A 288,358-nucleotide genomic window follows, 5' to 3' on the forward strand; every position below is an offset into this window, starting at 1 on the left:
GAGACCCAGGGCCAGTTACAGAGACCCAGAGCTCATTACAGAGACCCAGAGACCAGTACAGAGACCCAGAGACTGTAAGGAAGACCCAGATCCTGCAGCTGAGACTCAAAGTCTGTAATCAAGACCCAGAGACCGTTACAGACATCCAGAGTTTGTAACCAGTACCCAGAGCCTGTACCCAAGACCCAGAGCCCATGACAGAGACCCAGAGCCTGCTATAGAGACCCAGAGCCCACTACAGAGACCCAGAGCCTGCTATAGAGACCCAGAGCCCATTACAGAGACACAGCGCCTGTAACCAAGACCCAGAGCCCATGACAGAGACCCAGAGCCTGTAACCAAGACCCAGAGCCTGTAGCCAAAACCCAGAGCCCATTAGACAGACCCAGAGCCAGATACAAAGACCCAGAGCCCATTACAGAGACCCAGAGCCAGTTACAGAGACACAGAGCCAGTTTCAGAGACCCAGGGCCCATTACAGAGACCCAGGGCCCATTATAAAGACCCAGAGCCAGGTTCTGAGACCCAGGGCCTATTACAGAGCTCCAGAGCCAGTCACAGAGACCCAGAGCTAGTTAAACAGATTCAGAGCCCGTTACAGAGACCCAGAGCCGATTACAGAGACACAGAACCTGTAACTGAGACCCAGAGCCTGTAATCAAGACACAGAGACCATTACAGAGACCCAGAGGCTGTAATCAGGACACAGAGCCTGTAGCCAAGACCAGAGACCGTTACAGTGACCCAGAGCCTGTAAACGAGACCCAGAGCCTGTAACCAAGACCCTGAGAGCGTTACAGAGACCCAGAGCCTTTTACAGAGACCCAGAGCCCATTACAGAGTCCCAGAGCCCATTACAGAGACCCAGGACACGATACAGAGACCCAGAGCCCATTACAGAGACACAGAGCGCCTTACAGAGACCCAGGAACCTGTTACAGTGATCCAGAGCCTGTAATCAAGACCCAGAGCCTGTAGCCAAGACCCTGAGAGTGTTACAGAGACCCAGAGCCTGTAAATGAGACCCAGAGCCCATTACAGAGTCCCAGAGCCCATTACAGAGACCTAGGACACATTACAGAGCCCCAGAGCCCATTACAGAGACCCATAGCCCGTTACAGAGACTCATAACCAGTTACAAAGACCCAGAGCCCCTTACAGAGACCCAGAGCCCCTTACAGAGACCTGGAGCCTGTTACAGAGACCCAAAACCTGTAACCAAGACCCAGAACCTGTAACCAAGACCCAGAGCCTGTAGGAGAAAATGAAGACTGCAGATGCTGGAGATCAGAGCTGACAAATGAGTTGCTGGAAAAGCTCAGCAGGTCTGGCAGCATCCAAGGCGCAGGAGAATCGATATTTTCGGCATAAGCCCGTCACTCCAGAGCCTGTAATCATGACCCAGAGCCCGTTACAGAGACCCAAAGCCCATTACAGAGACCCAGGGCCCAATACAGAGCCCCAGAGCCCAATACAGAGTCCCAGAGCCCATTACAGAGACCCAGAGCCTGTAACCGAGACCCAGACCCTGTTACAGAGACCCGGAGCCTGTAATCAAGACCCAGAGCCTTTTACAGAGACCCAGAGCCTGTAACCCAGACTCAGAGCCTGTAATCAAGACACAGAGACCATTACAGAAACCCAGAGCCTGTAACTAGGACGCAGAGCCTATAGCCAAGACCAGAGACCGTTACAGTGACCCAGAGCCTGTAAATGAGACCCAGTGCCTATTACAGAGACCCAGAGTGCCTTACAGAGACCCAGGAACCTGTTACAGCGACCCAGAGCCTATAATCAAGACCCAGAGCCCATTACAGAGACCCAGAGCCTGTAACCAAGACCCTGAGAGCGTTATAGAGACCCAGAGCCTGTAAATGAGACCCAGAGCCCATTACAGAGACCCACAGCCTGTAACCAAGACCCAGAGCCTGTAGCCAAGACCCTGAGAGTGTTACAGAGACTCAGAGCCTGTAAATGAGACCCAGGGCCCATTACAGAGACTCAAAGCCCATTACAGAGACCCAGGACACAATATAGAGACCCAGAGCTCGTTACAGAGACCCAGGGCCAGTTACAGAGACCCAGAGCTCATTACAGAGACCCAGAGCCCATTACAGAGACACAGAGCCTATAACCGAGACTCAGAGCCTGTAACCAAGGCCCAGAGCCTGTTACAGAAACCCGGAGCCTGTAACCAAGACCCAGAGCCTGTAATCAAGACACGGAGACCGTTACAAAGATCCAGAGCCCATAACTAGGACACAGAGCCCGTAGCCAAGACCAGAGATCGTTACAGAGACCCGGAGCCTCTAAACGAGACCCAGAGTCTATTGCAGAGACCCAGAGTGCCTTACAGAGACCCAGGAACCTGTTACAGTGACCCAGAGCCTGTAATCAAGACCCAGAGCCCATTACAGAGACCCAGAGCCTGTAACCAAGACCCAGAGCCTGTAGCTAAGACTCAGAGAGTGTTACAGAGACTCAGAGCCCATTACAGAGACCCAGGAAACAATATAGAGGCCCAGAGACGGTTAAAGTGACCCAGGGCCAGTTACAGAGACCCAGAGCTCATTACAGAGATCCAGTGCCAGTTACAGAGACCCAGAGCCCATTACAGAGACCCAGGGCCAGTTCCAGAGACCCAGAGCTCATTACAGATATCCAGAGCCAGTTACAGAGACCCAGAGCCTGTAACCAAGATCGAGAACCAGATACAGAGATCCAGAGCCCATTACAGAGACCCAGAGACTGTAACCGTGATCCAGAGCCAGTTACAGAGATCCAGAGCCCATTACCGAGATCTAGAGTCTGTTACAGAGACTCAGAGCCCATTACAGAGACCTAGAGCCCATTAAAGAGACCCAGAGTCCGTACAGAGACCCACAGACTGTTACAGAGACCCGGAGCCTGTAACCAAGGCCCAGAGCCTGTAACCAAGACCCAGAGACTGTTACAGACATCCAGAGCCTGTAACCAGTACCCAGAGCCAGTTTCAGAGACCCAGAGTCCATTACAGAGCCCCAGAGCCCATGACAGAGACCCAGATCCTGTAACTGAGACCCAGAGCCTGTAACCAAGACCAGAGCCTGTAATCAAGACACAGAGACCATTACAGAGACCCAGAGCCTGTAACTAGGACGCAGAGCCTATAGCCAAGACCAGAGACCGTTACAGCAACCCAGAGCCTGTAAACGAGACCCAGAGCCTTTTTCAGAGACCCAGACCTGAAAATGTGTTGCTGGAAAGTGCAGCGGGTCAGACAGCATCCAAAGAGCAGGAGAATCGATGTTACGGGCATGAGCCCTTCTTCAGGAGACCCAGAGCGCCTTTCAGAGACCCAGGAAACTGTTACAGCGACCCAGAGCCCGTAATCAAGACTCAGAGACCATTACAGAGACCCAGAGCCTGTAACCAAGACCCAGAGCCTGTAGCCAAGACCCAGAGAGCGTTACAGAGACCCAGAGCCTGTAAATGAGACCCAGGGCCATTTACAGAGACCCAGAGCCAGTTACTGACACCCAGAGCCTGTAACTGAGACCCAGAGCTCATTACAGATATCCAGAGCCAGTTACAGAGACCGAGAGCCTGTAACCAAGATCCAGAACCAGTTACAGAGATCCAGAGCCCATTGCAGAGACCCAGAACCTGTTACAGAGACTCAGAGCCCATTACAGAGACCCAGAGCCCATTACAGAGACCCAGAGTCCGTTACAGAGACTCACAGAGTATTACAGAGACCCGGAGCCTGTAACCAAGACCCAGAGATTGTAATCAAGACCCAGAGACTGTTACAGAGACCCTGAGCCTGTAACCAAGATCCAGAACCAGTTACAGAGATCCAGAGCCCATGACAGAGACCCAGAGACTGTAACCATGATTCAGAGCTAGTTTCAGAGACCCACAGCCCGTTACAGAGACCCAGAGCCTGTTACAGAGACCCAGAGCCCATAATAGAGACCCAGAGCCGATTACAGAAACACAGAGCCTGTAACCGAGACCCAGAGCCTGTAACCAAGACCAAAGACCGTTACAGTGACCCAGAGGCTGTAAACAAGACCCAGAACCTATTACAGAGACCCAGGAACCTATTACAGCAACCCAGAGCCTGTAAATGAGACCCAGAGCCTGTAGCCAAGACCCAGAGAGCGTTACAGAGACCCAGAGCCTGTAAATGAGACCCAGAGCTCATTACAGAGACCCAGGGCCATTACAGAGACACAGAGCCTGTTACAGAGACCGAGAGCCCCTTACAGAGATCCAGAGCCAGTTACAGAGACTCAGAGCCCATTACAGAGATCCAGAGCCCGTTACAGAGACCCGGAGCATGTTACAGAGACCCTGAGCCTGTAACCAAGACCCAGAGCCTGTAGGAGAAAGTGAGGACTGCAGATACTGGAGATCAGAGCTGACAAATGAGTTGCTGGAAAAGTGCAGCATGTCTGGCAGCATCCAAGCAGCAGGAGATGTTTCTGGCATAAACCCTTCATTCCAGAGCTTGTAATCAAGATCCACAGCCAGTTACAGAGATACAGTGCCCTTTACAGAGACCCAGAGCCTGTTACAGAGACTGAGAGCCCCTTACAGAGATCCAGAGCCAGCTACAGAGACCGGGAGCCAGTTACAGAGACCCAGAGTCGTTACAGAGACCCAGAGTCCGTAACAGAGACCCAGGGTCCATTACAGAGACTCAGAGACAGTTACAGCGACCCAGGGCCAGCTACAGAGACCCTGAGCCTGTAACCAAGATCCAAAACCAGTTACAGAGATCCAGAGGCCATTACAGAGACCAAGAGCCCATTACAGAGACCCAGAGTCTGTTACAGAGATCCACAGTGTGTTACAGAGACCCAGAGACTGTTATAGACATCCAGAGCCTGTAACCAGTCCCCAGAACCAGAGCCAGTTTCAGAGACCCAGAGTCTGTTACAGAGATCCACAGAGTGTTACAGAGACCCAGAGTCTGTTACAGACATCCAGAGCCTGTAACCAGTACCCAGAACCAGAGCCAGTTTCAGAGACCCAGAGCCTGCAACCGGGACCCAGATCCTGTAACCAAGACCCGGAGCATGTAATCAAGACCCGGAGCCTGTAATCAAGACCCAGAGCCTGTAGCCAAGACCCAGAGCCTGTAATCAAGACCCAGAGCCTGTAATCAAGACCCAGAGCCTGTAGCCAAGACCCAGAGCCTGTAATCAAGACCCAGAGCCTGTAATCAAGACCCAGAGCCTGTTACAGAGACCCAGAGCATGTAATCAAGACCCAGAGCCTGTAGCCAAGACCCAGAGCCCATTACAGAGTCCCAGAGCCTGTAGCAAAGACCCAGAGCCCATTACAGAGACCCAGAGCCAGTAAAGGAGACCCAGAGCCCCTTACAGAGACACAGAGCCTGTAACCAAGACCCAAAGCCCATTACAGAGACTGAGAGCCCATTTCAGAGATCCAGAGCCTGTTACAGAGACCCAGAACACATTACAGAGTCCCAGGGCCCATTACAGAGATCCCAGAGCATGTGTCAGAGACCTGTAGCATACTACAGAGACCCTGAGCCCATAACAGAGACCCAGAGTTCATTACAAAGATCCCAGAGCCTGTTACAGAGACCCAGTGCCCATAACAGAGACTTAGAGACAGTTACAGTGACCCAGGGCCAGCTACAGAGACCCTGAGCCTGTAACCAAGATCCAAAACCAGTTACAGAGATCCAGAGCCCATTACAGAGACCCAGAGTCTGTTACAGAGATCCACAGAGTGTTACAGAGACCCAGAGACTGTTACAGACATCCAGAGCCTGTAACCAGTCCCCAGAACCAGAGCCAGTTTCAGAGACCCAGAGTCTGTTACAGAGATCCACAGAGTGTTACAGAGACCCAGAGACTGTTACAGACATCCAGAGCCTGTAACCAGTACCCAGAACCAGAGCCAGTTTCAGAGACCCAGAGCCTGCAACCGGGACCCAGATCCTGTAACCAAGACCCGGAGCCTGTAATCAAGACCCAGAGCCTGTAGCCAAGACCCAGAGCCTGTAATCAAGACCCAGAGCCTGTAATCAAGACCCAGAGCCTGTTACAGAGACCCAGAGCATGTAATCAAGACCCAGAGCCCATTACAGAGACCCAGAGCCTGTAGCCAAGACCCAGAGCCCATTATAGAGACCCAGAGCCAGTAAAGGAGACCCAGAGCCCCTTACAGAGACACAGAGCCTGTAACCAAGACCCAAAGCCCATTACAGAGACTGAGAGCCCATTTTAGAGATCCAGAGCCTGTTACAGAGACCCAGAACTCATTACAGAGTCCCAGGGCCCATTACAGAGACCCCAGAGCATGTTTCAGAGACCTGTAGCATACTACAGAGACCCTGAGACCATAACAGAGACCCAGAGTTCATTACAAAGATCCCAGAGCCTGTTACAGAGACACAGGGCCTATTACAGAGACCCAGTGCCCATAACAGAGACCCAGAGCTCATTAGGGTGACCCAGAGGTCATTACAGAGACTCAGAGCCAGTTACAGTGACCCAGGGCCTGTTACAGAGTCCCAGAGCCACCTTACAGAGACACAGAGCCTATTACAGAGACCCAGAGGTCATTACAGAGACCCAGGGCCCATTACAGAGAGTCAGAGCCTGTTACAGAGGCTCAGGGCCTGTAACAGAGGCTCAGGGCCTGTAACCGAGACCCAGAACTCATCACAGAGACCCAGGGCCCATTACAGTGACCCAGAGCCATATACAGAGACCCTGAGCCCATTATAAAGACCCCAGAGCCTGTTACAGAGACCCAGGGCCCATTACAGGGATTCAGAGCCTGTTACAGAGACCCAGAGCCCAGAAGAACACAATTTAACATATAATCCTTGTCCTCCACCTGTCGTTCGGATATGTGGTGGAAACGAAACAGACCACAGATTTCCCAGGGAGCGTATTCCTTATATTCATATTGTAAATATTTTCTGAACTGATTGCAATACAGAAGAACCTCCTTTATCCGAATATCAATTTTCCGAATTTCAGATTATCCGTAGAAGATCTCGAGGTCCCGATAGAAACATTTCATCAAAGGCATGTTTCCAACACTGATCGCGTCTTTTGCTTACAGAGATTAAAAGTGAACGTGGCTCACTGAAATGCTGCTGAGAACAGTCCGGGACATCAATGGGAGCCCAGGCACTGTCTCCAAATGACTGACCTCCCGCGCTCGCTCTCTCCCTCTCCCCACACTTACCCTGGTTTTCTACACAGGCGTGTACCCTAAATCACACCCCTTTCCCCAGAGAATCTCTCCAACATTGTCGAGTGTGTGTGTGTGTGTGTGTGTGCTCGCGCTTGTGTGTATATGTGCGCCTGTGTGTGTATATGTGTGTCTGTGTGTGTGTGTGTGTCTATATGAGTGCGCAAGCATGTGTGCGTCTGAGTATGTGTGTCTGTGTGAGTCTGTGTGTGTGTCTGTGTGTGTGTGTCTGTGTGTGTGGGTCTGTGTGTGTGGGTCTGTGTGTGGGTCTGTGTGTGTGGGTCTGTGTGTGTGTGTCGGTGTGTGTGTATGTCTGTTTGTGTGTGTCTGTGTGCGTCTGTGTGTGTGGGCGTGTGTGTGTCTGTGTGTGTGTCTGTGTGTGTCTGTGTGTCCGTGTGTCTGTGTGTCCGTGTGTCTGTGTTTGTGTCTGTGTCTGTGGGTGGCCTGTGTGCATGTGTGTGTGCGTGTGCATGTGTGTGCGCGCGTGCGTATGTGTGTGTATGTGTGTCTGTGTGTGTGGGTCTGTGTGTATGTGTCTGTGTGTGTCGGTGTGAGTGTCGGTGTGTATCTGTGTGTGTATGTCTGCTTGTGTGTGTCTGTGTGTGTGTGTCGGTGCCTGTGTGTGTCTTTGTGTGTGCGTGTGTGCATATGTGTATTTATGTGTGTCTGTGTGAGTCTGTTGTGTGTCTGTGTGTGTGTGGGTCTGTGTGTGTGTCTGAGTGTGTGTGTCGGTGTGTATCAGTGTCTGTGTGTGTCTGTATCTGTGTGGTGTGTGTGTCTGTGTGTGTGCATACGTGTGTCAGCGTGTGCGTACGTGTGTGTGTCTGTGTGTATGCGTGCGTGTGTATGTATGTGTTTGTGTCTGTGTGTGTGTGTCGGTGTGTATCTGTGTCTGTGTGTCTATGTCTGTATCTGTGTAGTGTGTGTGTCTGTGTGTGTGCATGCGTGTGTCAGCGTGTGCGTGTGTGCGTGTGTGTGCCTGTGTGTATACGTGCGTGTGTATGTATGTGTTTGTGTCTGTGCGTGTGTGTCTGTGTGCGTGTGTGTGTGTGTGTGCATATCTGTGTCTGGGCAGGGAGGGGGTGGTGTTGGACGGAGTTGGGGGATGAGCGGGGGAGGGGGGTGATTTTGGACGGAGTTGGGGGATGAGCAGGGGAGGGGGGTGGTGTTGAACAGGGTTGGGGGATGAGCAGGGGAGTGGGGTGGTGTTGAACAGAGTTGGGGGATGAGCGGGGGAGGGGGGTGGTTTTGGACGGAGTTGGGGGATGAGCAGGGGAGGGGGGTGGTGTTGAACAGGGTTGGGGGATGAGCGGGGGAAGGAGGTGATGTTGGATGGGTTTGGGGGACGGGGTGGGGTTAGACTGAGTTGGGGCATGTGCGGGGGAGGGGGTGGTGTTGGACAGAGTTGGGGGACGGGAGGGGGAGGGGGTGGTGTTGGACGGGTTTGGGGGTGGTCAGGGGCATCAGAGCTCATGCGCGGTGTGCTGCTGCCTTGTCTCCTGAATGGGGAGCAGACAGAAAACTCCGAGCCCCAGAGGAGAGGCATTGAATCAACTAACCAAATAATCAATTATCCGAATGAACTAGTGTCCCCCCATCTCATTCCAACAATTGAGGTTCCTCTGTGTATTGAATTTCATCTTGAAACAGGGAGACCAGTTCTGTACTTGGTGCTCCAGATGGGCTCTCACCAATGCCCTGTACAGCTGCAGCATAACCTGATGTTTGATTCACTCTAAGCCAATCAATGGTTGACCAGCTTTAATTACCCATTCCAAGTTGCCCTTGAGAAGGTCCTGATGAAAGGCTTATGCCCAAAACATCGACTCTCCTGCCCCTTGGATGCTGCCTGACCGGCTGCGCTTTTCCCCTGCTGCACTTTTTAACTTGAGAAAGTGGTGGTGAGCTGTCTTCCAGAAGCACTGCAGTTCATGTGCTGTCAGTTGACTGGCCTTAACTTTGTGCTCAAGTCCCCTCACAATAAACAAAATCACTCTGTTAGCTTTTCTAGATATGACCTGTCGCTGCATACTAACCTTTTGTGATTCATGCACAAGGATACTCAGATCACTCTGAATCTCTCACAATTTAAATTCTATGTTTTTTTTCTAAATTTTCCTGCAAAAATGGACAATATCATATGTTCCCACATTTTACTTCAGTTGACAGATTTCGCTGAAAATGTCAATGTTTTTTTTGTAGCCTTGTTATATCCTATACAACTTACTTTTTAAAATATATCTTTATGCTGTGAGCGTTTTGGCAATCATACCTTTCTTTCCTTCATCCAAGTCATTTTTATGAATTTTAAGCAGTCAAAACTCTGGCATTGAACCCAGCGACAAACCACTCATTACCTCCTGCCAACCAGAAAATGGCCATTTTGCTTCTTTTCTGCTTCCTCCTGTCAGCCTCCTGTACCCCTCCCTACATCTTGAACTGTAATTTTCTGCAAAAACCTTTGCTATAACAGCTTATTAAATGCTTTCTGGAAATGTGAATACAGGACTTCCACCTTTTACCCACAGTGCATCACTTCCTCAAAGAAATCGTGGGCGGCACGGTGGCACAGTGGTTAGCACTGCTGCCTCACAGCGCCTGAGACCCGGGTTCAATTCCCAACTCAGGCGACTGACTGTGTGGAGTTTGCAAGTTCTCCCCGTGTCTGTGTGGGTTTTCTCCGGGTGCTCCGGTTTCCTCCCACAGTCCAAAGATGTGCGGGTCAGGTGAATTGGCCATGCTAAATTGCCCGTAGTGTTAGGTAAGGGATAAATGTAGGGGTATGGATGGGTTGCGCGTCGGTGTGGACTTGTTGGGTCAAAGGGCCTGTTTCCACACTGTAAGTCTAATCTAATCTTTAAAAAAAATCAAATAGATTGACTAAACATGATTTCCCATGTTGAATTCTATGACTCTATTTTGAACAAAGACGTGGGTTGGAAAGTTTTAGAAGGATTGGGGCCAAATGCAGGGAAATGGGGTGAGCTTGGATGGACAGTTTTGTTGGCATGGACCGGTTTGGGCCAATGGGCCTGTCTCCATGTTGTAGGATTCTATGACTCTAGGTGACTCTGCCCAATAACCTTGCAGTAATCTAAGTTTTCATATTCATTCATGATGAGCTTGTTTCTGGCTAGGCCAACATTTATTGCCCATCCCTAATTGCCCCAGAGGGTAGTTAAGAGTCAACCACATTGCTGTGGGTCTGGAGTCACATGTAGGCCAGACCAGGTAAGGATGGCAGTCTCCTTCCCTCACGAACCAGATGGGTTTTTCCTGACAATCAACAAGGATATCATAGTCGTCATTGAACTCTTAATTCCTGATTTATTGAAATCAAATCCTATCATCAGCCATGGCGGGATTTGAACCCAAGTCCCCACAATATTACCTGTAATTCTGGATCAACAATCTAACGGTAATATCACTAAACATATTCCCTGAGCTCTGCGCTTTAAAAAAAAGTTCGAAGTGTCCAGCTATAGCTTCTTTAATGATAACCTCTGACATTTTAAGATATCTGGCCCATTGTTTTCTGCTTTCCTCATTTTTTGAGTAAAGAAATTATATTTACTATTTTACAACGTAATGGGATTGTTCTTGGAAAATTCAATCCAATTAGCGAGTTTCAAGAAGATTTGTAGCTTGGGTGGAGGTTGTGAATGTAGGTTTGCTCACTGATGTTTCATCACCATATTAGGTAATGTATCAGTGAGCCTCCGGAGGAAGCACTGGTGTTATGGCCCACTTTCGATTTATGTGTTTAGGTTTCCTTGGGTTGGTGATGGCATTTACTGTGGTGATGTCATTTCCTGTTCTTTTTCTCAGGATGTGGTAAATGGGATCCAAATCAATGCGTTTGTTGATAGAGTTCCGGTTGGAATGTCATGCTTCTAGGAATTTTCGTGCATGTCTCTGTTTGGCTTGTCCTAGGATGGATGCGTTGTCCCAGTCGAAGTAGTGTCTTTCCTCATCCGTATGTAAGGATACTAGTGAGAGTGGGTCATGTTATCTTGTGGCCAGTTGATGTTCATGTATCCTGGTGGCTAGTTTGCTGCCTGTTTGTCCAATGTAGTGTCTGTTACAGTCTTGTACGGTATTTTGTAAATGGTGTTAGTTTTGCTTGTTGTCTGTATAGGGTCTTTCAGGTTCATTAGCTGCTGTTTTTGTGTATTGGTCAGTTTGTGGGCTACCATGATGCTAAGGGGTCTGAGTAGTCTGGCAGTCATTTCTGAGATGCCTTTGATGTAGGGGAGAGTGGCTAGGGTTTCTGGACGTGTTTTGTCTGCTAGTTTGGGTTTGTTGCTGAGAAATTGGTGGACTGTGTTCATTGGATCAAAACCCAATGTTTCAAAAATCTCACTAACATTTTTAAAACCCAGGATGAATTCCATCAGTTGTGTTGCTCAATCCATCTGTTGTCTCTTTTTTTTTCTGTTATTATTTCTTCAGATTCATTTGGGACAAACTAGGACAAATTAGGATTGTTTTCTCTGGAGCTACGGAGGCTGAGGGGGCACCTGATAGAAATCTATAAAGTTATGCAATGCACAGACAAGGTTGGTGGTCAGAATCATTTTCCCAGCATTGAAATGTCTAATACTAGGGGGCATGCATTTAAGGTGAGAGGGGGAAAGTTCAAAGGAGATGTGAGGGGCAAGTGATTTACTCAGAGAGTGGTAGGAGTCTGGAACACATGAATGGGGTGGTGGTGAAGGTAGATACCATAGGGGGATTTAAGGGGCTTTTAGATAAGCACATGAATAAGCAAAGAATGGAGGGATATGGACCAAGGGAAGGCAGAAGGGATTAGTTTAATTTGACGTCGTGTTTGGCACAACATTTTGTGCTGAAGGGCCTGTTCCTGTGCTACACTGTTAGATGTAAAAAATAAAACAAAACTGCAGATGCTGTGAATCAGAAACAAAGCAGAAATTGCTGGAAAAACTCAGCAGGTCTGACAGCAGCTGTGAAGAGAAATCAGAGTTAACGTTTCGGGTCGAGTCACCTTTCCTCAGATCTGTTCTGAGGAAATGTAACTTGACCTGAGATGTTAACTCTGGTTTCTCTTCACAGCTGTTGCCAGACCTGCTGAGTTTTTCCAGCAATTTCTGTTTTCATTTCTGTACTGATCTATGTTGCATTTTCTGTAGGACCAACACTAAGTTTTTTATTTTTTAATAATTTCTAGAAAACTATATGTTTTGCTATTTCTGAATCGATTATTTTTCTTGCATTCGTTTTTTTTCTCCTTATTAATTATTTAGTCATTCCTTGTTTTCGTTTATACTCTATCTAATTTTTTGGTGGACCAGCTGCCTCTACAATGATATGAATTTTCTTGAAGTTTGATTTTTCTTCAACTTCTCTAGTTAGCCACCAGTTGTGATTGCCTCCCTGGCAATTTTCCTTACAGATTGGAATGTATCTGTGCATTCTAAGTTATCCCCTTAAATGTCTGCCACTGCACCTCCATTCCTAATTTGTCAATTCTCATGAACCAGTGATGCTCTCAGCCCTTATCATTTCCTTTATTTATGTTTGCAAAATAGTATCGGACTCATACCTCTATCTCACAAACTGAATTTAAAATATAATTATTTTATGACCACTGTTGCCTAGGTCTATCTTCACTCTGAGATCATTAATCAATCTTATCTCATTGCTTCATACAATCTTGTAGAGTTGGCCCCTGACTGTTGTTCTAAGGAACTCTGCTGGTATCCAAGAGTTCCCACCTGTTAGAGTTGTGACACATCACCCACCCTTCATGTGTTCTAAGTAACTACGTAACTATTTTATTCAATTAAATATTTACTCATGTTTTTACATGTTATATACTTTACCACCAGTTGCTATATCACTTAAGAGTGGAATAAACCCTAATCATTCATCAGTTACTCGCCAAATGAGCAGGTATCTCCAATTCCTGGAGGTGGAAAACATTAGAAAAGATAAACAAAAAACAGAATCTGTTTCTCTTCACCACCCACCTCGTCAATCTCGGATGCCTATTGTAAATTGTACTCATGTTCAAAGTCACACCATGTTGGCTAGTTTTACACGTTCCTAACACCAAGCTGATCCAGTTACAGAGGAAATAGCTTTAGCGGATGTTTTCAATACTGATCCCAATTACTCTAACACTGCAGAACTCTAATGAAACTTTGGTTCAGACTGCCAACTAGAAAATTTAAACTGTAAAGTTCATCCTAATGTTAGCTAGAATAAACAAGTTAGATTTGAATGAAAAGATCTAGATCTCTTCCTCTCCAACTGCTTCCACTTGCTCTTAGGTCATCCATTTAATTGATGCACATTCCCACCACAAATGGTGATGGAAAATTAACAACTCGCAGAATGAGGGAACTCCATAGTTATCCCAAAGCTAATATTTGAAATAAGAAGATTTCAGGGCGTTGCCTCTTTGTCAGGCGAAATTGGACAAGGTGACTAAAGAGGGCAGAGAAGGTGTTGGGAGTCTGAGAGTGAGTTAGAATGGAAGGGAGCTTCTGAAGACTTTTAAAAGCAAATTACTGCGGATGCTGGAATCTGAAACCAAAAGAGAAATTGCTGGAAAACCTCAGCGGGTCTGGCAGCATCTGTAAGGAGAGAAAAGAGCTGACGTTTCGAGTCTAACTGACCCTTTGTCAAAGCTCTTTTCTCTCCTTACAGATGCTGCCAAACCTGCTGAGATTTTTCAGCATTTTCTCTTTCGGTTTCTGAAGACTTTTCCCTTGGCAAGAGTTGGTATTTCACCATGTAAATATCTGATAATCGAATCGAATTGTTGGGTTTAGGTCCTGAAACTCCTTTGGTGACAACATTTTGGTGGAATCTTCACCACATGGACAATATAGTTTCAAGAAGGAGGCTCTATACAGAAGGAAACCCTGCTTTCTTTACCTGGTCTGCTCTACACATGACTCATAGAGTCATAGAGCTATACAACATGTAAACAGCCCTTTTGGTCCAACTTGTCCATACTGAACAGATAATCTAAATTAATTTAGTCCCATTTGCTAGTATATTGTCCCATATGCCTCCTATTCATTTAGCCACCCAGATGCCTTTTAAATATTGTAAGTGTACCAGCCTCCACCCACTTTCTCTGTCAGCTCATTCCATACACACACCACCTTCGGTGTGTAAAAGTTGTCCCTGAGGTCTCTTTTATATCTGTTCTTTCTCACCAGTAGCCTCTAGGTTTGGACCCCTTTTTCCTGGGATAAAAGACCAGCGCTATTGCCCTGATCCATGCCACTCATGATTTTATAAACCTCTAACAGGTCACCTCTCAGTCTATTCAGCCTCTCCCTGTGGCTCAAACCCTCCAACCCTGGCAACATACTTATAATTCTATTCTGCACCCTTTCAAGTTTAACAACACCCTTTCTATAGCAGGGAGACCAGAACTGCATACAATATTCCAAAAGCGGCCTAACCAACGTCTTGTACAGTCACAATATGACATCCCAACTCCTGTACTCAATCCATTGATCACGAAATGAAAGCATACCAAATGCCTTCTTCACTATCCTGTCTACCTGCGACTCCACAATTTTCAATGAAATATGAACCAGCACTCCAAGGTCTCTTTGTTCAACAACACTCCCCAGGACCTTACCATTATGTGTAAAAGTCTTTCCTCAAAGAGTCATGGAGAATCATTCCTGATTTGCCTTACCAAAGTACAGCACCTCACATTTATCTAAATTAAAACTCCATCTGCCACACCTCAGCCCATCGGCCCATCTGATCGGACTTGATCAGATTCCAAACTGACACAATGTGATTGACTGTTAAGTGCCCCCTGAAATTTGTGAGTTGGTTTGAGGGCAATTAGGGATGGGCAATAAATGTTGTTCTTGACATGAAAAAATGAATGAGAAAAATAAACTGGAATGGACAAAAGTTGCTGCTTGTCAATGATACCCATTTCCCGAGAATGGAAAATTATAAGTATGCAAGCTTGTCACTGTCTGGAAGTTTGCTTTGCGTTTTAAATAGATCTCTTTTGAATAGCTTGTGCTGAATCGAGGGTTGAACGTTTGTAAGCTGCATTGCTCCCTGTCACAAAATGATTAGAATTTGTCAGTTTGGCTTCATAGAATGTTGTATCTTATGCTTTAGCGAAATAGCATACCCGCAGGTAAAAACTCCCATGCTGAGCAATGTACAGTAAAAATTTCAGTACTTGCTGCTAATTTATAAAAGCAATGATGTTTGAAGATGTGTACGGTTTAAAAGCCAATTTTTTGGCACAGCAGGACAAATAGCGACACAAGGTGAAACAGATTGCAAAAATAAGATGGAAGAGCGAACATTTGAAGGAATAATAAACGAGTTGTTTTTAAGAAATTAACCATTATTTTATCTCAGACAGCAATGGTGTAGCAGAACTACTGTAAGTGGAGGGGGTGCAGACTGGTTCCTTTGTGATCACACAGTCAATAGGTTGCTTTCTGTGTCTGAGTATTCTGGGTGGCACGGTGGCACAGTGGTTAGCACTGCTGCCTCACAACGCCTGAGACCCGGGTTCATTTCCCGACTCAAGCGACTGACTGTGTGGAGTTTGCATGTTCTCCCCGTGTCTGCGTGGGTTTCCTCCGGGTGCTCCGGTTTCCTTCCACAGTCCAAAGATGTGCGGGTCAGGTGAATTGGCCATGCTAAATTGCCCGTTGTGTTAGGTAAGGGGTAAATGTAGGGGTGGGTTGCGCTTCGGTGGGTCGGTGTGGACTTGTTGGGCCGAAGGGCCTGTTTCCACACTGTAAGTCTAATCTAATCTGAGAGCTTTCATTAGTCACATTCCGAATGCTTTTTCTTTGCTGCATTTCCAATTTTCACCCTTCCCCATCCTCCTAATATATTGCCTCCTGATCTTCATTTGAGGAGAACAGGTTTGAGGGGCTGAATGGCCTGCTTCTGTTCCTTAGTGCTTGTGTTCTTTACTTGACCCATTACCATTCCCAATTGCTTTGCAGCATCTTCTCTTTAGCTGTTTCGCAGCCTGATTAGCCCTTTGTTCTCGGTCTGTGCTCTGGGTCGATTCTTTGATAAGTGTCTAACTTCTTGAAATGCAATGAAAGGTCGTTGCGAGACACGCAATTTCCAGCATCCACAGAATTATGCTTTTGTTCTCTTCTTTCATCTTCTTGACCGATCAACCTGCCCATCACTGCTGCAGACCTGCAAGCCAGACAGAGTTATTGGCTCTCCCCCTCTGCCAAAGACGATAACTCCATTTAGTGATGACTTGACTCGATTATCTTTGAGCACTCAGGAGAGGTACAGTACTTCCTGTGAAGGCAGATGCTGCAACTCCAAGGCACTAAGTGCTTTTTGATTGTTTCAGTGCCCTGCTTCACATTATGAGTGTGTGCTTAGCTTGGGTACCCTGAAAGAACTTCTGCAGCACCGCCTGCTTCTCAGAGCCCTTTTCACTGAATGAAGCACTTTAGAGATGTAGCTGCTGCCATAAAGTGATGATCCACTTAAATTGGGTACAGCAAGGCATTACAATGAACAACATGATAATGGTCAAAGAATCTGTTTTTCGCCTGTAATCCGGCTAATCTGTGGTGGTTACTCACAGAGCCAGGGATCCAGGTTCGATTCGAGCCTCAGGCAACTGTCTACGTGGACATAGAACATAGAACATAGAAAAATACAGCGCAGTACAGGCCCTTCGGCCCTCAATGTTGCGCCGACCGAATCCTACCTAACCTACACTAGCCCAATAACTTCCAAATGCCTATCCAATGCCCGCTTAAATGACCATAAAGAGGGAGAGATCGCCACTGCTACTGGCAGGGCATTCCATGAACTCACAACCCGCTGTGTAAAGAATCTACCCCTAACATCTGTCCTATACCTTCCACCCCTTAATTTAAAGCTGTGTCCCCTTGTAATAGCTGACTCCATTAGCGGTAAAAGGTTCTCAGTGTCTACCCTATCTAAACCCCTAATCATCTTGTACACCTCTATCAAATCTCCCCTAAACCTTCTTTTCTCCAATGAGAACAGCCCCAAGTGCCTCAGTCTTTCCTCATACGATCTTCCTACCATACCAGGCAACATCCTGGTAAACCTCCTCTGCACTCGTTCCAATGCCTCCACATCCTTCCTATAGTATGGCGACCAAAACTGCACACAATACTCCAGATGAGGCCGCACCAGAGTCTTATACAACTGCAACATGACCTCAGGACTCCGGAACTCAATTCCTCTGCCAATAAAGCCCAGTACACCATATGCCTTCCTCACAGCACTATTTACCTGGGTGGCAACTTTCAGAGATCTGTGTACATGGACACCAAGATCCCTCTGCTCATCCACACTACCAAGTAGCCTACCATTAGCCCAGTATTCCATCTTCTTGTTACTCCTACCAAAGTGAATGACTTCACACTTAGCTACATTGAATTCCATTTGCCACCTTTCTGCCCAGCTTTGCAACTTGTCTATATCCTGCTGTAACCTGCCACATCCTTCCTCACTATCCACAACTCCACCGACTTTTGTGTCATCCGCAAACTTACTCACCCAGCTTTCAACCCCCTCCTCTAGATCATTTATAAAGATAACAAAAAGCAATGGTCCCAAAACAGATCCTTGAGGTACACCGCTAGTAACTGCACTCCAAGATGAACCTATACCATCAACTACTACCCTCTGTCTCCTTCCAGCCAGCCAATTTCTAATCCAAACCTCTAATGCACCCTCAATGCCATACCTCCGTAGTTTTTGCATTAGCCTACCATGGGGTACCTTATCGAATGCCTTACTAAAATCCATATACACAACATCTACTGCTTTACCCTCGTCCACCTCCTTAGTCACCTGCTCAAAGAACTCAATAAGGTTTGTGAGGCACGACCTGCCCTTCACAAAACCATGCTGACTATCCTTGATCACATTATTCCTATCCAGATGTTCATAAATCTTATCCCTTACAATTCTCTCTAAGACTTTGCCCACCACAGAAGTCAGACTCACTGGCCTATAGTTACTCGGGCTATCCCTACTCCCCTTCTTGAACAAGGGGACCACATTCGCCATCCTCCAGTCTTCTGGTACTATTCCCCTTGACAATGACAACATAAAAATCCAGGCCAATGGCTCTGCTATCTCCTCCCTAGCTTCCCAGAGGATCCTAGGATAAATGCCATCAGGCCCAGGAGACTTATCTATTTTCATCCTTTCCAGTATTCCCAAAACCTCTTCCCTACATACTTCAATGCCATCCATTCTAATCACTTGTGACTCAATATTCACACCAGCAACAGTGTCCTGTTCCTGAGTGAATACTGATGAAAAGTATTGATTTAGTGTCTCTCCAATCTCCTCCGCCTCCACGCACAACTTCTCACTACTATCCTTGACTGGACCGATACCTACCCTAGTCATCCTTTTATTCCTGACATACCTATAGAAAGCCTTTGGATTTTCCCTAATCCTACCAGCTAAGGACTTTTCATGTCCCCTTCTCGCTGCTCTTAGCTCTCTCTTCAGATCCTTCCTGGCTACCTTATAACTCTCAATCGCCCCAACTGAACCTTCACGCCTCATCTTTACATATGCCGCCTTCTTCCCTTTCACAAGGGATTCCAATTCCTTATTAAACCACGGCTCCCTCACAAGACCCTTTACTCCCTGCCTGACTGGTACATACTTATCAAGGACACTCAGTAGCTGTTCCTTGAACAATCTCCACATATCATTAGTATTCTTCTCTTGAAGCCTGTTTTTCCAATCCACACATCCTAAGTCATGCCTCACCGCATCATAATTTCCCTGCCCCCAGCTATAACTCTTGCCCTGCAGTGCACACTTATCCCTCTCCATCACTAAAGTAAAAGTCACCGAGTTGTGGTCACTGTCCCCGAAGTGCTCACCTACGTCCAAGTCTAACACCTAGCCTGGTTCATTACCTAGAACCAAATCCAGTATAGCCTCACCTCTTGTTGGTCTGTCTACATATTGTGTCAGGAAACCCTCCTGCACACATTGGACAAACACCTACCCATCTAACGACCTCGAGCTATAGCTTTCCCAGTCAATATCTGGGAAGTTAAAGACCCCATAACAACCACCCTGCTACTTTCACTCTTCTCCTGAATCATCCTCGCAATACTATCCTCTACTTCTCTCGGACTATTAGGAGGCCTGTAGAAAACACCTAACAGGGTGACCTCACCTTTCCTATTTCTAACCTCAGCCCAAACTACCTCAGGTGGCAAGTCTTCCTCCATCGTCCTTTCCACCGCTGTAATACTATCCTTGACAAGTAATGCCACACCTCCCCCTCTTTTACCCCCATGTCTGACCCTACTAAAACATTTAAACCCTGGAACCTGCAACAGCCATTCTTGCCCCTGTTCTACGCACGTCTCTGTAATGGCCACAACATCGAAGTCCCAGGTACCAACCCACGCTGCAAGTTCACCTACCTTATTTCTTATACTTCTGGCATTGAAGTATACACACTTCAAGCCACCCTTCTGTTTACAGGCACCCTCCTTCGAGATTGCTGGCTTGTTCATAACCTCCCTACACTCAAGGTCCTGTACCCTAAAGCTACAGTCCAGGTTCCCATGCCCCGGCAGAGTTAGTTTAAACCCTCCCAAAGAGCACTAGCAAACCTCCCCCCAAGGATGCTGGTGCCCCTCAGGTTCAGGTGTAGACCATCCTTTTTATAGAGGTCCCACCTTCCCCAGAAAGAACCCCAGTTGTCCAGAAACTGGAATCCCTCCCTCCTGCACCATCCCTGTAGCCACGCGTTTAACTGCTCTCTCTCCCTGTTCCTCGACTCTCTATCACGTGGCACGGGTAACAAACCAGAGACAACAACTCTGTTTGTTCTAACTCTGAGCTTCCAACCTAGCTCCCTGAAAGTATGCCTGACATCCTCACCCCTCTTCCTACCTATATCGTTGGTGCCACCGTGGACCACGATCTGGGGTTTGCACATTCTCCCTGTGTCTGCGTGGGTTTCCTCTGGGTGCTCCGGTTTCCTCCCACAATCCAAAGGTATGCAGGTCAGGTGGAATGGCCTTGCTAAATTGCCCATAGTGTTCAGGGATGTGCAGATGAAATGGGTTAGCCACGGGAAATGCAGGGTTATGAGGATAGGGTAGCGGGGGTGGGTCTGGGTAGGATGCTTTTCTGAGGGTCAGTGTGGGCTCGATGGGTGGAACGGCCTGCTTCCACACTGTAAGGGTTGTATGCTTCAATGAAGGATGAACAGTAAGATGAACAAGCGTAAAAAATGAGGTCTGCAGATGCTGGAGATCACAGCTGAAAATATGTTGCTGGTTAAAGCACAGCAGGTTAGGCAGCATCCAAGGAATAGGAAATTCGACGTTTCGGGCATAAGCCCTTCATCAGGAATAGGGCTTATGCCCGAAATGTCGAATTTCCTATTCCTTGGATGCTGCCTAACCTGCTGTGCTTTAACCAGCAACACATTTTCAGTAAGATGAACAAGATCTGTTGTAGAGACCTTGCGAAGAGTTGCCATGCTTCAGCATCATCTTGAAACTATTATATTCCAAATTATTATTTGACTTCTGAATAGACCTTTAAAATTTTAAATTTAATGTTGATCTTGTTGTTTGTGCACCTTCTCTGCAGCATTAGCGTTCTATTCTTCACTCTGCTGTATTACCTTAATGCACTTTGTATGATTTGATCAGCCTGTACTGCACACAAAACAAAACTTGTCACTGTACCTGGGTACATGCGACAAGAATATATCAAACAAAAATAAAACATAATGTTCAGAACTCTAAGGCGTGATCAGTAGCTTCACTGCTAAGTGCTATGGCACAGTGAAATCTTGTATGTCCATCCGAGAAGCTCTCACTTAACATCTTGTCCAAAATGACACTTCCAATGGTGCAATTCACTGCCTCACTATAATATCAGCTGAGATATTTCCTGCTTGTGTCTCTGACTGGATCGTGAGCCATCAGAATCCTCGAGTTCAAAGGCGAGACTTTGTGACAGCTCAGAATAACAGTGTTACATAATGGTCTGACATTTTCGCTGATAATTGCTGGAGAAACAGCCAGCATTCATCATCAATTCTTGTCTGAAACAGTCAACAACTTGAGAAGCCTGCACGTGTGTGGGACTGAGGTAAGAAATCCAGAAGTTCCACCCTCTGCAAATTCGGGTATTCTGGTCAAGTCCCCACAGATTATAATCAAGGAAATAACACTGAACCGATTGCACTTTGCCTCTCACGCTGTAGCTATTTCAAAGCCATCCACGAATGTCATGACTTGTTAGTGAGATGTGATTGATTTTTTAACAGTGTATTTAAGAGTGAGCTGTCACTGAAGCTTTCTCTCTTGCATTCTGAAGGACACATGCAGGAATACCAAACTTTGCACAAGCACAGCTCTTCAGAGTCAGACATTCATACAGTACAGAAGTGTCCCTTCAACCCATCAAGTCTGTGCCAACCCATTGACATAAGACTCCCAATCCAGCAGTTGGCCGTTTGCCTTGACACATCAGGAGCTCATCTGGGTACTTATTAAAGGTTGTGAAGTTTCCCATATCAACTACCCTCCCAGGCTGTACACTGTGGATTCCTAGCACCCTCTGGGTGAAACATTGTCTCTCAAAACCCTATGCTCTTCATCTTAAATTTGTACCCCTTGTTATTGACCCTTGAACTAAGGGGAACCGCTAATGGAGCAAGAAGAGAAAGAAAAAACTGTAACGCATTGGTCAGGAATCGAATCCAAGCTTTCCACATGGCGGGTGAGAATTCTACCACTGAACCACTGACTCTGGCATGACAAGATCACTTCAACTCTCCCTCCCACTCTGCCAAAGATATTCAAGTCCTGGGCCTCCTCCATTGCTAAATCCAAGCCATTCAATGCCTGGAAGAAGAATGCCTCATCTTCTGCCTTGAGACCCTCCGACCATACGGCATTAATGTCGATTTCACCAGTTTCCTTATCTCCCTTCCCCCCACCTCATCCCAGATCCAACCTTCCAACTAGGCTCCGCCCTGTTGACCTGTACCCCCTGTCCTTCCCACCTATCCGCTGGCACCTTCTGCTCCGACCAATCACCTTAACCGTCCACTATCACCCCCCTACCTGCATCTATCTATTGCCTTCCCAGCTACTTGCCACCCACCCCAACCCATCCTCCTATTTATCTCTCAGCACCCCCCTTTCCCACACAGTCCTGATGATGGACTTATGCCCAATATATTGACTCTCCTGCTCCTCAGCTGCTGTCTGACCTACTGTGCTTTCCAGTGCTATGCTTTACTACTCTAAGCTGCTTTCTATCTACCTTATCCAAACCATCTCAATCAGGTCCCCTCCCAGCTTTCTCTGCTCCAAAGAAAGCAACCCAAATATCTCCAGCCTCTTCCCATAGCTAAAATGCTTCATCCTCAGGCAACGTCTGGATGAATTTCCTCTGCACCCCCTCCAAAGCAGTCACATCCTTCCTATAGCGCAGTGACCAGAACTGCACACAGAACTCCAGCTGTGGCCTAACCAAAGGCCTATACTGCACCAACATAACCTTCCTCATCTTAGAAACCAAGCCTCGATTGATAAAAGATCCTTTTTGCCTTATTAACCTATTCTGCCACCTTCAAGGTTATGTGGACAAGCGACATCCCTCTGTTCTTCTGAGTTTTCTGGTGTCCTCCTATTCACTGAGCACTTGCTTGTCTTGTTACTTCTTCCAAAGTACATCATCTCACAGTTTTCAGGGTTAATTTTGATCTGCCACTGATCTGCCCATCTGACCAATCAATTATATTTTCTACTCAACTTATACCATGGGGAGAAGGACGTTGTTTAGTTGGTAAGTCAACTCTGATTCATCAAGGCATTGCCACGGAGAAAGGGAAAGTTGACAATAGTCGCAGAAGAGCGTAAAAATGTGTTGCTGGAAAAGCGCAGCAAATCAGGCAGCATCAAAAGAACAGGAGAATCGACGTTTCGGGAGTAATCCCTTCTTCAGGCTTATGCCCGAAACGTCGATTCTCCTGCTCCTTTGATGCTGCCTGACCTGCTGCGCTTTTCCAGCAACACATTTTTAAGCTCTGATCTCCAGCATCTGCAGACCTCACTTTCTCTTATTTTAATAGTCGCAGAAGACCATAGATGGCTCTGGCTTTAGAAAGAGATGGCTGGTGACTGATTGAACTGGAAAATCACCACACCCTCAAGCAAGGGATGATGTCATGAAAGTGCAGTCTGTATGGTGACCTGGTTTGTATAGGAATTGTTCATTTACTGTTAGTGTCGCCTTTGTGTTACAAACCAGACATCCAGCTAAGTGAGTTGAAAATGTGTTGCTGGTTAAAGCACAGCAGGTTAGGCAGCATCCAAGGAATAGGAAATTCGACGTTTCGGGCATAAGCCCATCAGAAGCCCTTTATCCAGCTAAGTGAGCTAACCATCCGCATGAAGAGAGCAAGACGGACTATAACCTTCCCAAACTTCCCAACCTTCCCATGAAGAACATGGCTTGACCATATTTTTTTCTTAGACAAGGTTCATTTCTAGTAGGGGTTTCTAGAAACACAACTGAAAGAATTAAGCAGCCTTACTTTTAGAATGTACACGTGGAGAGTTATTTTCTTTTGGAGGGTATTTTGTCTGTGGAATTCCTTTCCCCAGAAATAGTGGAGATTGAGTTATTGGATTTTTTCAAGGCCAGAATAGTGCAGATTTTTGATAGACAAAGGAATCAAGATTATACGGAGACGGGAGACAGAAATTGAGATCACAACCAGATCAACCAGGATCTTATTGAACGGTGGAGGAGACTGGGAGGGGAAAACGTCCCATTCATACTCCTCAGTTGTATTTTGCTATGTTCTTGCGCAAGATTACACGTAGCTTCCAGCAAGTGTTAACAGGACATGTTACAAGCTTGATTGATTACCGCCAGCTCTTCTATAACGTGATGGTTATTTTCTCGTGCAACTCCACATTATTAGAAACCGCACTCAAAGTGGTGGTGATGTAATCAGCTTGCAACCAACACATGTTTTAAAAGTTTGCACTTTAGAAATAGTCTCCCCAATTTGTCAATCGCATTATAGCAAGTTCACGTTAACGAAATACACATTATAGCAGAATGACCTTATAGAGTTTTAAAATCATGAAGGGCATGAATAGGGTAAATAACCGATCTTTTCCACGGGGTGTGGGAGTCCAGAACTAGAGGGCATAGGTTTAAGGTGAAGGAGGAAAGATTTAAAAGGGACTTAAGGAACAATGTTTTTATGCAGAATGTGTTGCATGTATACAATGAGCTGCCAGAGGAAGTGTGGCGGCTGGTCTAATCACAGCATTTAAAAGGAATCTGGATGGGGATATGAATAGGAAAGGTTTAAAGGGATATGGGCCAAGTGCTGGCAAATGGGACTAGATTAGTTTAGGATAGCTGGTTGGCATGGACGAGTTGGACTGAAGGGTCTGTTTCCGTGCTGTGCATCTCTATGACTCTGTGACTCCATGGAACATCACCACCAGGTCCCCCTCCAAGCCACTCCCCCTCCTGATTTGGAAATGTACTGCCGTTCCTTCACTGTCACTGGATCCAAATCTTGGGATTGCCTCCCTAATGGCATTGTGAGTCTACCTATGCATCTCATTACCACCTTCTCAAGGGCAATTAGGGATGGGTTGTAAACGTAGGCATTACCAGCCTCCACCCCAAGACTGAATATTTAAAAATGCATTTAAGAGTCAACTCCATTGCTGTGGGTCTGGAACGACATACAGGTCTGTTCAGGTACAGATGGAAAATTTCCTTCCCTCAACCAGATTAGCTGGGGATTTTATACCATCACTGAGGCTAGTTTCCAATTTTAGATTTTCTTAATTGAATTCAAACCCCACCATAGGATTGTGAGCCCTTGTCCTCCAAGCATTAGCCTGTAAGTCTGGATTACTAACTCAGTGATATTACCATTATGCCACTGTGTCTCCCAAGACGGGAGCAGCGCAAGATTGATAAATCCATTCTCTATTCAATGGGAGGCAATCTGTGAGATCTACAAAATGAGATGATATAGCTGCAAGAATTGTGTGTGTTAACTCAGTTCATCAGCCTGCATCATACTGATGTGTGTACTTTACAATCTGCAGTTGTGCCCAGTAACCACGGCAAGTTAAACTTTAATTGGTAACTGCTAGGTTAGCCATGAATAAAATATTCTGAGTGTGAGTGAAGCAAGGTTAACAGAGGTATTAGGCAGTATAAACTGGCAGAAATAAAGTGAAAGTAGAATATTATTTCAGGCTCTAAATCTAAAGTGATGAAAAGTAAATTCAAAATGTGCTTCAGAAAGAAATATTCTCACGCTGAAGGTAATTCTGAATGATCAACAGTTACGACTGTGGAATTAAGTACGTAAGAAAGATCATTTCCACACGGTTGATAAATAGTCACATTCTTTTGATGGTGATGGAGCTGGACTCCTTGACTAAATTTTGATCAATGGGTTAGATTGAGGAATGGAGCGATAAAACTGAAATCGTTTGAGAAAGGAGGTTGGACTCCATGATGAGAAATAGGGATGGAATACTTACACTGAGTCGCACAGGATCACAGAATTGTTACACAGCAGAATGAGGCCATTCGGCCCCTCATGCCTGCACCAGGTTCTAAGTGACCATCACAACTTTGTGCCAATCTCTTCACACCCTCACACATTGTTTCAATTTAAATAATCGTCCATAAAGGTAAAGTCACCCTGGTGTTACCAGACCAAAGAGCTGCTCTCTCATTAGAGAGACAACTGGTGATGGCATGCCGTGAGAGTCACCTCACCTCGGGTGAGGGGAGAGAGTGAGAAGGAGATTCCTCCTTCATGGTAACCTCAGACAGTGTGGCAATTAAACAACTCTGTTGGTGTTACTCTATATCACACACCAGCTCTCCAGCTAACTGAGATAACTGACTCCCAAAAATGTCCTCAATAGAATCTGCTTCCAGGCAGTCTATTCCAAACTTTCACTGAATGTCTCCTGTCGAGCAGTGGTAGTATCCCAACCGCTGGGCCAGGAGGTTCAAGTACCAACTCCTCCAGAGGTGTGATTGTTACGTTGCTGAACAGGTCAAATAGGAAATGTCTCCAAACCATTCGACTGACAGGAACAGTTCACCAAGCATCTCAGCCAGGACCTCAAGGCCGATCAGACCTCCTAGTCAGCGCCCATTTAAATTCCCTCTTCCCACTCCCTTTCCGACATGATCACCCTTTTCCTCCTCCATTGTCACAACAAACCACACTGCAAATTTCAGGAACAACACCTTATCTTCCACCTGGGCAGCCTACAGCCCGGAGGGCTCAACATTGAGTTCTCCAATTTCAAATAATCTCCCTTCCCTTCCCTCGACTTCCTTCCCATTCCCTCCCTCCCCCTTTCACTCCTCCCTGCCACCAACTGGATTCATTCCCCCCATTGACCAACCACATCATGCCCTCTACCTGTCTTTACCTATCCCCACTTCACCACCCTGCCCTGGCACCCCTTTTATCTGCAGCACTCCCCACACCCACACCGACTCCTGAAGAAGGGTTACACCTGAAACGTCAACTTCTCCACCTCCTGATGTTGCCTGGCCTGCTGCGTTTTTCCACCCTCCTGCCTGTCTACCTTGGATCTCAACGTCTGCACTTTTTTTGTCTTTAGGCTGACAGCAGCTACATTGGATGTTACTCTTAACTAGTGCATTATGAATTCAAATGAATCCAGAGACATTGGCAAAATGCTACTAGAATCCAGAGTCACAGGCACCCAAGGAGCGCACATCCCCACTACATTCTTCGGAACATTCACTACACACTCAGGATGTCACTCACATGACCCCCCTACACATTAACAACACAGAGGTGAAACAACTGGAAAATGTCAAGCTCCTGGGAGTAGACATCCACAACAAGCTTTCTTGGACTCTTCATGTGGATGATGCACTGGTTACAAAGGCCCAACAATGTCTCTTCTTCCTCAGACAACTGAGGACATTTGGCATGACGGCGAATACCCTTGACAACTTTTATAGGTACGCCATCGAGAGCATTCTGTCTGGATGTATCACTACCTGCAATGGCAACTGTACCATTCAAGATCGGAGATGGTCACAAAGGCCAACTTCCCATCTATGGAATCCATCTACCAGACTCGCTGTCAAGGAAAGGCCGCCAGCATTCTCAAAGATCCATCCCACCCTGGCAAGGTTTTTCTACAGCCGTTACAATCAAGGAGAAAGTACAGAAGCCTGAACACATGCACCAGCTGGTTTTGTAACAGTTTCTACCCTACTGTTGTTAGAATACTGAATGGACTCACATTCGCCTGTACCTGTGAATATATTTTGCCTCTGTTTACCTATTATTTACTTATCTATGCTACTTAACTCTGTGATCTGCCTGTATTGCTTGCAAGACAAAGCTTTTCACTGTGCCTTGGTACACGTGATAATAAATTCAATTCATTCATTCATTCAGGCTAAGATGTAGGAATGTTACTGGAGAAGATGCTAATTTGTGATGTAAAGTACAACTGGTTCATTAATGTCCTTCAGGGAAGGAAACCAGAATATGCTTCACACCCAACACAGCGTGCTTAACTCTGAGTGCCCTCTGAAAATTAAGTATGAGCTTGTGTATTCTATTAGAAAGTAAAGTTGGCTGCTCTGTTGGGAATGGGTAAGCGGTGTGTTCTTTTATAACGATGCAGAATAATGACAGCAGCGTGGCTTTAATTCCTGCACCTGCTCAGGTTACCACGAAAGAATCTTCTTCTCACTATCTCCCCTCAACTGAGGCATGGTGACCCTCAGGGAATGACACCACCAATTGGCTGCCTGAGGAGAGAACAGGAATTAAGGCCATGCTGTTGTCATTATTCAGCATCATTATAAAATAACACACCCCACTCACCCATTCCCAGTACAGTAGCCAACTCTACTTTCTAACTATTTAAATTGGAACAATGTATGAGCGTGTGAAGAGATTGGCACAAAGTCATGATGATCGCTTGGAACCTGGTGCAGGCACAAGGGGCTAAATGGCCTCATTTTGCTCTGTAACCCATTTGTCTTGTAAGATGACGATATGCGCATGTGAATCAGAAGCAGGAGTAAGCCATTCATGCCCTCAGACTAGGCCTGTCATTCATTAAGATTATCAATTATCTTACTGTAACCTCAGACTCCATTCATACCTGGCCTTTCCAACTCCTTGCTTATCTGGTTATCTCTTATCCACCTCTGCTTTAAAAATATTCAAGGACTGTGCTTCCAACATGTTTCCAAGAAGAAAATTCAAAAGACTGACGATCCTCGAAGGGAATGTTTTTTGCCTAATCTCTGTTTGAAATGGGTGACTCCATGCTGGTTAACACTGTCAGGAGCACTGTCCTTCAACACAACCCCACGCTAACACACATACTCACACACGCTCACCTACATACTAACACACACACACACTCACACACACATGCACGCATACTCTCACACACACACACACACACATAGAGACACACACACACACGCATACTCTCACACACACACACTCACACATACACACGCACGCATACTCTCTCACACACACACACACACTCACACACAGACACACACACACACATACTCACACACACACACAGACACACACACACAGACACAAACATACACAGACAGACACACACACAGACACAAACACACACAGACACACACAGAACCGCACACACACACACTCAGTGGTTAGCACTGCTGCCTCACAGCGCAAGAGACCCAGGTTCGATTCCAGCCTCAGGTGACTGTCTGTGTGAAGTTTGCACATTCTCCCTGTGTCTGTGTGGGTTTTCTCCGGGTGCTCTGGTTTCCTCCCACAAAGATGTGCAGGTTAGGTGAACTGGCCATGCTGAATTGCCTGTAGTGTTCAGGGATGTGTAGGTTAGGTGCATTAGTCAGAGGTAAATGTTGAGTAATAAGTTAGGGAAATAGGTTTGGATGGGATCCTCTTTGGAGGGTTGGTGTGGACTTGTTGGGCCGAAGGCCTGTTTCCACACTGTAGGGATTCTATTCTATTCTATTCTACACGCTCCCCCACATGTACACTTACATACAGACAGACACATGCCAACACACACACACACACACACACACACCTTAAAGAACAGCAGGGCTGAAGAAGACTCGTATTTGTCTGAAAGCATTAAATCCGCTCCTCTCTGCAAAGATGCTGCCTGAGGTTCTCCAGCATTCTCGGCGCCTGTTCCTGCAGCGTCATGCTTTTGGTCAACTTGCTTGGATATCCCTTGTTATTTTTTTTACAACCTTGACCATAATTTCTCCTGCCGACTGTGTAAAAGTCGGATTCCGATCAAAACCTGACTAAATCAAATCTCACCTGAAGAGATTGTAAAAGCAGCAAACACATCTTTTAAACAAAAGAGAGTCTTGGTTCACATAATGTGCTGCCAAAGCCAGCATTTACTACCTGTTCAGAAGGGAGGGCTGCTGTTTCAGGGTTTGGACTCTCACCACCAAGTCATTCTGACTGACCACTTTAGCAACATCATGAGTAGTATCATCATGTCCACTGGAGAGAAATATGGATAGATTGTGAGGATTAAACTCTTGCCGTGTGAAGGGGAATGCACATTTTTAAGGCCTGATAACTTCTCAGAATGCTCTACAGCTGAGGAAGTGCCTCTGCAGCGTTTTAATGTAAGAAAAATGGCGGCCAGTTTACACACAGCAAGATCCCACAAACAGCAACACAATAAATCATAAGATCTTCTGTTTTAGGCATTGTTTGCAGGATACATTTTAGATTTAGACTTGTTTGTTTCTTTTGCAATCTCTTTGGTCGCTCTATAATTGCACTGACATTAATTTCTCTGTGAAGAAATGAGTTGTGAAAAAAATATATACTTGCCAAGTGATCCATTAAAAAGCTTTTAGAACTATTTACAATATAAAGTATTAGACTCTGCACACTCTCTCCTGTGGTAATGATGGATGAGAACTGTACGCGTAATTATCTGAATTTGTTAGAAGTGGAGATCAAATAAATGAATCATTATTGTTGGAACTAATAACTATCTAATCTCAAGTGACTGTTAAAATTGCCTATTCAAATACTTTTAAACAGAAAATAACATGTCTTGCTCAGTAAAAGGTGTCCCATTTTAATAATCCAAGACTTTATTAAAGACTTTATAATTCTGGCACATTAATACATTGTTATAATAAAATGCTGCATTGTAAGGTTGTCTCTATGCACTAAGGGATTTCACAGAGAGCCCGTGCACTAGTCAGTTCCTAGAACTGAACCCGATCTTTGCTAGATTTAGGATAAGCTTAATATGAGGTTTGCTAGGGATAGAGTGAATGCACCCAGGGCTGCTAGTGAAAACGGATTAGGTGATTGTCGCTGTGGATTTTAGACGCAGGCAAGGGCTGAGATACTAACACGTTGGAGACAAAGATAATTGCTGCTCAAACTGATCTTCTAATGAACTCCAGTGGGATACTTCACTTATTTGGATGGAAGCAGCTGCAAAAACACCCATGAAGCTTGGCATCATTCAAAGCTAAATAACCCATTTGTTTGGCAGCTCATCAGCCACATGAGGCATTCACACCCTTCATCATAGGTATACGATCGATATCTCAGCCACAGGCAGGAGCCTTTCGTTGCCTGTGTAAGATCCTGTGAACCCACACGGAAGAAAGGTGCACTGACACCAGCATCCGCGACCAGGTCAATATCCCCAACATTGAGGCGCTGAGCCCCTCGCTCCCCCCCCAACCTAGATTGGGCTGGGTATGTTGTGCTCATGACCAGCACGAGACTCCTTAAGCAGGTGCTCTGCTCCCAGCTCCGAAACGGCAGGTGAGCTCCAGGTGGACAGAGGAAGGACTTCAGGGATACCCTCAAGCCCTCACTAGAGAAGTGCGACATTCCCCCAGACACCTGGGAATCACTGGCCCACGACCATCCAAAGTGATGGAGGAGCATCTGGGAAAGCTGTCAAGAAAAGATGGAACCCAGTGGAAATCAGCGAAAGGAGCATGCTCTATGCCAACGCCTCACCCATCCTTCCCTGGACCACCTTCTCCCCCAAGTGTACGAGAGCCAGTGGTAGTCCCATCGGTCTGTACAGATGCCTACAGACTCACTTTGAGAGTGGGGGAGAGTCATCCTCGTCTGCAAAGAGCTGCCAATGATAATGAATGATGGCTATAGATACAGGATGTGTCTGTTTTAATGCTTTGACAGGATGTTAGCATTAGCGTTGGTTCGTGCCTGGTTCTTTTGGATTTGCATGTTTGCACAACAGCAGTGTTTGAATCCAAAAGCACAGTTGGGCAAGTTAAAAATAATCCTTACATTCTTGAGTAAGTGGCAGTGTTACTAATAGAGAAAGGCCAGGACACCAGTTGCAGCCTTATCATTGCTCAGAAATTAACCCAACATAACTCTGATTGTGATAGGGCTCCACTTACCTGGAATGATTGTCAACAATTGTACAGGACATTCTCTAGGCTACTTTTGGACTACTGCATGCAATTCTGGTCTCCCTGCTACAGGAAGGGCATTGTCAAATTTGAAAGGGTTCAGAAAAGATTTACAAAGATGTTGCCAGCATTGGAGGGTTTGAGCTACAGGGAGAGGTTGAATAGGATGAGGCTGTTTTCCATGGAGTGTGGTGGGTGAGGGGTGACCTTATAGAGGTTTATAAAATCATGAGGGGCATGGATAGGGTAAATAGACACAGAATTTTCCCCAGGGTGGGGGTGTCCAAAACTAGAGAGCATAGGTTTAATGAGAGGGGAAAGATTTAAAAGGGACCTAAGGAATAATGTTTTTATGTAGAAGGTAGTGCATGTATGGAATGACCTTCCAGAGGAAATGGTGGAGGCTGGTACAATTGCAGCATTTAAAAGACACCTGGACGGGTATATGAATAAGAAAGGTTTAGAGGGATATGGGCCAAATTCTGACAATTAAGACTAGATTAATTTCGGATATCTGGTCAGCAAGGATGAGTTGGACCAAAGGGCATGTTTCTGTGCTATATAGCTCTATGACACTATAACCCTCAGCTATAGGACAGGAAGGACCTTTAACGAAAGGAGGTACCACTGCACGAAATGGTCACTGAATTTTCTAAATAAAAAACTAACCAGCAGCCTTTGATTTGTTGGTAAACCTCACATTTCACCTTGTTGTCTTTCTGTGTTTGAAGTCTTCTGAGGGTTTAATTTCCATCCTTTCCTTCCTTCTGATGGACATCAACTCACCCAGTGGTGGTCAGGCTGGTGTTGTGGGGAGGGGTAGGGGGAGGGGTTCACATGGGGATGCTGCAAGGGAAGGACATGGTGCCAGGGAACAAAATGTTCCTTATTCTCCTTAGTTAAGGACAGTGCTTCAATCCATCTTCCTCAGCCACAACCTCATAAACATTGGGTTTTTTTGCCAGAGTGGGCAGTGGTTTGGCCAGTCAGACATTTTTGTTACCCACACAGTTGATTTGCCCAATTAATGTCACATTTTAAGGAGTTGTCTGCCATTGCATTCAATATCCACTGGGACTTTGGATGTGTCAGCTCACCCCTTGATGGCTGAGGATATGGCAGACAGCATGTTGATCCTGTCACTCTGAGGGTACAGTTCATAAATGTTATACCTGTCATCCCAGAGTGGCTCCAGCAGAAACATCACCTGCTCAAATTGAACTGCAAAGTGGCCAAAGCAAGGTCTGTGAAGTTACGGCATGAAAGACAGCACAGGCTCCAAGGGCTGAATGGCCTACTCCTGTTCCTTCAGTGCTGCGCTCAGCCACAGGTCTTACCAGAAACCTCCATCACGACTTTTAGAACCTCTACACTGTGGAGGCAGGCTATTACGCCCATCAAGCCCACGCCGACCCTCTGAAGAGCATCCCACCCAGAGCCAGCCCCCGATCCTATCCCTGTAACTCCACATTCCCCATGGCTAATCCGCCCAGACTGCACATCCTGGTGATGTGAGAGGAAACTGGAGGGAATCCACTCAGACATGGGACAATGCACAAATGCCACAGTTACAGTCGCCCAAGGCCGGAATCAAACCTGAGTCCTCGGCACAGTGAGGCAGCAGTGCTAACCACTGAGCCACTGTGCAGCCCATTCCTTTGAAGGTACAGCATGAAACAGGCCATTTTGCCCCACCGGTTCATGCTGACCTTTATGAGCCTTCTTCCATTGTTCCCATTTTACATTGGTGTGACTCTCTCATTGCGCCTCTCTCTCACACAGGTCTAGGTTTCACTGGAAAGCATCTTCATGAGTTGTCTCAAGCATTTCCTGTGAGTCCCACATTCTCTCTACTCTTTGAGTCACAGGTTTCTGCTGAATGTCCAATTGCATTTCTTCATTACTGGCATAGTCTCTAGTAATTCACCCTTCAGCATTCTCTCTTCAAGAGAAAATAATGTTGCCTGTTCATCTTTTTTGTCTGGCAGCATATCTCAACTTTCTGGGATTATTTTGGCAAATTCTTTCTCCCACTCCCTCTATGGGAGTGGGAGAAAGGGCTATGGGGAGAATGCTGGTAAGTGGAGTTGAAATGCCCATCAGCCATGATTGAATGGCGGAGTGGACTCGATGGGCTGAATGGCCTTACTTCCACTCCTATATCTTATGGTCTTATGTCCTTATTTATAATATACGGCACCTAGACCTACAGAGAGTATACTGAGATTTGTTCGAAGTTTAAAATATCCTTCCAACTGTATGCATCTAGAAGTAACTCTCAGAAACAGTTCTGAGGGAGGGTCGCTCAACCTGAAACGTTAACTGTGATTTCTCTCCACAGGCACTGCCAGACCCGCTGGGTTTTTCCAGCAATTTCCGTTTTTGCTTCAAGAGGTAACCCACACCACTGTAGATACAACATTCCCATGGGATACCAGCCTTGACGATTGAGTCTAGTCTGTAGTCTGGGATTTGAACCCTATGGCTTTCTGACTCAGAGTGTGATTAACTGGCAGCATAAACATCCCCAGAAAATTGCACAGGTGTCCCCCTCTGTCCCTGTGTGTGACTCCGTTCTCACACGGTTGGAAGGGAATTACTGAAGGGTTTCAAACTTGAAGAGATTGGATTTTGTAACTCTTTGGGATTGTGAAACATCATCCTTTGGTTAGCTGATCCCGCTCCATAAGCAGCAGGCTATTGTACCCTATACAGTACAGTTTGTGCTTAGTGAGCTGTGAGTGAAGCACTCGGTGACACAAATAACCATCAGAGTGAAGGTTAGCCTTCCTTGTGGGGTAATGAAGAATGACCAATAAATGCAGCCCTGGCAATATTCACATCCCCCCAAAAAATCACAAATGTATAAACAGTAGCATGAATTGAAATGAATTAAGAAAAAAAAGTATTTTAGTCAAAGGCTGAAAACTGTTATATTAGAGACTAATATAACAGCTATTTAAAATACAGTATGATAGCATAATAGGATAGTTAATGTAGTGCAGAGATGTGCTACCTCATCCCTAACTGTTGTTATTGCCAGATATTTAAAAGGATGTCTCAATGTTATGTCTGACGTTTCTCCTTTTGCTCAGCACCGTCCTACCCTGAACCCCTCATTGAGTCCAACCAGTCCATGCTGACCATAATCTCAAACTAAACTAGTCCCACCCACCCTGCACTTGATCCATATGCTTCAGTCCTGATGAAGGGTTTTTGCCCGAAACGTCGATTTTCCTGCTCCTCGGATGTTGCCTGACCTGCTGTACTTTTCCAGCACTGCTCTAAGCTAGACTCTGATCTCCAGCATTTGCATCCTCACATTTGCCTAGTTGATTCTAACCTTACTGCGAATCCTTTTGCAAGGATGCCTACCTTGAAGAAGTTCTCCTCCTCTCTCCACAAGAATCTCAGTGAGTCTCTCTCTTACCTCAATGCCCAGGTCATCTCCTCTGCCCTGACGCTCTTCAACCATGTACTGAAACAGACCCGCTACCACAGCCTCATCTGCTTCCTCACTGCTTGCCTCCGCAACCAACTGATCCCACATGGACTCCAGACTACATTCAAAACATAACGATTTGGACAGCCCTCAGTCCTGATGAAGGGCCTTTGCCTGAAACGTCAATTTTCCTGCTCCTCCAATGCTGCCTGACTGGCTGTGCTTTTCCAACACCACTCTAATCTAGACTCTTACCACTCTCTGTGATAATAAATTGCCCCCCTGTCTTTTTTTAACTCTTTCTCCTCTCAACTTGAAAACATGTCTCCCAGTCTTGAAATTCCCTATCCTAGGGAAAAGACACTTGCCATTGACCTTAGCTTTACCCCTCATGATTTTATAAATCTCTATAAGGTCACTTCTCAAACTCCTACATTCCAGTGAAAAAGGTCCCAGTGTATGCAGCCCCTCTCCTTGTAACTCAAACCCTTCATTCCAGGCAATATCATGAAGACCAGTGACCAGAGAAGATGGGAGTTGTTATTAGAGAAAATAAACCCATTGATACAATATGATATTGGAAAGAGTCTGTGTCTACACACGGTTTTCATGACATTAGAATATCCTAAACTACTTCAGAGACAATCGATCACTTTGAGATGTAATGATTTAGACAATAGGTCAATCATATATTCTCACCTAGCAGTCACAAGATTGCACATTGGAATCCTGCTCCAGAGACCTGGACACAATTCGGCTGATGTTCCAGTGCGGTACTGAGTGAGTGTTGCACTGGTGGAGGTAACCTCTATGGAGCGTGTCAATAAATTGTCTTTTTTTTGACCTGTCAGGTAGACATAAGAAGTGCTGTGGTACAATTCAAAAAAGAGCAAGGGACTTCTCCGCAGTTTCAGTCAAAAACTACCCCTCTTTCGACTTCACTAAAACACAGCATTCTTTGGTATTTAATTGCTGTTGGTGAGAGCAGCAATTGGCTGACATCTTTACGGCAATGAATAAATTTCCAAAATCTTTCATTGGCTGGAAAGCACTTTATGATATGTTGAGGTGGGAAAAGATAATATACAAACCTGATTTGTTTTGATGTATTATTGTCACATGCACTCAGGTACAGTGAAAAGTTTCGTTCTGTGTGCAGTACAGGCAGATCATATAAAGTGCATTGGGGTAATAGAACAGAGCGAGGAATACAATGTTACAGCCTACAGAGAAGGTGCACAAGGATCAAGCTCAACATTAAATTTAAAATTTGAGAGGACCATTCAGATGTCTAATAACAGCAGGGAAGAAGCTGTTCTTGAATCTATTCGTACATGTACACAATTTTCTATACCTTCTGCCCAATGGAAGAGGGTGGAAGAGAGTATAACTGCAGTGGGAAGGGTCTTTGATTATGTTGGTTGCTTTCCCAAGACAGTGGGAACTATAAATGGAGTTAGTAGGTCATGCTTCAGCTGTGCAAGTCATTGCAATACTGTGTGCAGTTCTGGTCTCCATGCGATAGGAAGGATGTTGTGAAACTTGAGAGGGTTCAGAAAAGATTTACAAGGATGTTGCCGGAGTGGAGGGCTTAAGCTATAAGGAGAGGCTGAATAGGCTATGGCTGTTTTATCTGGAGCATTGGAGATTGAGGGGAGACCTTATAGAGGTTTATAAAATCATGAGGGGCATGGATAGGAAAAGTAGATAAAGTCTTTTCCACAAGGTGGGTGGGAGGGGGAGGGTCCAGAACTGGAGGGGCTAGGTTTAAGGTGAGAGGGGATAGATTTAATAGGGCCTTAAGAGGCAACTTTTTCATGCAGAGGGTGGTACGTGTATGGAATGAGCTGCCAGAGGAAGTGGTGGAGGCTGGTACAATTACAGCAGTTAAAAGGCATCTGGATGGGTATATGAATAGGAAGGATTTGGAGGGATATGGGCCAAATGCAGGCAACTGCGATTTATCCAGGCTATCTGGTCGGCATAGACATGTTGGACCGAAGGGTCTGTTTCCATGCTGTACATCTCTATGACTCTGTGAGTCAATTGATGGGAGGCTGGTTTGTGTGATGGACTGGGCTGTGTTCACGACTCCCTGTAGTTTCTGACTGCCTTGAGAACAACATAGCCACACGGTGATACATCCAGATAGAACGCTTTCTATGGTGTATCTATAAAAATTGGTAAGAGAAAGAAATGCAATTTCTTCCTTTAATTTGGATGGAAGTATTAACACCATAATAACTGGAATAATAGTGGAACATAATCGTTCCCTGGGGAGCAGCGATCATAGGCAGGGAATCTGGAAAAGGTGAAGGTTGCACAGTCAAAGAAGAGACTCTGTGTGTTTTGTATGTATACCATTCCTTAAAGAGAATCCATCTTGAAGGATTTCAGATGCCATGAGAATACAATGCTGTGGTTCTACTTGCCATTTGCTTGCTTTGTGTTTCCAGCACAGACACATGTTTGTCACTGTCATATGGCGGCACGGTGGCACAGTGGTTAGCACTGCTGCCTCACAGCGCCAGGGACCTGGGTTCAATTCCCACCTCAGGCGACTGACTGTGTGGAGTTTGCACGTTCTCCCCGTGTCTGCGTGGGTTTCCTCCGGGTGCTCCGGTTTCCTCCCACAGTCCAAAAGATGTGCAGGTCAGGTGAATTGGCCATGCTAAATTGCCCGTAGTGTTAGGTAAGGGGTATATGTAGGGGTATGGGTGGGTTGCGCTTCGGCGGGTCGGTGTGGACTTGTTGGGCCGAAGGGCCTGTTTCCACACTGTAAGTAATCTAATCTAAAAAAAATACCTGCTTCATGTCACCCCTTAGTCTTCGAAGTTCCACCAAATACAGGACTAACCTTATCAATCTTTCCACTCAAGCTGACAAAGGAGTAGTGCTGGATTCAATCTTAGCCAATAAAATTAGACAATTGGGTTGTGCTCCCGTGGGACAAATGGTTTGGAGATAGGAGCACAACATAATTAGCTTTGATGTATTTAATTCAAGGAACTAGTAAGAGCCAAAAGTGTGAGCACCTAACAGGAAGAGAAACACTTTGTTCATGAGATCAAAATTAGAAATTGACGGAGAAACACAACAGATCAGGCAGCAACTGCGGGAAGAAAGCAATGTTAACATTTTGAGTCCAGTGATCCTAAGAGGATCATAGAGTTTCCTACAGTGCAGAAAGAGGCTATTCAGCCCAGCAAGTCTGCATTGATACTCAGAAGAACATCTTATCCACACCCAGCCTATACCCAGAGCCCTGCATTACCCATGGCTAATCCATCAGGCCTATATATCTCTGGACACTACAGGACAAAGTAGCATGGCTAATCTACCTCACTTGTGCATCTTTGGACTATGGGAGGGAATCAACCCAGACACAGGGAGAACATCCAAACTCCACACAGACAATTGCACAAGGCAATTAAACCTGGATTCCTGATGCTGTGAGGCAGCAGTGCTAATTATGGAGTCACCAGACCACCACCAGACTCAGCACATTAACTCTACTTTCTCTCTAGAGATACTGTCAGGCATGCTGAGTTTCTCCAGTAATTTCTGATTTTGTTTCTGAGTTCCAGCATACATAATTCATTTTTTTTTGTTCTTTGGATACTGTGTCACTGGATAGGCCAGCATTTTTTGCCAATGTCTAATTGCCTTTACAGTAGCTATTATTGCTGTGGGTCTGGAGTCACATGTAGGCCAGACCAATTAAGCATGGCAGATTTCCTTCTCTAAAGGACATTAATGAACCAAATGGGTTTTGACTGACAATTAAGACTATTGGCGTGGTTGTCATCAGGATGACTTATTTTGGATAGATTTCATTTTGACTGAATTCAACTTGACCACCTGCCATGTTGGGGTTCAAACCCATATCCTCAAAACATTAACCTGAAGATTCACTACTCCAGTGACACCCCTACCAATCTGAGAAAGGACATAGCGCAGGAGGATTGGAAGCAATTGTTTACCCAGAAAATTGTAAATAACCGATCAAGGCAGAGATAGTTTGAGATAGGCACGGTTCTGCCATTCTCACCTTCTGATCACTTGATCTGGACTATCAGCAGCCCCTCTCTCCCAGCACTCCACCCCCACCCTATTACATAAATGCAGTTCCCTTCACACTTTCACATCAGCTCTGATGAAGAGTCATTTAGGATCGAAACATTAGGTTGCCATCTCTCCACTTTGATGATGTTGGCTGCCTTCCCGAGGCCTTGGGAAGTATGGATGGAGTCAATGGATGGAAGGTTGTGTTATGAAGTTGAAGGCATGTATTCTACCTTTAAGAGAGAGTGAATGTTGGTCTAAACTGAGAGCTGTAAAGTACCTTCATATGACTAGCTAGCAATCTCAGAGTGTATTGGAAAATTAAAAATATGTAACATATGGCTGTGAAATGGATACCTGAGTTGGTTGCTGTTTTGACAACAATTTGAATTTAACCAATCAGTTTAAATTATGTCCCTGGATACTATAACCCAATTGAGCTTGAATTTATTGTTTTGCCAACATTGAACCAATGAGACAATCCAATGCTGAGGGTATTAAAAGAGCAGGCAGTTTGAAAGTCAGAGTAACTGCCATCAAGAGTAACTGTCATTGAGACAGACCCAAACACTCTGTATCAAAGATACCTTTTCATATGTAACATCTTCACAGTAAAAAGAAGGAAGGTGACCCAGGGAGATCTTCAGCCAGAATGAGACAGACACCACAGACGATAGCCGATGTATGGTTTTGAAATTAAGTCGATGTAATTTCAACAAGTATTTTTATTGGAACGGTATGTTGTTAGAGAGTTGGATGCAGATAATAGGCAGCTAAGAGAAAGGGAGACTTAGAATTGTGAATAATTGTTGTTTAATGTTCACTGTTAGAGTTAAAGAATAAATAGATATTATTTTCTTTAAACAGTGGAATTTGGGGAGTTCTCTGTCACTCATACTTTAATAGATTACGAGGTGAGATGAGGTTTTCTGGGTGTTTGGTTTAATTAACAGAAGGATTCACCGCTGTGCCGTAACAGTTAGCTTGGTCTCTCTTCTTGGACACTGTCTGACTCACTGTGATCTCCAGCATTCATTGTTTTCAGTACAGATTCCAGCATCTGCAGTCATTTGCTCCGACAATATAATCAAAAACCCCTCCCACCCCAGTTATAATCTCATCCAACCTCTTCCATTAGGCAGAAGATACAGAAGCTTAAACACATGTAACAACAAGTTCAAGAACAGCTTCTTCCCCACAGCTATTAGATTTCTGAATAGATCTCTCAAATTTCAAATTCAATGTTGACTTCGCTCTTTGTGTATCTTCTCTGCAGCCATAACATTGCATCCCTTGTTCTGTTCTATTATCCTGATGTACTTATGTAAGATATAATTTGTCTGGTTAGCATGCAAAACAATTCTTTCCAGTGTATCTTGATACATATAACAATGATAAATCAAATCAAATCAAAAAATAGAATTGGAGTATCAATGAAAGAAAATGCACTTGTTGGGCTATGTCATAGGGTCATAGAGATGTACAGCAGGGAAACAAAACTTTCGCTCCAACTCATCCATGCCAACCAGATATCCAAAATTAATTTAGTCCCGTTTAGCAGCACTTGGCCCATATCCCTCTAATCCCTTCTTATTCATATATTCATTCGGATGCCAAATAAATGTTGCAATTATACGAGTATCCACCACTTCCTTTGGCAGCTCATTCCATACACGCACCACTCTCTGCTTGAAAACGTTGCCCCTTAGGTCACTTCATTTGATCAAAGTTTTCAGTGCTGGATCAGAAGAGCAGAGAATGAATCAAACCATGTAACGTACACTAACATGCGGCTGATATGTGAGACAGGTATAAGGGGCCAATCTTATAGCAATCTGAGAAATCTGGATGATGGAAGATTTGTGGTAAAACTGGATGAGAAGTCCAGCAAGGTCTCTCTCTCTATACCATGAGCATCTCGTTCCATGTCTTTCATGTTTCTGATGAGTGGCAAGGGGAGTTTCTCACAAGGCAGGCTAGAGTTATCAGTTATTAATGCCACAACTCATCTCATTTATATTCAGCTTTCTATCTTACCAAACAGGCTAGGTATCGAGAAATCTCAACATGGAAGTCAGAGCGAGCGCCGAACGTCTTCAGGTCACCACTGGCTGTGACCAGCCTCTATGCTGCTCAGCAACAAGCAGCATACCCGGACATGATCCACAAGCATCAGATGCATGCGCCTCTTGTCCACGGACATTAGCTTCCAATATTTGTCTTCACAACCAACATGGTACCTCCCCAAGCCACTTGCAAGAGCCTGAGGAAGCAGAGACCTGCAATGAATGGCTATGGGAGTTTCACAGAGCAGGTCACTCCCTTCCTCGGCTCTATCCAAACATTTGTCTTGTCCCAGTTAGTGCAGTGACATAACCGGGCAGCTTACCTTCCTGTTCAGCCATCTTTAATCAAAACAGGAATACATTTTGCTGTAAGACAAAGTAATGTGTCAATCTCACACCTTGAAACATACAACCAGTAGGAGGCCATTCAATATAATCATGGCTGATCATCCAACTCAGTACCTTTTTCCTGCTTTCTCCCAATAATCTTCGATTCCTTTTGCCTCTTAGCAACACCCTGTCCTCCATGAGAAGATGGAGTATCTGGAGTGCATGCCACATTCCATGCCTCCCCCCAACCCCGTCGCTGTAGGACCAATGACTGGGAGGCTGGGATGCAGGTGTGTCCAGCAGACCATATGACTCATGGTAACGTCTGGGCCATTCCCTGCCATATTCCTGTCTGCTGTATGTGGGTGAAGTCCAACGTTGACAGACACCATGGGGTTCCTCTCCTGCCTGGTCTCTGGCAGTTCTCCAAGTGCCAGCAGCCTGGGGTGTTACTTCCTCAGGCAGCTGTGGAGCTGTTATAGTGAGGTGCTCACAGATCCTACACTCTTAAACCTCATGTCCCCACTGAGGTCTGGTGACCAGTGCTGTAGGCAGCTTTGCTGAGGCCTCAGTACTCCTATTCTCAGAGCTCAAGAAAGGGGTGTCGGGGGGAGCCATGCATTTCACCAGGATGTAGAGGAAAAGATGGTGAGAAATGTGTGAAAGATAGAGAAGCTTTTTTTAAATTCATTTATGGGATGCGAGGAGTCACTGGCTAGGCAGTATTTATTGCCCATCCCTAATTGCCCAGAGGATAGTTGAGATGAATCACATTGCTGTGAGTCTGGAGTCACATGTAGGCTATACCAGGTAAGGATGGCAGATTTCCTTCCCTAAAGGGCATGAGTGAACCAGATGGGTTTATTCCTGACAATTGACTTATCGGCCTCATTAGATTCTTAATTCCAGATATTTATTAAATTTAGGGTGTAGGTTTGCTCGCTGAGCTGTAGGTTTGATATCCAGACGTTTCATTACCTGGCTAGGTAACATCATCAGTGGTGACCTTCACTTGGAGGTCACCGTTGATGATGTTACCTAACCAGGTAATGAAACGTCTGGATATCAAACCTACAGCTCAGCGAGCAAACCTGCACCCTAGACCTCAACCTGAGCTACAAACCTTGCATTTATTAAATTAAAATTCTATCATCTTCTGTGGTGGGATTATGAACCAGGGTTCCCGGGTTAACAGCCCAGTGATTACACCATTAGACCATCGATTCCCCGTGAGACTAGCTTATTTGCCTGTGCATATCCAGCTGATGAAATGGTCTCCTTCTGTGTTGTCAACATTCAAAGATTACAATAAACAGGTTTACAACAAGGACGGAACATTCCATTTTCCAAGATGAGCACTGATATTTGCCACCTCCAAAAGTATGTAGCAATGAGTTCTTTGAGGTAGTTTGCTGTGACCAATCCTCCTTTGCCTGGGGCCTACTTAGTGATGAGTGGTTGAGGGTTCACCACAGTTGACTATCTACAGAGGAGGCACTGTTTTTAGATAATATGAAGGTTTATTGTCAGTGTAAGCACAACTATAGTTGATCAGCCAGAATTGCTAGGACCTGAGAGAGCTGGTCCTTCTGCTCCCTTTGAAAGCAAGAGATTGTGTGTGAATTTCTTCCTTATTCTCTCTAGAGTTAAGATAGTTTCTAAATCTTCAAAAGATATCTGGTTATCTCTCCCCTCCATAAGCCATTGGGTTTTCCAACATTTTATAATGTACCTTTGGGAATATAGATTCAAGATGAATGATACCCTCTTGCTGATGCTAAATGTGAGCTGACCTTTCCCGCCTCTGTTTAGCCTCTCCCTGTAGCTCAGATCCTCCAATCCTGGCAACATCCTTGTAAATATTTTCGGAACCCTTTCAAGTTTCATAACATCCTTCTCATAGGAAGGAGACCAGAATTGCTTGCAATATTCCACCAGTGGCCTAACCAATATTCTGTACAGCTGCAATGTGACCTCCCACCTCCTAAACTCAATGCTCTGACCAATAAAGCCTTCTTCACTATCCTATCTGCCTGTGACTCTACTTTCAAAGAGCTATGAACCTGCACTTCAAGGTCTCTTTGTTCAGCAACACTCCCTAGGACCTTACCATTAAGTGTATAAGTCCTGCTAAGATTTGCTTTCCCAGAATGCAGCACCTCACATTTATCTAAATTAAACTCCATCTGCCACTTCTCAGCCCATTGGCTCATCTGATCAAGATCCCATTGCAATCTGAGGTAACCTCTTTTGCTGTCCACTATACCTCCGATTTTAGAGTCATCTGCAAACTTACTAACTATACCTCCTATGTTCATATCTATATTATTTATATAAATGATGAAAGTTACTAGACCCAGCACCGATCCTTGTGGCACTCCAATGGTCGCAGGCCTCCAGTCTGAAATACAACCCTCCACCACCACCCTCTGTCTTCTACCTTCAAGCCAGTCCTGTATCTAAATGACTAGTTCTTCCTGTATTCCATGAGATCTAACCTTTCTAACCAGTCTCCCATGGGGAATGTTGTCGGACGCCTTACTGAAGTCCATATAGATCACATCTACCGCTCTGCCCTTATCAATCTTCTTTGTTACTTCTTCAAAAAACTCAATCAAGTTTGTAAGACATGATTTTCCACGCACAAAACCATGCTGACTATTCCTAATCGATCCTTGCCTTTCCAAATATATGTACATCCTATCCCTCAGGATTCCCTCCAAAAACTTGCCCACATTTGACATCTGGCTCACTGGTCTATAGTTCCCTGGCTTGTCCTTACCACCTTTATTAAATAATGGTACCACTTTAGCCAAGCTCCAGTCTTCTGACATCTCACCTGTATCTATCGATGATACAAATATCTCAGCAAGGGGCCCAGCAATCACTTCCATAGCCTCCCACAGAGTTCTAGGGCACACCTGATCAGGTCCTGGTGATTTATCCACCTTTATGTATCTCAAGACATCCAGCACCTCCTCCTCTGTAATATCAACATTTTTCAAGACATCGCTATCTATTTTCACTACATTCTATACCTTCCATGTCCTTCTCCACAACAAACTGATGCAAAATACTCGGTTAGTATCTCCCTGATCTCCTGCAGCTCCACACAAAGGTTGCCTTGCTGATCTTTGAGGGGCCCTATTTGCTCATGAGTTATGCTTTTGTCCTTAACGTGGACATTAAACAGGTGGACATTGACGGTCCAATGGTACAACTGGAGGATGAGCAGGGAGCTCACTTGCTATCCTGGCTCAATAGTCCTCCCTCATCCAACACCAACCAATGCAGAAGAACTGGCTGTTGTCTGCTTCCAGGATCCTCCTATGAACAAAATGGCCAACTCAGTTACCTTCAAATGTTACACCAAACCAAATTCTCTGTCTGAGATGCTTTGTAGTATTTTGACAAAGGCTGACATTTATTTTTTAACAATCATTTTCATTGATTTCTGCATGTATACAAATGTATGGGATTGCAGTTATTTATATTTGTAACAATTTAGGGTTTTGTAAAGATTGCATAGTGATTGTATACATTTTTATTCACAAAATGTATATCTATCTTGAGTATGCTTGCCTTTATTATTCAGGGCATTGAGTGCAGGGGTTGGGAGGTCATGTTGCGGCTATACAGAGCACTGGTTCGGCCATTTTTGGAATACTGTGTGCGATTGTGGACTCCATGCTGTGGGAGGGATTTTGAGTAACTTGAAAGGGTTCATAAAAGATTTTACAAGGAAGTTGCCAGGGTTGGAGGGTTTGAGCAATGGAGTCTGAGAGGTGACCTCACAGAGGTTTATACAGTCATGAGGGATATGAGTAAGATAAATAGACAAGGTCCTTTTCCCTGGGGTGGGGGAGTCCAAACTAGAGGGCAAAGGTTTAAGGTAAGAGGGGAGAGATATAAAAGGGACCTAAGGGGAAATCTTTACACAAAGAGGGTGGTGTGTGTATGGAATGAACTGCCAGAGAAAGTGGTGGAAGCTGGTACAATTACATTTGGATCAGTGTTTGAATAGGAGGGGTTTAGAGGGATATGGGCCAAGTGTTGGTAAATGAGACTAGATTAGATTAGGATATTTGGTCGGCATGGATAAGTTGGACTGAAGGGCTTATACAATTGCAACATTTAAGAGGCATTTGGATGGGTATATGAATAGGAAGGGTTTGGAGGGATATGGGCCAGATGCTGGCAGGTGGAACTAGATTGGGTTAGGATATCTGGTCAGCATGGACAGGTTGGACTGAACAGTCTGTTTCCATGCTGTACATCTCTATGACTATATGACTCCATGATTATGTTACATACATGTATAATGAAAGCCATCCCTAAACACTGATACGCTGTGGCTTGTGCATAGAAGTAAGCGTTTTTCAGCCTTATTTTGATTTAATTCTTTCAATGAACATAAATTCAGGAGAATTTGTTGCTGATCTGACAACCTCAATTTTGAAAAGTGAATTCAGACAACACTAGATATTCACCTCCCAATGTCCAATGTTCTGAATAAAATATAACACTGTATTCTAAACCAGTGCTGCAGTAATTAATTCAATTATTGCTAACTGAAATCTCGACTGAGAAAGGAGAATAAGCATTTGTATCGAGCTGAAGATGTCCCCAGTGTTTTCAAAACGATGAAGTATTTTTGAAGCAAAGTCACTGTTGTAATTTTGGAAAAGCAGAAACCAATTTTCACTCAACAAGCTTCCACAAGTATCATTAGAATAATGCCACAATCATGGGCTTTGTCACAAATATTGATCAGGGGACGAGGAGAGAAACTTCTTTAAAATAACACTAAGTGTTCTGCATCATTGACTTGTTAGGTGCAACTTTACTGAGAAAAGCAGAGTCTGCGACAGTACTGCCTCAGTTTGGAAGTGAGAATGTCAATCTGAAACTCTCTCTTTGAAATCCATTATCTCCTGATTTAGAAACAAGCAAGAGAGCTGTTGACAAAAGGTTGTTAATTATTGTGAATGGAAATTGCCGAAGCTGCTGTAAGAGTAACTTATATTTAATCTAGAAAGGTCACTGGTTTGTTATATTGGACACTCCCATCACGGGGACATTCCAATTAATTTTCAGATCTGGCATGATGCGTGTGGAGTCTTGCGTCCTTCACTACATCATAGTCAAGAGTAAAGATTAAATAAGACTAGGATTGGATTCTTTAGAATGGAGGAGGTTGAGTTATTTAGACATGATTCTTCTAGTCCTGTGCGGGACAATAGACAGCAAGTGTCCACTCATATCCCCAAGTCAATCATAGCCTTTTTTGCTCCAGCAGAAATAGTTCCCATTCTAGAAGATGCTTCTTAAATGGAAGGTCTTCCTTAAATAACTGCTTTTTCTGTTCCCATCTGGTGGCGCCCATACTGTCATGCATGTACTGTACATCACTGCCATGGTGCCTTCAACCAGTCCTGCGTAATACTTCTTTAATGTTGTCAATCCAAGAAATGTCGGCAACACCGGTGGAAGACAGTCAATATACATGACATCTTTGTTGTTCTTGTCCATGTCTCATTGCATAGTTTTCAGCTGGTACTACAGTGGACATGCACCGACACAGTTTCACGGCTGTGTTGATGGTGTTGGAGGCCCACATTGTGCAGATTTGATGGAAGGTGCTGATTTGTTGATTCTTGCATGGACATCAGTCTCCACATCACCCTTGATAGAGATCAAAAGTCAAGGTCGAGTGGACAACTAGGTTAAGGAGTCCATAAACAGGGGCATAGATTTAGGTTAGGAGGCATGCAGTTGAAGGGGAATTTGAGGGGAAATTGTTTCATCTTGAGGCTGGTATTACTCTAGAAAGGATGAGTAAAGCAGAAACCCTCACACGCCCTTGAAATAAATTGTGCGGAACCAAAATTCTGAAAGATAGATAACGTGGGGTTGCCACTTCTTAGGTGGCTCATGTATGTTGACTTCCATAAGATAAGGGAGTGGAAATAGGACATTCAGCCCATCAAATCTGCTTTGCTGTTCAATGAGGTCACAACTGATCTAGTAAACCTTAACTCCACATTCCTGCCTTTTTCCTAAAACTTGTTGATTCCCTGACTGACTAAAAATGTCTATCTCTGTCTTGATTATCCTTAATGACTCAGCCTCGATAGCCCTTCATCTCTGACTTAAATACGTGTCCTTTTATTCTGAGATTTTGTCCCTGCCTGTTTCGAGAGGGCTAACATCATCTTTTTGCCTAAGATGTCTCAATGACTACCGCCCAGTGGCCCTAACTTCAGTGGTCATGAAGTGCTTTGAAAGGCTAGTCATGGCATTAATCAACTCCAGCCTCCTCACTTCTCTTGATCCACTCCAATTTACCTATCAGACCAACAGATCCACGTCAAATGCCATATCACTTGCCCTTCACTCCTCCCTAAAACATCTTGACACCAAGAACAGCTACCTAAGAATCCTACTCATTGACTACAGTCCAGTCTTCAAAACTATTATCCCCTCAAGACTGATGACTAAATTTAATGATCTCGGACTAACCCACACTCTCTGCAACTGGATCCTCAGTTTCCTGACCCACACGCCACAATCAGTGAAGATTGGGGACAATATTTCATTGTCACTAACACTCAACACTGGAGCACTCAGGGGTGCGTACTCAGCCCTCTACTGTACTCACTGTATACTCATGACTGCATCGTCAAATACCAGACTAATGCCATTTACAAGTTTGCTGATGATACCACCATAGTCAGTCAAATCTCAGATGGCGACGAAAGAGACTATAGACAGGAGGTGGAAGACCTGGAAAAATGGTGTGCTGAGAACAACCTAGCTCTCAATGCTGACAAATCCAAGGAACTCATTGCTGACTTTCGGCGGGATGTTACTCATGCCCCCCTACACATTAACAGCACAGAGATGGAAACAATGGGGTGTGTCAAACTCCCAACTCAGCACCGCCCTCCTGACCTGCAATCCTCTTCCTGACCTCTCCGCCCCCACCCCACTCCGGCCTATCACCCTCACCTTGACCTCCTTCCACCTATCCCACCTCCATCGCCCCTCCCCCTAGTCCCTCCTCCCTACCTTTTATCTTAGCCTGCTTGGCTCTCTCTCTCTTATTCCTGATGAAGGGCTTCTGCTCGAAACGTCGAATTCTCTATTCCTGAGATGCTGCCTGGCCTGCTGTGCTTTGACCAGCAACACATTTGCAGCAGTGGTCATCCACAACAAGCTTTCTTGGACTCTTCATGTGGACGCACTGGTTACAAAGGCCCAACAACGTCTTTTCTTCCTCAGGCAGCTGAGGAAATTTGGCAAGATGGCGAATTCCCTTGCCAACTTTTATAGGTACGCCATCGAGAGCTTTCTGTCTGGATGTATCACTACCTGGTATGGCAACTATACCATTCAAGATCGGAGACGGTTACAGAGAGTGGGGAACTCGGCCCGGACAATCACGAAGGCCAACCTCCCATCGATAGAATCCATCTACCAAACCCACTGTCAAGGAAAGGCCGCCAGCATTCTCAAAGATCCATGCCACCCTGGCAATGCTTTTCTACAACTTTGCCATCGGGGCGAAGGCGCAGAAACCTGAACACATGCACCAGCCAGTTTCGAAACAGTTTCTACCCTACTGTTGTTAGAATACTGAATGGACTCACAAACTCTTAACATTTGCCTGCTTTGGGTTTTGCTGCTGTTTACCTATTATTTCCTTATCTATGCTACTTAACTCTGTGATCTGCCCGTATTGCTCACAAGACAAAGCTTTTCACTGTACCTTAGCACACATGACAATAAATGCAATTCAATAGTCCTAGACAGTCGCTCAAGGGGAAACAACCTTTCTGCACCTACCCACTGAGTTCCCTACAAATCCTGCATGCTTTAATAAGGCCACCTCTCATTCTTCAATATTCCAAAGAGTACAGGCCCAACCTACTCAATCCTTCTTCATTAGCCAAACCCTTCAAACCCAGACCAGCAGATTGATCCTTCTCTGGTCTGCCTGTAATGCCAGCCTAACTTTCTTCTGATAAAGGGCACAAAACTGTTCACAATATTCCACCTGTGGTCTGACTAGTGCCCTGTGTAGTTTTAACAAAACCTTCTTATTTTTATACTCCATTCTGTTTCCTGAAGAAAGGCTTATGCCCGAAACGTTGATTCTCCTGCTCTTTGGATGTGCCTGACCTGCTGCGCTTTTCCAGCAACACATTTTTCAGCCATGTTTGATATAAAAGCCAACATTCCATTTGCCCTCCTTATTACCTGCTGAACTTAGATGTGTTTTACTTATGATGCATCTCTTATGCACACAGGACTTGAACCTGGGCCTCCTGGCCTAGGATTACGTACGCTTCCACTGCGCCGCCCTCTTGACTGTGGATGCCAGTGATTTCTGTTGTAAATGTATTTACAAGGAGCCTTCAGTTGACACATTCGAGGTTTCCTGAACTGGCAATACTTGTCATTGAGATATAGCTTCATAGAGCTCGAGAATGTGTTGCTGGGAAAGCACAGCAGGTCAGGCAGCATCCATGGAGCAGGAGAGTAAATGTTTCAGGGGTAAGCTCTTTATCAGGACGGCTAATGCCCAAAACATTGATTCTCCTGTTCCTTGGATGCTGCCTGACCTGCTGTGCTTTCCCAGATCCACAATCTCTACTCTGATCTCCAGGATCTGCAGTCCTCACATTGTCCTCATAGAGTCATAGAACTGTACAGCATGGAAAGAAACCCTTTGGTCTAACTCGTCCATTCTGAATGGATATCCCAAGCTCTATACAGTCCCATTTGCCAGCATTTGGCCCATATCCCTCTAAACCTTTCATGTTCCTAGAACATAGAACATAGAAAAATACAGTGCAGTACAGGCCCTTTGGCCCTCGATGTTGCGCCGATCCAAGCCCACCTAACCTACACTAGCCCACTATTCTCCATATGCCTATCCAATGCCCGTTTAAATGCCCATAAAGAGGGAGAGTCCACCACTGCTACTGGCAGGGCATTCCATGAACTCACGACTAGCTGAGTAAAGAATCTACCCCTAACATCTGTCCTATACCTACCACCTCTTAATTTAAAGCTACGCCCCCTTGTAATAGCTGACTCCATACGTGGAAAAAGGTTCTCACGGTCAACCCTATCTAAACCCCTAATCATCTTGTACACCTCTATCAAGTCACCCCTAAACCTTCTTTTCTCCAATGAAAACAGCCCCAAGTGCCTCAGCCTTTCCTCATACAATCTTCCTACCATACCAGGCAACATCCTGGTAAACCTCCTCTGCACCCGTTCCAGTGCCTCCACATCCTTCCTATAGTATGACGACCAAAACTGCACACAATACTCCAGCTGCGGCTACACCAGAGTCTTATACAACTGCAACATGACCTCAGGACTCTAGAACTCAATTCCTCTACCAATAAAAGCCAGTACGCCATATGCCTTCTTCACAGCACTATTTACCTGGGTGGCAACTTTCAGAGATCTGTGTACATGGACACCAAGATCCCTCTGCTCATCCACACTACCAAGTATCCGACCATTAGCCCAGTACTTCATCTTCGTGTTACTCTTACCAAAGTGAATCACTTCACACTTACCTACATTGAACTCCATTTGCCACCTATCTGCCCAGCTCTGCAGCTTATCTATATTCCGCTGTAACCTGCCACATCCTTCTTCACTGTCAACAACTCCACCGACTTTCGTATCATCCGCAAACTTGCTCACCCAACCTTCTAGCCCCTCCTCCAGGTCATTTATAAAAATGACAAACAGCAATGGTCCCAAAACAGATCCATGCGGAACACCGCTCGTAACTGCATTCCAAGATGAACCTTTACCATCAACTACTACCCTCTGTCTTCTTCCAGCCAGACAATTCCTAATCCAAACCTCCAACGCACCCTCAATGCCATACCTCCGTATTTTTTGCAGTAGTCTACCATGGGGAACCTTATCAAATGCCTTGCTAAAATCCATATACAACACATCTACTGCTTTACCTTCGTCCACCTCCTTAGTCACCTTCTCAAAGAATTCAATAAGGTTTGTGAGGCACGACCTGCCCTTCACAAAACCATCTGACTATCCTTGATCACATTAGTCCTATCCAGATGTTCATAAATCCTATCCCAAATGTAGTTTACATTTTGAGAAAGTGGGAGTATGGACTCTCTAACTTCAATCTTGCTAATGTTGATCTTGCCGAGAGCACATCCTGTGTGAGATGTGACCCCATATGCTTTTTTTCACCCTGTAATCTATACGTCCTTGCTTACTATGATCTGCCTGAACTGCTCCTAAGCAAAGTTTTTCACTGTACTTTGGTACTTGAGACAATAAATAAATCAAATCAAATCAAATCATGGAGTCATAGAGAGACATGTCCTCAGCAAAATCAAACCGAATGACTTTTGTTGGCCCATGGATACCTCAACTGGAAGTTTTTTTTTACCTTGCTGTTATTTCAAATGTTTTGGTGTCTTTTCTCTCTGAGAAAGCGGTGGGTGAGCTGCCATCTTGAACTGCTTGTCCTATTGATGAAAACCCACCAACAACACTGTCAAGTGGGACATTCCAGGGTCTGACCGGTCACCAATGAAGAATGGAAAAACAAGCAAGCTGCATTGTAATTTTGAAGTGATAATGTCTCTGAACTCACCAAACCAGGACTGACATCAATGAACAATTTGGATTTCCCATCAACTCTGCAATTCAGCAACCTCAGTGAGAAGAACAAATTATGCAAAACAGTTGTACATTTACAAGATCACCCAAGAAACCAATTTAATTGGAACGCATAAATGAAAATGAACCTGAATTTATTTTTTGCCGCCAATAAATATATATTTACATGATAAAACCCTTCAACAAAGTGCCAATGTGTTGATCCTCTTCATAACAAAATCAAACTTCAAACCTCTCATTAAGCTATAACTTTATCCCTCACCTGATCTGAAACTTAAGATCATGAGCATGGAGTTAAGTTCTTGGCAAGAAAATCAACGCTGTTGAATCACAAGGTACAAATGTTGTTCAGTCATAAGTTGAAAGAACAAATGATTTTGGCATTTAACTGGTGTAGGCTGGCATTATATTCACCAAAGAAAGTTTGCAAGTTAAAGTTATGAAATTTTTATTTGATTATGAATATCAAGACATGTTGTGAAGTGGATTACATCTTTAATTAAAATTCACTTCGAATTACATTAAAGTAACAGATTGAAGCATCCAGCTACAGTATTCTGATTGTCACACTCAATGGACTAATTGTCTCCACAATGGGTAACACAAATAGGCCCATATTGTAACATCATTGACTTATTGCTGTATTCCACCTTGGCTCAGTTAGAAACACAACTGGCTTTTGAATTACTGGGTGGAGGGTGAAAAGTTAATGCTGTTGTCTGTCCTACACCAGACAGCAGAAAAGATTTTCCCACTATCCTTTGGTAGAGTCTGAGGCTTCATTTGCCTATGTAGGCAGAAATTAATTTGCTTTAGGACACCTTAGAGTTGCACTCGAGACCTTATCCCTCAAACAGTGTTGTTCAAAGAATAAGATGATAAGATATAGGAGTAGAATTAGATCATTCAGCCCAGTGAATCTGCTCTGTCATTTGATCATGGCATTTTTCTCATGTCCATTCTCCTGCCTTCTCCCCATAACCCTTGATCGCCTTACTCATCAAGAAGCTATCCATCTCTGTCTTAAAGACACTCAATGGCTTGGCTGCCACAGCCTTCTGCAGCAATGAGTTCCACAGATTCAACAGGTACCTCACCTTTAAAGGGTCATCCCTTAGACAGATTCCTCTCTCTTGGATGGAAGTTACTGGTATTGAATGAACTTCACCTTTTTGCCAGAGGAATGATTGTCATGAAATTGCAAAATTTATCATGATCTAACACCTTGTTTAATACCAGTCTCATACATTAGCCATTGATTATCCCTTTTGCTCACAATAGTTCAGAATCCTTAGTAAATCTGAAATATTTTTTGTTTTTTTTTCTTAACAGCTGTCTTGTTGCTCCACAAGATTTCTATAGAGTTCACTAACTTGGGGAGGAAGGTATGAAGGGTCATGACGCACTGCTCCATCACTGTTAGCTGTGGTTCATAACAGATGGGAAGATGGTGATGAAGTAGCAATTTTACATGTTTATTAGCGGAGAGGGTCAGGCTAATATTCTGAGTACAAGTGTTCGAATCCCACTAGGGCAACTGATGGAATTTAAATTAAATGAATAATTGAATAATAGATAACATTAAACCACTGAGTTATTTAATTACTGGAATCTACCATCCTTACCTAGTCTATCCTTCTAGATCCACAGAAATGTCATTGAGTCTTAACTTGATCACTTCAGGTCCATTAGGATTAGGCAACAATGATACAATGATGCACCTTTCCAATGATGCCCACATTCCATTGAAACATTTTTAAAAAGTGAGTAAAGCTGATAGTATGGCAGGCAAAGTGGTACTGGTAGACTGTGGGATATGGACATTGCCAGTAAGACCACCAATTACTGTCCTGAAAACAAAAAAGTGCTGGAGATCACAGTGGGTCAGGCAGCATCCATAGAGAGAGAGAGAGAGAGAGAGAGAGAGAGCAAGCGAACATTTCGAGTCTAGATGACTCTTCACCAGAGCTGACGTGAAATGTGGGCGGGGGTGGGGGGGTAACAACATTTATGAAATAATGGAGGAGGATGGAGTGCTGGGGGAGCAAGGATGTTGATAATTCAGATTAAGTGATCGGAATGTGAAAATGGAAGAACATGGTGTGTTGAAGCACCAGACTGGAAAGGACAGGCAGTCCCACTGGGGTAGGGGAAGGGGAGAGAGGACATGTATCATGGGAGAGAATGTAAAAAGTAAGGCTAAAAGAAAGGGAAGGAATGGGAATGTGTTCACAATATGAAGGTGCTGAACTCAATAACAAATTCAGGGTATTGGAGTTGGGGATAAGCTACGTTTTTGAATTGCTGCAATATTCTTGTGAAGCAGTGTGAAACTAATCTGGTCAATGAGGCTATTTAGTGCCCTGCAGGAAATACTAGACAGGGGTTAAGTGCAGGCTGCTTTAGGATACCAAACTACTTGATGCAATGAAGAATGTATTAGCCTATACCTGACAGTCTGATGAGAAAGGGACCACACATCTTATGATAGGCTGAGTGGCTTTCTTCTGTTCAATGATGAAACCAGCTCCTATGTCTCCTTCTCTGTATTCACCCTTTCTTTATATTATTGAATGAGAACTGATTTGGTTCCTCTCCTTTTTTAAAATAAAGAACCAGGCTAGATTGGGGAGAGAAGGGGAAAAAATTCCTTGTTTAATGAAAACTGGGAGAAGGTCTGATTTTATTCCATAATTATCAAGTCACATTGTGAAAAACTGATTCCCCTTCCCAAGTGACGACTGTGAACAACAGGCAATTGTCTGCTTTTTTATTACAAGAGGAATTGTGCTACTGCAAGTATTAAAACATAAACCTGAAGGTCACAACTCTCCGTCCTGGTGGATGATGTCTTTGCGCATTTAAGATGATATTCCTCTACATTGCTGACTGGTTGTTCTGACAGTGTAATTGTTTAAAAATCTCCATAAGTCAGGAACATCACAGGAAGGCTCTCAGCTTTCCTCTGCTGTTTCCACCGACAATCTAAGCTACATAAACAGAATTCAAAGCTACAAGATGAAACAGGTACATGTGAAGACATATTGAGTTGTAAAGATTCTAAGGAATACTGCACACAGTGCCCCCTCCATCCCATCCAACATCCAATTTAAAGCTTCAAATAAATTATAATCCTTTAACAAATCAACGCTGCTCGTGTCTCTTCAGAAATGCATCCTTTCTTCTCTTTGTCTTCTGCCATTTCATCTTCGCCTTTCATTCTCAATGCACCTCATCTCAGGCACCCAAAGCAACAGGGCACATTTTTAAATAATCTGTAGTACTCTTTCTGGATCTGTGAAGTACATTCATAAGGAGAAATAAGTTTTGTTCATTTTTTTTAAATTTGCGCTTTCAAGACATAAATAGAATCACAGGATCTGACACAATTGGCCCATTATGTCCGTGTGGAGAAAGTGAGGACTGCAGATGCTGGAGATTCAGTGTGGTGAGGGGCAAGAGAGTCAACGCTCAGGGTATAAACCATCATCCCCGATGAAGGGCTTAGGCTTGAAATGTCAACTATCTTGCTCCTCAGATGCTGCCTGACCTGCTGTGCTTTTCCAGCGCCACACTTTTCGACCCATGATGTCCATGTTGTCACCTTGAAAGAAATGCCCAATGCCATGTTTCCTACAGCAGTGACTTCATTGGCTGGAAAATGCATTAGGAGGTGTAGAGATCATGAAAGGTGCTGCACAAATGCAAGCCTGCAATGGTTTGCCTTTTCATAGAACCCCTAAAGTGTGGAAGCAGGCCATTCAGCCCATACCTCTGAAAAGAATCCCACCCAAATCCACCCCCATCACTATATTGCCCATGACTAATGCACCTAGCCTGCACAGTACTAGACACTACAGGGCAATTTAGCATGGCCAATCCATGGTACAATTGCAACATTTAAGAGGCATTTGGATGGGTATATGAATAGGAAGGGTTTGGAGGGATATGGGCTGGGTACTGGCAGGTGGGACTAGATAGAGTTGGGATATCTGGTCGGCATGGACGGGTTGGGCCGAAGGGTCTGTTTCCATACTGTACATCTCTATGACTTGATAACATAGAACATAGAACAGTGCAGCACAGGACAGGCTCTTCGACCCGTGATGTTGTGCTGACCTTTTATCCTACTCTAAGATCAGACTAACCTACATACCCTTCAATGCACTATTTTCTATGTGCCTATCCAAGAGGCACTTAAACACCCCGAATGTAGCTGACTCGACTGCAACAGTCAGCAGTACCCATCACTCTCTGTGTAAAGAACCTATCTCTGACATCTCTCCAAAATCTTCCTCCAATTACTTTAAAATTATATTCCCTCATGATAGACATTTCTATCCTGGGAAAAAGTCTCTGGCTATCCACTCGATCTATACCTGTCAACATCTTGTACACCTCTATCAAGTCACCTCTCATCCTTCTTCACACCAAAGAGAAAAGCCTTAGCTCCCTCAACCTTTCTTCATAAGCGATGCCCTTCAGTCTAGGCAGCATCCTATTAAATCTCTTCTGCATCCTGTCTAAAAGCTTTCACATCTTTCCTATAATGAGGCGACCAGAACTGAACACAATATTCCAAGTGTGGCCTAACCAGGGTTCTAAAGAGCTGCAGCATAACCTCACAGCTCTTAAACTCAATCTCCCAGCTAACGAAAGCCAACACACCATGCACCTTCTTAACAACCCTATCAACTTGGGTGGCAATTTTGAGGGATCTATGGACATGGACCCCAAGATCACTCTGTTTCTCTACATTGCCAAGAATCCTTTCTTTAACCTTGTATCCTGCATTCCAATTTGACCTACCAAAGTGAATTACTTCTCACTTTTCCAGTTTGAACTCCATCTGCCACTTATCAGCCTAGCTCTGTATCCTGTCAATGTCTCATTGCAACCCATAACAGCCCTCCACACTATCCACAACTTCACCAACCTTTGTGTCATCAGCTAATTTACTAACTCACCCTTCCACTATCTCATCCAAGTAATTTATAAAAAGCACAAAGAGCAGAGGTCCCAGAACCGATCCCTGTGGAACACCACTGGTCACCGAACTCCAGGCTGAATACTTTCCATCTACCACCACCCTCTGTCTTCTATGGGCCAACTAATTCTGTATCCAGAGAGACAGGTTTCCCAGTATCACAAGCCTTCATACTTTCTGAATGAGCTGAAAATGTGTTGCTGGAAAAGTGCAGCAGGTAAGGCAGCATCTAAGGAACCGGAGATTCGACGTTTCGGGCATAAGCCCTTCTTCAGGAATGAAGAAGGGCTTATGCCCAAAACGTCAAATTTCCTGTTCCTTGGATGCTGCCTGACCTGCTGCGCTTTTCCAGCAACACATTTTCAGCTCTGATCTCCAGCATCTGCAGACCTCACTTTCTCCTCGAATACTTTCTGAATGAGCCTACCATGGGGAACCTTATCAAATACCTTGCTAAAATCTATGCACACTACAATCATTGCTCTATCCTCATCAATGTGTTTTGTCACATCCTCAAAAACTTCAATAAGGTTTATGAGGCAAGACCTTCCCCTCACAAAGCCATGCTCACTATCTCTAATCAAACTATGGTTTTCCAAGTAATCATAAATCCTGAGGGTGGCATGGTGGCTCAGTGGTTAGCACCGTTGCCTTACAGCACAAGGGTCCCAGGTTTGATTCCCACCTTGGGTGATTGTCTGTGTGGAGTTTGTACATTCTCCCCGTGTCTGTGTGGGTTTCCTCCCACAGTCCAAAGATGTGCAGGTCAGGTGAATTGGCCATGCTAAATTGCCCATGGTGTTAGGTGCATTAGTCAGAGTGAAATGAGTCTGGGTGGGTTACTCTTTGGAGGGTCAGTATGGACTGGTTGGGCTGAAGGGCCTGTTTCCACACTGTAGAGAATCTAATCGGTCTCTCAGAATCCTCTCCAATGCTTTGCATACCATAGAAGTAAGACTGATTTGTCTGTAATTTCCAGGATTACCCCTATTCTTGAATAAAAGAATAGCATTTGCCACCCTCCAATCATCTGGCACTACTCCAGTGGACAGTGAGGACACAAAGATCATCGCCAAAGGTACAGCAATCACTCCCCATAGTAACCTAGGGTATATCCCGTCTGGCCCAGGGGATTTATCTATCCTTATGTTTTTCAAAATTTTCAGCACATCCTCCTACCTAACGTCAACCTGCTTGAGTATATCTGTCTGTTTCACACTGTCCTCAGAAATGTCAAGTCGTGAATAATGAAGCAAAGTATTCATTAAGAAATAATTCAACTTGAATCTTTCAAAGTGAGATGAAGCTAGAAAATGTGAATTGATATTTGCTGTAGTCCTACCTCCAACATACCCATTTCATTGAGAGATTGGGGTTCATATCTTTATCCTTTTAATTCATTTTAAATAGAGTCGTGGAAATGTACAGCATGGAAACAGACACGTCAATCCAACCCGTCCATGCTGTACAGATATCCTAAATTAATCTAGCCCCATTTGCCAGTACTTGGCCCATATCCCTCTAAGCAAAGGTGAGGACTGCGGATACTGGAGATCAGAGTCTAAATTAGAGTGGCGCTGGAAGAGCACAGCAGTTTAGGCAACATCTGAGGAGCAGGAAAATCGACGTTTCGGGCAAAAGCCTTTCATCAGGAATGAGGCCTCATTCCTGATGAAGGGCTTTTGCTCGAAACATCGATCTTTCTGCTCCTTGGATGCTGCTTGACCTGCTGCACTTGTCCAGAACCATTCTAATCTTGACCCTTATCCCTCTAAACCCTTCCTATTCATATACCCATCCAAATGCCTCTTAAATGCTGTAATTGTACCAGCCTCCACCACATATTTCTGATGAAGTGCTTTTGCCCGAAACGTCAATTTTACTGCTCCTCGGATGTTGCCTGAACTGCTGTGCTCTTCCAGCACAACTAATCTGGTTTCCAGCATCTGCAGTCATTGTTTTTACCACATCCTCTGGCGGCTCATTCCATACACGCACCACCCTCTGCGTGAAAAAGTGGGAAAGAACAAAGGACACAGAAATAATTAACCGTTATCAAATTGACAAGGTCATGAATAATATAATTTGGAGATGCCGGTGTTGGACTGGGGCATACAATGCTAAAAATCACACAACACCAGGTTATAGTCCAACAGCTTTAATTGGAAGTACTAGTTTCGGAGCGCCGCTCCTGAAGAACCACCTGATGAAGGAGCAGCACTCCAAAAGCTAGTGCTTCCAATTAAAGCTGTTGGACTATAACCTGGTGTTGTGTGGTGGAATAACATGAGCCAAGCCCTGGGTCCATTTCCCAATTGTTAGCACTGAACAAATTTCCTCAGCCTCTTGGCAATGCTATGCAGAGAGTACTGCATACAGTTCAGGCTCCATACAATATGAAGGGTGTGGAGGCACTGAAGACATTGCGATTGCCATTTACATTGATGGTACCACAAGTGAAAGATTACTGCCTTCAACAAGACTGTTAGAGACAAAGAAACTGCAAACATTGGAACAAAATCAACAAGACTGAACAGGCTAGGGTTTGATTCTTTTGGAAGGCTGAGGAAGGTCTTTAAGAACATAAAAGAGTTTGGGTAGATTCAGATAACAAAGGTATTTCTACTTGTGAGGAGAGTGAAATTACGGCGGTCAATAAATACAATGCAGTCATTAACATATCCAATGAGAAATTCAAGAGGAATAACTTTACCCAGAGAATATGGGACTTTACAGCATTTTATTTAGAGAATTACAGGATAAGTATTGGGCGGCACGGTGGCTCAGTGGTTAGCACTGCTGCCTCACAGCACCAGGGACTCAGGTTTGATTCCTTGGGTAACATTTGTGTGGAGTTTACACATTCTCCCTTTGTTTGTATGGGTTTCCTCTGGGTGCTCTGGCTTCCTCCCACAGTCCAAAGATGTTCAGGTCAGGTGGATTAGCCATGGGGAATGCAGAGGTAGGGTGGGTCTAGGTGGAATACCCATTGGAGGGTTGGCTTGGACTTGATGGGCTGAATGGTCAGCTTCCATGCTGTAGGGATTCTCTGATCCCAAGGGGGAGAAATGTTGATAAGGTAAAGTGAGAGGAGACTCAAATGGATCATGCTAGTCTGGTCCAATGGGGCTGAATGGCATTTTTCTGTGCTTTGGACAGAAGAGCAGCTGCCATAATAGGTTCTTTATGGACAGTGATTACCAGGAAACTTTGATAAGTATTTATAAATGAGATCATGAAGTATCTTTGATATTTAAGATTCAACAGGTGAAAATCAAAGTGATGAGTGAAGTGACTGTGTTGACATGAGGAAAATGAGACCTAAAACTGAGAAGAAAATAGATAGTATTGATTAAAGGGGAAATGTCTGAAAATATCGACCAGAGACTTAGCATGTCATATGCTCTTGCCCTTTGACCTTGCTTAGTGGAGAAGATGGAATCTTTTGCTCACTATAATTGGTTATCTCCTCATTGCCGTATTAAGAGAAATGTTGTCAAGCTCAGCTAATGTTGACACATACCTTTCCGAATCAATAAACTTTGAACAGCAGAATGTATATTGTGTGCTCGGGCCCATCAGGAAATCCTTGCTAAATAAGAACAATAATGAGGACAGGAACGCTACCAGAAAAGTGATTTCAAACCTGTTTACTATTTAGTTAGATGGTGACGTTCTCTGTCAAAATGATCTTGTCACAAGCTATTACCGCAAGGTTAACCTTCAGCAATTAACCTTTAGGAAGAACTAAAACAGACGGTTAACACAGTCAATGGATGTGCTAGGGTTGAATGCAGAATCCTATGAGAGAAAGTACACAGTCAGATCAGTGATGAAGGGGATATCTAGCCAATACACTTGAAGGCAAATGCCTTGCAATCATCTCAGCTCTGAATGTAATCATTCTGAATCACCTCTGTATTAGCAACAGCATTTTGCTTAACTTTTTTTTATTTTTTAGTGACTTAGTAAAGCTGTTAAATGCTTTACATTCAGCTGTTTAGGAATCCACAGGCTGGAATGTAACTTTTTTTTTGTGATTTTTGGTATGGATTTACACACAGAGAGGTAAGCAGCAGAAATTCACTTGCTAATACTTCTGGGTATGTCAAAACCTAAGCAAATGCTGTTTCATACCTCTCAAGACAGTTCTAACACATTTATATTCCCAAGTAATTACACTTGGGAAGGCCTACTGTCATGAAAAGATGCAATCAATGTATTATTGTCTTAAAAAGGTTATGTGAGCCCATGTACATAAATGTTTTGAAACACTAAACGAGTCAGACAGGAAGACGTATGGAATACAAGGAGGCTCAGTAGGACAGAGAGATGTTATGGAGCTCATCCACAGATCCCTGAAGGTGGCAGGACAGGTTAACAGTGATTAAGAAGGCATACGGAATACCTGGATTTATCTTTCAAGGCAAAGATGATAAGAGCAGGGAGGAGAGATTGGAGCTGTACATCACTTTAATTAGGGTCGGTGATGTGTAATGAGGCAGACTTAATGAGGGAGGTTTTAGTGAAGGAACCCTTAGGGGGCAGTGACCATAGTTTGATAGAATTCACCCTGCGGTTTGAGAGGGATAGTCTTGCAAATGTTTTTTGTACCTTCGTAGGATATGGCCATTGCTGACTAATCCAGGACTTATTATCCATCCCTAATTATCCAGAGGGCAGTTAAGAATCAACCACATTGCTGTGAGTCTGGAGTCACATGTAGACCAGACCAGGTCAGGACTGCAAATTCCTTCCCTAAGGAGCTTTAATGAGCCTGATGGGTTTTTCCAACAATGGCTTTATGGTCATCATTAAACTCTTAATTTCAGACTCATCTTATTTGAGTTCCATCTGCCCTGGTGGGATTTGAAAACAGGCCCCGAGAACATTATATGAATTTCTGGATAAGCAAACTAGCAATAATACCGCTAGGTCACTGCTTCCCTTAAGTAAAGGTAACTACAAAGGCATGAGAGAGGAATTGGCCAGAGTTGGTTGACAGGGAAACCGAGCGGGGAAGATGGTGGGGTTAATTCAGGAGGCGCAACAGAAATTCATTCTGAGGAAGAGAAACATACAAAGGGAAGGACAAAGCAACCATGGCTGACAAAGGAAGTTAGAGACAGCATAAAAGCAAAATAAAAGCATGCAGTGTGGTGACGATTAGTGGGAAACCTTTAATAACCACGATAGGATAACTTAAAAAAAGTAATAAGGGGGAAAAAGATGAAGTTTGAGAGTAAGCTAGCTGGTAACTTAAAAGATGTCAAGAGCATTTCTTTATTTTATCTATCTATTTACTTATTTACTGTTACAAAATATAGTGAAAAGTGTTGTACAATGTCACCACCTTAAAACACTGAAAAAATAAACCAAAACATACTTCATAAAGGCAGAAAAATAAAGAGATAGCATTCAACTTTACACTCCTTCTTGTCATGATTTAACTGAACAATGGAACTGGTTCAGGGGATGAATGGCTGATTCCTCTTTATATGCCCTCTCCAGCACATGAAAATCATTATTTGGAGGTGCCGTTGTTGGACTGGGGTTAAAAATCACACAACACCAGGTTATAGTCCAACAATTAAACCTATTCCTAAGCTCTCTTCATGATGAAGGGCTTTTGCCCGAAACGTTGATTCTCCTGCTCCTCAGACGCTGCCTGACCTGCTGCGCTTTTCCAGCACCACTCTGATCTAAACTTTGGTTTCCAGCATCTGCAGTCCTCACTTTTGCCAACAATTAAACCTGTTAGACCATGACCTGGTGTTGTGTGCTTTTTAACTATGAAAACCATTCATCCTCAATGAAATGGATGACCTAGTTATTCTACAGCACCTCAATGTGGAGGAGAAAGTGAGTACTGCAGATGCTGGAGATCAGAGTCAAAAAGTGTGGCGCTGGAAAAGCACAGCAGGTCAGGCAGCATCCAAGGAGCAGAAGAATCGATGTTTTTGGCATAAACTCTTCATCAAGAATGAACTTCCGAATGTGTCTGGATTGGCGACAATGGGTTCATTGGAGAGAAGTCTGATCTTGGGGGGAGAAGGGTAGAGGAAGGCGAGCTCATAGGAAAGAAGGTTTAGATTATCAGCTGCTGCTGGTCAAAGGCCATAATGTGTTCATATGGGGGGGAAATAATTTTTACATGAAGGGATATTGCCATTCTTTGTTGACTGTGGCCTCAGATTGGAGGGTTAACAATGACAGTGGGACTGGGGCACAGAGACATTCCATATCTGATTCGGGACACATCACATGTTCTGAAGAAGAGTAATAATTGACTCAAAATGTTAACTCTCATTCTCTCTCCTCAGATGCTGCCAGACGTGCTTAGTTTCTCCAGCATCTGCAGTATTTTGCTTGCCACACGGTAATGACCATCTCCAATTAGAGACAATCGAATCACTGCCACTTGACATTCAATAATGCTACCATTAATTAATCCCCCCCCCCCCCTCCCCCCATCATAATCAACACCCTGGAGATTATCAATGACCAAAAACTCAATTTGACTCACAATATTAATATAGTGGCTACAAGTGCAGGTTAGAGGCTAGGAATAGTGCAGCAAGTAAGTCTCCTCCTGACCCCCTACAGCCTGTCCACCATCCAGAGACACCATTCAGGAGTGTGATGGAATACTCCCCACTTGCCTGGATGGGTGCAGCTCCAACAACACACAAGAAGCTCGACACCATCCAAGATAAAGCAGCCCGCTTGATTGGCATGACGCAAGCATCCACACCCTCGACTTACTGATGCTCAGTAGCAGCAGTGTATACATTTTGCAAGAAGCACTGCAGAAATTCATCAAAGATCCTCAGACAGCACCTTCCAGACTCAAGACCAGCTCCATCTAGAAGAACAAGGGCAGCAGATACATGGGGACACCAGCCCCTGAACATTTCCTCCAAACCATGAAACATCCTGACAAGGAAATAGATCCTTTTCCTTCTGTATCACTAGGGTTAAAATCCTGGAATTCTCTCCCTAATAGCATTGTGGGTCACAGGTGGACTGCAGTGGTTCAAGAAGGCAGCTCACCACTACCTTCTCAAGTGCAATGGACAAATCTTCAGAGAATGGCAGGATGCAGTGGGAAGTTAGGGAGGGAATTGCAGGGTTCCTTGCAGAAATATTTGTGTCACCTATAACTCTGGGTGGGGTGCTGGATGACTGGAGAGTGACGAATGTTGTGCCTTTGTTTAAGAAAAGATGTAAGGAGAGGGCTGGGAATTATAGACCTGAGAGTCTGACTTCAGTGGTGGGTAAGTTATTGGAGGTGATTCTGAAAGATGGGATTTACATGCACTTGGAGAGACAAGGAATTAATAGGGATGGTCAGCATGGTTTTATGTGAGGGAAGAAATCCTAAAATATCTCCTGAAGGGCATTGTGGGTCAACCTATGACACATGGACTGCAGCAGTTCAAGAAGGAAACTCACCCGCAGCTTCTCAAGGGGCAACTAGGGATGAACAAGAAAGTGCCAGCCAGCTGGTGATACCTATGTCCCATGAGTGAATAACAAAACAATACCTCGTCACTTATTTAATTGCTGTTTGTTGGATTTGCTGCGTGCAAATTAACTCCAATATTTCCCATATTGCCTACTCCACGAAAGTTTTACACTGGCTGTAAAATACTTTCGAGTCAAAAAGTGTGACACCACAGCAGATCAGGCAGCATCCGAGGAGCAGGAGAGTTGAATGACTGTTTATGCCTGAAACGTCGACTCTCCTGCTCCTCGGATGCTGCCTGACCTGCTGTGCTTTTCCAGCAACACATTTTTCAGCTCTGATCTTCAGCATTTGCAGTCCTCACTTTCTCCTGTAAACTACTTTAGTATGTCCTGAGGTTATAAAAGGTACTGCCAATGTTGTTTCACCTTCCTTTCAGTTTGAATGGCCATTATTGTTATATTATTGATTCCCCCACCCTCTTGGCGTTGAAAAACTTTCACCCTCTTTCATGTTTCCGGGTGGATTTCAAAGTTTTACCATTTTGTTGAGAAGTGAAACTTACTTTCTTTGATAGGATGCAGAGAAATATAAAGATGAACATCCCTTGGAATGCATTAGAGATAGTGAACAAATATGCTGTCACCATGGATCCCATGATAATGTGCAGAACACCGAAGGTCCAGGTAGCTCCAAGAAGGAAGAGTAATGCCAATGCACCACGGGCACATGATCTGCCAAATACAATGAGTACATTCATGAGATCACATCCATCGTCAATTAAGACTGGCACCAGGCTGGTCATTCAATCACCGTCAAAGATTAAATCAACAGTACAATCATAGAATCCATATGCTTCAGAAGCAAGCCATTCAGCCCATCAAATCCATACCGACCCTCCAAAGATAATCACACCCAAACCATGGCCAATCCGCCTAACTTGCACAGCTTTGGACTGTGGGAGGTAACTGGAGCACCTAGAGGAAACACACACAAGATATGGGGGAAAACGTGCAAACTCCACACAGATAGCTGCCGAAAGGTGGAATCGAGCCCGGCTCCCTGCTAACCACTGAGGCACTGTGCACTTTCAGAAGGCAGATTCCTTCCTGTCTGACTTTTCAGGCAGGTGTAAATGATCCAGTGAGAGTACCTACTGGAAGGGCATAAAAGTCCTCACCAATCTCAGAATGACAGAATTGTTGGGATGCAGAAGGAGGCCATTTAGCCCATCATTCCTGCTCTGAGCATCACTGCCCGGTACTAATCTCCTGCTTCCCTACCAACTACCTTCATGGTGGTATTCATCCGGTGCCTTCTTGATCTCCTAGTGTGCATTTGTCACTGTCTTAATAACACTGAAAACAGATGGGATTATCATGTTAGTATTTGTGGCCTTGCTGTGCACAGTAATGCTGCTAACCTTCTTAAATTGCATCCCATGACTACTTTCTAAAGTACTTTGGATGATAACAAGGGTGTGAGAGGTGCTACTTAAATGCAAGTGTTTCATTGGTTCTTCTTGATCACTGTTCCTCGATATTTATGTAAAATGTCCTGAGCAGGTTGGACACAGTGGACAGGGAGAAGGTGTTAAAGCTCATTAAAGGGAAAAGGCAGAGAGGGCTTAGATTTAAAGTGATGTGCAAAAGAAATAATTGTGACGTGAGAAAAAAATACTTTCTCACCCAGCGTGTAGTTAGGGTTCAGAATGCGCTGCCTGGAAATGTGATGGTGACAAAAAAAAATGCAGATGCTAGATTCTAAAGTAGACATGCAGGAATACAGAATGCCAGGCAGCGTCAGGAGGTGGAGAAGTCAACGTTTCGGGTGTAACCCTTCTTCAGGACTTGGGGTGGGTGTAAGGGGAGCTGCAGACAAAGGGGGTGGCAGGGGCAGGTTGGTGAGGTAGGGATAGGTGAAGACAGGTAGGGGGATGACCTGGTTGGTCATTGGGGGACTGAATCCGATTGGTGGCTGGAAGGAAAGGTCGATGAGAGGAATGGAAGGGAGGAGGAGGGGCTGGGAAGAGAGTTGGGGATGGGAAGGGATTGGAAATTGAAGAACTCAGTGTTGAGTCCTCCAGTCTGCAGGATGCCTGGGCGAAAGATGAGGTGTTGTTCCTCCAATTTGCGATCTGATTCACTGTGGTAATGGAGGAGGCCAAGAATGGTCATGTTGGAAAGGGAGTGGGAAGGGGGATTAAAAGGGGCGGTGACTGGGAGGTCCGGTCAGCCCCATGGGTCTGACTGAGATGCTCAGCAAAACGTTCCCTTAGTTTGGAGCCAGGTTCAATTGAGGCATGCAAGAGGGACATTGGATGACTACTTGCATAGAAATTGTCCGTGAGAGATAGGCAATGATGTTTGTTTGAGGAGCCAGTGCAGGAATGATGGGATGAATGGCCTCTTTCTGCACCTTAACAACTCTGAGAGAAAAGCGAATGTGGTTGACTTAGGCAAGCGAATTGATTGTGCTCCTGATCCATTCAATTGTCTACAAACTGAGTCATGCTACCTGATGTGCTGTTCATGATCCTATCCTCCCTGTCCATTGTGACCACTGAGAGGGTCTGTGCCTGGAAGTAGAATCATAGAATCTCTACACTATGGAAGAAGACCATTTGACAAGCATTTGTTGGCAATCATAGAATCCCGACAGTGTGGAAGCAGCCCATTTGATCAATTGAGTCCACACCAACCCTCCGAAGAGCATCCCACCCAGACACACCTCTCTACCCCTGTATTCACCATCAATCCACCCAGCCTGCACATCCCTGGACACCATGGGCAATTTCTTGTGGCCAATTTATCTAACTTGCACCTGTTTGGATTGTGGGAGGAAAACTGAGCACTCGGAGGAAATGCACGCAGTAATGGGGAGAATGTGTAAACCTCATTGCCTGAGGCTCAAACCGAACCCAGGTTCCTGGCACTGTGAGGCAGCAATGCTAACCACTGAGAGTTGTACAAAGTAACTGAGCTGCCTCAAACTACATGTGAAATTGAACCTCAGTCCGTGTCAGTGAGAGGAGGAAGATACCACAGAGATTTCAAATAAAAGTACAGAGAAACGTCCAAATGTGGCACCCACGTTCATTAACTGCTCCAGCAGCCTGGTGATGGTTTTCGTTGAATTATATTGTTGTCACTTTTGGAACAGGAGCTATATATCACAGGGGATTAACCATCTCTCTCTGCACGCTGGTTTGTGAAGCTTTGTCCTCAGTTGTTGCTCTTGGTGGCCAGCTGATTACTAGGTCTATCTTATTTAGTCTGAAGGAGCATTTGAAAGCAAGGGTTTCTTCCGCAATTGTCGTTGGTACTGCATTTTCAGACATGACCCCTGTTCTATTCTTGGAGATTTGAGAAACCGTCATTATCTTTTCAGTGAGAATTTAAAACGTTATATGGTAAAATAAAATGAGCAAATCATCACAACATAGATTTAAATGAGAAAGATAAGGTTATCCCGAACTGGAAAGGACAAACACACTGCAGCTGTTTACAGGGAGCTAGAGGAAATAGTTATCAAAACACAGTCATATCTAAATCATGAATGTAAATTCCCCTAATGCAGCTGAGAGCTTTTAGAAAATGCAAGTATCTTAAATAAAAAGCTAGTACCAGCAATGGTAGCTGTTGTCTTGCTGTAAAAGTCCCACCTCTGAAATGTGCTGTCTGTACTTATTCTGTCTCTACACCACTCCAGTTCCACAGCAATATTGTTCATTCTGAAATGTCCTTGAAACTGCCCCAGCCATTACAGTGATGCAGTGATGTTCACATCTTATACACTAATGAAAATGAGGACTGACTGAAAAGAGAGCTTTCAAATAATGCAAGATTTTGATATAGATAGAGAAAACGTATCTTCTTGTTACAGAGTCATAGAATCATACAACATGGAAACAGACCCTTCGGTCTAACTCGTCCATGCTGAACGGACATCCCAATCTGACCTAGTCCTATTTGCTAGTGCTTGGCCCATAACCCGATAAACCCTTTCTGTACATATCCTCATCCAGATGCATTTTAAATGTATTTGGACCCACTTCATGACTTCCTCTGGCAGCTCATTCCATACATGCATCATCAAAAAAGTTGCCAGCAGGTTCTTTTCATATCTTTCCCCTCTCACCTTAAACCTATGTCCTCTAGTTTTGGACCCCTTCCAAAAAAACCTTGGCTATTTACCCTGCCCATGCTTCTCATGATTTTATAAGCCTCTATAAGGTCACCCCTCAGCCACTGACACTCTGGAGTAAAAAGCCGCAGCTTATCCAGCTTCTCCCCATAACTCCAACCCTCCAGTTCTGGCAACCTCCTGGTAAATCTTTTCTGCACCTTCTCAAGTTTAACAACATCCTTCCTTTGGAAGGACAACCAGAATTGCACACAGTATTCTGAAAGATGCCTCACTAATACCCATGAATGGATAAAGTCCCAACTCTTATACTCAATGCACTGACCAATAAAGGTAAGTGGAATTCACGCTGATGATGGGTGCTCAGGTGGGGAAGGAGGTGTGGCAGGCAAAGGGGTGAGCATATATTTGAAGATGGATCCATCACTTCAGCATGTTACACTGTTCATTCCATCTTGAACTATCTTGACAACTGAGACCTGAAGCAACCTTTATCATTGTAACTATGGACCCAGGCTGTGTATTAGGTAAAAACAATGACTGCAGATGTTGGAAACCAGATTCTGGATCAGTGGTGCTGGAAGAGCACAGCAGTTCAGGCAGCATCCAACGAGCAGCGAAATCGATGTTTCGGGCTAATGAAGGGCTTTTGCCCGAAACGTCGATTTCGCTGCTCGTTGGATGCTGCCTGAACTGCTGTGCTCTTCCAGCACCACTGATCCAGGACCATGCTGTGTATTGTTCAACTGAGAGGCCCTATTCACTAGCTCACTGAGGTGCCCAGTCCATTACACAATGAAGCTCGTCTTGAATTGCCCTATTCATGATGCTACTGAGTCACCCTGCCCAATATATTTTAAACACTCTAACAATTAGACCTTGAATCACACTATCAGTGGTGTTATAGGGTCACCCAGTTACAAACTGGTTTCACCTACTGCGTTATCGAACTGATTTATCTATTGTGTTTTGAACCCTCCTAAAGCCATTCTGTTCATATAACCTGAGAATTAGACAAAGTCATTGTACCTTCAATCAATTGGGAGTACTCAATGAATGGAAAGAAACTCAAAGGAACAGAGAGATCTTTGGAAGCTTGTTAACAGATCCCTGAAGGTGGCAGGGCATGTTAATCAGATAGTTAAGATGGCATGTGGAGCAATCGAGTTTATTAGGTTGTGGCGTACATTAAAATAGCAGAGGGGTCATGTTGGAGCTGTATAGCACTTTGGTGAGGCCAGAGCTAAAGGACTACATGAAAAGTTCTACTCTGTGCACTCTAGGAAGGATATGATTGCACTGGAGGGGTTGCAGAGGAGATTCACCAGGAGTGAAACCGAAGAACAGTGGATGCTAGAAATCTGAGACAAAAATAGATATTACTGGAGAAACTTTGGGTCCATTGATGTCGGACTCCAGTCACTGGACTCAAATTATTAACTCTGCTTTCTCTTCACAGTTGCTGCTGAACCTGTTGAGTTCTTCCAGCAGTTTCTGTTTTTGTTTCATATTCAATAGGATGTTCTCAGGATGGTGTGTTTTAGACATGAAGAGAGGTTGTTTTCTTAAGAGTAGAAAAGGTCAGGGAGGGAATGTGACTGAGATGTACAAGATTGTGAGAGACAGCGACAGGGTGGACAGAAAGCAGCCTAGTGGAAATAAGGGGGCATAATTTTAAGGTAAAAGGCAGGGTGTTTTGAGGGGATTTGAGGAGATTGTTTTCTCACTCAGTGGGTGGTAGGGATCCAGAATATACAGCCTGGGAGGGTAGTGGGGGCAGGAAGCTTCATAAACTTTTAAGAATACTCACATGAGCACTTGTAGTTGTAACATTCAAGGCTATGGTTCTAGTGCTGGGAAATGGGACTAATATACAGTACTTTGGCAGTGCAGACTCATTGGGCAGAAGGGCCTCTTTGATATTTTGTGATTCTGTGATACTACAAACCCACAAAACAATCCTACCCATGATTAGAATCACACTATATTGTGAAAATTGCCTACTCTTTTGATGACACTAATGTCGATCTTCATATTATAATTCCCATAATAATCAGGGAAGTATATTTGAATATATGGTTGAGAGGTAACCTTAAAGAGGTGTGCAATATCTTGAGGGGTATAGATAAGGTGAATGGCAGGTGTCTTTTTGCCATGGTGGGGTGTTTCAAGACTAGGAGACATATTTTTAAGGTGAGAACAGAAAGATTTTAAAAGGGGCAATTTTTTTTCACATAGGGTGGTTTATGTGTGGAATGAGCTGCCAGGAAAAGTGGTGGATGTGGGTACAGTTACATAATTTAAAAAAACATTTGACTAAGTACATGAATAAAGAAATATTTGGAGGGATATGGGCCAAGGGAGCTGGGACTAATTTAGTTTGGGATGATGGTCAGCATGGGCTGGTTGGATCGAAGGGTCTGATTCCGTGCTGTATGACTCTATGAATCACTTCAGAAAAAAATTATATTTCATAACAGACATAAAAGAAATGGCAGCAGAGTGGCAAATACCTTTCTTAACAATAAGCCAACGCCAAAAGCTTAATTTTATCAATAAATTTCATCATAAAATGCTAGAACTGTTCCTGGTTTCAAACCTACCTAATATTTTCATAGCAGCTCACTTCTGGTTTCAACATGGAAGTGTGTCTGAATACTTTGTAGATAATGACTCCAAATGCCAGTAGATTAACCTAAAAATTAAGAATGGACATGATAAAGCAAATCAGAGAGAGGATCAGTCAGAGACCTGAGAAACAGAGAAGTGAAACCAGGGAGTGATGTAAGGAGAGAGAGAGAGAGAGAGAAACTGAGGGCAGAGAAGGATTGACAAGGAACAAGACAGAGAAAGAGAAACAAGACATGAAGGCAAACAGAGTTATGCAGAGACAGAGAGACACAAGGTAATATAGACAGTGAGACTGACAGAGAGTGAGAGAGGTACAGAGACTAAGTGAAAGCTCAAAACAGGGTTAATGCTCTTTGGATATTGGTTCAAATCCCATCATTGTTGATGGTGAAATTTGAATTCAGTTAAACATAGAAACTTCGAAAATAACTGCAAGAGGTCCTTGCAATCTCAGTATCCCATTCCCGCTTTCTCCTCATGCTCCTTGATTCCTTTAGCTACAAAGGCTACATCCAGCTCCCTCTTCAATATATTTAATGAACTGGCCCCAGCGGTTTTCTTTGCTGGAGAGTCCCATTGGTTCACAACTCTCTGTGTGAAGGAATTCTTCCGCATCTCAGTCCTGAATGGTTTACCACTTAATCTTAGATTGTGGATTTAAAACCTGGAATAAAATGTTAGCGTAATGGTAATCATGGACCTACTGTCGATTGTCATAGAAACCTATCTATTTCATTAATCTCCTTGAGGGTATGAAGTCTGCCAACCTTACCTGGTCTGGCCTATATGTGACTCCAGACTCATATCAATGTACTTGACTCTAACTGCTCTCTGGGAAATTAGGGACTGGCAATAGATATTGGCCTAGTCAGTGACACCCACATCTTGTGAACGAATTTAAAAAAAACACAACAGCATCTCCATGTTAAAAGATTTCACTCACAGGTTGTTGCTATGTGGCAAGGGTCAGTCTTGTTCTGAGAGACTACTACACAGGATAGATTTCTGTTCAGTAAAACAGAAGAGTGCTTCATCACCTAATTGAAGAGTTTGAAAGACAGCATTACTGGTGGGAGGGGCCTTTGCTGATGTTGACAGCCTTTCTGTGGCAGCGAGAAGTGTCAATGGAGTCCATGGACGAAACATTGTCTTCTGTGATGGTCAGGGCTGTGCACACCACCTTCTGTACTTTCTTATGGTCCTGGGCAGAGCAGTTGCTATCCCAAGCCATTACGCACCAATGTAGAATGCTTGATGATTTGAGTTGATAGAACTGATGCGAAGTAGAAAAAATATGACAATATTGGGTGTTTTGTCAACTCAGAGGAGGACATTTTCATATATGGCATCTAGATGACACAAGACATAGTGAAATCTCAAGTGAGGAGGAATCCCTGTTTTGAGCAAAGTTGGCATGGTGCCTCAGTGGTTAATACTGCTGCCTCACAGCACCTGGAATGTGGGTTCGACTCCAGCCTCAGGCAACTATTTGTGTGGAATTTACACATTGTTCCCGTGTCCATGTGGGTTTCCTCCAGGTGCTCCGGTTTCCTCCCACAGTCCAAAAGATATGCAGGTTAGGGGGATTGGACGTGCTAAATTCCCCTTACTGCATAGGTTAGGTGGATTAATTCTGGGAAATGTGGTATTACAGGAATGTGGTGCATGGGGGGATGCTCTTTGGAGGTTTGGGGGCTTGATGGGCCAAGTGGCTTACTTTCACACTGTAGGGATTCTATCTGGGTGAATGAATGGAGCTGTCAGTAGCTAGGAATGGGAATAGCACTCAGCACTTACCCAGTGTGTGGCACAAGGCAATTAATACATTTTCAATGGAAAGCCACAAGGTGGGCTGTGCATCAAAAGTTATCCACCACTATCTACGAATCAGCAATTCATTGGTGCCAGGTGGCTTAATTAAAAATTAAATGTGTGTCCTGTGCAATGATTCAAGTACATTGCATGAAATTTTCAGTTGAAACTGGAATAATTAAGCTCTGTAATTGTTTGCTGAGGATACTGTTCAGAATAAATGGAGTTCGTTAGAACTTGTTTAAAATCGTGAAGAAACCAGGTATGTTCAGAATAACATGAGACATCGAAAGAAAACATACATTTGAAGGGCTAAAGTCCAATGTAATGCACTGGTGTAGTGAAGACAGACATACATCTACATCACACCACAGGCGTCAAGAAAAGAAATCCCTCAAATTTACTTTGGAAAGCAGCGACTTGATTTGATTTACTTTCATTTATTGTATTCACATGTACCTATGTACAGTGAAAGTTTTGTTTTGGGAGCAGTACAGGCAGATCATAGCAAACAAGGACATACAGAGCATAGAGTGTTTAGACAGAGTGAGACATACAAGGATATGACTGCACAGGAGGTGCTCAAAAGCAAGCCATTGGATTGGAGAGGTCCTTTTAACAGTCTAATAATGGCAGGGAAGAAGCTGTTCTTGAACCTGTTGATGTGTGTGTGTGTGTGTGTGTGTGTGTGTGTATGTGTGTTCAAACCTCTGTATCTCCTGCCTAATTGAAGAGTTTGATAGAGAGCATTACTGGTGGGAGGGGCCTTTGCTGATGTTGGCAGCCTTTCTGTGGCAGCGAGAAGTGTAAATGGAGATCATGGACGAGAAGTTGGCTTCTGTGATGGTCAGGGCTGTGCACACCACCTTCTGTACTTTCTTATGGTCCTGGGCAGAGCAGTTGCTATCCCAAGCCATTATGCCCCAAAGGTAGAATGCTTGATGATTTGAGTTGATAGAACTGATGCGAAGCAGAAAAAAATATGGCAGCGATATTGGGCACAGTAAGATTCTATAAAAGTCAGAAGTAGAGGCTGACCAAATAATTTTGAGGGTAAAAACAATGACTGCAGATGCTGGAAACCAGATTCTGGATCAGTGGTGCTGGAAAAGCACAGCAGTTCAGGCAGCATCCGTGGACCAGCAAAATCGCTCTTCCAGCACCACTAATCCAAATAATTTTGAGCCCAGTGAAGTCGGTACATTGTGGAATTTTAAGAATTCTTCTTCTTATTCTTGAAGTGGGATGGAAGTTGAGTTGACGATGGTAAGATTTGAATACAAAGGGTGAAGACACATCTTTGCATTTTCTTTCTGATCAGGGGCAAAAAGGATTGGATGAGGCATTTAATTTTCCAAGCCCCAACATCATTTGAAAAATATCCTTTGTCTGGCTGTTGTGCGGGTGACAATGGAAATTTTTGTGATCGCAATATATTTTAAGGGAGTAAAGGAAAAGGTTTTGCTTGTAATGATCAGCAAATTCACAATGAACAGGCAACAACATTCAGAATCTCCTTCTGGCTATAACAACAAACAAAATAGATCAAATATCATTTAATGGAGAATTGGGCAAGCATTTGAAAACAAGAATAAAAGAGGAAAAGACAAAATTTTGACAAAGACAGAAGAAGCTCCACTTGAAACGATAGCTAAAGACCGTTGAATTAATTGCCCTTCTGGGCTGTCGGGGTTATGAGAAACCTATCAAACGTAAAGTTCCAAAATTATATTTTCAAAAATGCTATTATTCTGGGTAATTTGGCTCAGAACACACTGAGATCCACCTTGAATTTAGAATCCATTCTAATGATACAAGGAACAATATCAGATGTTCATTAGTTATCTGAACAAATTATAATAGAGGACATTGATTGATGACTGTTTACATCCTAGATTAAGGGAAATGGGATGGGGGAGCTCCTGAACATTTAATGAAGCTAAAACACAAAGTAGTTTGAAATCAGCTGGGTATTAAAATTACACTTTGTGGATGTTTAATGTATTCACACACAGTTCTTGTGTCCACTATTTTAAGATGTACAAGATAGAAGTGTTCAGCATTTATTTTGTTCCAGGTAAAAAGACAAGATTATAAGTGAAAACAATTCTTGACAGTATGTCAAGTACTTTCATTTTTATAAAAATAGGCATTCCATACATAGCCAACGTGAAAAGTAGCCATTTCCTCCTTAGAATTTCAAAAAACCTTTCCAAGCAAACAAACCAGAATGTAAAACCGTATGAAATGCATGACATAGGAATTTTGTGCTGCATTTTGAGAAAGCAAACCTTAGCAGGACTTATACACTTAATGGTAAGGTCCTAAGGAGTGTTGCTGAACAAAGAGACCTTGGAGTGCAGGTTCATAGCTCCTTGAAAGTGGAGTCACAGGTGGATAGGATAGTGAAGAAGGCATTTGATATGCTTTCCTTTATTGGTCAGAGTATTGAGTACAGGAGTTGGGAGGTCATGTTGAGGCTGTACAGGACATTGGTTAGGCCACTGTTGGAATATTGCGTGCAATTTTGGTCTCCTTCCTATCGGAAAGATGTTGTGAAACTTGAAAGGGTTCGGAAAAGATTTACAAGGATGTTGCCAGGGTTGGAGGATCTGAGCTACAGCGAGAGGTTGAACAGGCTGGGGCTGTTTTCCCTGGAGCGTCGGAGGCTGAGGGGTGACTTTATAGAGGTTTACAAAATTACGAGGGGCATGGATAGGATAAATAGGCAAAGTCTTTTCCCTGGAGTTGGGGAGTCCAGAACTAGAGGGCATAAGTTTAGGGTGAGAGGGGAAAGATATAAAAGAGACCTAAGGGACAACTTTTTCACACAGAGGGTGGTACGTGTATGGACTGAGCTGCCAGAGGATGTGGTGGAGGCTGGTACAATTGCAACATTTAAGAGACATTTGGACGGGTATATGAATAGGAAGGGTTTGGAGGGATATGGGCCTGGTGCTGGAAGGTGGGACTAGATTAGGTTGGGATATCTGGTCGGCATAGATGGGTTGGACCGAGGGTCTGTTTTCACGCTGTACATCTCTGTGACTCTATGACTCTAAACGGATGTGTCCTTAACTCTTTTAAAGAAAACACAAATTCTGGTTCCAGATCACATCAAAATTTCTAGGCAGGGGTGCCCTTGTGGTGTTATCACAAGATTATTAATCGAGAGATCTAGGTAATGTTCTGGGGTCATAGGTACAAATCATACATGGCAGATGTTGGAATTTGAGTTCAATAAAACTCTGGAAGTAAAAGTCTAATGGTGACCACAAAACCCTTGTGCTTTGCCAGAAAAAATACATCTGTTTCACAAATGTCCTTCAGAGAAGGAAATATTCCATCCTTAACTGGTCTGGCCTGCATGTTATTTCAGACCCACAGCAATGTGGTTGACTCTTAACTACCCTCTGGGCAATTAGAGATGGGCAATAAACACTGGCCCAACCAGTGACAGCCAAATCTCATGAATGAATAAAAACAAACCCTCATAGAACTCTCATAGAGATTGTCTTCACTTACCAAGGTAGTAGTAGAATTCAAATTCTGACTACTTTTAGCCATTACAGTGACTATCCACAATGGCTGCTGCAATAGTCAGCTGACCATCACATGCCACAGGAACTATCTGTTTGTGTGTGAGGACACCAAGCTGGGGGTGGGGGTGGGGTTGGGAATGGAGACTAGATCTAATGAAGCTAAACTTTCTCTCCCCCCATCTTCAGGAAGGACATGAAAACATTGGAGAAAGTGTTGAGAACATTCATGAGATTGGTTCGAGGGATGAGAAACATCAGCTAGAAAGCTAAAGTCAGAGACTCATAGACTTATACAGCATGGAAACAGACCCTGGTTCAACATGTCCATGTTGACCAAATATCCTAAACTGATCCAGTCCCATTTGCCAGCATTTGGCCCATATCTCTCTAAACCCTTCCTATTCATATAACGCATCCAAATGCCTTTTAATGATGTACTTCTTCCTTTGGCACATAGTTCCATACGTGCACCAAGATAAATTGGACAATGTGGGATTGGTTTCCTTAGGGAGGAGATGGTTAACAGGAAAATTGCTAGAAGTCTTCAAAATCAAGGAAGAACACATTGTCTTCCAACCCTTTAAGACATTGTGAACCAATTCTAACAACCCAATCCTTTTAGCTTTACTGGTACTGACACCAACTTTTTGTCTCTCCATTCTTCCCCAACCTCTAATCACATCCTTATCCTGTCATCATGGGATTCCAATGCCCATTCTTTTGATCACAAGTCCAACTCTCGGGATCAACACTCCATCAATAAGATTGCTGTTCTTCATACAATCCCTACAGTGTAAATCAGGCCATTTGGCCCATTGTGTCCATACTCACCCTCCAAAGAGCATTCCACTAGACCAACCCCCCTCCCTATCCCTGGAACCCTGCAGTTACCGTGGCTAATCCACCTAGCCTGCACATCCCTGGATGCTGTGGGCAATTAGGCAGGATCAATCCACTGAATCTGCACTTCATCGGACTGTGGGAGGAAGCACCAGAAGAAACTCATACAGTGAATGTGTAAACTCCACACAGATAGTCTCCCAAGAATGGAATCAAACCTGGGTTCCTGGTGTCTTGAGGCAGCAGCGCTAACCATTGAGCCACCGTGTCAACCTTCCCACTTCTTGGATATCTGAGCATTGGTCTAATGGGCTGCTCTCTTGGTTCTTCAGTGTGCATTTATAACCAACAGGAGTCAGGCAATGGGACTGTCTACAAACTAATTCCACACCCTTTTGGTCTCAGAACAGACTCCACCGTAACTCCAGCTCAATTCAGAAGTTGGAGGGTTTGAGCTACAGGGAGAGGCTGAACAGGCTGAAGCTGCTTTCCCTGGACAGTTGGAAACTGAGGGGTGACCTTGTAGAGGTTTATGAAATCTTGAGGGGCATGGGTAGGGCGAATAGCCCAAGTATTTTTTCCCCAGGGTAGGGGAGTCCAAAACTGGAGGTCATAGGCTTAAGGTTAGAGGAGAGAGATATGAAAGGTAACTTCGGGGCAACATTTTCATGTCAATAGTGATGCGTGAATGGAATTAGCTGCCAGAGGACGTAATGGAGGCTGGTATATTTGCAACACTTAAGAGGCATCTGGATGCCGATATGAAGAGGAAGTGTTTAGAGGGATATGGGCCAAGTGCTGGCAAATGGGACTAGATTAATTTAGGATATCTGGTTGGCATGGATGAGTTGGACCAAAGAGTCAGTTTCTGTGCTGTGCAACTCTATGAGAGAGTAACAATAATCAACTTCAACGGGGCAAGAACGGAGACTGGATGGACTGGAACTAAAGTTAGGCATAATAAATAATAGCTGAATAATGGGCTACTTTCAAAGATGTAATCAGTTGGGCACAATTGATTCCTCAGAAAGGAAAATAAAAATCAAATCCAGAACTCCCTAGATGACAAATGAGATAGAAATTAAGTTAAAAAAGAAAAAGTATGCGTATGACTGATACATGTTGATAAATGCAATTTAGAATTAAGCTGAATATCAGAATTCCAGAAGGGAGATGGAAAACCAAGCATAAGACAGATTATGAAAAGAAAACTGGCAGCTAATATTAAAGGAAATCCAGAAGCTTTCCATAAGCACATCAATCGTAAAACTTGATGTAAAGAAATAGGGCCAATTGGAGACCACCAGGGGATTGACATGATGAGGCCAGAGGCATAGTTAAGGTGTTAAATGAATACTTTGTACCTCTCTTTATCTATGCCTCCTAGACTATTGTTGTAGACCAGGAAAATCAGTCTCTAGAAGAGTTTAAAATTAATAAAGAGGACGGATTGCATAAGCTGCTAGCACTTAAAGTTGATAAGATGAGATAAACTCAAGAATATTGAAGTAAGTGTGTGTTGAAGTTGCAGAAGTTCTGGCAATTATCATTCAATCTTCCCAGGATTCAGGGGTGGTGTTGGAGGATTAGACAATTGCAAACATGTCCTTGTTGAAATAACATTTTTAAAGGTTGGTTCAACAATGACAGCCAGTTTAAAATTGGTGATGGGGAAATTTCTGGAAACAATTATTTATGTTAGAATTAATTAACGCTTCCAATTAGCCTTCACATCCCTGGACACTACAGGGCGATTTAGCATGATCAATCCACTTAAGCTGCACATCTTTGGACTGTGACAGGAAACAGGGGCACTCCGAAGAAATCCATTCAGTCACAGAGAGAATGTGCAAACTTCACACAGTTACCCAAGCCCAAGTCCATGGTGCTGTGAGGCAGCTGTGTTAAGTACTGAGCCACCACACCACCCCTCAGAAAAATATGTTTGATCTGGAATAGTCAGCTCGGATTTGTGTAGGGAAAATCATGTTTGACTAACTTGCTAGTGTTTTTTGAAGAGGGGAAGGACACTGATGTAATACATGTGGACCTCCAAAAGACATTCAATACAGTGCTACACACAGTGTTGTAAACAAGGAAGTTATCTAAGACATTTGTTGGATCTCAGTTGGAGTATCATGTGGCTTCCACATTGTAGAAACGATGTAGGAAAGAATGAAGAAGTGATTTACAAGAATGGTTCCAGGATTGAGAAACTTCAGTTAAGACGGTAAATTGAAAAAGTTGGCACTGGATACAAAATTGAAATGGGAATAGGAAACATGGTTAATGGGTATTTTTCAGGCTGGAGGAATGCTTGTCGTGGAGCTCCCCATATTGATATTGAGATTCTTGCTTTCTTGATGTAAAAATGATCTAGATTCTGGTGGGTAGAGAACAGGTTAAAAGTTTGTGGACACATCAAAATGTGGGAACATTGTAAACTGAGAGGAGGACAGTGTAGAACTTCAAAAGGGCATTAATACATTTTTGGTGGGGCTGGATAGATAACAGATGAAATTAAATGCAGAGAAGTGAACTTTGATACAAAGATTGTAGAGAGACAACACAAAATAAAGAATATTCTTAACAATACAGAAACCATGTCCTTAGAGGTGGCAAGACAGGGAGAGGAAACAGATAATAAAGCATGCAATACTCAGGCATCATTAATAGGGGCATAGAGTACACAAGTAGGAAGGTTATACTGAACTTTCATAGAACACTAGTTAGACCTCAGCTGGAGTACTGTGTCCAGTTCTGGGTGCCACACTATAGGAAAGATGTGAATGCATGAGAGAGAATGCAGAAGAGATTTATAAGTATAATTCCACAGATTGAATGCCTTAGTTATGAGGAAAGATTAGAGAAGTTGGGACTTGGAGGACAAGGTTTAGAGGAAATTTGAAGGAAGTTTACATTTCAGGAGGGGTCTGGACAGAACAGATTGGGAGAAACTATTCCCACCTCTAAGTGGATTGGGAACCGAACGCTACAGTTTTACAGTGTTTCACAAACGAAGCAAATACAGGGTGAGAAAGACATTTTGACTCAATGAGGAGGTGGGTCTGGAATGCACTGTTTGAAAGTGAGGTGGAGGCTCATTGAAGAGGGCATTGGCTAATTATGAAAGTGGAATCAATATGCAGAGTCTGTGGGGAAAAGCAAGAGTTTGGCACTAAGTTAGTTTCAAGAGTCAGTGTACATATGATGGACTGAATGACCTCCTTCTGTACTGTAACAATTCTGGGGTGATGGATTACTCATCCAGGGACACTACCAACACACCAGCAGTTTTCTGACTAAACACCAGTCCTGGTGCTCTGCTAAAATGTGAATGGACAAGATTTATAAACACCATACTTCAACAAGGTTCCCATCTGCTGGGGGATTAATTTTGCCGTGGGTGTAATATTTATGAGATGGAAGAGCAGCGCTGTCTGCAACATCAAACGAGAAAAGCGAGAGGCAGAAGTTTTCTTGCATTAATATGGATAGATACAGCTGAAATATGTCAAAAGCTTGCGCTAATTGTGGCTCTACATTATGGTGCCAAAAGTGCCAAGGATTTTTTGCTGGGTGTATCATGGGAAGGTGTCACTTATCTTTGTCAAAGAGAACTAATTATCGCAGAGAGATAATGTTAAAAATAATCCAAGGGTTTTTATTTAGCACAGTTAGAACAGCTGCAGATCGTCAAGACTTTACGCCCCTCACCTCATCTCGTATTCAGTCATCGGATGTGGCTGTCTCTGGCTGGGTCAACATTCATTGTTCATTCCTGGTTGTCCTTAAGAAGGTGGTGATGAGCTGCCATCCTGAACTGCTACAGTCACATGGCATTGGTGCACCCATAATGCCATTAGGGAGGGAGCACCAGGATTCTGACCCAGCAACATTCAAGGATGCAGTTCCACGCCAAGACAACATGTGGCTTGGAGGGAAACTAATTCCACTGCGACTGAAATCGCAGGTGCATTGTCAGATTTGCTCTTGCTAAATTATTCCCAGTTGAATTGTTCAGCGTGACCTGCCAACAGAAGTTATTCAGTGCACAATGTTTTTTCATCAGATGATGAACCCGCCTCATATTGTCACCTTTCCATGTCTCTGTAGTATTCTTCATTTTATTTTAATTCATTCATGGGATGTGAACTGGCCCACATTTATTGCTTGTTCCCTAGCTGCCCTTGAATTAAGTGGCTTGTTGGGCCATTTCAGAGGTCAGTTAATAGTCAACCACATTGTTGTGGGTCTGGAGTCACATGTAAACTAGACCAGGTAAGGATGGCAGCTTCCTTCCCTGAGGGACGTGAGATAGGTTTTTCCTGACAATTGACAATAGATTCATGGTCAACAGTAGATTTTAAATTCCAGATTTTATAAGTTGAATTAAATTCCACCATTTGCAGTGGTTGCTCATAATCCATGGGCCTAAATTAACTGTCTTGGATAATGGGTTCAAATCCCATGACAGCAGCAGGTGAAATTTAAATTCAGTCAAATCTGGAATTAAATATTGTTTGCAGTAATGGTAGCTGTGAAGATTTCACATTTGTTGTAAAAACCCTTCTAGTTTATTAATGACCTTTAGGAAAAGAGATAGAGCCATACAGCACAGAAACAGACCCTTCGGTTTAACTTGTCCACACCAGCCAGACATGCTAAGCTGATCTAGTTCCAGTTCTCAGCATTTGGCCCATGTTCCTCTAAACCCTTCCTATTCATGCATCCATGCAGATGTTGTAACAATGTTATAATATAATCCACCTCCACCATCTCCTCTGGTAGCTCATTCCATACACACATCACTCTTTGTCTGAAAAAGTTGCTGCTTAGGTCTCTCTTAAATCTTTCCCCTTTCACCTTAAACTCTGCCCTCTAGTTTTGGACTCCCCTATCCTGTGAAAAAGACCTTGGATTTTCAGCCAATCCATGCCTCTCATTAGTGATATTCCAGGGAATGCAATCCCAGTCTATTCAGTCTCTCCCTATATCTCAAACTGTCCAGTCCCAGCAACATCCGTGTAAATCTTCTCTGCACCCGTTCAAGTTTGACAGCATCTTTCCAATAACAGGGAGACCAGAATTGAAAATAATATTCTAAAAGTGGCTGAACCCACGTCCTGTAGAGCAGCAACATTACCTCCCAACTCCTATACTCAATGCACTGACCAATGAGGACAGGTGTACCGAACACCTTCTTCACTATCCTGTCTACCTGCGACCCTACCTTTGAGGAATTATGCACCCACACCCGTAGGCCTCAGCAACGAGATCTCACCATTAAGTGTATAAGTCGTGCTCCAATACATCTTTCCTAAATGCAGCCCCTCTCATTTATCTAAATGAAACTCTATCTGCCACTCCTAATCACATTTGCCCCTCTGAACAAGGTCCCATTGTACTCTGAGGTAACCATCTTCATCATCTACTACATCACCAATTTTGGTGTCATCTGCAAAATTACTGACCTATGGTCATATCCAATATAATTATATAAATGATAAAAAGGAGTGGCCCTCGCACCAATCCTTGAGGCATATTGCTTGTCATAGGTTTCTGGTCTGTCAAAACATTCTTGATCGCAATTCTCTGTCTCATACCTTCAAGATAATTTGATATTGAATTGGCTCTGGATTTGCTGTGATCTAACCAGTCTATAATGTGGAACCTTATTGAAAACCTTGCTGAAGTCCAAATGCAGAACGCCTACTTTCATCAATTGTCATTTGCCCCTCTTCAAAAACCTCAGTTAAATTAGTCAGGTATGATTTCCCACACACAAAGCCAAGGTGACTCTCTGCAACCTTGTCTTTCCAAATACATGTAAATTATATCCCTCAGAATCCCCTCCAACAACTTACTCACACTGTTAGAGGCTCACTGGTTTATAGCTCTCTGGTTTTTCCTTACCACTTTTCTTAAATAATGGCACCACATTAGCTACCTTCCAGTCTTCTGACACCTCACCTGTGGCATCGCTGATACAAATATCTCAGCAAGGGGTCCTGCAATCTCTTCCCCACCATCCCACAAAGTTTTAGTATACCACCTGATCAGGTCCTGGGGATTTATCAACTTCTTTGCATTTTAAGACCTCCAGCACTTCCTCTTCTGTGATATTGACACTTTTCAAGACATCACTATTTATTTTCCTAAGTTGCCTAGCGTCCATGTCCTTCTGCATGGTAAATAATGACATGAAATATTTGTTTCATATCTCACCCATCTTCTGTAGTTCCATGTATAGACAAACTCATTGTTCTTTAAGGGACCTTAGTTTCTCCTTAGTTACTCTTCTGCGCTAATCTATTTGTAGAATCTCTTTGAACTCTCCTTAACCATATTTGCCAAAGATATCTCATGTCCACTTTTTGCCCTCCTGATTTCCCTCTTAACTATACTTGTACCATCCTTATACTCCTCGACGGATTCACTCGATCCTAGCTGGCTATACCTAACATGTGCCTCCATTCTTTTGACCAGAGTCTCGATTTCTTTTAGTCCAGCCAGCATTCTCTTCACCTAGCAGACTGGCTCTTTGCACTAACAGGAACACATTGTCTCTGAATCCTTGTTGGGTCATTTTTGAAGGTTTCCCACTTTCCAACCATCCTCTCACCAGCAAATAGCCTCTCACAATCAACTTTTGAAAATTCCTGCTTAATACCATCAAAATTGGCCTTACTCCAATTCAGAACTTGAGCTTTTATTTTAGATCTGGTCTACCCTTTTTCATAACTATTTTGAAACTAATAGCATAATGATCACTCGCATCAAAGTGTTCCCCCACTGACACCTCAGCCACCTGTTCTGTTTTGTTTCCCAGCGGAAGGTCAGGTTTTGTTCCTTCTCTAGCAGATACATCACATAATGAAGAAGAAAATGTTCTTGTACGCACATAACAAATTGCTCTCCATTCAAACCTTTAACACAATGACAGTCACAGTTTATGTTTGGAAAGTTAAAATCCCTGACTGTTACAAACTTACTGTTCTTATAGATAACTCAGATCTTACATATTTGCTTATCAATTTCCCACTAATGACTGGGGGGCTTATAGTACAATTCCTTTAAGGTGTTCATCCATTTCCTATTTCTCAGTTCCAACCATATAACTTCAGTAGATGTTCTGCCAGGAATATCCTCCCTAAGTACAACAGTAATGTTAAACAGTAATGTTAAACTGTAATGTTAAACAGTAATGTTAAACTGTAATGCCACTCCTCCTCTTCTCTTGCCCTTCTTTCTAACCTTCTTATAGCATCTAAACCCCAGGACATTAAGCTGACAGTGGTGCCCTTCCCTGAGCAACATTTCTATAATATCTACGATGTATCAGTCCCGTGTTCCCAACCATGCCCTGAGTTTATCTGCCTGTCAGACCTCTTGCATTGAGATAAATGCTGTTTGAACTTGGTCTGCCTGCATGTGACTCCAAGACTCCCAACAATGTGGTTGACTCTTAACTGTTGAAGGGTAGTTAGGGATGGGCAACACATTCTGATCAACCATATCTCCTGAAATCATTTTTTTATATAAAGAACAGCTCTCAGAATCAGCAGAGGCATAATGGGCCAAAGGCTTCCTCCTGTACTGTATCCAACTATGATTTTATAATTTATCTATCTTTATAATGTCAACTCTATCAAAGGACTGGCCTTATTCTTTGGAAGTTTCGCCGAATGCAGCTCATGAACTCGAGAAAGATTTCAACCGTTCATGACCTAATAAAAGTAAGTGGAGCTTGGATAGGGTAAATACACCAAGTTGTTTCCCCAGGGTGGGGGTGTCAAAAACTAGAGGGCATAGGTTTAAGCTGAGAGGGGAAAGCTGTAAAAGGGTTCTAAGAGGCAATGTTGTCATGTGGTGGGGATCGATTATGGAATGAGCAGCCAAAGGGAGCGGCGGAGGCTGGTACAATTACAGCATTTAAAAGGCATCTGAATGGGCATATGAATAGGAGAAAGTGAGGTCTGCAGATGCTGGAGATCAGAGCTGAAAGTGTGTTGCTGGAAAAGCGCAGCAGGTCAGGCAGCATCCAAGGAACAGGAAATTCAACGTTTCGGGCATAAGCCCTTCATCAGGAAAAATGAAGGGATTATGCCCGAAACGTCGAATTTCCTGTTCCTTGGATGCTGCCTGACCTGCTGTGCTTTTCCAGCAACACATTTTCAGCTCTGGTTATATGAATAGGTAGGGTTTAGAAAGGAGATGGGTCAAATGCTGACAAATGGAAGCAGATTTATTTAGGAAATCTGGCTGGCATGGATGAGTTGGACCGAAGGGCCTGTCTCCGTGTTGTACATCTCTGTGATTCTACTCCTTTACTATGAACAGGGATCCGTTGACTGGTAAAGGAAGCTGATTTGTTAAATAAGTAATTTTAACATCAATGCCAGGTCTGAATATTCTCCGTGGAACGCAATGTATTACTCCATCCCTTGACATCAACTTGCTCGGCAGCAATTACATTTTTTTTTCGTGTTTTACCCAAGCAGGCATTGAAATGATTATTTTGCCTGGAATGGTGCAGCTCACCCTGCAAAGAAATTATTTTATTATAGCTTCCCACAGGGGAGGATGTTTCATAAATGTTCAGTCAAAAAGAGTGGGGGGGGGGCTAGTAAAACGAAGCTTGCACTGCGAAATTCCTCACTTCTCTGAAGAAAACGAGAAGAGATGAAAGAGTGAGACTTTGCATGGGGTCACCATCATAGGGGCTACAGTCATTGGTGGGGACCACAAAGGAGACCGACAATGAATGTTAGAAGTGGGGTAAAGTGTTGCTTTTGCAGGTATAGAAAAAGCATAGAGAAAAGGGGTACAGCAAGAGAACCATTAACCCTGCAGGTATTTAGGGACTTTTCAGTGTATAACTGTGGTTAATTAAATACTAACTTTGGTGTGTAATTACTATAACAAAAAGTTATTTTTGTAAGGTTATGCTTTCAGCAAAAAGCTGAGATAACCGAAATGCTTGAGCTATACAAAATGATACAAGTTAATGAAATGTCCGAGGGTGGAATGTACCAGCAGAATTGATACAAAATGTTAAACCAGATCTTGACCAAATAAATGTACGTGTCAGCATTTACAGAGAGGAAGGTGGCCAACCTGGGGAAGGGGGAAGTAATAAGGGTGGGGCACAGCTGGGCAGTGGTCTGGTACAGTAAGAGAGATGGGGTAATTAGGAGTCTGGAGAGATGACCTCACTCAACTCAACTGTACTCAAGGGTATAAATGTACACTAACCTAAGTTCTAATTTGCTCATTTGCTTATGCAATTGAAGCCCTTAATGGAAGTTTGTAATAAATTGTCTTGTTTCCAGTTTTGGTGGTCTCGTCTAAATTTTATTGAATTTTGTTTCTAACAGATTTGGGGGCTTGTTCCGGGATCCCAAACTCCAGTCACTCGGCATTCTTGGAGAAATGGAGAAGGTGCACCTCACTGATTTCCCCTTGTTGCCGCGGTGGCTTGGGCGAACGAGATCCAGACTGAGAGACCCTGGAAACAAGATGGGCAGACACGATACGGCGGGTTTGGTGGGGTAACTCATGTGCACAAGACCCGGGTAAGGAAAAGGTCTGAAATAAGTATTATCGCGGTGACCGGGGTAGACAGCGGGTTTTGTTTTGTTGTCAGTCTTTGCCACGAGCAAGACGCACTAAGACACGACGGGTTGGTCGGGTAACTCTTATGGACTTAAGACCCGCATTCGGGGGCGGCTGGGATTTGCAGCAGTACTTGCTGTTTTGCCATGGTTCTGGGTGCACTGAGACGTGGTGGTTTGTCAGGTAACTCTTATGCACACAAGACCGATCTAGATTTGCAACGACATTTGCTGTTAGTCTTTGCCACGGACAAGGTGAACTAAGATGCGGCGGGTTGCCACAAGCGAGGCGCACTGAGACACGACGGGTTGGTCGGGTAACTCTTATGGACTTAAGACCTGCATTCGCGGACGGCCGGGACTTGCAGCAGTACTTGCTGTTTCACCGTGGTTCTGGGTGCACTGGAACGTGGTGGGTTGGTCAGCATTCGCAGACGGCCGGGATTTGCAGCAGTACTTGCTGTTTCGCCGGGGTGCGAAGGGCACTAAGACATGGTAGTTTGGTCGGGTTACTCTTGTGTACATAAGACCTGGGTAAAGGTAAAATTCGGGTGACCTAGATTGGCAACGGTTTTTGACGTCTGCTATTGCCACGGGACGGGGCGCGCATTCGACCAGGTAACTTTTGTGCACAGACCAAGGTATGAAAATTGACCTTTAAGTATTACCTTAGTGGTTGGTTCCGTACGAGAAGTACGGGGAAATTGGCACCTTAAAAAAATAGAGAATAAAGGTCTTTAATTAGCTAGATTAACCTAACAAGTAAGGTGTCTAACTGATTCAATCATCCAGCCTTAGACCGGTTATTAAGAGGGGAAACCCCCACGTGGAGATTAGGACCCTGAAGTGGGTGTGGAAGAAGGTAACACCAAATTTCAGAGAGGTTAATTGAAATTATATAAAGAAAACGGCCGAGTATTAAAATGGGAAATAAGAATAGCAATTTAGATGTAGAAGGGGACATGAGAGGGACGTCTGAGGACCACATCCCAATGGGCAGTCATTTAGGAACAATGTTAAGAGATTGGAAGTACAATCCTCGGATGCGAGAAAAGGATAAAAAATAAATGATAAAATGTCAATGAAAAACAGCCTTCCAGTCAGGAGGAATCAGATTATGTTTCATGTCAGAAGGGCTAGTAGCTGAAGGGCGACTGAGGGTGCACTTCGTAACTAATTCAAAAGCTAGAGGAGTCGTTGTGGGAAACTCAAAGTGTCTGTGAAACATGGTGTCTGTGTGTGTGAGAGAGAGAGAGAGAGAGAGAGAGAGAAGAGCTGTCCAGCTAGTAGAAAGTTTAACCCTTTGTGATTCAATGTGAATGCACATTTGTTTGTTGGAGATTGAATGTTCCTTGGAGCTTGAGATCCGGGACTGTTTTGAATCTGATTTCTATTATGGAAATTTTAACATGATTTCTTTTAAGGTTAAGGATTTTGCAAGATTATGAAATAAAATGTTCTTTTTACAGATCATAACTGCCTTACTATCAGTTTCTAACTAATCGCTTTTATCCCTACATCAAAGTGATTTATGGAGGATAGTTGAAGTTTTAACTTAAATAGACAAATCCTTTTAAGGCAGCTCTGGTTATTTCACGACCTATAGCATTGTAATTGAACATTGACTGGTCAGGAATACTTGGGAGTTTCTGGATCAGTGGTGCTGGAAGAGCACAGCAGTTCAGGCAGCATCCAAGGAGCAGTAAAATCGACGTTTCGGGCAAAAGCCCTTCATCAGGAATAAAGGCAGTGAACCTGAAGCATGGAGAGATAAGCTAGAGGAGGGTGGGGGTGGGGAGAGAGTAGCAATGGGTGAGTGGGGGAGGGGATGAAGGTGATAGGTCAGGGAGGAGAGGGTGGAGTGGATAGGTGGAAAAGGAGCTAGACAGGTAGGACAAGTCCGGACAAGTCATAGGGACAGTGCTGAGCTGGAAGTTTGGAACTAGGGTGAGGTGGGGGGAGGGGAAATGAGGAAACTGTTGAAGTCCACATTGATGTCCTGGGGTTGAAGTGTTCCAAAGCGGAAGATGAGGCGTTCTTCCACCAGGCGTCTGGTGGTGGGGGAGCGGGGCGAAGGAGACCCAGGACCTCCATGTCCTTGGCAGAGTGGGAGGGGGAGTTGAAATGTTGGGCCATGGGGCGGTGTGGTTGATTGGTGCAGGTGTCCCGGAGGACTAGTTTTGGATTTGAATGAGGGGACTGGAACTGGTGATTGTGGTGGATTTCAGAGTTGGGAACTGGGTGCATTTTGCATTTTGAATATTAAACAGTGAATAAATGAATTTATAATATATAAATATATATTTACAAGTAAGATTCCAAAATGTATAGTTAGAAACAGGCTTTAAAGAAAAGCAAGCATAAATTGATAAATTGTATTTGAGATTACAGGGAGCAAGAAATATTGCAACATTTCTTTAAAAGAATCAAGGTCTAAACAAAACATTGGGTGATGAGGAATGGCCATGAGGTTGCCCTAAAGCTGTTCAGTTGATTAAATTGGCTCAGCAATTGATCTGGCAACGTAACATGAGAAGCAGAAACGGAAGGCAAAACTAATGATAACCACGGTTAATGAGGTAATAAAGAAAAGGACAAAACTAAAAGGATAATGAAACCGAAATGGTGGCGGGCAGCATGTTGAAAATAAAGGGAGGGGAAGGGATCTGGGAGGAGATGTTAAGGGGTCTGTGGACAGGAACAAGGATCAAAGTGGAAATCCCCACAGGTGGGATGTTATTACTGTGAAAGGGCGGGTCACTTTAAGAGAGAGTGTCCAGATCCGAAAAAGGAAGCAAAGGCAGTACCGTTTATGAACCTTGATGAAAAATAGGGGTAAAAAATGAGGTCTGCAGATGCTGAAGATCACAGTTGAAAATGTGTTGCTGGTTAAAGCACAGCAGGTTAGGCAGCATCTCAGGAATAGGGAATTCGACGTTTCGAGCATAAGCTCTGGAAAAATAGGGGTGTCAGGGGTTCCTGCCCCCCGGGGACCCACCAGGAACCCTTGATAAATTTAAAGATGGGACCTTACAAAGAGGATGTAGTTTTCCTAGTCGATACGGGGGCAGCAAGGTCATCCTTAAAGTTTAAGCCCAAGGGAGTGGGACCGAAAAAAAAGTTAATTGGATTATGGCAACAGTTTTGTGATGAGAGGCATGAAGAATCAGTTTTGCGTTCATGACGAGATATTGCCACCAAATTGGGGATTGAATTAACTGCAAAAGGTGTTATGGAATCTGTTGATGTTCTTAAAAATGAATGTCTCGAGCAAAACAATGACAGAAACAGAACGAGAAGTCACAAGTGATGGGTAAACAAACAGAACTGCGCGATTACTGCTTTTAAAATGTTTTAATCACTTGTGTTTCCATTCTGAATTATACAATATATAATTAATAATTAATATTTATAATAATTCAACTGTGTTAACCTGAATCAATATTAATTGGCAGGATTCCTTCATACATTCTCAGTGACCTGTCATATTGATTCACGGTTAATTTAAAACATGACTGCATTAATTCATTGTTAATTAAAGAATGGAAAGCTACATTACTGGCCAGAGTGTGTGCAGGCAGTGGTAGCAATAGCCTTATTGGCAGAGAAGAGTCGGAGCTGAAAATGTGTTGCTGGTTTTCAGCTGTGATCTCCAGCATCTGCAGACCTCATTTTTTTAACAAGAGGAGAGTCGGAAACTTACTTTTAGGGGAGCCTCAGTAGTCAGTATCCTCCCATCAGGTACGGTCAGGAGAAGAAAGGGGCATGATTAGAAGAGCTGCTCTGAGGGAATGGAAAGGAGACATCCGGTGGCTGAGGGAGTGGTACCAGCCAAAAACAAATTCCCCAATGTGGACCCACGTTGGAAGGGTATGGATGAACACGATAGAGGAAAAATGAGGGACTTTCGAGAAATGGTCATTTTGGGTATTAAAGAAGCAGCAGCTAAATCTCTGAATTCTTTAAAAGCCTTTGAAGTAAGACGGGAAAAGGAGGAAGCCTCGTCAGCCTTTTTACAGAGATTAAAAGAAGCCACTAGAAAATATTCGGGAATGAATCCCGATGATCCAGTAGCGCAGGGACGTTTAAAGGTCCAATTTGTGACTAAATCATGGTCGGACATACAAAAGAAATTACAGAAATTAGGATGCTGGAGTGAAAAACAGATCGAAGATCTGTGATAGGAGGCACAGAAAGTGTCTGTGAAAAGGGAAGAGGAGAAACAAAAACAAAAAGCTAAAATAATGGCTGCAGCAGTTGAAGAAATTACGACGAGAAAGTTAGAATCAGAGAACAGAGGAGGACAAGAGAGACAGAGAGCAGATGGTAGGGGAAGGAAGCAACTGGCAGGATGTTATTACTGTGAAAAACAGGACATTTTAAAAGACAATGTCCAAGGTTAAAACACCAAAGAGAAGCGGTATCATTGATGATTTTTGATGAAGATTAGGGGAGTCAGGGGTTCCCTTCTCCTGAGACCCACCGGGAACCCTTAATAAATTTAAAGGTGGGACCTGAAGGAGAGGAAACAGTATTTTTAGTGGATACAGGAGCAGCACGATCATCTCTAAGCTTTAGACCTAGCGGTGTTAAATTAACTAACAAAGGTCTCAAGGTTTCTGGAGTAAAAGGCAAAGACTTCTTAAATCAGAATGCAGGATAATGGCTCACAGACTGTAGGAACTTGAAATATGAGACAATCTTAACAGAACAGGATGACCTTGTGTTAGTCACAGACAGTGGCTTGAATCCAGCTGCATTTCTGGGCGGAGAGAGAGCGGGGTGGCCCCTGGCAATCCAGAACATGACTGCCTTGATATTACTGAATATCAGACTAAAGTGCGAAGGAACTTAAGAGACGTATCGTTGCATACGGGAGCTCGGTTGTTTATCGACGGATGATCGAGGGTAAAAGGCACAATGAATATACTGTAGTAGACCGGATAGAGGGAAGCATTATCGAGGCTGAAAGACTGCCTAACAGCTGGTCAGAGTTCAATGAGAAGTTTTTAAAGAACTATATTGTGACGCTTGGCTCTTCTTTGTCTATTCTTAGGAATAAAGGCCTGTTGGTACAGACACTGCCACTCGAGTTTGCAGTACATCGAATACAACCGGGTGATTGGGTCCTGATCAAGACCTGGAAAGATACCAAACTGCACCCGAGCTGGGAGGGACCATTCCTAACCTTCCTAACTAGTGAAACAGCTAATCGGACTGCTGAGAAAGGGCGGAGTCATCACACTCGCGTTAAAGGTCCTGTGAACGCCCTAAAGGCGGAGTGGCACACTCATCCTACAGACAACCCTTAAGAAAGAAAGAATGAACTGAGAAAAAAGACTCTTTTAACGTTTGCTGATATATATATATATAGTTATTGATTGTAAGGGCTATGTGGACTTACCTCTCCCTGACACCTAAAAGGTTAAGACAGGATGGTAGGCAGGATTCAGAGATGGGTAGATACTGGTATAGTATTGTAATGTTAGTAGTACTAACTATTCAGGGAAGTGGGAAAACTCACTTCACTACGCTGTGCCAGAATTATGCTAAACAAGAGGGACTTGCCGACTGTTGGGTCTGTGCAAAGGTCCCACACCATGGCGAATCTGGGATCCCCACCTCAGTAATACCGCTCACTAAAAAAGAAGTATATGATGTACAATAATTTGATGTGGGTTCAAGTAATACAAAGTGGAGATCTGAAAGGAGCAAATATAACTTTGCAGGATGGTCCCCAAGGCCAACCCCGAAAAATCAGGGCGCTATTGATAGTCTTAGAATTTCCCCACCGAAAGGAGCAGTGAATCCCACCTGTTTCTGTAATCGGAATGATGCTACACCTTTCCAACTGGGAAAATCATCTTGTGTCCACACCAGTCAAGCCACTGCCACGACCACTCCCTGAATATTAAATGGAACATATTGGGTATGCGGTCTGAAGACCAATCCATTTATTCCCGGGAAAAAAATATGTTAGTGTGATCGAATGTGTCATGTTATGAAGTTGACAAAACACTTCCCCAAAACCAGAAAGGTTGGAGAGGCTGCTGTTACCTCGCTTATATAGTCCCTCACCTCCGAATAGAAAAACAGGAGCCCAACCTGAGAAAGGAGGGGGGGATAAGACGTAAGACCTGAGAGGTCTCTGAAGGAGACCATCTACTGTGGACACTACTCCCAAACTACAGCACTACAAGGGCAGGGATGGAAATACAGAAACTGGCGGCTGCCCTTGAAAATTTAATTCATTATACCACCGGCACGATGGGAGAAACTCAATCCCAAATATCGGCCATAACCACCGAAATGATTGCCACGAGACTAACAGCTTTACAAAATCGAATGGCTTTACACTATCTTTTGGCCGAAAAAAGGGGAACCTGTGCTCTGATCGGTAAAGAATGTTGCACCTTCATCCCAGACACCTCTTCCATCGTGGAAGATAAGGCAGAAATAGTAAAGAAAAAGATAAGCAATATAAGAGAAATTGGAGATGAACTCCGAAAAGATGAAGGATGGGAATGGGCATGGGGATGTGGATGGGGTAACTGGAGATTGACCGGGTGGGAAAATGGTTAGTGAATTTAGGCATTTATGCGCTACTAATGCGCTGTGGGCGGCACGGTGGCACAGTGGTTAGCACTTCTGCCTCACAGCGCCTGAGACCCGGGTTCAGTTCCCAACTCAGGCGACTGACTGTGTGGAGTTTGCACGTTCTCCCCGTGTCTGCGTGGGTTTCCTCCGGGTGCTCCGGTTTCCTCCCACAGTCCAAAGATGTGCGGGTCAGGTGAATTGGTCACGCTAAATTGCCCACAGTGTTAGGTAAGGGGTAAATGTAAGGGTATGGGTGGGTTTCGCTTCGGCGGGTCGGTGTGGACTTGTTGGGCCAAAGGGCCTGTTTCCACACTGTAAGTCTAATCTAATCTAATCTAATAATTGTAGGTTTACTGATAGGGTTTAATGTGTTAAAATGGATAATGACTAAGGTGGTAATGTCTTTGGGAGGACAACAACCAATAATGGTACAAACTTAGAAGGACAAAAATGACTAGATTGTGAAAATGACTATAGAGTGAAAAAAGGGCTGAAAATAAGATTGCAAAAACAACAAATGGTTAAGAAAAGAAATGGGGGAATTGTTAGAAATGGGGTAAAGTATTGTTTTTGCAGGTATAGAAAAAGCATACAGAAAAGGGGTACAGCAAGAGAACCATTAACCCTGCAGGTATTTAGGGACTTTTCAGTGTATAACTGCGGTTAATTAAATACTAACTTTGGTGCGTAATTACTACAACAAAAAGTTATTTTTGTAAAGTTATGCTTTCAGCAAAAAGCTGAGATAACCGAAATGCTTGAGCTATACAAAATGATACAAGTTAATGAAATGTCTGAGGATGAAATATGCCAGCAGAATTGATACAAAATGTTAAACCAGATCTTGACCAAATAAATGTATGTGTCAGCATTTACAGATAGGAAGGTGGCCAACCTGGGGAAGGGGGAAGTAATAAGGGTGGAGCGCAGCTGGGCAGTGGTCTGGTACAGTAAGAGAGATTGGGTAATTAGGAGTCTGGAGAGATGACCTCACTCAGCTCAACTGTACTCAAGGGTATAACTGTACACTAACCTAAGTTCTAATTTGCTCATTTGCTTATGCAATTGAAGCCCTTATTTGCAAGTTTGTAATAAATTGTCTTGTTTCCAGTTTTGGTGGTCTCGTCTAAATTTTATTGAATTTTGTTTCTAACATGAAGAAATTCAGTTCACAAGAAAATGATAAGACGTGTTCCAGAACCAGGGGTGATATCTGAGGAAATATTTAAGGGTAATGTCGTCAGTATGGTACTTAAGATTGAGATGAGAAATTTCTTCACCCAGAGAGTGGTGAGCCTGTGGAATTCTCTGCCAGAGAAAGTGTTTGAGGCCATAACATTGAATGTTTTTAAGAACAGATTATAGTTCTTAAGTCTAAAGGGATCAAACGATATGGGGAGAAGATTCATTTAATTATTTAGTTGATGATCCTTTTAACTTCATTTCTTATTTTCAAACTTATACTATGAATCATTGTAAGGCAACTAACACTTTTTTCTTTATTTCTCCTTTTTGAATCTGAGATTTATAGTTCACAAAGAGTGATGTTGGAAAAGCACAGCTGGTCAGGCAGCATCCGAGGAGCAGGAGAGTTGATGTTTCGGGCAGAAGCCCTTTTCTAGGCTTGATGAAGGGTTCTGCCCGAAATGTCAACTCTCCTGCTCCTCAGATGCTGCCTGACCTGCTGGGCTTTCCCAGCACCACACCTTATCAACTCTGACTCTCAAGCGCCTGCTGTCCTCACGTTCCCCGTCTAAGATTTGCAACAAGGTACTTTGTACCTAAGATTGCATTGTCAGGGGTGTCATTGTACTAAAACCGAAACAGCATCAGAGGTTCACCTTTCCATCTCTGTAGACACCACCCTTTCTGCTCCTCCACTATCAGCCATCTGTCATTCCACCCTGGAGTCCGGGACTATGCTGATACCAGCGCTGTCCTTTTCTGCCGACACTAACACTGTCCTTTTCACCTTCTCTGGCACCATACTTTTCGCCATCACTGGCACCACCCTTTTCGCCATCACTGGCACCACCCTTTTCGCCATCACTGGCAGCGTCCTTTTCCCCATCACTGGCACCGTCACTGGCATCATCATTTTCACCGTCACTGGCACTGTCCTTTTTGCCGTCACTGGCACCGTCCTTTTCCCCATCACTGCCACTGTTGCTTCCATGTCACATGCACCTGAGCTAGGGATGGTTGCATTGTGTAGTTCCCAGATCTCCTCTGATGTTGGGCATTGTCCGATGGGATCCTGGTGCTCCTTTTCTGATATCGCCACCCCAGATGAAACGGGGGAACAATATGATCATATTGAAGCAGACTCGAAGGGCTGAATGGCCTACGCCTGTTCCTATTTTCTATGTTTCTATGTTATGATGTGATTCTGCCCCACTAGCTACCTGACAAAGAAGCAGTGCTCTGAAAGCTTGTTATTCCAAATAAATCTGTTGTTATGTGACCTGATGTTGTGTGATTTTTAACTTTGTCTGCCCTAGTCCAACACCAGCACCTCCACATCATGATGTGATGTGATCAATATTCTGACAAAGGCCTCAAACTGAAGCAAGGTTATAATTTGATTCTGGGTTGTGGGATGGGGATCTCCCCTGCATAAATCTGAGGAGTGCTGGATGCTACCTGAAGCCTTAATAGCCGTGGTTGTGATGTAGCTGGCGCATATTATTGGTATTCTGACTTGTTTTGGACTCAATGCAGTGAGTTCAAACTCTACTCTGAAGAGCTGAGGAAATCAGCTAGGCTGCCCTTTCACTGCAGCAGGGACACCACACTGCCTTTTTGACAATGCTGTCTGTCAAGTGAGATGTTCTAGATTAGCTTCTAGATTACAGCTGAAAATGTATTGCTGGTTAAAGCACAGCAGGTTAGGCAGCATCCAAGGAATAGGAAATTCGACGTTTCGGGCATAAGCCCTTCATCAGGAAGGGCTTCTAGATTAGATTCCCTACAGTGTGGAAACGGGCCCTTCAGCCCAACAAGTCCACACCGACCCTCCGAACAGCAAGGCACCCTGACCTATACCCCTACATTCACCCCTGACTAATGCACTTAACACTACGGGCAATTTAGCATGGCCATCTTTGGACTGTGAGGAGAAAATGAGGACTGCAGATGCTGGAGATCAGAGCTGAAAATGTGTTGCTGGAAAAGCGCAGCAGGTCAGACAGCATCCAAGGAACAGGAGATTCGACATTTCGGGCATAAGCCTGAAGAAGGGCTTATGCCCGAAATGTCGAATCTCCTGTTCTTTGGATGCTGCCTGACCTGTTGCGCTTTTCCAGCAACACATTTTCATGGGAGGAAACCAGAGCACCTGAAGGAAACCCACGCATACACAGGGAGAATGTGCAAACTCCACACAGACAGTTGCCCGAGGCGGGAATTGAACCCAGGTCCTTGGCGCTGTGAGGCAGCAGTGCTAAATAAAGACACTGTTTGACAAGGCGTCAATTGAAGTTAGGATGTTATTTTGAAGATGAACATTGCAATTCACTGCTTGCACCTTTTCTTAGAACATATATTGCATCCTCTTGATGGATTTAAGAAAAATCTCTATTGCATTCCCACAGTCACACGCTGACCTATCAGACTCTTCCTTCTTGGTGCGTTCAGTTCAGTTGCTGGCTAATGTTGACCACATGATGTTGATCTTCGGGGGATTCAGTGATGATTCACTGCTTTTTATGTACAGTGTACACCTGGGCAATTTTCCACGTTGTTGGGTAGATGCCAATGCTGTAACTGTACTGGAACAGTTTGGCTAGGGGAGCAGAAAGTTTTGGAGCACAAGCCTTTAGTACCATTACCAGAATGTTGTGAGGGCCCATAGCCTTTGCAGTATCCAGTATCTCCAGCTGTTTCTTGATATCACGTGGAGTTGAATCAATTTAGCTGAAGATCTGGTAAGTGTGATGCTGGGGACTACTGGAGGAGGCTGAAATAGATCATCCATTTGCCACATAGGGATGAAGATCACTGTGAAAGACTCACCCTTACCTTTTACACTGAGATGTTGGGCTCTTCTATCATTGAGGATGAGGATATCTGTGGAACCTCATCCTCCAGTGTGTCATTTAATTGTCCACTACAATTCACAACTAGTTATGGCCAAACTGCAGAGTTTATCAATTATTTGGGACTTCACTCAGTTCTGTCTATCACTTGCTGCTCATGCTGTTTGAATGCAAGTAGCCCTGTTTGGCAGCTTCTAAACTTGTCCATCCACATCAACATTCCAGTCAAGGAAGCACATCATTTCCTCTCCTTCTTCAGAATGCTAGGAAAATGCAACATGTCGACAATGACTTTTATCAATTTTTATAGACGCACCATCGAAAGCATCCTGTCCAGATGCATCACAACTTGGTATGATACTGCTCTGCCCAAGACTGGAAGAAATTACAGATTTGTGAACACAGCCCAGTCCATCACAAAAACCAGCCCTCCTCCCATTGACTTGGGAAAGCAGCCAACATAATCAAAGATCCCTCCCGTCCCAGTTATACTCTCTTCCATCGGGTAGAAGATACAAAAGTTTGAAAACAAAGCAACAGATTCAAGACAACTTCTTCACCACTATTACCAGACTTATGAATGAAGTTAGTTTTTCTCTGTCACTGTAACACTACATTCTACATTCTGTTCTATTACCCTGATGTACTTATGTAAGGTATGATTTGTCTGGATAGCACACAAAGCAATACTTTTCACTGTATCTTGCATGTGACAAAAATCAAATCAAAGGGTATTTTCAATGTGAAGGCAGGACTTTGTCCCCACAAGGACTGTGTGATGGTCACTCATACCATACTGTCATGGACAGATGCACCTGCAGCTGGCAGATTGGTAAGGATGAGGTTGAGTATGTTATTCCCTCCTTTTGGTTGCCCTTACCACTTGTCACAGACCCAGACTAGCAGCTATGTCCTTTAGGACCAGACCAGCTCAATCAGTATTACTGCTGCTGAGCATTCTTTGTAATGGACATTAAAATTCCCCACCCACAGTACATCCTGTGCCCTTGCCATCCTCAGTGCTTCCTGCAAATGTTGTTCAACTTGGAGCGATACTGATTCATCAGCCGGAGGAGAACGGTACGTGGGGATCAGCAGGAGGTTTCCTTGCCCATGTTTAACCTGAAGCCATCGGAATTCATGGAGTCTGGATTCAATGTTGAGGACTCCCAGGGCAACTCCCTCCCAACTGTATACCACTGTGTCACCGCCACCTTTGCTAGCTCTGTCCTGCCAATGGGACAGGATATATCCATGTTACAGAACAAAAAGATCGCAGTCTGAGGAAATGTAGGACACATGAGGTAAGAAGGAAGGTCTTCTCTCAGTGGGTATTTGTGGAATTCTCTGCCAAAGAGAGATATGGGAGCAAAGTCATTGTAAATGTTTAAGCAAGAAACAGCTAGATTTCTAAAGCTCCTAGGCATCAAGGGATATGCAGAGAGAGCAGCAATGTGGAATTTTTTGATGAGATTAGATTCTTTTTAAGATTAGATTACTTACAGTGTGGAAACAAGCCCTTCAGCCCAACAAGTCCACACCGACCCGCCGAAGCGCAACCCACCCATACCCCTACATTTACCCCTTACCTAACACTACAGGCAATTTAGCATGGCCAATTCACCTGACCCGCACATCTTTGGAGTGTGGGAGGAAACCGGAGCACCCGGAGGAAACCCACGCAGACACGGGGAGAACGTGCAAACTCCACACAGTCAGTCGCCTGAGGCGGGAATTGAACCCAGGTCTCTGGCGCTGTGAGGCAGCAGTGCTAACCACTGTGCCACCCACAGAAACACTTAAGCAGAAACAGAAGAGAAGTAGTTTGAGAAACTCAGCAGGTCTGGCAGCATCTGTGGAGAAAAAGCAGAGTTAACGTTTCAAGTCCAGTGACTCTTCCTCAGAATGAGAGGATCAGTCATGACCATGTTGAATAATGGAGTCAGCTTGATGGGTGTTTCTATGTCCGCATGGTTATAGTTAAGACTAACATGAGGAGAACCTTCTTTGCTCATAGGTTTGTGAATCTTTGCAAATCTCGATCACGAAGGTTTGTTGACGTACGTTGTTGATGATGTTTAAGGCCGAGAAAGACAGTTTTTGATGTCTGAGGGAAACAAAAGATACAGGGGACAGGCAGGAATATGGGTCCCGGAGGAATAGGCACAAAGATCAGGAATGGTGGAGAGGTTTTAATGGATTGTGTGCTTCTGCTTCAACTGCTTGTGCTTTCAAATATGTTCTTTGCTGATTTCCAATATTTATGCTTGGTTAGAAACATAGCAAATAGGAATAGGAGTAGGTCATTCACTACTTTGAGCCTGTTCTGCCATTCAGTATCATCATGGTTGATCATCCAACTCAGTTTCCTGTTCCCATTTCCCCCCTGTACCTTTTGATCCCTTTAGCCCAAAGAACTGCACAGTGGCTCAGTGGTTAGCACCGTCTGCCTCTCAGTACCAGGGTCCCAGGTTCGATTCTAGTCTTGGGCGACTGTCTGTGTGGGGTTTGCACATTCTCCCCCTGTCTACATGGGTTTTTCTCTGGGTGCTCTGGCTTCCTCCCACAGTCCAAAGAGGTGCAGACCAGGTGAATTAGCCATGTTAAATTGCCCCTCGTGTTTGGTGCATTAGCCAGAGGGGAGTGGGTGGGTTACTCTTCGGAGGGTCAGTGTGGACTTGTTGGGCCAAAGGGCCTATTTCCACACTGTAGGGAATCTAATCAAACTACTTCTTGAAAATGTTTTGGCCTCAAACTCTTTCCATGGTCAAGAATTTCACAGATTCACATTCTCTGGGTAAAGTATTCTTTCCTCATCTCAGTCCTATGTGGCCTACTCTACGTCCTTAAACAATGACCCCGGATCTGGATTCCTAGGTGATCAGGAGCATCCTTCCTGTGTTTACTCAGTCTAGTTCAGCTGGAATTTGATAGGTTCAACCTCCCCCACCTCATTCTTCCATACTCTGGTGAATATAGCCCTAATTGATCCCACCTCTCTTCATACCTCAGTCCTGCCATCCCAGGAATCAACAGATAAAAGCAAACAAAATGTTGTAGAAGGACTGATTTTGGTGATTCCATTGTGATAGATTCGATGCCCTCACTTATAACACTGGCTTAGGATTCCATCTCCATGAGAATAAGATACAACAAAAGTGTTTTTTTCATGTATTGATGAAGGTGAGAGATTGCAATCCTTTCACTGCAGACACATGGAGGCTGTATGATGATAGTTGAAGAGGTAAAAAAAAGAGTTGGTGAAACTTTAGGTTTTGCTGTTAGAAGGTCAAACTTACCAAAATGATTAAACATGCCGGGCCAATGAAACTCCATATAAAGTTGTTTTCAGTGCTGAGCCAGCAACTGTTGGAGAAAGAATGCAAAAATAATTGTGAGAAAGTAACTCCTTCTTCAAAAAACCCAGCAGTTTTCTCTCCTCACCTCTTGAAGATAGTGGAGATCATTGACCGTGTCATTAAAGTGGGATGTGCAGCTCAAGATCTCCTCTCTGCACTGCCCAAACCGTGTAACAATTGATATAGCCACTGTAACTTTTTTGCCACTATAAAATGAAATGGAAGTTGGACTGAGATATAGCGAGAGTTTTGTCACTTGACAATTACGTGCTGCAAATTTTTGAATTGTGAGAGATAGTTGGCACAGAAAGCCATTACTTTCTGAAGCAGTGGGAATTCAAGAGTGAGTGTTGCTGAGAGGCTTTTGAGTTCAGGAAATTCTGCCTATCGACAGCCCTCAGGTTGGTTGAGTTCAGAGCATTGAATGCTGTAAGTGTCGGGACAGCAGAGAGAGAAAGATCCAGGGCCTGCAAACTGGAAGCAAAATTATTTTTCATTCTCTCTCTGTCCATGTGGGGAAAAGGCACAAAAACTGAGCAAGTCGAAAAAAAATTCTCTCAAGACTGATCAATTATTGAATTGAAGAATAACCATCACCTTATGGACAATCGTGTCATTAGAATAAAAAATCAGAAAGACAGTAGGGGACAACTTAAGTCACTTGAGATCTTGACTTTCCATCTTTATAATTCTGCTTACTTGTCTACTTTCTTTCTCCAGTCATAGCAGATATACAGGAATATTGCAACATACAAGTCCCACTCCAAGCCACTCACTGTTCTGACTAGGAAATAAATCATCGTTCCTTCACTACCAGTGAGTCAGAATCCTGGAATGCACTGCCCAATGGAATTGAGGCTCTACATACATCAAATGGACTGTAGTGGGCCGTGGAGGGAGTCATTAGGGCCAACTGACTGCCCCTCTTCCGCGGTCACATTAGAGCCCGGGGTGTCTCTGGAGAAGGAGCATGCAGTGTCCACCAACACCCTTGAGCTGTTCAGGGAGAGATGGGCGCCGCAGGGAGTGGAGTGTAGTATTTCCCCCCCCCCGACTCTATTTTGATTTAATCTTTGCCCTTCCCTTCACTGTTTGATCACACAGCATTGCCCTTTGATGTGAAGGGCACTGATTGTCACTGGCCACTCGGGTGTTTCCTTTCCTCCTGGTGGTGGAAATTGAATAAAGGTTTGTACAATAAATAAATAAATAATCAGGAGTGTCAGAGGAAGTATTTTTTTTCACCCAGAGGGTGATGGGAATCTGTGACAATTCTAGCTTCAGGCGACTCTCTGTGTGGAGTTTGCACATTCTCCCTGTGTCTGAATGGGTTTCCTCCGGGTATTCCGGTTTCCTCCCACACACTAAAGATGTGCAGCTTAGGTGAATTGGCCATGCTAAATTGCCCCATAATGTTCAGGGATGTGTAGGTTAGGTGCATTAGGCAGGTGTAAATGTAGGATAATAGGGGTAGGGGAATGGGTCTGGGTGGGTTAGTCTTCAGTGGGTTGGTGTAGATTTGCTGAGCCAAAGGGCCAGTTTCCACACTGTAGGGGCTCATCATCAAAGAAAGAATTTAATCGTGCAGATTTGTCTCAAGGTTCTGAATTCAAATCCGACTCCAAAAGGTGGGCAGATGAAAAATAATTGACACTCCTGTGCAGTACTGAGTGTGTGCGACACTGTCAAAGGCACTGTCTTTTGGATGAAATGTTAAACTGAGGTTCTGCCTGGTCTCCCAGATGGCTATAAAATGGCACAAGTAAAAGAGTCACCTCTGTGTCCTGGCTAATATTCATCCCTCGGTCAACATTTCCAGAATAGATTATCTGCTCATTATCGTATTCCTGTGTGCAAACAGATCACCACATTTTCTACATTATAGCAATGACTGCCTTTCATAGAACATAGAACATAGAAAAATACAGCGCAAAACAGGCTCTTCAGCTCTCGATATTGCGCCAACCTGTGAACTAAGCTAAGCCCATTCCCCTACACTATCCCATCATCATCCATGTGCTTATTCAAGGATTGTTTAAATCTTACTAATGTGGCTGAGTTAACTACATTGCCAGGCAGGGCATTCCATGCCCTTACGACTCTCTGAGTAAAGGACCTGTGTCTGATATCTGTCTTAAACCTATCACCCCTCAATTTGTAGCTATGACCCCTCATACAAGCTGACATCATTATCCTAGGAAAAACACTTTCACTTGTCTACCCATCTAATCCTCTGATCATCTTGTATATCTCTATCAAATCCCCTCTTAGCCTTCTTCTGTCCAATGAGATCAGACCCAAGTCTATCAGTCTTTCCTAAGAGGACCTTCCCTTCAGAGTAGGCAACATCCTGGTAAATCTTCTCTGCACCTTTTCCAATGTTTCCACATCCTTTCTGTAATGGGGCGACCAGAACTGCATACAATATTCCAAGTGCGGCTGCAGTAGCATTTTGTGGTGATGCAATTCATCAGTTGCTATCAGAATTGAGATTCTAAGGACTACACAGGAAGGATGATGCCAAAGGTGGGGGAGTCACTAAGGGTTAAAGTTTAAGGATAAGGGGTAAATGTTTTTAGGACAATGTTGAGGAGATGTGGCTTCACCCAGAGAGTGGTGACCTGTAGAATTCTTTGCCACAGAAAGTGGTTGAAACCCAAACACTATGTGTTTTCAAGAGGGTGGGTGATGGAGCCCCTGTGGCTAAAGGGGTCAAGGGATTGGGAGGATGGGCAGAATTAGTCTATTAAGCTCAATGGTCAGCTGTGATCGTGTTAATTGACAGAGCAGTGATCAAATGGCCTGCCCCTGCTCCTACCTTAATGTTTCTGTTGGGTGGCAATGCACAACCCTATATAACTGCATAAAACAGAAATGGCAAGAAAAACTCAGAAACTTGAGTGACATCTGCGGAGAGAGAAACAGAGTTAATGTTTTGAGTCCAGTGACACTTCATCAGAACTGCTTTGGAAATTCTTCATTTCTAAAAAAGAGTTAAACTGGACTTGAAACTCTAACTCAGTATCTCTCTCCACAAATGCTGCCGCACCTGCTGAGTTTCTCCAGCAATTTCTGTTTACGTTTCAGATATGGGTTGACTATTTTTCAACATTTATATAAATGATTTGGATGTGAGCATAGGAGATGTAATTACTGTAATTATTGTAGAAGACACCAAAATTGGAGATGTTGTGGATAGCAAAGAAGGTTACCTCAGATTACAACAGGATCTTGATCAGATGGGCCAATAGGTTGAGGAGTAGCAGATGTAGTTTAATTTAGATAAATGCAAGGTGCTGCATTTTGGGAAAGCAAATCTTAGCAGGACTTATACACTTAATGGTAAGGTCCCAGGTCCCAAGAGACCTTGGAGTACAGGTTCATAGCTCCTTGAAAGTAAAGTTGCAGGTAGATTGGATAGTGAAGAAGGCATTTGGTATGTTTTTCTTTATTGGCCAGAGGATTGAGTACAGGAGTTGGGAGGTCATGTTGCGGTGATACAGGATGTTGGATGGGCCACTTTTGGAATATTGCATGCAATTCTGGTCTCCTTCCTATCGGAATGATGCTGTAAGAAAAGGGTTCAGAAAAGATTTACAAGGATGTTGCCAGGGTTGGAGGAATTGAGCTACAGGGAGAGGCTGAACAGGCTGGGGCTGTTTTCCCTGGAGTGTCGGATGCTGAGGGGTGACCTTATAGAGGTTTATAAAATCATGAGGGGCATGGATAGGAATAATAGACAAAGTCTTTTCCCTGGGGTGGGGGAGTCCAGAACTAGAGAGCATTGGTTTAGGGTGAGAGGGGAAAGATATAAAAGAGACCTAAGGGGCAACTTTTTCATGCAGAGGGTGGTACGTGTATGGAATGAGCTGCCAAGGAGGCTGGTACAATTGCAACATTTAAAAGGCATCTGGATAGGTATATGGATAGGAAGGATTTGGAGGGATATGGGCTGTGTGCTGGCAGGTGGGACTAGATTGGGTTGGGATATCTGGTTGGCATGGACGAGTTGGACCGAAGGGTCTGTTTCCATGCTGTACATCTCTATGACTCACTGACTCTATGACTCTGTGTCCAATGTCCCACAGTTTTTTGTTTCATTTTACTGTATAAATGCAAATTTTTGTTGACTCTGACAACTTAATAATTAATTAACAAAAGAAAAGAATTGTCTGGTTAAAAGGGCTGTACATCTTTCTATGTGATACGGTTAGAATCAGCCAAATGGTTGCTTTTCCCCTATTTATGTTGTGATGTGGCAGGGACTAGCAATACAAATAGGAACACCCAACATATCATTCACAGTTCTAGATGGAGTAGCACTGAGATTCATTTCATTGGCTATGGGGACAGAAGGCAAAAGCCAAATAAAATCCCAACTTCTAGCCAATATCCTGTCTGGAAAGTGTGTGAGTTGTGGGAATTGTAAGATTTGACTGGCCAGTGACGCTCATCATGTGGAATTTGCCCACCAGCATCTAAACCCTGCTATATGAGGAATGGTCACTTTTTGAGAGACACACAGAGGATTATGTGCTCCTTGTGTCTCTCACTATGTCTCAACATGGGAGCTGGGGAAAAAAATTGGCCATGCTAAAAAATTCCGAATTGGCCATGCTAAATTGCCCATAGTGTTAGGTAAGAGGTAAATGTAGGGGTATGGGTGGGTTGCGCTACAGCGGGTCGGTGTGGACTTGTTGGGCCGAAGGGCCTGTTTCCACACTGTAAGTAATCTAATGATTATCCAGGAATTCATCACCATAGATTGCTACAACTTAATTAGGAAGAGTACATCAATTTTTCCACACATTCCCAAATGCAAAAAAATCCCAATGTGGTGACCAGGATGATCTGCCTGCCATTCAGACCAAAAGCATTTCATACCAGGTTTCAACTTGAGCTAAGAAATGCTATTTTTTGGACTATACTTGCCTTTAATAATTGGAAGAGAAAAGAAAGAGTTTCTGATCTGCTACTAAGCAATGTAACCAATCAAAAGGCTCAAACACATACACACTCATTCATGATTGATACAGGCAGAAAATCTTACAGCTTGATATAGATTTTCTTTTCTTTTATTTATTCATGCAACATGGGCATTGCTGGCTGGCCTAGCATTTATTGTTTATCCTAGTTGCCCTTGAGAAATTAGTCAGGATCTGTCTTCTTGAACTGCTGCAGTCCATTTGATTTTTTTTTCTTTCGTTTTTGTTATTTTTTTCCCCAGCTCCCATGTTGAGAGATAGTGAGAGACATAAGGTGCACAAATCAAGGGTGTTGATGGACACTGAGTGCTCCTTCTCCAGAGACACCCGGGCTCTAACATAACTGGACACTTCTGTTTATGATTAAAATGCTTACAGTGTGGAAACAGGCCCTTTGGCCCAACAAGTCCACATCGACCCTCTGAAGAGTAACCCACCCAGACCTATTTCCCTCTGACTAATGCACCTAACACTATGGGCAATTTAGCACGGCCAATTCACCTGACCTGCACATCTTTGGACTTGTGGGAGGAAACTGGAGCACCTGGAGGAAACCCACGCAGACACGGGGAGAATGCGCAAACTCCACACAGACATTCACCTGATGCTGGAATCGAATCTGGGACCCTGGTGCTGTTAGGCAGCAGTGCTAACCACTGAACAACTGTGCTGCGCCCCCTCCCCCCACCCCCCCCCATCTGTCAGCCTGGGCTCCCTGATTGGACCAGGCTAACATCCCAATCAGGGAACTCATATTCCATGAGGTTCCCCGATTGACCTTGTTCCAACCACTATGGTTTTAACTATGTGAAAGATGCTCTCTAAATCCAAGTTACTGCTCTTGAGGCACTTCGAGTCAGGTACTTACACTTTATCCGTGCCGTAGTATTTATAGCCAAGAATTGCCGAGATTCCCACCACGACGGAAGGGCTGCCATATCCGAAGATGTAGAAGTTCCTGTGCAGAAACCCTTTGTTGTAAATGACTCCGACCACAATCAGGTAAAGGTGAATGCCCTCGATGCACATCCAGGCAAAGGCGGCCAGGAAAAAGTAATGCAGCAGTCCAGCTACAATGGAGCAGACAAGCTAGAGGGTGGAGGTTAAAGACACAAAACACCTGAAGCAAAGGTCATGGATCAAAGTCATGAGACTGCTCAGTCTGCTTAAAAAACAAATAACCTTGGAACTTAGTTGTGTCATGTAAAAATGCAATCTCAAACTCCCACTGTTTTGCTGAATGACACGCCAATGATGAATTATGTAAGTTTTAATGCAATTTTGTCTTGACCTCCATCAGTGGCAAACTCTACCTTTTTAGTGCATGGTGCACTCAGCTAACTGGGGATTGTAAATTCCGGGGAACTGACAATTGTTTTGCTCGGTTTTGGACTCTGCGTTGTCAACTCCAAGCATTCTCAGATCAGGCAAGGTTTGTTTTATTAATTCATGGGATGAAGGCAATGCTAGCTGGGTCAGCATTTATTGCCTGTCCTTAGTTGCGCAGAGTTAAGAGTCAACCACATTGCTGTGGGTTGGGAGTCACATGTAGGCCAGACTAGGTTAGGATGGCAGTTTCCTTCCCTAAAGGGCATTAGTGAATCAGATGGATTTTTCCCGACAATAGTCATCATTAGACTATTAATTCCAGATATTTATTTAATTCAAATTCCACTATCAGCTGTGGTAAGATTTGAACCTGAATACCCAGAATATTGCCTGGGTCCCTGGATTAACAGTCCAGTGATAACATCACAAGGCCATTGCCTTCCCCACCCCCACCACCCAACCACCCGAGTGGATAGTCTATTCATCTTGATGCCAATTGGAAAAATAAGACTCAGTGGCATTTTGACAACTTGCACCCTGCACACATCTCAGGGATTTTTGAGTGAGATAAGGAACATTGGAGGCAGGAGTAAAACTACAGAGAGCTGATGGTGTTGCGGTAATGTCAATGCACCAGTATGCCCAGGCTAATGTTCTGGCAAAGTGGATTCAAAGCCTGGGCATGACAGCTACTAGAATTTGCATGGTGGCTCAGTGGTTAGCACTGCTGCCTCACCAGGGACCCGGGTTTGATTCCAGCCTTGGACGACTGCCTGTGTGGAGTTTGCACATTCTCCCCGTGTCTGCGTGGGTTTCCTCCAGCTGCTCTGGTGTCCTCCCACAATCCAAAGATGTGCAGGCTTGGTGACTTGGCCATGCTAAATTACCCATTGTGTTCAAGGATGTGTAGGCTAGGAGCATAGGGGAATGGGTCTGGGTGGATTACTCTTTGGAGGGTTGGTGTGGGCTTGTTGGGCTGAAGGGCCTATTTCCACACTGTAGAGACTCTATGAAATTAATAAAACATCTATATTTGTTTTGAAAAAAGAGCAATGCTACAATTGACAACTGTTGTTTAGAAGATAGGAACAGGAGTAGTGCAGTCAGACCTTTGATTCTGCTTCATCATCTAGTATGAACATGGCTCATCATCCAATTCAGGATCCTGTTCCTGCTTGATCCCCATTTCTTTAGCCGTAAGAACTCCTTCAAAGCATACAATACTTTGGCCTCAAAAGCGTTCCATGAATGCCTATCCAATTGTTTTGCCATTCAATAAAGAAAAGCTGCCATCTTTATTAGGATGCAGACCCACAGCAATGCAATCCGTACTTAACTGCCCTCTGAAATAGCCAAGCAAGCCATTCAGTTCAACAAGTGTTGTGATAAATGTTGGCTTTGCCAGTGATGGTCAGATCCCATGAAGGGTCCATTTAATGTGACCATAGCTGATCTTTGACCTCAAATCCATTGTCCACACTCTTTTCTTGCCCCTGGATGTTTTTAATATCTAGAAGTCTAAATGTATGGAATATTAAAGACCAATGATACATATTATCAAAGTTTTTTGTCTTGCATTCATCAGGACAAATCACAAGAATACAAAGGAAGAGGAAAGCCAACATTAATACTCCATGACAGGAGAGTGCTGATTACAAATGAGCTCTAATCAGTTGAGGTACTTCCATGGATAGTACACTAGTTAATGATGATTAACAATTAACTGCCACTTTGCATACAATACAGGCTAGTAATTCTGACATGGGTAGCCATTATCACCAGGATGCATTCTATTTCATCATCAAACTTGCATAATGATAAATTTGGCTCAGGCTGTGTTTACAGGGTTGTTGATAAAGGAATGTGTGGAACTGTAGAAATCCCTACATACGCACTGACCAGTGAAGGTAGGTTTATGGGATACACAAAGTGTCCAACATTATATATAATTCTGTAGTTGGAGAGTTACTTTCTAGCTAATCCTGAGTGTGAAACATTATGCTGCCAACCGATTTAGGATGGTCTCAGTCACAATGGTTAGCACTGCTACCTCACAGCGCCAAGGAACGGGTTCGATTCCAACCTTGAGTGACTGTCTATGTGGAGTTTGCACATTCTCCCCGTGTCTGTGTGGGTTTCCTCCCACAATCCAAACAGGGGCAGGTCAGGTGAATTGGCCATGCTAAATTGCCCATAAGTGTTCAGGGCTGTGTACATTAGTAAGGGTAAACGTAGAGTAATGGGGAATGGGTTTGGGTGGGTTATTCTTTGGAGGGTCAGTGTGGACTTGTTTTGATTAGGTTCCCTACAGTGTAGAAACAAGCCCTTCAGCCCAATAAGTCCACACCAATCCTCTGAAGAGTAATGCATCCAGACCCATTTCCTTCTGACTAGTGCACCTAACACTGTGGGTAATTTAGCACAGTCAATTCACCTAACCTGCACATCTTTGGACTGTAGGAGGAAACCAGTGCACTTGGAGGAAACCCACTCAGACACGGGGAGAATGTGCAAACTCCACACCATCAGTCGCCGGAGGCTGGAATCGAACCTGGGTCCGTAGTGCTGTGAGGCAGCAGTGCTAACCACTGTGCCACCGTGCCACCCAGTTGGGTCAAATGGCCTGTTTCCACACTGTAGGGATTTTATTCTGTGGGTGTACTAGAAGTGATCTATATTAATAGGGGTGCAATGTGGCTCAGTGGTTACCACTGCTGCCTCACAGCACCAGGGTTTGATTCCTGTCTTGTGCAACTGTCTGTGGAATTTTCACATTCTCCCCGTGTCTGCGTGGGTTTCCTCCAGGTGCTCTGGTTTCCTCCCACAGTCCAAAGGTGTGCGGGTCAGGTGAATCGGTCATGCTAAATTGCCCATGGTGTTAGGTGCATTAGTCAGAGTGAAATGGATCTGGGCAGGTTATCCGTTGGAGGGTCAGTGTAGACTTGTTGGGCTGAAGGGACTGTTTCCACACTGTAGGGAATCTAATCTTAATACAAAAGGCCATGTTCTTTGCAAACAGCAAGAGCATGTACATAAACTACACTGTAAGAATTTGGGGTTGGGGCAATATATTAGCCTGGATAGAGAATTTGCTAACCAACAGAAAACAGAGTTGGGATAACTGGGCCAAATTTTTGTTGAAAAGCTGGAATTAATGAGATAGGGATTCAAGGTTCAGCCCATGGACCCCAACTATTTACAATCTAAATGAATGACTTGGATTCAGGGATAGAATATACTGTAGCCAAATTTCCAGGTGACACTAATATAGATGGGAATATAAGTTGCAACAAAGAAATAAAGAATTAATAAATAACATGGACAAGTCAGGTGAATGGACCAATGTTTGCCAGATGAAATTTAACATGGATAAATGTGAAGGTACCCACTTTGGTCAGAAGAGTGAAAAAGCAACTTATTATCTAAATGGAGAAAGACTTCAAAACATTTCAGTGGACGTCTTTGTTGATGAGTTGCAAAACGTCAGTCTGCATGTGCAGTTGGCAATAAGGAGGGGAAATCGGATTTTGACATTTATTGCTGAAGGAATGTTGTGTAAATTAGGGAAGTGTTGTTGTAATTGTTGCAAAAGTGTTGTTTAAGATATTGGTGAGACCCCATCTGGAAAACTGTGTACAGTTTTGGTTTCCTTATTTGAGGATGGATGTAATTGTATTGGAGGCAGTTCACTTTAATTCCAGACATGAAAGCCTTCTCTCATGAAGAGGGATTGAGCACTTGAACCTTATACTCGCAGGAATTTAGAAGATTTAGAGAAATGATCTAATTGAGGCATATAAAGTGCTAATGGGGATTGACAGAGTAAATGTTGAGTGGATGTTTCCCCTTGTGGGGCAATCTGGAATGAGAGGATATAGTTTTTGGATTTAAAAGAGAGATGAAGTGGAATTACTTACAGTCACTGAGTCGTAGGGGTGTACAGCACGGAAACAGACCCTTCAGTCCAATTTGTCCATGCCGACCAGGAATCCCAACCTAATCCAGTCCCATTTTAGATTAGATTACTTACAGTGTGGAAACAGGCCCTTCGGCCCAAACCACCCAGACCCATTACCCTACATTTACCTCTTACCTAACACTACGGGCAATTTAGCATGGCCAATTCACCTGATCCACACATCTTTGGACTGTGGGAGGAAACCCACGCAGACGCGGGGAGAACGTGCAAACTCCACACAGTCGGTCGCCTGAGTCGGGAATTGAACCTGGATCTCAGATGCTGTGAGGCAGCAGTGCTAACCACTGTGCCACCGTGCCGCCCACCACCTCGCCCATATCCCTCCAAACCCTTCCTATTCATATACCCATCCAGATGCATTTTAAATGCTGTAATTGTACCAGCCTCCACCACTTCCTCTGGCAGCTCATTCCATTCACATATCACCCTTTGTGTGAAAAAGTTGCTCCTTCGGTCCCTTTTATACCTTTCCCCTCTCACCTTAAACCTATGCCCTCTAGTTCTGGACTCCCCCATGCCAGGGAAAAGACTTAGTCTATTTAACTTATCTATGCCCCTCATGCTTTTACAAACCCCTATACGGTCACCCCTCAGCCTTCAACCCTCCAGGAAAAACAGCCCCAGCCTGTTCAGCCTCACCCTAAAGCTCAAATCCTCTAACCCTAGCAACATGCTTGTAAATCTTTTCTGAACCCTTACAAGTTTCACAACATCATTCCGATAGGAAGGAGAGCAGAATTGCACGCAATATTCCAAATGTGGCCTAACCAACATCCTGTGCAGCCACAACATGACCTCCCAACTCCTACACTGAAGGTAGGTGCATCCAGAACCGGGGTCACAGCCTAAGGATTCAGAGTGGACCATTTAGGACAGAGATGAGGAGATATCTCTTCATCCAAAGAGTGGTGAGCCTATGGAATTCATTACCACAGGAAGTAGTTGAGGCCAAAACATTGAATGTATTCAAGGGGTGGCTAAATATAGCACTTGGCGTGAATGAGATCAAAGGTTATGGGGACAAAGCAGGATTAGGCTATTGAGTTGGATGATCAGCCAGGGCTGTGATGAATGGTGGAGCAGGTTCAAAGAGCTGAATGGCCTCCTCCTGCTCCTATCTTCTATGTTTCTCAATTACACATTGCTGAAGCATGTGGAACTTGAAGCCAGGCCTCCTGTTCCAGAGGTGGAGACACTACCACCATAAAACAAGGCCCTCAATGGCCTCCTTTATCAGACCAGAGCTGATAATGCAATTAGAGGCAATGTTCCACTAGCCTCATAGCACAGGGCATCTGATGCACATCTAGGCAGTTATTGTAATCAATCTATTCAAGGATTCTTCTGAAGCCGTAGTAGTGTCCTAACCTCTGAGCCAGGAGACATGGGTTCAAGCCATTTGCTCCAGAGGTATTCAATAACATCTCTGGATAGGTTGATTAGAAATATTTCATCAACCTATTCAGACATTTTACAACACACCTCTGGATGAGGTGGGACTTGAACCTGGGCCTCCTGGTCTAGAGGTAGTGACATACCATTAAGCCACAAGAGCTCCACCTCAAAGCATCCTTTTTCTTAATACATTGTAAGTATTCTTATACAGAATGGAACAATCTTGTCTTCATCACTAAATCACCTCTTTTTTTTGATTTATTAACCACAACTCGTAAAACAAATGTGTGTTCTGAAAGATTAAATTATATGCAAAGCACTTTTAGGGCAATACAAACTATCCAGGATCAGGGCGGCATGGTGGCTCAGTGGTTAGCACAGTTGCCTCACAGTGCTAGGACTCAGGTTCAATTGGGTGACTGCTTAGAGTTTGCACATTCTCCCTGTGTCTGTATGGGCTTGCTCCGGTTTCCCGTGAAGTCCAAAGATGTGCAGGTCTGCTGAGTTGGTCGTGGTAAATTGTCAATAATGTTAGGTGCATCAGTCAGAGGGAAATGGGTCTGGGTGGGTTATCCTTCGGAGGGTTGGTGTGGACTTGTTGGGCTGAAGGGCCTGTTTTCGCACTGTAGGGAATCTAATCATGCAAGGAGGGTGGAGAGACATCTTACATTACATAACAAAGTGATTAATGGCAATTGACCTGTATTTGACTGAGCTGGCTTGTTCACTGATCAATATAACTGTGCTTGATTGCTTAATCCTGTGGGTGGGCTTCCAGAGGAAATAATTGACCGCTTCCACTCAGACAAAAAGATTCCACCAAACTCTGGGGCTTTTCTGGATAAGTGTGCTGAATTTTTATACATTCTAACTTTCTTAAGTTTTGCAAATAAACTATTTGTGTTTAGAGAAAAAAAAGGCAATCTTGCATTGCTGTGAAATAAATAATATATGCAGCAACCCAGAGAACTCATAACGTATGACGATAGGGAGATGGGAACTAAGTGGATTATGAATGACCATTTGAAAACATCTTTTTGTGGAGAGGGTGTGTGGATTGAATATATCTGAGGGTGTTAATTTGCACTCCTTACCTTATTACTGTTCATGTTAATGCCAGTAAGAAACAGCAACTCTGCAATAAACAAGCTGAAACAGAGATTCTTGTGAATGGTTGTCCTTGTACTTTGAATCTCACTGAAGAAGCAGAAGGTAAAGATGCACATTGACAGACAGATCAAGGACACAATAATCCCCAGCTGGGTAATCCGTGTCAGGATATTATTATGTAGGACATCCTGCAAGGGAGTAAGAGTCAATGGTTTTAACATTGTAAAACTTTTGCTTTTTCCGTACAAAATGCACATGAGAGAAATGTATACAAATTAGAAAACACTTTTCTCTTCTCCCCTTCCAGCATAACAGGCAATGATTTTCCCCCTGGAATGATATTCAGGTACTGATCAGTGGAAAACCGGATGCAAAGGGAATTTTACTGCTAATTATATTGCAGATCAGAGCTTCCATTTGATGTTGTGATGAAGGAACACTGTAGACAATGAAGTTATCATATAATGAAGGTTTTCCAACATTTATTCTCACACTTAGTATAGCATTTTCTCATTCAAGAGGGTATTTTATGAATATTTGGACAGGAGTGAGCTGCAAGGGTGTGGGGAAATCATCAGGAGATTGGCAGTGGACTTCATTTGATGAAGTCATGATGGGCTAAATGACCTCGTTCTATCCCCCGACATTTCTGTTCTGATTTTAATCACAGTACTGAAAATAAGTGAACAATACAAGCTGATCTTGATCTACATTTTGCTGTTTGGGTCATATCCATAAGTCAGAATGATGGAAATATATCGTTCCTTCATGGAACAAAATCCTGGAATTCCCTCCCTAAGGGCCAACCCACAGCAGATGGACTGCAACAGTTCAAGAAAGCAGCTCTCCACTATCTTTTCAAGGGATAGCTAGGACAGACAATAAATGCTGTGACGTTCAACAAATGAATGCATTTTTAAAAAGATTCATTTCAGAATGAGGCCATTTGGCTCATTGTCTCTGTGCTGGCTGTTTGAAAGTATGAACCAATTTGTCCCACTGTCCCATACAATTTTCCACCAAATGCATATCAAATTCTTTTTGAAAGTTAGGGCTAATTCTGCATCTTAAGGCAGTACAACTCAAAGACAACAGCTCACTATGTGGGATATATTCTGATGAATATCACCCACCATTGGTGAATTGCCAACTGACATATGCAAGGTGAAAACATCAGAAAAGGTGTGGATGAGTCATCTGGCTCACATTAAACACCATCTCTTCAAAAACATTTAAGAGATCAGGACTGAAAAAAAGGATGGGATAGGAAATCTAACATTCCTTTTACAGAATCCCCACACTGTGAAATCAGGCCATTCAGCCCAACAAGTCCACACCAACCCTCCAAAGAGCATCCCATCCAGATCCATCCCTAATCCCAGCATTTCCTATAGCTACTGTGCCTAATCTACACATCCTGAATATTATGTGTAATTTAGCACGGTCAATTCACCTAATCTGCACACCGTTGGAATGTGGGAAGAAACTAGACAACCCAAAGGAAACCATGCAGACGAGGGGAGAATGTGCAAACTCCACACAGATAATTGCCTGAGGCTGGAATCGAACCTGGGTCCCTGGCGCTGTGAGGCAACTATATTGACCACTGACCCACCATGTTGCCCTCTGATCCCACTGATAACAATTCAGTTGGTTCAACATGTTTCCCAGCTTATGTAATTGTGGGACTTGTTGAATTGCTTGCAACATTGAATTTAACCATCCAGATGTTTCATATTCCCTCAAATAGCTGTATCACACAAACTGTCCAGATGATAATTCTCAATAATAAACAAAGCAACTTAGGAAATGGGAGCAACAGGAGTCCCTAAAGCCTAAAATCCCAATGTCAGGGCGGCACGGTAGCCCAGCGGTTAGCACAGCTGCCTTCATGTGCCAGGGACATGGATTTAATTCGTCCGCCAGGCAGCTGGCTGTGTGAAGTTTGCACACTCTCCCTGTGAATGTGTGGGTTTCCTCCCACAGTCAAAAAAATGTGCAGGTTGAGTGGATTAGCCATAGCAAATGCAGGGTTACATGGAGGTGGTGGATCTGGGTAGAATACTCTTTGGGGAGTCAGACTGGCCTTGATGGGCCGAATAGCCTGATTCCACATTTTGGGTTTCTATTCCACAATCATTATTAATCTTCCAACACAACATTCTATTCCTGTTTTCTCCCCATGCCTTATGATTGCCCTCACCCGAAGAACACCATCTAACTCCTTCTTGAAAATCTTCAATGATTTGGACTCAATCATAGAGTCAGAGTGTCATAGAGATGTACAGCATGGAAACAGACTTTCAGTCCAACTGGTCCATGCTGACCAGATATCCCAACCCAATCTAGTCCCACCTGCCAGCACCTGGCCCATATCCCTCCAAACCCTTCCTATTCATATACCCATCCAGATGCCTTTTAAATGTTGCAATTGTACTAGACTCCACCACTTCCTCTGGCAGCTCATTGAATATGCGTTCCACCCTCTGCATGAAAGCATTGCCCCTTAGGTCTCTTTTATATCTTTCCCCTCTCACCCTAAACTTATGCCCTCTGGTTCTGAACTCCCCAACCCCAGGGAAAAGACCTTGTCTATTTATCCTATCTATGCCCGTTATGATTTTGTAAACCTCTATAAGGTCACCTCTCAACCTCCGATGCTCCAGGGAAGACAATCCCAGCTAATTCAACCTCTCCCTATAGTTCAAATCCTCCAACCTGGCAACATTCTTGTAAATCTTTTCAAAACCCTTTCAAGTTTCACAACATCTTTCCGATACAAAGGAGACCAGAATTGCACGCAATATTCCAACAGTGGCCTAACCAATGTCCTGTACAGCCTCAACATGACCTCCCAACTCCTGTACTCAATACTCTGACTAATAAACGAAAGCATACCAAATGCCTTCTTCACTATCCTATCCACCTGCGACTGAATTTTCAAGGAGCTATGAACCTGCACTCCAAGGTCTCTTTGTTCAACAACACTCTCTAGGACCTTACCATTAAGTGTATAAGTCTTGCTAAGATTTGCTTTCCCAAAATGTAGCATCTCGTATTTATCTGAATCAAACTCCATCTGCTACTTCTCAGCCCATTGGCCCGTCTGATCAAAATCCCATTGTAATCTGAGGTAACCGTCTTCACTGTCCACTACACTGTCCAATTTTGGTGTCATCTGCAAAGTTACGAACTATACCTGTTATGTTCACATCCAAATCATTTATATAAATGATGGAAAGTAGTAGACCCAGCACTGATCCTTGTGGCACTCCACTGGTCACAGGCCTCCAGTCTGAAAAACAACCCTCCACCACTACCCTCTGATTTCTACCTTTGAGCCAGTTCTGTATCCAAATGGCTAGTTCTCCCTGTATTCCATGAGATCTAACCTTGCTCACCAGTCACCTGTGGGGAACCTGTCGAATGCCTTAGTGAAGTCCATAAAGATTACATCTACCACTCAGCCCTCATCAATCCTCTTTGTTACTTCTTCAAAAAACTCCATCAAGTTTGTGAGACACGATTTCCCATGCACAAAGCCATGTTGATTATCCCTAATCAGTCCTTGCCTTTCCAAATACATGTACATTTTGCCATTTTCTGTGGCAGAAAATTCCAAAGGACTACCATTCTCTGGCTGAAGACATTTCTCCTTGAATGAGTCTGAAATGGCTGAGTCCGTGTCCGCAGTTCTGAGGAGAATTTAGGACTGGAGAAGCAGAAATTGACTCGAGGGAGATGTGTTTTGGAGTTTAATGTTTTGATAATATCAGAGCCAGGTCTATGACCCTGCTATTGATTCACAGGTTGCAAAACAAGAAGGGTATGCTACTGTTACTAACTCTCAACAGGGAACAGCATTGCTTACTGTCTTCATCTCGAGCACCTCCCACTCGACGCAGTGAGATGAATACAATGAGAAATCGGTCTGAAATGCAAAGGCATTTGTCTAGTGCCTTTCATGACCTCAGAATCTCACAACATGTTAGTGAGGTCTTGTTGAAAGATAGTTTCTGTGCAATGCATGGTAACACAGCAGGCAATTTGAAAAGACTATTTCCATTTTAAAATCTTCTGTTTGTATTGAATCCTTCATGACCACATGATGTTTGAAAACATTCTACAGCCAGTTCAGGATTTGTTGCTGTGTAGTCATTGCTCTAATTAGAAAATGCAAGGGCTAACCTGAGCAAAGTGATAAAGATCAGAATTCATAGAATCCCCACAGTGAAGGAAGTGGCTATTCAGCCCATCAAGTCTGCACTGACCCTCCAGAGAGCAGCTCTCCCAGACCCCTAACCTCTCTGGAGGAACTGGAATTGAGGACAGTACACACTGGGCCTTATGTCCCTCCTCTACATGATGGGGTGGACCTGGTGCCAGCAGGTTCTCCATGTGGAGGCATTCCTGAAACCCTGCATTTCCCAGGGTTAACCCACACATCTTTGGACTGTGGGAGGAAACCAGAGCTCTGGAGAAAACCCACACAGACACGGGGAGAATGTGTAAACCCCATACAGACATCACCTAAGGCTGGAATCGAGCCTGGGTTCAAAGTTTGTGAGAAGATTTGTAGCTCGGGTGCTTGTTGTTGTGGTTCTGTTCGCCAAACTGGGAATTTGTGTTGCAGAGAACAGCCAGGGAATTCCTAGAGGCATGACACTCATCCACAGATTCAATCAATAAGCACATCGACCTGGACCCAATATACCGACCACTGCAGTGGACAGCTGGAACTGACAACCGGAAGCAGCAGAGACAAACCACTATAAATGGCGGAGGAAAGATCACAGAAGTGCTTCACAGGAGGCTCCCAAGCACTGAGGATGTCACCTAGACAGGGGACGAAACGTCTGCAACACAAATTCCCAGCTCGGCGAACAGAACCACAACAACGAGCCTGGGTCTCTGGCGCTGTGGGGCAACAGTGCTAACCACTGAGCCACTGGGTATTTTGGGAGGCAGTAGGTGGGGAACGTGAAGGCATCCCTCCCGCAGTTCTAATATCCCGATGAGACTTGGCTTGTGGTGCATTCATCTGAATAAGGAATGATATGTCAGTGGTCCATGTTGAGGTGTTCCATGGCTCTACTGCCAGATTCATGTCCCACTCGGCATTTGATGAAGTCTTATTAGTGTATCCTGTGACTGCTAAAGAATCACATCACTGCAGAGCTGTTTAGGTTCTGACATGGGTTTCACTGTTCCCCTCCTGAATAGACCCAGCTCCAGTTGGTGTTATCATCGATATTGCTGGCACACAGAGGATTCCTAGTGGAATGGAAGAGCCTCAAAGGTATTGGCAAACCAAGGACCAGCATCAAACTCCAACATTTGCCTCCACATGGAGAACCTGCTGGAACCAGGTCCACCCCATCATATGGAGGAGGGACAAAAGGCCCAGTGTGTACTGTCCTCAATGCCAGTTTCTCCAGAGACATCAAGAATGTCCCAAGAACTGTGTCAGCTACTGGACCATCTGGAGAAGTGAGTGGCCATCCTAACTCAGAGCCCGCCCTGAATTGACTCCTTCAAGGATCTGCTGAGGACCCAGTGGGGGACAGTGGGGCTAGCTTGCTAACTGTATATTTCTGGTGGAACAGACTCAATGGACTGAAGTGCCTCTTCTGTACTATACAATTCTATGATTCTGTAACCGTATGACCCTTGTGGAGTCACCCAAAGCTCTGGCCACAAATATACCAATGCTCTATGGCGCTAAGAAGGCGCAGCTTATGTCATTTTATTCTTGGTCCGACAGCTGAACGGACGTGGATTATAGGCAAGTGATGATTAGAAGCACAAGTACATCTGCAGCTCAGTGCAATACCGGGGTCTGGGTATGATCAGCATTGTGTGTGAGAGCATGTTTTGATCCATTTACAGCTAAACATGTGACAAAAGGATGTGCCCTGATACAGGCAATGAGCACTATATTTGGGAACTGTCAATCAAACATGACAATTTAAAGGTTGCTTGTGATTGCTCCCACTTTTGAGAGATTGTTAGGATTAATTCACAATGATCAATGAGGTGGTCATTATAGCCAGGATTCCTAGCCCACGTTGATGGTTACTGAAAGTATGGATTAATGTTGTGGTAGATGGGTTTCAGTTCAGATCTCTGAGTGCCTAGTTAATGCAATCGTACTTTGACAGGTCTCACACTACCCAGTCCTGTAGACTGATAAAAAAACAACTTACTCTGCACTCTGGCTGTTCCAGAAACATTCCGTTCCTACTCTTTTACTGTGCAGTTGAGGTTTGGTAGAAGACAGAGGGCTTCCTCATGTCTTTCTAACATTCACATTCCAGAGCTTCAACCTGTGCTTCTGGGTGCAACCCCATGACCAGAGCCCCAGTCTTCACGTTCCATTTAGTACTGAAGTCCCTGTCAACACTATGAGCTTTGAACAGCCACACGTTTTAACTATTAATGTCCTTAATCTTCTCCCTGTACCTCAGGCTGGTGTATAGCCATCAACATCACCAACATCATTATCCATTGTCCTTCCATCAAAACCAGGGTGTTGGGGAACTTCCAAAGAGCTCTTCTCCTGCAGTACCCCATGCCCTCCCATGCAGTGTTGGCTCGCACCTTTAAATTAGGAGTTTGTGCTCCATCACAATCACTGAGCCCTTCTTTGTTTCAGTGAACTGGACCCAGAGTTACCAAATTTCTCTAGCGGAGCATGCCTAGCTCCACTGAGGTTCATAGCCTGAGCTCCCAGGACTGACTGTGCACCACATCCAGGGACTGACTTGGGATGACAGCCCACCATGACCGCCTAACCCAGCTGAGAGTGCCCCCCCCCACCACCCCCATTGAAAGATTTCTGAGTGGCTTGTGACTAACATCTGAGTAATCCCAGAAATGGTTGGACCTGACCTGCGAGACTGTGTCCCAATCCCTGGATTGTGGTGGGGTGAGGGCGGGGTCACAGATCCCTTGGACTATGATCGCACCAAGTCCCTGACTAACTGTGGCCAATATCCTGGAGTGAGATCAGACGATATCCTTAACTGACTGTGACCAATATGTCCTGACTGGCCATTGTGCCATTTGACTCAAAGAATGACAGCATCCCTTAAGACTTCCCCATGTGACTTTTTGCTTGAAGCACATGCTTCTCTTGCTAAATGGCTGGCACCTGCTATACAGTGTGAGGTTGATGTCGCACAGTGCCGCACACCAACATATCCACCCCTTCACCATTCCGTGCCAGAAATCAGAACAAGTTGCCCGGCTTTCTGTCTCAGCTAAAATGGAAGGTAAGACAAAGTTATGGTACGACTACCCTCTGACTGAAATGGCAATGCATGGAATGTAGAAGGAATGCAAAGTGAGTGAGTGCTAAGAAAGCAAACTAGATAGCTGGAAATGCATCTTGTTCCAATGCATGAAATGGACGTATGTTCCTGCAAGTGAAGCCCTGACAGTAGCGTGCTGTGGAAGGTATCAGTGAGCTCCAAAATGTAACAATGCTGAACTGTGCCATTTCTAATCATTCGTAAGATGTGGCTTATTGCTGGCTGGGCAAGCATTTATTGCCTATTTCTAGTTTGCCCTGGAGAAAGTGGTACTCAGCTGCCATCTTGAACTGTTGCAATCTGCTTTGTGGTAGCAAACCCACAATGCCCTTAGGGAGGGATTCCAGGATTTTGACCCAGCGACAGTGAAGGAGCATTTCCCAGTCAAGATGGTGAGTGACTTGGAGAGGAGATTTCAAGTGACTCGATGAATCTACTGCCCTTGTCCTCCTAGTTGGAAGTGTTTTTGAAAGATATCATGGGATAGCTTGATACGGGCCATGTTGAGGCTAGGATTTACCTCTGCCACCTTCACTAGACAGAGGGTGGAGGTCAACATGCAAACCCAAGGGTAAAACTCCAAGCTACAGTCAGGAAAGGTTACCGCTCTCACTTCCATGTTGGAAATTGGCACCATCTAGTTTCTCACCAGCCCCTGGGAAAATGCGCAGGCATGAGATGAGATGAGCAACAAATGAGATATAAAGCTACCGTAATCAGATCTCTACTACTGAGAAGTCAGGTGCTGATTTAACCATTGAAACCTTTAGGTGGAAAACCAGAATTCTTTATCTCAGTGTCGAGAATCTAATTTTCCCACTTCTGCCACATTTTTGAACTTTCTTGGCAATGCACACATCGTTCAGGTGCTGGGAAAAGGATCACGTTACCCTCTGCAGGAGTTTACAAGGCATAGATCGTGAATCCTTCATTACGACAGCGACAATGCTTCAAACAAATAATTCAGTGGCTGTCAATCATTTCAGTACAACCCAAGGGTTGTGAAAGGTGCAGCATTAATGCAAATGCTTTCTTTCTTGTCTCCACATTGTACCTTTCTGACTGTGGCTGGTGACACTGAAGCCACTCTCCATGCTGCTGACTCCCTCTGTAGAGCTTTGATACTTACACTGATCTGGAAGGAAGACATCAGAACAGCAAAATTGGTCAGGTGGCTACATCTGCACGTGGTGTGCGTGGCATTGAAGTGGAGGGTCTTGCAACCTTCTGTGGCCCACTCACCCTCCATGCTGACAGTGGAGTAATTCCAAAACACACACACAGCTTTCTGCTTTTCCAGAGGCTAAAGCACAGATAGAATGAGAAAGGACAGACTTACTTTCGATTCAAAGGCTATGTGTCAACAGGTAACACGTTCCTGTACATAACATCCAAGCAGAAAGCAAGAGAAAGAAATGTAAAAAGGCCAAAGCTGTTCATCATCAATGTGAAAATTGTAATCTGTTTAAATGAATCATTACATGAAGGTCATTTAACAAATAAATTACTTCCAGTAATTAGATGTTTTCCGTTAAAAGATACTGAGGTACAACATTTATCAAACCAACCTTTCTTGTTTTAAGTATTAAATATTTACTAGTTAAATTATTTATTCACTTTGTATTTACTCAATATTCTGCCAAATTTTGGCTACTCGAATAACAGAACGTCAAGATTAATGGGGGATATTAAATCAAGGGAGAATGGGCTTTGATCACTGATAGCAGACAGGACTGGCTTGGTGTTCCCTTTATGCAGCCTACAGCTACTGAACCACCCCTTCCACCTCTGTTAGGATTGGCATAGACTATGACCCAAACCTGCAGTCACCCTTCGTGTGTGAATATGAACTAAATCCTTTACATCCACTGTGCATAATAAAAAGAAAATCTTCCTCGGTTTTATTTCCAAAGCATCATTATTTTCTTAGTTGTAAAGGGAACTGTGAATGAGATCTCACTTACAGGACAGAATTTTACCAGACCCAGACAAAAAGGCTTTGACGGTGGGCAGTTTTGTAAAATGCTGTGTGCGTCCTAAGCACTGCCTCATCATCCCTTTCCCAGCCTCACTTGCATTTTTCATTTTACCAGGCTCAGAATGTTGGGCAGACTGCTTGCCCTTAGGACTATTGAGCCCTCCAGGCACCTGACTAATGCCATGGAGCAGCATGGTGGCTCAGTGGTTGGCACTGCTGCCTCACAGTGCCAGGGACCTGGCTTTGATTCCAGCCTCGGGTGACTGTCTGTGGGGGGTTTGCACATTCTCCCCCTGTCCGCGAGGGTTTCCTCCAAAGATGTGCAGGCTAGGTATAGTAATCACGGTCAACGCAGGGTTATAAAGATTGTGTGGGTCTGGGTGGGATGCTCTTTGGAAGGTCACTAGGGATTCTATGATTTAAGTGTCTCGATTCACCTCCATCGCTCGTGTACTCACATCAAGTGGGAACTCAGCAACCTTAACTGTGTGTTGAGAGTGGGTGCTGGAAAAGCGCAGTAGGTCAGGCAGCATCCGAGGAGCAGGAGAATCAACGTTTCAGGCATAAGCCCTTCATCTGGGCTGATTCCTGTTGAAGGGCTTATGCCCAAAGTGCCGATTCTCCTGCTCCTCGGATGTTGCCTGACCTGCTGTCCTTTTCCAGCACTACACTCTCAATTCTGATCTCCAACATCAGCAGTCCTCACTTTCTGCAACATCAACTGTGTGGGCTGGTATCAAATAAGACAAGGAATGTAGTTGCTTCAGAGCTTCCCCTGCGTCCATCAGAGATACCTATGCCTCCCACCACCTCTGAAACCTAAATCCCAATCTCTTCATGATACTGGGACTTCCTTCCCAAACAGGTGTAAAAGTCTTGCCTTTAGCCACTTAACATTCTACCAAATGTTTGAAAGGATGTGGGCTTACAGGGGTGGGGGTGGGTGGGAAGAGAAGGCATGCCCTGCTCACGCTTCAGGTACCAGGGTGCAAAATACCCCCATCCAAAAAGTCTTGCTCACGGAGATCCATCATTCAAATCTCCAGGGACACCCTCAGCCTCAGGAGTGGCTGTGAAGGGTTCCCTTTAGCTTCTTGAACACAAATGAACACTTTCTAGTTCCCTCCTTGCACAGGAAGCCCTACAGCTTCCTACTGCAACCAAGGTACACTTGATTGCCATTGCATATGTGGGCACTGACCTCGAGGTGCTTCAGGGTGAACACTACGTAATCCATGAGGTACAGAGATGGAGGGTTCGCTTTGATTGCTGCAGCAACAATGGGCGAGTTCACCACATTGTTCAGTTGTATCGCAGTGCCATTGTGGTCCCCGTCCTGCGAGCTGTTAGACAGCCTCAAGAGTGAGCCAATACTGCTGTACTGCAGGAAAATGATGGTGAGCGTCCCTGGTGGGATACAAAGAGAAAACATTTTTGATAGCTGACCCTACTACTAACTGATCCTACAGATGTACACCACGGAAACAGACCCTTGGGTCCAACTAGTCCATGTCCACCAGATAACCTGAATTAATCTAGTCCCATTTGCTAGCACTTGGCCCATATTCCTCCAAACCCTTCCCATTCATATACCCATCCAAATGCCTCGTAAATGTTGCAATTGTACCAGCCTCCACCACATCCTCTGGCAGCTCATTCCATTCACGTACCACCCTCTGCTCAAGGGCAGTGTACCAAATGCCTTCTTCACTATCTTGTCTACTTGCACATCCACTTTCGAGGAGCAATGCATCTGCACCCCAAGGTCTCTTTGTTCAGCAATAACCGTGAAGTGTATGTCAGTCACTTGTTACTTACCATTGTAGCTGGCCATTTCAGTTTTCCGTTGAGAGATACTTATGTGATTCCCATTCAGATTTGCATGAGGACGGAGCTGCTTATCACGGCTTAAATCAAAAGCGTATAGTTTAAGGGCTGTGGGAGCAGAGAAATATGTGCCATTAATAAGTCATGAATTGTCAGCCCTGTCTGCTCAGACACTTCTAAATATAAACATAGACCGTACACCTGTCAGTAAAACGCAACAAGCTCCATAAATAATTCACAAACAGAATTGGGAACACAACACTGAATTTCAACAGAGATATTTTCCGGCTACTATTTCTGCTGATAATTATGAGAGTTTTGCATTTCCTAGTCACGTGACTGTCAGCTTGCCTCAGTTGCTAACGCTTCAATGCATTGTCAAGATAATGAACGCAATAGCATCACCCACATCTACACAGCCTCTTTCGACTCCTGCATGCTTTTTGGAATGAACTTCCGTGTCCAGGATTGACTTTTCGAGCGTGCTCCATTCCAGATTGCCTGTGCTTTTTGTATAAATATTATTCCTGAGTACCTTTTTTGAAGTTATGTCAAATGACTGCCTGCCTCTTATTTTTCAGGCCCATACTACAGAGGGTGGTGGAGGGTTGCTTTTCAGACTGGAGGCCTGCGACCAGCATTGTGTGGCAAGGATCCACTGTGGATCCACTGTTTTTTTGTCATTTATATAAATTATTTAAATGTGAATGTAGGAGGTACAGCTAGTCAGTTTGCAGATGACACCAAAATTGGTGATGGAGTGGACAGCAAAGAAGGTTACCTCAGAGTACAACGGGACCTTGATTATATGGGTTGAGGAGTGGCAGAAGGAGTTTAATTTAGATAAATGTGAGGTGTTGCATTTTGGAAAGGCATATCAGGGCAGGACTTACACAATTAACGATAAGGTTATGGGGAATGTTGCTGAACAAAGAGATTTTGGAGTACAGGTTCATAGTTCCTTGAAAGTGGAGTCACAGCTAGACAGGGCAGTGAAGGAGCCATTTGGTATGCTTTCCTTTATTGGTCAGTGCACTGAATATAGGTGCTGAGATGTCATGTTGTGGCTATACAGGACATTGATAAGGCCAATTGTGTAATATTACGTTCAGTTCCGGTCACCCTGCTACAGGAAGGATATTGTGAAACTTGAAAGGGTTCAGGAAAGATTTACAAGGATGTTGCCAGGGCTGGAGGGTTTGAGCTACAGGGAGAGGTTGAACAGGCTGGGGCTGTTTTCCCTGGAGTGTCTGAGACTGAGGGTTGACGTCACTGAAGTTTATAAAACCAGGAGAGGCATGGATAAAGTGAAAGCCAAGGTCTCTTTTTCCGAAGGTATGGAAGTGGAAAACTAGAGGGAGCAGGTTCAAGATGAGAGGGGAAAGATTTAAAAAGGACCCAAGAGGCAACTTTTTACCAGAGGGTGGTATGTGTATGGAATGAGGTGCTAGAGGAAGTGGTGGAGATTGGTACAATTACAACATTTGAAAATTCAGCTGGATGGGTATATGAATAGGAAGGGTTGAGAGGGATATGGCCCAAATGCTGGCAAATGAGACTAGGTTAATTTATGATATCTGGTCAGCATGTTCTACTTGGACTGAAGGGTCTGTTTCTGTGATGTACATCTCTATAACTCAAGGAGAAGGTTACAAAGAGCTTGATTTGGGATATTGTTAGATTAGATTCCCTGCAGTGTGGAAACAGGCCCTTTGGCCCAACAAGTCCACACCGACCCTCTCAAGATTAATCCACCCAAACCCATTCCCCTACATTTCCCTCTGACTAATGCACCTAACACCATGGGCAATTTAGCATTGCCAATTCACCTAATCTGCACATCTTTGGACTGTGGTATGAAACCGGAGCACCCGGAGGAAACCCACACAGACACAGGGAAAATGTGCAAACTCCACACAGACAGTCACCCAAGGGTGAAAATCGAACCTGGGACCCTGGTGCTGTGAGTCAGCAGTGCTAATCACTGAACCACCGTGCCGCCCGTGGACGTTAGACTTGGAGCTGATGGTACGAGAGAGAGACCAACTTGCTGAATATCTTCGCTTGGAAGAGAGTGGAAAGGATCAACTGGACAGAAAAACTAACAGATGTTAAAATGCTGAGGAGGCTAAGAGTGCAATGAAATGTGTGGGAAGAAGTTATGGACTGATTGAGATGGTGCCTGGGCACATCTTATGAGGAAACGTATGTGCAAGGAATGTTATGGAGGGAAGATTTCAAAGAAAAATAAAATAAAGGAAGCAAATATCATTGCTGCATGGTCTGAAAATTTAAGGAGGTAATTAGCAAATGCAAGAAAAACTGGCGCATTTTGACAGAATGAGCCTCTAAAGAGCGAAACGGCTACAATGAGCTTTGAACAGCACACACATGAAAAGTGTGATGGCAGTTCACAAAGCATTATCCGAGAGTTTACTGGTACATTCCACTCATTAGATTCATTTCATCCCCATTTAGCTCAAAATCGTTTGAGAGAAGTAAAAGCCGATAATGATCTCAGCGATGGGAATGGGACACCTGGGGTTTTGGATGAATAGTCCATGCTGTAACCAATGAGGTTTAGGGGTACGGGAGAGAAAGTGAGGACAGGTCAAAGAGGAAATAGGGAGAATTAATGTCAGATTAAATATACATAGCAAAATAAAGAGCGAGGGGAAAAACTGGGAGTGAAAAGGGACAGTATGAATAAAGAAACATTAAAACTTATAAAATTTTAAATTTGAAAACCTCTCGGTACAATTTGTTGCCTGAAGCAAAGAGACTGATCAATTGTTTACTTTCCTGAGCATGATATTACAGGGCATTACGGAAACACAAATCTCATTATTAAAAGAGTCCTTATGCTATTAAGTGCCAGCGTCAGACATTCTGTGGAAAGTTTATTTCGTTGTAACAATACACGGTGCTTAGTGCTCATGGGCAGGGTAATTTCAGCTTTTTTACAAGGCTTCATGATGGAACCATGGTATATTTCTTCCTTGCCATAACTTTGTTTTACACATTAACAGGAATCTCACCCATTCTCTCCAGAAACTGTCATGTTTTGCATTCTCTTCACTATTTGCATTGGCTTCAGATTTCCGCCAACTGTACTTTTTCTTTAAACTAACCACTCATTCAGCTCACTTGCTGTAAGCCTGCGCTGCTTGGAAATGACATGAACCATTTTTCTTTGTAATTGAGTCAAATTATTAGCATAAAATTTGCCTTTTTATTGCAGGTAAGCTTCTACTTACAGAATAGGATTTCCATTTGTCTCAGTGTAAACCCCAAATGATCCGCAAGTAATCTCCACTGCAAGTGCTCTTATTTAACCAGTTTTAAATTGCAAAATGTCCCAAGGCACTTTGCAGAATTTATTATCAGACAGAAGTTACACTGAGCCAGATAAGGAGGTATTAGGATAGATGACCAGAAGCGGGGCCAAGGAGGAGTGTTCGGAAGAGTGGGTTAAGTGAGAAGTGGAGAGAATAGAGCAAAGTGGGGATGGATTTCCAGAGCTCGGGACACTGGCAGATGATGAAATGACTGCTGACACTGCTCAATGGGCTGAATGGCCTACGTCTGATCCTGTATCTCAGGGAATAGTTCTTTAAACGTGAGGTATCGTGTAGTTTCAGATACTACACTTCAGAAGTGAGAGAGTCTTGGCTGCAACATCGTTCAGGTGACAAGTGAAACTGAGGTCGTGTCTGCTCTCTGAGGTGGATGACGCTACTTTCAAGAACATAGAATATAGAACATTACAGCACAGTACAGGCCCTTCAACCCTCGATATTGCGCCAATCTGTGGAACCAATCTGAAGCCCATCTAATCTAAACTATTCCATTCCCGTCCATATAGGTGGAGGTGGGTACTGCAGATGCTGGAGATTAGAGTCAAGATTAGAGTGGTGCTGGAAAAGCACAGCAGGTCAGGCTAGAAAATTGACATTTCGGGCAAAAGGCCTTCATCATACTCATCCATATTCATATCCAATGACCAGTTAAATGCCCTTAAAGTTTGTGAGTCTAGTACTGTTGCAGGCAGTGCATTCCACGCCCCTACTACTCTCTGAGTAAAGAAACTACCTCTGAGATCTGTCCTATATCTATCACCCCTCAATTTAAAGCTTTGCCCCCTCGTGCTAGCCATTGCCATCCAAGGAAAAAGACTCTCGCTGTCCAACCTATCTAATCCACTGATTATCTTATATGTCTCAATTAAGTCACCTCTCAACCTTCTTCTCCCTAATGAATTTAGCCTCAAGTCCCACAGCCTTTCCTCATATGACCTTCCCTCCATATCAGGCAACATCCTAGTAAATCTCCTCTGAACCTTTTCCAAAACTTCCACATCCTTCCTATAATGCGGTGACCAGAACTTTACACAATACCCTAAATGTGGCCGCACCAGAGTTTTGTACAGCTGCAGCATGATCTCATGGTTCCGAAACTCAATTCCTCTACCAATAAAAGCCAACACACCACATGCCTTCTTAACAATCCTATCAACTGGCTGGCAACATTTCAGGGATCAATGTACCTGGACACCAAGATCTCTCTGCTCATCGACACTACCAATAATCTTACTATTAGCCCAGTATTCTACATTCCTGTTAATCCTTCCAAAGTGAATCACCTCACACTTCTCCACATTAAACTCCATTTGTCACCTCTCATCCCATCTCTGCAGCTTATCTATGTCTCTCTGCAACCATAACATCCTTCATTACGATCCACAACTCTACCAACCTTAGTGTCATCTGCAAATTTACGAACCCATCCTTCTATGCCCTCATCCAGGTCATTTATAAAAATGTCAAAAAACAGTGGACCCAAAACAGATCCTTGCAGTACCCCACTAGTAACTGAACCCCAGGGTGAATATTTCCCATTAACCAACACCCTGTGTCTTCTTTCAGCTAGCCAATTTCTGATCCAAACCACTAAATCACCCTCAATCCCATGCCTCCATATTTTGTGCAATAGCCCACCGTGGGGGACCTTATCAAACCCCTTACTGAAATCCACATACACCACCTCAACCACTTTACCCTTATCTACCTGTTTGGTCACCACCTCAAAGAACTCAATAAGGTTTCTGAGGCATGACCTACCCTTCACAAAACCACGTTGACTATCCCTAATCAACTTATTCCTTTCTAGATGATTTTTAATCCTATTTCTTATAACCCTTTCCAACATTTTACATAGAACATAGAACATAACAGCGCAGTACAGGCCCTTTGATCCTCGATGTTGCACCGCCCTGTCATACTAATCTGAAGCCCAATCCACCTACAATATTCTACGTACATCCATTTGCCTGTCCAATGCTGACTTAAATGCACTTAAACTTGGTGAATCTACGACCGATACAGACAAAGCATTCCATACCCTTATTACTCTTTACCTACAACCGAAGTAAAGCTCACAGGTCTACAATTATCAAGGTTGTCCTGACTCTCCTCCATTTGCTATCCTCCAGTCTTCTGGCACTATTCCTGTAGACAATGATGACATAAAGATCAAAGCCAAAGGCTCTGCAATCTCCTCCCTGGCTTCCCAGATTATCCTTGGATAAATCCCATCCGGCCCAGGGGACTTTTCTATTTTTACACTTTCCAGAATTGCGAACACCTCCTCCGTATGCATCTCAATCCCATTTAGTCTAGTAGTCTGTATTTCAATATTCTCCTCGGCTACATTGCCTTTTTCTTGCGTGAATATTGACGAAAAGTATCCATTTTTGTGGAGATTTCCCTGCTGTACTTCTGTTTGCACATTGGCTGCTGCTCTTTCCACGATACGCCTCAAACAAAGTCAATCGTTCACGTTTTGGACATCCTCTGATGTAAAAATTGCAAGCCTCTCTTCCTTGCTGCAGAACCTTGCCGTAGATCAAAGCTGACTGGAATTTGAATGAGATGCTGGGAGCTGACAACATGAAAAATATTGACTCAAAAAAAAAGTGGCAGAGTTGAAGCATTCTTTGATGAGTACATGAGAAGTAAATGTTGAGAAAAGAGCACCACAAATTTACTTAAACTCTTAACAATCCCATGTGGGAAATACTATACCCACAGCACTGCTTTTCTCTCAAAAGGATATAAGAACTAGGAGCAGCAGTCGGCCATTTAGCCCTTTGAGCTGACAGCGCCATTTAGTACAAGCGAAAGTGAGGACTGCAGATGCTGGAGATTAGAGTCAAGATTAGAGTGGTGCTGGAAAAACACAGCAGGCCAGGCAGCATCCGAGGAGCAGGAAAATCGACATTTCGGGCAGGAGCCCTTCATCAAGAATAAACGTCGATTTTCCTGCTCCTCGGATGTGCCTGACCTGCTGTGCTTTTCTATCACCACTCTAATCTTGTACCATTTAGTACAGTCATGGCTGATCTCATGTTTCCCTCAACTCCACTTTCCTGCCCAACTCACCAACATCACTCTCTTTAAATACGAGCTCCGTCGTCCTTTTCAAGTGATGTGAGATGCCAAGGGCCGATGTCTCCATAGCGTGGAGCAGCTTTGTGGCACTTTTCCTCCTTTCCTTATCTCCAATTTCGTTCCACACCGCCATTTCATCTGGTTTTAAAAGATTGTTCACTGTCTTAACCAGTGCCTAGAGTTGGTGTGCACGGGAAAGATGGGAGTTAGTTTGACTTCCGACCCAGGGACTAAGAGAAAGTGAGGACTGCAGATGCTGGAGAGTCAGAGTTGTGAAGTGTGGCGCTGGAAAAACACAGCAGGTCAGGCAGCATCCAAGGAGCAGGAGAGTCGACATTTCAGGCATAAGCCCTTTCTGATAACACATTCCTGATGAAGGACTTATGCCCGAATCGTCGACTCTCCTGCTCCTCGGATGCTGCCTGATCTGCTGTGCTTTGCCAGTGCCACACTTTTCGACTTTCAATGGTAGGTATAAAGATTTCAAGTGCTCATCGTGTGATAAAACAAGAAGCACCATGCATTCTAACTAACCTACCTTCATGGTGGCATTGGTGATCTCTCTTCTGTCGGGTATTGTCTCGTTGATTGCACTCAGCGTTGGGATTGATCTTGAGAGGACTTCAACATATAAAAGGACATCAGTGGCTGAAAGGCCTCCAGTGGTGTTTCGAGCAATCTCCTCCAGAACAGCACGTGGTTCTTTGATGCTGCTAATCTATCAACAAAGACCAAACCTGGTTAATTGCCTCTGGAACTGATGCATGCTTCACAATACCATTCAGCTACTGGAATCGTGTTTGAACTGAAAAATGTGTTGCTGGAAAAGCGCAGCAGGTCAGGCAGCATCCAAGGAGCAGGAGAATCGACGTTTTGGGCATGAGCCCTTCTTCAGGAATGAGGAGAGTGTGCCAAGCAAGCTAAGATAAAAGGTAGGCAGGAGGGACTTGGGGGAGGGGCCTTGGGAATGTGATAGGTGGAAGGAGGTTAAGGTGAGGGTGATAGGCCGGAGAGGGGGTCAGGAAGAAGATTGCAGGTTAGGAAGGTGGTGCTGAGTCTGAGGGTTGGGACTGAGATAAGGTGGGTGGGGGGGGGGGGGGGGGGGGGGGGGGTGGGGGGAGAGGGGAAAAGAGAAAGCTGGAAAAATCTGCATTCATCCCTTGTGGTTGGAGGGTTCCTAGGCAGAAGAGGAGGCACCCTTCCTCCAGGTGTCATGTTGCCATGGTCTGGCGATGGAGGAGGCCAAGGACCTGCATGACCTTGGCGGAGTGGGAGGGGGAGCTAAAGTGTTCAGCCACGGGGCGATTGGGTTGGTTGGTGCGGGTGTCCCAGAGGTGTTCTCTGAAACGTTCTACAAGTAGGCGGCCTGTCTCCCCAATGTAGAGGAGGCCACATCGGGTGCAGCGGATGCAATAGATGATGTGTGTGGAGGTGCAGGTGAATTTGTGGCGGATATGGAAGGATCCCTTGGGGCCTTGGCGGGAAGTGAGGGGGGAGGTGTGGGTGCAAGTTTTGCATTTCTTGCGGTTGCAGGGGAAGGTGCCAGGAGTGGAGGTTGGGTTGGTGGGGGGTGTGGACCTGACGAGGGAGTCACAAAGGGAGTGGTCTTTCCGGAACGCTGATAGGGGAGGGGAGGGAAATACATCCTTGGTGGTGGGGTCCGTTTGGAGGTGGCGGAAATGACGAAGGATGATACGATGTATATGGAGGTTGGTGGGGTGGTAGGTGAGGACCAGTGGGGTTCTGTCCTGGTGGCGATTAGAGGTGCGGGGCTCAAGGGCAGAGGAGCAGGAAGTGGAGGAGATGCGGTGGAGAACATTATTGATCACGTCTGGGGGGAAATTGCGGTCTTTGAAGAAGGAGGCCATCTGGGTTGTTCAGTATTGGAATTGGTCCTCCTGGGAGCAGATGCTGCAGAGACAAAGGAATTGGGAATATGGGATGGCGTTTTTTCAGGGGGCAGGGTGGGAGGAGGTGTAGTCCAGGTAGCTGTGGGAGTCTGTCGGTTTATAGTGAATGTCCGTGTTGAGTCGGTTGCCCGAGATAGAAATGGAGAGGTCTAGGAAGGGGAGGGCGGAGTCTGAGACGGTCCAGGTAAATTTGAGGTTGGTGTGGAAGGTGTTAGTAAAGTGGATGAACTGTTCAACCGTGGGAGCACGAGGTAGCGCCGATACAGTCATCGATGTAGCGGAGGAAAAGGTGGGGGGTTGTGCCAGCGTAGCTGCGGAAGATGGACTGTTCCACATATCCTACGAAGAGGCAGGCATAGCTGGGGCCCATGCGGGTGCCCACGTCTACTCCTTTGGTTTGGAGGAAGTGGGAGGATTGGAAAGAGAAGTTGTTCAGAGTGAGGACCAGTTCAGTCAGTGGAAGGAGGGTGTTAGTGGAAGGGTACTGGTTGGTTCGACAGGAAAGGAAGAAGCGGAGGGCTTTGAGGCCTTCGTGATGGGGGATGGAGGTGTACAGGGACTGGATGTCCATGGTGAAGGTAAGGTGTTGGGGGCCGGGGAAGCGAGAATCATGGAGGAGGTGGAGGGCGTGGGTGGTGTCCCGAACGTAGGTGGAGAGTTCTTAGACTAAGGGGGAACAGGACCGTGTCGAAGTATGCAGAGATGAGTTCGGTGGGGCAGGAGCAGGCTGAGACAATGGGTCGGCCGGGGCAGTCAGGTTTGTGGATTTTGGGCAGGAGGTAGAAACGGGCGGTGCGGGGTTGTGGGACTATGAGGTTGGAGGCGGTGGATGGGAGATCCCCTGAGGAGATGAGGTTATGGATGGTCTGGGAGATGATGGTTTGGAGGTGGGAGGTGGGGTCATGGTCAAGGGGGCAGTAGGAGGAGGTGTCCGCGAGCTGGCATTTAGCCTCAGCAATGTAAAGATCGGTGAGCCAAACTACTACCACGCCTCCCTTGTCTGCCGGTTTGATAGTGAGGTTGGGGTTGGAGCGGAGGGAGTGGAGGGCTGCACTTTCCAAGGGTGAGGTTGGAGTGGGTGAGGGGGTGGACAGGTTGAGGCGATTAATGTCACATCAGCAGTTGGCTATGAAGAGATCGAGGGTGAGTAAGAGGCCAGCACGGGGTGTCCAGGTGGATGGGGTGGGTTGGAGGTGGAAGAAGGGGTTGTCAGAGGGTGGGCGAGAATCCTGGTTGAAGAAGTAGGAGCGGAGGCGAAAGCGGCAGAAGAATTGTTCGATGTCTCGCCGCGTGTTGAACTCGTTATTCCGGGAGCATAGGTGAATGAAGGTGAGGCCTTTGCTGAGGACTGATCCTTCATCCTCAGAGAGGGGAAGGTCTGGAGGGATGGTGAAAATACGGCAGGGCTGGGAGCTAGGACCTGGTGTGGGGCTGGAGCTGGGAGTGGGGGCGGGGTTAGGTGTGGGTCGGAGTTAGGCGTAGAGGCAGAGTTGGGTGTGGGGGCGGAGATCGGCGTGGAGGCGGAGACGTATGCGGCGTGTTGCTGTGCAGGTGAGTGACATCACTGGGGGTGAAAATAGATACGGCAATGGCAACTCCGGGGTGGAAGTGGGGAGACAGGCCGCCTATTTGCAGAATGTTTCAGAGAACACCTCTGGGACACCCGCACCAACCAACCCAACTGCCCCGTGGCTGAACACTTTAACTCCCCCTCTCACTCCGCCAAGGACATGCAGGTCCTTGGCCTCCTCTATCGCCGGACCATGGCAACATAATGCCTGGAGGAAGAGCGCTTCATCTTCCGCCAAGGAACCCTCCAACCACAAGGGATAAATGCAGATTTCTCCAGCTTTCTCATTTCTCTTCCCCCACCTTATCTCAGTCCCAACCCTCAGACTCAGCACCACCTTCTTGACCTGCAATCTTCTTCCCAACCTCTCCACCCCCACCCCCTCTCCGGCCTATCACCCTCACCTTAACCTCCTTCCACCTATCGCATTCCCAGTGCCCCTCCCCCAAGTCCCTCCTCCCTACCTTTTTTCTTAGCCTGCTTGGCACACCCTCCTCATTCCTGATGAAGGGCTCTGGCCCGTAACATCGATTCTCCTGCTCCTTGGATGCTACCTGACCTGCTGTGCTTTTCCAGCAACACATTTTTCAGTTCTGCTCTCCAGCATCTGCAGACCTCACTTTCTCCATTGTGTTGGAACTGTGTATTCCTTAAAAGATGCTTGGTATCTTCCAAACCCCATGACCTCCAACACCTTAGAAAGGTAAGGACTGCAGATGCAAAGGAACATTACATGCTTGCATTTTCCCCTCCAAGCCACTCACTAACCTGGCTTATAGCAATATCGCTGTTCCTGCACTGTTGCTGGGTCAAAATCCTTGAACACCCTCCCTTCCAGCTTTGTGGGCATCCCAGATGGACTCCAAACGGTTCAAGAAGGCAGTTCACCACAGTCTCCTTCTCAAAGTCAATCATGAATGTGCAGCAAATACTGGTCCACTCGCTCATATCAAGTGAATGAATGAATACATAAAATGAAGTGGTTTGATATTACCAGTGCACCTTGCCAATATATTTTTCACAAGTTAGGTATATTTTCCCTCAAAAGTGCAAATAATAGGTATCCAGAACTGAGCTGTAAGTTCTTCAATGCTAAAATCTATCTTCATTCTCTCAATCTCCCTCTCAGGGAGGTGTTTCTGACCCCACCAATTCCAGATTGGTTTGTGTCACCAGCGGTTATGTACAGAAGTAAAATGAGCTCTATGCAGGCTATTCAACTGCAGTAGGCATTGCAGCTGAAGCAGGCACGTAACATCGACTCTTTACAGCAGGGAACAAAAGATTATGATGTCAATGGGAATTATCTTTCCCAATTTTCTTTCTCCTGACTCTGTAGGCACCAACATTCAGAAGGACAAAGGCAACAGGTATATGGGGATATGATGGGATAGTGGCATATCCCATATGCCACTATCCCATATGCCAAGGGGACATAAATTTAAGGTGAAGGGTGGAAGGTAAAGGGGAGATGTCAGGGGTGGGTTCTTTACCCAGAGAGTGGTGGGGGCATGGAATGCGCTGCCCGTGGGAGTGGTAGAGTCAGAATCATTGGCAACCTTTAAGCGGCAATTGGATAGGTACATGGATGGGTGCTTAATCTAGGATATATGTTCGGCACAACATCGTGGGCCGAAGGGCCTGTTCTGTGCTGTATTGTTCTATGTTCTATGTTCTATCACTGGGCTAGTAATCCGTATACTTGACCGATACCTTATCAACGCATGTGGGAATCTCAATTCTGTTAATGAAGTAAATCTGAAATTGTTGAAACTCAAAAGGTTAGTAATGGTGACTATAGAGGAAGTCTCATGATGCACTGAAGAATTCAAGAGGCTTTAGGATGGTTCTTTGGACAGTCATGGTCTGCAAGGATATTGGGAAAAGGCAAGAGATTGGTACTAGATATTAGAGCCAATGCAGGCATGATGAGCTGATTGGCCTCTTTTTGTGCTGTAATAATTCTATAGTTCAATGGTATTGTCCCTGCCTCTGTGACAGGAGCTCTGGGTGAAAACCTCACTCCAAGATGTGCTGACCAAGGAACGTGCACTTAAAATATGGGACGGACAGGATGATTGTCAATCTAAAAATCTTTCCAACACGTCTATGGCTGATGGTAAGAGCAGGACAAGCTTCTCGTCAGCCATGCTTTATGAGGACTGGACCCATCAACATACAGCTCAGTACTTCCTGATTGTGATCTCATTTTGAAGGTTGAAAATTGTCCTGAGCCCTCAGTGAGAACTCCAAGGGTGGGATTAAGATGCTTGTGGATATTCAGTGGGGGGCAGGAAGACCTGAAAGCAGACGTTAGGGTAAGAAATTCTGATAGATTGGGGGCAAAGTTCTGTGGAAGCCATTGCAACCTTCGATCACACAACCTCACTTCACGACCCCAATCCTCACTTTGTGAGGCCTTACTGTAGTCTCTGACATTAAACTAGGAGATCTGTTCCAAGAAAGACTAGCTTCAGAAACATGTATGGAGTCCACCTGACATATCTCTAGGTATAGAGAGACTAAGATGACCATTGTCTGGTTCACAATCATCCTGGATGTAGGTTTGCTCGCTGAGCTGGAAGTTTCATTTTCAGATGTTTCATCTCCATAATAGGTAACATTTTCAGTGAGCCTCTGGATGAAGCTGGATAATGTCATGGTGATGCAACGTCTGAAAATGAACCTTCCAGCTCAACAAGCAAACCTACATCCAGAACCTCAACTTGAGCTACAAATCTTCTCAAAACCTGCTATCACAATCATCCTTTTCAGAAGGGAACATAGAATCACAACAGGACAGAACGTGGTCATTCAGCCCATCAGGTCCAAACCGAACATCTGTAAAGCAGTCCATCCAGACCGAGACCCAGCCCCCTCACCCTATTCTTGTGGCTTTACATTTACTATGGCTTACCCACCTAATCTGAACATTATGGGCAATTCAGGATGACCCATCCACCTAGCCTGCACATCTTTGGAGTGTGGGAGGAAACTGGAACATCCAGAGGAAACCCACAGGCACATTGTCAGCATAGAGTTTGCACAATCATCCAAGGCTGGAATAGAACCCAGGTCTCTGGTGCTGTGAGGCAGTAGTGCTGACTACTGAGCCACTGTGTGACCTACAGTGAACTGGTCTGTATATGGCTGGAGAACCACAACAGAGTGCCTGACTCTTAACGTCCCTCTGGAATGGCAGAGCTGTGCAACGCAGCTGTATAAAGCCGCAGTGGTCCAAACTATCGCTCACCACCATCTTCTCAGGATCAATTAAGGGTTGATCATAAACGCTGACCCCCATCAGTCATACCCATGGCTTGTAAATGGTTATAATTAAACACTACCATCTCCATGCCTCTGTTTCATGACATCTGGATTCATTCCTCCCATTGATCAACGAGGTCTTACCCTTTACCTGTCTTCACCTCCCCCCACTTCACCACTCTGTCCCCCCACACCCTTTATCTGCAACTCCCCCTCTACCTATCCCCAGTCCTGAAGAAGGGTTACACCCGAAACATTGAATTGTCCACCTCCTGATGCTGCCTGGCTCACCGTGTTCTTCCAGCCTCCTGCCTGTCTACACATGACATCCTTCGGCGGAAATATCCTTTCAGCATCGTCTGGCCCAAAATCCTGCCAACGTTGAGAGTACAGTCGGTTCTGCTAGAACGCGAGTTTCTTCAATGCAAGTTGGCTTTAATGTGATTGAAGAATTTAGACTGTCGTTTCCAGAACGCGAACTTTCCTTACTTGTATTGGCTATAACTCTATTCCGGCCCCATTGGTTTAAACAGTTCAGCTATGATGTGATTTTCGTATCACACGGGATCACACAGGAACAGAACTATTGCGGTATATCAGAACAGACTGTATACCTTCCCTTGACAGACTGCAAGATTGCTCAGGCAGCTCAGCATTGGCACGAGGAGGGAAGTGCAATAAATGCTGGCATTGCATTCCCAACCAAAAAACAAATTAAAGAATTTTAAAAACGCCACGCCTCAGCGAAGCCAGCCTTTTAAGAACCGGGCCGTTTAAAAAAAAATCCCCTCAGATTGCCACATCAAATTCAATGTGTGTTTTTCTCGATCGCAATTTATTGCTAAAATATGAGTTTGTTGCAAAATGACAGCAGCTTGCACATCAGGTCGCTCGACACACACTGTCTTGTTACAAAGCACAAAGGAACTTGTTTTTATGCATAGGTTTCTTATCGTATTCAAAATGTGGCATTACCTGATGCAAGGTATCATTAATCCTTCCAGAAAGACATTCATTATTTAAATGGCAGGGCGTCTCTGGAATCTCTGAAATTGCAGTGAAGAAATAAAATCATTAACTTCAAACATCATGTGTCCAACACATAGCTTGTATTATCGACATAACTGTCCCCATCAATCCCATTGTCATTCAGTTTGACTAATGCTGATCACTTGACATATCATTATCATATAACTAATAAATCACCCGTCAATTAACATCCTTGAATACAATTTGATTACTAAGTTTAAATTTCCAAACTGTGAGTGTTGTAGTTGAAGCATTTATTACGGAAATGCCCTCAGCTGCCTAGCAGTCAATCAGAAATTCATTCACTGATAGGGAAACACTGTTTATTGGATTAACAGCACGGAAATCACCAGAAAAACAGTTTTAAGCTCATCGCTGGGTAACTACTGTGGCTAGGTGGATAGCATTCTGAGTTAGATTTGCGCACATACTCCAGGCTGATGCTCCAACACAATACTGAGGCAGTGCTGCACAATTGACAGATGGCACTCTCATGTTCTGATGCTAAACTGAGGCCTGGCCTACGATAGATTCTTGATCATTTGGGGAATTACGGGTTATAGTCATAGTCATGGTCATAGAGATGTACAGCACGGAAACAGACCCTTTGGTCCAACCCGTCCATGCCGACCAGATATCCCAACCCAATCTAGTCCCACCTGCCAGCACCCCGCCCATATCCCTTTAAACCCCGGGTTGTGGAGAAAGGGCAGGAAAACAGATGTGAGGAGGTCTCGGATCAGCCATAATTCCATTGACTAGCGGAACAGGCTTGAGGGACTGAATGGCCTTACTCCTGTTCCTCTTCTTTGTGCTTTTATTCTTTGGTGGGCAGGAAAGATCCCAAGGGTGTGGATGAAGAGCAAGGGGAGTTCATCCAGAGAAGATTTATGTTAATCCTTCTGCACGATCACATCAGTTCTGCCGAATCCCACTTTCCAGCTCTTGGTCTATTGCCCAGCAGCAGGGACATCCTGGCAGTTGGGGGAGGGTGAGGGGGGACGCAAACCCCCTGGCCCCATAGTTTCAAATGTTCCTAAACCCCACTTTTCAAAGGCCTGCCCACATAAAGTGCAGCACTTCAAAGAAAGTCCATTGGAGAAGATTTATGCCATTCGGCCCATTGAGTCTGCTCTGCCATTTGACCATAGCTGATATCTTTTTAAACCCCATTCTCCTGCCTTCTCCCCCTAACCCTCGATCCCTTTAGAACATAGAACATAGAACATAGAAGGATACAGCGCAGTACAGGCCCTTCGGCCCTCGATGTTGCGCCGACCGAATCCTACCTAACCTATACTAGCCCAATAACTTCCAAATGCCTATCCAATACCCGCTTAAATGACCATAAAGAAGGAGAGTTCACCACTGATACGGGCAGGGCATTCCATGAACTCACAACCCGCTGTGTGAAGAATCTACCCCTAACATCTGTCCTATACCTACCACCCCTTAATTTAAAGCTATGTCCCCTAGTAACACCTGACTCCATTAGCGGTAAAAGGTTCTTAGTATCTACCCTATCTAAACCCCTAATCATCTTATACACTTCTATCAGATCTCCCCTAAACCTTCTCTTCTCCAATGAGAACAGCCCCAAGTGCCTCAGCCTTTCCTCATAAGATTTTCCTACCATTCCAGGCAACATCCTGGTAAACCTCCTCTGCACTTGTTCTAAAGCTTCCACATCCTTCCTATAGTATGGCGACCAAAACTGCACACAATACTCCAGATGAGGCCTCACCAGAGTCTTATACAACTAATCTCTGTCTCTGTCATTGTTTTGGGCTCTGCTTTCTATAGCAATGCGTTCCACAGATTCAACACCTTGGGCTGAAGAAGTTCCTCCTTCATTTCAAAATTGCATTTGTGTAGCAACCTTCAGACCACTGGATGTCTCCAAGCACTTTACTGCAAATGATGAACACATGAAGTGCTGTGACATAGGAAACACAGCTGTCGATTGACACTTGGTTAGAGACTAAATAAAACTGCAGATGCTGGATTCCAAGGTAGACAAGCAGGAGGCTGGAAGAGCCAGGTACCATCAGGAGGTGGAAAACTGCCTGACTTGCTGTGTTCTTCCAGCTTCCTGCTTGTCTATTGACACTTTGCAATATCCAACACCAGAAGCAAGATGAGCACGATTTTAGTGGTGTTGAGCTTAGTTGTCCAAACAGCCAAAAACATGATGAACTCTCATTTTAAAAACATTTAAAAGTATGTACCTGAGGAGACAGGTGGTGCAGGATTGCTTTACCCACCTGACTGATCTCCCTTTCCACTGAGATTCCATGTCCCCACTTGAGGTTTGCATTCAGTGAAGCAGCAGCATCAACTAAGGTGATTACTTACAATGGACAAATGGCCTATGTGTCAATAGTGCCCCATAATGGTAGTAATGAGGTCTGACATCTAAGCTCAGGCCAGCCTTTGATCTACTGGTTAAGTGGTAGACACTTCAGTCCTGAACATTAACTTGAAGTAATTTCTGGTCCTGGAGTTCTATGTAGTAGGTTACCAAATCTCAGGGCCTCTCATCGAAACCTCCCTCTACAAGTTCGTCGACATGTCACATGCCACACTGACTTGGAAATAAATTGTTGTTCCTTCACTGGTACTGAGTCAAAATTCTGCAACTCCCTCCCTCCACCACGTACATTGGTGCAGTTCAAGAAGGGAGATCACCAACACCTTCCCTCATGCAGTTAGAGAACAGGCAATAAATTCTGCCATAGCCAGTGACGCCCACATCCCAGGAATGCATAATATTTTAAACATTTCTTGCTGGTATGGTGACTGTATGCAGCAAGATCCTACAACAGAAACAAGGAAAGTGCAAGAAACCAGTTATCAGCCAATCCTGAAGAAGTGCTTTTCCAGCATCTGTAGTTGTTTGTTTTCTTTGTCTGAAGAAGCACATTCTGTACTCAAAACGTTCCCTCTGTTTCACTCTCAACAGATGCTGCCAGATCTGCTAAGTTTCTCTAGTTTTATCTGTTTATCAATTAGTTTTTTTGGGTGGAACAATGGTTAGCTCTGCAGCCCCACAGCGCCAGGGACCTGGGTTTGATTCCACCCTCAGGTGACTGTCTGCGAGGAGTTTGCACATTCTCCCTGTGTCTGTATGAGTTTCCTATGGGCGCTGCGGCTTCCTCCCACAGGCCAAGGGTGTGCAGGTTAGGTGAATTGACAGTGCTAAATTGGCTGTAGCATCCAGGAATATGTAGGCCAGGTGGGTGAACCATGGGAAATGCAGGGTTACTGGGATGGGACGGGTCTGGGTGGGATGGTCTTCGGAGGGTCAATGTGGACTCGATGGGCCAAATGGCCTGTTCCATACTAACATTGGTTCGGGGGGAGGTATTGACCCAAAATGGAGGGCAATCTCTATTCTTTGTAAAATGACACAGATTCTTTCAAATTGACCCTCAGTATAATAACATCAACACAAGGGCAAAATCTCTGACAAAGTAGTGCGTTTTCAGCACTGAACAACCAATTGGGATCATCTGTTTAACTCTTGGGATTGCTGCTTAAGTGCTGTCCTACTCTACCCCCTTCCTTCTGTCATCTCTTTTCCTCCTCTCTACTTCCACGGTCTCCTCCCCTCTCTTCTCTCGAGCCTCTCCCTTCTCATAGAACATAGAACATAGAAAAATACAGAGCAGTCCAGGCCCTTCGGCCCTCGATGTTGCGCCGATCCAAGCCTACCTAACCTACACTAGCCCACTATCCTCCATATGCCTATCCAATGCCCATTTAAATGCCCATAAAGAGGGAGAGTCCACCACTGTTACTGGCAGGGCATTCCATGAACTCACGACTCGCTGAGTAAAGAATCTCTCTCCTACCTGCTGGGTTAGAAAACCGTGATTGAATCCAGTGAGCAGCCAATGTCTGCAATGATGCCTTGGGGATTTGGTCATTGTAAAGAAGTACCGTGTAGGAGATCAACCTGGGTCTAGGATGCTCCTTGCAGTCTCTATAGTTGCTGTCATGCAATAAACTTCACATCGCTTAGTCAAAATACTCTCGACTAGACCGGAAAACTGACCAGCTTAATCAGCTTTGCCCCCTTTGTGCTTGAAGTGACTCACACACAACTCTTCTGTTTCTCTCCTTCCTACTTTCTTCTCCTCCAGTACTCCCCTTTCCCCTTTCCCCTCTTCCACACAGGTGACCCCCTTTCCACCCCTCCCCCTCTCCTCCCCTGCTACCTTCCTCCGTGCCGACTCTTAAAACAAGTGTACCAAATTAGCTCTGAAAAATTTGATAACGACTTCATCCAGATTCGAGATTAATCTCTTTTCATCGAAAGATTTTTTTTTCCCATTCACTGCAATAACAGGCGTTCACAGATGTTGTGGGTGAAATTGGGCTTCGGTTTGAAAGTCGAAATCCCTGAAGATATTTGAAATCCACTAAACCAGGAGCAATAAAATCCTCCAATTGTGTTCTGGCAAGGAGTATGGGTACCGGAGCCCATAGCAGAATCTCCAAGACATTCATCAATGTCGATAAAATTCATACCATGTACAGCAAACAGCATTCTTTTTTTAAAATCACATATTTAACTCATTTTCTACCACCTCCCGAACAGCGAAAATCAATTATTTGCTGCACATTTTCAAAATGGGCTTTTTTTTCACAAGATTCTACATTGATGTCAAGGCTAGAAATGTCATGGTTTGTTAAAATACTCAGGGCTGGTGCAGTCAGTACAGTACACCATCCATTATCCAACATAGGGGGGCGTATCTTTCCCTCCTTTCCCTTGATCAAATGGCAGGGGAATGTGGGATAGGAGAGCCTTGGAAGTTCAATTGTATATGTGTGAGAATGCAAAGCACTGGCTGTAGGACAGGCCTGATGGACTGAAGCCTGATCCTGTCTGGCAAGGCTACTCATTCTGAACAATCTCCCATCATTTCATGCTCATAGGGGCCCGAGGAATTAAATTGTCCCTTGACCAAGTCCAAACTTGAAAGGGCTCAGAAAAGATTTACAAGGATGTTGCTAGGCTTTGGAGGGTTTGAGCTATAGGGAGAGGCTGAAATGGCTGGGGCTGTTTTCCCTGGAATGTCAGAGGCTGAGGGGTGACCTTATAGAGGTTTATAAAACCATGAGGAGCATGGATAGGGTAAATAGTCAATGTTTTCTTCTCAGGTTAAAAATCACACAACTCCAGGCTATAGTCCAACAGGTTTATTTGGAAGCATTAGCTTTCGGACCGCTGCTCCTTCATCAGGCAGCTGTCTGATGTTGAATTCAATCAACAAACACATTGACTTGGAATCCATTTATAACCCCCTAAGAAAAAGAACAGGAAATGACATCACCATAGAAAATGACATCACCACAGGCAATGACATCACCAACCCAAAGAAACTCAAACATATAAATAGAAAGCAGGAATCATCAGCGGTGCTTCATCTAGAGGCTCACTGAAGATGTTACATAGAATGGTGACAGTACATCTGACAATGAACCTTCCAGCTCAGTGAGCAAACCTACATCCAGAACCTCAACCTGAGCAAGAAATCTTCTCAAAAATGGTGAGAGCTCTTTTAGGATCAGTAACCTTGTAGCACTAGGGTCAGGATTCAGCCCATTAGCCTGTCCAACCATCCGACTGGATGAACTTCAATCTGGATTTCAGCTTCACAGCTCTACCCAAGGAAAGGTCATCAGTCCTGGTCTTCAAACTTCAACAAACATTCTCCTGTTGAGAGAATTCCTGAATTCTGCTACTATATTAATAAATTAATATTTTGTGGGCTGTGATTTATGTTGGAAATTGCATATTCCTGTCACGTCAGCAATTATAACATTAGCCTCATGGTGGCCATGTAACTAACATCAATTGCAATTAAAACACATCTGGTTCACTGATGTCCTTGGGGGAAGAGAATCAGCCACCCTTACCCAGTCTGGCCTATGTGTGACTCCACACCTATAGCAATGTTGTTGACTCTCAATTGTCCTCTGGGCTGGCATGGTGATTCAGTGGCTGGCTCAACTGCCTCACAGCACCAGGGACTCGATTCCAGTCTCGGGCAACTCTCTGTGTGGAGTTTGCACATCCTCCCTGTGTCTGTGTGGGTTTTCTGCAGTTGCTCTGGTTTCCTCCCACAGTCTGAAGATGTGCAGGTTAATTGGATTGGCCATGCTTAAATTGCCCTGTTGTTTTCTGAGAAGTGTAGGCTAGATGGATTAAGCTTGGGAAATCTGGGGTGGCAGGGATAGGGTCGGGGTCTGTTTCTGGGTGGAAGGGTCAGTGCAGACTCGATGGGCTGAATGGCTTCCTTCTGTACTGTAGGGATTGCGTGTTCTAGGGATAGACAATAAATGTTGTCTCGCCTGCTACATTCTATGAACAAATAAAAAGACGAAAACAAATATCATTGATATTTATTCTCTGCTCGCTGATCTTATTAATAGTGGAAATATTTTTCCTGATGGGCTTGAAACCATAACTCTCTGGTTACATGGGGAAGATGTATTTTGTTAATTCATGCTTGGTCTAGGGGTGTTGGCAGTGTATCACCTTCCCAGCCTCTGCAGCGCCTGTGAGGTGAATACTCCTTCAACATCAGCGCTGGCAACGTGGGAAAGAGGGGTGGGAGTCTCCTTCCCTGGGAGTGACTGAGTCAAAACAGGAAAGGTTGGAGTGATTGGATATGCTAATTATGATCATGCAATGATAGCCAAAGGGGGCTGCCAAAATTTAATTGATTAGGATTGCACTCATTTTCTTCCCTTCGGTGTCATTAGAATACTCTTTGCATTTATGTGGGCGGCTCAGTGGTTAGCACTGCTGCCTCATGGCACCAGAGACCTCGGTTCAATTCCAGCCTCAGGCAACTGTCTGTGTGGGGTTTGTACATTCTCCCAATGTCTCTGTGGGTTTCCTCTGGGTGCTCCGGTTTCCTCCCACAGTCCAAAGATGTCCACGTTAGCTGAATTGGCCATGGGAAATTGCCCGTAGTGTGTAAGGATGTGTAAGAAAGATGGATTAGCGATTGGAGATACAGGGATAGGGATCTTTGAGAAGATTTGCACCTCAGGTTGATTATAAATATGTACGTTAGCTCGCTGAGTTGGAAGATTTGTTTTCAGACGTTTTGTTACCATACTAGGTAACATCATCAGTGAGAGTCTCCGGTGCAGCGCTGGTGGTATGTCCCGCCTCTCCATTTATAGGTCTTGGTTTCTTAAGGTGGGTGATGTCATTTCCAGTTCCTTTTTTCAAGGTAAGGTAGATGGGATCTAAATTGATGTGTTTACTAATAGAGTTCTGGATAGAATGCCATGCCTCTAAGAATTCTTGTGTGTGTCTTTGTTTCACCTGTCCTAGGATGTGTGTGGTGTCCCAGTCAAAGTGGTGTCTTTCTTTGTCTGTCTGTATAGAAACTAGTGATAGTGGGTCATATCTTTTGGTGGCCAGTTGGTGTTCATGTATCCTGGTCAAGTTTCCTGCTAGTTTGTCCGATGTGGTATTTTTTACAGTTCTTGCATGGTATCTTGTAAATGATGTTAGATTTGCTCGTAGTATCTAATGGATCCTTTAGATTCATTAGTCACTGTTTAAGTGTGTTAGTAGGTTTGTGGGCTACCATGATGCCAAGGGGTCTGAGTAGTCTGAAAGTAATTTCTATATGTCTTTGCTGTAAGGTAATGTGGCTATAATTTTTGGTTGCATTGTGTCGACTTGTTTGGGGTTGTTTCTGAGGAATCGGCAGATTATGTTTATACAGGGATAGGCTATGGGTATGTGATGCTCTTCAGAGAGTTGGTGTGGACTTGTTGGGCCAAATGGCCTGTTTCCACAGGATTCTATTCTATTTAAACCAGACTATTCTCAGGTTGGGAGACTGTGACCAGTGTGCTGCTGCAAAGATTAGCCCTTGTGCCCAAGCTGTTCCCTGCCTGTACAAATGATTTGGATGTGAAGATCAAATGTAATATTTCCAAGTTAGCTGATGCCACAAAGTTAAAACCCAATGGACTGAATCACTGACTCCTACAGCTTTATTCTGTGCTCCATGTTCAAAAAAGTAGAGGTCATTCGTATTACAATGGGGCTCAAGAGAAGATAATTCCATCCATAGCAACAGGTCATAAATATCAGACACTGGCTGCTAACTCCGACATGGTACTCAGGAGAAATGATGGGTAAGGTGTGTGCTTCCACAGACCCCAGCTGGTCACAACAGGCTGAATAAACTGAAGGAATGGAAGGTGATCTGACTGAACCATACAATATTCTGAAGAGCGTGGTAGACACTTAGAGAGTGGTCAGTGCTCAGGAAATCGAGAACACAAGGGCACAGCCTCTGGCAAAAGGGCTGATCATTTAGAAATGCTATGAGGAGAAATTTCTGATCAAACCCATTGATCCTCTGATCTAACTCCAAGCTAACTGCATAGAAACAGGCCACTTGCCCTGTTGGGTATACGTCTGTTATCCTCCACGCACTTCTTTTCTGACCCTGCTGCATGTCAGTCAAAGGATTGTGACGGTTTGGAATTTTCTACACCAGAGGGTTTGGGTATTGCTTCATCTTTTAGGTTTATTTGGAAGCACTAGTGTTTGGAGCGCTGCTCCTTCATCAGGCAGCTGTGGAGCAGGATCATAAGACACAGAATGAACAATCTAGGTTTGTTCAATATATCATTTCAGTTGCATGGCATGGTAATCTTTTGCCACGAATTCTGTGTCATATGATCCTGCTCCACAGCCACCTGTTGAAGGGGCAGTGCTCCGAAAGCTAATGCTCCCATGACGACCTGGTCAGGTCCACGGCCCCCTACAACCCACTCTCCCATCCTGGCACTTTCCCCTGCCACCGCAGGAACTGTAAAACCTGTGCCCACACCTCCTCCCTCACCTCTATCCAAGGCCCTAAAGGAGCCTTCCACATCCATCAAAGTTTTACCTGCACATCCACTAATATCATTTATTGTATCCGTTGCTCCGTTGCGGTCTCCTCTACATTGGGGAGACTGGGCGCCTCCTAGCAGAGCGCTTTAGGGAACATCTCTGGGACACCCACACCAATCAACCACACTGCCCCGTGGCCCAACATTTCAACTCCCCCTCCCACTCTGCCGAGGACATGGAAGTCCTGGGGCTCCTTCACTGCCGCTCCCTCACCACCAGACGCCTGGAGGAAGAACGCCTCATCTTCCGCCTCGGAACACTTCAACCCCAGGGCATCAATGTGGACTTCAACAGTTTCCTCATTTCCCCTTCCCCCACCTCACCCTAGTTCCAAACTTCCAGCTCAGCACTGTCCCCATGATTTGTCCGGACTTGTCCTACCTGCCTAGCTCCTTTTCCACCTATCCACTCCACCCTCTCCTCCCTGACCTATCACCTTCATCCCCTCCCCCACTCACCCATTGTACTCTATGCTACTTTCTCCCCACCCCCACACTCCTCTAACTTATCTCACCACGCTTCAGGCTCACTGCCTTTATTCCTGATGAAGGGCTTTTGCCCGAAACATCGATTTTGCTGCACTTTGGATGCTGCCTGAACTGCTGTGCTCTTCCAACACCACTAATCCAGATTCTAAACAAACCTATTGGACTATTATCTGGTGTTGTGTGATTTTTAACTTTGTACACCTCAGTCCAACACCAGCTCCTCCACATCATCTTTTAGGACATCTAAGGTGAAGTGGACAAAAGTTTGGTCTCTGAGGCAATCAAGGGAAGTAGGGAATCCGGGAGAAAGTGGATTTGAAACCCAAGATCAGTCATGATCACGTTGAATGATGGACTGGTTTGACAACATTTCTGTTTTACTCCTGATCCTATTTCTTGTACTTCAGTATGTCCTGTTTATATTACAAATTTTCAGATTGAGCACTTTCTTTTAAAGTAGGGTTTACGGACTCAAATGCGATCCGAAATTCGAGCAAGTTGCTGTTCATACCTTGGCAAGTGGTGCCATCGTTCGGAGTGAACTCTTTCTTATGTTGTGAAGACTCATAACCTTCTACGCACGTGCAGTAATAACTCCCATGTGTGTTGGTGCAGGTCGCATTCTGTCCACATGTCAAGGTTGCATTCTGACACTCATCGTCGTCTGCAATAGAAAGATTACTTGTTATTCAAGTCATCTTCAATAAGAAGAAAAACTCACATTAACACTGTCTGACAACCAATGCAATATGTCTGGAAGTGTAGTCACTGTAATTTCAAGTTCTGCTTGAGGCCCAGAAAGGTGCCTTTGTAACATGGCCAAGTAGGTGGAGTATCAGTCTGAAAATACTTCCAATGCGTGCTAATGGGAAGAGTAGACGAGACTCCTGGTCAACCATGTGATAGGAAGAATGTTGGAGACCCTCCCAACATTTCCCATCACTCCAGGCTACATTATGTGTGTAAAAGTGTATGTTGTTACAGCAACGTAAATTCCTTGAGTTGTCTCAATTGGTCGGTTGACCAAAATGGATCAAATTGTTGCTACCAGGAGGGGGTTTGATCCTTGCAAGAGTTGGACTGGATTTGAGGTCTGCATTCTTGCCCCATTTTGGAGATTATGGTGCTGCAGATCAGGCCTTCCTTCAGGTTTAGGCAGTGTCTCTATTTTACCATAGGAAACCAAGCAGCTAATGGCATGGTGGCTCAGTGGTCAGTACTACCGCCTCATAGCACCAGGGAGCTGGGTTTGATTCCAGACATGCGTGACTGTGTGTGGAGTTTGCACATCTCTCTCTTTGTTTTTTGCTGGGTGCTCTGTTTCCTCCAACAGTCCAAAGATGGGCAGGTTAGGTGGACTGGCCATTGGAAATTGACATAGTGTCCAGGAATGTGCAGTCTGGGTTGATTGGCCATGGGGAATGTGGGGTATGGGGACAGGATGGGACTGGGTAGGATGCTCTTGAAGGGTTGGCATAGACTCAGTAGGCTGAATGGCCTCTATCTGCACTATAGGGATTCTGGGATTCAATACACAATAGGAGGATTCCACAGCATATAGCAACATGATAATAACCAGATAGTCTGTGTTTGGTGATTGAAGGATAACTATTGGCTAGAGCACTGGGGTTAATTCTCTGAATTTTCTTCAAAATAAGGTCATGGGATCTGCTTTGATCATCTGAAAGGATTGCACCCTTGGCTTAATGGGTCACCATTGCTTTTTGGACTGGACTGTTAACCACAATTTTTGTGCTCAAGCCGCTGGAATGGGATTGAACTCTCAATGTTTTGGCTTGAAAGAGAGTGTTGGGACTGTAGTTTTAGGACTACAGTGGTAGAAGAGCACTACCCTGGAGCTGTATGATCAGGCTCACTTCTAGTGGAGATATTAAACTAAAGTTCTCTTTGTCCTATAAAATCAGCTTCAGAGGTCTTGCACCAACAATCCAAAGCAGGATAGGGGAATTGTTCTTCACAACAGCATTACATAATCAACTGTTTTTGGTTGTGATGAGTGGTCATTGACCTGGAGTGTTAATTAGGTTCCTCTGCCCTGAGATGTTGCTGATTGTTTCAATTTTTAGACCATAAATCCATATAATCATAAGATCCCTTTGGCCCATTGACTGTGCTCTGACATTCAATGAGATCATGATTGATCTGATAATCCTCAACTCCATCTTCTTGCCTTTTCCAATTCCATTACTGATTAAAATTTTGTTAATCTCAGCCTTGAATATACTTAATGACCTAGAATTGACAGCCCTCTGTGGAAAAGAATTCCATAGATTCACTACCCTCTGAATTCTTTACCATAAAGGCCATTGCAGGCCTCAGATTTCGAGATCTATCCACATCTCTCAGATTTCTAGCAATCAGGATCATTTGCTTTTGCATTAATGCTTTGCTTGATGGTTGGCCAACACTTAGCCCCCAGACACAATCGCCAAGAATCTTGCCAGGCACAGACCCTATGACGTGTTTGTGAAGCACAGCAGTTCGGGCAGCATCTGAGGACCAGGAGGGCTGATGAAGGGCTTTTGCCTGAAACATCAATTCCCCTGCTGCGTGACTGGCTGTGCTTTTCCAGCAACACACTCCTGACTCTGATCTCCAACATCTGCAGTCCTCACCTTCTCCTTTGATGAGTTTCCTATGTTATAATGGTGACTACACTTCAAAGAGTATCTTACTGACTGTAACTTGAGCCTACCTACCCTGAGATTGAAAGATGTGATATCTGAGAGCAAGATTATTCTTTTACTTAGTTCATCAAATTCCATCTATTTCAACTGCAAAGCAATGCTTGGGCCCATTAGATTCTTCATCAGTAGCAAGACCAGTGCCACCAGACTTCATTGGAATGACCTAATTGTTTCTTTCATATATCTTGCTGCCTTGTGGAGTCATAGGGTTCTGCAGCATGGAAAAAGGCCCTTCAGCCCATCGTATACAAGGATGTTGCCAAAGTTGGAGGATTTGAGCTATAGGGAGAGGCTGAATAGGCTGGGCCTGTTTTGTCTAGAGTATCAGAGGCTGAGGGATGACCGTTTAGAGGTTCATAAAATCATGAGGGGCATGGATAGGACAAATAGACAAAGTCTTTTCCCTGGGTGGGGGAGTCTAGAACTAGAGGGCATAGGTTTATGATGATAGGGGTAAAATTTAAAAGAGACCTAAGGGGCAACGTTTTCACACAGAGGGTGGTGCGTGTATGGAATGAACTGCCGAGGAAGTGGCGAGGGTTGGTACAATTATAACATTTAAAAGGCATCTGGGTGGATATATAAATAGGAAGAGTTTAGGGGTAATGGACCAAGGGCTGGCAAACGTTACTAGATTAGATTAAAATGTCTGGCCAGCATGGACGGGTTGTACCGAAGGGTCAGTTTCCATGTTGTACATCTCTATGATTCTATGTCCGCCGTAGACACCTCACTATTCAAATCTCATTTTTCAGCACTTGGTTTACGGCATTGTAAGCCTTGACATCACAGTGCACATCTCAATACTTCTTCAATGCCATGAGGGTTTCTGCCTCTTCCACCTTTACAGGAGTGTGTTCCAGATTCCTACCAACCTCTGAGTGAAGAGATTTTTTCTCCCGTCTCCTCTAAACCTTCTACCCTCACCTTAAGCCGATGCCGTCTGGTCACCGACCCTCCATCAGGAGTAAAAGTTTCTTCCTGTCTACCCTATCTATCATTTTATACACTTCAATCACGTTCCCTCTCAGTCTCCTCTGCTCAAGGTAAGCAACCCCAGTCTATCCAACTCGCTTCATCTCTGAAACATTTTGGTCAACATTTTCCCTCCACATTGGAAAAAGAGGTAGGGTTGGTTTCTCATTCCTTAATCTACCCCAACTCAAACCAGGCAAGGGCTCCTGGTTTTATTCATTCACAGGACATATGCATCACTGGCCAGCCAAGAAGTTAGTGCTCATTCCTAATTGCGTTGTCTTCTCAAACTACAGTTAATCCTTCTACAACGCCATGATTGCATCCTTGTACAACCTCGCATTATAGAAACATTGTGCTTTAGAGATAGCGCTTAAAGTCTTAGCGAGGTAATTGCATTACAGCCAACACACATTTTAAAAGTTCACGCATTAGAAACAGTGTCCCCAATTCATCGATCGCATTATAACAAACCTATGTTAATAAAGAGTGTGTCATAGCAGAAGACCTGTACTGTACTCCATGTGGTGTTGGAGAAGGGAGTTCCCATAATTAACTGGTGGGACATGTTATGGCAAATTACCGTGGCCAGCATAATCTGAGTTGGGGATAACATTATGTGGCTTGGGGCCCTAGGGGTGCAGTGGTAATATCCTTATCTCTGAGCTAGAAGCCCTGGGTTCAATTCCCTCCTGCTCCAGAGGTGTGTCATAATGTCTCCGAGCAAGTTGATTAGAAAATATCTATAGGCTGAGTCCGACACGGTTCTTGGGCATTTTCTAAATTAACCTGTTAAACAAACCTTTGGAGCAGGTGGGATTTGAACCCAGATCTCTGGATCCAATGTGGGACGTTATCTTTCCACCACAAGGACCCTTCACTTCGCTACAATTTGACAGTCATGTTGTCAGTTTGTCATGGCCGAATTCTGTATTATACACCATAGCCTCCATGGAGATATTTCTAATCAACCTGTTCAGAGATATTATTACCTGAGGTTAATGGATTACCTAGTCAGTAGTGATAGAGGGTACAACATTCTTGAGTCTTAAAAAGGAGGCACTTATCCTCACAACAACATGTAATTTATTGTTTGGATGTAGGTTTGCTCGCTGAGCTGGAAGGTTCATTTCCAGACGTTTCGTCACCCTACTAGGTAACATCTTCAGTGGGCCTCAGGTGAAGCACTGTACATGATTCCTGCTTTCTATATATATGTTTGGGTTTCTTTGGGTTGATGATGTCATTTCATGTGGTGATGTCATTTCCTGTGGTGGTGTCATTTCCTGTTCTTTTTCTCAGGGGGTGGTAGATGGGGCCTATCTCAAAGCGTTTGTTGATAGAGTTCTGGTTGGAATGCCATGCTTCTAGGAACTCTCATGCATGTCTCTGTTTGGCTTGTCCTAAGAAGGATGTGTTGTCCCAGACAAAGGGTATCCTTCCTTATCTGTATTTAAGGATACTAGTGAGAGAGGGTCATGTCGTTTTGTGGCTAGTTGGTGTTCATGTATCCTGGTGGCTAGTTTTCTACCTGTTTGCCCAATGTAGTGTTTGTTACAGTCTTTGCACAGTATTTTGTAAATGACATTAGTTTCGCTTGTTGTCTGTATAGGGTCTTTCAAGTTCATTAGCTGCTGTTTTAGTGTGTTGGTGGGCTTGTGGGCTACCATGATGCCAAGGGGTCTGAGTAGTCTGGCAGTCATTTCTGAGATGTGTTTGGTGTAGGGGAGATTAGTTAGGGTTTCTGGACGTGTTTTGTCTGTTAGGATTTCTGGACATGTTTTGTAGCCCACAAACCCACCAACCCACTAAAATAGCACCTAATGAACTTGAAAGACCCGATACAGACAACAAGGAAAACTAATGTCATTTATAAAATACCGTGCAAGAACTGAAACAAACACTACATTGGAAAACCAGGCTGAAAACTAGCCACCAGGATACATGAACACCAATTAGCCACAAAATGATATAACCCTCTCTCACTAGTATCCTTACATACAGATGAGGAAGGACACCACATTGACTGGGACAGCACATCTGTCAAACAGAGACAAGCATTAGAATTCCTAGAAGCATGGCATTCCAACCGGAACTCTAACAAACACATCGAGTTAAACCCCATCTACCACCCAGGCGAAAGTGAGGACTGCAGATGCTGGAGATCAGAGCTGAAAAATGTGTTGCTGGAAAAGCGCAGCAGGTCAGGCAGCATCCAAGGAGCAGGAGAATCGATGTTTTGGGCATAAGCCCTTCTTCAGGAATGAGGAAGGTGTGCCAAGCAGGCTAAGATAAAAGGTAGGGAGGAGGGACTTGGGGGAGGAGCATTGGGAATGCGATAGGTGGAAGCAGGTTTAAGGTGAGGGTGATAGGCCGGGGAGGGGGTGGGGGCAGAGAGGTCGGGAAGAAGATTACAGGTCAAGAAGGCAGTGCTGAGTCTGAGGGTTGGGGCTGAGATAAGGTTGGGGGGGAGGGGAAATGAGGAAGCTGGAGAAATTTGCATTCACCCCTTGTGGTTGGAGGGTTCCTAGGCGGAAGATGAGGCGCTCTTCCTCCAGCCGTCGTGTTGCCATGGTCTGGAGGAGGCCAAGGACCTGCACGTCCTTGGCGGAGTGGGAGGGGGAGTTAAAGTGTTCCACAACGGGGTAGTTGGCTTGGTTGGTGCGGGTGTCCCAGAGGTGTTCTCTGAAATGTTCCGCAAGTAGGCGGCCTGTCTCCCCAATATAGAGGAGGCCACATCAGGTGCAGCGGATGCAGTAAATGATGTGTGTGGAGGTGCAGGTGAATTTGTGATGGATATGGAAGGATCCCTTGGGGCATTGGAGGGAAGTGAGGGGGGAGGGGTGGGCGTACGTTTTGCATTTCTTGCTGTTGCAGGGGAAGGTGCCGGGAGCGGAGGTTGGGTTGGGGGGGGGTGTGGAGTGGCGGAGGGAGTGGTCTTTTCGGAACACTGATAGGGGAGGGGAGGGAAATATATCCTTGGTGGTGGGGTCTGTCTGGAGGTGGCAGAAATGACGAAGGATGATACGAGGTATCTGGAGGTTGGTGGGGTGGTACGTGAGGACCAGTGGGTTCTGTCGTGGTGGTGATTGGAGGGGCGGGTTACAATGACAGAGGAGCGGGAAGCAGAGGAGATGCCGTGGAGAGCATTGTCGATCATGTCTGGGGGGAAATTGTTGTCTTTGAAGAAGGAGGCCATCTGGGTTGTTTGCTATTGGAATTGGTCCTCCTGGGAGCAGATGCGGCGGAGGCGAAGGAATTGGGAATATGGGATTCCTGGTGGCGATTGGAGGGGCGGGGTTCAAGGGCGGAGGAACGGGAAGTGGAGGAGATGTGGTGGAGAGCATCGTCAATCACATTTGAGGGGAAATTGCGGTCTTTGAAGAAGGAGGCCATCTGGGCCACCCCCTGAGAAATAGAACAGGAAATGACACCACCATAGGTAATGACACCATACAGGAAATGACATCACCAACCCAATGAAACCCAAACATATAATTAGAAAGCAGGAATCATGTACAGTGCTTCACCTGAGGCTTACTGAAGATGTTACCTAGTAGGGTGACGAAATGTCTGGAAATGAACCTTCCAGCTCAGCGAGCAAACCTACATCCAGAACCTCAACCCGAGCTACAAATCTTCTCAAAACTCACTAATTTATTGTATGATAAGAACAGGTCCAAATTGGGTCTAGTTTCAGTCCCTGCTTTTGTAAAGATGTTGTGAAACTTGAAAGGGTTCAGAAAAGATTGAGAGAATGTTGACAGCGTTGGAAAATTTGAGCCATTGGAGGTGCTGAATAAACTGGGGTTCTTTTCCCTGGAGCGTCAGAGGCTGAGGCGTGACCTTATAGAGGTTTATAAAATCATGAGGGGCATGCATAGAGTGAAGAGACAAGGTCTTTTTCCTGGGGTGAGGGAGTCCGAAACTGAAGGGAATAGATTGAGGGTGAGGGGGGAAAGATATAAAAGGGACCTAAGGGGCAATTTTTTCATGCAGAGGGTGGTGCATGATTGGACTGAGCTTCTAAAGAAAATGGTGGAGGCTGGTACAATTATAGCATTTAAAAGGCATCTAGATGGGTATATGAATAGAAAGGGTTTAGAAGGATATGGGCCAAATGCTGGTAAATGGGACTGCATTAATTTAGGATATCTGGTCAGCATTGACGAGTTGAACTGAAGGGTCTGTTTCCATGCTGTACATCCCTATGACTCTCTGTCTCTCATTCCAAAGACCAGCAGGATCCAGAGATGTGACATTTACCTCCATCTTTACAGGGCTGCTCCTTCTCCACTCAAAGATTTTTGAACATCATCAGACTGGGGGCAGCTAAAAGCAGTCTCTAACATTAACCCTTTCAGCACCATACACCTCCTGCCCTTGTCCCTCTAGATGGTAGAGGTCAGGGGCTTGGAAGGTGCTATGGAATAGACACTCTGTGCACTTTGTAGGTGATAGTCACTGCTGCCACTTTGCATCAGTGATAAAGGGAATGCATGTTTAAATTGGCTGGTGGCATGTTAATCATTTGGGCTGCTTTGTCTGGAGACAGTTGTGTATCTTGAGAGAAATGCAACTCAGTTCCCAGGCAAGTGGGAATTAATTGCGTCAAATAAGTTGTAGCTTGTAAATGGTCAGGAGGGGAGTTCCAAACTACAGAAATGTCCAACCTTTGACCTGCCCTTGTGGCTGCAGTATGATATGGCTGGCCCAGTTCAGTTTCAAGTCAACGTCAACCTCCAAGATGTTGAGAGTGGAGAATTCAGCTTTAGTAATGTTATTGAATGTCAAGAGCATAAAATAGAACAAAGAACTGTGGCTTCTAGAGTTCTAGGGTGGCACAGTGACTCAGTGGTTAGCACTATTGCCTCATAGTACTAGGTACAGAGGTTAAAGTTCACCCTTGGGTGCATATATATGAGGAGTTTGCACATTTCCCCTGTGTCTACGTGGATTTCCCCTGGGTTCTCCGGTTTCCTCCCACAGTCCAAAGGTGTGCAGATTAGGCGGATTGGTCACGTTAAATTGTCCTGTTGTGATTTGGGATGTACAGGCTGGGTGGATTAGCCATGGGAAATACAGGGTTGTGAGGAGTGAGTCTGGGTGCAATTGTCTTCAGTGGGTTAGAGCAGATTCAGTGGGCTGAATGGCCTCTGTCTGCTCTGTAGGGATTCTTTGATCTAAAGCAGAAAATGCTGGAGGAAATTCAGCAGGTCTGGTAGCATCTGTGCAGAGAAAGCAGAGTTAATGTTTCAAGGTTGGAATGGCTATTTTTCAGAAAGCCTATTACTGAAAGTGAATAAAATTGTTCCCGGTGAAGATAATTATGTATTTTTCCCGCTTTGGGTAATTTTCTCTTAGAAAACTGCAGACTTTGTCACTCAGTCGTTATTTGACAAGAACCCAGGGAGTGTGCCTGGAATGCCTGAGAACATCTCATTGTCAGCATCGAGTTCTCAGGAGAGTATGATCAGAAGGATTCTGGGTATGATCAGAAGGATTCTGGGATTGACCCAATCATTGGGCCTACAGGTAGTTTGGGGCAATGGGGAAGAGGTGGCATTCCCTGAGATTGCAGTTCTTCAAGCTGAAGTCTGAAGCCTTCTGTCTGCTTATTTTCTGAGGCCTGTTTTCACTGTGAGAAAGCTAAACATTGCTGAATAGCACTATTATCCTGTTAAAAAAAAACTTTTTTGAAGTGAGCCAACCTTTTTACATCACTCGGTGATTGGGGATTGTGGGATAGGCAATAATGTGGCCTTGCCAACATCCTGTGAACAAATAATAAAAAAAAGGACTATTTGTTTAGTTTCAGAGACATCCTCCCTAGTACGTCGATGCAGAAATTGAACTGCATTCAATGGGATATCCTCAATTTCCCCTGCTGGGACACTGAAGTCAACTTAACCTATAATGAAAATCCTGCCACACCACCCAGTATTCCGTCCCCCGCCCTCAAGAAAATATCCACAACAATCTATCATTTTGTCATTTTAGCCATGTGAAGGACATATTATTAAGAACAATGAAGGATGATAACTCTGATGGTAACACAGCGAGATGCACCAATGTCAACACGCTCAGCTTTAATATCATAACATGACAGCCAAAGAGCAATGGAGACGTCAAATAAAATTGTTTATATGTATGACCTGGAGATAGGTGAACCTGAAATTCAATTTCAAACGCTTATAAGCTGATGAGTGGGTGGTCAAGTGAGTTAAAGTCCCATTTCTGAGGCACTGCTCCCTCACCCTGGAGAACTGGGTTTCAGTCTAGTCTGAATATTGTGGATAAATCTCTCTTAACACCTTTTGGAAAATCTGAACTGAAATGATTTCTGGCAGCCATACATCATTGTTCAGTCTGTGCGTGAGCGTAGTGCAAACTCTTTGGCCAAACAATTGAGCGACTATCCTGGCATAAAGAGCACAAGGCGAAATTGTGCACAAAATATGCAATGGTGGATCATTTTACATGGCCTTTTCCAGCATTTTGGAGAAGACCGCCCTAGACTTTCATTTACGGGTGGGATGGTGGCTCAGTGGTTAACACTGCATCCTCACACTGCCAGTGACCCGAGTTCGACTCCTGCCTCGGGCATCTGTCTGTGTGAAATTTGCACATTCTGCTGTGTCTGCGTGGGTTTCCTCCCGCAGTCCAAAGATATGCAGGTTAGGGTAGATTGGCCATGCTAAATTGCCCACTGTGTTTAGGGATTGTAGGTTAGGTGCATTAGTCAAGATTAGAGTGGTGCTGGAAAAGCACAGCAGGTCAGGCAGCATCCGTGGAGCAGGAAACTTGACGTTTCGGGCATAGGTCCTTCATCAGGAATAGAGGCAGCATGCCTGCAGAGTGGAGAGAATAATGAGAGGGGGTTTGGGGGTAGGGAGAAAGTAGCATAGAGTACAATAGGTGAATGGGGGTGGGGATGTAGGTGATAGGTCAGAGAGGAGGGTGGAGTGGATAGGTGGAAAGGAAGATAGGCAGGTAGGACAGGTCATGAGAGCGGTGCTGAGCTGGAAGCTTGGAACTGGGGTGAGGTGGGGGAAGGAGAAATGAGGAAACTGGTGAAATCTACTTTGATGCCCTGGAGTTGAAGTGTTCCAAGGCGGAAGATGAGACGTTCTTCCTCCAGGCGTTGGTGAGGGAGCGGCGGTGAAGGAGGCCCAGGACCTGCATGTCCTCGGCAGAATGGGAGGGGGAGTTGAAATGTTGGGCCACAGGGTGGTGAGGTTGATTGGTGCGGTGTCCCGGAAATGTTCCCTAAAGCGCTCTGCTAGGAGGCGTCCAGTCTCCCCAATGTAGAGGAGTCTGCATTGGGAGCAACGGATACAATAGATGATATTGGTGGATGTTCAGATAAAAGTTTGATGGATGTGGGAGGCTCCTTTAGGGCCTTGGATGGATGTGAGGGAGGAGGTGTGGGCACCGGTCTCTCACTCTGCAGACATCCTGCCTCCATTCCTGATGAAGGACCTATGCCCGAAACTTCGATTTTCCTACTCTTCGGATGCTGCCTGACCTGCTGTGCTTTTCCAGCACCACTCTAATCTAGATTCTGGTTTCCAGCATCTGCAGTCCTTGTTTTTACCTGGTTAGGTGCATTAGTCAGGGGAAATGTAGAATAAGAGGGTAGGGAAATGGGTCTGGGTGGAATGTCTTCAGAGGGTGGTGTGGGCTTGTTGAGCCAAATGACCTGTTTCTACACTGTAGGGATTCTATTCATTGAATCCATTCAGTGTGGAAACATATTATTTGATCCATCAAGTCCACACCAACCCTCCGAAAAGCATCCCACCCAGACCCAGTCTCCTATCCTGTAACCCTACATTTCCCACAGCTAATCCACCTGGTTAACACATCCTTGGACACTATAGGGCATTTTAACGTGGCCAATCCACCCAACATGCACATGTTTGAACTGTGGGTAAAATGCCGGGGCATCCAAAGGAAATACACATACGCACACGCAGTCACTTCAGGGTGGAATCGAATCCAGGTCCCTGGTGCTGTCAGGCGGCAGTGCTAACCATTGAGCCACTGTGCTGCCCCAAGTTCCAATTAATTCCCCCTTCATTCCAATTGACCTCCCCTGGTTCTGTATCCCTCAATAGCTTCACGGAATGAAAATAATCCACCGATCCTCAGGTTTGAGATTTTTGCTTGATCCTCTGAGGTCTTTCCCTGGGTTTTGGAGATGACAGCCCGAGATTTAGGGTGAAGGATTGGTTCCTAAAATCAGCCCTCACTGACCAGCTCACATTTTAAATTGCTTGAGATTATCTGACCAGAGAAAATGGTTTCCCTGTCTCCCTGATCAATTCCTTAAACATCTTGATCTGATCTTCATTGCTGCAGAATATAAAAGCTGAGTTACATAACCGGCCTTCTGAAAATGACCACATTAGCCTCAGCATTAGCTTCATGAATCATCATGGCATCCCCTCAAATATTGGTAAATAGAATTACTTTCTCCCATTCACAGTAATTTGAATTTCTTGTGCATACAGCTAGTTTGTTTCTTATTTTATGGATGTGGGCATCGCTGGCCATGCTGCTCTCGAGCTGAATGGATTGCCAGATGATTCTAGAAGGCATTTAATAGCCAACCATCCGAGAGGTGGGCACTAAGGGGTGGGTGCAAAGCAGTAACTCCTGCTCCCGCTATTTAGTCCCTCCCTTGTTTTTACCCAGTTTTTTAATTGACATTGTCCCTGCCAGACAGTGTAGATAAACTATAAATCATGTTGTTGTCTTAATTTAATAATGGGTTATGAAAGAAAGCCAACTACCTTGACTCTATGAACAGATCCAGGATGACAAATTCCCTTCCCTAAAGGACATCATAGACCAAATAGAATGAGCTGCCAGAGGAAGTGACTGAGATTGGTACAATTACAACATTTAAAATGCACCTGGTTGGGTACATGAATAAGAAGGGTTTACAGGGAAATGGGCCAAATGAAGGCAATCAGGATTGGCTGAATTTAGATATCTGGCCGGCATGGAACGAAGGGTGTGTTTCTGTGCTCTACAGCTTTATGGCTTTTTAATGATGGGCACCAGAAGACAGCCATCTTTGATTCTCAAAAAGGAAAAAATGCTGGAAAATCTCAGCAAGTCTGGCAGCATCTGTAAGGAGAGAAAAGAGCTGATGTTTCGAGTCTTTGACAAAGGGTCAGTTAGACTCAAAACGTCAGCTCTTTTCTCTCCTTACAGATGCTGCCAGACTTGCTGAGATTTTCCAGCATTTTCTCTTTTTGGTTTCAGATTCCAGCATCTGCTGTAATTTGCTTTTGTCTTTGATTCCCAATTGATTGATAAATTCAATTTCCTCCATTTACCCGACTGGGTTCAAGCCTAAATCCCCAGAGCATCAGTCAGTCTAGGTTACTAATCTACTGACATTAGTGCTACATTGTTACCTCCCCAGGATTCGATGTAAGTTCATTATGAGCAGAATGGACTGGCTTCTCCAAATTGCTGCAAGATTCTTCCGAAATCTGAAGCAATATTGCTGATACATTTTGAATAGTAAATACTGGAGAGATGGGTGACATTATGGCTCAGTGGTTAGCACTGCTGCCTCACAGAACAAGAGTTTGATTCCACCCTCCTGTGTAGAGTTTGCACATTCTCCCTATGTCTACATGGGTTTCCTCCGAGTGATCCAGTTTCCTCCTACATTCGAAAGATGTGCAGGTTAGGTGGATTGGCCATGCTAAATTGTCCCTCATGTCCAGAGATGTGCAGACAAAGTGGATTAGCCAATGGGAAATGCAAGGTTACAAGGATAGGCTGGGGGGGAGGGGGGGGGTCCCTCTTCAGTGTGAACTTGATGGGCCGAATGCCCTCCTTCCACACTGCGGCGATTCTATATGGGCGAACCTTGATTATGACAGGAAATGAATATTCCTTTTCATTGCCTTCTGTTAAAAGAGACACCATGATCATGGGATCACAGAATGATATTACACAGAGGGTGACCATTTGGACCATTGTATCTGTGTTAGTTTTTTTGAAAGAGCTATCAAATTAGTTCCACTCGTCAATCTTTCCTGAGTGCCTTGTAGTTTTATTTCTTTAAAAATACATCAATATTTACTGAGTTAATCCAAAATATGTTGCCGCTGGTTCAATTTTCCCTGATATTAATCCTCAGGCACAAAATTAAATATCTCCAAAGTAGATTATATCCTAGCTGCAATTTTACAGGGAATTTATTTTAAGCAAAACGTTCCAGCGAATAATATTTCTGAAGTACTGTAAATATAGTAATGATATTACTGATAACACAAGGTGAATATAATATTGAAGAAAACTTTCTCCAATAAGTTGTCCTGTTCATTGCCATGGTTTATCTTTTCAGTGATCTATATCGGTCTCACTCCTTGTGTTCACTAAACAACACTGGCTCCTAGTTCAGCAACATCACAAATGTAAAAAAAAAATTCAAACTTAAGGTCACACTCCTCCATGGCGATGAATTTTAAGGACTGGGGTTGGGGTCATAGTTCAATCTTTGCTTGAAAAAAAGTATAAATCTGGCTCTCCACAACAATAATTCATTGGAGGCAGTTCAGAGAGGATTCAATAGGGTGATCTCTGGTTACAGAGGGATTGCCTTATGAGCAAAGGCTGGGCTCAATTTACTGCAGTTCAGAAGGATGAGAGGAGATCATGTTACAACATATAAGATTCTTAGGGGGCTTAGTAAATGCTGGGAGGATGTTTCCCCTCATGGCTGAGTCTGAGACCAGAGGGCATAATCTCAGAATACAAGGGCACTAATTTAAGACTGAGATGAGGAGGAATTTCTTCTGTCAAGAAGGTCGTGGAACTCACAGAGAGCTCTGGGGCAGGATCCTCGAGCCTATTTAAGGCTGAGATTGTTAGATGTTTGATCGGTCAGGGTGGCACAGGGGTTCTGGAGAAAAGGCAGGAAAGTGGATAGGAAAAGTGTTGGGTCAGGCATGATCCCATTGAATGGTGGGTCAGGTTTGAGCTGCCGAATGGCCTACTGTTGTTCCTATTTCTCATGGTCTTATGGATTACTGGTTGACTAACATTCCCTCTATGCCAGCGCCTCGCCTTGCAGCCAATGCATCAACTTGTGACGTTCTGCAGTTAGGTAGGTCAGTTGGCTGGATGACTGGTCTCTGATACAAAGTGATGTCAACAATATGGGCTTAATTCCCACGCTGACTGGGGTTACCATGGAGGACTCTTCTTCTTATCCTCTCCCCTTGGCTGTCGTGGGGTTATCCCCAGGTTAAGCCACCACCAAGTCATCTCTTCTCAATGAGAGGGTAGACCTATGTTCTGACAGGACTATGGTGACTCTAGGGGTACAGTGTTATCATTCACAAGGGGACTCTTTTGGTGAGAGTTTAGTCGTTTATACCTCAGCATGAAATTACCTGTATGGGTTGATCACTTAGAAAAAACTGAAGTGGAGACAATCTCACGTCTTTAACATGTTTCCATGTGGACTGAAAATGATGGGCAAAGTACCTATTAATTAGGAAATAGGGACAAGGAGTAGACCATTCACTCCCTCAGACCTGCTCCGCCATATAATACAATCACAGATTATCTCATCTCAACCTCAACTCCAATTCTCTGCCTGTTCTCCATAAGCCTTAGCTGAATACTAATGAAAAAATCTGTCTATCTACTCCTTAAATTTATTCAGTATCCCAAAATCCCTGCATTCTGAGGCAGCAAATTCCAGATTGATGACCCTTTGAAAGGATTAATTCCTACTCATCTCTGTTTTAAATCTGCTACCCACAAGCCTGAAGAGATTCAGAAACTTATCCCTAGAGTGTTGTTATACTGTTAAAGTTCTCCTGGCAGATTGTTAATGATAAATGCACTCAGTCGGCAAAAGTATACAGTGTGACAATGAAAAGGAACCATGACAGTCATCACAATGCTCAATACAATGGACAAGATTTGCTGAAAAATGCAAGGTCACAAAACGCAAGTCAACTTCCTGGAGTTTGCAACACTCCACCTTTCCAAACAGGGAAGAGCTTTTGGAACTTAATTGCCTCTCACTGTAAAGTTTCCATTGAAGGTCAATAAAGGAGCTGGTGATGTCTTATTCATTCGTGGGACATGACCATCGCTGGCTGGCCAACATTTATTGCCTGTCCCTGATTGCCCTTGAACTGAATGGGTTGCTGGGAAATTTCAGAGGGCAGTTGAGAGTCAATCACATTGCTGTGGGTCTGGAATCTCGTGTAGGCCAGACCAGGTAAGGATGGCAGATTTTGTTTTCTGAAGGACATTTGTAAGCCAGGTAGATTGTTCCTGATTTTCACATGGGGACTGAACGCAATTGTTTCCAAATTTGCAGACATGCGTGTTCTGAGGAAGGTGTAAGGCAGCTTCAGGAGAATTTGGGTGGCTTTGTGATGGGCAAGAATGTGGCAGGTGGAATATAACATGACAAAATGTGCAATGATCCACTTTTATAGAACAAACAGACATGCAGTGGATTTCTTAAATAGTGTAGTCGTACAAAGGGACTAAGCTGAAGGAGCTAAAATGAACCTGCCCCCCCCCCCCCCCCCCCCCCCCCCCACCTCCCCCCACCCCGTCATCATCTTCTAGCTCAGTTGTGTAGGAGGCCAATTTGTTGGCACCGTAGTTTCCAGGCAGCTCTGTTGGTTTATTGTTGTTTTCAGTGCTGATATCCTCCAGTGAGATGACATTACCCCCACAACGCTAAGCTGTCTCTTGACATGAGTAGACATACAAGAGGATAAAGATGGACGTTTTCTTGTGCAATCGGTTCTGCTTTAATGAACTTTCCTTCAACACAAATCGGCTATGATGCAATTGAAGAATTTAGTCCATTATTTGTAGAACACAAACTTTCCTCACCTACATGATGTGGTTCCGGTTTAAATGGCCTGGCTGTTTCACAATTACCTCGTAATGCAGGATCTCACAGCAACAGAACTAACACAGAGTCAACTGTATCACAGAAGTTCCAGTGAGTAGCTAACTTATGCAACCTGGATGTCACCTTCTATACTTGGTCTGATGTGAGTTGAATCTGGTGGTCATTGAGACTATAATAAAACAAATAACTGCAGATGATGAAGATCTGAAACAAAAGCAGAGAACGCAAGAGAAACTCAACAGATCTGGCAGCATAGAGTCATAGAAATGTACAGCACAGAAACAGACCCTTCAGTCCAACTTGTCCACGCCAACCAGGTATTCTAAATTAACCTGGTCCCATTCGCCAGCACTTGGCCCATATCCTTCTAAACCCTTCCTATTCATATACCTATCCAGATGCCTTTTAAATGTTGTAATTGTACTGTGGACAGCAAGCAGAATGAATGTTTGGAGGTCAGTGGCCCCTCTTCAACTCTGTCTGCAGAAGGTCAGTGGGATTATTTCATTGTAACAGATTTGCTCGGAATTGTAAAGAAGGTTCCAACTTCTTACTGTTCGCCAACATTGTCTAATTGAAGTGTGCATTGTCGAGTGAGAAAGGGAGGCAGTTTGACTATAATGTCTCTATGATTGAGTAGCCTGTTCATACACCCTGACAAGGCTTACACATGAATTATAGCCAGCTCTACAAAATACCAGAGGGCAAACAGTGTGGATGGAGTGATACCTCAGCACTCAGTTTGCACTCGCAAAGAAACCTGAGAGAGAGAAAAACAATTTGGTTCTTGTAGTGAAAAGTGTCATGACATGCCAGTGTTGCACACTGGTTTTTCTTTCATTGCTGCATTTGATGTGCACTTTGATGGTGAACATCCTGCTGTTTTCTAGAGATGACTTATTTTCCTAGTCAGCTCAAATAGAAATCTACCTGATTAATTCTCTTGAACGAAGGGCATATTTTATTTAAATGATTAATATGTGTGGACTTACACAGATTATTGTGCATGTGTTGAGTAATTAATTTTTTAGTTTACTGGCACACTGATTAAAATAGAGCTAATGTCTTCAAACGCTGCCCTGCTGATTTGTTGTCATTTGTCATTACCCATGTCCCTGCATCAGGTGAATGCAGGAGTACTGACCCAGCAGAGGGGGGAAGTTTTAAATTCATTCTTAAATCAGATATAGGTGTCGTATGGTGTGATATCACCCACTGGCAGCTTATGATTAAGATTGCTCCACCAGTCTTCATTTGATAAAAAATATCATTTATAATCAACCTGTTATGACAGAGCCTCCGAACACAGACACATAGGGAATAGCAGCTGGCCATTCAACCCCACGAGCCTGTTCTACCATTCTTTGAGTTTATGCCTGATCTGTGACATGCAGTCAGTTCTGATATGACGCGATAGTTCCGTTCTTGTGCAATCTCATGTCATAAGAAAATCACGCAATAGCTGCACCATTTAAACTAATGGGGCCAGAATCGTGTTGTAGCCAATTCAGGGAAGGCAAGTTTGCATTCTACAAACAACGGTCTAAATTCTTCAATCGCATTGAAGCCAACTTGTGTTGAAGATACACACATTATGGCAGAACCGACTGTACCTACTCTTCGGCCCAAATCCCTTAAATCCTTAGCTTAACAAAGATATGTTTTTCCCAGATTTAAAATTAGTAACTGATCCTGCGTCCACTGCTATTTGTGGAAAATAATTCAAATATCTACCATCCTTTGTATTTAGAAGCGTTTCCTAACACTTCATAGAGGTTTATAAAATCATGAGGGGCATTGATAAGGTGAGTAACCAATAGCACTTAGGATTTATGAGCCCAAACGTGGTTATTGGATAGGTCCCGTTGTGTATGAGTGTGATTTACTTCTGCGTCTGGACATTCTCAAATGGTGCTGAATGTTACATAATCATCAGACAACAACCTGGGAGTAAAACTTCCATTATCCAGGGAAGGCAATGGCCTCGCGATATTATCAACTTCCCAATATGTAGAAACTTGGGCAATGGCCTGCAGATCCTGGTTAAAGTGCCCACTGTAGCAGATGGTGGAATTTGAACTCAATTCCTTTTTGAAGTCTAGAATTAAGAGTCTACTGATGACCATAAAACCATTGTCGATTGTGTGATTTCAAACAAAGCTGTCCAACTATAAGCTGGTATCGTGTGACTTCTGACTTTGTATGAGGTAGTTTGAGCAATAGCTGTTGTTCAGGGCAGCAGAGAGATCCCCTCTGCTCTTCTTCACAAGGTGATAGCCTTGTGTTCATCTGACAGGGCAGATCGGGTTTGGATTTAAGGTCTCATTAAAAAAAAACAATTCTGATAATGTCATACTCAGCACTATTCACTCTGACCATTAAACTCAGATTCACAAACTTCCAAAAAAAAAACAAAGAACTGTGGATGCTGGAAATCTGAAACAAAGTTGTTGGAGAAACTCAGCAGGTCTGGCAGCATCTGCAGAGAGAGAAACAAAATTAAAGTTTTGTGTCCAGTGACCCTTCCTGGGTTCTGAAGAACGGTCACTGGATCCGGAGTGTCAATCACAGAATGCTAACAGTGCAGAAAGAGGCCATTTGGCCCATCGAGTCAGTTCCGCCCCTCCAAACAGCATTCCACCCAGATCCATCCCACATGGGGTTTTTAATCATGGCCAAGCGGGGAACTACATGGCAATTCTTAGCATGGATTCCTGATGAAGAGCTTTTGCCCGAAACGTTGATTTTCCTGCTCCTCGGTTGTGCTTGGTTCCTGACCTGCTGTGCTTTTCCAGCACCACTCTAGTCTTGACTCTAATCTCCAGTACCCACCTCTGCCTAATTCCTAGTATGGTCAATCCACTCTAACTTGTACACCATTGGCTTGTGGGAGCAAACTGGAGCACCCTGAGGAAACCTGCGCAGACACGGGGAGAATGTGCAGACTCCACACAGACAGTCACCCGAGGCTGAAATTGAACCCAGGTCCCTGAGGTTGTGCGGCAGTAGTGCTAACCACTGAGCCACCCTCAACTCCACTTCTTCACAGATGCTACCAGCATGTTCCGCTTTTGTTCCAGACTTATAAATAAGGCACTCCAGAGTGGGACTTTCACATTTAGACTGAAGAATGTTAGGCCTCTGTGAAATATCCCAGTGCACTGCTCAGTCATTGTTATATTTCAGTGTGTGGGAACCTGTTAAGCAGCTGCTGAGTTTTTGGTGTGACAGTAGCAGTTATATTCCGAAGAGTTCTTGTTGTTGCCTGTAGAATGCTTTGGGATGTCTGAGGATGCCACAGGCACTACACAAGTGCAAGCCCTTCTTTTGTTTGGAAGTACAATGTCCTGTTTTGGAGCTGAAGACTTCCTACAAAAGTACTTGGTGTTCCTGAAAGTCAGTAAATATTCTTGGATGTAATTATTATGACCTGCCAACCATCGTGCAAAAACGCCTTTGAATGTTTGATCCAAGCATAACATTCCTCTTGTCAATCATTGTCTTTACGTGCTCACGATCACAACTTTGTATTGACCGACCTCAGCAAAATAGACGACTTATGACAGCTTTACATCTGTTCACAAAATAAAAAGGCTCTTTACTGAAGTTGCCAAGTTGGATTTACGTCAAATCTGAGCACATAAAAACCTTATGAAGACCAGGGTGAAGATGGGTGGTGGTTGTGTTCAGTTGAAGACTTCTAAACAGAGGTCTTTTGCCAAGCTAGGGTTTTAAAGGTTACAGATCCGAACCGTGTTACTGGATTTAAAATAGAGATCAGCCAATATCTAATTAATCAGCAGAATATATTCAAAGGGCTGAAGTGCTTCCTCCTTTTCCTCTATCCCTACTGCTTTCTGAAGATGAAGCTTTTTTTTAAATTTAAAGTTAAAAATCACACAACACCAGGTTGTAGTCCAACAGATTTATTTGGAAGCACTAGCTTTCGGAGCGTTGCTCCTTCATCAGGTGGTCTTCAAATCATTTTTTGATTTGACCTATTTTCTAGTCAACTTGATTGGAGATGTAATGACGAAATTCATAGACAGTGGGAACCCCATGAACTCAAAATTTATTTTTGTTTTAGCTTGGAGTCATTCCCCTGAGATTCTAAATCTCTTGGTTATACTTTTTTTTAATCCCTTTTCTTCTCTTTGTTTTTCCGCTCTACACTACTCTCATACAGCAGTTGTGCGTGTATTCCCCAGCACCTATGCTGAACTCAGAGATTTTCTGTGTCATATTTGTTAGTACCTAACTGTGTTAATGAAATGTTATATAGCTCGCGGTTAAAGGTAACAGGCAAACAAGTGTTGGGAACTAATTGGATAATTGTCTTAAAAAACATGTTTTAATTTAATCCCCTTGTTTCATTTTTTTGTCCCAGTGCCCTCGTGAGCTGTTTGAGTTTTTAAGTAATTCAGCTCAATTTGTTTTTTGTTTTTTGGCACAAGAGTATTAAAATCTGTCTGTGATAACCTGTTTAAGAGGTCTAAGCTGCTGAAATAAGTTTCAAGTCACTTTGGGGCTTCGGTGGTGCAGTGGTAGTGTCCCTACCTCTGGCCTGAAGGCCTAAATTGAAGTTCCATCTCCTGTAGATAAGTGCTGTAACCTGCCTGAATAGCTTGATAATAAAAATTTAAAACATTTAATTTGATCTTCTAATTTTCTTATCAATCACTGTGCCCCAATGGGCCATTTGATTTTTATTTAGTTCAATTCAGATTGGTTTTTGCAAAAGAGTATCAAAATATAATTTGGAATAAAGAAGCGTGAATGCTGGAGATCTGAAATAAATGCAGAAATTGCTGGAAAAGCTCAGCAGGTCTGGCAGCATCTGTGGAAAAAGAAACAGAGTTAATGTTTCAAGTCCGGTGACCCTTTGTCACTGGTAATGTGTCAGGGGGTCTGAGCTGTTGAATTACAGTCACAATCTCTATACAATCATTGTAACATGGTGGTACTGTCGCTACCTCTGGGCGAGATGGTCCAGGTTCGAGTTGCACTTGTTCTAGGTGTGTGCCATAATATGCTTGAGCAGGTTAATTAATAAAATAGTCTTAAAATATGTTAAAAGGAAAGCAGGGCAGGAAGAATGGAAATGTGTGCTTGCATTGAGAAGTAAGTACTGTATAAAGTGGTTTTACAAAATGTTTTGATCTCTACCTGTGCTCCACAAATAGACTCAATAATTCATCTCTGAAACAGATGCACTTTGATAACCTCTGGGTTCATCCCTCACCTCGAGCTAAGCACTTTCCTCTTTGATGTACCCTGACTAGGCTACCATGCACCAACACCTATTTTATAGTGAATTGTTTACATTTAACATGCCCCACTGTGTAAAGGAAGGTAATGGTTGGAAAACTGCATGAGTGTTGTTCGTCTCATCACTTTGATTACAATGAGTGCTGTGCTCTGCGGAGTTTGATTTGAGGCAGGGAATTGTTGCATGCATTTCAGAGTTGATTCTTCAAAAGCAAACACAGGTACTGTGGGAAAATGTTCCATACACAAAAGAAATCACCTTATTACCATTTTCAAATAGGATTTCTCCATGTTTCATCTCATGTGATAAATGAATCCACAGAAAGATGAAAATTCAAATTAGTTTAACAAGACATTTTCATACATTATTTGTGTACCGTATTATCTCACTCTGAATAGATAACACCATTAACTTCACCTTTTGGACACATAACGCTAGCATCAGAAGATGATTAGATTCTTTAAAGTTTATTCCAAATTGATCCAATTAATTCCCAAGGAATATTTTCTGCCATTCACTTTAAACAAAAGGATATAGAATACTTACTGAGCTCATCCATAATTTATATTGTGTGTTATTGCTATTGATAAAGTGATTTATTTGGGAGACTTGCCACTTATTATACGATAAGAGTGCTGCAGTCATCTCACATGAACCGTTGGAAAGTATTTTGTGAAGACTAAAAGTTTCAAAAAAGAAAAACGATGAAAAGAATAAAGAAAAAAGCTGCTCTCAATGATGTTCTCAGGGGAGGCTTTCTGCTTGTGCGCTGTCGTCCTCTCTCTATTCCGTTAGTTTAGGCTGTGTAAGAGTGTAATGGTGACATTTAACCGATTAAGGGTTCACATAATGGGCCCTTTCCAAAACGAGGTATTTTATTATAAGTTTGAAAATGCTGATTGCATGAAGTTTGAAGTGTTGGATGAAATTGCTGGCTTTTAAAATAATGGTGATTGTAATCTCGCAGAGAGTAAAATAAGCACTTGAATGGTTTATCAATGAGTCAATTCTAACCTAGATGATGGACCATGAAACTCGGTTTTCATTGACAGCTTTAAACCCATTTCCTCCTATCAGTTGCCAGTAGTAATGGCTAGTTGGGTTTTCTTCATATATGAGATTAGATTAGATTCCCTACGGTGTGGAAACATGCCCTTCGGCCTAACAAGTCCACACCATCCCTCCGAAGAGTAACTCACCCAGTCCCATTTCCCTTTGCCTAATGCATCTAACACTACGGGCAATTTAGCATTGCCAATTCACCTGATTTGCACAGCTTTGGACTGTGGGAGGAAACCAGAGCATCCGGAGGGAAACCCATTCAGACACGGGGAGAATGTGCAAACTCCACACAGACTGTCACCCAAGGCTGGAATTGAACCCGGGTCCCTGGTACTGTGAGGCAGCAGTGCTAGCCACTGAGCCACCATACCTTCCCTAGCACCAAGGGTTGTTGGTACTATATGTGACAGGATCCTAACCGCTGTTGGCATGCTAAGTTTTCACATGCCAGATCTGCCGACATTGTATCTGTTATAGTTGCATGCAGCTGAATCATCTTGGAGTATATCCACTTGGTAAAACGTGGGTTGATGTGGAAGAGGCAGCATGGATTTCTTTAAGGGATAACTGTGTCTGGCTGACTTACTGGAGTCTTTTGAAGAGGTAACAGAGAGTGTTGATGAGAGCAAAGCCATTGGTGTATTATACATGGATTCCCAGAAGATGTGCTTTTCTGTCTTAGTCTAAGTTACCAATACTGAATTGGGAAGGATGTCCACGTAAAAGTCTTCAGTCAAAGATAGGTTCAGCCATGATGATCAGAATAGTTTAATTACATGGTACTTTTTTCCATTGAGATTCACATGAGTCCTTTGTAAGACATCAAGGCATACTCAAAAAAAAATGCTCGCTCTTGATAGAATATAGATACTACACAACTTAGAGACAACTGAGCAAATGAAACACATAAGGAACACCAGTTAGCTTTTCTCAAATACACTATATATGAACATATAAACAAGGAATAAGATTAGGCCACTTGGTCCTTTAAGTCTGCACTATCAAGCTATAAGATCATGGATAATCTCAGTTTCACCTCAAATCTATATTCCTCCATATCTCCAATAATCTTTCTTCTCATTAACAATCGAGAATCGCTCTATCTCTGTCTTAAAAGAATTTAAAGTCCTTTACATCCCGATGGATAGAGCTTATTCAATGATTTCAGTTAATCTTCTCAGGTCAACAAAATTATGAGAGGCATAGATAGGGTGGGTAGTCAGAGGCTTTTGCCCAAGGTGGAAAGGTCAACTACAAGAGGGCAAGGTTCAAGGTGAGAGGGAAAAGTTTAAGAGAGAGAAATGCGGGGAACAGGTTTTTCACAGAGGGTGGTGGGTGCCTGGAACACACTACTAGTGGTGAAAGCAGGCAGTTAGCAGTGTTTAAGAGGTATCTTGATAGATGCATGAATGGGAGGGGGATTGAGGGATAGAAACTGTGTATGGGCAATAAGTAGGGGGCCTAAACAAGGATTAGGAATTGACGCAAGGTTGGTGGGCTGAAGGGCCTGTGCCTGTGTAGTTTTGTTCTTTGTAAGCAGTGAATATAAATTGGAGCAGGTTCAGGTTATTCAGCCCCTTTGAGCCTTCTTCACTTGTCAAAATGATCGTGGCTCAATATTGATGTATCTCGTTCAGTAACTACCTTTCACACCCACTGATTCCACTTGTTAGTAACTGAAAAGCTGTTCACTGTAAATGTCGGGTGAGCGAAGCCACCCTGATAGAAGTCAGAAGTGGGAACTGTGACCGATTCTCCTCTTTGATCAGGTGTATTTAACTCATCTGTAGGACCTCAACTGACACCTGAGTAGCCATCACTCACCTGAACCTGGACTGGTGAGACACGTGCGTGATGTAATCTTTATTTTAAAAAAAAATGTTTCCAAGATGTGGGTGTCGCTGGCAAAGCCAGCATTTACTGTCCATCCCTAACTTCCCAAAGCTCTGGAGTGGGTTGCTGGCCAGACCAGGTAAGGATGGCCGATTTCCTTCCCTGAAGGGTATTAGTGAACCAAATGAGGTTTTATAACAATTTTCAGTGGGTTCACAATTACCATTAAGCTAGACTTTTTTTATTGAATTCAAAGGTTACCAACAGTTGTGGTGGGATTTGACCTCACGTCACCAGATCATTAGCCCAGGTTTCTGGATCATTAGCCCCGTGATATTACCACAATTTGTATACAGTAAAAATTCACACAAATGACAGTGAAACAGTGATCAGATCATCTGGTTTGAGTAATGTTGTTAAGAGATAGCTATTAACCAGGACAAAAGGGAGAACTCCCCTGCCCTTTGACATTGGGTCATGGGATCTGTTATGTCCACTGAAGATGATAGCCACTACTTCAATGTAACATCTCATCTGAAAGGAGGAACCCTCAATAATGCAACACTTCCTCAGTATGGGGTTGGAATGTCAGGTTCGATAAGGCAGTCTTTCAAATGAGACTTGAACCCTCAAAGATCTTGATGTCAAAGTGAATGTGCTATCTCCTGAGGTGGAAGGCAGAAGAAAGAACACAGATTGGGTCGAGAGATCTGGAAGTCAACAACTAATTGGGCGAGTCAGGGCAGATAATTGTTGAATGAGCAATGTCTCCAGTAAAAGAAGTAACTCCTGTGTCATGGCGCCTGTCCAGGAGAGTGGAGTGAGGGAAGTGGGGGGGACACTGTAGTTTGCAATGGTCATTAATGATCTGGAGGAGTCGGTGATAACAAAGATCAATGGATTGACTAAATACTATCACAGTGGGATCAGCCATAAATAGACGGTCAGCAGCTAAAGGATTTGACAGACAGGGAGCCTGGGTACAAGTGGAAGCTGTTTAATGCATATCTGTGGAAATAGAACAGAACAACTGAGAGAGCAAAATTAATGGGAACAAGCAACTGAAAGTGACACAAAAGACGGATCTGAGCGTTTTAGTGGAAAACACATTTAAATCGTCAGCACATTGTGCAACAATGTTGGAAAAGGTGAGTAGAATCTTAAAGATATACAACTCCAGGGATTCATGCCATATGTCCCAGGAGGCTAACTGTACTATTACAGATGGTCCAGGCACAATGCTTAAAAGAGAGTTAGATAAACATCTGTTAAAGAAAAACATTAAAAGGAATATGGTCCTGGAGCATAGCTTTAGAGATTCACTATCTAAAGCAAAAGATGACAAATTAATCTTTCATATAATCATGTAACAAAGGAGGCCATCACTTAAGACTGTGCTAACCTCCTCTTTCCCTCAGCCCTGTGACACAGCACTGCTAATCACTGAGTTACTGTGTCACATTTACAGTCATAGAGATGTACAGCACAGAAACAGACCCTTCGGGCCAACTCATCCATCCAACTAGGTTAAAGGGTTGATAGGAGAAAGTGAGGACTGCAGATGCTGGAGATCAGAGCTGAAAATGTGTTGCTGGAAAAGCACAGCAGGTCAGGCAGCATCCAAAGAGCAGGAGAATCGACGTTTTGGGCATGAGCCCTTCTTCAGGAATGGGTTCATGAAGAAGGGCTCATGCCCGAAACGTTGACTCTCCTGCTCTTTGGATGCTGCCTGACCTGCTGCGCTTTTCCAGCAACACATTTTCAGCGCTAAAGGGTTGATAGGATGGATAGAGAGACTTTTAAAAATTGTTTTGATGTGGAGAGTGTAGATAAAGGAGATGTGGCTGAAACATCAGAGCTGGCCCTTTAAGGGGTGATGCCTGAAAGCATTTCTACAAAATCTGGTACACATTACCCCAGAAAACTGGGAGACGGGAAATCAATTGAAAATCACGATTGGTTGCCTTCTTTTCTAAAGGAGGAAGTGCAATAAGCCCTGGTGGCCCTGAAAGCAAGCATTGCAGGTTCAGCAAGGGGTGAAGAAGGCAAATGGTATTTTATCTTCATAGGGACAGGATTCGAGTACAGGAGCAGGGATGTCTTGGTGAGGCTACATTTGGAGTTATGTGTGCAGTTTTGGTCTCTTTATCTGAGGAAACATATTCTGGTGATGGAGGGAGAGCAGCCAAAGTTTACCAGATTGGTTCCTAGGATGACAGGACTGACTTATGAAGTCAGACTGGATTGATTAAGATTATGTTCACTGCAGTTTAGAAGAATAAGGGGTGATCTCATAGAAACAGATAAAATTGTTTCATAACTAGACAGAGTAAATACAGGAAATATGATCTGGATGGCCAGGCATTTGGAACCAGGGGTTACAGTCGAAGGATACAGGGATATTTTCCAATATTCATTCACAGGCTGAAGGCATTGTTGGCTTGGCCAGTGTTTATTGTCCATCCCTAATTGCCTCTAGGGCTGTTAAAGGTCAACCACATTGCTGTGGGTTTGGACTCACATGTAGGCCAGACCAGGTAAGAATGGTAGTTTCCTTCCCTAAAAGACATTAGTGAATCGGATGGATTTTCTGACAATTCACAATGGATTCACATTGGTAAGTAGATTCGTAGTTCTGGATTTTTATTGAATTCAAATTCCACTATTTTGCATAGTGGGATTTCAAAACAAGTCCCCAGAACATTATCTAGGCCTCTGGATTAACAGTCCAGGGATACCACCACTAGGCCATTGTTTTCCCCTAAATGATAGGACCGAGATGAGGGGAAATGCCTTCAGCCAGAGAGTGGGGAGCCTGTGCAATTCTTTGCCACACAAAGTGGTCGAGGCCAAAATTTCGAATGTTTTCAGGAGGGGTTAGATATAGTTCTCAAGGTTAAAGAGATCAAAAGGTCTGGGGAGAAAGGCAGGGACTGAGCTGAATGATCAACCTTGATCATATTGAATGATGGAGCAGAGCTGAAAGCTCTTATTGTTTCTTTGTCCTATGTTTTTATGTATCAAAGTGGACAGAAGTGAAGCAGCATTAAAATATAGGTCAGCCACAATTTAAGTGAATAGTGGAATTACATTTGAAGGGCAGAATGGCCTGTTTCAATGTCCTTTGGCAGGGTGAGATAAATAAAGATCACCACCAAAGTGGAATAATTCCTTTCTACAAGAGATGCCAAATATCTGGTATAGACCGCAGAGGAGCAAGGATTGCCAGAAAACTGGCAGTGTTATAAATATCGTATTCGTGGCAAACGAGGTGTGGAAGAAGAAATGGATTAGGAATCAGTGACCTTTGGAAATACCCTCATGTTATAAGTGGCCATTTCACATCCTGCACAATACGAGGCTCTTGATATATTAGGAAATGTCAAGTATTGAGGGGGGCAAAAAGGGCATGTCAGATGGTCCAGTACATTTGCAGGCATTGCCAGCGATGACCATGGTTGTCTGGAATGCGCTTGATTAGCTACGGGATTCAAGAAGAACTTCCTCAGGATTTCCTGAAATCTGCAGCAGGCTTCTTCACTTCCCCCTCTGTTTTGTTTGGCTGATGCTGCAAAAGTTAGTGTAACAAAAGACTGCCTGAGGGAGGCGGTGTGTGAGAGACCTATCTCATGGTAAGAGTGGGCTATGGGGGCCTCTTAGCATGCTGACCTTTGAGCTGAAGGTTGGGAGTTCAAGCCCAATTCCAAAGAGCATTGAAACTGATGTATTCCAGGTGGGACAAAGTACCAAAACCTTGCCTGTGTTTGAGGTGGCTTGCAAACTGAAGAAGAATCTCCATTGTCCTGGCTAATACCTAACACCTCAGGCAATGTCTGATCAGCTCAGTTGGCTGGAAAGCTAGCTTGTGATGTGCAGTGATACCAACAGTGTGGGTTCTAAACCTGCACTGATGTTACCATGACGCTCTTGCCTTCTCACCCTTGCCTGAAGCATGGAGACTGTCAGGGTAAAACACACTTAGCAATTCTCCCCACTAGCGGGACAATGGTGGCCTTACCGTTTGCTGTTTATGGGACCTTATTGTGCCAGTGACCTCAGCCAATCATTACTGCCACCATTACTTTCTAGTCCAGCCAAGTGACTTCCCACCTCCTACCCTGGCGAAGGTCCCACCTTCTCAACATCGCCTGAAGTATGCTGACCTTCAGGTTAAACCCACCATCTGTTGTCTCTCTCTCTCAACTGAGAGAGTAGCCTCCATGGTCCTCTGGGACGATGGCGAGCTTACGGTTTTACCGTGCTTAAAGTGTTTCCGACATTATAGAGTGATGGGACTTCAAAGGCACTATGCTGACTACATGGGACTTTGTACATCCTGAAGACACAAAGACAGCCAGAAGGCAGAACTTTCTTTCATTGCTTTCTGCAGCGTATCTTCCTTTCTGTTTGAGCTGGCTGATGTGAGGCAGACAGTGAGTAATGGATGGGCCACATGAGCTTTTGGTTCAGTTGAGGCTCCATTGTTTTCCCTGGGCCCCTGCCAAAGCTCTACACAATGTCCCATCACATCAAAAACAAAAGGGGCTACACACATGAAAGCAAGATATGTAAAGCGCTGACCAATTGCGGTGACCTTCTCAGAGACAACAAAGATACTCTAACATTTCTAAATAGTGGCAGGCTACAGTCACAGGCTCGCAACAAAGCTGGGTGGGGTGTGTGGGGTATGTGGGCATGTGGGAGGATTGGGGAGAACTGCTTTCACTGTCAACGTCTGCTGATTGCTGCCGAGAACTTCACCAAGTAGGAACCTCTCTCTGAGACAATGGGATCGGCTAACAGAGAAACACTCTTGTTTTCACAAAACCGTTTCATGGTGACTTTGTAAACAGGAGTGCCAAGTCCATCGCAGTCACACAAAAGAGACACAATGCAAAGAGATTATTCAGATTCCGAATTCCAAAACAAATTGACAGCTTCCTTCCTGCAGAGCGATTGTGGGTTATGATTAGCAGTGGGAGGTGGGGGGTGAGAGGGTCAAGGCAAGAAAAGCACAAGGTCTCTGAACATGCAGCAATGTAATTAACACGTCAAAGCACAAACCTTGCCGGAGCACAATCCAGAAGGGGAAATGCTTGTCAGAGGGTGGAAGAAACACTAGATGATCAACAAGTTGCAAACAGGAACCTTCATCCTTGATCCTTATAGATCTGGCTGTGGATACACAGAGCTCATGTGGTGTGTAGTGGTGTCTCTCTGGGCCAAGCAGTCCAGGTTCAATTCCCAACTGTGATGTGGAAAGTGTGTTCCAAAAGGTAACTCTGCTCTCTCTTCACATATGCTGCCAGAGCTACTGAGGTTCTCCAGCATCTGTAGTTCTGTGTTTTTTTTTGCCTCAAAATACTTAACCAGTGCTGACTGGGGGAATCGGGTACTTTCATGGAGGGGAAGGGATACATTGGAGTGGCCTATCATTGGAAGCCCAGAATCCATGTGTCACAAGTGCCAGTGAAGGGTCCTCTCTTCTTGACGCACATGGAGACTAGGAGGAAAGAGAGGCCATTCAGCTCTTTGAGCCTGCTTTCCCATTAAAGGCGACCATGCTTATCCTCCAGATTAAAGCCATATTCCTGCTTTCTTCCCTTATCCCTTGATGCAATGACATCACCATCACTGGACTCCCCACCATCAAGGTTGTTGTGTGACAAACCACTGTGGCTACAAGAACAGTTCTGAGGCAAGTAATTCATCTCCAAAGGCCCTACTGCCTGTCCACTTAGCACAAGGCAGGAGTGTGATGGAAAATGCCCCACTTACCAGGATGGGGCAGTTCCAATCACACTTGTGCAGCTTGAGAACATCCAGGACAAAGCAGCCCACCTGACTGGCACCACATCCACCATGATCAACATTCATTCCTTGCACTATGAGTGCACGGTGTGTGTCATCTACAAGAAGAAAAAGTAATCTCTTTGACAGCACCTTCCTTTAAAACCTCAAAGGACAAGGGCAGCAAATGCACAGGAACACCCCCAAGTGAAAGCCCTCTCTAAAGTAATTGTCATCCTGACTTTGAACTATATCAAAACTCTGTCAAAATCTCTGTACCTTCCTTCCTGTTTGTGCTATGGATGTCCCCACATGCCACAAACTGTAGTAGTCCAAGAAAGTAACTCATCACTGTCTCCCCAAGGGTACTTATGGTTGGCAAGAAGCACTAACCATGCCAATAATGCCCACATCCCAAGGACAAGTGGAAAAAAAAGAAGCAATTGATTAACATAGTGCCACTGTTTAAGAAGGGTAGTAAGGACAAGCCAGGGAACTATAGACCGATGAGTCTGACCTCGGTGGTGGGCAAGTTGTTGGAGGGAATCCTGAGGGACAGGATGTACATGGACCTGGAAAGGCAAGGACTGATTAGGGATAGTCAACATGGCTTTGTGCGCGGGAAATCATGTCTCACAAACTTGATTGAGTTTTTTGAAGAAGTAACAAAGAGGATTGATGAGCGCAGAGCGGTAGATGTGATCTATATGGACTTCAGTAAGGCGTTTGACAAGGTTCCCCCTGGGAGACTGATTAGCAAGGTTAGATCTCATGGAATACAGGGAGAACTAGCCATTTGAATACAGAACTGGCTCAAAGGTAGAAGACAGAGGGTGGTGGTGGAGGGTTGTTTTTCAGACTGGAGGCCTGTGACCAGTGGAGTGCCACAAGGATCAATGCTGGGCCCTCTACTTTTTGTCATTTACATAAATGATTTGGATGCGAGCATAAGAGATACAGTTAGTAACTTTGCAGATGACACCAAAATTGGAGGTGTAGTGGTCAGTGAAGAAGGTTACCTCAGATTACAACAGGATCTGGATCACATGGGCCAATGGGGTGAGAAGTAGCAGATGGAGTTTAATTTAGGTAAATGCAAGGTGCTGCATTTTGGGAAAGCAAATCTTAGCAGGACGTATACACTTAATGGTAAGGTCCTAGGGAGTGTTTCTGAACAAAGAGACCTTGGAGTGCAGGTTCATTGCTCCTTGAAAGTGGAGTCGAAGTTAGATAGGATAGTGAACAACACGTTTGGTATGCTTTCCTTTATTGGTCAGAATATTGAGTACAGGTGTTGGGAGGTCATGTTGCGGTTGTACAGGACAATGGTTTGACTATTGTTGGAATATTGCATGCAATTCTGGTCTCCTTCCTATCGGAAAGATGTTGTGAAACTTGAAAGGGTTCAGAAAAGATTTACAAGGATGTTGCCAGGGTTGGAGAATTTGAGCTATGGGGAGAGGCTGAACAGGCTGGGGCTGTTTTCCCTGGAGCTTCGGAGGCTGAGGGGTGACCTTATAGAGGTTCACAAAAGTATGAGGGGCATGGATAGGGTAAATAGGCAAAGTCTTTTCCCTGGGGTCGGGAGTTCAGAACTAGAGGGCATAGGTTTAGGGTGAGACGGTAAATATATAAAAGGGACCTAAGACACAACATTTTCATGCAGAGGGTGGTGCGTGTATGGAATGAGCTGCCAGTTGATGTGGTGGAGACTGGTACAATATAACATTTAAGAGGCATTTGGATGTGTATATGAATAGGAAGGGTTTGGAGATATATGGGCCGGGTGCTGACAGGTGGGACTAGATTGGGTTGGGATATCTGGTCGGCATGGACGGGTTAGACCGAAGGGTCTGTTTGAATGCTGTACATCTCTATGACTCTATGACAAAGAATTTACTACATTTACTCGAATGCAAATTACATTTCATAAAAATATAAGCAGACCATTTTTCCTGGGATATTGGCCCAATTTCCTGAACGAAATGGGTACTGCAGATGCTGGAGATTAGTATCAAGATTAGTGCTGGAAAAGCACAGCAGGTCAGGCAGCATCTGTGGAGCAGGAGAATCAATGTTTCGGGCAAAAGCCCTTCATTAGGAAAGGGCTACTTTCCTGAGCACTGAGTTCTCTCAATACTGGGGTGGCACGGTGGCTCAGTGGTTAGTACTGCTGCGTTATGGTGCCAGGGACCTGGGGTCAATCCCAACTTTGGGTGACTGTGTGGAGTTTGCACAGTCTCCCTGTTTTGGTTGCCTCTGGGTGGTTCGGTTTCCTTCCACAGTCCAAAGACATGGAGGCTAGGTGGTTTGGCCATGGGAAATGCAGAATTACAGGGATAGGTAGGGAGATGGGTCTGGGTGGGATGCTCTTTGGAGGGGCTGAATGGCCTGTTTCTATACTGTGGAGATTCTGTGATTCAGGTAGCAGCCCTCATTACTCCTTTCTGCACTTAGAGTCATCGAGATGTACAGCACGTAAACAGACCCTTCGGTCCAGCTCGACATGTCGATCAGGTATCCTAACCTTCCCTAGTCCCATTTGTCAGCACCAGGCCAATGTCCTGGGCGGCATGGTGGCACAGTGGTTAGCACTGCTGCCTCACAGTGCCAGAGACCCGGGTTCAATTCCCGACTCAGGCGACTGGCTGTGTGGAGTTTGCACGTTCTCCCCGTGTCTGCGTGGGTTTTCTCCGGGTGCTCCGGTTTCCTCCCACAGTCACAAAGATGTGCGGGTCAGGTAAATTGGCCATGCTAAATTGCCCGTAGTGTTAGGTAAGGGATAAATGTAGGGGTATGGGTGGGTTGCGCTTCGGCGGGTCGGTGTGGACTTGTTGGGCCGAAGGGCCTGTTTCCACAGTGGAAGTAATCTAATCTAATCTAAACCCTTCCCATTCATATACCAATCCAGATGCCTTTTAAATGCTGTAACTGTACCAGCCTTCACCACATCCTCTGGCAGCTCATTCCATACACGCACCACCCTCTGCATGAAAATGTTGCGTCTTAGGTCTCTTTTATATATTTCCCCTCTCACCTTAAATCTATGCCCTCTAGTTCTGGACTCCCCTACCCCAGGGAAAAGACCTTGTTTATTTACTCTATCCATGCCCCTCATGATTTTTTCAACCTCTGTCTGGTCACCCCTCAGCCTCCGACGCTCCAGGGAAAACAGCCCCAGCCTGTTCAACCTCTCTCTATAGCTCAAGTCCTCCAACCCTGGCAACATCCTTGTAAATCGTTTCTGAAGCCTTTCAAGCTTCACAACATCCTTCCAATAATAGAGAGACCAGAATTGCATGCAATATTCCAAAAGTGACCTCACCAACCTCCTGTACAGCCATAAGATGGCCTCCCAACTCCTATACTCAATGCTCTGACCAATAAAGGAAAGCATACTGATTGCAGGGCTTTAATATTCATGGGTCAAATAGTAGACATCAATCTTATGTAATTTTGCAAAGTTGCCGGGCTGTGTCTGCTTGTTGTTCAATGTGATGGAACTCTATACTGAAGGGCAACATAAGTGCCAAGGTGAGAGTTGTTGCTGGAAAAACACAGGAGGTCAGGCAGCATCCGAGGAGCAGGAGAATCGATGCTTCAGGCATAAGCCCTTCGTCAGGAAGGGCTTCCTGCTGTGCTTTTCCAGCAACACACTCTCGACTCTGATCTCCAGCATCTGCAGAACTCACTTTCCCCTCACAACTGGTGGATTGTACGATATCTCCCAATTCCCCTTCCACCCCAGGCAGATAGCTACTGTCACATACCATGTGACCAAGGTTCTTCACAAATGTACGATTCAAGGCTGGAGAGTGGGACTAGTATAGATTCATTGTACTTTGGGCAGTACAGATTTGATGGGCTGAAGGGCCTTTTCTAAGCCGAATGATTCAACAAGATTGCCTCTTTGTTTTTGTATCCTGCTTTTCTGTAAAGGAACACCAATTTATTGCCTAGCGTGTGGTACAGGAAAAGCACAACCGGTCAGGCAGCATCCGAGGAGCAAGAAAATTGACATTTTGGGCAAAAGCCCTTCATCAGAAACACCAGTTTATTGTTTGGGCTCTTTAACGATCCTGTTTTGTTTGGTATTTCTATATCTGTCGTGCTGGAGCTTTAGTTTGCTACCCGCTTACCTTTGGAGGAATAACTCACTTCTGTACAATTAACCACATCTTTCTTCACAAGATTGGATTATGTTTGCTATTTATGCTTCCACCCTGGAATGCAATTCTGTCTCCCTGGGTGTATGACCCAGGCCATCACAAACGCAAGGATGGTGGAGCACCACTTCCCAATTATTGCCACTTTGAAGGGAACCAATCTTCTTTGGGACCAATTACCTTAACCTGAGCTAAAGGTGGGACCAGAAAGGCCTCAATTAGATCTCATGGAATACAGGGAGAACTAGCCATTTGGATACAGAACTGGCTCAAAGGTAGAAGACAGAGGGTGGTGGTGGAGGGTTGATTTTCAGACTGGAGGCCTGTGACCAGTGGAGTGCCACAAGGATCGGTGCTGGGTCCTCTACTTTTTGTCATTTACATAACTGATTTGGTTGCGAGCATAAGAGATACAGTTACTAAGTTTGCAGATAACACCAAAATTGGAGGTGGAGTGGACAACAAAGAGGGTTACCTCAGATTACAGCAGGATCTGGACCAGATGGACCAATAGGCTAAGAAGTGGCAGATGGAGTTTAATTCAGATAAATGCAAGGTGCTGCATTTTGGGAAAGCAAATCTTAGCAGGACTTATACACTTAATGGTAAGATCCTGGGGAGTGTTGCTGAACAAAGAGACCTTGGAGTGCAGGTTCATAGTTCCTTGAAAGTGCAGTCACAGGTAGATAGGATAGTGAAGAAGGTGTTTGGTATGCTTTGCCTTATTGGTCAGATATTGAGTACAGGAGTTGGGAGGTCGTGTTGCGGCTGTACAGGACATTGGTTAGGCCACTGTTGGAATATTGCGTGCAAGTCTGGTCTCCTTCCTATCAAAAAGATGTTGTGAAACTTGAAAGGGTTCAGAAAATATTTAATATGGATGTTGCCAGGGTTGGAGGATTTGAGCTATGGGGAGAGGTTGAACAGGCTGGGGCTGTTTTCCCTGGGACCGGGGAGTCCAGAACTAGAGGGCATAGGTTTAGGGTGAGAGGGGAAATATATAAAAGAGACCTAAGACGCAACATTTTCACGCAGAGGGTGGTACATGTATGGAATGAGCTGCCAGAGGAACAGGTGGAGGCTGGTACAATTGCAACATTTAAGAAGCATTTGAATAGGAAGGGTTTGGAGGGATATGGGCCGGGTGCTGGCAGGTGGGATTAGATTGGGTTGGGATATCTGGTCGGTTGGACCGAAGAGTCTGTTTCCATGCTGTACATTTCTATGACTCGATGACTCAAGATGACATTAGTTCTCAGCTAAGCAAGAGCGCTGCTAAAGGCCATTTATGGAAGAGTAGGTTTACCAAATCCCCAGACATATGTCTTGGGTGCACAAGTAGTTGCGAGACCTGCCTGTGTCTTGCCCATTCTTCCCCCAATCCCTCTGCAATAAAATGTCTTTCAACAAAGTTTAGCATCAACTATTCCGCCCCTCCAGTTTGCACTCTGCCAACAATATCGACTCAGTACATTTGTTGTGCCTTGCTACCTGCGCTGTGAATTAGACAGATGCATTTTGCCTCTGAAGCATATATGAGATAATTGAGTTTGTACAGAAATTGTCTTTCCTTGTTGGTTACTATGGGGGACCTTCTGGTTGTCAGTGACCTAACCATTACACTGTACGCCACCTGGAATTGTCAAGTTAATTATGTCTGTGCTGGCTGTATTCGGCGCATCTCACCGAGAAGACTGTGAGTTCAATTGCCACGACAGGGACTTGAATACAAAGTTCAACACTGACAGTGTAATGCCAAGAGACCACTGCGCTTTTGGAAATGTTATCTTTGGATAACAAAATTCAATGAGATCCAAGCTTCCTTCTGTTACCTTTGGTTTTGCTCTCTACTTTCATTCTGACAATGTTTTGGGACACCCTGGTCATGAAAAGTTTGATATAAATACTAGTTCATTTTTTAAAAACTATCTGATCTTTAACTATAACTTAGTCCTGACATGAGGATATTCAATGTGCATGTTCTCTCCTATTATGGTCAAGCATGTTTACTGAGCATTGTTGTGGGTGGAGCTGATAGTCCTCTGCCTGAAGGACTTTGGTAGAATCCTTTTGTAGAATCACATCAATGTGCCAAGATCCTTTGCTATGTATAAAGCAAAGGGGGCAGGCCCCAAGTCCACTTCCGCCAAAATGCAGATGGAAATTTGTGCTATTGTGATCAATCTGGCCTACAAGGTAGCCAACTGAATACATTCCATGTGGCTCTACCTACAGCACATGGACTCCAGGGGTTCAAGAAGGCAGCTCACCACCACCTTTTCATGGGGAGCAGTTAGGGAAAGGCAATAAACATCAGTCAGCCAACGATGCCCATGTCTCACACATGTATACATTAAAATCATTGATGAACGTCATGTCAGAATTATTACAAAATAAGTGAAGCATTCACTCAGCAAGACTTCTTTTGTCTGATCTATAATATGTTGGTACAAGCTAAAGATCTAAGGATGATGTTGCAAATAGACATGAAGCTGGAAGAACACAGCAGGTCAGACAGCATCCAAGGGGTAGGAAAGCCAATGTTTGAGGCTGAAATGTCTTTTAAACGCTGTACTGTACCCCTCCACCCACCATTTCCTCTGGACGTTCATTTCATTCATTGTAGACAAATGGAGAAAGCGAAGTCAACAGACAGTAGATAATAGACAATAGACAATAGACAATAGGTGCAGGAGTAGTCAATTCTGCCCTTCGAACCTGCACCACCATTCAATATGATCATGGCTGATCATTCTTAATCAGTATCCTGTTCCTGCCTTATCTCCATAACCCTTGATTCCACTATCCTTGAGAGCTCTATCTAACACTTTCTTAAATGAATCCAGAGACTGGGCCTCCACTGTCCTCTGGGACAGAGCATTCCACACAGCCACCACTCTCTGGGTGAAGAAGTTTCTCCTCACCTCTGTCCTAAATGGTCTACCCCGTATTTTTAAGCTCTGTCCTCTGGTTCGGCACTCACCCATCAGCGGAAACATGTTTCCTGCCTCCAGAGTGTCCAATCTTTAATAATCTTATATGTCTCAATCAGATCTCCTCTCAGTCTTCTAAACTCAAGGGTATACAAGCCCAGTCGGTCCAGTCTTTCAGCATAAGGTAGTCCCGCCATTCCAGGAATTGACCTCGTGAACCTACGCTGCACTCCCTGAATAGTCAGAATGTCTTTCCTCAAATTTGGAGACCAGAACTGTGTACAATATTCCAGGTGTGGTCTCACCAGGGCCCTGTACAGCTGCAGAAGAACTTCTTTGCTTCTATACTCAATCCCTCTTGTTATGAAGGCCAGCATGCTATTAGCCTTCTTCACTATCTGCTGTACCTGCATGCTTACCTTCATTGACTGGTGTACAAGAACACCCAGATCTCTTTGTACTGCCCCTTTACCTAAATTGACTCCATTTAGGTAGTAATCTGCCTTCTTGTTGTGTCTTCCCCAATGAACACAGATCTGAAGAACCCATTCAATTCTTCTGCCATTTCTTTGTTCCCTGTAATATATTCCCGTTTCTGTCTTCACGGACCCAATTTTAGTCTTAACCATTTTTTTGCCTTTCACATACCTAAAAAAGCTTTTACTATCCTCCTTTATATTTTTGGCAAGTTTACCGTCATACCTCATTTTTTCTCTGCATATTTCCTTCTTAGTAATCCTCTGTTGTTCTTTAAAAGCTTCCCAGTCCTCCATTTTCCCACTTATCTTTGCTATGTTATACTTTTTCTCTTTTAACTTTATATGTTCCTTAACTTCCCTCATCAGCCATGGCCACCCATGCCTCCTCCTAGGATCTTTCTTCCTTTTTGGAATGAACTGATCCTGCATCTTCTGCATTATACACAGAAATATCCGCCATTGTTCCTCCACTGTCATCCCTGCTAAGGTATTGCACCATTGAACTTTGGCCAGCTCCTCCCTCATAGCTCCATAGTTCCCTTTATTCAACAGAAATATTGTCACTTCCGATTGTACCCTCTCCCTCGCAAATTGCAGATTGAAGCTTATTGTATTATGGTCACTACGTCCCAACGGCTCTTTCACTTCGAGGTCAGGGTGAAGGGCCGGTCGTGCCTCACAAGCCTTATTGAATTCTTTGAAAAGGTGACTAAGGAGGTAGATGAGGGTAAAGCGGTAGATGTGGTGTATTTGGATTTTAGTAAGGCGTAGGTTTGGATTAGGAATTGGCTGGCTGGAAGAAGACAGAGGGTAGTAGTTGATGGTAAAGGTTCATCTTGGAGTGCAGTTACCAGCGGTGTTCCGCAAGGATCTGTTTTGGGACCATTGCTGTTTGTCATTTTTATAAATGACCTGGAGGAGGGGCTAGAAGGTTGGCTGAGCAAGTTTGCGGATGATACGAAAGTCGGTAGAGTTGTTGACAGTGAGGAAGGATGTGGCAGGTTACAGCGGGATATAGATAAGCTGCAGAGCTGGGCAGATAGGTGGCAAATGGAGTTCAATGTTGCTAAGTGTGAAGTGATTCACTTTGGTAAGAGTAACAAGAAGATGGAGTACTGGGCTAATAGTCGGATACTTGGTAGTGTGGATGAGCAGAGGGATCTTGGTGTCCATGTACACAGATCTCTGAAAGTTGCCACCCAGGTAAATAGTGCTGTGAAGAAGGCATATGGTGTACTGGCTTTTATTGGTAGAGGAATTGAGTTTCGGAGTCCTGAGGTCATATTGCAATTACATAAGACTCTGGTGCGGCCGCATCTGGAGTATTGTGTGCAGTTTTGGTCGCCATACTATAGGAAGGATGTGGAGGCACTGGAACGGGTGCAGAGGAGGTTTACTAGGATGTTGCCTGGCATGGTAGGAAGATTGTATGAGGAAAGGCTGAGGCACTTGGGGCTGTTTTCATTGGAGAAAAGAAGGCTTGGGGTGACTTGATAGAGGTGTACAAGATGATTAGGGGTTTAGATAGGGTTGACAATGAGAATCTTTTTCCACGTATGGAGTCAGATATTACGAGGGGGCATAGCTTTAAATTAAGGGGTGGTGGATATAGGACAGATGTTAGGGGTAGATTCTTTACTCAGCGATTGTGAGTTCATGGAATGCCCTGCCAGTAACAGTGGTGGACTCTCCCTCTTTATGGGCATTTAAATGGACATTGGATAGGCATATGGAGGAAAGTGGGCTAGTGTAGGTTAGATGGGCTTGGATCGGTGCAACATCGAGGGCTGAAGGGCCTGTACTGTGCTGTATTTTTCTATGTTCTATGTTCTATGTCCCTGATCAATTCTGGTTCGTTGCACAAAACCAGATCCAGAATTGCCTTCTCCCTGGTAGGCTCCAGCACCAGCTGTTCTAAGAGTCCATCTCGGAGGCACTCCACAAAGTCTCTTTCTTGAGGTCCAATACCATCCTGATTCTCCCAGTCTACCTGCATGTTGAAATCTCCCATAACAACTGTAGTAACATCTTTGCGACAGGCCAATTTCAGCTCCTTATTCAACTTAAACCCGACATCCAGACTACTGTTCGGGGGCCTGTAGATGACTCCCAAGAGGGTCTTTTTACCCTTAGAATTTCTCGGCTCTATCCACACTGACTCTATATCCCCTGATTCTAGGTCCCCCCTCGCAAGGGACTGAATATCATCCCTTACCAACATGGCCACCCCAGCCCCTCTGCCCTTCAGTCTGTCCTTACGATAGCACGTGTAGCCTTGAATAATCATTTCCCAGGCCCTGTCCACTTGAAGCCATGTCTCAGTTATCCCCACAATATCGTATCTGCCAATTTCCAAAAGAGCCCCATGAGCATCCACCTTATCTCATGGTTTGCAGGGTGTTCTAGCTAGGTGGATAAAGAACTGGTTGAGCAACAGGAGACAGAGAGTCGTAGTTGAAGAGAGTTTGTCGAAATGGAGAAAGGTGACCAGTGGTGTTCCACAGGGGTCAGTGCTGGGGCCACTGTTGTTTGTAATATACATAAATGATCTGGAAGAGGGCACTGTTGGTCTGATCAGCAAGTTTGCAGATGACATAAAGATTGGTGGAGTAGCAGAAAGCATAAGGGACTGTCAGAGAATACAGGTAGACATAGATAGACTGGAGAGTTGGGTGGAAAATTGGCAGATGACTTTCAATCCAGACAAATGTGAGATGATGCATTTAGGCAAGTCTAATTCTAGAGTGAATTGTACAACAAATGGAAGAGCCTTGGGAAAAGTTGATGAGCAGAGAGATCTGGGAGTGTAGGTCCATTGTACCCTGAAGGTTGCTGCACAGGTAGATAGAGTGGTCAAGAGTCATATGGCATGCTTGCCTTCATTGGATGGTGTATTGAGTATAAGAGCTGGCAAGTCATGTTAAAATTGTACAAGACATTGGTTCGGCCACATTTAGAGTACTGTGTACAGTTCTGGTCGCCACATTACCAAAAGGATGTGGACGCTTTGGAGAGGGTGCAGAGAAGGTTTACGAGGATGCTGCCTGGTATGGAAGGTGCTAGCTATGAAGACAGGTTGAGTAAGTTAGGTTTTTTTTTCACTAGAAAAAAGGAGAAGAGGGGGGACCTGATTGAGGTTTACAAAATCATGAAGGGTATAGACACGGTGGATAGAGAAGCTTTTTCCCAGGGTGAACGATTCAATAACGAGAGGTCATGCTTTCAAGGTGAGAGGTGGCACGTTTAAGGGGGATACACATGGTAAGTACTCCACACAGAGAGTGGTGGGCATTTGGAAAGCATTACTAGCAGAGGTGGTAGAGGGAGGCACGGTAGATTCATTTAAGATGCGTCTAGACAGATGCATGAGTAGGTGGGGAGCAGAGGGATACAAATGTTTAGGAATTGACCGACAGGTTTAGACAGTACATTTGGATTGGCTCAGGTTTGGAGGGCCGAAGGACCTGTTCCTGGGCTGTAAATTTTCTTTGTTCTTTGTTTTTTGTATACATGAGCCACTTTCTGCGTAAAGATATTGCCCCTCGCACGTGTTTGAACCTTGCTTCTCTACCTTAAAAATATGTCTATTTATCTTGAAATCCCCCACCCTAGGGAAAGGACAGCTACCATTTACCTTATCTATACCCTTCATAATTTTTCAAAACCTCTATAAGGTCAACTCTCAACCTCCCACACTCCAGTGATAAAAGTCCCAGCCTCTCCTTATAACTGAAACGTTCCATTCCCGGTAACCTCTTGGTAACTCTCTTCTGAACCCTCTCCAGTTCAATCTTATCCTTCCAATAACAGGGAGACCAGAACTGGACACAGTACACCAGAAGAGGCCTCACCGACGTAGTGTACAACCTCATCAAAACGCCTCATCTCCTATGTTCAAATGTATGAGCAATAGAGGCAAGCATGCGTAATCCTATCTCTATGTGATACAAACTTCAAAGAATTATGTGCCTGAACCTTGAAGTCTCTCTGTTCTACAATACTACAAAGGCATGGGACGGCACGGTGGCTGAGTGGTTAGCACTGCTGCCTCACAGTGCCAGGGACCTGGGTTCAATTCCAGCCTTGGGCAACTGTCTGTGTGGAGTTTGTACATACTCCTCGTGTCTGTGTGGGTTTCCTCCAGGTGCTCCGGTTTCCTCCTACAGTCCAAAGATGTGCAGATTAGGTGGATTGGCCATGCTAAATTAGTATTAGTCAGAGGTGAATGTAGGGGAATGGGTCTGGGTGGGTTGCCTTCGGAGGGTCGGTGTGGGCTGGTTGGGCCGAGGGGCCTGTTTCCACACTCTAATGAATCTAATCGAATAAAAGTCTTAAAACGTGTTTATCTCATTCAATGATTTGGCCTCCACAATCTTCTGTTTCAACAGATTCACCATCCTTTGAGTGAGGGAACTTTTCCTCATCTCAGACCTGAGCCACATCCTGAGACTTCCGGTTCTGGACTCCCCACGCAGGCAAAACACTGTCTCTGCATCGAGTCTGTCCAGCTCCTGCACCTTTGCCTTATTTACTGCAGCAAAGTCAGTCATGATATGAACACCCTGACCATAACTGTTGCAAACTTCTTTGAAGAAGAGACCCAACACAACTCTCCCAGTCTCTCCACATCACCAGCGTCCTTCAAGGAGAGAAAGTTTATTTCCTAAAGGGCATTACTGAACCCAATGCTTTCCCTTTATAACAATCAAATAATAACTGCTATGATCACCCATTTCTTAATCCAGCATTACACTCCAGAAGTTTTAATACCATTGGCTGCTGGAATGAGGTGAAGTTTAAATTCTTGTTCCCAGAATATTAGCCTCGATCTTTGGTGTATTAGCACCGTAATATTACCAGGATGTTGTTGTCTCTTGAGCAGCCATCCTCAAATCCAATAAGGAATTGATAGGAAAGTTCTTATCTCAGAGATTGATCAGAATACCATTACAAGGAATAGGTGAAACGTGGATAAAAGGGAGTTCAATAAACGAAGGAAAAGGAATGAAAAATATGTGGGCCAATGGGCTGAGAAGTGGCAGATGGAGTTTAATTCAGATAAATGTGAGGTGCTGCATTTTGGGAAAGCAAATCTTAGCTGGGCTTTAAACTTAATGGTAAGGTCCTAGAGAGTGTTGCTGAACAAAGAGACCTTGGAGTGCAGGTTCATAGCTCCTTGAAAGTGGAGTCACAGGTAGATAGGATAGTGAAGGAGGTGTTTGGTGTGCTTTCCTTTATTGGTCAGAGTATTGAGTACAGGAGTTGGGAGGTCATGTTGCGGCTGTACAGGACAATGGTTTGACCATTGTTGGAATATTGCATGCAATTCTGGTCTCTTCCTATCGGAAAGATGTTGTGAAACTTGAAAGGGTTCAGAAAAAATTTACAAGGATGTTTTCAGGGTTGGAGGATTTGAGCTACAGGGAGAGGCTGATCAGGCTGGGGTTATTTTCCCTTGAGTGTTGGAGGTTGAGAGGTGACCTTAGAGAGGTTTACCAAATAATGAGAGACATGGATCGGGTAAATAAGCTAAGTCTTTTCCCTGGAGTTGGGGAACACAGAACTAGAGGGCATAAGTTTAGGGTGAGAGGGGAAAGTTAGAAAAGAGACCTAAGGGGCAACGTTTTCATGGAATGAGCTATCAGAGGAAGTGGTGGAGGCTGGTACAATTGCAACATTTAAGAAGCATTTGGATGGATACATGAATAGGAAGGGTTTGGAGGGATATGGGCCAGATGCTGGCAGGTGGGATGATTGGATTGGGATATCTGGTCAGCATGGATGGGTTGGATCAAAGGGTCTGTTTCCAAGCTGTTCATCTCTATGACTCTATGACTCTACGTTGGTATTCTGAAAAAGAGTCATATTGCATTAGAAACTCTGAGTCTGTTTCTATTTCCACAGGTCCTGCCAAACTTGCCGAGTTTCCCCATCATCTTCTGTTTTTATGACAGATTAGTGGGATTGGTTAAAGTGAATGAGAGTGTCAGGAGGCATTTCAGATGCATAGACACCTGATGTAACCTGTTCCTGTACTGCAAATTCCAGGTAATTTAAAACCATCGCCATTTGGTCTTGTGAAACCATTGCACCATCTAGCTTGTGGATTTTGACTGGTACTCGTCTTTTTCAAAGAACAACATCAGCAACCTACGTGTCTCTAACACTTTAAACATAGTTTAAAGGCGCTTTGCAGGAGCATTATTAGCATACCAGAGACATTCGGAAAGAAGATTGAAGGTCTGACCACAGGCATAGGTTTATTAAAGTGATAGCAAAGAGATGGAACAAGCTTGAGGGGCTGAATGGCCTCCTCCTGTTCTTATGTTCTTGTGATCCGATATCTTAAAGGCCGTGAGCAAAGGGGACAGCAGGAAAAGTTTAGGAAGTGAATTCCTAACTGCTGTGATGCCAATAAAGATGCAGTTGGGAAACAAGAGGTCAGCGCTCTGGGAATACAGAGCCTTTGGAAGATGGAAGGGAGAGAGAGGGAGACAGCCAGGAGGAAGGCAATGGAGAACTGCATCAGGCATTTCTGTATTCCCTGGACCCCTCAACCTTTTTTTTTCAGTCAGGTGAGGCTTCAATTGAGTAACCTCTGGGCTGTCAATCTTCATATGGTTGAGTAGCAGAAACAATGGAGTCTAATACAACCTAAATATAATGACAAGACTGAGTTCGAAAAGCTACACTCCAGCCCTGTTATTCATGGGCATTGCATCTGTGTAAAATTGCATTTATTAGCGCCCATTTTCCTACCTTCGCAGTGACGCACTCCATCTCCTGTGAAGCCTGCATTACAGTAGCATCCGAGTTTCCCGCTCACCACTGTGCAGGTAGCATTCTTGTTACACACATTACCATTGCAGTTCTTGTCACTGTCATGGTGGGAGCTAGGTGACAGAGAGCACAGATCCAGCAGACTGGACAGCCACACTGTGGGAAAAAACAACAACAAGGTGAATGAAGGACACTCAGTGGAACATCAAGGATTCCAATTCAAATGGCTGTAGTGTGGTGACTGAACCATTCTATCGTGTCTTGGATCACTTTTACATCTAATTCAAAGATACATTAGAATTCTGTGTGCCAGTCAGGATAACGTAGCTCAATATGAGGCCATTCAGTCTGTACAATGGGTGGAATGTTACTATCCCTGCAATGAGTAAGTGTTGTATAGGAGGAAAATAGGACAAGAATGAAGTCTCCAATTCTTGTTGTTGAGAATTTTTTTCCGCTTAAGTCTTAAGTAGTGACTTCAGACACCTGCCACTGAGCAGTGACGACCTTATTTCTATATATTTGCTGGAGTGAATGTCATGAGGTAAACTAGGTGGATCTCATAGAATATGAGTTTCCTGATTGGAGCTGCTAACCTGGTCCAGTAAGGGAGCCCTGGCTAACCAATATCAAGAGGAGGGTCAGAGGTTCTGTTCACTCTGAGAGCTGACTCTGAGGGAGCTGCATCAGTGTCAAGAACTCTCCATGTGTAAATAAACAGCAATCTGATGATGGGATATTGGCCTCGGTGGATTTGTTGCATTTGCAACTGAATAAAGCTCCAAACCACGTTATCATATGCAACTTACAACTCTCTTCTCTTTCAATGAGAAAATAGGCCATAATTCCATCCGACATATAAGTAGGAGTAGGCCATACAGCCCATTGAGTCTGCTCCACCATTCAATGAGATCATGGTTGGTCTTATAATGTTTAACTCCAATTTCCTGCTTCTTCCACAGAACCCTTGATTCCAGCCTTGACAGCTCTCTGTGCTTCAGAATTCAACGGTTTCACTATCCTCTGACAGGAAAATGCCGCAAATTCCTGACATGTAAATCTGAGCAATTCACTGATGGCTTGCTCCATTACCACACAACTGCAATCTCTGCACAATCTCACTTCATGATCCATGGGTGAATCCTCCTCGATCCTTGGTCTATGTCAGTGGGTATTGGTGAACTAGCAGTCTCACTGTATCGTCCCTCCTGCTCTCCGGTCACTCCAAAATCATTTTGAAGCCTTCAGTACTTCCTCTGAAGCTCAGTGATAACCAGGACTTGCATCCTTCTGCCAGGTCACTTTGCAGGCAGGGACTAAAACATATTTCATAGAATTCCTATAGTGTGGAAGCAAACTTTATGTTCCATCAACCCTCCAAAGAGCATCCCACCCAGATCCAGCCCTTTACACTATCCCTGTATTCCCACATTATTTATTTATTTATAAGATTCCATCCAGTGTGGAAACAGGCCATTTGGCCCAACAAATCCACATGACCCCTGACCCCAAATTTACCCCGACTCACGCACTTAACACTATGGGCAATTTAGCACAGCCAATTCACCCTAACTTGCACATCTTTGAACTATGAGAGGAAAGCAGAGCACCTGGAAGAATCCCACGCAGATACGGGGGGAATGTGCAAACTCCACATAGACAGCTGTCCGAGGTGGGAATCAAACCCAGGTCCCTGGCGCTGTGCCAACCACTGAGCCCACCTAACCTGCACATCCCTGATTACTCTGGGGCAATTTAGCAAGGCCAATCCACTCCATCTGCACATCTTTGGACTATGGGAGGAATGCATCCAAGGAGCAGGAGAATCGGTCCTCCTCCTTCCCCTTCCTAGACCTCTCCATTTCTATCTCGGGCGACCGACTCAACACGGACATTGACTATAAACCAACCGACTCTCACAGCTACCTAGATTACACCTCCTCCCACCCTGCCCCCTGTAAAAATGCCATCTCATATTCCCAATTCCTTCAGCTCCACAGCATCTGTTCCCAGGAGGACCAATTCCAATACCGAACAACCCAGATGGCCTACTTCTTCAAAGACCGCAATTTCCCCTCAGACCTGGTTGACTATGCTCTCCACCACATCTCCTCCACTTCCCGCTCCTCCACCCTTGAACTACGCCCCTCCAATCGCCACCAGGACAGAACCCCACTGGTCCTCACCTACCACCCCACCAAACCCCAGACACATCGTATCATCCTTCGTCATTTCCGCCACCTCCAAACAGACCCCACCACCAAGGATATATTTCCCTCCCCTCCCCTATCAGCATTCCGGAAAGATCACTCCCTCCGCGACTCCCTCGACAGGTCCACACCCCCCACCAACCCAACCTCTACTCCTGGCACCTTCCCCTGCAACCACTAGAAATGCAAACATTGCGCCCACACCTCTCCCCTCACTTCCCTCCAATGCCCCAATGGATCCTTCCATATCTGTCACAAATTCACCTGCACCTCCACACACATCATTTACTGCATCTGCTGCACCCGATGTGGCCTCCTCTATATTGGGGAGACAGGCCGCCTACTTGCGGAACGTTTCAGAGAACACCTCTGGGACACCCGCCAACCAACCCAACCGCCCTGCGGCTGAACACTTTAACTCCCCCTCCCACTCCGCCAAGGACATGCAGGTCCTTGGCCTCCTCCATCACCAGACCATGGCAACACGACGCCTGGAGGAAGAGCACCTCATCTTCCGCCTTGGAACCCTCCAACCACAAGTGATGAATGCAGATTTCTCCAGCTTCCTCATTTCCCCTCCCCCCCGCCTTATCTCAGTCCCAACCCTCGGACTCAGCACCGCCTTCTTGACCTGCAATCTTCTTCCTGACCTCTCCGCCCTATCACCCTCACCTTAACCTCCTTCCACCTATCGCATTCTCATCGTCCCTCCCCCAAGTCCCTCCTCCCTATCTTTTATCTTACCCTGCTTGGCACACCTTCCTCATTCCTAATGAAGGGCTTATGCCCGAAATGTCGATTCTCCTGCTCCTTGGATGCTGCCTGACCTGCTGCGCTTTTCCAGCTACACATTTTTCAGCTCTGATCTCCAGCATCTGCAGTCCTCACTTTCTCCTATGGGAGGAATCCCATGCATACATGGGGAGAATGTGCAAACTCCACACAGACAGTTACCTGGGGATGGAATCGAACCAGGATCCCTGGCATTAGGAGGTGGCAGTGCTGAGCACTGACTCACCGTCTCACCCTTTCATGTAACTAGACGGAATGCATCTAATCGAGGCATATAATATACTGAAGGGGATTGACAAAGTGAATATAGGGAGAGTATTTTCTCCTGTGGGCCAATCTTGAACAAGGGGTCATGGTTTTAGGATAAAGGATGGAAGACTTAAAGCAGAGATGAGGAAGATTTAGCCCTCTCAGAGGGTTGTAAATCTGTGGAATTCCTTTTCCCAGATTGCGTTCCATGCTGGGACAGTGAATGAGTTCATGGAGACAGACAGTTTGTTAATTGGTAATGGGTTGAAGATTTATAGAGAGAAAACAGGAAAGTGGAGTTGAGGCTGAGATGAGATCAGCCATGATCCTAATGGGTGGTAGAATGGGATTGAAGGGCTGAGTGGCCTACTCTTTTTAGTCCATATGTTCTTCCTGCTCTTGCTGTCTTAGCTACTCCCGGGATTTTAAAAATAAATTTGTTCATGGGATGTGGGTGTCACTGACTGGGCCAGCATTCATTGCCCATTCCTAACCTTTATGCGACTTGCATTGCTTTCTAGCACCCAGGATCTTCAGTATTCAGTTTTCAGTCACCATGTCTTGCAGAGGGAGAGGCAGCTGTTGTGGTGGGAAGCACCAAAAAGTCAAAACGAAGGATCTTCAATCTCCTTTCAAGTTTAAAGGGTCTACAACTGACCGGGCTTGACCGCTGGTACTGGAAGCAGACGCTCAGGGAGGAAGGGCCGACCAGTTTCTCACAAGTCTGACCTCCTCATACAAAACCCAAAACCATAGCCTGACCAGAGCGGGAACAACACCTGACCTCATGGAGATCTGACGTCAAGGGAGTCCAACTAGACTGACCTCAAGACCCTACCCTGCCCCGGAATGCTCAAGGCTGTTACTGGTGCCCAGGGCCCCATCAAGAGAACATACCCTTACTCCTCGGAGCAGCAGACCTCCCTCACCGATGCCCGAAGTTGAAAGAAGCCAGCCACCTCCCCAGGGAAATGTGGGAGATGCACCGGAATTCAGATGAGGCTGATACTATGGTGTTTATCGTTCCCCTCCCTAGTGTACTACCGGCAAACATCCAAACCATTCAGAGTAAAAGGGATGATCTCAAAGCTAGGCTCAGCTTCCAAAGAGACCTGAGTGTGATGTGTGCTCTGTTTCACAGAGACACGGCTCACTCCTGCTACACCGGACTGCGTCCTATACCCAGAGGGTTTCCCAGTTCACCAAATGGACCGCACAGTATCCTCAGGCAAGGCGAGACCAGTGAGGTCTGTCTCAAAAACCAACACCTCCTGGTGTCAGACATGGCGACCCTGGTGTGTTACTGCTCCGTGGACCTGGAATATCTAACAGTGAAGTGCCGTCCCTACTCCTTGCTGCATGGTTCACCTCCCACTATCCTGACAGTGTCTACATCCCACCCCATGTGGAAGTGAAAAGTGCACTTGACAAAGTGTACAAAGCTACAAACAGTCTTGAGACAGAATACCATGAATCCTCATTACCATATACAGTGACTTCAACCTCCGGTAGGGGGGGCTACAAACATACATCGATGTGGTTCCTGTCCCATCATAGGACCGAATATCCTTGACCATTGCTATACAACCAAAGATGTTGACTCCTCCATAGTTTGGAAAATCAGATTACGACGCTGTGCTCCTCCACTCAAATTCAAAATCAGAAACTGACTCGCGAGGACCCAGGACAGAAACTAATGCAGTATTAGTCTGAGGCAATGGGAGGACCCAGTACAGAAAGTAGAGCAGTGTTAGTCTGAGGCAATGGGAGGACCCAGTGCAGAAAGTAGAGCAGTGTTAGACTGAGGTGATGGAAGGACCCAGGACAGAAAGTAGTGCAGTGTTAGTCTGAGGCAATGGGAGGACCCAGTGCAGAAAGTAGTGCTGTGTTAGTCTGAGGCGATGGGAGGACTCAGTGCAGAAAGTAGTGCAGTGTTAGTCTGAGGCAATGGAAGCACCCAATGCAGAAAGTAGTGCAGTGTTAGTCTGAGGCAATGGAAGCACCCAATGCAGAAAGTAGTGCAGTGTTAGTCTGAGGTGATGGAAGCACCCAGTACAGAAAGTAGTGCAGTGTTAATCTGAGGCAATGGGAGGACCCAGTGCAGAAATTAGAGCAATGTTAGTCTGAGGTGATGGAAGCACCCAGTACAGAAAGTAGTGCAGTGTTAATCTGAGGCAATGGGAGGACACAGTGCAGAAAGTAGCGCAGTGTTAGTCTGAGGCAATGGAAGCACCCAATGCAGAAAGTAGCGCAGTGTTAGTCTGAGGCAATGGGAGGACCCAGTGCAGAAAGTAGTGCAGTGTTAGTCTGAGGCAATGGGAGGACCCAGTGCAGAAAGTAGTGCAGTGTTAGTCTGAGGCAATGGGAGGACCCAGTGCAGAAAGTAGTGCAGTGTTAGTCTGAGGCAATGGGAGGACCCAGTGCAGAAAGTAGTGCAGTGTTAGTCTGAGGCAATGGGAGGACCCAGTGCAGAAAGTAGTGCAGTGTTAGTCTGAGGCAATGGGAGGACCCAGTGCAGAAAGTAGAGCAGTGTTAGACTGAGGTGATGGAAGGACCCAGTACAGAAAGTAGTGCAGTGTTAGTCTGAGGCAATGGGAGGACCCGGTACAGAAAGTAGTGCAGTGTTAGACTGAGGCAATGGAAGGACCCAGTACAGAAAGTAGTGCAGTGTTAGTCTGAGGCAATGGGAGGACCCAGTGCAGAAATTAGAGCAATGTTAGTCTGAGGTGATGGAAGCACCCAGTACAGAAAGTAGTGCAGTGTTAATCTGAGGCAATGGGAGGACCCAGTGCAGAAAGTAGTGCAGTGTTAGTCTGAGGCAATGGGAGGACACAGTGCAGAAAGTAGCGCAGTGTTAGTCTGAGGCAACGGGAGGACCCAATACAGAAAGTAGACCATTGTTAGTCTGAGGCAATGGAAGGACCCAGTACAGAAAGTAGTGCAGTGTTAGTCTGAGGCAATGGGATGACCCAGTGCAGAAAGTAGCGCAGGGTTAGTTTGAGGCAATGGGGGGACCCAGTACAGAAAGTAGCGCAGTGTTAGTCAGAGGCAATGTGAGGACACAGTACAGAAAGTAGCACAGCGTCAGTCTGAGGTAACGGGAGGACCCAATACAGAAAGTAGTGCAATGTTAGTCTGAGGCAATTGGAGGACCCAGTGCAGAAAGTAGTGCAGTGTTAGTCTGAGGCAATGGGAGGACCCAGTACAGAAAGTAGAGCAGTGTTAGTCTGAGGCAATGGGAGGACCCAGTACAGAAAGTAGTGCAGTGTTAGTCTGAGGCAACGGAAGGACCCAAAATAGAAAGTAGTGCAGTGTTAGTCTGAGGCAATGGAAGCACCCAATGCAGAAAGTAGTGCAGTATTAGTCAGAGGCAATGGGAGGATCCAACACAGAAAGTAGCACAGTGTTAGTCTGAGGCAACGGGAGGACCCAGTACAGAAAGTAGCACAGTGTTAGTCTGAGGTAACGGGAGGACCCAGTACAGAAAGTAGTGCAATGTTAGTCTGAGGCAATGGGAGGACCCAGTACAGAAAGTAGTGCAGTGTTAGTCTGAGGCAATGGAAGGACCCAGTATAGAAAGTAGCACAGTGTTAGGTTGAGGCAACGGGAGGACCCAGTACAGAAAGTAGTGCAATGTTAGTCTGAGGCAATTGGAGGACCCAGTGCAGAAAGTAGTGCAGTGTTAGTCTGAGGCAATGGGAGGACCCAGTGCAGAAAGTAGTGCAGTGTTAGTCTGAGGCAATGGGAGGACCCAGTACAGAAAGTAGCACAGTGTTAGTCTGAGGCAATGGGAGGACCCAGTACAGAAAGTAGTGCAGTGTTAGTCTGAGGCAACGGAAGGACCCAAAATAGAAAGTAGTGCAGTGTTAGTCTGAGGCAATGGAAGCACCCAATGCAGAAAGTAGTGCAGTATTAGTCAGAGGCAATGGGAGGATCCAACACAGAAAGTAGCACAGTGTTAGTCTGAGGCAACGGGAGGACCCAGTACAGAAAGTAGCACAGTGTTAGTCTGAGGTAACGGGAGGACCCAGTACAGAAAGTAGTGCAATGTTAGTCTGAGGCAATGGGAGGACCCAGTACAGAAAGTAGTGCAGTGTTAGTCTGAGGCAATGGAAGGACCCAGTATAGAAAGTAGCACAGTGTTAGGTTGAGGCAACGGGAGGACCCAGTACAGAAAGTAGTGCAGTGTTACTCTGAGACAATGGAAGTACCCAATACAGAAAGTAGTGCAGTGTTAGTCTGAGGCAATGGAAGGACCCAGTACAGAAAGTAGTGCAGTGTTAGTCTGAGGCAATGGAAGGACCCAGTACAGAAAGTAGCACAGCGTTAGTCTGAGACAATGGGAGGACCCAGTACAGAAAGTAGTGCAGTGTTAGTCTGAGGCAATGGGAGGACCCAGTACAGAAAGTAGTGCAGTGTTAGTCTGAGGCAATGGGAGGACACAGTACAGAAAGTAGTGCAGTGTTAGTCTGAGGCAATGGAAGGACCCAGTGCAGAAAGTAGTGCAGTGTTAGTCTGAGGCAATGGGATGACTCAGTGCAGAACGTAATGGAGTATTAGTCTGAGCCAATGGAAGGACCCAGTACAGAAAGTAGTGCAGTGTTAGTATGAGGCAATGCGGGGACTCAGGACAGAAAGTAGTGCAGTGTTAGTCTGAGGCAATGGGTGGACGCATTACAGAAAGTAGTGCAGTGTTAGTCTGAGGCAATGGAAGCGCCGAGTGCAGAAAGTAGTGCAGTGTTAGTCTGAGGCAATGGGATGACTCAGTGCAGAAAGTAGCGCAGTGTTAGTTTGAGGCAATGGGAGGACCCAGGACAGAAAGTAGTGCAGTGTTAGTCTGAGGCAATGGATGGACGCATTACAGAAAGTAGTGCAGTGTTAGTCTGAGGCAATGGAAGGACCCAGTACAGAAAGTAGCGCAGTGTTAGTCTGAGGCAATGGGAGGACCCAGTACAGAAAGTAGTGCTGTGTTATTCTGAGGAAATGGAAGGGCTTGTATGGGATTTCTTGGAGTTGGTGTTTTCGTCCATATTCAACAACTCAGAGACCATCCTACATGGGTAAACAACTACCATCACAGACTTCATTAGTAAGTGTGTCGAAGTCTGTGTGCTGAAGCAATTAATCCGAATGTCCCCCAAACGGAAACCCGGGTTGAACTGGGAGATTCACTCTCTCCTGAAGTCCACGTCTGAGGCGTTCTAATTGTGCGGCCCTGACCTATAGAGGAAATCCAGGTATGACTTTCATAAGGCCTCCAGAGACCCAAGGAGGCAATACCAACCCAAGCTTGAAACCCAGACTAACCACACGGACACCCCTTGGCTATGGCAGGGCTTACACATCATAATGGACTACAATGTGAAGCCAGACAAAATCGTAGGTAACAATGCATCCCAACCCAATGCCCTCATTGCATTCTATGTTTGCTTTGAACAGAAGGTCAGTGAAATGTTATCACCCATCCTGAGAGCCTCAGCTGTACCTGTACACACGGTCACCACCACAGACATTAGATTGGTCTTTTTGACAGTGAACTTATGGAAAATGACAGGCCCTGATGGAGTCACTGACCGTACACTCAGATCCTGTGTGGACTAGCTGGTGGGAGTATTCTCTGATATCTTTAATCTCTCCTTAGTATGAACCAAAGTGCCCAACTGCTTCAAGAAGGCCATCATCATCGTGGTGCCGAAGAAACATCTCACAGCGTGCCTCAATGGCTACCACTCTGACCTCCATCATTATGCAGTGCTTCAAGCAGTTAGTCATGGCTCACATCAACTTCAACCTCCCAAATTGCCTCAATCTTTTCCAATTCACCTAGCGTCACAACAGGTCCATGGCAGATGCCACCTCCTTGTCCTTATACTCATCCCTGGAACTTCTGGATAATGAGAATACCTATGTCAGTCTCTTACTTGACTACAGTTCTGCCTCCAACACCATAGTCCCAGACCAAACTCTAAACTCCAAGATCTAGATCTGAGCATCCCCTCTGTCTTTAGATCTTCGACTTTCTGACCCATAGTCCACAATCAGTAAGAAGAGGCAACATTTCTCCTTCAGCACAATCTTCATTATTGGTGCCCTTCAAGGCTGTGTGCCAGCCCCCTACTATACTCCTTATGCCCGGACAACTGAGTGGGCAAATTCCACCCCAATTCGTTCTCAGGAGATGGGAGCCAGCAATTATTGCCCATCTCTAATTGCGCAGAGGACAGCTGAGGTCAGCGACATTGCAGTGGGTCTGGAGTCACATGTTGGCCAGACTAGGTAAAGATAGCAGATTTATTCCCTAAAGAACAACAGTGAAGAAGATGGGCTTTTCGAACAATTGGCAATAGCTTCACAATCGTCATTAAGCTCTTAATTCCAGATTATTTTTCCAAAGCACATTTTATTTCCACCATCTGCCACAGCAGGATTTCAACGCCAGTCTCCAGATCATTACCTGTTTCTTGGAATTAAGAGTCTAGATTAAGTGATGCTGAAAAAGCACTGCAGTTCAGGCAGCATCTGAGGAGCAGGAAAATCAATGTTTCGGGCAAAAGCCCTTCATCAGGAATTAAGAGACAAGTGATAATACTTCTAGACACTTGAGGGTCAGATGTACATGTATTTGGAAAGGCAAGGACTGATTAGGGATAGTCAACATGGCTTTGTGCGTGGGAAATCATGTCTCACAAACTTGATAGAGTTTTTGAAGAAGTAACAAAGAGGATTGATGAGGGCAGAGCGGTAGATGTGATCTATATGGACTTCAGTAAGGCGTTCGACAAGGTTCCCCATGGGAGACTGGTGAGTAAGGTTAGATCTCATGGAATACGAGGAGAACTAACAATGTGGATACAGAACTGGCTCAAAGATAGAAGACAGAGGGTGGTGGTGGAGGACTGTTTTTCAGACTGGAGGCCTGTGACCAGTGGAGTGCCACAATGATTGGTGCTGGGTCCACTACTTTTTATCATTTACATAAATGATTTGGATGCGAGCATAAGAGGTACAGTTAGTAAGTTTGCTGATGACACCAAAATTAGAGGTGTAGTGGACAGTGAAGAAGGCTACCTCAGATTTCAACAGGATCTGGACCACATGGGCCAATGGGGTGAGAAGTGGTAGATGGAGTTTAATTTAGACAAATATGCGGTCCTGCATTTTGGGAAAGCAAATCTTAGCAGGACTTATACACTTAATGGTAAGGTCCTAGGGAGTGTTGCTGAACAAAGAGACTTTGGAATGCAGGTTCATTGCTCCTTGAAAGTGGAGTTGCAGGTAGATAGGATAGTGAAGAAGGTGTTTGGTATGCTTTCTTTTATTCGTCAGAGTATTGAGTACAGGAGTTGGGATGTCATGCTGTGGCTGTACAAGACATTGGTTTGACCACTGTTGGAATATTGTGTGCAATTCTGGTCACCTTCCTATTGGAAAGATGTGAAACTTGAAAGAGTTCAAAAAAGATTCACAAGGATATTGCCAGGGTTGGAGGATTTGAGCTACAGGGAGAGGCTGAACAGGCTGGGGCTGTTTTCCCTGGAGTGTCGGAGGCTGAGGGGTGACCTTATAGAGGTTTACAAAATCATGAGGGGCATGGATAGGGTAAATAGACAAAGTCTTTTCCTTGGGGTCAGGGAGTCCAGAACTAGAAGGCATAGGTTTAGGGTGAGAGGGGAAAGATATAAAAGAGACTTAAGGGACAACTTTTTCACTCGGATGGTGGTGCATGTATGGAATGAGCTGCCAGGGGAAGTGGTGGAGGCTGGTACAATTGCAACATTCAAAAGGCATTTAGATGGGTATATGAATAGGAAAGGTTTGAGGGATATGGGCTGGGTGCTGGCAAGTGGGACTAGATTGGGTTGGGGTAACTGGTCGGCATGGATGGGTTGGACCGAAGGATCTGATTCTGTGCTGTACATCTCTATGACTCGATGACTCTATGCAATCACCCTTCAGTGGTTTGGATATATTGCTGATACCAGATTTCCATGTTTGTCTACATAACAGCATGCATTGCAGTCCAAAGGAAATTCATATAGAATCACAGAGTCATGCAGCATGACTCCATGATTTAGAAAGAGAACCTTCAATCCAACTCATCCACACTGACCAAACATCCTAATGTGACCTAGCCCCATTGGCCAGCATTTGGCCCATATCTCTCCAAATCCTTCCTATTCATATACCCATCCAGATGCCTTTGAAATGATGGAATTGTACCAGCCTCCACCACTTCCTCTGCAGGTTTCTTCGATATGTAACTAGTGTCTGTGTGAAAAAGTTATCCCTGAGGGCCTTTTTAAATTTTTCCCCTCTCACCTTAAACCCATGCCCTCTCGTTTCGGACTCCTCTTGTGAAGCATATATCATCAATTAGTGAAACACAATGAAGTGTTGCCCGGATGTGGGATGAGATCTTATTTCTTCACTGGGGAAGCTACCCTCAATTTATTCAAGATTAGAACTCACAGAATTTGAAAGAAGTCGAAGATTTGTAAAATGAGTGGGGTATAAAATGTTCAGATAGTCTCTTCCTTTCAGTCATCCCAGTGGGTAGGTTAGGATGTACATTAGGTTTCTGCGCAGAAGATGAAACATTTGGGGAATAGATTGATCTGTCTTCTTTAAGAAGAAGAAACAGAAAGAGTTTCTCTGTATTTGCTCTGTCCAGACTCCTTATGGTTTTGGTGACCTCTGTCAGATCTTCCCACAGCTTCTCCACTCCCAGGAGGGACTCTCAATCCAGTAGAGTCAAACTGGTCTCAAAATGTTAACTCTGTTTTTCTCTCTCTTTCTCTGTAGATGCTGCCTGATCTGCTAAGTTTCTCCAGCATTCTCTGTCTTTGTTCCGTCTGCCTTCTGTTGTTTGGCTTTTCCGGGTTGCACGATCCTGGGTTTAAGTTTTGCTCCAGCAAACCAACTCTGAGGTGAAATTGTAACGGAACACTTGGTGGGACATTGCGTAGTGTGAGGGACTGTCTCTGGTGTGAAGCTAAACTAAATCTCCAGCTGCTCTTTCGGGTGGATGTTAAAGGTGATGTGGCATTATCTTGAAGAGAAGTGGGGAGTTCGTTCCTAATCCTGACCTTAACCTTCAAATGTTATATAAAAAAAAACAGTTAATCTGATCACCATCACACTGCTAGCTTGCTATTTGCTGATGAACAACACTTTAAAAATAATTAATTGGTTGTAAAATGCTTTGAGATTCCCAGTGGGCTTGGATAGCACTTTAGAAATACAAGTGACTTTTTTTTCTAAAGCAGAAACAGAAATTATTGGTGAAACTCACCAGCATCCATAGTTTTTCATTTTATTCTGTTTGTTTCTAGCCCAGGAACACTGAAGCCAGTTGTAGTATCCCAAGGACTCTTTCAACTTTAACTGAATGATCAAACTTGGGACTATGATTTTGTTTATTCACAGGATGAAGTCAGTATTTATTGCCCATCCCTCATTGCCCCAGAGGGCAGTTAAGAGTCAACCACATTGCTGTGGGTCTGGAGTCACGTGTAGGCCAGACCAGGTAAGGAGGGCAGCTTCCTTCCCTAAAGGAAATCAGTGAACCAGATGGTTTTTTATGATAATTGGCAACGGATTCACAGACATCATTAAAGTCTCAATTCCAGATTTTTATTGAGTTTGAATTCCACCATCTGATGTGGCAGGATTCAAAGCCAAGTCCCCAGAGCATTATCTGGGTCCTTGGATAAATAGTATAGCAATTACACCACCAGTCTGTCACCTCCCTGTTATTCAGGTCCAAAACCCTTTTCCAGTTGAGCTCTCCAGAACGAGACCAGGCTTCGCTGCTTAATCTTGTTTCCATTCAATATTTTTTTCCCTCATAGATTATCGGGCAGTTCTTCCTAGCTGTGAGTTGGAGTGAGTCCAGGAGCTCTTACTAAGCTCAGAGGTATTGATATGGATTCAGGAGAGTCCAGTAAAGCCACTGAGAGAAATTAAAATCCAGCAATGAGGAAGACAGATGTACTTTGTAATCATGGAGAACACCCAGTGTACAGGAACTGAAATGTTTTATCAAAACAAGAAAGATGCCCAAACAAGCCTTCCCAATAGACCAATCCCGTTGCTCCTGGCATCCCTTCATCCCCTTGTTCCAGAAATGTTTTCAATTGTTTGTTGAAAATAGTCATATTGCCCTTCCCTGTTAACCAATTCTAAAACCCTAACAGTCTTACACAGGAAATATTCTGCCTGTTTTCAACTTTTATGAGATTCCTCATTTTAGCTCATCTCCATTGAGCTTTAAACACTCTGCGATACTAAACACATTTTTTTTTTCTGGATCATTTTCATGAATTTTATTTCCTCAGCTTAAAAATGTCAATTTGATTGCTAACTCTCCTTTTCATTTCAAATAATCTCCCTTGTTATTATGTGCATGAAATGGAATATGAAAGATAGAAGGAAGCTGCATTGTTTTGGTGCCATATATTCCTTTTGGCACATTCCAAAGCACTTACAGCCTATTCACATAAAAACATAGGAAAAGGAGAAGGCCATTTGGCCTTTTGATTCTTCTGAGCCCTTCAATATGATCTTGGCTGATCCTCGATCTCAATGCCATAGTCCCACATTCCCTTCAAACCCCTTGATATTTCTCAAGTCTGAAGTAAAATCCATCTCCTTCTTGAATATACTCAAATCCTTTGGGTGCAGTGAAGTCCATCGACTGGTCATCATCAGAGTGAAGAAACGTTTCCTCATCTCAGCCCTGGATGGCCTACGCAGTAATCTAAGGCCATGACCATTTCCATCTCGAAGGACAACGGCAGCAGATATATGGCAACACCACCACCTGCAAGTTCCCCTTCCAAGCCACTCATCATCCAGCCTTGGAAATATATCAGGAGGACGTGAGGACTGCAGATGATGGAGATCAGAGTCAAAAAGTGCGGTGCTGGAAAAGCACAGCCGGTCAGGCAGCTTCCAAGGAGCAGGGCAGTTGACATTTCGAGCATAAGCTTATGAAGAGTTTATACTTGAAACGTCAACTCTTTGGAAATATATCGCTTCACTGTTGCTGGGTCAAAATCCTGAAAATCCTCCCTAATAGCATTATGGGTCAACCCACAGCAGGTAGACTGCAGTGGTCAAGAAGGCAGCTCATCCCCACCTTCTCAGGGAGTAATTAGGGATGGGCAATAAATGCTGAGCTAGCCAGTGGCACCCACATCTCACATAAGTAAATAATTGCAAAAAACACTGTGATTCCTCATTCTAGACTGTTCACCTAGGGGAAACATCCTCTCTGTATCTGGTTTGACCAGAACTGCTTCGAATTTTATGTTTCCAATAGATCCCCTCTCACCCTTCTGAACGTTAGTCAACTAATATCTCCTCATAGGACAGCCCTGCCAAGCCTGGTATTGCCTAATGAATCTTTGCAGCATTCCTTCTCTGGCATCAATGCACTTTCTTCAGTAGGGAGACCAAAGCGGCATAAAATACTCCAGGTGTAGTCTCACAAAGGTGCTGTTTAACCGCAGTAAGACACCACTGCTTCTGAACTCAAGTCTGCCTGCAGTGAAAGGTCACCAACCACTTCCTTCCTAATCGCTTGCCATGCTTGCCTGCCTCCTTTCATCGATTGATGTACAAGGACACCCATATCCCCTTGTACATCCACGCTTCCCAAATGTTCGCAGTTAAGTAATACATTGTCTTTCTATTTTTCAGACCAAAGTGTATAACCTCATATTTATCCATGTTATATTTATCTGTCATATGTTCATCCACACATTCTACTTGTCGAAACCAGATTAAAGCTTTTAGATTAGATTAGATTACTTACAGTGTGGAAACAGGCCCTTCGGCCCAACAAGTCCACACCGACCCGCCGAAGCGCAACCCACCCATACCCCTACATTTACCCCTTACCTAACACTACAGGCAATTTAGCATGGCCAATTCACCTGACCTGTACATCTTTGGACTGTGGGAGGAAACCGGAGCACCCGGAGGAAACCCACGCAGACACGGGGAGAATATGCAAACTCCACACAGTCAGTCGCCTGAGGCGGGAATTGAACCCGGGTCTCAGGCGCTGTGAGGCAGCAGTGCTAACCACTGTGCCACCGTGCCACTTCTTTTTGTCCTCCTCACAGCTGACTGTCCCACCCAGTTCTGTGCTATCCACAAATTTTGAAATATTGCATTTTCTTCCCTCATCCAGGTCATGTTTATATAACATGAAAATTTGGGGCCCAAGCACTGATATCTACGATATGCCACTTGTTATTGCTTGCCACTTGGAAAAAGACCCATTTATTCCCACTCTCCTTTTCCGATCTGTCAACTAATTCTCAATCCATGCCAGTATACTGCCAACACCAACCCTCCCCTCCGCCGCCCCCCACCCGTCCCATGTGCTTTAACTTTGGCACTTATCTTTTACCTGGAACCTTACAAAGAGCCTTCTTAAAACCCAAATACATCACATTCACCAGTTCTCCCTTATCTATTCCATGAGATATCCTTAGATAACCACAGAAGATTAGTTAATTCCCTTTCATTAATCCATGCTGACTGTTTAATCCCATGAATCCTTTCCAAGTGTTTTGCTATAATGTATTTTCTAGCAGACTGGCATTTTCCCCAGTACTGATAATGAGACATCTGGTTTACAATACTCTGTTATTTTTCTCAACCCTTTTTCAAATAGTTGAATTACACGTGCCACCCTCCCACCTATGGGAATTAGTCCAGAGTGTGTAGAGTTTCAGAAGATGACCACCAATGCATTCAAACTTTCCAGGGCCACTTCCTTTAGTACTTTAGGATGTGAATGATCAGGTCCTGGGGAGTTGTCAGTCTTTAGCCGATTAATTTCTCCAGCATCATTTTTTTATTAACTAATCATGATTTCCTTCAAATCCTTCCTCTCACTGGACATTGGATTCCCCAACAATTCTGGGAAATTATTTGCATCCTTTTCTGAAAGGAGGAATGCCTTCAATTCTGCCACTTCTTTGTTCACCATGACAATTTCTCCTAGTTCTGACTGTAAGGGACTTAGATTAGATTAGATTCCCTAATTCCCTACAGTGTGGAAACAGGTCCTTCGGCCCAACCAGTCCACACCGACCCTCCGAAGAGTAACCCACCCAGACCCATTTCCCTCTGACTAATGCACCTATCACTATGGACAACTTAACATGGCCAATTCACCTGACATGCACATCTTTGGACTGTGGGAGGAAACCGGAGCACCCGGAGGAAACCCACACAGACACAGGGAGAATGTGCAAACTCCACACAGTCAGTCACCCGAGGCTAGAATCAAACCCATGTTCCTGGTGCTGTGAGACTGCAGTGCTAACCACTGAGCCACCGTGCTGCCCCTAAACTTACATTTGTCCTCGCTGATTATTACCTCTTCACTGTAAGGTTACATTGAAGCAATATTAGAATTGGAATGTAGTCAATTTTCACACAGTAAGTTCCCACAAACTGCAATAAGGTTGTGAACCAGATATCTTGAGTTTTTGATTAAAAAATACATATCGGTCAGGACAGAGGGAGAACATTCCTCTTACAGAGTCATAGAAATGTACAGCAAGGAAACAGACCTATCAGTCCAACCTGTGCATGTCAGATATTCCAAATTAATCTAACCCCATTTGTCAGAATTTGGCCCATATCACTCTAAACCCATATAATCATCCAGATGCCTTTTAAATGTTGCAATTGTATCAGCTTCTACCAACCCCTCTGGCAGTTCATTCCATACACACACTAGCCTCTGTGTGAAAAAATTGCCTTTTAGGTCCCTTTTAAATTGTTCCCCTCTCACCTTAAACCTACATCCTCTAGTTTTGGACTTCCATATCCTGGGGCAAAGACTTTGACCAGTCACCCTATCCATGCCCCTCATGATTTTATAAACCTCTATAAGGTCATCCATCAGCCTCCGAAACTCTAGGGAAAACAGCCCAGCTTATTCAGCCTCTCCCTGCAATTCAAATACCATCATAGAATCATTATCCACCTGAGGGGACAAACAGAATTATTGTAATACAACCTGGAATATAGGACTTGAACCCAGAACTTTTAAAACACAGAAGTAAGAGCACATTGAGGAACCAAAGTGCTTTCTTCTTTGAAGAATCATTAACATAAATAAATGGCCTCATCCTAATTTTCAAACACCAGGGAGAGAAAGAGACTGTTCCTTATTATTTTCAAAGTCAGAAGTCATATGACACCAGGTTATAGCCCAACAGGTTTATTTGAGTCACAAGCTTTCAGACTTGATGAAGGAGCAGCGCTCCAAAAGCTTGTGATTTCAAATAAACCTGTTGGACCATAACCTGGTGTCGTGTGATTTTTGACCTTGTCCACCCCAGTCCAACACCGGCATCTCCACATCATGGTTATTTTCAGGTAGACCAATATATCTGTGACGTCTTTAAGATGGTGGGGCATGGTAACCGTTAAAAATTAACTGAACAACAAAAGATGTGATAAAACTGTTGTCAGGAGGGACTTTCCATGGATCTTTCCTTATGTCTGGCCAATTTGCTCTGTGAATGAGGTTGTGACAGACAGACTTTTAATGGGTGAGGGAATTAAGGATGGGGGGGGTGCGGTAAGATTGGAAAGTCCATTTGAAGATCATCTATCAGCCATGGTCTCATTGACTCAGAGAATCTAAGGACCACGATGAACCATATTGTGCAGGAGAGGCCTTTTGGCCCATCGAATCTGTACCACCAAAGCTACACTAAGTCTACAATAGCTCCACTTTCCAGCTTTATACCCCTAGCCTTAAATATTATGACATTTCAAGTACTTATCCAAGTACTTCTTCATGGTTGTGAAGTTACATGCCTAACTACCCTTCTAGGCAGTGCATTCCAGACCCCTACCACCTTCAGAGTAGAAAATATTGCCCTTCAATCCCCATGAAACGTCCTTCCTTTAACAGATTTCATTTAATTCTGAGATAGATGGGTTATAGAGAAAGGGGATCAAGGGTTATGGGCAAAAAGTGGGAGAATGGGGTTGAGAAAGTTATCAGCCATGATTAAATGGCAGAGCAGACTGGATGATAGAAAGAATCCCATAGAAAGGTAATTTCTCCTTGATTACCCACCATTTGTGGATGACACAATGATGTGGGATTGCTAGGAATCTTCTGTTGAAACCTGACTTTCTGAACACATTGTGGGACTGGCAATTGGCAGAATGGCTATTGATGTGTCAACAACTCTCTCTGCATCTCTAAATTGTGTGAGAAATGTTTGTGCACATGAAAATAGGCGAATCAGGAGAACCTATCACACAATATGTGGCTGAGATCGGTTTCCCTCTGATAGGCCCAAATATCCCAAGGAGAAAGTGAGGACTGCAGGTGCTGGAGATCGGAGTCGAGAGTGTGGTGCTGGAAAAGCACAGCAGCTCAGAAAGCATCCGAGGAGCAGGAAAATTGACATTTTGGGCATAAGCCTTTCATCCTCATTCGATTGCTTACTGTGTGGAAACAGGCCCTTCAGCCCAACAAGTCCACACCGCTCCTCTGAAGAGCAACCCACCCAGATCTATTCCCCTACATTTACCCCTTCCCTAACACTATGGGCAATTTAGCATGGCCAATTCACCTAACCTGCACGTTTTTGGACTGTGGGAGGAAACTGGAGCACTTGGAGGAAACCCACGCAGACACGGGGAGAATGTGCAAACTCCACACAGACAGTTGCCTGAGGCGGGAATTGAACCCAGGTCTCTGGCGCTGTGAGGCAGCAGTGCTAATCACTGCCACCATGCTGCCCATGATGAAGGGCTTATGCCCGAAACATCGATTCTCCTGCTCCTCAGATGCTGCCTGACCTGCTGTGCTTTTCCAGCACCACACTCTCGACTCAAACATCCCAAGGTCCACATCACTTGGATCAGTAAGTTGCTGCAATGTTAGTTACATAAGGCTTGTGATCCACAAACTTACATTAACATTTCCACGAGAACGGGTTCAAATCCCACCATTGTAGCTGGTGGAATTTAAATTCACAAAAACCTAGAACTGAAAGGTAGCCACAGGAATGGTGACCATAAAATTGTCAGTAAATTCCACATAGTTCCTGATCCATCCACATTGATGCTATGGTGAAGAAACAAAGTCAGAAGTCACACTATGCCAGGTTATAGTCCAACAGATTTATTTAGAATCACATGCTTTAAAATCACCTGACAAAGGGGCTGCGGTTCAAAAGCTTGTGATTTTAAATAAATCTGTTGGACTATAACCTGGTATTGTGTGACTTCTAACTTTGTCCACCCCAGCCCAACACCGGCACCTCCATATCAGGGTCAAAAGTGCTCAACAACACCTCTACTTCCTCAGGAGCCTAAGGAAACTTGGCATGTCCATAGAAACCCTTACCAACATTTGTAGATGCACAACAGAAAGCATTCTATCCAGGTACATCACTGCTTGGAACGGCAACCGCTCTGCCCAGAGCCGAAGAAACTTCAGAGAGTTGTGAACACAGCCCAGTCCATCACGCAAGCCAACCTTTCATCCATTGACTCCATCTACACTTCTCACTGCCTTGGGAAGGCAGCCAACATCATCAAAGACTCTTCCCACCCTGATTATAATTACTTCTAACCTCTTCCAACAGGTAGAAGATACGAAAGATTAAACACGTGTGCCAACACGTTCTAGAATAGCTTCTTGCCCGCTGTTACCAGACTTCTGAATGAACCTCTCCAATTTTATATTTAAATGCTGATCTCTCTCTCCCTCTGTGCACCTTCTCCGCAGCCATAACATTGTATTCCTTGCTCTGTTCTGTTACCCTAATACACTTTGTATGGTTGATCTGCCTGTACTGCACACAAAATAAAACTTTTCACTGCACCAAACGACTAGTGACATAATAAATCAAATCAAAAAATAAGAAATCAAATCAAAAAGAAATGTCCTTGGGAGAAGGAAATCTGACATCTTTAAGTGGTTGTGACTACAGGTGACTCCAGATTCATGGTAATTTGGTTGACTTTTAACTATTCACTGAGCACGTGACTCAGTTCAAGGGCAATTAGAGTCAAGCAACAAATTCAGGCCTTGATTCCATGTGGGAATAGAATAACATAGTTCCCAAATACAGCTTTAGAACGAGTGCAGAGGAGGTTTACCAGGATGTTGCCTGGAATGGTAGGAAAATCTTATGAGGAAAGGCTGAGGCACTTGGGGCTGTTCTCATTGGAGAAGAGAAGGTTTAGGGGAGATCTGATAGAAGTGTATAAGATGATTAGGGGTTTAGATAGGGTAGATACTAAGAACCTTTTACCGCTAATGGAGTCAGGTGTTACTAGGGGACATAGCTTTAAATTAAGGGGAGGTAGGTATAGGACAGATGTTAGGGGTAGATTCTTCACACAGCGGGTTGTGAGTTCATGGAATGCCCTGCCCGTATCAGTGGTGAACTCTCCTTCTTTATGGTCATTTAAGCGGGCATTGGATAGGCATTTGGAAGTTATTGGGCTAGTATAGGTTAGGTAGGATTCGGTCGGTGCAACATCGAGGGCCGAAGGGCCTGTACTGCGCTGTATCCTTCTATGTTCTATGTTCTATGTATGTACAGAAAGAGTTTGCAACAGTGCCGCAAGTTATTTTATCCCAGAGTTCCACATCAAATGAATTTTATAGGTTTTTTAAGCATATTCACAGTTACAATATTACAACAAAATGTCTCACAACAGCATTAAGATGGCATGCAAGTAATGTGTCTTTAGTTGAGGGATAAATATTTGAGGGATAGACACCTGGACCCCTGACAGTGCAGCCCTCCTGCAGATCAACACTGATTGTCCTAATGCAGTAAGTAAAGCATTGACCCACGTAATGACTGAACACATTTTGTATCACACCCAAAATACTCAAGCCGCTTCATGTAATGAATTGCTCTTGAAGCATGTTGACTGTCTGTGACTGCCAGATTGCACGCAAAGCAATGTCACTCCAGCTATGATAGATCTGTGGTTTTATTGCCATATCATTGGATGTTTAACTGTAGCAATCTACATTGTTGTTCTCATGAAAGTTCGAGTCACCAGGGAGGGAAGGTTTGCTTTAATCACTATGTACTGTTGACATGATGGGAGGATTTCAGGCAATCCTGTTTTCCAGCAAAACAGTCAAATCATGCCTTTAGAATTGCTTTGTGACTTTGCTGAGAAATGTCGAATTCTACAGTACAGAAGGGAGGCCACTTGGCCCATTGTACTGTCTCTTTGAAAGATCTAACCAATCAGTCTCTGCCCATTCCCTACAGCGCTGTAACTGCTTTTCCTATCTCATTCATATATCCAATTACATTTTTAAAATGATGATTGAATCTGCTGCCACTGTTTTTTCAGTCTGTGCTTTTCTGATCATAAAAATTGTCCTCAAGTCCCCTATGGTTCTTTACCAATTATCTTAAATCTGTGTTCTCTGTTTGCTGGCATGTCTGCCAGTGGAAGACAATTTCTCATTATTTACTTTACCAACACTCCTCGTCATTTTAAATCTATTAAACCTCTATTAAATCTACCTTTGACCTTCTCTGTTCTGAAGAGAGCAATCTGAGCAATTTACAACAGCGAATGTAGAAAAGCCTTCTGCTGTTTACAATGCCACAAACACTTAGCAACCAGTGGAAATCTCTCTTCCCCGTGCTATCTTCTGAGTTTAGCACATCAGTAGAATATTAAATCAGCTTCTCATAGACACGTGGTATTAACTGACATCTCAAACTTACAGCAAAATCTCCTGCTCAAAGAAATTATCGTCCTTCAACACAGTTTCTTTGGGTTTTCTTTCCCCACCACAGTTGGTTGCAATGAAAGGACAGAAATCTAACTCTTAAGAAACCTTGGCAGAGTTTTATGAAACACTGGCAGTGACAAAAAGATGAACTTTTAACACCTTTAACTTAGGTGGCTCCCAGGAGTCTTGACTAACTAAAACTGACGTCAGCAGGTATCAGGAACAAGAAGCTTGGTCAAAGAGATAAATTTTGAGGAATGTCTTCAAGGAGACGATAGAAGGAGAGAGAAGTTTAGGGAGGGAATTACAGAGCTTAGAACTGGGGGAGGTGAAAGCCTGACTGATAATAATGGTGGTGCAATTAGAACATTGAAACTTTATTCAGCATGAGTTCCTGCATCAAACAAAGGGGTAGGACTCTCCTCTTGCCTGTCCCTTCTCTCACAGATAAACTGCCTAAAACCAACAATGAACATATAAAGACAGCTGCCAGACCTTATCGCAGAGAAATAGCTCCTCTTTTCCGTGAACCTACCACACAGTAAGATGAATTTCATGGAGCCTCTTGTCCGCTCTCTGCCTCGGTGACCAACGTAGGGATGTGCAGTCACAGTTCTCTCACTCTAAGGCAGGGAATTTCCTGGCAAAGTTCTTTCCTGTTTCTGAGCAAAGGATCTGAGATCACGTCCTGGCCAGATTTTGCATTTCCCAACATCCAGAATGGACTAAAGTACTTCTTTCTCACTCTCCACAACAGGAAAATGAAACAAGCAAAAAAGAACTGAAAAGAAGCAACGATACGTTTTTGTGAAAAAGTCCACAAAATGTTGTAAATTGAGAGAAAAAAAAACTATAAAAGGTTAAGAATTGATGTCAATGTTTGCAGTAGTCAAATACAGTGCTTCCACCTGGCAGTTGTGTTCCACTGCAGCCTCATGCTATCGAAAATCATGCCAAGGAAAACCGCTATCAATAATTGCTCCTTAGACGATCAATAATGGAGAATTGCTATACCCCTTCAGCAGAAAGTTTGTGTTATCCAAACAACGTTCACAATTCGTCGGTTGCATTATAGTCAATTCACGCTGGTAAAACGTGTGTTATAGCAGAACAACCTGTAGCTAAGGCAAAGTTGATATTTATTGTAAGTGTTGAGACTCTCTTGGGGACTATCTGTAAATGTTTCCTTGCCCCAGCAGTCTCTTTGTAAATAATGAAACATCTCTGGGTCTCTCTCTGTAACATGTGACACATTCCTTATTTATTTATCCAAATTACAACTTTATTTGCCAAATACAATTGCAAATTCTTTATAAATGAGTGCAAATTTCAAGATGCCTGTAAACATTGGTAGACCTACAGGCGTCAGTAATGGTGAATGCAGAAACATTCACCACTGTTGCACATTAAGACCCGTCAGAAATCTTGACCCTCAGCCGTACTAAGCAATTGCCTGAGAAGTGGAAACATACAATGTATTAGTTTGTGATTTGAGCAGTCAGGGACACTGTGGGTGGAATTTCCCTGTCCTAGTAGTGGTGTTGACAGGAGTGAGAATGTTGAGAACTGAAAAAAACACAGATTTTTGACATCAAGAGAAAACATTTCCAATTGTTCCTTCAAAACTTAAACAATCTTTCTGAGTGGCAATTTATGTGTTTTCTGTATTTCCATCTTGATATTCCTGAGGAAGGGCACATGCCCGAAACACCCCTGCTCCTTGGATGCTGCCTGACCTGCTGCACTTTTCCAGCAACACATTTTCAGCATCTTGATATTAGCCAATCTCACCTAATTTCTTTGCAAATCTTTCTTCCTTCCTTGTGAAACTACCACAGAATCCTGACAGTGTGAAAACAGGCCATTCGGGCCAACAAACATATACCAACCTTCTGACCAGCATCCCACCCAGACCCATCGCCTTACCTTGTAACCCTACATTTCCTATGGCTCAGACACCTAATTACACATCCCTGAACACTATGGGGCAATTTAATGTGGCCAATTCCCCTAACCCATACATCTTTGGACTGTGAGCGAAAACCTGAGGACCCAGAGAAAACAGGGCAAATGTACAAACTCCACACAGACAGTCACCTGAGGGTGGAATTGAACCTGGGTCCCTGGCGCTGTGGGGTAACAGTGCTAACCACTGTGCCACCCTAGATATCTCAAGTTCCCAACATGAAAGTCAGAGTGGTTACCTGGGGATAGCAGACCACTGCTTAATTTTCCCTGAAGATGATGATGCCGTCATCGTAACATCTACATGTTCTGTGGATATCATCCTCCAGCACCCATCATTCATGCAAGTTGGCATCGCTAAAATCCATCAGTCTCAACACTTCATTATGACTGCGTTTAGACCAACTCACACAGCACTTCAGCGCTTTGGGAGTGCAGCATTGAGAGCAGGGACTTGTACGCTTTTGCAGTTTTTTATTTTTCTGTGCAAGGGTAGACATGCATAACTTCCTTAGCAGTCACTCATGTTACACTTAACTGGAGGCTGCCAGCCTGCGTGTTTTGCATTGATTGTTCGTGGCTGGGTGAGGCAGGCTACTGTCTATGCTTCAGAGCATTGGGCCATCTAAGGGGTGGCCATGGTGGTGGATGGAACCGTGCTGCATCTGCACTACAATGGCAGCGTGTGCCAGCAGTTTACGTGTCAAATACACTTCATGTGCTTCAACCAAAAGGCCATTTGGGAAAGTCAAAGGGGACTGGTCTTTAGTGGGATTAAGGGGAAATACAGTCAGTTAGGGGCTACCACTACAGTCAGTCAAGGAGGCTTGATCACTCTCCTGCCGGACAGGTAGAACCAGCCGTGGGATTGCAGGTACAACAGTCCCGGGAGATATTTCAGGGTTACGTGGATAGGGTGAGTGGTTGGGTCCAGGTGGAACGCTGTTTGGAGAGTGAGTGCAGACTGGATGAGCTGAACTGGCCTCTTTCTGCACTGTTGGGATTCTATGGTTCTGTGGTCTTACTCTACCATTCACTCCCCATGCCACTCATTTACCCATTCCCTCTCTCACTCATGCTCATTTACTCACGCTGGAGTTGGTTAGCTCAGTTGGCCAGCCAGCTGGTCTGCAATGCAGAGTGAGGCCAACAGTGTGTTGGCTCAACCCCTTGAAGTACTCTCTTTCTCAACCTCTCGCTCACTTGGGGCGTGATGACCCTCAGGTTGAATCACCAATGGTCATCTCTCTCTAATGAGTGATTGGGGCAATGGAGATTTTACTCACTCCACTGGATCTCTTTACATCTCAAGCATCTTGCATGAACGCAGGCTTTGATGGGGAGAGAAGGTGTCCTCTTTGTCATTGCTCCTTTTGCTGCGCTGTGCTGGGACATCAATGTTAGAGCTGAGACACAAACACATGTTGCAAGGGAATGGGTACAGTTGCAATTATCTTTGCTATCAGCTGTGCTATTCCCAGTGGCATTGCAGCTGAAAAGACATGAGCCTTTTTGTAATGCATTTCTGGGGACTTCTTGTAAATATTGGTCAAAACTCACTAGCATCACAGACTGAGGAGATCAATAACCATTTCTCTTCTGACCTCCTTCTCCTCTCCAACGGCCTTGACTGTGTTGTTGTCAGGCTCCAAATCTGAAATATTGAAAAAGCAGCTGAAATGTAGTTAATATACGGTTCAGCCCATGATCAAACTAAACGGCAGAACAGGCTGGAAGGTCTGAATAGCTGTTCCCAATTCTTAGGTTTGTCATGAATTAAATATATACACTTCCTTGGGGATATTCCCTACTGCCTCAAAATATTGACACACTCCTGGACCCTGTATAAATATTATTTAAATAATATTGAGAAAGTTATTGGATCTCAATGTGATGAATTAAGTTAAAACTGAAAATGATTGAGTGTGCATTGATATGATCTTACCACACCAACAATGTCTGTAATAATTCTACAATGAGTTAAGCATGTGTGCTATGAAACAAAAACAGAAACTGCTGTAAAAGCTCAGCAGGTCTGGCAGCACTTGTGAAAAGAAATCAGAGTTAACGTTTCGGGTTCTGTAGCTTTTCCTCAGAACTGCCAGACCTGCTGAAGTTTTCCAGCACCTTCTGTTTTTGTTTCTGATTGACAGCATCTTTATGTTTTTATTTATGTGAGCTATGAAATTTTCTTTTGGCTTCTATTTGTCAAACTGACACTATTCTCATTAATTGTAGCATGTGTGTGAGTGAGTGTGTGTGCGTGTGTGTGAGTGTGTGAGTGAGTGGTGTGTGTGTGAATGAGTGTGTGTGTGTGTGTGAATGAGTGTGAGTGTGTGTGAGTGTGTAAGTGAGTGAGTGGTGTGTGTGCGCGTGTGCATGTGTGTGAGTGTGTAAGTGAGTGAGTGGTGTGTGTGAATGAGTGTGAGTGTGTGTGTGTAGCATTTAGACTTTCTGGTTAAATCCCAGCTGCTCCAGAGGTTGGAGCTGCTCTCTGAACAGGGGTGATTATAAAAACAGGTTTAGCATATTCAGGGTTAATGTGTAAACAAATAATTTTCTTTATTTAAACCCACAAAATGTTGCTGTCTTTTTTCAATTTAACAGATGCATAAACCATACATGTTTTTCTTTGCAAAAGAAAATCACATTGATTGGAAACAGTGATAGGAATCGTAGGTTTTGGTTTATTTGTCTTTCATTACAGACTACTTTGACAAAACAATAATGAGAAAGAACAAAGGCATGTGGCTCAATGTTTGGATATGTCCCTTTCTTTCCATACTTTGTGCAATGAACACACTCTTTAAAAAGTATTTTCTTTGTAATGGTACATTTGATGGTTAAATTCTGATCACCTCAGGGACTTGGAGAGAAATTTTCCGTAATTTTGTTTTTTTCCTGACTGACTTGGGTTTTCTTCCACCTATTAAATTCTTGTGAGAGAATGAATTAAAAGTAGTTAGATATGTATTACTCTCCGTGGATTCGTTCTATTACACTTGTGAGTAAGTTACTTTATACATACATCGTAGAGACATTGGCCACAAAGATCTTGTTACTCATTTCATTTCAACATTGAGCGTTCATTAAATTTTGGTTTAATTTCATTTGATTCCAGTTGTAATGCACCAAAAGAAATGACTGGGATATTTTTAGCTGCTTTTTGAAATGAAATGATGAGAAAACGTGCCACAAATCATACTGCATTTCCTGTGCTACTTGTAATCAGTATTTTACCAGAGGGATTTCAATTGTTTTCATAAGTAACACCCTAATTGCAATAAGTTAGATTCTGACATAGATTGCATGTGATTAGGACATTGCAGCAGCGTAGTGTTAGTGTAACACAGAAATACATTGTAACATACCTTTGGTTCAAGCCTTTGACTTGCCTCAGATAGAACTGGAGGATATGCTTGTACCTTCACGTTTTAAGATTCCTTACTCGAATCCTTCTTGACATGATTAAGCAAGAGAACTGGTGTATAGATAGAGAACAGTACTGTCATTTTCTTTAGGAATGCAGGCATTACTGACAAGGCCAGTATATATTGCTCATTCCTGATTGCCCTTGAACTGAGCGATGAATTAGGCTATTTCAGAGTGAACCACAATGCTGTCGGTCTGGAATCACATGTAGTCTAGACTGGGTAAGAATAGAGTCATAGCATCATAGGGATATACAGCATCAAAACAGACTCATTGGTCCAACTTGTCCATGCTGACCAGATATCCTAAATAAACCTAGTCCCATTTGCCAGCATTTGGTCCTTATCCTTCTAAACTTTTCCTATTCATGTACCCATCCAGGTGCCTTTAAAATGTTGTAATTGTACCAACCTCCACCACTTCCTCTGTAGCTCATTCCATGCACACCTCACCCTCTGTGTGAAAATGTTGCCCCTTAAGTCCTTTTTAAATCTATGACCTCTCACCTTAAACCTATAACCTCTAGTTCTTGACTCCCCCACCCTGGGGAAAAGAAACCTTGACTATTTACCCTACCCATGACCCTCATGATTTTGTAAACCTCTATAAGATCACCTCAGCCTCTGATGCTCCAGAGAAAACAATCCCAGCCCATTCAGCCTCTCCCTATAGCTCAAACCTACAGCAGATATCCTTCACTAAAGAACATTAATGAATCAGATAGGCTTTAACAATTGATGATAGCTATCATGTTCATCAATACTAGGCTCTCTGTATACTCCACAAGTATGAATTGAACATAAATTCCACCAGTTGCCATAATGGACCTTATCCATAAGATTACTGTCCATTATCATCGCTACTATGCACCATGACGTCGCATTCTCCTAATGTTTCAGACCACAAGATAATATGGTCAGCTTTGGAATGGACTAATATATCACATTTCTCTTCAGAAATGAGGGCTAAGGAATATTTTGAAGAAGTGAATTTGAGGTGCAGGAAAGAATCACTTGGTTCATTTCAGCCTTTTCCATAGTCATGAATGTCGGGGTATCTCTCACTATGAAACACCCAGTGCTCCCATTCACCAGCTGAGACTGGCCAAGATAGACCAGGCAACGTTACGTTTTTGCCAAGTGTCGGTGCAATGCCTATTGAAAGAGTGAATATAGCAAATCAGCGAATCCCTATCATTTGGAAGCAGGCCGTTCGGTCCAGTGAGTCCGTACCAACCCTCAAAAGGACATCCCACCCAGGAGGGTACAGCCATGGGGAGAATGTGCAAACTCCACACAGCCAGTCATCCAAGGGTGGTATTGAACCCGGGTCCCTGGCGCTGTGAGACAATTGTGTGAAGTACCGAATGACTGCGTCGCCTTATGGTTGAGTTTCCTTTCCAGATGAGGGTAGTGCTGTATGGGCCAACATTTATTGTCCCTCCCTAACTGACACTGGGGAATAGTGGTGATCTGCCTTCCTGAGTCATTGTAGTCCATGCAGTGTACATACACACACAGTGCTGTTAGGAAGGGACACCCAGGACTTTGATCGAGTGGCAGTGACTGGAAGATGATAAAGTTCCATATCAGAATGGTGCATGGCTTGGAGGGGAACTTGCAGTTCATGACATTGCCATGTACCTGCTACCCTTGCACTCCCAGACAGGGAAACCCACAAAACTGGCAGGTACTGTCAAAGATGTAAGCAAGCATTGACAGAAAGGAGGTGACTTACATACAACAAAATAATAGTTTGTGAATGATTGCTGCAGAAATGCTAATTGAGATAGTGACAAATCAGTATGTTAGATGGATAAGATTCAGGAAAGATAGTGGGGAAAGAGGAAAATATTATTAGTTTACGAATTCATTCAAAAATGTTTCTTCATACAAGAGTTAGAATTATTCAAGCGGAATTGTGATCTACCAAAGCTAATTAGTGCACAACACATTTAGTGTTATTGAGTATACAGAGGCAACCTTGATCAGTTCAATGTGAACATGTTGTGTGAGTAAGACTGAAAACAATAATATGTTAGTGCAAGCCTTCAGGGGAGGAAACTTAGGAGCCCTGCATAAAGCCTTAGGGGACATTAATTCGGAAACGCTAGATAAGAATAGAACACAAAATAAAATTGAAATGGCTCAAGGCTATTTTAAGGCAAGTAGAGGAAGTGTGTTCTGGATAGAAATGAGGTGTGATGAGAAGGTGAGAAGGAACCGAAAGAAGAAATAATTGAAGGAACAGCGAATGAATATTGCAATTGATATAAAAGGTTGTTTAATGTGTCTTTAGAAAATATCTCAAACCTGAATTAGCCAAACATGGAGGGCAGGGAGAGTCCAAGCAATTTTTTGATGTTATAAATATTTGTAGGACTCTAGAGATAGGATGATTCATTAAGGGATTTAGAAAATGCGTAATTAAATATACTTAGATGCATATGTTTTAAATTTTTAACCTTGACAGGTTACTGTATGGTTTAGGTACAAGGATCATGAGAAATATGAGCCCAAAATCAACACTAATGTATTTACTAGATTCAGTAGGAATCCCAGTTCACAATACAATACACACATTCATCACAAATGCGTTACAAGAAGTTACATGCCTTAGCACCCTGTGAGCAGACAGCTTCTGTTGAACATACTCTTCAGCATCTGACCAAGTGGTTCACCTCCAGCGTTATATCAATCTTTACAAAATCTTTGTGCTTTCCTTTTCAAGTGGAGCAGAATGTACCATTGAGTTTTATATCAAAATCTACCTTCAGTTACAATTTTCAAATGGGTCATTTAATCCTCTTTTCAAACCATTGCATTTAATTTCATGGGGAGGGGTAGTGGGTTACTGTTTAGACAGTCGGTGTGGACATGTTGGGCTGAAGGGCTTCTATGATTCTATAAAAGGGACCTAAGGAACAACTTTTTCACACAGAGGGTGATGTGTGCAAGGAATGAGCTGCCAGAGAAAGTGGTGGAAGCTGTACAATTGCAGCATTTAAAGACAATCTGGATGGGTATATGAATGAATAGGAATAACCAAATGCTGGGAAAGGGATGAGATTAATTTATGATATCTGGTTGGCATGGATGAGTTGGACAAAAGGGTCTGTTTCCATGCTATACAACTCTATGACTCTACTATTCCTGAGAGAAGAAGGTGCAGAGGGGGGTTTGATAAAGGTATTCAAACTCATGAGGAGTATGGAAAGAGTAGATATGGAGAAACGATTTCCACTGTGGAAAGGTCAAGAACCAGAGGACACCAATGTAAGGTCTTTTGCTAAAGAGCCAATAGCACCATGAGAATATTATGTTTAAGGCAACCAGCTGGCCTGGACAATCATTCAGGCGAAGGTCCGAGTGCTGGAGGGTATTATAGATTGAGAACATTTTTTGTGGTACAGACTAGACGGGGTAAGAAACGTTTTTTGTTCTGATTTGGAGATGCCAGTGTAGTTTAAAAAATCACACAACGCCAGGTTATAGTCCAAAAGGTTTATTTGGGAGCACTACCTTTCGGAGCGCTGCTCCTTCCTCAGATGGTTGTTTATTTTTGCTCTGTGTAATTCGAAGTGGTTGGAGTCTGAAATGCACTGCCTGAGAGTGTGGTGGAAGCAGATTCTAATGTATCTTTCAATAGCAAATTGCATAATTGCCTGTAGAGAAAACAATTTTTGACATAAAATAATTCACGAGCAGAACAAATTAAGCTGCTGTTGCAGTGAAGCAGCTAGGGCACGTGTGAGATAGGACTAGACGTAGGCTATTCAGCCCCACAAGCCTGCTCTTACCTTTGATACTATCATGCAGGTCTCAACTCCACTTTCTAGCCTGCTCTCCAATAACCCTCTACTCTGTTCCATAGAATCCCTCCAGTGTGGAAACAGGACATTCAGCCCAACATGTCCACACCAACATTTTGAAGATCATCTCACCCAGCCTCACCTCCTTATCCTCTCCTTGCATTTCTTATTGCTAATCCACCTTACCTATATATCCCCAGACACCATGGGCAAATTAGTATGGCCAATCCACCTAACCTTGCAGAAAGTGAGGACTGCAGATCAGAGTCAAAGTGTGTGGTGCTGGAAAAGCACAGCCGGTCAGGCAGCATCCGAGGAGCAGGAGAATTGACATTTCAGGCATAAGCTCTTCATCAGGAATGAGGGGGTGGCCTAAGGGGTCTGAAAGATAAATGGGAGGAGGGTGGGGCATGGGGGGGAAGGTTGGATCTGCAATAAGGTTGGGGGAGGCAGGACGTCAATTTGTGGAACATTTCAGAAAGCATCTCTGGGACACACGCATCCAACAACCCAACTGCCCTATGGCTGACCACTTCAACTCTCCATTCTACTTCCCAAGGACATGCAAGTTCTGGGCCTTCTCCATACCAAACTCTCGCCACACAACACCTGGAGGAAGACTGCCTCATCTTCTGCCTTGGGACCCTCCAACCACATGGAATCAATGTGTATTTCACCTGTTTCCTCATTTCCACTCCCCTTACTTTATCCTAGTTCCAACCTTCCAACTCGGCACCATCCTCATGACCTGGCCATTTCCCTTCTCACCCTTTTCCCTTACCTATCACCATCATCCCCACCTTCATCTAGCTATTGCATTCCAAGCTACCTTTCCAGAGCCTCACCCCTCTCCCATTCATCTTTCAGTCCCCTTGGGCCAACCCCTCATTCCTGATGAAGAGCTTATGTTTGAAATGTCGACTCTCCTGCTCCTTGGATGCTTCCTGACCAGTTGTCTTTTCCAACATTACACTCTTCAACAATCCACCTAACCTGCACATCTTTGGATTGTGAGAGGAAACTGGAGCAAACATGGGGAGAATGTGCAAACTTCATACAGACAGTCACCCGAGGCTGCAATCAAACCTGAGTCCCTGCCCCTGTGAGGCAGCAGTGCTAACCACTGAGCCACTGCGCTGTGTTGCTAACTAAAAATCTGTATCTCCTCCTTAAATTTACCCAATATCCCAGCATCCATTGTACTCTGAGGTGGTGAACTCTACAGATTCATGATTCTTTAGGAGAAGCCATTTCTCCTCATCTCCATTTTAATCTGCTACCCTTTATCCTAAAACTGTGACCTCCAATTCAAGATGAGCCAAGTGGTCTCCTTCTGCCCTGTAATCATTCTGGAGTTTTATGGTACCACATAAAAGTATGTCATTATTTTCTTCATTTGAAGCATAAGCAATTTCTGAAATCGTAACTTTTCCTCTAAGTGTTGTGTAAAATTCCCTGTTGCTTTGTCACTCTTAAATTCATCACATAGTTTAAGCTCCTCAGTCTCTGTGTTCTCTGCTGCTGACAGTGGTAACATGGCTGATGTTGGTAAATAACCGAGAGACCTGGGTCAGGAGTTGTTCATTTAGAACACATCACGATGGAGTAGGCAGGGGTGGTAAATATAATTTCATGCTGTAGCAATCTAGTTTGATTCGATCCATAATAAACAGCACACTGAGAAATAAAATCAATGCAGAACCAAATCAACAGCGGGATAGATCTCTTTCTTAAATATAATTTAGTTTTGATGTGCCTTTCAAGTTACACAATATCTAAAGCTGTAGGAACTGTATTTTCCATCAGTTTTGTCTTTTTTCCTCCAATTTGAATCATCAGCAGGAATTGTGCTGATATTTAGTGCTACATACATTTTTCCAGGAGCAAAAACTCATGGTTGCATTTTTCTGATCCCCTTGGCACCTTTATTTGGATATAATGATTCCACCTTCAGGCTCTTCTTCATTGTTCCCTGGAATTATAAGATGCCACGTCTACTTGTGGCACCTCTCAACGAGTAATGGTTGGAAATAGAGGTTTTTATTCTTTCTGTGGAGGATATTGTGATAAGTATGATCCAGCTGTCTGTGGTAAATGGACCTTTCAGTTGTGTTGAGGCTGTACAGACATAAGCATAAACAGATGGGAGATGTTAACTTACACATGGGAGTTTTGTTTTATTGGTGAGCCAGAGGGCATTTTCCAATAGCTTTTCCTCTTTGATCCTCCTTTCTTTTCCCCTGAAACTGAGGCTTTCAATTTGGGAGAAAACTGGAGACTGGGGACTTGAATGAACATGAAGACCTCAAGAAAGGTTGCTGGCCAGTGAGGAAGAGATCGGAGTCTTGGAGGAGGTTTTGAGAGGTTTGCGGGTCAGTGGTGGGTTTGAGGGTGGGTGTTAGGTGTGGAAAAATGACAGGCTGTTATGGAGGGGAAAACAGAGATCGAGATAGAAGGGGTTTGCTTGGTTGCAGGGTGTGTATCTGATCAGCCTTCTTCCCTGCTGTACATTGGCCACTCAATTCTCCTCTGTGTGACACCAGACGTGGAGTCAGGATTCAGGATTTCAATGTTTTATCCTCTAGTCCATCCCAAACCTGTATATTTACTGGGGTTAATATTCCTTCCAGAGTTTTATTGATTTCCTATTGGATTTATTAATGATTAAGTCATGTTTATAACCCTTAGTTTTGCAACTCCCCATTTAATGCCTTAAGTAGATGTGGATCATGCAGTTCATTGAGTTTGCTCTGATGTTCACTGGGATCATGGCTGATTTGATAATCCTCAACTCCACTTTCCTTCTATTCCCCCGTAACTCTTGATCCTCTCAGGGATTAAAAGTCTATCTATCTCAGCTGTGAATTTACGTAATGACCCACAGATTCACTACTTTCTGAGAGATGTAGGTTTGCTCGCTGAGCTGGAAGGTTCATCTTCAGATGTTTCATCACCATACTAGGTAACATCTTCAGTGAGCCTCCGGACAAAGCACTATTGGTGTTTCCTGATTTCTATATATATATGTTTGGGTTTCCTTCATCCGGAGGCTCACTGAACACGATACCTAGTATGGTGACGAAACGTCTGAAAATGAACCTTCTAGCTCAGCGAGCAAACCTACATCCAGAGCCTGAACTTGACTTACAAATTTTCTCAAAACTTGCTAACTCTCTGAGAAAAGAAATTTCTTCTCATCTCTGTCTTAAATATATAACCCCTTATTCTGAGATGATCCTAGACTCTCCCACAAGGGGAAACAATCTTTCCCCATCCATGTAAAAACCAAAAGAACAGTGGATGCTGTAAACCAGAAACAACAAAAGAGAGGTTGCTGGAAAAACTCAGCAGGTCTGGCAGCATCTGTGAAGAGAAATTCGTATTAACATTTCAGGTGGAACCCTCAGTTCTGAAGAGGGGTCACTTGACCCGAAACGTTAACTCTGATTTCTCTCCACAGATGCAGCCAGACCTGCTGAGATTTTCCAGCAATTTCTGTTTTACTTTCCCCATCTTACCCTGCCAAAGAATCTTATATGCTTTAATGAGGTGGTCTCTTATTCTTCTAAATTTCAATACTACTCAACCTCTCCTCATAAGATAGTCCCTCCACGTATCTTCCTTATGACTCCGCTCAGAATTATAAAGTTGTCTATCAGCATTCTGTTTTCAAACCTGTTTGGTTATTTTTGAGAACTATAAGCTCACAGTTGTGGGGTAATGCTTGTGAATCATTGCTGTACATTCTCCGGCACTTCCACATCTTGTTTGTAATATGGAGACCATACTTGCGACATTTTCTTCTGCTTATTTGCTAAATGGAGTTTGACATGTTTACAAAAATAATAGAAGATGCGAGTCTGTGATGCTCGCAACTGGGTCCGACATCATTAATCATTCTTCCTTATATTTATTCGTTGCTCCAAAGGAAAGCAATAATAGGAAGACAGTTTCCACTATCCTCATTGAATGACTCAGATTCGTGTTCGACAAATTCTATGCGTTTCCACCTCCACTTCAATAAGTACGGCCAATATCGGAATGCAAATGCGAAAATTGCTTCAAACAGCTATTCTCCAATTGAAACACCATCTCTTTGACCTCTGTCTCATATCTAACCTCACCAGCCACTTGGAAAGCAGGGCTGTGGGGACTGCAGGATTGTCAGCTGCTCCCTCCTCTATTCTTCCCCTACCCCAGTCGCTTTGGGGCTCCTTTTATGGAATGAACTAATATTGCTGAAGCTATTGTGAATAATCTCAACGAATTCTATGTAAATAGCTGAAAATGATTTAGGGAGCTGACGAATGATTCACTAAATGAGTCTTGACGTTAAGTTATGCCGGTTCCTTGGTCATGCAATTGTGAGATAAGCTCTGCGCGTTTTTTTTCCAGTTAAGTGGGTTGACTTTGCCGTCAGGTAAAGCGAGGCATTGGGAATCAGATTTTCAATCTTGGTGATTATATTTCACATTGCCTATTCCTTTGTTACCTCCTGATCCCTCTATCCCAATGCTGAGCTGGTCAGTTCTCCCTTTTGTAATCACCAGCTCCTCAACAATGTGGCCGCCCATTAGTCTAAATTGCTCCAAGTCCTTTCACCGCTGCTCTCAGTGACGTGTAGTGACTGCCAGTCCAACAACTCCTTAGATTTTAAAACTCTCAATCGTTGCATGTCAGAAGTCACACGACACCATGTCCTAGCCCAGCAGGCTTATTTGAAATCGCAAGCTTTTGCAACGCTGCTCCTTTGTCAGGCCATCTGACAAAGGAGCAGCACGTTGAAAACTTGTGATTTCAAATGAACCTGTAAGGCTACAACGTGATGTCATGTGACTTGTGACTTTGTCCAACCCCAGTCCAACACCAGTACCTCCAAATAATCAATTTATTATGACTGAGACTGACTTTCAATACCAGATTTTGTTCTGGATTCCTTCACCTGACATGGCAGGATTTGAATCCCCACTGTCCCCTCTCCTTCATGAGCCTGGGCCTAGAGTTAGCCCTTTGCCTATTGAGTCCGCGCTGATAAAACCATGTTAAATCTCCACTTATCCCATTTTCCAGCACTTGTCCCATAGAATCAGAGAGCCATAGATATGTACAGCACTGAAACAGTCTCTTCAGTCCAACTTGTCCATGCCGACCAGATAACTCAACCCAACCTAGTCCCACTTGCCAGCACCCTCCAAAAGCAATTTAGACTAATGGGCAGCCACATTGTCGAGGAGCTGGTGATTACAAAAGAGGGAACTGACCAGCTCAGCATTGGGATAGAGGGATCAGGAGGTAAGAAAGGAATAGACAATGTGAAATGTAATCACCAAGATTGAAAATCTGACTCCTAATGCCTCTCTTTACCTGACGGTAAAGTCAACCCTCTATGTCCCTCCAAACCTCTATTCATATACCCATACAGATGCCTTTTAAATGGTACAGTTGTACCAGCCTCCACCACTTCCTATGGTAGCTCATTCCATACACATACCACCCTCTGCATGCCCCCTAGGTCTCTTTTATACCTTTCCCCTCTCACCCTTAACCTATGCCCTCTGGTTCTGGACTCCCCCACCCCAGGGAAAAGACCATGTCTATTGATCCTATCCATGCCCTTCATGATTTTATAAACCTCTATAAGGTAACCCCTCATCCTCCGATGCTCCAGTGAAAACAGTCCTAGCCTATTCAACCTCTCCCAATAGCTCAAATCCTCCAACCCTGGCAACATCCTTGTAAATCTTTTTTGAATCCGAAAGGAAGGAGACCAAAATTGCACACAGCATTCCAAAAGTTTTCTAATCAATGTCCGGTACAGCTGCAACACGACCTCCCAACCTCTGTATTCAATGCACTGACCAATAAAGGAAAGCATATCAAACGCCGCATTCACTATCCTATCTACCTGCGACTCCACTTTCAAGGAGCTATGAACTTGCACTCCAAGTCCTCTTTGTTCAGCAACACTTCCTAGAACCTTACCATTAAGTGTGTAAGTCCTGCTAAGATTTGCTTTCCCAAAATGCAGCACCCCACATTCGTCTGAATTAAACTCCATCTGCCACTCCTCAGCCCATCACCCATCTGGTCCAGATCCTGTTGTAATCTGAGGTAATCTTCTTTGCCGTCCACTACACCTCCAATTTTGGTGTCATCTGCAAACTTACTAACTATACCTCATATACTCACATCCAAATAATTTATATAAATAATGAAATATAGTAGACCCAGCACTGATCCTGTGGCACTCCACTGGTCACAGGCCTCCAGTCTGAAAAACAAACTTCCACCACTATCCTCTGTCTTCTACCTTTGAACCAGTTCTGTATCCAATGGCTAGTCCTCCCTGTATTCCGTAAGATCTAACCTTGCTAACCAATCTTTCATGGGGGACCTTGTCGAACACCTTACTGAAGTCCATACAGATCACATCTACCATTCTGCCCTCATCAATTCTCTTTGTTACATCTTCACATAACTCAACCAATTTCATGAGACATGATTTCCCACGCACAAAGCTATGTTGACTATCCCTAATTAGTCCTGGCCTCAATACACGCACATCCTGTCCCGCAAGATTCCCTCCAACAACTTGCCCACCACCGACGTCAGGCTCACTTGGTCTATAGTTCCCTGGCTTGTCCTTACCACCCTTCTTAAAGAGTGGCACCACATTTGCCAACTCCCAGTCTTCCGGCACTTCAACAGTGACTATCGATGATACAAATATCTCTGCAAGAGCCCAGCAATCACTTCTCTGGCTTCCCACAGAGTTTGAGGGTATACCTGATCAGGTCCTGGGATTTATTCACTTTTATGCGTTTCAAGACATCCAGCACTTCCTCCTCTGTAATCTGGACATTTTGCAAGATGTCACCACCTATTTCCTGGCATTCTATATCTTCCATGTAAATACTGATGTAAAATACTATTTTAGTGTCTCCCCCATCTCCTGCGGCTCCACACAAAGGCCTCCTGGCTGTTTTTTGAGGAGCCCTACTTTCTCCCTACTTCCACTTTTGTCCTGAATATATTTGGTAAAAACCCTTTGGATTCTCCTTAACTCTATTTGCCAAAGACATCTCATGTCCCCTTTTTGCCCTGATTTCTCTCTTAAGTATACTCCTACTTCCTTTATACTCTTCTAAGGATTCACTCGATCTATCCTGTCTATATCTTACATATGCTTCCTTCTTTTTCTGAACGAAAGCCTCAATTTCTTTAGTCATCCAGCATTCCCTATACCTACTAGCCTTTCCTTTCACCATAACAGCAATATACATTCTCTGGATAATCGTTATCTAATTTCTGAAGGCTTCCTATTTTCCAGCCGTCCCTTTACCTGTATACATTTGCCCCCAGTCAGTTTTTGAAAGTTCTTGCCTAATACTGTCAAAGTTGGCCTTTTTCCAATTTAGAACTTCAACTTTTAGATCTGGTCTATCCTTATCCATCACTATTTTATAACTAATAGAATTATGGTCGCTGGCCCCAAAGTGCTACCCCACTGACACCTCAGTCACCTGCCCTGCCTTATTTCCTAAGAGTAGGTCAAGTTTTGCACCTTCTCCAGTAGGTACATCCATACACTGAATCAGAAACTTTTCTTGTATGTGCTTAATAAATTCCTCTCCATCTAAACCCTTAACACTATGGCAGTCCCAGTCTATGTTTGGAAAGTTAAAATCCCCTACCATAACCGCCCTATTATTCTTAGAGGTAACTGAGATCTCCTTACAAATTTGATTCTCAATTTTCCTCTGACTATTTGGGGTCTATAATACAATCCCAATAAAGTGAGGATCCTTTTCTTATTTCTCAGTTCTACCCAAATAACTTCCCTGTGTGTATTTCTGGAATATCCTCCCTCAGTACAGTTCTAATGCTATCCCTTATCAAAAACATCACTCCCCCTCCTCTCTTGCCTCCCTTTCTCTCCTTCCTGTAGCATTTGTATCCGGGAACATTAAGCTGCCAGTCCTACCCATCCCTGAGCCATGTTTCTGTAATTGCTATGATATCCCAGTCCCATGTTCCTAACATGCCCTGAGTTCATCTGCCTTCCCTGTTAGGCCCCTTGCATTGAAATAAATGCAATTTAATTTATAGCCTTGAAGGTTGTGGCATTTCACGTGCTCATTTAAGTACCTTTTAAAGATTTCCGGCCTCAACTACCCTCCCAGCCAGTGTATTCCAGATTTCTGGGAGAATAAATGTTTCCTCAAATCCCTGCCTTTCACCTCAAAATTATGTCCCTTTATTATTGACATTTCATCAAAGGGAATAACTGTTTTCTATCTACCCTGCCCATATCCCTCATAATCTTACATACCTCTATCTAGTCCCCCCTCAACATTTTCTGTTCCAAATAAAACAACCCAAGCCATCCAGCCTCTCTTCATTGCTGAAGTTCTCCATCCCAGGCAACATCCTGGTGAATTCCCTCTGCACTCCCTCCAGTGAAATGACATTGATCTATGGTACCATTGCAACTATACTGATATCTCTCTACAAAGACACATCGTCGAGCATTTCAAATCTGCGTTATTAGAGGAAATTTAATGCTCAGGCATGTAAGGAGATATCACAGTCTAGATTAGAGTGGTGCTGGAAAAGCACAGCAAGTCAGGCAGCATCCGAGAAGCAGTACAATCGACATTTCAGGCAAGAGTCCATCTTCAGGAATGAGGCAGGGTGCCTGCAGAGTGGAGAGATAAATTTCCTGTTTTTATCTGAGGAGATTCATGCCAGGTAATCAAATTCTTGCTCAGAGAGGTGTGCTCTTGAGTATCTTAAAGAAGGATAAGAGGGAGAGAAGTTTTGGAAGGGAATTTCAGAGCATAAGGTCAAGACGAGAGATACACACGACATGACATACGGCATCTCCCAAACAGATCTACCAGTGGACAGCCCTGTAGCAGCGTACAGATTTCTACTTCAATCCACTTCACACTCAAGCACTGTACAAAATATACAAATTACAGAAAAACACCAATCTAGCATCTTAGGATCAGAGGTGGATCATTTATCTGTTTAAGCCTGCTCCATCAAATCCACTTTCCTACCTCTGTTCCCCTTGACTGTCCACTCCCTTGTCTATGAGAAATCTCTCCAACTCAGCTTTGGATGAATTCAATGATTCAACATCCACTCCTGTCTGGGGAAGACCCACATATTAAATTAACTTATTGAGCATTGACCATGAATTGCAATGGGTAAGGGTGTAGACATTTCTAGGTGAAAGTGAATACTGAAGATGCTGGAGATTAGAGTCAAGAATGTGGTGCTGGAAAAGGACAGCAGGTCAGACAGCATCCGAGGAGCAGGAGAATCGACGTTTCAGGCCGGAGTCCTTCATCAGCCTCATTCCTGATGAAGGGTTTTGGCCCAAAACGCTGATTCTCCTGCTCCTCGGATGCTGTCTGACCAGCTGTGCTTTCCAGCAGCACACTCTTGACTGTAGACGTTTCTCCTCAACCTGACCAGACAGATTATGATGCTCTTCATTGCTGAAGTTCTCCATCCCAGGCAACATCCTGGTGAATTCCCTCTGCACTCCCTCCAGTGAAATGACATTGATCTATGGAACTAGTAGGTGCTCAATAGAGATATTACCGTGGTACAACAAGAAAACCTCAACTTTCACAAGCTGCTTTGGTAGCAGTTGAACTCACAAATTGCTGATCCAGTGACATTACCACCATGTCACCATCACCCTTGGTGAGATTGTGCATTTGAGGATAGACTTATATTTGAAGTCATAGTTAAGTAGAATAAAAAAAAGAGCAGTTACAGAGAAATAGAAGAAAATAAACCAGTGCGAGAGGTTACACTATTGGTTGCTTGTATGTTCTTGCTTGGAAGTGCCTCACATTCCCTTCACCATTACCTCTCTGCTCCTCCAACTCTGTACAAGGACATACCGAAAACTGCAACTTGGGAACCCACGATTTCATAGAATCCCTACATTGTGCAAGAAGGCCATTTGGCCCATCAACCTCACACTGACCCTCCGAAGAGCACCAAACCCAGATCCGCCAATCTAGCCCTGTATTTCCCAAGGCTAATCCACCTCAACTACCCCTGGGCAGTATGGGGCAATTTAGCACGATCAATCCACCTAAGCTATACACCCTTGGCTTACGGAGGAAACTGGAGAAAACCCACACACAGACACAGGGAGGATATGCAAATTCCACCCAGACAGTCACCTAAGGGTGGAATCGAACCAGAGTCCCTAGCTATGTGAGGCATCAGTGCTAATCACTGAGCCATTATGCCACCCAACAACTGAAGGTAGAATGGAGGCATTAAAACCTGAACTGCCAGATTGGGAGGAGTGTAGAGATACCTAAGAGTTGAATGACTGGAAGAAATCACAGAGATAGGGGAGAGTGTGGTCATAGAGAACTTTGAAGCTAAGGATGACATTTTTTAGGCTGGAGATGTTGGTGGACCAGGAACCAGTATCAGTCAGCAATCACAGGGGTGACAGAGCAATGGGACTCAGTGCAAGTTAGGCAGGAGAAGTTTAGAAACATTTAGAAATTGCCTCAGGTGGTATATGGGTATCCAAGCAAAATGTGCTGTGATTAACAAACTGGGATGATTCCATATCATGTATGTAAACAGCACTGTATATCAAACAGTATTTGCATTCTGAAAGGTCTTTTTTTAAATACAGGGGAAAGAATATATTTTAGTTCAGAAAGTTTCCTATTCAGTAACATTTGAATGCTTTGTTGGAAATGGCAGCTCACTGTGCTTTGAATATATTACGTATTATCACAAAGAGGAGAAAACCGTACTTATTAACCCCATGCTGCACAGGAGAGCAACCCAGACTATAATCTGCAGCTGGAAATACTTTGATATCATCATCAACATTCAGCAGTATTTCTATAGGGTGGTTGGAAATGTGTTTCGGTGTTTTTCCAAGTTTGTGTTCTGTGATAACAGCTTTGAAAACATTCTCAAAACATGTGCTTTTCAAGATAAGCCATGAAATAACTCTACCTTTTGTAATTACATTAGGTTTGACTGCCTGTGGGTTCCAAAGCACAAAATCTGGCCTGTTCTCCATGTGGGAACAGTAGATGGGTGGATTCACTGCCTCAATGTTTTCTGCCAAGTAATTGGTCAGCAAATGAAATTTAGATAACAGTAACTATTTCTGTTTGTGTGTGGCTATGGAAACTGTATTCGCTTCTCACCCCGCAACATCGGTATGATGGGCTGAATTAATCACTTTGTGGTGAATTAAAAATCACAAATTTTCATTTGATTTGCCTTTCTAAACCCACCCCCCCCCACCTCAAAATGTTCGAAGGACACCCACTTGTGATTTACAGCTTGTGTGGTATTTTCAGTTGTGAATTACTGTTGGGATATGGGAAAAGTAGCAGGCAACTTGTGCACAGTAACAATACAGAAGAGCTAACCCAGTAAAGCCCAGATGTAAATGATATTAAAGTGCAAAGTGCTGAAAAATATTCAGTGGCATCTGTGGGAAGGGAAACAGCCAATGACCGGGGTGGGCAATAGTGAGGAAGTGGAAGAATTGCATGAGATTGGCAGTCAGGAGGTACCTGCTGTCAGGAACAAGAAGTCCCATTTTTGTGTCCAATATTGGAAGGAGAAGTGAAATTCTCACCAGACAGCCGTGAAAGGCCTATTTCCATTCATTAGTATGCATTCACACCCTCATTATTCTATCATTTTGCCACATTGATAAGCAGTTTCCCATTCTCCCATTCACCATGAACAGGTACATTTCCCGACATGAAAGTTATCGAGCAACCCCACCTTGCAGCTTGCTCCTTCCGGCCTCCATCTTGGACACCAGTCACCAATATTTCAAGACAGTGACCATACACACCTTTACCCTAGCAGGAGCCAATTTAAAGTGGGGTTCCAATTTCCCTATCTCTGAGACAATCGATGGGAACCGTGAAGGAAAGATGTTTGAACACGTGCAAGGTTAGGTTTTAAAAATGGCACCCGCAACAGGAATCCTGGGAAGTGCTGGCAGTGGCTAATACTTGTGCCTTTGGTGAGAGAACGAATGTGATGAGTGGGACATTATAGAAGCGTGGTGCATATAGCCAGGTTTAGCAAAGTAAACTCACTAATAATCTTCAGCCGAAAATAACACTTTACTGGTTTCTGGTAAGATTCAGCCTTTTGTGTCACTCTTTCGAAAACTTTGAAGTGACCCAACTTAAAACAAGATGGAGATGGGACTAAGTGTAATTTTATTTATTTTTACATGAACAGTCACTCACGAAGGTGGACAATGTACCTGGGTAATGTAGTTTGAATTGCCTCCATACTTTCTACAGTTTAATAAGTTAATTAACCCCTTTTTGCCCAAAGCAAAGTTCTTCATGTGAACTGTCTGTTGATTATATAATGTCGAGCAGATGATGTATTTTATTTGGCACACTATTGATGGGTGCTTTGTTTTAATGAAACATAATTTAAACCAGCTAACCAGCTACAGCTGGAGGTCTTTATACCAGTTAAATATAAATGTGTTTTCCTTCAAACGTATTGGGATAGGGTTGGCTTCATTGCAAAATATTTTATTTAAATAAAATTAGGAAGTGTGATGTAAAGTTAAGATCTAGCCCTATAGGTTTAACCTGTTGACTGACTGAAGTTGTTTCCTCTCCATCTTGTCCAAGTGGTGTGTTGGTTGCAATGGGACTGAAGAAATAGGAAATTGGGAGGGTTTCAAAGGCAGTGGGCAGCTCAGAAAATCGATCATTTGTCTAAATCTCTCTGTTATTGATCATATTTAAATTTCTGTCCTAAGCACCTTTTCCTGTTGTTAAGGAATGCCATGTTTGCATTGATTTGGTGTCTTTTGCATCCAGATATAGAGCTTTATAAATCATTTCAAAAGCGCAGGATATCACACCAAACTCCGTGCACGCAGTGATACTCACACACAACAGTCAGATCCGTGACCAGTTTAACAGATTTTCTGCTGCTGGCTAAGGTCATGGTGTTGGTTAGGTTGCCTTGGAGAACTCTTCCACTTTCAATAATGCAGCAGGATCTTTTACATCCTGAGTCAGGACGGTCTCATTATAATTTCTTACCTCAAAGGCATCACAATCAAAAGCCCTTCAGCGCAATACTAAAGGATTATCATTGATTTTGAATTTAAACCTTGGAGTGGGCCTTGAACTCACAACCTGCTCACTCAGCAACAAGAACGCCCCAGCCAAGCATAGCCAAAGCAACAGGATAAGCTGTTCAGCAGCTCTGCTTCAGTTGGTGTTTCTTGGTTTCCTTCAATGAATTTTGAAACCTTCCTTTCCCTCTGACCATGTTTCTCCATTTCTCTCCTAAAAGCAAAAGAGACCAGTACTCCACTTCCAAAAGATCATAAGAGCAAAAGTTACAGTAACAGCATTAGACCATTCAGCCCATCGATTCTGCTCCACCATTCCACCATGGCTGATATGTTTCTCAACCCGATTCTCCTGCCTTCTGCCCTATCCCTTGATCCATTGTTAGGTAAGAACCTGGGGGACTCAGTTACTAGGAGGTCACAAATTCAAGGTGGGAGATGAAAAGTTTAAGGGAAGTATGCTTGGGAAGATTTTACGCAGAAAGTGGTGGGTCCCTGGAATGCGTTGCTGGTGGAGGTGGTGGGGGCAGGCACGGTAGCATCATTTAAGATGTCTCTAGACAGGTACATTAAAGGGCAGGGAGCAGAGGGATACAGATCCTTAGAAAATAAGCGATAGATTTAGATAAAGGATCTGGATCAGTGCAGGCTTGGAGGGCGGAAGGGCCTGTTCCTGTGCTGTAATGTTCTTTGTTCTTTGTTGTACCTATCTGTGTCTCAAATGCACTCAATAACTTGGCCTCCGTAGCCTTCTGCAGCACTGAGTTCCACAGATATACTGCCCTCTGTTGGGAGAAATTCCTCCTCATCTCAGTTCTAAAGGAGCAACCTTTACTCTGAGGCTGTGCTGTTGGATCTTGGTCTCTCCCACGAGTGCAAACATTTTCATCACATCCATTCTATCTGGTCCTCTCAGTAACTGTGTCCATTGAGCACAGATCCAGAGCCCTGACTCGCTTTTCATATGACAAGCTCTTCAACCTCTGGATCCCATCTGATGCCAGCACATCCTTTCTTAGATACGGGGACCAAACCTGCTCACAATTTTCCAAATGTGGCCTGTCCAGAGCCTTACATGGCCTCAGAAGTAAATCTTCGCTTGATCGAGGCTTTTGAAGAAGTAATGAAGAGGATTGATGTGGACCTGATCTATATGGACTTTAGTAAGGTATTTGACAAGATTCCTCATAGTATACTGGTTAGCAAGGTTAGATCACATGGAATACAGGGAGAACTAGTTACTTGGATACAGAACTGGGTTCAAGGTTGAAGATAAAGGGCAGTAGTAGAGGGTTGCTTTCCAGACTGGAGGCCTGTGTGCCACAAAGATTGGTGCTTTATCCACTGCTTTTCATCATTTGTATAAATGATTTGGGTGTGAACATAGGAGGTATAGTTAGTAGGTTTGAGGATGACACCAAAATTGGAGGTGTAGTGGACAGCGAAGGAGGTTACCTTAGATTACAATGAGATCTTGATCAGATGAGTCAATGGGCTGAAGAGTGGCAGATGGAGTTTAATTTAGATAAATGTGAGGTGCAGTATTTTGGAAAGGCAAATCAGGTCTGGACTGATATACTTAATGGTAAAGTCCTCGGGAGTGTTGCTGAACAAAGAGAGCTTGGAGTGCAGGTTCATAGCTCCTTGAAAGTAGAGTCACAGTGAGTTGTTAGGCCAAAGCTTTTATGTTTTTCAAAGTAAACTGTACAAGTCAAGGGGTCAGGGCGAGCTCTCTAGCTGAGCAGATCAGTCCAGAACTAGTTAGGGAGTTCAGCTGTGGGGCTGTGTGAAAACAGGCTACTTGACTCTCTCTCCTTCTGCCCTTCTAACTTTGACCTGGAAGCCTTACTGTGTTTAAGGGGTTTGGTTATTGGGACTGTTGTGTATAATCAATACAGCGTAATTAAGTCGAGTTTAGATAGACTGAGTTCTGTAGGGTTTCTTTATTCTGTTCTATATGTTTCATGATGTAATTTTGTGAATAACTTTTTGTCTGTTTTAAAACCTGGTAATCACCCTCGTTAACTTACTCCGGGAGTTTTCACTGTAAACTTACCAAAACAAATTGCCAAGTTACAATCTGGGCTGCCTGCTTAAGAATGTTTTGAGTGGTCTGGCCTAGTCCCTAACAACCCTCGGAAGAGCATCCCATCCAAACCCAACCCCCACACTCAATCCCTGTAACTCTGCATGTCTCATGGCTAATCCACCTAACCTGTACATCCTTGAACACTACAGGGCAATTTTCCATGGTCAATTCACCTACCCTGCACATCTTTGAGCAGTGGGAGGAAACTGGAGCACCCAGAGGAAACTTGCACAGACACTGGAAGAATGTGTAGACTCCACAGAGACAGTCACCCAAGGGTGGGATCGAACCCGAGTCCTTGCCACAGTGTCCTTGACACTATGAGGCAACAGTACTGAAGGGGAGCTACCATGCCAGTGAAATGGTGATGTCTGAAGATGTGAAATGTATGGTTACCATCATTTTCTTTATCCATTTTTTTAAAAATCGTGAATTATACCTCAAAACTGTTGTATTTGAAATGTTCACAGTTAATAAAAAAATTAGGTGTGAAATAATTTATCAAACAAAGCACAAACCATGGCAATTGTAAACACAGCCAGTTACACAGAAAAGGGGTAATTTGACAGCCTTTAATGTGATCATCAAATCACTTTTCTATTCAGTCTGGGCCAAAAATTATTGCCCGTTCCTAATTGCCCTGGATAAGCAGCTGAACATTTGGGTTAGAAAGCAGCACAGCAGGAATGGTTTCCCCTTCAGGCACTGGCACCAGCAGTGGGGAGGGAGGAAACATTTCCTTCATAGTGACCTTTCGCTCCCCCACCAGCCATCCAGCCAACTCAGCAAACTGACCCCACAAGCAAAGGCAGGGCACTAAGCATGGCTGACCTCAATCTTCACTTAGATTGGCAAAACCAGATTGGATGAGTTCAGGACAGTATTCTATAGCAACGCATTATGGATCCACCCAGACCTCAGGCTACTTTGGATCTTGTCATGCGTCATGAGACACATTTAATCAATGGTCCCAGAGTAAAATCTCCCCTAGAAAACAGTGACTATAACATGAGTTTGGAATTAATTTTTTACTGGTGGGCGGAGGGTCTTTACACTGTGTTATAGAACTCTATGAATGTTGTGTTTCTGTTCGCCGAGCTGGGAGTTTTTGTTGCAAATGTTTCATCCCCTTTCTAGGTGACATCCTCAGTGCTTGGGAGCCTCCTGTGAAGCGCTTCTGTGCTGTCTCCTCCGGCATTTATAGTGGTTTGAATCTGCCGCTTCCAGTTGTCAGTTGCTGTCCGCTGCAGTGGTCGGTATATAGGGTCTAGGTTGATGAGTCTGTTGATAGAATTTGTGGATGAGTGCCATGCCTCTAGGAATTCCCTGGCTGTTCTCTGTTTGGCTTGCCCTATAATAGTGGTGTTGTCCCAATCGAATTCATGTTGTTTGTCATCTGAGTGTATGGCTACTAGGGATAGCTGGTCGTGTCGTTTCGTGGCTAGTTGGTGTTCATGGATGCGGGTTGTTAGCTGTCTTCCTGTTTGTCCTATGTAGTGTTTTGTGCAGTCCTTGCATGGGATTTTGTACACTACGTTGGTTTGGCTCATGCTGGGTATCGGGTCCTTTGTCCTGGTGAGTTGTTGTCTGAGAGTGGCTGTTGGTTTGTGTGCTGTTATGAGTCCTAGTGGTCGCAGCAGTCTGGCTGTCAGTTCAGAAACGCTCCTGATGTATGGTAGTGTGGCCAGTCCTTTGGGTTGTGGCATATCCTCATTTCGTTGTCTTTCCCTTAGCCTAACAACCCGCATCCATGAACACCAACTAGCCACGAAACGACACGAACAGCTATCCTTAGTAGCCATACACTCAGATGACAAACAACATGAATTCGATTGGGACAACACCACTATTATAGGGCAAGCGAAACAGAGAACAGTCGGGGAATTCCTAGAGGCATGGCATTCATCCACAAATTCTATCAACAGACACATCGATCTAGACCCTATATACCGGCCACTGCAGTGGACAGCAACTGACAACAGGAAGCGGCAGATTCAAACCACTATAAATGCCGGAGGAATCAGCACAGAAGCGCTTCACAGGAGGCTCCCAAGCACTGAAGATGTCACCTAGAAAGGGGACAAAACGTTTGCAACAAAAACTCCCAGCTCGGCGAACAGAACCACAACAACGAGCACCCGAGCTACAAATCTTCTCATAAACTTTGAGCTCTATGAATCAATGATCCTACACCGTGGTGAATTTAACATTCAGTTTGAGAGTGAGATACTTGGGTTGGAAACAACTGTTTGTAACGTAAATAAAGGCAATTACTGAGGGACAAGGGCTGGGTTAACTGGAGCGGCCTGGGAAAAGGGTTTAGAAGGAAAGACAGTTGAGGAACAGAGAAAATAGTTTACAAGTCATAATAAATATACAAGGTGAGGGATTCTCAGGAGGGGGAGAAACCAATCATGGTAAACCAAAGAAGTCGTAGCCAATTGAGCAAAAAAAAACATGTGGCAAAGACCATTTGTAAATCAGAAGAGTGGGAAAGTTTCAAAAAACAACAAACGCTTGCTGAAAAATACCTAAAGAGGACTGGGGGTGGCATGGTGTCTCAGTGATTAGCACTGCTGCCTCACATCGCCAGGTACTCAGGTTCAGTTCCAACCTCGGACAACTGTCTGTGTGGAGTTTGCACATTCGCCCTGTGTCTGCATGGGTTTCCTCCCACAGTCTAAAGATATGCAGGTTAGGTGGATTGGCCATGGGAAATTCCTCATCGTGTGCAGGCATATGCAAGCTGGGTGGGTTAGCCAGGGGAAATGCATGTGTTACAGGGATAAGGCAGAGGAGTGAGAATGGGTGGGATGCTCTTCAAACAGTCAGTCTGGACTCGATGGGTCGAATGGGCTGTTTCCATGCTGTATTTTTTCTATAAGAAGAAAATATGCTTCAGGTCTAAACTGTATAAAAACAGACAGTGAGTGCTCCTTTAAAAAGAAGAGACAGTAAGCATAGGCCCCTTACAGAATGAGGTTAATAAAATCATATTGAGGAATCAGGAATTGCAGATAAATTGAAGAAATACTTTGCTTCAGTCTTCACAGTGGAGGATATAAATCACATTCCAAAAATACTAAATAATCAAGGGAGAAGAGATGGAGATGAAATAAATACAGCAACTATCACAAGGGGAAAAAAATCCTCAGGAATCAAAGTGAGTTAAAGACGACTAAATATCCTAGGGTCCAATAGGAAAGATGGTAAGAGCATCAGGTCAGGGTGGATTGGTCAAGCTACATGGCCTGTAGAGTTCAGGGGTAGATAGGCTAGGGCTTTAGTCAGGGGTAAATGTAGGATAATTGGGTAGAGGAATGACTCTGGGTGGCTCACCCTTTGGAGGGTCAGTGTGGACTTGTTGGGCCGAAGGGCCTGTTTCCACACAGTAGGGATTTTATTCTCCTATACCTGGGTAATTTTCCACATTGCCAGGCAAACATTCAGCCTAGCTTGGCAAGGGGAGGGGCATGTTTTGGAGCACAGGTGTTCAGTCCAATTGCTAGAATATTGTCAGGACCCACAGCCTTTGCAGTATCTCGTGCCTCCGACGCTTTCTTGGTGTCATGTCGAATGAATCGACTTGGCTGAAAACTGTCATCTGTGATGGTGGGGATCTCGGGAAGAAACCGAGATGGATCAGCATTTCTGATTGTCCTTCAGCTTTATCCTTTGCACTGATGTGCTGGGCTCTTCCAGCACAGAAGATGGAAATTAGATTAGATTCCCTACAGTGTGGAAACAGGCCCTTCGGCCCAACAAGTCCACACCGACCCTCCAAAGCGTAACCTACCCAGACCTATTTCCTTCTGACTAATCCACCTAACACTATGGGCAATTTAGCAGGGCCAATTTACCTGCTCTGCACATCTTTTGGACTATGGGAGGAAACTGGAGCACCCAGAGGAAACCCACGCAGACACGGGGAGAATGTGCAAACTCCACACAGACAGTCGCTCGAGGCTGGAATTGAACCTGGGACCCTGGTGCTCTGAGGCAGCAGTGCTAACCGCTGAGCCACCATGCCGTCCCAGTGAGCTGTTAATTGTCCACCACCATTCACGACTGGATGTGGCAAGGCAACAGAGCTCAGATCTGATCTGCTGGTTGTGGGATCATTTAGCCCTATCTATTGCTTGCCCCTGCTGGTGTTTAGCCCGCAAGTTGGCTTGAGCTGTAGCTTCACCAGAATTTCTTAGCCACTCCATTTTAGCTGGGCCAAATGCTGCTCCTGGCAATGCCTTCATTTGCTCTTTGTGTCAGGTCGAATCTGTGGTTTGATGGTAATGGTAGAGTGGGGAACATGCCTGGCCATCAGGGGTGAGGTTAAAGAAAACTGGGCATGTGAAAAAGGAAGAATGTTCTGAGGGGGCTATGCAACCAGAGGAGAGTACAGAGATTGGGAAGAGTGTAGGATTTGAGCTCAAGGTCAGAAATAGGACATCTGTTGTACTGCTAGATCAGGAGCCGAGGTAGGTCACCAGTACAGTCGGTTCTGCTCTCTCGCGTGTTTCTACAATGCAAATTGGCTAAAATGCAATTGAAGAACTTATTTGTAGAACGTGAACTTTCCTTACCTGTATTGGTTATATTGTGATTCCATTCCCATTGATTTTAAATTACGCTGCCATTACGTGATTTTCTTATAACATGGGATTGCACGGGAACAGAATGATCATGTTATATCAGAACAGTCTGTACAGTAAGAAAGGGATACCATTTGGGTGTGGGGAGTGAGGTGGGGTGGGAGTGGTGAGATGAGTTTCAAATATCACCATCTATCGATGAGCTGAGTGGGGTGCTTAAGCCATTAATTGGGCTTCATTTTAATATCGCGGTGGGATGGCTTAAATGAGCATATGGGGAGAACGGGGAAAGTTTAATATTATCTCCTGGACTCTAATCCCATTTGAGGGCCATGGTGTAAATGTTTTAACAAAGCTCCTGCCTGCTTTGGATGGGAGAACTCAGCAATAAATTGAGACCAAGTCAAAAATTGTGTCTTTTGGGATATCAATGCTGATTCATTTTTGATGCACTACCGTCACCCTCACAGTAAGAAACATAGCCGATAGATTGACATTAATCAGCTCCATGATTCATGACCAACGCAGCCTCGATGTTGGGCAAGAATCATATAGGCACAGACTGCTCTTTGTGCTTTCATCAATCATTGTGAGTTGTCATGTTTTGTGATTCCTCGCTCTAAATATGCTAGTTATAGACTTTTGACTCTTGGTTGGGACCATAAAACCACAGAACAGAGGCCATTCCACCCATCAGGTCCATTCTTACCATTCAACAAGATCATGGTTGAACCGAAAATCCTCAACTCCACTTTCCTGCCTTTTCCCCAAACCTTTGTTTCTCTTTATTGATTAAAAAAAAACGAAATGGCTTGAAAAACACACCAGGTCTGGCAGCATCAGTGGAGAGAAATCAGTTAGTGTTTCTAGTGTGGTGACCCATCCTTAGAACCAGAACTCAGAAGGTTTCTGAGGAATGGTCATCGGACCCGAAACGTTAACTCCGATTTCTCTCTACAGATGCTTCCAGACCTGCAGAGCTTTGCCAACAATTTCTGGTTTTGTTTCTGATTTACAGCTTTGATTAAAAATTTGTTTATCTCAACTTTGAATATACTTAATGCCCAACCTCTACATGCGTCTCTTGTTAAGAATTCCACATACACACTTTGCTCTGAGAGAAGAGATTCCTTACCTCTGTCAACCCCTTCGTCAGAGATTATGCCCTCTGGTCTTGAGACCCTTTAAGAAGGGGAAACCAGTTCTCCACATCTTTGCTGTCAAGGCTGCTAAGTATCTTACACATTTTGATAAAGTCACCTCTCATTTTCTTAAATTCCAATGAGTGCAGGCCCAACATATCCATTCTCTCATCATAATAAAATCCCTCCATTCACAGGGAACCCTCTCTCTGTTTTGCTTTCAATATCAGTATCACTTTCTTCAGATAAGGAGCCAAATAATGTTCCAGCTGACTTATGACTTGTGTCTTGCATAGTTTTAGCAACACCTCACTACTTTTTTTTATTTTCTTCTCCTTCCCTATGTTTGTACTGTAGTGATTGGAATCATGACTGTGAGATCCTTGACTGGGCTTGTTCACTAGGCCGAGAAATATAAACTGAGGATTTGGAGAGACTCCTGACTTCAGCGACTGATTCTGAGTTGGCTGGATGCAAAAAAAAAATTAGAGGACTCAAAATCTCCTCAGTTCAGGCACTGACTTTGAGCTGGCTGGTCGTAGCCAGTGTTACTGTTGGGTTTTGTTTTTAGTTTGATTTGTTTGTGGGGAATGGTCTCCTGAGCTGGCTGGGCACCACCAATGGTATGGTGGGGCCTTCTTTCTTTTAACGGAGCTGTTTTTTATCCTTCTTTAGGAATTGAGGTTAAGCTGGCACAGCTGGGTTTATTCCTTTTCCTTGGGGAACTGGCTTTGCAGCTGGCCGGTTGCTACTATCGGGTATTGCTACCTTGGAGAAGGTGTGGGCGTGGAAGCTGCAATTTGGCGGTGGGACTTGTTCTTTGTTCCACGGTCAGCTGTTCGGACTGAACCTTTTGCCTCAATTCCTGTGCATGGAGTGACTCTCCGTGGTGGGCCCCACCTTACTGAGTAGGCCAGTTTGTTGTATGGGGGCTAGGCTCCCGGGAGTGGATTGTGGCAGTGTGAGTGGGCTGGACCTCATCGGGGGAGCTGAACTTTGGGGTGCAATGTGTGCTGCTATGGACTAGGCCAGACCACTCAAAACATTCATAAGCAGGCAGCCCAGATGGTAACTTTGCTATTTGTTTCAGTACGGGTACAGTGAAAATTACCCACAGTCAGTTAGCGAGGTTGACTACCAGGTTTTAAAACAGACAGAAATTTATTCACAAAATTACAGGATGAAACACAAAAAACAGAACACAGAATACTGTCTAACTTATGCTGTCCAAACTAGACTTAGTTATGCTGTTCTGAAAATACATAACAGTCCCAATAAACAAACCCCTTGAACACAGAATAAAAATGAAGCAGAGACTTACAGGTCGAAGTTAGAAGGACAGAAGGACAGAGAAGTTCCAGTCTCAACAGACTGAATTCAGCAGCTTCTCTTCACACACACCACTGCTGACCTGAACTGAGAAAAGTTCTGAATTGAACTGCACAGCTAGAGAGCTGCCTACGCTCCCTTGACTATCCAAGTTACTTCTAAAACATAAAAGCTTTGGCCTGAAGACTCATTTGTTCATGTTTAAACAAAAAACCTCTCAGTAAACCCTTCTATCTCTGTACCACTTCAGCCGATTTGGAGCCTGGGCTGTTTTACAACCCCTCTGAAAAAAAATCAAGGGGTCGGTAATTTTGTGCAGAAGGTCCAGCTTTGTGACAGTGCACCCTGGCAAGGGGAGGAGGACCTGCCATCGGGAGAGAACCCTGCTGTCGGAGGCAGGTTCTGGTTTGGAAAGTGGATTCTGGGTCGGATGGAGAACTCTGGGAATGGCCCCTGTGTCAAGGGGTGGCCCCTACTTTGTAAGTGGACTCTGCCTTGTGAGTGGACTCTGTCCCCTCACCAGCAACACATTTTCAACTGTGATCTCCAGCATCTGCAGACCTCATTTTTTACCCGAAGATTTTAACCTACTGCGAATCCTCTTGCAAGGATACCTTCCTTGAAGAAGCTCTCTTCCTCCCTCTACAAGGATTTCAGTGAGTCTCTCTCTCACTGCACCCCCCCAGGTCATCTCCTCTGCACAGAAACTCTTCAGCCACGTTCTCAAACAGACTCCTCCCTACCTTTTATCTTAGCCTGCCTGGCACTCTCTCCTCATTCCTGATGAAGGGCTTATGCCCGAAACGTCGAATTTCCTATTCCTTGGATGCTGCCTGACCTGCTGTGCTTTAACCAGCAACACATTTTCAACTGTGATCTCCAGCATCTGCAGACCTCATTTTTTACCCCTCACAGCATGCACTGTACTCTTATGTGTGTATCATGTTTGCACCGTACCTTATCATGTAGGTCATGATTGAATCGAGTTTCCACATGTGCATTGCGTTTTGTATGTATCTGGGGAGCGTTCATTTCACTGGGGGAGCTGGGGTTTGGGTTTGTCCTCATGCAGTGTTCTTCAGCTGTTCACTGTGTTTTTATTTGGTTTGTTTTGTTGATTCTGTCTGCTGCTTTTTCTGTTGGTTACTGGGGATCTTGGGGCATTTGTTTTGGAGACCCAATATCTTTCTTTTGACTGTTAACTGTCAGTGTGCCATGTGTATTGTCAATTTGTATGATGTTGAATAAAAAATATATCAACAGAGGATTCAGAGAGTCTTTTGAAATACTGTGTGCAATTCTGGCCTACTTCCTGTCGGAAAGATGTTGTGAAACTTGAAAGGATTCAGAAAAGATTTACAAGGGCATTGCCAGGGTTGGAGGATTTGAGCTACAGGGAGAGGCTGAACAGGCTGGGGCTGTTTTCCCTGGAGCGTCGGAGGCTGAGGGGTGACCTTATAGAATTATGAGGGGCATAGATAGGATAAATAGACAAAGTCTTTTTCCTGGTGTGGGGGAGTCCAGAACTAGAGGGCATAGGTTTAGGGTGAGAGGGGAAAGACATTAAAGGGACCTAAGGGGCAACTTTTTCACACAGAGGGTTATGCCTGTATGGAATGAGCTGCCAGAGGAAGTGGTGGAGGCTGGTACAATTACAATATTTAAAAGGCATCTGGATAGGTATGTATATAGGAAGGGTTAGAGGGATGTGGGCCAAGAGCTGGCAGGTGGGACTAGATTAGATTAGGATATCTGGTCGACATGGACTAGTTGGACCAAAGGGTGTGTTTCCATGCTGGACATTTTTATGACTCTATGACTCCTAAATTCAGGGACTGAGTTTGAATTGGCTGGATGCAATAAGATGTATAAATAGTGGACTGAGAATCTCCTCAGTTCAGGGATTGACTCTGAGTCAGTTGGTCACAGCCAGTGTTCCTGTGTACGTGTAAATAAAGCGTGACTTGGTGACTGGATACTGGCCTCTATATCGTCATTTCAATGAAATAAGGGCCAACAGATTTTAAATTGTGATTTTCCTAACGAATCTGCTCAGAGATATTGTGGCACCCCTCTGGATCACCTCGTTGAACCTAGTCTTCTGGCCCATTGGTAGAGATGTTACAATAAGAATTCTACCTGCTTTGTAATACGCATGGATACCAACATCTGAAAGCATGGAATCAGCTGATTAAATGGACAGTCTTCTGCAATGCTAATCTGTCGAGATTTGACCAACTAAATCTCATGCTTTACACTCGGAGAGAATTTCCTGTTCCTTGCTGACTCCCACCTCATAACTTGAAAATGCATGAAGGGGGATGTGGTCCGAGAGAGAGGAAATGAGTGTGTATCAAAACTGTGAAAAGCTTAGCCGTGTACATTTCTCTCAGCAGCTTGAATCACGTTTAGCTTTAAAAACAGTGAAGGATTTCTATGTGTGTTGGACACACAGTGGGCCAAATCAAATTGCGTTGGTGCTAACTTAATCCTAACCCTGGGAGACTAGTTTCTTCATGTCAGCTCTCAAAGCTTCCAATATCGTGTTAAATCATGGTTTGGTCACACTCACATAAACTAAAAATAGGGCTTATGAGTCTGCGTCTGAGATAAAGAATTCTCATTTAGCAGTGTAAACTATTCAATTTCATTGTGACTTCACATCTACTGTTAAATATAAGAAGTTTCCTGACCTGGAAAGGTTTGCTGATTGATAACTGAATTTGTGCAAAACATCGAAATTCTTAGGAGCTTTGTGTTTTGCAGCTCTGCATTTTTTTTCTCATTTGACTCTATGTCACCGTCCATAAACACACCTGGTTTCTACATTCTTCCAATTAAAGCTGAAATAAGTGCCTCTTACAAAAGCAAATGGAATGATGCAGGGTAAAGGTAAATGTCTCAAGTTGTGTTTCAATATTAGTCACCGCTTGTTGGAAATTATTTTTCACATACTTTCAATCATCCCCACCCTGTCCTTTTCCTTTTGCCGAGATTGTTAATGGACACGCTCATTGTCAGCTTGCTTCCTCTTCCAACAAACATTGCTTCGCATTTGCTGAATACAAGGGAAAAAAAAACCCCAGCTTTCATTGGCTGAAACCAAATGGAAGATACAAAAACAGAAATTGCTGGAAAAGCTCAGCAGATCTGGCAACATTTGTGGAGAGAAATCAGAGTTAATGTTTACAGTTAGGACACAGCACGGAAATGTACCCAACTTGTCCATGCCAACCAGATATCCTAAATTAATCTAGTCCCGTTTGCCAGCACTTGGCCTATATCCCTCAAAACTCTTCCTATTTATATACACATCCAGATGCCTTTTAAATGTTATAATTGTACCAGCCTCCACCAGTTCCTCTGGCAGCTCATTCCATACACACACCACCCTCTGTGTGAAAACGTTCCACCCCAACTCCCTTTTAAATCTTTTCCCTCTCACCTTAAACCTTTAGGTTTGAACTCCCCCACACTTGAGAAAAAACCTTGTCTACTTTGGTGGAAGTGGGTACTACAGATGCTGAAGGTTAGAGTCAAGATTAGAGTGTTGCTGGAAAAGCACAGCAGGTCAGGCAGCATCCAAGGAGCAGGAAAATCCACATTTCAGGCAATAGTCCTTCATCAGGAATGTTTATTTACCCTTTCCATGTCCCTCATGATTTTATAAACCTCTATAAGGTCACCCCTCAGCCTCTGATGCTCCAAAGAAAATAACCCCAGCCTATTCATCCTCTCCCTGGAGCTCAAACTCTCCAATCTTGGCTACATCCTTGTAAGTCTGTTCTAAACCCAGGGTTGGGTGACCCTTCTTCAGAAATGCCTGCAGCTTGCAATTCATTATGTTTTTCTTCATTCATGGGATGTGGGACATTGTTAGCCTGTCTCTAGTTGCTCTGCAGAACGTCCTGGTGAGTTGATTTATGAACAACTGCAGTCCAGTTGGTGCAGATATCCCCGCAATGTTGTTCAGGAAGGAATTCCAGGACTTTGACTCAGCAACACTGAAGGAGCAGCGATATATTTCCAAGGCAGGAAGGTGAGTGGATTATGGGGGAGCTTGTAACTGGTGATGTTCCCATGTACCTGCTGCCTCTGTCCACCCTGCCTCTGTCCACCCTGCTGGAGGCAGTTATGAATTTGAAAGAGGGGCCTTCGCTCCACAACGTTTAAAAGGCATCTGGATGGGTATATGAACAGAAAGGATTTGGAGGGATATGGGCTGGGTGCTGGCAGGTGGGACTAAATTGGGTTGGGATATTTGGTCAGCATGGACGGGTTGGACCGAAGGGTCTGTTTCCATGCTGTATATCTCTATGACTTTATGATTCTATTCATAGCTCAGCTGATCATCTGGTCACTGTCACAATGCTGTTTGTGGAATCTTGCTGTGCATGAATTATTGGACGGTTTCTATTTTACAAAAGCAACTACGCTTCAAAAGTAGTTCAGTGATTCCCAAAATGAAAACGAAATTAAAACTTGCAAATGAGACTGGCTTGCCTTGTGCACTTCGTACTGGACCTCTACCCCCCACCCAACTGAAGCGGACATCATCTCTTCACAAGATGGCGGCAGTGGAGTAGGAAACATCTGGGCTCAGCCAGAGGCTCATGCTTTCTGTCTGCTTCTCCTTCTTTCCTTATCTTTTTAAAATTTTTTAGTATTTCTATTTTAGCCGACATTGGCTTGTGAAGAGAAAACAGCTCAGCGGTAGCCGAGGGCCAGAGCAGGACGGCCAGTGGTCAGAGGGTCAGAGCCAAATAGAGCATCCAGTGGTCTCAAGGCCCAGAGCGAGTGGGGTGTCCATTAGTCACAACGCCAGAAGGAGCAGGTGTCCAGTGATCATAAGGCCAGAGCGAGTGGGGTGTCCAGTGGTCACAAGGCTGGAGTGAGTGGGGTGTCCAGTGATCACAAGGCCGGAGCGAGTGGGGTGTCCAGTGGTCACAAGGCCGGAGTGAGTGCGGTGTCCAGTGCTCACAAGGCCGGAGCGAGTGCGGTGTCCAGTGGTCACAAGGCCAGACCGAGTGGGGTATCCAGTGGTCACAAGGCTGGAGTGAGCAGGTGCCCAGTGGTCACAAGGCCGGAACGAGTGGGGTGTCCAGTGGTCATAGGCCAGAGCGAGTGGGGTGTCCAGTGGTCACAATGCCGGTGCGAGTGGGGTGTCCAGTGGTCACAATGCCGGTGCGAGTGGGGTGTCCAGTGGTCACAAGGCCAGAGCGAGTGGGGTGTCCAGTGGTCACAAGACCGGAGCGAGCAGGTGTCCAGTGATCACAAGGCCAGAGCGAGTAGGTGTCCAGTGATCACAATGCCGGTGCGAGTGGGGTGTTCAGTGATCACAAGGCTGGAGCAAGCAGGTGTCCAGTAACCACAAGGCCCAGAGCGTGCAGGGTGTGTAGTGGCCAGTGGTCTGGACTAAGTGGAGTGTCCAGCAGTCAGCAGACCTGAGCTGAATGGGGCATATACCAGCCGCAGGGCTGGAGTGACAGGTGGTGTGGGGACCTGGTGGGGTTGGCTGGTGTACTGGGGTGTCTAGCAATCTGCCTGTCACAGAATTCAATCCCAGCAGTTTGGAGAGAGCAAGACCACATGTGGAAAGCTATAGAAGGGCTGTAATGTTTACCTTTTAACTTTATTTCTTTATCTTTCTAATTTATAATATTAAGAACTGAAATGTAGAATTGTAGTTTTTCTCTTTATTTCTCAATTACAGTGTGGAAACAGGCCCTTCGGCCCAACAAGTCAGCACCGACCCTCCGAAGAGTAGCCAACCCAGACCCATTCCCCTACATTTTACTCTGACTAATGCACCTAACACTGCGGGTAATTTAGCATGGCCAATTCACCTAACCTACACATCTTTGGACTATGGGAGGAAATCGGAGCACCCAGAGGAATCCCACACAGGTACAGGGAGAGTGTGCAAATTCCACACAGACAGTTGCCCGAGGCTGGAATTGAACCTGGGACCCTGGTGCTGTTGTAGCTGAGATGGTGCCCTGTGTAGTGACATTGTATACACTTCACTGTACTCCTTGAGTATATGCGACAATAACTCCTTGTTCCTTGGATGCTGCCTGACCTGCTGCGTTTTTCCAGCAACACATTTTCAGCTCTGATCTCCAGCATCCGCAGACCTCACTTTCTCCTCCTAATATGTGACAATAAGCCTAATTTGAATTCTGAGTTGATTTCCCAGTTTTACTGTTTTCTTCATTGGTTTCTCACTCTGAGTGGTGAAGAGGTTTGGCACATACTGAGAAAAGTCTTGTTCAGATACAAGTTTTTATTGTTATAAATGCTTAGGTTCTCCAGTCTCCTCATGCTGAGAAGTAAGGTTTGGAAGGTGTCCTTTGTGTTGTGTGAACTGTGACTGGAGCCCGCACTCAGGCTGTGATCTCCAGCATTTGTTGTTTTCAGTACGGATTCCAGCATCTGCAGGAATTTACTGAGTAAGGTATGGTGCCCTTTGAGCCTGACATGTACAGCCTCCTGAGTAAGTCTCATCAGCAAATTGAGTTGTTTGCACAACATATTACAGTTCATTCGCAACTATTTACTCTTTGCCTCCAGGGTTAGGGAAATTATTCCTTACGGGCAGTTCTCTCTTTGGGTAAACACTGAGATGACTGGCCTCTAATAACGACAACCATCTTCCTCTGTGCCAATGATAAAATGGCAGCGATGGTGGGATATTCTGGGATATAGAACAGTGCAGCACAGAAACAGGCTTTACGGCCCCCACCATGTCTGTGCCAACCATGATGCCATTCTAAACGCATTTGCCTGCACAAGTTCCGGACCCCTTATTCTGTGGTTGTAAGTTTGCTCGCTGAGCTGGAAGTTTTGTTTTCAGACGTTTCAGCACCATGCTAGGGACCATCATCAGTGACAGCTTCCTCATTTCCCCTTCCCCCACCTCATCCTAGTTTCAAACTTCCAGCTCAGCACTGTCCCATGACTTGTCCTATCTGCCTATCTCCTTTTCCACCTATCCACTCCACCCTCTCCTCCCTGACCTATCACCTTCATCCCCTCCCCCACTCACCCATTGTACTCTATGCTACTCTGTCCCCACCCCCACCCTCCCCTAGTTTATCTCTCCAGGCTTCCGGCTCACTGCCTTTATTCCTGATGAAGAGATTTTGCCCGAAACATCGATTTCGCTGCTCATTGGACGTTGCCTGAACTGCTGTGCTCTTCCAGCACCACTAATCCAGAATCTGGTTTCCAGCATCTGCAGTCATTGTTTTTACCATCATCAGCGAGCCTACGGTGAAACACTGGTGTTCTGTCCTGCTTTCTGTTCATGTGTCTTGGACTGTTAAGGTGGGTGATATCATTTCCAGTTCTTTTTCTCTGAGGTTGGTAAATGGGGTCCAACTCAATGTGTTTATTGATGGAATTCTGGTTTGAATACCAGGTCTCTATGAATTCTTGTGCATGTCTCTGTTTAGCCTGTTCTCGGATGGATGTGTTGTCCCAGTCAAAGTGGTGTCCTTCTTCACCCGTATGTAAGGATAGTAGTAAGACTGGGTCATCTCTTTTGGTGGCTAGTTGGTGTTTGTGTATCCTGGTAGGTTTGTGGGCTACCATGATGCCAGTAGGTCAGGGTAGTCTGGCAGTCAGTTCCGAGATATCTTTGATTTGTGATTGTGTGACTAGGGTTTCTGGGTGTGTTGTGACTAGTCATTTGGGTTTGTTGTTTAAGAATTGTCGGATTCTGTTCATTCTCTCCCTGTTCATGTGTCTGTCTAAATGCCCCTTAATCCTTGCTGTTGTATCTGCTTCTATCACTCCCCTAGCAGTGCGTTCCAGGCACCTATCATCTTCTGAGTAAAAACAGCTTGCTTCACACATCACTTTTAAACATCTCCCCTCTCACCTCAAACCAGTGCCCCCTAGTATATAGCATTTCCACCCTGACTATCTGACCTTCTGCCATATCCATGCCTCTCATAATTTTATATGCGTCTGTCAGGTCACCCCTCAGCCTCCGACACTCCACTGAAAACAATCCACGTTTCTCCAACCTCTCCTCTGAACTGGTACACTCCAATCCAGGCAAAATCCTGGTGAACCTCTTTTACAGCCTCTCCAAAGTCTCCACATCCTTCCAGAACTGCACACAATATTCCAAGTGTGTCTTAACAAAAGTTTTGTGCAGCTGCAATATGATTGATCAACTTTTATACTCAATGCCCTGACCGATGAAGACAAGCATGCCATATACCTTATTTACCACCTTATCTACGTGTGTTACCACTTTCAGGGAGCTATGGACTTGCATCCCCCTGTGTATCCCTACTCCAAAAGGCTCTACCACGTACAGTATATTTCCCACTTGCATGTGACCTCCCAAAATGTGTCATCTTACTCTTCTCCAGATTAAACCCTTTCTGCCATTTCTCCAACTGATCTAAAACTTGCTCTGTCTTCTGATAACCTTCCTCTCCATCTACAACTTGACCAATTTGCATGCCATCTGCAAACTTATGAAGTAGACCATCTACATTTTTATCCAACAGGTTGGAATAGGTAAGGGGGCAGAGACATTAACGTGGCCCATGTCCCGTCGACAATTTTTTTGTTCTTTGCTTGTTGTTGGAACTCATCAAGGAATTAACAACTTCCTGCATTGATATGTTAGACACTCAATAACTTGATTGACTGACCACAAGATGTGGAATGTCAGCTATAAAATCTCAAAAGTGCTTGTAAGCCTCATCGTCTAACCAAGAATGGGGAGGTGGTACCAAAGTACACCCGAGTCCTGTGCTAGCATCCTGGCAGCAGAAGTTCAAATCCCGATATAACAGATCGTGAAGCTAGAATTCAATAAAAACGTGAGAATGAGTATCATGATATTTTGGATGTGTCCCTTTCATGGAGGGATTTTCTCCATAAAGACCAACACATTTTCTCATACTTTCATTCCAAACACAACTCATTAACCTCACTCACTTGTGGTGTCTCTCTAGTCTGCCAGTTCTACCACTCCCCAGAGCCAGAAAGACATACCGCGTGTTTGTAATTTATATAAATGATTTGGATAAAATGTAGATGGTCTACTTCATAAGTTTGCAGATGGCATGCAAATTGGTCAAGTTGTAGATGGAGAGGAAGGTTATCAGAAGACAGAGCAAGTTTTAGATCAGTTGGAGAAATGGCAGAAAGGGTTTAATCTGGAGAAGAGTAAGATGACACATTTTGGGAGGTCACATGCAAGTGGGAAATATACTGTATGTGGTAGGGCCTTTTGGAGTAGGGATACACAGGGGGATGCAAGTCCATAGCTCCCTGAAAGTGGTAACACACGTAGATAAGGTGGTAAATAAGGTATATGGCATGCTTGTCTTCATCGGTCAGGGCATTGAGTATAAAAGTTGATCAATCATATTGCAGCTGCACAAAACTTCTGTTAAGACACATTTGGAATATTGTGTGCAGTTCTGGAAGGATGTGGAGACTTTGGAGAGGCTGTAAAAGAGGTTCACCAGGATTTTGCCTGGATTGGAGTGTACCAGTTCAGAGGAGAGGTTGGAGAAACGTGGATTGTTTTCAGTGGAGTGTCGGAGGCTGAGGGGTGACCTGACAGACGCATATAAAATTATGAGAGGCATGGATATGGCAGAAGGTCAGTGTGGAAATGTTATATACTAGAGGGCACAGGTTTAAGGTGAGGGGGGAAGATGTTTAAAGGTGATTTTCTCATTTTTGGCCATCTAACCTGCACACCTTTGAACTGTTGGAAGAAGAAACCAGAGGACCTGGAGGAAACCTACATTGACACAAGGAGAAAGTGCAAACTCCACACAGACACCCACCCAACAGTGGAATTGAATGCAGGTCCTTAACACTGTTAGGCAGTAGTGCTAACCCCTGAGCCAACATGCCACCCAGTCAATGGTCAGCCAATTGCCAGTACAAATATTTTTTGGATTTTACAACTCGACTGTAGGAAAATTGTATAAAATCAAATTTCATAAACTCATTTACCTTACAAAGTGGAAGTGGACAGTCAAGTCTAGATTAAGTTGCAAAAAGAAATCCATAATTATATGTAAATTGTGAGAACCTCATCATTTAGAAAGGCTGAAACAGTTTAGAGAAAAGGCATTGGCTTTGTAGAAATTTTAAAATAAATTTACTGGTACAGTTGAAAAATTTAAGGGACCAGACCATGGAATTTAAGGGGTTAAACAGTAAGTTGATCAAAAATGTCATGATATTAAAGGATAAAAAATGAGGTCTGCAGATGCTGGAGATCACAGTTGAAAATGTGTTGCTGGTTAAAGCACAGCAGGTCAGGCAGCATCCAAGGAATAGGTAGGTATATTAGTTTAGGGAGTCTAAGACCAGGAGCACAGTGTTATGAAGGTTCATAATATATTATTATTGCTTAAGAACTTCAGTTTGAAGGTGGAGGAAAATAAATTTTAATTTTTCAGTTCTATGAAGTTCTAACCTGTGGTTTTTAAAAAAATCAGAAAGTAATTTTAAAAATTGAGTTCAAAGCAGCATTCCTAAGAATTTGTGTGATTTCACCAAATGACCAACTGCCTCCTGTGGAGATAATTGATAAGGTACTGACTGATTGGGTTTTACAACCATGTGTGTGTGAGAGAGAGAGAGAGAGAGAAGAAGGGAGAAGGGAGAGAGAGAGAGATAGAGAGAGAGGGGTATGAAGCCAGTAGGATGCTGAAAGAACAGCATCATAACAACAGAGGCAATGCTATCAGCAGTCTCCAAGCTGTCAGGATTAAGGAGAAGCCCTGAGCTCCTTAAACATCAGTAAGGAGAAAGCTCCAGAAGCATAGAAATATAGGAAATAGTAGCATGAATAGGCCATTCAGCCCTTTTAACCTACTGTGCCATTCAACATGATCATGACAGAACTTCAACCTCAACATCATATGTACACATCTCCCCCTCCCCCCACAATACCCCATGACAATCCATCTTCTAAAATCAATCTGTTTCTTTTAAAAATGTATTCAGTGACATGGCCTCCACAGCTTTCTGTTATCTAAACACAATTTTCCAGCAATTCATCCACCACAGTATTATTGAGAATGTGGTTTTCCAAGTCTACATGTAGATTAAACTCAAGGTTACCTTTGCATTGTCAGTGCTTGCATCTCTAATTCCCTGTTTAATGTAACCTCCTCCCTCACCACTATTGTTTAGAGACTTATAGACAACTCCTGCACATATTACCAAAAGGATGTGGACACTTTGGAGAGAGTGCAGAGAAGGTTTACCAGGATGTTGCCTGGTATGGAAGGTGCTAACTATGAAGAGAAGTTGAGTAGGTTAGGTTTATTTTCATTAGAAAAAAGGAGATTATGGGGGTACCTGATTGAGGTTTATAAAATCATGAAGGGTATAGAGAGGGTGGATAGTGACAAGCTTTTTCCCAGGGTGAAGGATTCAATCACGAGAGGTCACGCTTTCAAGGTGAGAGGTGGAAAGTTTAAGGGGGATATACGCGGGGATGTACTTCACACAGAGAATGGTGGCCGTTTGGAATGCGTTGCCAGCAGAACTGGTAGAGCAGGCACGGTAGATTCATTTAAGATGCATCTGGACAGATGCATGAGTAGGTGGGGATACAGATGCTTAGGAATTGACCAACAGGTTTAGACAGTACACTTGGATTGGCTCAGGCTTGGAGGGCTGAAGGGCCTGTTCTTGGGCTGTAAATTTTCTTTGTTCTTTGTTCTATATATCCACCCCTTGTTGTTTCTCAGTGTCAGCTAGAATGACTTTAAATATAGATTTTCTTTGTCTACACCATCTCTCCTCATTGCACTGATTTCATCTTTTGACAACAAATCAAATTCATCACTTTCCATTTTTGCCTGTTTTCCCTTAAGTTCAAATAACCTTGGATATTAGTTCTCAGTCTTGGTCACCCTGCAGCCACATTGCTGTAATCGCATTTGTGTATAATAACCTTAGTCTTATATGTTTGCCATTTTTACACATTTTCCATACTTTGGCACTATTTGCTTCCAGCCCATGTTTCCACTGCCTTCTACATTTTCTTAATAAGTTATGATCTTCTCATTTTTGCTTTACTTACTCATTATCTCACTCACGGCCACAACCTCTTGCCTTTTGAGCAGAAAACTGAAGAGGTATCAGCGAGGGAGATGCTCAACAAACATTTTGAAGACAAGAGTTTGGGGAACGCATGTAAATCAATCTTGCGCTGAGTGACTATCTTCTTTTCAGGAGTTTAAAGAACGACTTTAACCAAATTAAATAGTGTTGAGTGAATGTACCACAAATTGCCAAAAAGGAAACTGTTGTAACTTCGCCAGCTTTGCAAGAAGCTAATGTGAGATTGGACAACTCTTCACTGAGATTTGAGTATCAATGAAGGTACTGTTTAGGGGAAAGGGATGAATCTTTCTCTCAGATGTTTGGGATGGTATTGTTTCAATAGTCAATAGATCAAAGAAATTAGGACTGTTTTCCTTAGAGAGACGAAAACTGAGAGGAGATTTGATAGAGGTTTTCAAAATCATGAGGAGACTCAATAATAGTTCCTGCTTGTAAAAGAATAGAGATCAAGAGGGCATAGATTTAAAGAGATGTGCAAATAAAGCAAGGATGATATGAGAATAACCCTTTTGGTACAGGAAATAGTTAGAGTATGGAATACACTGTTTGGAAATGTGGTCAAGGCTGGTTCATTTCTAGCCATAGAGTCATACAACACAGAAACAGACCCTTCGGTCCAACTGGTCCATGCTAACCATAAGTCCAAACTAAACTAATCCCACTTGCCTGTGCTTGGCCCATATCTCTTGAAACATTTCTTATTCATGTACTTATCAAATGTCTTTTAAACATTGTAACCGTAACTGTATCCATCACTTCCTCTGGGAGTTCATTCCATTCATGAACTATTCTCTGTGTAAAAGCAATTGCCCCTTATTTCTTTTTAAAATCTTTATCCTCTCATCTTAAAAATATACCCCTTAGTCTTGAAATCCTCCCCTCTAGGGAAAAAAAATCACCTGCCGTTCACTTTATCTATACCCCTGATTATTTTATAAACTTCTCAACTTGTTCCAAAGAAAAAAAGTCCCAGCCTATCCAGCGTCTCGTTGTTTCTCAAACTATTCACTCCTGACAACATCCTGGTAAATTAATTATATCCTTCCTATAACAGGGTGAATTTAAGGAATTCAAGAGGGTATTGAATGCTTTTCTTTGGATAGAAATAGTTTTGAGGGATATGTGGAAAATGCAGGAGATTGGTACTAGCCAATAGAAATGGGGTAGTGCCAAGGGCCAAATAGCCTTCTTCTGCACAATAACAATTCTGTGATTCTCATGTAGTGTGATATAGCTTCATTCCTTGACTAAACAAACTTCAAACATAAAACTTACCTAACAGGTTGTAGTGAGGAAATTAGAGGAATAGAAAATATGAAGAGTGATAGGGTATTCATGAGGAAATTAAACAAAGGTGGCTCAGTGGTTAGCACTGCTGTCTCACAGTGCCAGGAACCCAGGTTTGATTCCAGCATTGGGTGACTGTATGTGTGGAGTTTGCACATTCGCCCTGTGGCGGTGTGGGCTTTCTCCTTGTGCTTTGGATTCCTCCCACAGTCCATAGATGTGCAGGTTAGGTGGATTGGTCATGCCAAATTGCTCCTAATGTCCAGAGATGGCAAGCTAAGTGAATAAGCCATGGGAAATGCAGGGTTACAAGGGTAGGGTGGAGTGTTCTTCAAACGTTCGGTATGGACGTGATGGGCCAAATGGCCCGGGTGTTTCCACACTATAGGGATTCGATGGACTTTCAAATAATAAAAGAGGAAGTTGAGAAACAAAAAGTGGTACAGGAAAATAATAGGCTTCTGTTTAACTCAGCCACCTTAGGGAGATTTAAACAATTGTTAGACAAGCACATGGATGATTTTGGGATAGTGTAGGGGGACAAGATGAGAATAGTTCCCAGGTCGGTGCAACATCGACGGCTGATGGGCCTGTTCTGCACTGTATTGTTCTATGTTCTATGTTCTATTTTAATCAGACAAGACATAACAAAACCAGTTGCTGGAAGTTCAAAGAGAGAGTGATTACAATGATAGCAATGTCTGAGAATTCTCCAGAAAAAGATGAATCATGATTGGAAATGGGCATTAAACGTGAGCAAATGCGAGGTCTTGCACTTTGGAAAAAAGAATACAAGCATGGACTACTTTCTAAACAGTGAGAAAATTTGTAAAGCCAAAGTACAAAGGGATCTGGGAGTGCTAGTCGTGGATTCTCTAAAGGTAAACATGCAGGTTGAGTCCGTGATTAAGAAAGCGAATGCAATGTTGTCATTTATCTCAAGAGGGTTGGAATATAAAAGCACCGTTGTGCTACTGAGACTTTATAAAGCTCTGGTTAGATCCCATTTGGAGTACTGCGTCCAGTTTTGGTCCCCACACCTCAGGAAGGACATACTGGCACTGGAGCGTGTCCAGTGGAGATTCACACGGATGATCCCTGGAATGGTAGGTCTAACATACGAGGAATGGCTGGAGATCCTGGGATTGTGTTCATTGGAGTTTAGAAGATTAAGGGGAGATCTAATAGAAACTTACAAGATAATACATGGCTTGGAAAGGGTGGACGCTAGGAAATTGTTTCCGTTAGGCGAGGAGACTAGAACCCGTGGACACAACCTTAGAATTAGAGGGGGTCAATTCAGAACAGAAATGCGGACACATTTCTTCAGCCAGAGAGTGGTGGGCCTGTGGAATTCGTTGCCGCAGAGTGCAGTGGAGGCCGGGACGTTAAATGTCTTCAAGGCAGAGATTGATAAATTCTTGATGCCACAAGGAATTAAGGGCTACAGGGAGAATGCTGGTAAGTGGAGTTGAAATGCCCATCAGCCATGATTGAATGGCGGAGTGGACTCGATGGGCCGAATGGCCTTACTTCCACTCCTATGTCTTATGGTCTTAAAACTTTTGGCAGCTGTTCAAATGGAGCATGGTCCCTTGAAAAGTTAGGAAAAGATAGATGACTCAGGGTAGTAAAGGAGGTTCTTAATCGAGTAATGATAAAGAAATTCAAACTACTGGATGTTCTGAATATTTTATCGCAAGAGGAGAGACTTTTTCCTTATTCTTCTAAACAAGGAGATCAAACCAATATTTGATTTGATTTATTGTTGTCACATATACCTAAGTACAGTGAAAAGCTTTGTTTTGCAAACAGTATGGGCAGATCAAGGACATACCGATCATAGAATGATTAAACAGTGCAAGGTATACAAGGTTACAGTAGCACAGGAGATACACAAAGCAAGATCAACATTATTTAGGTTTGTGAGACACTGCAACAAGTAAGTTGCTGATGCTGGCTGATAAAACCAATTTAACTGCAAGAGATGTTAATGAAGGAAAAATAAATAATTGTGGTATGGCATAGTGGCTCAGTGGTTAGCGCTGAGCCTCCCTCACAGCCCCAGGGACCTGAGTTCAATTTCAGCCTCGGGTGACTGTGTGGAGTTTGCACATTCTCCCAGGTTTTCTCCAGGTGCTCCGGTTTCCTCCCACAGTCTAAAGATATGCAGGTTAGGTGGATTGGCCATACTAAATTGCCCAAAGTGTTCAGGGATGTGCAGGTTAGGTGCATTAGCCATGGGAAATGCAGAGTTGCAGGGATGGAGTAAGGGGCTAAGTCTGGGTGGGATCCTCTTCAGAAGGTCAATGTGGACTTAATGGGCTGTTTCCAAACTGTAGGGATTCTATGATGATACACAGAGCAGATGGAATCCAGATCTGTTATACAGAGTTGGATTAAAGAGTGATTTAATAAATAGAGAAATTGTAGTCAGAGGAATGCTACAAATCCCCATGGAAGGAATTGACTTTATCTTGGGGAATGATCTGACTGACCTGATCAAAATTATTGGCCTCACTGAGGATATTAAAAACAAAGTAAATTGAGATGCTACAAGAGAGATAACTTGGATTCCTTCCTGATAAATAATGTGACTAGATTTTGGGCTTATAGAATTAGATAGGAAAAGTGTAAGTCTTTTAAAAGGGAATTGACTTCTAAATTCAATTGTCTGACATATATTTTGAAAACTTAAATTGGAAAGAAGAATGAAAGTAAAGAGAATGAAGCTGATGGGTTTAGCTTATTTTGTTTAGTTGAAATGCAACAAATGGACTGCGAGAACTTATTGAACAGGCTACTCAGAAAGTGAATCAGAACCAATACCTGAGTTTTATTACAAAAAGGGAACAGTGGGATTGAGTAACTGGGAACCAGTTCAAATGCTGGCCAATGAGGAATGGATAGTAATCCAATAGATGATAGTTCCATCTGCGAATTGAAACCAAATTTTATGAATGGCTTGTGAAATTCCACTGGGAGGTTCTGAGGTATTAGGAAAACACAGGTTAAAATAAAAGTCACCATAGTCTTACCAAACCATAAGGCTATTCCTTTATGAGAGAAAGGGACGCAGACTACTGGTAGGAGGTTGAAAAGAAACCTCTTTGAAGTTTATAAAATAATGAGAAGTATAGATAGAGTTCATGGTAGTTGTCTTTTCCTTCAAGTAGAGGATTTCAAGACTGTGGAACATTTTTAAGGTGAGAGGAGAGAGATTTTAAAAAGGCATGAGGAGCAACTTTTTTGCACAGAGGGTGGTTCACGTGTGGAATGAACTTCCAGAGGAAGTGATGGATGCGGGTACAGTTACAACGTTTAAAAATTATTTGGATAAGTACATGAATGGGAAAGGTTTGGAGGGATATGGGCCAAGAGCAGGGACTAGTTTAGTTTAGGATTATGTTCGGCATGGACTGATTGGACTGAAAGATCTATTTCCATGCTAAATGACTGTGATTCTACGGTAGTGGTTTAACCTGAGGGTGACCGCACCTCAGGCAAGGGGACTGATTAAGATGGGGAATCCTTCCTGGTAACCTCAGCTAGTTCAGGAATCAAAACTATGCTATTGGCATCACTAACCAACCATCCAAGCTAAACAGTTTTACATATAATGGATTACATCAAGATATGGAAAAATGTTACTTGTCACACCGGACAGAGTGAAATAACTTCATATAGGCCAGCATCCTGTCACCATGTCACCCTTTATTTACACATGGAGTGTCCTTGACACTGATCTAATTTCCTCAGAACCAGCTCTCAGAGTGAGCAGAACCTCTGACACTCCGGTTTATATCTGTAAGTCAGGGCTCCCTGGTTGAACCAGGTTGACAGCCCCCATTAGGCATCATATATTCTATGAAATCCACTTGGCTCCCCTTATCATAATCACTTTCCACAGGATAGTGTAAAATCCCACCCAACCAATAAACTTGCATCTTTCAATCCAATGGCAGCTTTCAAAGAACCATTTAATATTATCTTAATGGATGGTGTGGAACTGTTCCCTACAACCATGAGTGAGAATCAATATTTTTTAACAAATGTAAATGATTTGTAAAAACCTGTTGCGAGACAATTACGGAAAAAGTGATACTGGGAAATTAACTCAATTTTTTGTAAGAAAAGGTGATGAAGGGCTTTTACTCGAAACATTGATTCCCCTGTTCCTCGGATGCTGCTTGACCTGCTGAGCTTTTCCAGCACCACACTCTTTGCTCTCATCTTCAGCATCTGTAGTTCTCATGTTTGCCTACCAAAAGAAATACAATTGGATCAAAGCTCAAAATTCAAAGAAACATGCAGTAGTTTATGATAAAAAATTACATTTTCAATTAACTGTACAAAATTTCAAGGAACATTAAAATGATAGCATCAAACTTTTAAGACCATGACAAAGGCCCATTGTCAGGAATTCCTTGTTAATGCTTGTTAGTTCTTTGTTATTGCTTGTTAATCTTAATGTGTCCAAAGGAAAGTCAATGATTTTGTCATGTTACTATGTTATAACAATACTATGAATGAAACAATAGTCAGAACAGATGTCTACTTACAGTGACAAAATAAATATAAAGTGAAATAATAATATTAGAATGATCTGAAAATGGATCAGAAATCAACAATTCAGTAAGTAACCAAATATCAAATTGGATAATAAAAGTAAAATTATCATAGTCCTACTCTCCCATGAGAAAGAGATGATTGATGCTGGTTTAGATTGAGGGACACCTTGTATCAAGTGAGGGAGCATTTGAGAAGGAGGACCTTCATGGCAACTTCAGCTGGTTGTGGGAATTAAATCCATGTTATTGGTATTATTCATGTATTGCAAGCCAGCTATCTGAGTTAACCAACCTTTCTAAATTGGGTAGTATGCCATCTCTCAGAAGACTATCAAAGTGTATCAGCTATAATAATTTTCTAAACTGATCTTTGTAAATAGGCTAAAAGAATGTCTTTGGCCATACATGATGTCAATGTGGGAAATACATGACTGATAAAACGAGAAACTTACAAACTCAACCCAATGAGATTAGGTCTAGTTAATTTCACAATGTACTATGACATTATTGAATTGAATCATAGTAGCTGGAGCTCACCTGACATGATAGAACAAATTTCAGATGGATCACAAAACTGTGTAATGATTATTGCAAAGTCAATATGGTAACAAAGATGGATTCGATACTCAATAGTGAACAAAGACACTGAGCTTTTACACTCTCAATTTGCTTTTGCCTAGTAGAATTCTTGCAGTTGAGCCTGTAGTAATGGGAAAGAGGGCAATAGAATATCTAGCTATTTAGTATAACCAAATGCTTATTCAGCTGTTATAATTGATGCTGCTTTATGCTATTCAAAATGAATTGGAGATATTTGGTGCTAATCGTTAATGAATCATTACCCTGAATCAGTAATATTGTATTTCCATTCAGCAAGTTGAAAGTACTGACATTTTTATCACTTTACATTTGTGCCTCATGTAGAAATACAAGGGGAAGGTATCTGTGTCTTGTTGAATGCTTTATACCTTGAAATCTTTGATCTGCTCTAGACTGCATGGACTGTCACTGGAATCATTGTTTTACAATTTGGCAGACTCTTGTGCAGAGAAATTGAGGAACATCCTCTTCGAGATAGAGAGGATTGTTGGCCTTTCCTTCCTCTATCTTAGTGGTTAAGCATGAACCTCTTCCCAATTCCTGTTCTATTAAAGACAATTGGGCTATCGGTGCTGATCTTTTATGGACAAAATGCATAAAATACGTAATCCATGCAACAGGCCTGTAGACGTTTGATTATCTAGTGGATTGTGTCAGAGTTTTACAGGTAAGGGCAAAATATTGTGGATGCTGCAAATCTCAAACAAACATAGCAAATGCTGAAGAAATTCAACAGTTCTGGCATCATCTGTGGAGGAAGAAACAGTTGAAAATCTGCTATGACTTCTTATGACACTTATGATAGATGCGATTAACTTGGATCACATTGATGCCCAGCATTTTCCACATACTGCAGCAGCAACACATCACCCAACATGCCATTATTATCATATCATATTTAATGTATTAATCAAGTCTTTTACACTTGAAGAATCACCCTTTCTTTACTGTTCAATTTAGTTCATTTTGTTTTACACATCAGGCTCAATGGCATATTTAACAATCTATTTTTAAGATAAAGAGAAAGAAAAAGACTAGAGACATAAATACAAACTGAAGACCTAATACTTAATTAAAAAAAAAACAAACATACTCATCAATCAGCTTCACATTGTGGTTTTACTGCAAGTAGGGTTCTTGTCCCATATCTTTTAACCTCTCTCACTCACCTTTCAATCTGGAGAACTAACTTTTGCAGTAAACCTGACTTCCCCCCCCGCCTCTCCATACTCATTCAGACTGTCTCATGTAAAATCTCCTCTTGTGTTCTCCTCACCAACAATGCCATCATTTACCTGCTGTCTGAAGCAGCGTGGCTTCCTCAGGAACTGATCAGCTGACAATTCCAGTACTCCTTGTAGCTTCTTATTGGTTACAAAATGGCTGCCTCACTTACCAACCAAATTGTAGTGACTACATTTGAAAAATGTAGTGAGACATATTTAAGATATTGCAGTCTCAGGCTATGATATAAATTCATAGTGTTCTTTCCTTGATTGTGCAGGTGCCAAACGTTAGAATTACTCAATAAAAAATTCAATTTTACCATAAGACTTCCTCAAATTATATATGTTCCACAGAAGTTCGATACGTGAGTGTAGAGTGGAAAATGAACAAACAGAGATTACACATTTTTTGAGTTATCTCAATATACATACAATGCAAAGTAATGAACATTGCTGAGACTTGGTCACTGAATAATATCCATCAGATTCCATGATATTTGGCAGAAAGATATTTGCAAAATGCAAGTCCTGTTTCCTGGCAAAACAAACATATCAGAATATATGAAACATTTTTAATTTGTTTTGAACAGATTATAGGCAATATAGTGAACAATATGTTCATTATTATGTTAGAAATCCCATGTTCTTCAGAGCTACCCAAGGCATATTAGCTAATGGTTAATTTAACAAGCAATTAGCATTTGCTCTATTTGTGTGATTTTTATCCCCATTAGTTTTGGCAGCACAATCAAAAGTACATTAATTGTAATGTGAGAAAAAGGCTTCCAGGCAAGCCCAATACCCATACCCTCCAGGTTCAACTTTCTCAATGCTCTGCTCTTTGGTAAACATCAACTTACGCAAAATTCTTCAGTTTGTGTCAAACCAAGGCTGGGATATTTCTCTCCTGAGAGGTGACAGGGAAAGTATCAAACAGGATTCCCTACAGTGTGGGACAAGTCCCTTCAGCCTAACTAGTCCACACCAACCCTCCGAAGAGTAACCCCCCTGACTAATGCACCAAACAACTGTGGACAATTCACCTGACCTGCACATTTTTGGAAGTTACCTGGATGAAATCGACGCAGACAACATGCAAACTCCACACAGTCACCCAAGGCTGGAATCAAACCTAGGACCCTGGTGCTGTGAGGCAGCAGTGCTAACCACTGAGACACCGTGTCACCCTAGCTTGGTGTCAGGTGTATTCTTGCACATTGTCTGCCACCACAGAAATTAGGTACTGTGTGAGAATTGGAAGACAATATTATGAAAATATGATTTTAACTTGGCCAAAGTAACTGACATGAAGTAGGGATAGCAAAAGTTTAAAGGTTATTGCTTAAACTATCATGTAGACAGAAACATGGGGAGACAATGGCACAGTGGTATTATTAATCTAGAGACCCAGGTAATGTTCTGGGTTCTGGGGTTCAAAGCCCGTCATGGCAGATGATGGAATTTGAATTCAATAAAAATGCGGAATTAAGAGTTTCATGATGACCATTGATGATCGTCAGAAATGCCCATCTGATTCACCAGTGCCCTTTAGGGAAGGAAACTGCTATCCTTACCTGGTCTGTCCTACATGTGGCTCCAGACCCACAGCAATGTGGTTGACTCTTCACTGACATCTGGGCAATAAATACTGACCTGGCAAGCAACACCCTCACCCTGTGAATGAATAAAGTTAAAAAAAACATAAAATGCTGACAGCAGCAACCACTCATGATAAGATAACGTAACCCAATGCTCTGGACAGGCAGCTGATGAAATGATGAAATGAGTGATCAGAGACTGTGAGTGGGTTTTTACCCGGGCATGTTTCTGGGTACCTGGTGATTAGAGGCTGTGAATGGTTCATACCCAGACATGTTCCGGTTACCTGGTGATCAGGGGCTGTGAGTGGGTTTTACCCGGGCGTGTTCTGGTTACCTGGTGATCAGGGGCTGTGAGCAGTTCATTCCTGGGCATGTTCCGGATATCTGGTGATCAGAAACTGTGAATGGGTTTTACCCGGGCACGTTCCGGTTACCTGGTGATTGGAGGCTGTGATTGGGTTTTACCCGGGCATGTTCAGGGTACCTGGTGATCAGAGGCTGTGAGTGGGTTTTACCCGGGCATGTTCCGGTTACCTGGTGATCGGAGACTATGAGTGGATCCTGCCCAGGAGTGTTCCGGATGCAGCAAGAGGAGATGGGAATGGCAGCTTCAGTGGGGGTAGCATTGTGTCTCTGTCAGGTCTGGAGAGTGGACGTTGTCAATCCGAGTCGAGCCCAATGCAGGAACAGCAAGTAGTGAGGGAGGACCCCTGGTATGTGGGTGATGCTGTCGAGAACAGGCATCTGAGGTCTCCCAAAGAGTGAGCTGAGAGACGAGACTGGGGCCTCACAATGGCTTATCACTCAGGAAAGCCTATTGAACTTTGAACTTCATTTCTTTATTTTTCTAGTTTATATTAATACTGACTTTAATGTTAATTATTACCTTATTTCCTTATTTTTATACTTACACTGTGATAGTCTGTAATGCTTAACTTTTTAGCTTTGTTTCTCTCTTCCACTATGTTGTACCTAAGTGTTTTGTACTTAGGTACCTTTGTATCTAAGATGGCATTATGTGTGGCGGTATTGTACACTTTTCACTCTACTCCTTTACGATTGTACTGGAGGATGCACGAGAATAAAATCTACATTTAAATCTAAATCTAATGTTTTCGGCAAAAGATAGGAAGTGGAGTTGAGGATTGTCAGGTCAGCCACGATCTCGTTGAATGATGGAGCATTCTCAATGGGCTGAATGGCCTAATTCTGCTCTTATGCCTTCTGGTCTTACTTATCGTCTTATGGACTGGTTGAAAGGAAGAAGGTGAGGTGATGGAGGAAGGTTTACCAGGACTTACCTAAGACCATAAGACCATAAGACATAGGAGTGGAAGTAAGGCCATTCGGCCCATCGAGTCCACTCCGCCATTCAATCATGGCTGATGGGCATTTCAACTCCACTTACCAGCATTCTCCCAGTAGCCCTTAATTCCTCGAGACAACAAGAATCTATCAATTTCTGCCTTGAAGACATTTAGCGTCCCGGCCTCCACTGCACTCTGCGGCAATGAATTCCACAGGCCCACCACTCTCTGGCTGAAGAAATATCTCCGCATTTCTGTTCTGAATTGACCCCCCTAATTCTAAGGCTGTGTCCACGGGTCCTAGTCTCCTTGCCTAATGGAAACAACTTCCTAGCGTCCACCCTTTCCAAGCCATGTATTATCTTGTACATCTCTATTAAGTCTCCCCTTAATCTTCTAAACTCCAATGAATACAATCCCAGGATCCTCAGCCGTTCCTCATATGTTAGACCTACCATTCCAGGGATCATCCGTGTGAATCTCCGCTGGACACGTTCCAGTGCCAGTATGTCCTTCCTGAGGTGTGGGGACCTGCTATAGGGAGTGGAAAGCTTGGCCACCAATTGTGAGTCATTGGAAATCATGGTGCTCTAGAGATGGAATTAGAGCACATTAAATACAGGGCTGAAGAGGAAGGTTGAAAAGATTGGGAGGGGTAAGGCAATAAAATAAGCTGGGCCTGCACTCGTTGGAATACAGAAGAATGATTGGCGACTGCATTGAAACAAGATTCTGCGCAGACTTGACAGGGTAGATGATGCAGGAAGGTTATTTCCCCTTGTGGGAGAGTCAAGGAACTGAGGGCATCATCTCAGAATAGGGGTTCGCAGGTTTAGAACAGAGATGAGGAGGAATTTCTCCCAGAGGGCAGTGAATCTGTGGTATCTTTTTCGTCACAGAGGGCTGTCAGGGCTGGGTTGTTAAGTATGTTTGAGGGCTCAGCTGGACAATTTTTTAATCAGAAAGAGAACCAGGGGCTGCGAGGAAAAAGCAGGAATTGAGAATTAGCAGATCAGCCAAGATTTCATTGAAAGTTGGATCAGATTTGATGTGTTGAATGGCTGACTTCTATTCCAATTATATCATTTTATGATTTCCAGCCCCTACAACTCTCTTGTCCATCTGTGTCCCGATGGTTTCTGTCTCTTATACTTCCTCCATTTAATTGCTTCACTGGGACTGTGCCTTCAGCTTTGAGCCTTAGCTCTGGATCTCTCACTTCATCCTTTCCATGACCTATCCTAATAAAAAGTATTTCGGTCTTGAGTATGTCTGAGGAAGGGATTGATAGATTTCTGAGTATGAATGGTATACAGAGTTATAGGGAATGGGTGAGTAAAAGGCATTGAAGTGTTCAACCACATGTGATAGTATGACTAATGTGGAAGACTTATGGGGCTCAATGAGGTAAAAACAATGACTTCTGATGAAGGGGTTTTTGCCCGAAACGTCAATTTTCCTGCTCCTTGGATGCTGTCTGAACTGCTGTGCTTTTTCAGCACCACTCTAATCCAGAATCATGAGACTCAATGGCCTATTTCTATTTTGTGTCAAAAAGTGTAGCGCTGGAAAAGCACAGCAGGTCAGGCAGCATCCGAGGAACAGTAGAGTCAACATTTCGAGCATATGCCCTTCATTGGGAATGGCCTGCCTGACCTCCTGCGCTATCCCAGCGCCACACTTTTTGACACTGATCTCCAGCATCTGCAGTCTCACTTATTCCTATTTCTGTTTTGTTCCTATTGTGCTCAGGTGAGGCTCTTTAAGAGATTTAATATGTCAAGGGCTCTGACTATGAGCAAGGTGCTGTTGAAAAGCTTGCAACGTTGTTCCAACTTTAATGCTGTCATTTCTAAACCAGAAGATTACAGGTTGAGCTCTGAGTTGAGATGTTAATGCAAAGTCTAGGCTTACACCAGTGTGACATGCTTAGGTAAAGAAGTATTGTCTCCTTTAGACGATGTTAAATGTTGTCATAGAACCCTATGGCGTGGAAGTAGGCCATCCAGCCCATTAAGTACACACTAACCCGTCGAAGAATATCCCACTTGCCCTATAACCCTGCATGTCTCACGGTCAATCCACCTATCCTGCACATCTCTGGACATTATGGACAATTTAAGCCTGGCCAATCCACTTAACCCACACACCTTTAGACTGTGGGAGGAAACCGGAGCACCCAGAGGAAACCCAGACAGACATGAACGGCAATGTAGGAGAAAGTGAGGACTGCAGATGCTGGGGATCAGAGCTTAAAAATGTGTTGCTGGAAAAGTGCAGCAGGTCAGGCAGCATCAAAGGAGAAGGAGAATCAATGTTTCTGACATAAGCCCTAGCGAACGGCAATGTGCAAACTCCACACAGCCAGTTGCCCGAGGCTGGAATCGAACCTGGGTCCCTGGGCCTGGGAGGGGGCAGTGCGAACCATGGAGCCACCGTGCTGCCCCCAAGCTGAGTTAACCCAAGTCTTCTTTGCTAACTCTGGCGAATGTTAATGATTTGATTGCGTTAACTGTACAAGATCAACCTCTCGGACTACAATGCCTCTCTGTCAGCTTCCTCAAAAATGAAAGCCAGATGACCAGAAATCTACACTGAAAACAGAAAATGTTGGAAACACTCGACAGATCTGCAAGCATCAGCGGAGAGAGAGAAAAACAGAGATCTGATATCGGGTCATGGAACTGAAACATTAGCTGGCCAAGATGCAGACAGGTCTGCTGAGTATATCCAGCATCTGCTGCCACTTCTAAATTCTTACCTGTCATGCGTTGGCTTTTGTTTGGGGAGGGGTTGAGTTTAAGAGCTTGAGGTTATGCTGCAGCTCTATAGAGCCCTCGTTAGACCACACTTAACCATTGTAGGAAGGATGTGGAAGCTTTCTAGAGGATGCAGAGGAGTTTTACAAGGATACTGCCTGGATTCGAGGGACATGTCTTATGAAGAAAGGTTGAGGGAGCTAGGGCTTTTCTCATTGGAGTGAAGAAGGGTGAGAGGTGACTTGATAGAATAATAGAGAGGAATGAGAGGAATAGATAGAATGAATAGCCAGAGGCTTTTTCACAGGGTGGAAATGGCTATCATGAGGTCATCATTGTCATCATTTTAAGACAATTAGAGGAAGGTTTAGGAGTGATGTCAGAGGTCAGTTCTTTACACAGAGAGTGGTGGGTGCGTGGAATGCACTCACAGCAGTGGTCGTAGACTCAGATACATGAGGGGCATTTAAGCGACTCTTGGATAGGCACATGGATGATAGTACAACAAAAGATATGTAGATTAGTCTGATCTTAGAGTAGGATAAAAAGTTGGCATAACATCAAGGACTGATGGGCCTATACTGTGCTGTACTGTTCTATGTTCTATGTGGTCATTACAGGTAAGGCCAACACTTGCTGCTTAACCTCCATTGCCTTTGAACTGAGTGGCTTGCTCGGTCATTTCAGAGGGCCGTCAAAAGTCAACCACGTTGCTATGTGTCTGTAGTCACATGTAGGCCAGACCAGATAAGGACAGGAGATTTCCATCTTTAAAGGGCATTAGTGAACGAGGTGGGTTTTTCAGGGCATGGCTGATAATGGCCCATGGTCACCATCAAATCTATATTCCGGGGTTTATGGATTAAATTTAAATTGCACTAGCTGCCTTGGTAGGATTTGAACTCACATTCCTCAATCATTAGCATGCATGACTGGATTACTGATCTGATGCCATGATCCCTACACCACTACCTCAGCGCAATGCCCTCAAAAACAGGCTGTGGTGTTCTGGATCTCTTACTGTGCACAGTACAGGAACCTCATCTGTTGGCAGAACTATTGTTGCTCCATTTGTAATGAACTGTATTTTATCTGAAGCACTTGGGTATATCATCACTGTCTGAACATAAATGCAAAGTCTTTCATTTTCTTACTGTTTGTGCAGTTGTATTGCTGATCTATTACAGCTTCCTCAGGGATTTAACAGACACCGTACACTGCATTAAGAGGAAGAATGTCAAAGGTTGAAACACCTGAACTTATTTCTACTGAAGCTTCTTTGAAGACCCAGGTCCCAAGGGTAATTAAACATTGTTTTAATTGCCATATGTATCCATTAAAATTTTTGCTGCTGCAGGTTGAATTAATTTTTGCAAAACAAGTCCACAAAGTTTGTAATATTTGTAATTCAGCAATCATCCTTAATTGTCACAAGAAAACATTAACAATTGAAGGATTGATTAGCATTGGGACTCAAAGCGTTCACAGATGCAAATTCTGCTATGATAAGTTTGTGCAAATGGAATTGACTTGCATTGCTTTCTGCAAAAACAAAAGTCGATTAAACGACGTTTGTGCCAGGCATAGCTCCAGTCTCCTTGAAAGGGGGGAACGGTGACTCTGTGATTAGCACTGCTACCTCACAGCCTCAGGGACCCGGGTTTAATTCCAGCCTCGGGCAACTGTCTGTGTGGAGTTTGCATGTTCTCTCTGTGACTGTGAGGATTTGCTGCAGTTTCCTCCCAGAATCCAAAGATGTGTGAGTTAGGTAGATTGCCCTGTAGTGTGTAGGTTCGTTGGATTAACCATGGGAAATGCTTGCGGTTTTGGGTTTACCAGGTAGTTGGCCTTCATTTTTGCTTATTATATTGTGAGCTGTTATGGCAACAGCTGGAGGAACTTACAGTTTGAAAACTTCAAATAAACATATGAGAATCCAAGGAATCTTTTCTATGTCAATGGAGTTTACCATAAACACTAGAAGGTCATGGACATTTACTCCCTCTCTGTTGTTTGTTGTGGCTGACCATTTGTACCTGAATCTCATATTGTCCCCTTGTGGACAATATCGAATGTGAAGATGAATAGTCATACCAGACTCAAAACGTTAACTCTGTTTCTTTTCCACAGATGCTGCCAGACCCGCTGAGTTTCTCCAGCATTCTCCATGATGCATGATTCGGCTCTGAAGTTTAGATTAGATTAGACTTACAGTGTGGAAACAGGCCCTTCGGCCCAACAAGTCCACACCGACCCGCCGAAGCGAAACCCACCCATACCCCTACATTACCCCTTACCTAACACTACGGGCAATTTAGCATGGCCAATTCACCTGACCCGCACATCTTTGGACTGTGGGAGGAAACCGGAGCACCCGGAGGAAACCCACGCAGACACGGGGAGAACGTGCAAACTCAACACAGTCAGTCGCCTGAGTCGGGAATTGAACCCGGGTCTTCAGGCGCTGTGAGGCAGCAGTGCTAACCACTGTGCCATTGGTGGGAATGTGTCTGCACAGTGGTTTTCTATTAAGCCAGAAGAATCTCCACTTTTCTCAATTGGTCTCCTCCATCAAATTGAGTTCATTCATCACTGTGCTATCTGCATCATAACCCTCATTGCTTGCTGTCCACCAATACCCTTTGACCTTGTTGATGAGCGACCGTCAAGCTGCTGTGGGTACACCCACAATGCCATAGGGTAGGGAGTTCCAGGATTTTAATCCAACACTTCTGAAGAAATGCTGATATATTTCCAGGTCAAGATGGTGAGTGGCTTGGAGGGGAATGAACAGGGAAGTTCTTGCTGATGCATAGCGACTCCTGGCTCAACCATGCCTCAACTATTAAGCCTCCATCCTTGATTTCCAAGCTCTACAATACCATTCACCACTCCATTCCTGTGACTTTTACCAATTCTACCACATGTGTACTTATGTGGTTTCACACTGCAGTTATTTTGAGTGCAGCAAGAATGAATTAAATGATTTAGTTTAATTTTCAGTGGTGTTGACTGGGAAACAAGTTTTGAATGACATCTCCTCTCTTACGTTTCACATGGACAATGATTCACTTGCCCTGGAGCTGAGATGACTGACCTCTGAAGTGACAACCATCTTCTTATGTGCCAGATATGACTCCAACCAGCGGAGAGTTTGCCCCCTGACAACCATTGATTCCAGTTTTGTTTGGGGTCTTTGGTGCTACACTTGGTCAATTGCTGCCTTGATGTCAGGGGCTGCCATTCTCACCTCATCTCTGGAATGAAGCTCTTTTTGAAAATTCATTCACAGGATAAAGGCCTTGCTGACTAGGCCAGCATCTATTGCCTGTCCCTAATTACCCAGAGGGAGTTCAGAGTCAACCACATTGCTATGTGTCTGGAGTCACATGTAGGCCAGACCAGGGTAAGGATGACGTTTTCCTTCCTTAAAGGACATTAGTGAACCAGATGGGTTTTTCCCAACAATAATGTCATGGTCATCATTAGACTCTTAATTCCAGAATGTTTTCCATATTAAATTCATATTCTGTCACCTGCTATGGTGGGATTCGAACCTGACTCCCCAGAACATTATCTAAGTCTGTGGATTAATGGGCCAGTGATAATACTATCGCCTCCTCTCTTTCATCGACATTGATCCAAGGCTGGAATAAGGGCAGGTGCTGAGTGGCCTTGGCGGAACCCAAACTGGGCATCACTGAACAGGTTATTGCTGAGCAGGTGCTGCTTTATAGACCAGTTGATGACACCTTCCATCACTTTATTGATGATTGAAGGTCGACTGATGGGCTGGTAATTGGCCAGTTTGGATTTGTCCAACAAGTGGCTCAGTGGTTAGCACTGATGCCTCACAGCGCCAGGGACCAGGGTACGATTCCATCCTTTGGCAACTATCTGTGTGGAGTTTGCACATTCTCCCCCTTCACAAACCTTCACAAACCTTGCGATTCTTCCCCTGTCTGCACGCTTTTGCTCCCGTTTCCTCCCACAGTTCAAAGATGTGCAGGTTAGGTGAATTGGCCATGCTAAATTTTCCATAGTGTTAAGGGATGTGTAGGTTAGTGCATTAGTCAGATGTAAATATAAGGGAATGGATCTGGGTGGATTACTCTTCAGTGGGTCAGTGTGGACTTGTTGGGCCTGTTTCCATACTGTAGGGATTCTATGATTATCTACAGGACATACCCAGGCAATTTTCCATATTGTTGAGTAGATGCCAGTGTTGTAACTGTATGGCAAGCAAAGGTTACAGGCAGAAGAACAAAGAGGGAAGGTTTATCTTTGGCACAGACATGAAAGCCATATGTGATTTGAAACTAAGATCTGCTCCAGTACTGTGATAGGGGGTAAAACATAGCAGGTGGGATTCACACATGGATGTTCAGAAAGGATAACCATGGATCTGGGAGATAGCAACACATTCAAGGCGTTGGAGAGGAAAAGTCGATTGGAGATTGGGTAACAGTTTACAAAGCCGATGGTGCCAAGGAGGTATTTTGAAGAGAGAAGAAAAGGTGGATTTAAAGGGTAGAAGGTCAAAACATTAAGGGAGAGAACTGTTGCCATGGAAGCAGTTACCAATGAAAACTCCTCTATGCCCATGCCAATGCCTGATTTTCCTTTGTTATCCCATTCTGCTCAGTTCAGAAATTTAAAAAGTAAGAAATTGTAACTGGACTAGTCTATATTCCCCATTAAAAGTGGTCCACTATTATATAAGGCAATGGCTTCTATGCCAACTCTAATTCCCAGTCTGTTCTCATACCACACAATACCATATTGACCAAAACTCTGTCAATCCCATGCTTCTACGTCCTCAACTTGGGAAGATCCACAGATTTCTGGAGGACATTTACTGCCTGCTGAACAATGACATTTCTCTTCATCTCGGTGCAAAATGGCCAGCCCCATATCTCATACACTCTCCATTCTGGGAAAATAGCCCCTTGGCAATGATCCTGTCAAGTGCTTCAAGAAATGTGTGAATTTCAATCAAATTATCTCTCATTCTTATCAACTCCGGAGATTATTGATTCATTCTATTCAATCTCTCCACAGAGGACAGTCTATTCATCTGAGGTCGAAGCTTTGTTGCAGCCTGAATTGAGGTCATTACTGTTATTACCGACCTTAACAGGTTTGACAATGTAGTCAAACATAAAAATAAACTTGATTAGATGAGACTTTGTATGGTCTGGGAAGGAATTTGTGTATGTTTGTGTGTTAAGCTCAATGAAATCATTGGTTGCCTATTATCTTGATCTCATTGCAGAGGTACAGCTCTGGATGGTTATATGTACAGAACATCCTCAATTATCCGAAATGGGCAGGGAGTATTTTGTTCGGATAACTGATTGTTTGGATAACTGATTGTGCTGCAAAGGTAGAAATAGAGGACAGAGAAAGGTTGAGAAGAAGAGAGGTCCACACTGCACACAGATCCGGATAATTAATGTTAGGAAACAGAACAAAAAGGGGGCACCAGGCAGGATTCACACACAAGGGCTTCTTAAATCGTGCGAGGATCGAAGGGTGAGTGCTGGGCAGCCACAGTGCTGTGTGTGTGTGAGGACACTGATGGTCCACTTCCTGCCATCAGGCAGTTGGAGGGCTCACAGATGGACCACAGGAGGGAGAGTGTGTGCTCGTGGGCAAGCAGGTGGCAGCAGCTTCAGTTACAGCAACTGTTGCCTTGTGAATAGAGCACCGTCGTCCTGGCAACTGTTACCCACCAACAACTGCTCACAACAACAGCAACCGAGGTGAATATTATTCATGTTATTATACATCTGTTGCTCCTCTCAGCCCCAAACTGCTCTTACCGCCTGCTTCATATCACTCCAGGAGATTACAAGATGCTGAGAGGTTTAGATAGGGTTGATAGTGAGAACCTTTTTCCGCTAATGGAGTCAGCTGTTACTAGGGGACAGCTTTAAATTAAGGGATGGTAGGTATAGGACAGATGTTAGGGGTAGATTCTTTACTCAGCGGGTTGTGAGTTCATGGAATGCCCTGCCAGTAGCAATGGTGGACTCTCCCTCTTTATGGTCATTTAAGCGGGCATTGGATAAGCATATGGAGGTTATTGGGCTAGTGTAGGTTAGGTAGGCTTTGGTCGGCGCAACATCGAGGGCCGAAGGGCCTGTACTGTGCTGTATTTTTCTATGTTCTATGTTCTAAGTCACAAACTGTCAAAAGCTTCATTAGTGGGGACTGGAGGAGGTGTTGGTAACACCAGAGTCGGTAACACCTCTTTGCTGTAACATTGAGATCTTGTTTGAATAATCCAAAATTCTAATAATTGATGTTGGGATAACTGAGGTTGTTCCGTATCATAAACATACAGAGGGATATGGGCCAAATGCTGGAACATAGGGCTAGGTCAGGTTGGGATGTCTGATCGGCACAGGCAAGTTGGACCGAAGGGGCCTGTTTCCGTGCTGCATGACTCAATGATTCAAAGTCTCATGGCCTGGGGTTACACATGGGCACGAATCTTCCTCGTGATTGTCATGTACCATCCTCTCTCCGCTGATGAATCAGTACTCCTTCACATTTTACAGAACTTGGAAGAAGCACAGAGGATGATAAGGTTGCAAAATGTACTCTGGGTGAGGGATTTCAGTGTCTATGATCGAAAGGTCCTCAGCAGCAGCTCCACTGATCTATAATTGACATTGTTCTGCAAGAACCTGCTCGGTGATGCTCAGTTTGGATTCCGCCAGGGTCACTCAGCTCCTGACTGCAGTTCAGCTTTGGTTCAAATATGGTCAAAAGAGCTGAATTCCAGAGGGAGGTGAGAATGCCAGCCCTTAACATCAAGGCCACTTATCTAACAGATAATATCCAGCTTTGGGTTCACAGGTGGCAAGTAACATTCACACAGCAGAAATACTGGGCATTGATTATCTCCATTAAGAGACAATCTGACCACCGTCCTTTATATTCAGTGGTTTTACCATCACTAAACCCTCCACTATCAATATCCTTGCAATTACCATTGATCAAAAACTCAGTTGGACTCGCCACCTAAACACAGTGGCTATAAGAGCAGGTCAGAAGCTAGGAATACTGTGGTGAGTAACTCACTTCCAAAGCCTGTCCATCATCTACAAGGCACAAGTCAGGAGTGTGATGGAATATTCACCACTTGCCTGGATGGGGGCAGCTCAAACAACACTCAAGAAGATTGACACCATTCAGGACAAAGCAGCCCACTTGACTAGCACTACATCCACAAGCATCCACTCCCTCCACCACCGATGCTCAGTACAGCAGAGTGTACTATCTACAAGAAACTCACCAAAGATCTTAAGACTGAACCTTCCGAGCCATGACCACTTCCATCTAGAAGAACAAGGGCAGCAGATACATGGGAATACCACCACTCACAAGTTTCCCTCCAAGCCACTCACCATCCTGACTTGGAAATATATCACTGTTCCTTCAGTATTGCTGGGTCTAACTCCTGGAACTCCGTCCCTCATGACATGGTGAGTCAAAAAACAGCAGGTGGACTGCAACGGTTCAAGAAGGCAGCTCACCATCCTCCTCTCAAAGGCCACTAGGGATTGGCAATAACTGCTGGATAGCCAGCAGTACCCACATGTGAGTATCAAAAAGCATATCGCCACATCTTTCACTGAGGCAAGAATATTGTACTTATATTACATTGTAAGGAGGCTTATAGAAAAAAAAACACTCTTAAAATGTACACAAAACCTTTCTGTTGCTACAGCAACATAGGTGTTTGAAAGCTAACAAGAGTCAAGATTGTGAGCACTCATTTTGGGTCCATTTCAGGCAAGTCTTAAAGAGTTGTAGTTGGTGACAATCTTATCAGTGAAATAGAAGGTGAAAATTCCTCTTTATCCAACTCTGAAATTGTTAGCAACTCTGACTCAAAAGGAAAAGGCCAAGCACTGTCCAGGTTGGGGTTGTTCAGCAGGTTTGGCCTCCTCTAAAGAGAGAAGAAAGCAGATCAAGAATGTTGCATTAGAACTTGGAGGACTGAGAGATTCAAGCTAGTTACAGAGCCAGGGAAGGGGTGAGTGGAAGGTTTGGTGTGTTATGCTGGGTGTACTGTACCTAAAAGTAACAGAACTACCTGATAGAACGAAGCATTCTGGAAAAAAACATGTAACATTTGTTGTGGTCTTGTTCGCCGAGCTGGGAGTTTTTGTTGCAAATGTTTCATCCCCTTTCTAGGTGACATCCTCAGTGCTTGGGAGCCTCCTGTGAAGCGCTTCTGTGATGTTTCCTCCAGCTCGGCGAACAGAATCACAACAATGAGCACCCGAGCTACAAATCTTCGCCCAAACTTTGAATGTAACATTTGGTCGAACAATTCTAATTCGCTGGCTGCCTGGAAATGACAAAACAGATTCACATTAGGCCAGTCAGTTTAAATTATACCCCTAAAAATACCAAACTCCAATTCAGTTTGAATTTAGTTTATTGACAATCTTAAAAGCAGATGACACAATCGGATGCTTTGGGGGTGTAAGATCAGGGGAAATCAAACAGTTGAGAGGAGAACTGCCAATCCACCAGAGTATAAAAAGACTGCCTGAAAAGTAGCTCTCTGAAACTGTAACTTTCCCGATCAGTAACCCGTGAAGCAGAATCCCCAAAGAAGAAAAGACAGGAATACAGAGAAAACTGAAAGCTGCCTGGTTTTGAGATAAGTATTGTTTTGTAAATCTTAATTAGGAGTTTTATTGGACTAGTATTATAGAAGGGAGCATAAAAGATAGATTAGAGGAAGGAATTGTAAACAATTATTAGTTAACTATTCTCTGTTATACTTTAAGAAATAAAGTTGTTCATTTTTACTTCAACTAGCTCATAGCCTATCGAGGTTTCAGATTACTGCAGGGGATGAATCTTTTCTGTGTTGCTGGTTTAAATTAAGGAGGAGAGCTTATCCCATGTCATAACAGGTGCAAAGAACGAAAGGAGTGACTAAATGACAAAAGTGACAATGGGGACAACAGGTGACAATGCGACAATAAAGAAATGAATGTGGGTCCAGAGGAGGTCTGAATGGCACTACCTGAGCAAATGGGAATAGGTGTTATAATCCAAAGTTGATTTGAAGTCAATACCACATGGAAAGATGAGTCATTCCTTGGGCTTCTTTGGAGCAATATTACAGAGTACAGAATGTAATTAAATTCCACTGCAAAACCCTATCATCAGAGTCTGTTATTTTCTGTCAGGGCTTCCATTCTCACCCATTTTCCACTGGCTAGTCAGGGTGTGCTGCATTCCCTCTGTCTACACTATAGAATTGGCCTGGATTGTACACTCAAGCCATTAAGAATGGAACTTGAGCAAACAATTAGTTCTGCCCAGTCGGACTGAATTCCCTGAATCCTGGCTGACAATGATATGGAAGGTTCTGTACAGCAGACAGATTGACTTTAACGCAAGCATGGAGTGTCTAGAAGGTTTAAGTAGATATGTTTTTTTGTCTCAAAATCAGAGGAATGCAGATTCAAGTCTTATAGTTGATCACAAACGCTGACGCTGAAACTTCAGTGAGGTACTGAGGGAGTGCTTCATATTTGGATGTGCTGTCATTCATAGAATTTAGAACATAGAACATTACAGCGCAGTACAGGCCCTATGGCCCTCGATGCTGCACTGCCCTGTGGAACCATTCTGAAGCCCATCTAACCTACATTATTCCATTCTCGTCCATTTGCCTATTCAATGACCATTTAAATACCCTTAAAGTTGGTGACCCTACCACTGTTCTAGGTAGTGTGTTCCACGCCCCTACTACTCTGAGTAAAGAAACTACCTCTGGCATCTGTCCTATAATCTGCCCTCAGTGAGAGGTTAAATCAGGGTCTTTAGGTGATGCCAGGATATGAGATTGCAGAAGCATTGGGAAGGTCCTATTCATTTGTTCGAGCCAACATTTGTCCCTCAATCGATATCAATATAACTGATTTTCACATTGCTACTGATGGGAACTTCACAGGATTGTACGATCATTACAGTATGGAAGAAGGTCACCCAGCCAATCAAGTCTGCACCATCAAATGCTGATTCCTGCATTTCCAACATTGCACCACCTGCTGCTAATGTCATTCCATCAATTCCAGTTCCTCAGAGTAAATGTCACCAAAGATCTGCCCTGTTCCATCCATGCCAACGCTACCACCCAGAAAGCACATCAACGCTTCTACTTCCTCAGGAGGCTAAGCAAATTTGGAATGTCCACAATGAGTCTTAGTTGTTTTCAATCCACCACAGAAAGGATTCTAGCCGGTTCATCACAGCTCGGTACGGCAACTGCTCTCCTCAAGAATCTACACAGAATTGTGAACCGTTGCCTTGGGAAAGCAGCCAACATAATCAAAGACCCCTCTCACGCAGAATATACTGCCTTCTACCCTCTTCCATTAGGCAGAAGATACAAAACTTTGAAAACACCTAGCAAGAGATTAAGGAGCAGTTTCTTCCCCACTGTTATCAGACTTATGAATGCCCCTCTCACATATTAAAGTTGATCTTTCACTGCACCTTCTCTGTAGCTGTAACACTATATTCTGCATTCTGACCTATTACCCTAATGTAAATATATAAGGCATGATTTGTCTGGTTAGCCTACAAAGCAATACTTTTCATGGTATTTCGATGCATGTGACAATAATAAATCAAATCAAATTTTAAAAAAAATCTTTACCTTTCTTTCTTTTAAATCCAGTAATAAAAATTCTTGTGATTCTTAAATCCAGAGAAATAGCCCATTTTCCCATTGTCATGCATGAAGGACATGGTGAGATACTATCAATGAGGACCTACTGTCAATATTTGCTGAAGTAGAGGTCGTGAAATGCGTGGGTTGGGGTGGGGGTTAAGTCTAGTGCAACCAATAAAAAAATTACCTGACTCACATTTGAAGCAATGTTGCCTGTTTTGCATATGTTTCTGTATCAGCGGTTCAGCAAAGTTCAAACTTCAGAAGAAGCAATGTTGTCACACTGAGGCTGTCACGCTGTGCTGTGACAGGGTTACACATGAAAAAATGAAAGCCTCCTCTTTATTCTTGTACATTCCTTGCATGTTATTGCCCCCCACCCCCTTTGCTTTACATAAAAGAATGTTAGATCAAACTAAAAAAGATCTTTTCAATTCTACAGACTACAGAAGTCATGGCTCCCTCCCGAGAAAGCCGTTAATGTCTGGAGGAAGAAAGAAGTCACATTTATATCATGCCTCACAAAGTCAGTAACTCCTGAAACTATTGATAGCCAATGAGAGTTAGATTCAGGGATGCAGTCAGAACATTGTTGTGCCCTTTTGTGTTTATAATCTGATTTCTTGGACCTTCATATTTCACAGTATAAAGTGTGGTGCTGGAAAAGCACAGCCGGTCAGGCAGAATCCGAGGATCATGAACATTCCTGATGAAGAGCTTAAGCTCAAAATGTCAGCTCTCCTCCTCGGATGCTGCCTGATCTGCTGTGCTTTTCCAGCACCACACTCTTCGACTCTGATCGCCAGCATCTGCAGCCCTCACTTTCTCCCATTTTATTATTTTACAAGTTACTTCCACCTCCATTTGGGGCCACACTATCCAATGGCTTTTTGTCCTGAATGTTTTTTTTGTGTGCATGGGGTATGTGTGTCACTGGGTTAGAACGAGAGGCACTCAGTCTTGAATGGCTGAGCATAACCTGTCCCCCTCACCAACAGAGTGAACTAATAACATTGTCTCCCGTGTGAGTCATATGTTTTGTTTATTGAATACAATAGATTTACAACTGACACACCCTCTGGTGTCCCACAGCCTGTGGGTTTGTGTGCACGCACAACAGCTTCTCAATGATAGTTTCTTACCCATACAGCTGGAAAAACCACAGACATAGCAGACATCTGCACATACACTCATAAATAGGCAATCAATTATATAGAAAGACGAGTATTCACTTTTCAGCAGTTTAATGGAGTAGGTTTTAAGAATTGTCCTTTCAGAGTAGAAAGCTAAATGGTTGGTCTCATGGTCAGCTCTTCCCACGGGACAATATGCGAGGAATTTCTTCAGGAATGATGAAAATTGCTGTTACTTTGTCTAAAACCAGCTCCAAGGGGAATCTCTTTGAGGTGTGTAAATTGGTAAAGGGTTTCAATGAGTCAAATCTGGAACAATATTCCATAGTGAGGCAGGACAATAGGATCAGATTTACTGGAAGTACAGAGGAACCTCGATTATCTGGCATTTGATTATCCGGATATCGAATTATCCGGCAAGATCGCTTGGCTAATCTATGTTATCTGGCATTTGATTATCTGGAATTCAATTATCCAAACAAAATAATTCCAACCTGTGTCCTTTGGATAATCAAGGTTCCTTTGTATTTGCTGAGTTCAGATGCTTTCAATCAACCTGTCCAGACAATTTGAGAGCCACCTCTGAAGCAGTTGGGACTTGAAAATCTACCTCTTGGTGCAAAGGTAGGGTCACTACCACTGCACCACAACAGCCCATCAAACTGTCTTGCTCAATAGGAGTATGTGCGGGCAGCAAGAGCAGGATAAATGGAAACGGACAAAACCGTCAGGAGGAGAGATGGCAGGATGGTGTGCCTGTTACTTGCTTTCTGCTATGGAATGGTGCCAGTGTTGTAGAAGGTAGTGAAAACATCAAAATGCTGAAAATCACAACGGGTCAGGCAGCATCCGTGAAAAGAGAGGAGGCTAACATGGATGACTTATGGTGAAAAGCAAGCAGTTGGGGTCTGGGAACTAGAAATTGTTAATATGGCAAAGAGTATCAGAGGATCCGTGAATTAACTGCCAGTTCTGCTATAACGCAGTAGTCCCGTTCTCATGCAGCCCCATGTTATAAGAAAATGGTGTAATAGCACCACCATTTAAACTAGTAGGGCCAAAATCTCATTGTAACTAATACATGCTTTAAAATTTTACGCCATAGGAAGTGTCCACAATTCGTCAGCTGTGTTACAGCGAATTTGCATTAATGAAACCTGCTTTACAGCAGAACGAGCTGTTAGTGGGGCAGGGCCAGGACAAGGGGAGAGAAGATGGAGTCAAGGTAGGAGGAAATGAGATCGGTGGGGGCAGGAATAGGCTGTTATGATGGGCCTACCAGGACAGCCAGGTTTGTGGATTTTGGGAAGGAGGCAGAAAAGGGTTATCTGGGGCTGGGAGACTATGAAGTTGGAGGCATTGGGGAGGGCAATCTCTGGAGGTAATGAGGTCAATGATAGTGGGAAAGTAGTGGATGGTCTTCCTACCCAAGGTACTTCAGGCTCTCTGCCTTTATTCCTGATGAAGGGCTTTTGCCCGAAACGTCGATTTTGCTGCTCTTCGGATGCTGCCTGAACTGCTGTGCTCTTCCAGCACCACTGATCCAAATTCCTACCCAAGGGCCATTTGAGCCAGTTAAATAAGACCGTAAGAAATAGAAACAGGAGGAGGCCATTCAGCCCCTCATGCCTGTTCCACCATTCTGTAGGATCATGGCTGATGTGATCTTCCTGACATCCACTTTCCTTCCTTTTCCTCATACTTCGTTTCTCGCCGGGTGATGAATCTACCTACTCAGCCTTAAATATGCAGAGGGTGGCATAGTGGCTCAGTGGTTAGCACCAGGGACCTGGGCTCGATTCCACCCTCAGGTGACTGTGTGGAGTTTGCACATTCCCCCGTGTCTGCATAAGTTTCCTCGGGCTGCTCCAGTTTCCTCCCACAGTCCAATACGGGGCAGGTTAGGTGGATTGGCCAGGCTAAATTGCCCCCAGAGTGTCCAAGGATGTGTAGGTGAGGTGCGTTAGCGATGGGAGGTGTCAGGTTGCAGGCATAGGGCAGAGGGATTGGTCTGGGTGGGATGCTCTTCGGTCAGTCAGTGTGGACTTATTGGGCCGAATGGCCAGTTTCCACAGGAATTCTATGGACTTTGTCCTTGCAGCTGTCTGTGGCAAGGAGTTCCAAAGACTCACCACCCTTTCAGAGAAGAAACTCCATGTTACCTCAGTTTTAAATTGTGCCCCATTACGTTGAGACAATGCCTACTGGTGCCAGACTCTCCCATGACAGGAAGCATTGTCTCAGCATATACCCTGTCAAACCCATTGAGAAACCTACACAGATAATTAAGAACTTTATTCCCCTGCTCCAGATATTTTGCAATGGTGAACCCTCCATCCCGTATGGAGTCCAGGAGGTGAATCCTGCTGTTGGGAGTGATTTTCTTTTTCATTATTATGCTAACTTCGATTGGGCTTTCATTCCAGGAGTTGGTTTTAGAAAAAAACTGACCAAATAACTTAGCTCAAAAAACCTAGCTCGCCCTCACAACTCGTATATCTTATCTCATACATATCTCTTAACAATTCCAGATTATCAGTCTCTATTTAAATGAATTTTCCAAACTCAAAGTCATTAAATATCTTTAAATAGTTATCACTAATGATCTACTGCTGTGTGAAAAATAATGAGATACTAAACCGATCTGGCATTTCTCTGTTGCAGCTGAGTGTATTGAATAGTTCCCTGTTATATTTGCAACTGTGGTAGGAAAGCAGAAAGGTGGATATCATCTGATTTTGTGTGAGGATTCACATTTTATAGGAGGTCTTACAAAGAATTAATATTTATATTGGACTTTCAGAACTTCAAGGTATCCAAAAATAATTCTGATCCACCTTTAGCAGTGCATCACTGTTGGAAAGTCTGATAATGTGCAGTCCATCATTTGTTACTCAAATAAAGATGAAAATTCTTGGGATGTGTGCATTGTATGTAATTATCCATCCCTAATTGTCCCAGAGAAGGTGGTGATAAGCAGCTTATGGTCTCCTCAGTCTGCTGCTGGGATCCCAATGTTCACCAAGTGCTGTAGACACCGGTGTTCAGTGGTGAGTGAGTGACATGGAGCAGATGGGTCATCCCAATGGGAAGCTACAGAGAGACTCAGTGTTGACCTCAGACCCCATTGACGAAGCTCACAGTTCCACGGTTACATGGAGTGGGAGGCAGCTGTAGGTTTTCATCAGGAAAATGTTCCGTGGTGGGGCAGGGTTAACAGGTCGATTCCCGCGGTGAGGTGGGGGTGGGGGGTGAACGGGTCGATTCCCGCCACGAGGTGGTGGGGGGGGGTGAATGGGTCAATTTCCGCCGTGAGGTGGGGAGGGTGAACGGGTCGATTCCCGCGGTGAGGTAGGGGTGAATGGATTGATTCCCGCGGTGAGGGGGGGGTGAATGGGTCGATTCCCGCGGTGAGGGGGCGAGTGACCGGGTCGATTCCCGCGGTGGGAGGGGTGACCGGGTCGATTCCCGCGGTGAGGGGGCGAGTGACCGGGTCGATTCCCGCGGTGAGGTGGGGGTGACCGGGTCGATTCCCGCGGTGAGGTGGGGGTGACCGGGTCGATTCCCGCGGTGAGGGGGCGAGTGACCGGGTCGATTCCCGCAGTGAGGGGGC

General features: G+C 44.1%; 1 protein-coding gene across 1 annotated transcript; it reads right to left on the reverse strand.

Moving 5' to 3' along the window:
* Window positions 1-52,787: 52,787 nt before the first annotated feature.
* On the reverse strand, window positions 52,788-216,525 carry adgrl4 (adhesion G protein-coupled receptor L4). Its single transcript, XM_060830634.1, has 15 exons — window positions 216,450-216,525; window positions 193,865-194,041; window positions 149,480-149,632; window positions 139,480-139,550; window positions 132,296-132,475; window positions 131,749-131,932; window positions 125,300-125,416; window positions 124,683-124,888; window positions 122,633-122,806; window positions 114,175-114,378; window positions 107,246-107,466; window positions 101,333-101,399; window positions 71,561-71,652; window positions 65,377-65,545; window positions 52,788-55,651 (listed from the first exon to the last, which is right to left on the reverse strand). The coding sequence occupies exons 1-15, from the start codon at window positions 216,469-216,471 to the stop codon at window positions 55,589-55,591; spliced, it is 2,100 nt and encodes a 699-aa protein (XP_060686617.1). The 5' UTR covers window positions 216,472-216,525; the 3' UTR covers window positions 52,788-55,588.
* Window positions 216,526-288,358: the final 71,833 nt, after the last annotated feature.

The sequence above is a fragment of the Hemiscyllium ocellatum genome, chromosome 9, assembly GCF_020745735.1.
Source record: "Hemiscyllium ocellatum isolate sHemOce1 chromosome 9, sHemOce1.pat.X.cur, whole genome shotgun sequence".
Classification (NCBI taxonomy): domain Eukaryota; kingdom Metazoa; phylum Chordata; class Chondrichthyes; order Orectolobiformes; family Hemiscylliidae; genus Hemiscyllium; species Hemiscyllium ocellatum.

Excerpts from the sequence above, each read along its gene's own strand:
- adgrl4 (XM_060830634.1), bottom strand. The coding sequence starts at position 216,471 with ATGAAATTCATCTTACTGTGTG. Across the intron at positions 132,476-139,479 it reads TTAATGATACCTTGCATCAG|ATTAGCAGCATCAAAGAACC; the intron begins GTAATGCCACAT and ends CTTTGTTGATAG. Across the intron at positions 131,933-132,295 it reads TCACCAATGCCACCATGAAG|GCACTGGTTAAGACAGTGAA; the intron begins GTAGGTTAGTTA and ends CACCAACTCTAG.